Source organism: Pinus tabuliformis, chromosome 1_1, assembly GCF_031772625.1.
Source record: "Pinus tabuliformis cultivar Carrire ecotype Pingquan chromosome 1_1, CPIR1, whole genome shotgun sequence".
NCBI lineage: Eukaryota > Viridiplantae > Streptophyta > Pinopsida > Pinales > Pinaceae > Pinus > Pinus tabuliformis.
The window spans coordinates 98052585-98340942 of NC_142297.1; the positions used below are offsets into that span (position 1 = coordinate 98052585).

At 39.7% G+C, this 288358-nt stretch overlaps 1 protein-coding gene across 1 annotated transcript; it reads right to left on the bottom strand.

Moving 5' to 3' along the window:
- Positions 1-6993: 6993 nt before the first annotated feature.
- Positions 6994-152624, bottom strand: LOC149211836 (uncharacterized). Its single transcript, XM_089388487.1, has 7 exons — positions 152260-152624; positions 97380-97544; positions 96823-97020; positions 95775-95853; positions 95473-95615; positions 72127-72208; positions 6994-7208 (listed from the first exon to the last, which is right to left on the bottom strand). Exons 1-7 carry the CDS (start codon positions 152332-152334, stop codon positions 6994-6996), a joined length of 957 nt encoding a protein of 318 aa, XP_089244613.1. The 5' UTR covers positions 152335-152624.
- Positions 152625-288358: the final 135734 nt, after the last annotated feature.

The following is a 288358-nucleotide window of genomic DNA, read 5'->3' on the forward strand; positions in this document are numbered from 1 at the left end:
CACTAGATTGTATAGTATTGTGCAATTTTGTTAAAAAGTGTGTATATTTGTGCATATGTGATTTACTGCTTTATATTTCCATTGTGCAAAGTAGTTTATGGTTGAGATTCTTGGTTTGGTAGCATCAATGATTTTAAAACTCTAACCTAGACCCAAGGTCGTGAAAATTCAACACTATAAGTGCCCAATCCACGTTCACACTTGGTCCACTCTCACGCTGCCCTCCAACAGTGCACGAGTGACCAAGTCCACGTTGTAGCATCTGCACCTAGTTAGGGCATCCCCGCACCTAGGAGACCCTTACACACGGCTGCCAACAAACTTCTCCACATCTTCCCTCTGCTCTGCAATAGAGGAGCTATTGCATAAATCTAGGCTCCAAACATCAATGTGAAACTGCCCATTGGTTAGGGCTTGTTAGTTTTAGGTATGTTCTCTGCTTAGAGCAATTTATTTCAATTTTCACAATTAGCTTCATATCTTTTCCAGATTAGTAATCATGTCAACATTAAAGTAAACTGCAGATAGAACATAAATATAAATCGCAGAAGACAAGCCAAGACAAGAGGACACAAGATGTGGCGTTAACCAAGGACAAACCCCAATGTGGGGAAACCCTTAATCAATTCTTCTTTTATGTTCTTCAAAGTTTAGCAGAGAAAGAGAGAGAGATAGTACATTTTACAATAGAAGTCAACATTTTGACTTTTGATCTCTGCATGAGATCAGTTGAAGACATATTGCTTCAACTGATTCTCCAAGGTGACTCCTTCACCTATCATAGTGCTGCCTCTCGTCCATTTGTTGCACATAACCATGTGACACAGTGTTGAACCTTGATGACAGAGCTGCTCTCATTTGCTCTCATCATCATGCTGCTCATTATTTATCATGCCCATTGTGCTACATCTTCTATCATTATGCAGCCCTATTCATCATCATGTTGCTCCTTACTTATCATGCCCAATGTGCTGCATCTTTCATCATCATGTTGCTTCATTCATCATCATTCATCACCGCTTTGATGAGAGGATTATACACCATGACTGTTCCTAGAGGCTTCTTTGTACCTTGAGATCATAACTATACCTTACTGTACTGTAAGGTTATGATCCTTGTCTCTTACCTTTGATGAGACTGACACTCTTCACAAAGGTGATCACTATCACTGCATATAGGTACATCATCTAATACTTCAAGTCACTGCTGTACAAGATGTATGTCACAGAGATCTTCTTCATCCAACCGAAACCAAAACCAACGTTTATAGCTGTTGTGATCATAGCACATCAAGATTGCTACAAGTATGCCAAGGGTTTCTGTTATCATGTAGACTTACTAAATTAGCATAGATCTACATTGTTGTAATGATCCTACGAATGTGATCTTTATTGAGTCTTGACAAGCCGAGGATGATTCATTCACTGTGTCCTTACCCAAAGTTAATTATGCGTCGTTTATCCGAGATAGATGTGCCCAAATCACATACATTCTTCTCTGCTTTCTTCATCTGAGGATACTTCCATTAGAACACAGGTATGTTGAGTCTGCGGCTATGCTTCACTGCGGTTATGACTGCGTATAAATATATTTGTGCTCTGCGTATAAATGTCTTTAAGAACAGCATATAAAGGGTCATATGAACATCGTTTAAAGGTATCACATGAACATCGTATAAAATGTCACCATGACTGCGTATATATGTCTTCATGAACTTTGTGTATGGAGTCTTTCTGCCCTACGTATAAATGTCTTCAAGAACAACGTATATGAACAGCGAATAAGGTCCCCGTGTATTGAGTATAAGGTCTCCATGTACAGTGTATAAGGTCTCACCATGAACATCGTATAAGTATCTTCAAGAACTGCATTGGATCAACTAGGGCATCATTTGCGGTTAGGACTTCATGCTAGACCAACATATGCTCTTTTGTGTCTCTCCTTCACCAAAAACCCAAAGACGTGGAGAGGAGGAGATCACATGAAGAGGATGTCAAAATGACTTCAAGTCCTCTTCTATTTATACTAAAACATAGATGATGAATAGACATGTCTATTGGGCTTCTGAGCCTACTCAAGTTGCTAGCCGACTTGACAATTTGTTTTATAACATAAATAAATTCATAACTTCATAAATACTTATTGAAATCAGATGATCTTTAGATCAATCCTACACCTCTCGGTGAGAGGGATCCAATAAAAATATCGGCTGCCATAAATAAGATGACCCACATGGAGTTTGGCCCTAGTTGCCAATTTTAGCACTCCCTCTCAACTAGGGAGAACTCCATCCGTTGATCCATATATCCAACTGTACTATCTTTGCCATCAGTGCCCTGCACTGCTCTGCTCTGCTCAGCTCTGTTGAACCATGAAGAAGAAGAATTGATCGAGGATGTGTCATACCATTCTCCACTGACCCGAAGTCAGTCTTAGAGTGTGTACCACTGGTCCCAACCAAGTCCTCAACTGACCTGAAGTCAGTGTCATAGTATGTACCACTCCCACTGGTCCCAAACCAATCCTCTATTGACCCGAAGTCAGTTTTAGAGTGTGTACCACTGGTCCCAAACCAATCCTCTACTGACCCGAAGTCAGTTTCAGAGTGTGTACCACTAGTCCCAGACTAGTCCTCTATTGACCCAAAGTCAGTTTTAGAGTGTGTACCACTGGTCCCAGACCAGTCCTCTACTAACCCGAAGTCAGTGTCATAGTATGTACCACTCTCATTGGTCCCAGACCAGTACCATTGATCTCAGATCAATGAAGGTCATCCTAGCATAGGGAGTACGGTAGATACAACGATGCGTCCATCGATACTACTATGGTCCCTATCCTCGTTTCCCTACTCGTTGATTAGATGAGAGATACTTCCCATGAGTCCTGGACTGCATGGGTAGGATGCCTCGACAAGAGAACTAATCATCCTGTCCACAGGAGAGCGAATCATCTTGTCCCACAAGAAAGCGAATCATATTGTCCACAGGAGAGTGAATCATCCTGTCCACAGGAGAGCGAATCATCCTGTCCATAGGAGAACAAATCATCCTATCCCACAAGAGAGCGAACCATCTTGTCCACAGGAGAGCGAATCATCATGTCCTCAATCGCGATGGAGATCAAATCATCCAGGCCCACAGGAGAACCAATCATCTTGTTCAGAGCGCACCACCAAGGGAGGGTGAGTCACCATGTGGTCGTATGTTGCTCCAGTAAGAACCCCAAGCCCCTAAAGCTCCTAGAGCTCAATGTATGCAACATGCAGGACCCTTGTACAAGGGTCTCTTGACGACTCCAAGTCGTTCGGGAAAATCACAGATTTGATCTTTCCCTCGAGGCTTTGACAAAGTGTAGCGACTTGCACATCATCTCACAGCGATGAAGCTTCCTTGTTCATTGACTTACCATATCCCAGATAAGGTAGTATCTGATGATCATCGAATACGGGATTCCTCAATAATCGAATCCCACCTCTGGTTGTCACATAGAATCACGTGGTATTCATCATGTGTACAAACAACTCACTGAAGAGCTTCCTCAACCAGGCATCTTCATACAAGATCATACTCGTAGATATGTATCCAGTCTCGGTGGTGCTTATAACAACTGACTTCTGCTTCTTGCTCATCCATGATATCGAAGCAGAATCCAAAGAGAAACACCACTAAGAAGTGCTCTAATGATCCTCCACACTGCCTGCCCAATCAACATTCGAATAATCATGCAGTTTCATATTTCCGATAGTGTATCTCAATCCATGAGAGATTGTGCCCCGAAGATATCTCAGAGGATTCTTGGCACCAACCTAGTGAGGCTCAACCAAATATGAGCTCACCATGCTAACTGCAAAACATATGTCCGGAGGGAAGTTCACCAAGAACATCAACACGAATGAGTTTATGAGACTCAAAGGCATTTCCCAAATCTAGTCCGACATCATCACCATATATCTTCTGAAAGTTAAGATCCTCGAGGGAGTCATGGGCTTGCAGTTTATCATTCCATATTCGAAATCCAACTCGCTCTTACTTCTGCAAATGAGAGGGTCTGCACCTGTCAAAAATAGGTCGTCCTCATAAGGTGCCAATATGAGAGGTCTATCATCCACAACCTTCGAGTAATGGCTCGGATCGGTTTCACTCCTAGTGAATCTCAGCTCCATCAGACAGTTATCAGTCCTCTCATACTATAACTGGGGTGTTTTGCTTCAAGCCATAGAGGGTTGTCTTCCACCTGTATACATGAGATCCCTGATCATGAATCTCAAAACCCTCGAGTTGTTCCAAACCTGTGGATCCTTCCATTGATGAGTGCCACCCTAAAACCTTTGACTTCCATTGCTGAAATGGACACTAGGTTCTTCTTGCGATCAAGTACATAAAAGAGATTCTGTAAATGAATCGAGTTACCGTTATTCAATTGAGAGATAACATTCCCTACACCCTTTCCAAGATAGGTGGCATTGGCTCCAAGTATAATTCCACGATTGTTTCCATCTCTACCAAATTAGAGAGTGCGATGAAGTGCCTTGAAGCACTACAATCAATAAGCCAAATTCCCAAAGAATCTTAAGGAAAGGGCCAATGCAAGATAACGCTTCTTTATCTTATCAGAAACAACATTTGATTCTTCATACCTGGGTTCCTTGCTTTCGTTGAAGAGTCGACCATTTGATGACCTACATTACCAGTGATTCCTTTGATCATTGAAGATGTCCCTGGAATGATTGTTATCTTCGTCAAGAGATGTGTCTCTGCCATTCGGACACTCCTTCGCATAATGGTCGAACTCAAGGCATCCGCCTTTCCTTCCACCCTTAGGTCCGAACTTCCCAATGAAGTGATCTTTAGGTAGGCTATCAGAAACTTCCGTTGTGCCATTCTGATAATATTCTTTGCTTCCACTTCAACCTCGGTGAATTTGAAGAGGGATGAGGAACCCATTGATCTTTTTGTCCTTTCCCAACTGTCTTTGGTGATTGGTCTTTCACTCTTGCTTGGGCATTGTCTTCACCTCAGGTCTGATACCATGTTAATTTTAGGTATGTTCTATGCTTAGAGTAATTTATTTCAATTTTCACAGTTAGCTTCATATCTTTTCCAGATTAGCAATCACATCAGCATTAAAGTAAACTGCAGATAGAACATACATATAAATCGCAGAAGACAAGCCAAGACGAGGACACAAGATGTGGTGCTAGCCAGAGACAAACCCCAATGTGGGGAAACCCTTGATCAATTCTTCTTTTATGTTCTTCAAAGTTCAGCAGAGATACCCGCACTAAAACGCACAGATACCCTCCAAACATGGCAGCCCTTTACTCCTTTTCTACCCTCGACTTCGCACTCCAAATCGCAGAGATATCTTGACCTTTGATGCACTTAGATTGCTCAATAATGATCTCAGACTCACCTCCTTTTTATACACTAAAGGAGGGCTTCAATGGACGTCATAATAGGGCCTGAACAGCTGTCACTAGGCCTTCTTAACCTTAGGCTGACCTTGACACCTCATGTGCAAAACCCAAACATAACTTTAAAAATTCATAACTCCATTTCTACAACTCGGAATCGAATGATTCTCGTTGCGTTAGAATCGTCTAGCCGAGAGCTATCATCCTCATCTGTCACATGCCGAAATGTGCTAGTGGGTTTTGGCCCAAATCCTGATGGGTGCAAAACCCCCACGCCTGGGTTTCAAGGCCATAAGCCTACTTGTGGCGCTTTTCCCTCCAATCCCCGAACCCTAGGGCTTCGGGTACCTCCAAGCTACACAAAAATCAACACTTTCTTGGTCCATTCCTCAAATAATTGATTCATCGGGTCTCCAATGGCTATTCGACTTACCAACAACTATTTTTGAATTTTCACTTTTCACTTTAATAATTCGACTTAGCCACACGGAAGCAAGATCTCCAGCACCCTTGATCATTTGACAATTTTGGAATATGGGTATGGGCTATATCGGATTGGATGTGAATTAGGTCTTTATGGGAATCTCCATATCCTACAAGGTGTTACCACATCATCACCTGCTCTTCCACGTCATTTGACCCCTATATTGGTTCTATAACACCTTACTGAATCTCTTAAATTTGGAACCTAGGTTTTTTTTCTCTCGTTTTGCTAACCATTTTTTATGTGATGCATATGTGATTCTACCCAATGCCCTCCCATTCTCCCATCATAAAACTTGCTTTGACTTGTTGACCAAGTTTTACCAAGTTGTAACTAGCCATCGCCTTTTTCAATTGGAAAAAATCTACATGGCATGGATTCCTCTCATCAAACAAAAGAATCTGACACCAAGTTGACTTTTTGACCACAATGACTACTTTGCATTGGGAACCATGAACTACCTCAAAAAACATGAAAAATTATCAATATGAGACTGCCATGCATGAGAGCTATATGAGAAGTATTTCACCAAAGCCAAGGCCACCTACAAACACTATAGACCATAACCATGTGGTAAGACATAGGTGCATCTTAACGTGGGATGGAGTAACTTTTACACCAACTATCTGCTATAAACTCCCATAAAAGTTTAAAACCACGAGTCCTCAAGAAAGCTCACCTAAGGCCCTCCAATCCTGTACAAGACAAAAGGAACCCGAAATGAACTTCAAGCGACCAGCCATGGTCCAACCAAAACAACATGATATAGATTCAATAACAACCCACAAGGCCTAGGATACCTAATACAGGGCCTCACATGGTTGTTACATTGCTTTTGACTTGTTACCTTGGGCTTAAAATGGCAGCGATAAGTACTGTGAAGTGTTCATACGTACCCCTACTAACATGCAGAGTAACAGTTCCCAACATGTGTTTCTCCACTCCTGCATCTAAAAGAACTTGGGGAACATAGGGAAATATTGTGTAATAAAAAATGAAAAATTGGCATTATAACACAGAATCAAGGTTGCATTTTATGAATATTTCTTAAAACTATATGGATATCTTTTAATGTCTTCCTATATCAAAAATCATGCTATACCTCTTTCCCAAAAACACCAAAACCAACAAAAATTCCTTTCTTCAGTAATAATATATACCATGGAAATAAGATTGGAAGGTGATCTAAAAATAAATCATACTGCCTATACCTGAGACTATCGAGGGTAACAACCTGTGAAGCAGCAGCGTCAATGCCAATGTTGTTGTCATAACCAGAAATGATCTTGGAATTGGACAAAATATCATCATCTGCAAAATTCAAAAAAAAAATCAAAATAATCAAGTCATTGAGAAAACATTTCACTAGCATGGCTGAGATGTCTCAAACACAGGAAAATCGCATAATATATGTGATTTAAAAATTAAGTACACTAAACCTGCATTCGCAAGATGTCTTAAAAAGGTAGCAAACATTAATTGTCATCCATTTTTCCCAACAAAAATATCAAATAACAAAGCACGTTTGCACCAACGGGAGCACGGTGGTGCCAACAGGGGATAATATTTAATGAAGTAGACATAAAAAATGAGAAAAAATAGTACAATATGCATTTCTTACACTGAAAAATGATTAGGTAGTTACATCAAAAGCTCATACTACATTTAGATTGTCAAATATGTTAAGAACTCTGGAGGCCTTGAATCCTGTTAGTGTCATTGACATTTCACAATCTTACACTTTATTCACAACATCATGCAAACTATGACATGTTTATGTAGTTGCATTGAAAGCTCATCTTGCCTTTAGATTATCAAATATGTTTAGAATCCTAGAGGGGCATTCCTTAATCTTACATTTTATTCACAACATCATGCAAACAATGACATGTTTATGTAGTTTCATTGAAAGCTCATCTTGCCTTTAGATTATCAAATATGTTTAGAATCCTAGAGGGGCATTCCTTAATCTTACATTTTATTCACAACATCAATCTTACATTTTATTCACAACATCATGCAAACTATGACATGTTTATGTAGTTGCATTGAAAGCTCATCTTGCCTTTAGATTATCAAATATGTTTAGAATCCTAAAGGGGCATTCCTAGGATATCCAGAAAATGGCTTCTCATCAAGTCATCGATGGGATCATGGAAGGAAAAATCAGCAATAGCAACAGGTCATGCAAGAGTTATGCTAGATTTTGAGGTTGCTCTGAAAGTGCTTGCTATGGTTGTACCTTAGAGGTCATATACATTGAAAATAGCTTAATAATGGATTATTAGACCTTCACATAATGCTTATGTGGCAAACTTCCTTAGGATATTGTTTTCCTATGTGACATGGCGACATTCTTCATGACAAGCACATGGAGGTCTCGGTTGCTTGCTTGGGAGGAGGACCTACTTGAAGAAGAAGCATTGGTTATCTAGGAGGAGGGCATTGAACCCTAGGTAGCATAGGGATTCTTGGCTGCTTACACAGACATATGTGCTTTACTTTAGGATGCTTTGGTTGACGAGTGCTCATGGAGATGTGGTAGACCCAGGGGTGTGCATGGCCTAGGAATGAATGTTGGAGTGTTGGAATGTTGGAGACCTCTGGAAAGGAGTGTTGGACATTTCTTGTGTTTCACTCAACTTGGGACCTGCTACCCCTACTTTTAGCACGTATTCTTCAAAAAAAAAAATTGGGTCAGTGGAAGCATCGAAGAGAATGCTCTTATGACCATTTGCAGCCTGACAAGAGTCCAACAAAATCTTTGTGGAGGGCAGAATTAATTGCGGGCTTGTTTTCTCCATGACTCAAAATTTTGACAAGATGTCTCGTGTATTGGTTACCAGCATAATATACATGGAATTTTGATTGTATGGGGTAAGGCCTTTGATGAAGCTTGACTCGGACAAAGTTCTAAGTTGTACCAGCACACAGAGTAGGGATATTTCCCAATCTATAGAGCATGTTTTGAATGAGTATGTATTCCATCTTACAGCAAAATTTGATGTGTGTGGATGCCTAGAAACTATTGAGTTCAAAGTCCATTTATTGTCATCACAAATATAGAACACCTGAAGATCTGTAGGAGAAGTTTATGCATGAAAAAAATGCTGAAATATATCAAGCCTGTTGGGGCTTGTTATGCAGAACTGATGACATTGAAAAAGCACTGCACTACCTTTGCCAACTATACAGCAAAATATGAGCATAGAAAAGGATGCTGCAGCGAGTGGAATCAAAACTTCTGGATCATAACTGTGAACCAATCACTGAAGAACCAGAACAAAAATTCTGGATCATAACTGTGAACCAATCACTGAAGAACCAGAACTAACTCAAACGTCTGTAGCTGATGGCAATCCTTGTTTACCAGTATAGTCTTTCATATCTACAACTTATATCTTGGCCTTTCATGGCAGAATTACTAACACGTGAAGAGTAGCATATCAAAAGTCCGGTATGCAGTGAAGTTCAAATGGAAGATCCAGTTGATCCAATGCAAAGCCGTGAGGTCAAAAAAGGGTAAGCGACAGCCAAACAGCAACTCGTGGGCATAAAAGGTGAACACGAGGTCACTTATGTTGGCCACAGTAACTAAACCCAGCCATGGGCTGATGATAAACTAACAAGTTTTCTATTTGGACGCAGCAATTCACCAATAAGTCGGCCGTGAATATTTTTATGCAGCAGTCAACAATCCCATGCGAGCAATTGGATATCCAAAGGTGGGACTTGAAGTCCACCCAAGCAAAGAAATGGCATAAAAGTTAAAACAGGCACCCCTCTAAGCCCGGCCATAATGTAAAGCAGGCACTAAGTCTACTGGTCAGCTGTACCAGCCATGAGGCCATTCCACGTCTTAGAAAGGGAGCCGTGATCCAAAAGGAGGCCGTAATCAATCAAATTTGCACCAATTACTGCCATGAAAAGAGCAGTTGTACCAACCTTTATTTTTGCTTAATTCAGCCGAAGTCTCAAAAGGAAGCCCTGGGCCACCATAAGGAATTTATCCATTTAATTGACTCAGCAGCTACTTTTCTAAGCCTGCCATACAGCATTCACTTGGGCCAAAAAAGTGGGGTCCTCAAAGCATAGTTGGGAGAGTTAAACAAATGAGCATTGAACTTTTCCTTTATGGATTGAGCCCACGTGACTTGAATTCACCCCATTCAATTCAATTCAATCCACCTCACGGGCAAATACTTACTGCAGAAAATGTTATTTTAATTGTAAAAGTGACTTATTCTCCAACGATTTTGTGGAAGACAAGCCAAGTTAGCCAACAAATTATTAGTTTACTAAGAAAGGGAATTAGCCATTAACTAGCTATTAGAAAAAATTTACAAAGGCTATCTCCTCTCGTTTTGGTTGTTGAACTATTGAGATAATGCCAAAATCTTGATTCACAAAGCTTTTACTATGCAGACATCTTGTCGGATTGATTTTTCTATATAGTCTTTTTCTTGATTTTTGCTGTTTATGTGTTCTTGTTGAAACTGCAGGTTTGAAGATCACCACAAGGATACTGTGCCAGCCCATTGAAGGGCAACGAGCCACTTGGAAGGGGAGATATATGGCATCCTCATCTCTCCATTGCTGCTTGACAAGTGTTGATTGATCCAACTTGTTCAACAAATCCTCTAGGGCATAAATGTCACACTCTTTGCCACAGCTAATCCAGTGATTAAAGACATCCCAATAGAGGGGATCTCTACTGGTGAAATTGGAGGATCTGGTAGTTATTACAGATTGGTTCAGGCAGTGATAATCTCAAGATTCCAATCCCTCTAGCTGATCCAAATTGCGGAACCAACCTAAGGAATCTTGTGATCGCAAACCCAGCACAAAGAAAGGTATTAGAGCAGACTGGAGGTAAATTTTAACAAGTAGCCATTTACTTAATTGTTTTTTCTCTGTTATATTTTCTTCTCTTTTTATAAAAAACAAAAAACCCAAAATATTTCATTAAATTAGTTTAGTGATTTTGTCTGGTATGATTTACATTACTAGGGTTTATGCTAAAACCTTTATCCATTAGGCCCAAGAAAAGTGTCGCTTCTTGAGTGTGCACAGAGATTAAATTTTCAGAGAGGATTCAAGCTGCAATAGGGGTCTTATGGCACTGCCAGGACACTAACAACCATATCCCAACGGTAATATATCACACCCTTACTCGAGGGTTTCCAACTAAGTATTCTTTGGTAACCATTACTCAAGTGTTATTTAATAAACTGATGAACTAAAAGCGTCATTTCCAGCCTGATTTTATTCATAATTTGCTTCCTAGAATTTTCTGGGTATTACACCCCAAGGGGATTGAACCCTTACCTGTTACAGGCAATTTTCTGATAACTGGAAATTACATTATCTGCAAGGAAATTGAAGAATTTGGGCTGTTATTAGTTCTTATTACCTGCTGCCCAGATTTTTCCAATCCATTAATTACCCATTTATATACAATTTTACACTTATGTGGTTTAAATTAGAACATGGCTTGCTGTTTTTCTGTGTATCAACTACATTTTGCATCTCGGAAAGTGTTTGACAGCAACTCAGAGGTCGAATTCAGCCTTCTACTTAAGGTATTTTCATAGTTTATGATCTCCCTTTGGTAAGTGTTGCACCAAATCTAGGAAGCCTTCTGAGAGGCCTCACAAGACAACGACTAAACCCTAATGCAACAATGAGAAGGCTGCCACTGTCACCTTAACACTCCACCCCCTACTCTTTAGTGGAATTTCTCTACACAGGAGGCTTCCCAGCATATATATAACCTAAGGGTATTCTAAGTGAACACGATCAAGATGATGTAAAGAAGGCTTGATCAAGGTAAGTACTTCTCACTTGGAACAAGGCACAATTCTTTGTATAAAGGAACAGTATACCTATGAAGAAGCTTAGGAAATAGCACTTGGAGCATAAGATTTCAAAATGTAATTCAACAATAGTACATCAAGGCATAGAAGTACAGAGAAAAGGTCTTCTTTGAAAGATGTGATCAACAAATGGAATGACAAACACTCAATTTACCCTAAGTTGAAGCACTTTTGCTGAAATATCATTTTAAGAAACCTAAATTGCCTAGGATTGTGACATTAGCCCTAATTAGGCAATTTCCATTGAAGGAAGGGCTAGATTTCGTAATGTTCCAAACTAGGAAATACAATGAATATCAAAAACATGCACTAAGCTACAACAAAGAAATCCAAACATGGAAGCACAAACTTACATAAGCAGGTATAAAATTATAAATCAGTGAGCCATGAAATAGTAGCCATAAATCTGACCCATTTTATTAATTTTTCAATTGGAGCTAAGTACAATAGAGTGGAATGATAGAACTTGGGCTTCCTAATGCAAGCATTCAACATCTAGGTGAAGATCTAAGCAAAACTTGAACTGAAATAGCTCAATCTGTCAAAAGTTCAAACACACCGCCCAGAAATTTTTTGTTGTTGTTGCTGCTGTTGGAGGCAAACTGTAAAATGACCCCTCAAAACTACTCCAAAAATTCTGAAAAATTAGGAGAAGGCTCCTCACCCACAATCCAACAAAACCCAGAAATTGTTTGTCTGATTCCAGCTGACCCGTAACAACTAAATTTGGGTGAAATTCTTAGCAAATGGGTTCTACGTCCCACCAAGAATATCTGATACAAATTAGCTCCAATTCCATCCCTCAGCTACTAGAATTTCCTCTGCAAAATTTCTCCGGGAATGAACAAGAAATCTAAACTCAACTCCTGCACAAAATCTCCACTTTAACATCTACACTGTAGATGACCCAGAAAAACCCATGTGCAGGCCCTAGTGAAAGAAATTCGACCCTCTTGATAGCAGTGTTCTCAACATCTAAAAATCTCCAAGAAAACTTGCCCTCAACTAAAGAAATTTCCTGCAAATTCCCAGCTTTGGAAACCTCCAAATGTCTGCCCTCCAAATACCACGAATTCCGCAACTAAGTTCTCTTGGAACTCGCACAAGCTGAAAGACCTTTGAAAATCGGCCCTCCAAATACCAAACTCCACTCACAAATTATCTTCTAGAGTGACACTCGAAGTTCACTGAAGAAGAGTTGGAATTCCCGCTTGGAAATTCCTTGTGCTAAACAGCACTGGTTGACTTGGCTAAGCAGCTCAAGCAAACTCTCTAGTTTTGAAAATGAAATGCCAAAAGATGCAAAAATGAGGCTCTTCCCTTCCTTTTATAATTGTTGCTCACCCCTTCCTTGTGGGCTCCACCAATTTGACCCCCTTTTTCATCCCCTTTTTCCTTGTGGTTCAATTTTCCTAGGGAGTTCGATTTCCCTTTCTTGAGTGACCCCCACAACTGAATGCCACTTTAATTTTCTTTTCCTAAGTTGAGCCTTCCTTTTGTTGAGAAATCTAAAGCAAAGAGATGAGATAATTTCTCTAGCAATGATAACTGCTTGTGAATACGTTTTGCTTTTCTTAATTAGGTTCTTCTTTGACTTGTTTATTATTATGTGTTATTTTTCATCAAACAACTACCAAACCATAAAGAACAAGGAGACAAAGGACACAAATGTTGATTTCTAGTAACATCGGATGTGCTCTTAGTCTCAAATTTTGCAGGGAGGCTTGGGCACATGTATTCCAAAGAAGCATTTTGGGAAATTCCACCCAGAGATAGTTTTATTAAAATAATTAATTATTTTTAATGAGTCCCTAAGTCTAAACTTAAGAAATTAAAATAATTAATAGGTATTAATCTAACTATGAGTGTAACTTCTAGAAGAAGACGAGGTTCAAGCAAAAATGAACTTAGCCACCGATTAGCTTCAAAACTGGGCCGTTGAATGTCAACAAGAAGATTATTTAAGGACGCTTGAGGGTCATTTGGAAGACACAAAAAGAGTTGATCAGTGAGATCAAATTGTTGAAGCTAGAGGCAACGCAGTGATTTGTAGTGATCACGCAGAGAGGATCAGAGGGATTATTGGTTGGAAGATCTTCTCTGAAGCCAAGAATACTCAGCAGAGAGGCAGACAAGCACACAAAGGAGGCAGCACAGTGATCAGAGGGGGTGACGCAAAGCCAGGAAGGGCTGACACAAGCCCCACCCAAAGCAGCACAGAAGCCTTCCACACAGAGATCCAAAATTGCTAGAGAGTTGGACGTTCTGAGCTGGGAGGCCTGGTATCAACTCCAGAGAGCAAATCGATTCCCAGCAAAGGTGACACAGTGCCTTATACACTGACGCAAGCCCATGCAGAGACAGCGCAGAAGTAGTCAGGGACTCGTTGGTTCAGCGAGTGGATCCATCAGGTCTTGCAATGTAAAGTGAGGTAATCTCACTAATTTCCTCTGTCGAGTGATATTCTCTGTACTGGATTGCTAGCAAGGCATCCAGAGGTTGTATTCAAAATAACTTCTGCTTAATAATAAAAACCCTCAGATCTGTTGCACCAGTTTTCTCGCATTTCCCAAGGACATTTGTCCAAAAATAACTTTGTCATTTGTGTTGTATCTTTCTCTATTGTTCAATTTCTTGTTTTGGCAATGATGTAGGTTGTAGTGTATGTATTTCGATGTTTGTCAGTGGAAATTGCAAATAACTTGTTCATGTAAATCTAACCAGTAGAAGAAATATCATCAGTTGTTGTAGTAGGGGTTATGGTTTAAGGAATTTTCACATGGTATCAGAGAAGTGCGGGTGAAGCAAGAACAATAGTGCTAGAGAACCCAGCATTGAGCAAAGGGGGAGATCGAAATAGTTGCAGAAGGCAACAATTCGAATCCCAAAGGGATTGCGTTGTCCAAGCCAAGAGGGCTGAAGTTTTGAGGAAAGTTTCTCTCTGAGTGAGTCGACAAAGAGGAAGGGCTTCCAAATCGAAATCTTGTCATGGCAGAGGAAGCAGTGCTGAGTCTCAGCATGAGGAAGAGTTAGTGGGACGCAGTTCTTCAGCAAGCAGATTGTTGGGCTAAAAGACATAAGAAGGGAGAGGAGAAGCATAGTGAGGGAATTATTCCTCAGTAGACTTCCCAGCAAGAAGTTTGTTTTCTTATTCGCTGAGGAGAAGCAGTATGAAGCAGAGAGGAGCAGTGCGACATTTTTCGTGGAAGAGATGGTAACAAGTGGGCTAAGAGATCAGGACAGGTTGGATGAGGCATCCAACTACGTCATCTGGAAGGAAAGCATGCCATTCCTTCTAGATGAGCATTCTCTCAAGACATATGCCAGCAGCATGGTGATTGTGCCTGCAAATTCAGATCCGCTAAAGAAGTACTGACCAAAAATGGCACTAAGAGGATGATCCTAAATGGAATAAAGGATCACGTGGTTTGACACGTCACTAGGAGAGGGACTGCTAAGAAGATGTGGGATGCCTTGGCAACGCTGTATCAAGGATCTTTCGAGCAGTGGAAGATGTCCTTAGAGCAAAAATTGAGATCTGCGCAAATGCAGAAGGGGGAGCGCATAGATCTGTTCCTCACGAAGCTTCAGGAGACCTAGGATGAGTTAGCAGTTGTGGGGTCTACACCTCAAGGGTCTGAGTTGGTAAGACTGGCCCTAAATTCTGTCTCTGAAGACTGGCAAGTCTTTGTCTAAGGTATCCTTGGCAGGGCGACTTTGCCAAATTGGTAAGAGATGTGGGCAGCTCTTAAGCAAGAGGACGTAAGGAGAGACTTGGTCAAGTGTAAGCTCGACGAAAGCAGCAACAGTGGGTCGAAGCCCAAGGAGGAGGAAGAGAAAGAAAACCTCGCATCCAAGGGGCCACAGGAGCAGCAAAGGCAGAAGAAGGACGTCTCGAAGATAAAATGCTTCAGGCGTGGTGTAATTGGTCACTTTGCAACACAATGTCCTCTCAAGAAGGAAAAAGATGAGAAGAATGATCTTAATGCTGCACCCGTGAAGATTGAGGACGAGGAGTTCGCCATGACAGCTAAGATACCTCCAGGACTGAGGTGGGTTGATTTAGAGTTGTAGGTCGAAAGAGCTACAAATGGGCAGGATCCTTGAGGAGACCACCTCTCGGATCAATTTCTTGCTACGGGAAGCCAAATCAATAGTAGCGAGATGGAGTCCCGACTAAGTGTCAGATGGTGCACAGGAGTGTTGGAGCGACAAATGTGGTGGCTAGAACGCCAAGACTAAGCAGCATAGTGCAGAGTTGCAGCAGTGCAAGGAGGCATAGTGAAGTAGTAGCAGCAGCACAGTGGCTTCAGAGGGATAGCGTGGGACTAGTAGTAGTCAGATCTTCAGCATTGAGATCTATCTCTATTGAACACTTGTTCAGTAATTTGGGATGTTTTTTCGTTGTTGATGAAGGAGCAGCAACAGTTTGTAGTGCAGGGGCAATTGGCAGTGGCATTGCCAGCAGCAGCACGGATGCAAAAATTCAAAGGAAGTTGTAGTATGAATGCAATGTTGACAGTGGCAGTGTCAACAACAGTGCAGTGGTTGGCGGACAGCATGTCAGACATCAGCAGCGCAGAGGACGATGTTATGAAGTCAGGGTGATGCTTCAGTGGGAGGCATTGCTAGAGCACATTCTTTGCGAAGAGGGAGTGTTGATTTTTGGTAGCATTGGATGTGCTCTAAGTCTCAAATTCTGCAATGAGACTTGGCGACATGTATTCCAAAGAACCCAGAAAGCGTTTTGTGAAATTCCACTCTGAGGCAGTTTTATTAAAATGATTAATTATTTTTAATGGGTCCCTAAGTCTAAATTTAAGAAATAAAAATAATTACTGGGTATTAATCTCACTATGGGTGTAACTTATAGAAGAAGACGAGGATCACTCAGAAATGATCTTAGCCATTGATTAGCTTCTAATTTGGGCCATTGAATGTCAGCGAGAAGATTATTTGAGGAAGTTTGAGGGTCATTTGGAAGACACATAGAGATTTTATCAGTCATATCAAATACCTAAAGCTAGAGGCAACGCAGTGATTTGTAGTGATCACGCAAAGAGGGGCAGAAGGATTTTTCGCTAGAGGATCTTCTCTAGACCTAGGAATACTCAGCAGAGAGGCAAAGAGACACACTGAGGAGGCAGCGCAGAGGCCAGAGAGGGTGACGCAGAGCCAGGAAGGGCTCACGCAGGCCCCACGCGGAGCAGCGCAGAAGCCTTCCACGCAGAGGTCTGAATTTGATGGAGAGTTGGACGTTCTGAGTCGGAAGGGCTGGAATCAGCTCCAGAGAGCAAATCGATTTCCAGTAGACATGATGCAGTGCCTTAGAGGCTGACGCATGCCCACGCATGGGAAGTGTAGAAGTAGTTGACAACTCGTTGGTTCAGCTACTGGATCAGTCGGGACTTGCAATGTAGAGTGAGGTAATCTCACTAATTTCTTCTACCGAGTGATATTTAGAAATAACTTCTGCTTAATAATAAAAACCCTCAAATATGTTGCACCAGTTTTCCTGCATTGGGTTTTTTCGGGGACATTTGTCCAAAGATAACTATCATTTGTGTTGTATCTTTCTCTATTGTTCAGTTTCCTATTTCGGCATATTATTTTAATGGCGTAGCCTGTAGTGTATGTATTTCGATGTTTGCCGTAGGAAATTGCAAATAACTTGTTCATGTAAATCTAACAAGTAGAATAAATATTATCAATTGTTGCAGTGGGGATTAAGGTTTAAGGAAGTTTCACAACAAGATATAGCCTATCAGTCAGGGCCAAAACCTCTCCAACCTTGAGAGGAAAACCCACCAAATTCTTCTTCTAATAGAATCCTCAATTAGTGAATTCCAAGACCTAGACCCTTGACCAACAACCCCTCCAAGACCAAGTCAATCCTTGCTTCAAGTGAAAGTTAATTTCTTCTTGAAGATGCTGCAACTTCTCCTTCTTTCCTCACCCTTGATCCTGCAATTCAAGTCTGAAGTTATCAACCTCTCTCTCTGCAATTTTCAGCCTCCTATAGGTGACTACAATTCTCCCACGTGTGACTGAATTAGGGCTACTTCAGCCCTCCTTCTCCTTCGATTGAGTTGGGGCTAGCTTCCTTGTGACTTCAACCTTTAATATAGGTCTCTTCATTGTCTTGTTTCGGCACTCCTATAATGACCGTAATTCGGACTTGTTGCATAGATACAAATCCCTAATCTCCTCACACGTGTGAATAGAAAGTGGCCCAAAAATAGATCAGACAAACTTCGCTCTTCCTCTTCCTTCCTTCGTTGGTTATTAGTCTTCCTCTTCTTGTCTAGATCGAATTTCTTGTGCTTAAGTGAATGTTTTCTTGAATGAGGTTGAGTGCCATGTATATAGGCTCCCTTCCCATGCTTGTAAGTCAACGTGTCTTGATCCTAGGCTAGTATGTCATCTTGGTGTAGGTTGATTGCTTCATTTTAAAGCCGCCTTGTTAATAGCACTTGGACTTGGTCTAGGAGGGTCTTTTGACTCTTACAATGACTCAAATAAATTCTCTTTTACAATATGTAACACGCTCAAATGGGTCTTCAACACATGACAATGACTCAATTGACTTTACTACTCAATGACCAATCCTAAGAGCTCACAATGGAAGCTAGACCTAAAAATAAATTTTTCTTGACCATGAAACCCATGTCTCAAGATCAATAATAACAAATTTAATTTTCTCATTACATAAAATCTTGATTACACATGACATTATGAAAACCAAAACTAGTTACATATTTCAACACTCCCTCTTAACTAGGGAGGTATTCATAATCCATAAAAGGTACTTGGACATTCTCAACCTGAAGAATTCATAAGAAGCGTTGGATTGGTAACCCATTTGTATAGCATCATACCATCCAGCATTGAGACATAGCAAGGCCTTGACTAATCACTCTATCTCTCCACAAGATCAGAGCACACAATGCTGGTGAGACCAATGATTTGTATACACCCTCATCATTGTCTCTCTCAGAACATAGCCCACGCGGGTTCTCTCAAAGTATGTTCCACCAGGACTATTCTTGTCTTGGATTCCCAGTCCTCAAAAAATATTGGTCCTCTACGACTACTCTTATCTTGGATACCTACCACATCCTCAAAGAGTATCGGATGCCAGATGCATTCAATCCTCCATTCTTTCTTCCCAAGTGAAGACAAGAATGATGTGTCTACCTCTGCTTCTCAACTGGGGAGGATGCACCCATTCCAATGAAGGAATGTACCAATTCCTATGAAGGAATGAACCCAAGCTCCCTCTTAACTAGGAACTTGACCAAGCTCCCCTTAACCAGCGACTTGCTTCCCGCAACTTTCTAGGTTGAGATCATGGGACAACCAATTGCATGTAGGACTCCCTCTTTCAATGTCATGAATTTCATCTTTGTTATGGAGCCTACATCTTTTGGGACTTCTTCGTAAGGCATCGGCCATCCATCACTTCCATTCATGAATCATGTAATTCATGTCATCCTTTCTTTCAATGAAAGTGATTCACTAATCCATATTTGGCTTTCATTCATACAGCTACCTTCTTCGCACCATGTTTTACTTCGGAATCTTATCATCCCACCGCATGAGTATGAGTTGTTGATAACATCTACAACTCTTCCTTTGGTGGCCCTTCATTAGCCCACACAGATATTGTTCAAAAATGAACATCAAATTAGCATTGCCTTTGTGATGGTCTTTTCATCATGACATTTGTTTGATTACATCATCAACATCCTGCATACAAATTCACATGTCTCCAAAAAGATATTAAATGTCAGGGGTCTTCTTTTCCAGAGTTCATAAGAATCTTCATAACTTTTCCATTGAGATGTCACAGTCAATTCTTCTAGTCATCGAATGTCGATTTTCTTTTTCATGCAATCATTTTACGTTTTTCACGACCTCTTCCACAACATGCAAAACATGACCAGGACAAACACATTAAGCATGTGGGCAAAAGTCAATGCATGAGCTCTACTCCATGCCCAACACCATCACCTTGGTTGACATGTCTCCAAAAAGATATTAAATGCCAGGGGTCTCCTTTTCCAGACTTCATCAGAGTCTTCATACTTTTTCCATGGAGATGTCACGGTCAATCCTTCTAGTCATCGGATGTTGATTCATGCAATCAATTTGTGATTTTCACGACCTCTTCCTCCTTTATTCACATATTGACCCCAAGAACTTTCATCCTTAGTTCCATCTTCATAATCAACCACCTCATACTCCATATGAGGACATATTATGTTGATTTCATCTTTGTCAATATGTGAATCATGCCTTCATGCATCTTTTCAACGAAAGAGATCCCTTTCCTTTTATCATACTCATGAGGTAGAGTATACATCCATGCTTCCTACACCTATATGATGACATGACTCAATACATTAAACGCATGCATACATACCTCATTTCTTCCTTTTTGATCATCTGGTCTTCCTTCGGTAGCTTACTATTACCCACCTTTTTGTGGGTGATATCCCTACAAGAAAATTTTCTCCAAGATAGTCCTCAATCAGGAGCCAGCAGCCCCTTAAAGCCACCAACTAGATTGTCGTGCCATTTCTCCACCACCTGAGCCAGCCATGTGATCCCTCACATATCTGTCATGATCGTATGTTTGAAGGTGGGCCTCTCAAACCTAAAGATATGCCTTGTCATTTGGTAATTGAGTATTGTAGTTTACATATCACAAACACTTTTGGGCATGGATTAATGGGGGGATTTGGTGGAAAGAGTGGGTTAGGTCTGTGCTTCTATCCCCTATATTTGTTTTGGATGTTACCCTTAGAGATCTTAGTCCCGTGGGATCTCTTTTACTAACCTTTAGAATCTAGGGATGGTATTTCATGGGAAAACCTGATTTTGGTTGTGTGGTCCTGCTCCCTCATCCACATATATCTCTCCCCCTCCATTCATTATAGCCCCATCCATCATTTCTCCCACTTGGGTCCACATTCCTCCACTGGGTCCACATAGGGTTAGCCTCCCCTTCCCTTTCCCACACCTTGGGTCAGGCTTGGAACAATGCCTCAAAGATTGATGCAGCTGAAAAGAAAAGTAAAAGCATAATTGGCCACATTCAACAGGGAAATGTACCACAACACGCAAAACATGACCGAGACAAACACATTTAGCATGTGGGCAAAATAGCCAATGCATGAGCTCTACTCCATGCCCAATGCCATCACCTTGGTTCCTATAGGCCCTAGATGAACCTCCTCTATCATTCAGGAACCCATGATTCTCCCAACACCTGGTGGGCAGTGAGCCGCTCCACCTCAAAGGTCATATCCACTGCTATACTTTACACATCATGCTCATTATTCCTTGAGCCTCGAACAGTTAACCAAAGAAAAATCATAAAAGGCAAAAGATATATAAAGAAGGGTGGAAAAATCAAGGTCGAGGTAACTCATGTACCATGGTTGCTCCTTCCTATACATTATATACCCAAGTGTGGTCTTTGTTATATTTTGTAGCATTGGATGTATTCTAGCCTTTAAATTTTGTGGAGAGGCTAGAATGCATGAGATCTCCAAAACCAAGAAATCATTTCTGGAAATTCCACCTAGAAATGACTTAATTAGATTATTAGTCGGTTTTTAAATAATTCCTCAATCTAAACTTAGGGAATATGACTAATTAATCATAATTAATTAAGTTATAATGTGAATGTTCTAGAAACTCACACGGATCGACTTCAAGTTAATCCTAGCCATCGATTAAGATCTAATATTGGTTGTTCAAGTCTCAAAAGAGGATTATAAGAAGAACTCGATGGGGCTTGGGGAAATCACTTGAGAGGTTCAATTCATGAGCAAGTCAATTTCCAGAGTAGCAGTTGTTAGTTGCCCGAGAGAGAGTCTATGAGATCAGAGCAGTGAGATAGGGGCAGAGGCAATGAAGTCGGAGGAAGGATTCCATATCTGGTGAAGTGCATTGCAAAGAAAGGCTGAGATTTCTCCAGGGTGTTGTGCAGAGGCAGTGCAAAGCTTCAGTGACAAAATTCGATTTCGTTGGGGTGAAGTTGGTTTTTAGTTCCAGAGGTTGGAAAGTATTTCCAGAGTGTCGAAGGGCCAGTTTCCCATTCAACAAGAAGGAAGGGCAGCTTCATCTTCAGTTGTTCCAAGCTAAGAGTGTAACAGACTGCGTAGAGGTGACACAGTGGCTGCAGAGAGCTAAGAGGACGGCTTGATTTTCAGTAAGTTGTTAAGTGTCAGGTTTGCTCGAAGTGAGGGTAAATTCCCTCAACATATTTTTGCCAACCTTTTCTTTGTACGATTGCCAGTTTCGATATCCAGTTGTACTCAGATTATTTCATTGTTGTTTACTATTAAAACCCTCAACTGCTGCACCAGTTTTCCCAAGTTGGGTTTTTTCGAGACACCAGTCCAAAAATAACTGTCATTTTATGTGTGTGCTAGTATTCTTTTCCAGCATTTATTTCTTCCACAGTTTATTTGTGTAGGTTGCAGTGTGATTGATTCAGTATTTGTTGTAGCAAGCAGTAAATAAATTGTTATGACTAATTTGACAATTAGGAGAATTATTTTCAGTTGTTGCAATACGATTCGAATTTTTGAATTTTCACAAGGAATCAGAGCACATATGTTCAACAAGAGAGCTTAGTAGCGAAGGAAGAGGGAGTTTCGTTGTTCATTAAGGGGCAATAGATCGAAACCCCAGCGACAGCGTAGTCACCTTGGCCAAGAGGTCGAACTTCTTGAGGAGACTTGATTTTTTCTAAGTTTTAGGGAGAAAAATACGATCTCTCCAGATCGGGGAATTCCAGAGGCAGAGGGAGCAGCCCACTATTTTCATAGAGTAGATCTCTAGCTAGACGCAATAGTTTTGCAGCAGTTTGCTAGAACATAACTAGCTTCAGGTGGAAGAAGAACACACACTGAGGGAAAAATTTTCTCAGGCAACTTCTAGTCTCAAGAAGTTCAATTTCCCTTACAAATCAGCAGTCGTTGTGAGCAGAGTTACTCACTCCAGAAGGGAGTGTAAATAGCCTATTAGAAGCTTAGCAAAAGGTTAGAGAAGGTTTTCGACACTGTTTGAGAAGGCCACTGTGTTGAAGTTTCTAAGTCTACTTAGTTAGAAACCCTCCATGCACTTTATCTAATTTATTCCTACCTACTTGTTCTGTTACTTAACAAGTTATTTACAATGTAAATACTGAAAATAAACACTAGTGCATGTTCAACATATTACAAATCAACAATTAAAGGAAACAGAAACAATCAGACCAAATGACATTGTTATTTTTGGACCAATGTCCCCGGAAAAACCCAATGTGGGAAAATTGATGCAGTTATCTAAGGGTTTTCTTATTAAGCAATATCAGAGTACAATCTGGGTGCCGAAACTGGCCTACCCAACAGAGAATTTCCTTGGCATAATACCTCTTAGTTTGAAACAAATCTCCTGGCTGAAACCCTGGATAATCCTTCTGGCAGCTCCTCAACTCCAATCTTCCCCAAAAACCCCAGCGTCTACCTTTCTGGACTGCGTCAGGCCCTCTCTACCCAGATCTGGCACTGCATCACCCCAGATGGGTCTGTGTCAGCCTTAGGAGGCCCTGCGTCAGCCTTCTGGCCCTTTGCATCAGCAACGCTGGCTTCTCTGAAGCTCTGTGCAGATCCCAGCTACCTCTACGTGGCCCTACATGAGCTCTAGCTGCTACTGCGTCACTCTACCCGACTACTAGGTTGCTCTCTCGGCACTATATCTGCCTCTCTGTTTCTCTGTACTCAATGCCCCTCAGCTACAACTCCGATCACTGATTCTATCTCTCTTAGCAAACCCCGCTCTAGAGAATAGAATGACTGATCACTCTGGTGTGTTCTCCAAGTGACCCTCAAGCCCCCTCTTATAATTTTCTCGTTGACATATCAACGGCCGAGATTAAGTCCCTAATCAACGACTAAGATTACATCTGGCTTGATCCATGTCTTTTGGACCATTCTCACACAATTTTATATTAATTCACAGTAATATTTTAATTTCCCTAAGTTTAGACTTGGGGACTCCATTAAAAATATTAATTATTTTAATATCTCCTGAACTGTTTAGAATCTACCCAAACCCTTTTTGGGTATTGGAGATCTCATGTGCCCTAACCTCTCCACCAAATTTCGTGGCTAGAGCACATCCGATGCTACCCCAAATCAACACTCCCTCTTAACGAGGAGTGTGCTCTAGTAATACTACTCACTTAGTATCACCTTGATCATCCGGCATCAGTCCCTGTGTTGATGCTAGGCCTATTGCCGATCATCCTCTGCACTGTTGCATCCTGTCCTGCTACCTATGGCTCTGCCACTGCTACTACTGCATCACAACATCTCCCTCTGCATCTGTGTTGTTGTTGCTCCTTTCTCCCAACACTGCATCCACACTGCAACTCCTCTCATCATGTTGCATCGTGCTGCCAACTGCTGCACTGCAACTCAGTGACTGAGAAGTAAGTAACTGATCTCTCAACTTTGACCTCTCTATTGGGCTAGAGACGCTCCTGATGCTGAAGCTCCCTCTGTCGCTAACAAGTGCTCCCTCTCTGACCTCTGGACTACTGCAACAACTCCCTGCATCTCGCACTGTTGCACACCTCTCTATGCCATCCTGCACTAGTGCAACACTCTCGTGCCTCTCGTACTGTTGCAGCCTGCTAGCCTCGCGTTGTCTCAGGACTCCTGCACTGTAACTCTCTCTATCGCTTCATTCGCATCCATCTCTACCCAGCTCAGCCAATCCTGATACTCCTCTTCGAGGCACCCATAGCAAGGTTTAATCCAAGAGGTTGGGTACCTCGAGGATCCTGCCCCTCATCGCTTGTAGTCCGTCTGACTACAGCTCAATGTCGCCCCACTTCCGCTCAAGTGGTGTGTTTGCACTCATGGCACAGTCATCGGCTGTCAACACTTCCTTCTTTGCCCTTGTTGGCGCTGCCATAGTCTCGGAAGACTCTCCCTTATTCTTCTTCCTTGGACACTGGGTCGCATAATGACCCAGCTCCCCATAGTGGAAGTACTTGATCTTGGAGAGATCCTTCTTCTTCCGCTTCTCCTGCTTTCCCTCAGATGCTAGGGCAACATCTTCCTCCTCCTGCTTGACTTTGATCCCCTTGCTGCTGCTACTCGTCTTTGACTGCCGTCTGATCTCTTCTTGGCAAAGCGCAGCCCACATCTAATCCCAAGGTGGAAGTGTCCCTCTACCCAGTATAATCTAGACAAATACCTCACAGTCTTCTGAGACTGCATTCAGGGCCGTCCTCACCATCAATTCATGATTCGGCGTGGCTTCTATAGCAGTCAACTGATCTCGGATCTCGTTTAGTCCTCCAAGGAAGGTGTCAATTGGTTCTCCCTTCTTCATCTGATACGACCTCAACTGATTCTCTAGTAACATTCTTCTCTACACAGAAGTATGCTGGTATAGTTTCTTGAGGGCCTCCCACATCTCATATGTCGTTTCTTTCTCAGTAATGTGTGGTATTACATGGTCCTTGACCCCGTCAAGGATGATGCTCTTAGCCCTCGCCATTGCCTCCTCATACTTGTCGTTATCATTGCAGTCGATTGTGATAACTATAACCTTTAAGGCGAAGTTCTTGACACGACTTTTGTCTAGTATGGATAAGATTCTAGCCTTCCAGACCGCGAAGTTCGACGCTCCGTCCAGTCTATCTTGGTTTCTCACTCTGTTTAGTGCCATGATGCTCTTCTACTTCCCTCTTGGAAGTTCTCGATCTGACTCCCTCTGAGCCTTGATTTCCCTCGTGGAAATCCTCCTGTCGATGTCAAGATGCCCCCTACTCTGATCGTTTGTGCAACCGCACCACTGATCTGAGTTTCTCGACTAGAAACCCTCGATAGCAACCCCCTCCTCTTGGCCTTGCCCTGTTAGGTGTTGTTCTAACTACAGTACCTCACCAGCACCACTCTGCAATATTCCCACAGCCTTCTAAACCCCAGCAACCTGAAGGTGATAGCTCCTAGGCTCTGTGCAATCCCGACACCAGCAAGCTGGCCTCCTCAGCGAACTGCGTTAGACTTCCTTGCTTCTGCGTGGCTCTGCGTGAGGCTCCCTTTGCCTTCCTTAGCTTCTGCGCTACCTCTTCCTGGCTCACCTTTGATGACGCAGGCACTGCGTCAACCTTCCCTTGTCGTTGCCCTGCGAGAAACAGCTTTTGTCCCCTTGGGACAGCTGTTTTCTGCTACTATTGCTCCGCTTGGCTGATGTCCCCAATCCTCCTGTGATTTGCAATCATGCTCTGATACCATGTTGAAGTTTCTAAGTCTACTTAGTTAGAAACCCTCCATGCACTTTATCTAATTTATTCCTACCTACTTCTTCTATTACTTAACAAGTTATTTACAATGTAAATACTGAAAATAAACACTAGTGCATGCTCAACATATTACATATCAACAACTGAAGGAAACAGAAACAATCACACCAAACGACACCGTTATTTTTGGACCAATGTCCCCGGAAAAACCCAATGTGGGAAAACTGGTGCAGCTACCTAAGGGTTTTCTTATTAAGCAATATCAGCGAACAATTTGGGTGTCGAAACTAGCCTACCCAACAGAGAATTTCCTTGGCAGTAATACCTCTCAATTTGAAACAAGTCTCCTGGCTAAAACCCTGGATAATCCTTCCAGTAGCTCCTCAGCTCCAATCTGCCCCAGAAACCCCAGCATCTGCCTTTCTGGACTGTGTTAGCGCCTCTCTACCCAACGCTAGCACTGCGTCACCCCGGACGGGTTTACATCAGCCTTAGGAGTCCCTGCGTCAGCCTTCTAGCCCTCTGCGTCAACAACGCTGGCCTCTCTGAAGCTCTGCATAGCTCCTGGCTACCTTTGTGTGAGCTCTGGCTGCTACTGCGTCACTCTCCCCGGCTACTGTGCTGCACTCCCGGCACTATCTCTGCCTCTTTGTCTCTCTGTACTCAATGCCCCCCAGCGGCAACTCCGATCACTGATTCTATCTCTCTTAGCAAACCCCGCTTTAGAGAATAGAATGGTTGATCACTCTAGTGTGTTCTCCAAGTGACCCTCAAGCTCCCTCTTATACTTTTCTCGTTGACATATCAATGGTCGAGATTAAGTCCATAATCGACGACTAAGATTAGATCTGGCTTGATCCATGTCTTTTGGACCATTCTAACACAATTTTATATTAATTCACATTAATATTTTGATTTCCCTAAGTTTAGACTTAGGGACACCATTAAAAATATTAATTATTTTAATATCTCCTGAACTGTTTAGAATCTGCCCAAACCCTTTCTGGGTATTGGAGATCTCATGTGCCCTAACCTCTCCACCAAATTTCGTGGCTAGAGCACATCCAATGCTACCCCAACTCAACACACTATTGGACTTCGAGAATAAGACAAGTTGGATGGTGCTTCCAACTATGAACTATGTCATCTGGAAGGCAAGGATGTCCTTCCTTCTGGATGAATATGGCTTGAAACCATTCATAGATGCAATGGTAGCTATCCCCACGAATGCAGATCAGCTAAAGGAGCACATAAAGGAGATGGCACGGGCGAAGAGGTTGATCGTTGATGGTGTTTGGGATCACATTATTTCTCACATAGCTGGCAAAAGTACTGCCAAGGAGATGTGGGATACACTTTCCATGCTATACCAAGGCACTTCTGAGCAGCGAAAGATGTACTTAGAAGAGAAGCTTAGATGCACTAGGATGCAGAAGGGGGAAAGCATAAACCCCTTCCTCACCAGGATTTAGGAAGTCCGAGATCAGTTGTCAGCTATTGGGGCAGTGCCTCAACCCACAGAGCTTGTGAGATTGGCACTCAACAACGTCTCTGAGGAGTGGCAAGTGTTTGTCCAAAGCATATTGAGCAGAGACAAGCTATCAGAGTGGAACAGGATGTGGGTTGTCTTGCAGCAAGAGGAATTGAGGCGAGCTCTTCTAAAGAGCTCCATCAGTGGCCGCTGCAGCGGATCGAAGTAGGTGAAGGAAGAGAAGAATGTGGCCCTCGCATCGAAGGGTCCCAATCAGGGACAAGGGGAGAAGAGAAAGAAGAAGGACCCACTAAAGGTAAAGTGCTTCAAATGTGGTGAGCTTGGTTACTATAGTACCCATTGTCCTCTCAAAAAGAAGGACAAGGAGGAGAAGCAGGACCAGCAATCAGCATCAGCAAAGACTGATAGGTTGTCCTCCACGCTGGACGAAGACTTCACCATGTTTGTCAATATACCTCCAGGAGTGAGGTGGGGAGATTTGGCTTTCTAGCCCAAGAGTGTTATAGTTGGGCAGGATTCTTAAGGAGGTCCACCTCTTGAATTAGTAACTTGCTATGGGAGCCCACAGTGTTCAGTAGTAGGATGGATAAGTGTCAATTGTTGCAGTCAAATGCCAGAGTGACAAATGCAGAGTCTAGTAGCAGTCAGATGTCAAGGAGCACAGTGCAGAGTTGGCAGCAATGCAATTGACACAGTGTAGAGTTAGCAACAGCGCAATTTCTTCAGTGACAGTGCAGATACTATTAGCAGTTAGAGACTCGGGTGACAGATACATCATAATGATCATAGTTGATTCAGTATTTAGGATGCTTTTCAATTGCAGATGTTGTAGTTGCAGCAGCAACATGTTGAAGGAAATGTAACTAGGTTCAGTCTTCATAAATGTAATTTTGATATTTGTATTTATTCAAGAAAAGAGAAATTATTTGTATATTATTTGCCAATGAGTTTTTTTGGTCATTGAAAATAGGTCAAGCACATTTTAAAGTGCTTCTAGAAAGTCAAAGTCAAAATGTAATTATGATGAGACCCTTTGAGGGCATGTTACATCATATATGTCAACATACAAGGTCATGGGAACACCTCCAAGCATAGTCAAATCCTCTCCTAGCCACAACGAAGTCTCCAAGCAACAAAATGATAAATAAAAGATGAATTATCAAGTCGGCCTAATGGACAGTCAAGTCGGCCTAAAGAGGAGGGACAGACCTCTATTTATAGAGGTTGTCCACTCCTCATTTGAGATCACTTCACTCTGAAATCCGCAAGCAAGAAAGAGGACGAAGAAGGACGAAGAAAAGCCAAGGAAAAGGGTTACAAGGGCAACGTGATAAGGAGACAGAATAGCGAGGGTAAGAAGACAGTTTCTAGAGCAACTACAGCCACACGTGTGAGGTTAAGGAAGGTCTGCTTGCGGCCATAGCAGCAAAAAATTAAAGGTCATCCTATCTCACTGTTTTGGGTGCAAACAAGATCTACAAGGCCTCTCTCTACAAGCGAAGGAGAAGCCCTCATAAAAGAAGGAAGAAGGACCAAGTTCGAAGTTGAAGGGATTGTTTTCTATGGTAGAAAACAGTCACATGTGCGAGAATCAAATCTCTTTATACAGTCATAACAGGCCTACATCCAAGTTAGTTGATTGGTGGAAAGAATAAAGGAACCATCATAAAGAAGAAAGGTCTCATCAATAGTGTCTTCACTAGAGCAAGTTCAACAAGGTTACTAACAAGTTGAAAGAAGAACGAAGTGCCGGAAGGAGGACAAAGTGTTGAGGTCCATGTGCCGGAAGTTATAGTACAAAAAGAGGAAGGATTTGACTTATGCTTGGAGGATATCCTAGTCAAGGGTCTAGGGTTTGGCAGTTGTCCAAATAAGAAGCTTCAATAAGAGAAAACTTACGAAGGGTTTTCCTCTCAAGAGTGGAGAGGTTTTGTCCCTGACAGAGAGCCAAACTTTGTGTTCTTGTTATTTTATTTTGGTGGCAGTTTGATGAAGTACACACATATGCATTAATAAGAAGAAGAAGCATAAGCTAACAAGAAAAGTACAAAGACTCCACAAATTGTTATCAAGTAATGAAGAATCACACTACACTACTTTGCCCTAGATTCTTCAACACAACAGATGAAGAGGGAGTTGCAGAGTTGACATCAATTCAACAAGGTCAGCAGCAGCACAGATACAACAGATATCAAAGTTGGGCAGTAGTTGGTGGGCAGCAACAGCCAGAGATCAGCAGTGTGACAAGAGATCATACAGAGACAGGGTATTGCTACAGGGGGCAGCAACTCTAGAACACATTCCTCGCTAAGAGGGAGTATTAATTTTTGTAGCATGGGATGTGTAGAATGCATGAGATCTCCAAAACCCATAAATCGTTCTGGAAATTCCACCTAAAAATGACTTAATTAGATTATTAGTCAGTTTTAATTAGATTATTAGTCAGTTTTTAAATATTTCCTAAGTTTAAACTTAGGAAATATGACTAATTAATCAAAAATAATTAAGTTATGGTGTGAATGTTCTAGAAACTCAAACGAATCGACTTCAAGTTAATCCTAGCCATTGATTAAGATCTAAACTTAGTCATTGAAGTCTCAACAAAAGATTATAAGAAGTCAATGGGGCTTGGAGAAATCACTTGAGAGGTTCGATTTCATGAGCAAATCAATTTCCAAAGTAGCAGCAGTCAGTTGCCGGAGAGAGAGCCTATGAAATCGGAGCAGTGAGAGAGGGGCAGAGATAATGAAGCCAGAGGAAGGATTCTAGATCCGGTGAAGTGCATTGTAGAGAAAGGTCGAGATTTCTCCAAGGAGCTGCGCAGAGGCAACGCCAAAGCTTCAATGAGCAAGTTCGATTTTTATGCGGTGAAGCTGGTTTTCAGTTCCAGAAGCCGAAAAGTGTTTCCAGAGTGTCAGAGGACCAGTTTACCAGTCAGCAAAAGGCAAGACGACTTGATCTTCAGTTGTTCCAAGTTGAGAGTGTAGCAAACTGTGCAAAGATGACATAGTAGCTGTGCAGAGCTAGGAGGACGACTTGATTTCCATTAAGTTGTCAAGTGTCGGGATTGCTCGAAGTGAGTGTAATTTCCCTCAAGATATTTTTGCCAGCCTTTTCTATGTAGGATTTCCAATTTTGGCATCCAGTTGTACTTAGACTATTTCACAGCTACTTAATATTAAAACCCTCAGATGCTGCACCGGTTTTCCTAAGTTGCATTTTTCCAAGGACATTGGTCAAAAAATAACTGGGTCATTTTATATGTGTGCTAATATTTCTTCCGCGGTTTATTTGTGTAGGTTGTAGTGTGATTGACTTAGTATTTGTTGTAGCAAACAATAAATAAATTGTTAAGAATTAATTTAACAATTAGGAGACTTATTTCCAGTTGCTGCAATAGGATTCGAGTTTCCAAATTTTCACAGGCTTCCCTTATTAGCTACCCTTGTACCTTGGCATGTGACCCAAGATTTGGCCCCTTCATCCCCTGCTCTGTTCCATCACTTTATAACATGCCACCATCATTTGAAGAATGTACCTTGAACATATCATCCCCTTTAAAAGTAGAAACCACCTAATCGGGTACTTGGTTAACCCCCCTTGGAGCTTGGAGACATTAGCACATGCCAAAGCCCGTTATGGAAAGGCATGCCATTACAAGGTGCCCACCTGTTGTCCATGGTATGTAAGCTCTTTAACTCGAATTTTCTAAATGACTTGTTGTACTATAAGGTTAGGGGACACAACAAATCTTATTCAAGATTGCAAATGGTCTCCATTTTGGGTTTGGTCTCCGTATACGGGATCCTAACCCTCCACCTGCTCATCGGTGGAGATATATTGTAGCTGCAACATACCATTTTGTACTAGCTCCCAAATATGGTGATACTTGTTTATATGCTTTTTCTTTCCATAAAATATTGGGTCCTCAAACAATCGTATACAACTGGTGTTGTCACAATGTATCACTGTAGGGTCTGTTACCCACCATTTTGTGGGTAACATCCCTACGAGAAATTTTTTCTCCAAGATGGTCCTCAGTCGGGGCAGCCAGCAGCCTCTCACAGCCACCAGCTAGCTCATTGCACCATTTTCTTCGCCACCTGAGCCAGCCATGTGATCCCTTGCCCATCTTCAATGATCGTATGTTTGAAGGTGGGCCTCCTGAATCTAAAGGCATGCCTTGTCATTTGGAAATTGAGTATTGTAGTTTGCTTATCATGGACACTTCTGGGCATGGGTTGATGGGGGGATTCGGCGGAAAAAATTGGCTAGGTTGATGCTTTTGTCCCCTAGACCCCGTTTAGGAATTAAGCTTGGATTTTAGTTACGCCAAATCTCTTTTACTAACTATTTGGTTCCAGGGATGGTATTTCACGGGAAACCCCAATTTTGGGTGTGTGGTCCCGCTCCCTTATCCGTTTATATTACCCTCTTTCCATTCATTATTACCCATTAATCATTTCTCCCACCTGGGTCCACATTCCTCCATTGGGTCCACATAGGGTTGGCTTGCCCCTTCCCCTTTCCCACACCTTAGCTCATGTCCTGGAATGAAGCTGGGAGGTTGATGCAGCTGAAAAGAAAGATAAAAGCATATATGGCCACATTCAATAGGAAAATGTACCACAAAATGCAAAAGATGGTCGGGACAAATACATTTAGCACATGGGCAAAATCCAATACATGACATGAGCTCTACCCCATCATCATGTCCTTCTCCCTAGTTCCTACAGTTTCTATGACCCTTCCTCATCATATAGGAACCCATGATTGTCCCAACCACTAGTGGGCAGTGAACCACCCCACCTTAAAATGGGGAATTCACTGTTATATCTTATACATCATGCTCTAACCCCTTGAGCCTCGAGCAGTTAATCAAAGAAAATCATAAAAAGGCAAAAGGCATAAAAGGAAGGGTGGAAAAATCATGGTTGGGGCACCTCATGTACCACAATTGCTCCCTCCTACACATTATGAACCCAAGTGAGGGCTTCCCTCTTATTGGCTACATTTGTACCCCATCACGTGACCCAAGGCTGCCCATTCTCATTCCCTAATTCATTCACCTATCTCTCACATGCCACCACCTTTTGAAGGAAATACCTTGACCATATTATCCCCTTTAGATATAGAAACCACCTAAGAGGATTACTGGTTAACCCCATTTGGTGTTTAGGAGACATTGGCACATCCCGAGATCTATTATGGAAGGGCAGACCATTATGAAGTCCCCACCTATGGTCCATGATTATGTAAGCTCATTTACTTAACTTCTCTAATGACTTGATGTACTGGAAGGCTAGGGGTTGCATTGGATCTTATGCAGGATTGCAGATGGTTTCCATCTTGGGTTTGGTCTCCCTATAGGGGGTCCTAATCCTCCAGAGGGCTACATTGGCACATGTAGGGTGAGCATTAACAGCCATGGCCCTCCACTGCAGCAAATTGCACTCCATGGATCCCCATAGTTGTTTAGATATTGCTTGTGGTTCACTTGTTGGATGAGGGGGGTGCACCTGATCCATCACGCCTAGCTGGCCCTAGATTTACACTATACACTTGGGAGATGATCCAGGGCTTGCACAATGATGAGGCATCACCTACACCATCATCCTATCCCTTGCAGGCAATCTACAGGCATCTTCGATTTGTTTGGAGACCCATGAGGACACTTGTGTGCCCCCACATTTCATTTGGAACACCACAAGTTATTACAAGGGGCCAACGCCTTCTCCACTGCTTTTGAGAGTCCTATTCTTCATTGTGGCACCCATGGACCTCATGAGGCATCTCAGAGGGCCCTATGACATGCATAGGTTATTAATTGACCTCTTGAGAGGCTTACTTTTTCACTTATGAGTTAGTTTGGTGGGTTTGTCACCAAAAGTTGAATTATTAGAACATTGTTTTATTTTTGGGGCTTATGTAGGCCAAGGAGGCTAATTCGAACTCCTAATTGGTGTATAATATAAGTGATATGAGCTCATTTGTTCATCATCATTTTGGATTGAATGTCTTCTCTCTCTTGAGAATTTCACACTTTTTCTTAGTGGATGAATTGGAGTTTTATGGATGAATTTTGATGTGTGGATATTGGTCTAAATTCTCTTGGAGCTTCTCTCTTGTCAATTCTTAATGGTTGGATATACTTTGTGACAGTAAGTACATGCTTTTTGATGTTATTCTTGTTTACTTTTGTGATATGCGTTGGATTTGGATTTTCGTTGTTTTAGGGCTAATTGTCGCATGCATTTACTGCTTAAAATTGTGGAATTTGTCTCTATTATAGCATCTCTCAATGTATGGGCCATGTAATATGAGAAAAATCTCCTAGGGGTAATTCTATCAAATAATTTGACCTTGATAAGCCATTTCCTTTGCACATCAAAGTATAAAAGCTGCAAGGTTGCTTCTCCTTGACCTAGAAGGCTAGTGAAGTGATCTTGAGGCCTCCTTGACTGGGAACCAAGAAATCCTACTCATATTCATCATAGACTCCATTCTCCCAAAGATTAAGGCATTGATCTACCAAGGGTGGTCACTAAAAATCATATTCTTTCACCTCCTTCCAGGTCTAGCCAAGTTGGGGTACCTAGGGCATCAATTTCCTGACAAGCTATCCCTCCAAAAAATTCGATCTCCTAGGGTCTCCTACGTTGGCCTTTCCTCAAGCTCTCCTCCAATTTTGAAGCCATTCCGACAATGGAGTTGGGAGAAAAGCCAAGCCCTAGCTCTAAAATCAAAACTTTCCCTGTCATCCCCAAGGCTAGTATCTCATAGGGTCAAAACAACATCTTCAAGTCAAATTCTTCCTTTGATACTTTCCCCCACCTTGTTTAGGTTAAGGATATCATTAGTTGTTACATACTTTCCTCATACCCGAGATCGGGTCCACTTGGCCCCGCATGGTCCTGCTCCTTTGAAAAATCATTCTTCAAGAACCATCCAGGATATCAATTCTAACAAGGATATCTTATCCTATATGCCTAACCCTCAAATCCTCTCTTCCTTTCCCTAGAATACATAGTACCTTGCTTAGAAAGCAAGCAAGCTCCATCCTTCAAACTCTTCTGGGAAACGGTCCATTCGGGTCACTCATATCTATTGACTTATCCTTCATTGGTGACTCCATACATACCGGGTCTCCTCCCATCGGTAAAAGTTCGTAAATAGAAGGGAGCCTTAACAGAGGTGACAGTGGGCTAAGTCTTTCATTTGTTGCCCTTGGCCTAACATTTTCCCTTTCGAGATCCCCCTTAGGTCCCCTGCTAGTTTGAGCGGTAACAGGGTCTAACGATCCTTCGAATAGGTCGGATAGCAACTTCCTTAACCAGACCGCTTCTCTGCTTATTTCATAGGCCGCAACATACTCAGCTCACCACTACTTAAAGCAACTATGTCTTGCTTTCTACTCATCCATGAGATCATTAGAACTAATGTCATATGATATTTCTCATAGTATATTTGTTGCATTCAAATTTATAAAAATAAAATATATATATATATATATTGAAAAGTTTATTTTTATGAGTCAATTTTATGGATCTAAATTCTAATCTGAGCATGTGCGATCATGAGACGTCGCGAAAGCATGTTGTCCGTAGTTTTTCATCTATGATATGTATAGGTAACAAGTCTGCGATGTACCAAAAGATTGTTGGAGTTCTAGTGACCTCCCGTTCCAGTAGCTTTGCCGAATTTTCAAGAGATCAAGTCCCAGTTGGACCCAGATGTTACCCACCATTTTGTGGGTGATATCCCTAGGAGAAAATTTTCTCCAATATAGTCCTCAGATGGCAACCAGCAGCCACCAACTAGCTCTTCATGCAATTTCTCCACCACCTGAGCCAGCCATGTGGTCCCTCACCCATCTGCCATGATCGCATGTTTGAAGGTGGGCCTCCTGAACCTAAAGGTATGCCTTGTCAATTGGTAATTGAGTATTGTAGCTTACTTATCATGGACAATTCTGGGCATGGATTAATGGGGGGATTCGGCAGAAAGAGTGGGATAGGTGTGTGCTTCTGTTCCCTAGATCTCTTTTGGATGTCACCCTTGGATCTTAGTCCCGTGGGAGCTCTTTTATTGACCTTTGGGCTCTAGGGATAGTACTTCATGGGAAACCCTGATTTTGGTTGTGTGGACCTGCTTCCTCATCCACATATATATCCCCCCCTCCATGCATTATAGCCCCATCCATCATTTCTCTCACCTGGGTCCACATTCCTCCACTGCATCCACATTGAGTTTGCCTCCCCTTACCCTTGCCCACACCTTGGGTCAGGCTTCGAACGCCTCGGAGGTTGATGCAGCTAAAAAGAAAAGTAAAAGCATAATTGGCCACACTCAACAGGAAAATGTACCACAAAATGCAATAGGTGGTCAGCACATACACATTTAGCACGTGGGAAAAATCCAATTCATGAGTTATACCCCATGCCCATGGCCATCACCCTAGATCCTATAGGCCCTAGATGAGCCTCCTCTAACATTTAGGAACCCATAATTGTCCCAACCCCTAGTGGGCGACGAACAGCCCCACCTCAAAGGGGTATCCTCTGCTATACTTTACACATCATGCTTATTATTCCTTGAGCCCCGAGCAATTAACCAAAGAAAAATCTTAAAAGACAAAAGGAATATAAAGAAGGGTGGAAAAATCAAGGTTGGGGTAACTCATGTACAATGATTGCTCCCTCTTATACATTATATACCCAAATGTGGGCTTCTGCTTTATTAGCTACCCTTGTAACTTGGCATGCAACCCAGGATTTGCCCCCCTCATCCTCTATTCTATTCCATCACTTTATCACATGCCACCACCATTTGAAGGATGTACCTTGAACAGATCATCCCCTTTAAAAGTAGAAACCACTTAATAGGGTACTTGGTTAGCCCCCCTTGGAGCTTGGAGACATTAGCACATGCCAAAGCCCACTATGGAAGGGCATGCCATTATGAAGTGCCCACCTGTTGTCCATGGTGTGTAAGCTTTTTAACTCGATTTCTTTAAATGACTTGTTGTATTGGAATGCTAGGGTACGCATTGGATCTTATGCAGGATTGCAGATGGTCTCCATTTTGGGTTTGGTCTCCTTATACGGCGTCCTAACCCTCCAAAGGGATTGCATTGGCACATGTAGGGTGTGTCGAAAGCCATGGGCCTCCGCAGCAATAGACAGCACTCCATGGATCTGCAGAGATGTTTAGAGATTGCTCGAGATTCACTTATGTGGCGAGGGAGATACACCTAATTCACCATGCCCAATGGACCCCACATTTGTACCATGCACTTGCCAAATGACCCAAGACTTGTATGTTGATGTGGCACTAGTTACACCATCATCTAAGCCCTTACAGATGATCTACAGGCATCTTCGATCTACATGGAGACCCATGAGGTTACTTGTGTGCCCCCACACCCATTGGGAGCACCACAGGTTTATTATTGGGAGTCCTATTCATCAATGTGGCACTCATGGACTTCATTAGGCTTATTAGAAGGCCCAACGACATGCATTATGTATCATTCAATCCCTTGAGAGGCTTATTCTTTTGTTTATGAGCTAGTGTCGTGGGCTTGTCACCAAAATTTAGTTATTTTGCACATTATTTTATTCTAGGGGCTTATGTAGGCCTAATTAGCTAAAGCGAAGTCATTAGAAGTGTATAAATACAATTGATGTGAATTCATTTTAGCGTCATCACTTGGATTAGACTTGTATATCTTTGGAGAATTTCACTATCCTTCTTGGAGGACGAATTTTTGGAGCATGGAATGAATTTTGATGATTGGATCATTTTCTCTTGTCTTGGAGCTCCTTGATTGGCAAAGTTTTGATGGTTGGATATACTCTTAATACATGTAAGTGCAATTTAATGCTATTCTTTCTTTCTATTTTGTCACATACATTGTTGCTAGGATTTCGCTATACTAGGGCTACTTTACTGCATCCATTTATGAAAAGTTGTGGAAATTTTTGTTTCTAGGTAGTGATGCTTCATATAGGGGCCATGTATTATGAGTGAATGTTCCTAGAGATGCTTCATCATTGAAATTCATCTTGATAAGCCATCTATTTTGCAAAATGAAGTATAAAGCTCTTGAAGTTGCTTTTGTTGTTGCCCTAATGCTAAGCGAAGTTGTCTTTGAGGCCTCCTTGACATAGAAAATCCAAAGTCCATAGTCATAATTCTACTTGACTCCAATCTCCCCAAAAGGATTAGGCACTGGTCCTCCATAGGTGATCACCTCAAAGCTTATTTCTTTCACCTTCCCCTCTTTTCTAGGCCTAACATACATAGGTCACCTAGAGCATCAATTATCTCACAATCTAACTATCCACAAGAAGCGTTAATCCACAACAGCATTGGTGTGTTCTCAAGAAGCCCTCCAAATTTCATTAGATTCCAACGTTGGGATCTTAAGATATCGCAAAGCCCTAGCTTGAAGACCGACTCTTACCCCTTGGTTTCATTAGGCTAGAAACCTCACTGGGATCCTCACATTGTCTTGCATTAAAAATTCTTCCTTTGATCCCTTTCTCCCTACGAAATAGGCCAAGCATATCCTTGGTTTCTAAACCCTACCCCCTTGACCTAACCACGGGTCCACTTGGTCATGTGTGGTCCCATACACTATTAAGGATAATTCTTCAAGGATCACTTGGAATCCAAGCTTTCGTAAGAATTTAATGGCCCGAGGACCTCCATTATAAAATACATACCCTAAACCTAAACCTTGAAATTCCCCTTAAGCCCTTCCTTGAGAGCTTTCAACCTTGCCTTCCAAAGCAAGCAAGCCACATAGTTGAGCCTCTCTTATGAATAGGCTTTTAGGATCACCCCTCACCCTATCATTGCTCCATCCATTTTGTGATCCTTACCATATTGGGTCTCCTCCCATCGATGAAAGTTCGTAGAGGATAGGGAGCCTTAGCCAAAGTGACAGTGGCTATTGCTCCATTGTTGCCCTTAGCCTAGTAGTAGCCCTTCAAGGATCCCCTTTTAGGACCCCTACTGGTTTGAGCGGTTACACTTCCTAGATTGAAATTTCTTCAATCATCTTAACCTACTTCACTCTCTTGTCATCATACCATCATCCCATGAATCCCTCACAAGGTGGAATTCCTGGCGAGGCATTTGCCTTTTTCAATAGGTGAATCTTCCAATGAAGATTCCAACAAAGGATCTTGATTATCCTCATCCTGCAAATGCTTCTTATGGTGTATGACAAGCTGTATACTAGATGACTTTCTTCTATCCATAAGTACTACTTATGCTTCTAATGAGGTTACCAAGAGCTCCTTTTCACTATAGGTGATTGCCATAGACTTCTACTTCAGCTCTTTTGCAAGCTTTTTATGATGTCCCGAGCTCTTGCTTCATATTGTATGCTTCTTATGATGTCATCTCCTAACATGATGCATCTTATGGTGCCTCTAATGATTCCTACCATGATAGTTATTACAAGAACTGAAGAACAAAGACTTGAAAAGAACTTGGTGAAGAAGATCATCTCAGTCATAGTAGAGATCTCTTACTTCTTCCTTTTTGGACTTCTTTTCATTTTCTTCTACTTCTTTAGTGATATGGGCTTCTTCCCTTCCTCTTTTGTTGTTGTCCTTCTTGAATTTTGGACAATCTCTTTTATAGTGCCCATACTCATGACAGCCATAACATTGAACCTTGGCCATATTCTTCTTCTTTTTCTAAGGACCAACCTTCCCAGACTTCCCTTTTCTTTTAGTCATGGTAGCAAATGCTTGTGCTTGTTCACTTGATCCTACATCGATTTTTGCCTTCAGCCTAGTTTCTTCGATTTTGCATAATGACCATAGTTCATTGAACGGAGTAGCTTCCTTCTTTCCATAGATGTTGGATGTGAAGTTACCCCATTCCTCTTCTAGAGCATTGACATTATTTCTCCCAATTCTTGGTGTTGGTTTCTTATTTCTGACACCCTCACAAAATATGAGGCTATTCCTTCTTCCTTGGATATCTTCATTTTGTAGAGTTCTTGTCTTAGTGATATTACTTCTCTAGCAGTACTCACGGAGAATAGTTCCACCAGCTTGTCATATATCTCTTTAGTCATTCCAACTTTGATATATAGGGTATGAGGGGATCATTGATGGATTCAATGAGAATCCTTTCAGCGCTTACTTCCCCTTTCATGTATTTTGCAAGTACTTGAGCTTCTTCATTTGGAGGTTTAACAAGAGCTTGAGCTTCTTCCCTTGGAGGTTTAGTTATTGAGCCCTTAACATGTTCCACAACTTCATTTTCTATGAGGATCAAATCAGTCCTCTTCTTCCATGCTAGAAAGTTAACTGACCCAACCAACTTGTTGCTCTCCTTGCAAAAAGACATTTTGACTGATTCAGATGTAGACATAAAATTACTTACTTGAGAAGATACTCCTTGATGACAATATCTTCAATTTGTTTCCTTCTTGATCTTTGATGATGTGGTTATAGAATATTTCTTCTTGAAGATGTCTTCCTTCAAAATGATCCTTGACCCAAGGAGAGGGAGATCACCTTGAATCTTCGATGATGATAACAACTCCTTTCTTCTAGCTTTCCTTGGATGAGTAGACTTCAAGATGCTTCACTTGTAGGCCTTCTTGAATTTTGTAAAGGTAGGATCTATTGAGGTCTTCTTTCTTGAGATGAAGATTTAAGCGAGGTTCCAAAAATGCTTCAAGTGTAGACTCTTTCCTTGAGCAAGCTAGGGTATTGATACTTCCTTCAAAATGCCTTGGAGATGAAAGGATCTTCTTGATGTTTTGATACCCTTGGTGCCAGTCTTCATGTGGGTCACCTTATTCATGGCTGATTATATTTTTCTTGGATTCCTCTCGTCGAGAGGTGTAGGATTGATCTAATGATCATCCGATTCCGATAAGTATTTATGGAGATATGAATTTATTTATATTATGGACTAATTGTCAAAGTCGGCCAGCGACTTATGTAGGCTCAGAAGCCCAACAATCGCATCTATTCAACCCCAGCATTTTGCATATAAATACAAGGAGTATTCTCTTCATTTGCACACTTCACTCTCATCAAATATCTCTCTCTCCTGCATGGAAAAGAGTCTCTTCTCTCTCCTACACAGAAAGGACTCTTCTCTCACACGTGCGGAAGGAAGGAGCAGATTTAGGGCTGCAACCGTAGATCAAAAGTTTGACCAACATTGACCATCATTCTCTCTCTCTGGACTACACAATAGGTGAACCTGACTCTCCTTGGAAGGCCGCATTTTTTGGTGAAGGAATCAAGGTGATCCGACAGTCGATTAGCATGATATTGACTGCCCTAGTTTAGGGCTGATCTAGGGTTTGTTGTTGCTGATGTAAATCAGATTTTTGTACTATTTCTCTCTATTTGAATTATTGAAGATAAAAGAAGATTTGATCAAAGGGTTTCCCCATATTGGGGTTTGTCCCTGGCTAGCCACCACATCTTGTGTCTCTTGTCTTGGCTTGTTTTCTGTCGATCGTTTAATGTTCTATCTGCGCTTTACTTAATGTACATGCGATTGCTAATTTGTGGATAATAATAAGAAAGAAAAGTAAACTGCTCTAAGTATAGAACATACCATAACTTAACATGGTATCAGAGCTGAGGTGAAGACAAAGCCCGACCAAGAGCAAGAGCAATCACCGAAGAGAAGATTGGCAAGGTTATCCTAAAAGAACTATGGGGTCCTCAACACTCTTCCCTACCGAAGATATGCTCCGTGAGAAATCTGACTATCATGGATGGAAGATGTCTCTCGATCTGACTTTAGAAGATCAAGGAGTGTTGGACCATATGAGAGGTAATATTGTTGAGCCTCCATCAAATGCACCCACTGCTGCCACGAACAAATGGAAATCCGGAGAAGTCAAAGCAAAGAAGATCATCCGAGACTCTATTGACAAGCGCTTGGTGGCCTATGTTTATGAGCTGAACACCTCCAAGGAAATCTACGATAGACTGGTGAGTTTATTTAAAGTTAATGATGCAAATCAAGTTCTGTTTCTTAGAAATAAGCTGAAGGAAATTAAGAAGGGCAAAGATGAAAATATGCAAGCATATTTCTTAAGAATCATCAAGATCAAGAATGATCTCCTATCTATTGGGGAAGTAATTCCTGACAAGGAAATGGCACTCACAACTCTTGGAGGACTACCATCTGAATGGTATGTATTCAGGATTACTCTCCTCAACAATAATGTAATTCCTGGATTTGAGGAATTAATGGCAAGATGCATTCAAGAAGAAGCAAGAATGGAAGAACAGGAAATGCCCACACTTAAAGGTCATCCCGCTGCCTTTTCTTCTCATGCTAAAAGAAGAAGCAATTTCAAAAGGAAGACTGGACCAAAGGGTGGAAAAGGGCGATGTTACCATTGCAATAAACCAGGTCATTATGCAAGGGAGTGTCTTGATAAAAGGAACTCACACCGCGATGATGATCAAAATCCCTCTCAAGGCAATCAAAGAAATGGCAGGTCAAATGGCCGAGGTAAAAGGAGTGCTGGAAATCAAGGAAGAAGGCAAGAAATTCCAGGAATGAATCTAACACTATTAACAATAAGCAGGATGAATATTATCTACCAGCTGCTCTATCTACCTCTACTCCTCCGGGCTCGCTGGGAAATTGGCTTATTGATAGTGGTGCCTCAAGGCACTTCACTGGCTATAAAGAAGTTCTCCATAATCTGATAGAGAAAGAAACCAACCTGAAAACTGTCCTTGGAGATAATATGAAATATCTCGTAAAAGGTGTAGGCAATGTCTCTCTTAAATTGAATCAAGGTAATACAATCCACCTACAGGATGTATTATATGTACCTGATCTCAAAAAGATCCTGGTGTCCATTTCAGCAATGGAAGAAAAAGGCTACAAGGTGGCTTTCAGCAATGGCAAGGTATGTGTATGGAAAAACAATATTAAATATGCCTTCAGTCATGGGTTTCGAGTTGATTCATTATATCAGGTCGAAGGAAGTCCGCTAGGTGTCATGTCTTGTGACACATCTCTTCAGTCCAAACTATAGCATCGGAGGTTTGCTCACCTTCATTATAAAGCTCTACCTGATGTAAGAAAAATGGTGATCGGGATGCCCAAGTTCAGATTAGAGCAAGAAGGTGTATGTCCCAGATGTGTTGAAGGAAAGCTAAAAAGGGGACCATTCCCCTCAAGCCAAAGCAAGACCTCCGATATATTACAGTTAGTTCACTTAGGCATATCTGGTATGATGCCTGTGAACTCCTTGGGAGGATATTCATATTACCTCAATTTTACAGATGACTATTCTTGCAAGACTTGGTTATACTTCTTGAAAAGGAAGGATGAAGTGTTCTCCTGGTTTCGACACTTCAAAGCCTTGATCGAGAATCAAACTGAAAAGAAGAACAAAACCTTAAGGACTGATAATGGGACTGAATATGAATCTAATGAGTTTCATGACTTTTGTAAAGAGGCCGGCATTAAGAGGGAGACTACTACATCGTACACTCCTGAACAGAATGGTGTGGCAGAAAGGAAGAACCGTACGATTGTGGAAGTTGTTCATGCTATGCTCCATGATCAAAGACTTCCGAAGTTTCTATGGGCCGAAGCTGCAAACACCGTCGTATATGTACAAAACCGATGCCCCCATCAAGCATTGGGATCCAAGACTCCCGAAGAAATGTTCACCGATAAGAAACCTGATGTATCTCATTTTAGAATTTTTGGCAGCCCTATATATTTTCATGTGCCGAAAGAGAAAAGGAACAAATTGGAGGCATCTGGAAAGAAAGGAATCTTCGTGGGCTATAGTGAAAATACTAAGGGCTATAGAATCTATGTAGTCGGTCAAAGGGAAATCGTGATTAGTCATGATGTCACCTTTGACGAAGATATGGCTCTCGGCACGGTGAACAATCTTCCTACTGTGAGGGGCCCTCAAGATGCTGACACAGGGAACCGAAAGCAAAAGATGATGAAACAATGCCCGATATGGAAGAACCCATGGATCCTATTGATCCTCCTCCACCTGAGCCTTCCTCTTCTAGGAAGAGGCCTTCATGGCTTAGGGGGACACTTGATGATGTTGAAGGACACGCTACACCCCGAGGAACCTTCCGTGAAAGTAAGAAACCAAACAGGTATCAGGGATACCTGACCATCATGAGCACAATCATTCAAAATGAGCCTTCATCATTCTCAGATGCCATCAAGCATCAAGTATGGAAGGATGCTATGACTGAAGAATATGAGTCTATTATGAAGAATGATGTCTGGGAAGTGGTTCCCAGACCCCTGGATAAGACAATTGTCACTTCTAAATGGCTTTACAAGATAAAACATGCAACTGATGGAAGTACGGAAAAGTATAAGGCTTGTTTTGTCGCTCGTGGCTTCTCCCAGAAGGAAGGTATAGACTATGACGAGATATTTGCACCTGTTGCCAGATATACCACCATCCGCTCGATCATAGCCCTTGCGGCTTCACAAGGATGGAAACTACATCAGATGGATGTTAAGACCGCGTTCTTGCATGGTTCAATCAAAGAAGAGGTCTACGTGGAGCAACCCGAAGGATTTGAGATTTATGATCGAAAATCTCATGTGTGCAGGTTGAAGAACACCCTCTATGGGCTGAGGCAAGCACCCCGAGCATGGTATGAGAGGATCAATAACTACTTGATGAAGCTAGGATTCACTAGGAGTGAAGTCGATCCCAACCTTTACTTTAAGGTTGAAGATGACAAACCTGTCATACTAGTGTTGTATGTTGACGACCTCTTTCTAACAAGTACAGACCCTCTCATTCACAAATGTAAGAGGGAGCTGGCTTCTGAGTTTGAGATGAAATAATTCTAAGTTTGAGATGAAATACCTAGGACTTATGCACTATTTCCTAAGACTCGAAGTCTAGCAGAAGCTAGGGGAAATTTTCCTATCTCAGGGAAAATATGTGGTGAAGATATTGGAAAGATTCGGTATGGTGGACTGCAAGCCCGCAACTACCACGATGGAGCTTGACTTCAAAAAGTTTAGCGGTAGTGCTGCTGGACCTGTTTTACGAAATGCCACCAAGTATCGTCAACTCATTGGAGCATTAATGTTCTTAGTGAACTCCCGTCCAGACATATGCTTTGCAGTCAACACATTGAGTCAACATATGGTTGAACCTCACCACATACATTGGATTGGTGCCATGAATCTGTTGAGATATCTTCATGGCACAATTACTTATGGGTTAAGATACACTACCGGAGATGTGACACTACTTGGATATACTGATGTTGATTGGGCAGCCAGTGTGGTGGACCGTAAGAGCACTTCCAGGTGTTGTTTCTACTTGGGACCTGCTTTGATATCCTGGATGAGCAGGAAGCAGAAGTCGGTGGCTTTGAGCGCCGCCGAGGCAGAGTATATTGCCGATAGCATGGCCTCCTGTGATGCAGTCTGGTTGCGAAAGCTCTTTAGTGAGCTATTTGGATTTACATTGGATACCACCGTGATTCTATGTGACAACTAGAGCGGGATCCCTTTATCAGAAAATCTCGTATTTCATGATTGCTCCAAGCATATCGATATCAGGTACCACTATATTCGAGATATGGTGCAGCGAGGAGCAATAAGGCTCCAACATATTGGTACAGATGAACAAGTCGCCGACATTCTGACAAAGCCCCTAGGAAAGGTCAAATTCCTAACTTTCCAAGAACGATTTGGTGTCGTTCAGAGACCCTCCGATGAGGGTCAAGTATGATGTACTGAGCTCTGGGAGCTCCAGGGGGGTGCAAGGTACTTCTTGGAGCAACACATGACCACAGGGTGACTCACCATCCCCTGTTTATGCACTTGGTACAGGGTAAAAGGTTCAACCTTCTCCTGTGACACCCCGTGGCAACTATGGAACAGGATGATTAGTTCTCCTGTGGGCCTGGATGATGTGTTCTCCATGGCGATTGTGGACAGGATGATTCCCTCTCCTATGGACAGGATGATTCGCTCTCTTGTGGGACAGGATGATTCGCTCTCCTGTGGACAGGATGATTCGCTCTCCTGTGGACAAGATGATTCGCTCTCTTGTGGGACAGGATGATTCGCTCTCTTGTGGACAGGATGATTAGTTCTCCTATGGACAAGATGATTCGCTCTCTTATGGGACAGGATGATTTTCTCTCCTGTGGACAGGATGATTAGTTCTCCTGTCGAGGCATCCTACCCATGCAGTCTGGGACTCATGGGAAGTACCTCTCATCTGATCAATGAGCAGGGAAATGAAGATAGGGACCATAGTAGTACCGATGGACGCATCATTGTATCTACCATACTCCCTATGCTAGGATGACCTTCATCGATCTAGGATCAATGATACTGGTCTGGGACTAGTGAGAGTGGTACACACTCTGAGACTAACTTCGGGTCAGTGGAGGATGGTATGATACATCCTCGATCATTTCTTCTTCTTCATAATTCGAGCAACGCAAAGCAGAGCAGAACCAAGCAGAGCAAAGCAAGAAGGGTCAAGCCATACAGGACAGTGCATTTGATGGATGGACAGTACTGACGGTCCGACAGATTGCAAATGAAGTTCTCCCTCGTTGAGAGGGAGTGTTAAAATTGGCAACTAGGGCCAAACTTCATGTGGGTCACCTTATTCATGGTTGATTATTTTCATGAATTCCTCTTGTCGAGAGGTGTAGGAGATCTAAAGATCATCAAATTTTGATAAGTATTTGTGGAGATATGAGTTTATTTATATTATCGACTAATTGTCAAAGTTGGCCAGCAACTTATGTAGGCTCAAAAGCCCAACAGTCGCATCTATTCAACCCCAACATTTTGCATATAAATACAAGGAGTATTCTCCTCATTTGCAAACTTCACTCTCATCCCACATCTCTCTCTCCTGCGCAGAAAAGAGACTCTTCTCTCTCCTACGCAGAAAGGACTCTTCTCTCACACGTGTGGAAGGAAGGACGCAGATTTAGGGCTGCAACTGCATATTGGAAGTTTGACCAGCGTTGACCATCATTCTCTCTCTGGACTGCGCAGTAGGTGAACCTAACTCTCCTTGGAAGGCCACATTTTTTGGTGAAGGAATCAAGGTGATCCGACGATCGGTTTGCAAGATATTGACTGCCCTAGTTTAGGGCTGATCTAGGGTTTGTTGTTGCTGATGTAAATCAGATTTTTGTACTATTTCTCTCTGTTGAATTATTGAAGATAAAAGAAGATTTGATCAAAGGGTTTCCCCATATTGGGGTTTGTCCTTGGCTAGTCGCCACATCTTGTGTCTCTTGTCTTGGAATGTTTTCTGTCGATCATTTAATGTTCTATCTGCACTTTACTTAATGTACATGTGATTGCTAATCTGTGGATAATAATAAGAAAGAAAAGTAAACTGCTCTAAGCATAGAACAGACCATAACTTAACACCTCCTAGAACTTTCATTCTTGAATGCTTGAGTGTCCTTTGTTGAGCTTCCCTTCCTTAACTTGTCACCTTAGCTTTGATACCATGTTGATAAATCTAGGGAAGAGAGATGAGATGATTTCTCTAGCAATGATAACTGCTTGTAAAGACTTTTTTTGTTTCTTAATCAGGTTCTTCTCTTACTTGTTTATTATTATGTGTTGTTCTTCAACAAACGGCTACCAAACCATAAAGAGAAAAGAGACAAAGGACACAATATATAGGCTATCAGCCAGGGCCAAAACTTCTCCAAGCTTGAGAGGAAAACCCACCGAATTCTTCTTCTAATAGAATCTTCAATTGACGAATTCCAAGACCTAGACCCTTGACTAACAACCACTCCAAGACCAAGTCAATCCTTGGTTCAAGTCAAAGTTAATTTCTTCTTGAAGATGTTGCAACTTCTCCTTCTTTCCTCACCCTCGATCCTGCAATTCAAGTTTGAAGTTCTCGGCCTCTCTCTCTGCAATTTTCAGCCTCCTGTAGGTGACTACAATTCTCCCACATGTGACTGAATTAGGGCTACTTCAGCCCTCCTTTTCCATTGCTTGACTTGGAGCTAGCTTCCTCGTGACTTCAACCTTTTATATAGGTCTCTTCCTTCCCTTATTCCGGCCCTCTTATGACAATTGTAATCCGGACTTGCTGCAGAGATACAAAACCCTAATCTCCTCACACGTGTGAACAGAAAGTGGCCCAAAAATAGATCAGAAAAACTTCACTCTTTCGCTTCCTTCCTTCGCAGGTTATTAGTCTTCCTCTTCTTGTCTAGATCGAACTTCTTGCGCTTCAGTGAATGTTTTCTTGAATGAGGCCTAGTGCCCAATATATAGGCTTCCTTTCCATGCTTGTAAGCCGACTTGTCTTGATCCTAGGCCGAAATGTCATCTTGGTGTAGGTTGATTGTTTCATTTTAAAGTTGACTTGTTAGTAGCACTTGGGGTTGGCCTTGGAGGGTCTTTTGACTCTTACAATGACTCAAATAAATTCTTTTTTACAATATGTAACATGCCCAAATGGGTCTTCAATACATGACAATGACTCAATTGAATTTATGACTCAATGGCCAATCCTAAGAGCTCACCATGGGGGATAGACCTAAAAATAAATTTTCCTTGAACATAAAACCCATGCCTCAAGTTCAATAAAAATAAATTTATTTTTCTCATTACATTATATACATAAAATCATTGCTACACATGTCATTATGAAGACCGAACCTAGTTACATATTTCAACACCTTTTTCACCAGAAATTAAATTAAGCCTCCACAACCCACTTTTCCTAAGTTATTATGCCAAAATTATTTATTAATTGCCAAAATTGCAAAATTGAGTATTTCCCTTAGCAAAATTTTAATTGGGGGCATGGCAGTCCTCCCCTCCCAAATGATGCTTGTCCTCAAGCAATTGTAATGCTTGATGTTGTAGAACTTGCTCTCTTTCCCATGTAGCATCCTCGTCTGGCAAGTCCTTCCATTTGACAATGGCTCTATGATAATCCTTATCCTAAGCCTCCTCTTCCTCTCCTACAAGATGACTTCAGGTATTAAAATCAAATGTCCCTCATCATCCAAGGGTGGTAGCTCCATAGCAGTTGCAATCTGTTGTCCCAAGGCCTTTTTCAAGCAAGACACATGGAACACATTATGCACCTTTCTCCCTAGCAGAAGCTCTAGCTCATAAGCCATCTCTCCAACTCGCCAAATCACCCTGTAAGTGTTAGTTTTTGATAGCATCGGAAATGCTCTAGCCTTGAAAATTGGTGGAGAGCCTAAGGCTCATGAGTTCTAAAGAACCCAGAAACCGGTTGGTGAAATTCCACCCGGATTGTATTTTATTAAAATAATTAATATTTTTAATGGGGTTCCTAAGTCTAAACTTAGGGAAATTAGAATATTAATGGGTATTAATCAAAATATGGGTGAGAAGGATCTAGAAGGCAGATCAAGTCATGTTTTAATCTTAGTCGTTGATTAGAGACTTAATCTCGGCCGTTGAAGACTCAACAGGAAAAGTATAAAATGGAGGCTTGGGGTTCATTTGGAAACACACACAGAGAGATTGAGGAAAACAATTTTCTGGGTGAGAAGTTCTCCGGACGAAAATCGATTGGGGAGATCTTGCAACAAAGTGGCAATGAGAATCTGGGAGAACGACTTTCTGGAGAACACTGACAGAGAGGCAAAGAGAGCTTGCAAAGAGGCAGCACAGTAGCCAGGAGAGCTAACGCAGAAAAGTTGCATGTCATGCAGAATCCAAAACTGCTAGAACAGCCAAAACTGTCAGGAACTACCAGAACTGTCGGGAACTGCCAGAACTGTCGGGAATTGCAGGAGTAGCCGGGAGAGCTGACATAGAGGTAGCACAATAGCTGAGAGAGCTGACGTAGAAAACTACCGAAACTATCGGAACTGTCGGAACAACAGAAACTATCGAGAACTGTCGGAACTGTCGAGAACTACCGGAACTGTTGGGAACTGCCTGACGCAGAGGGCAGAGAAGGTGACGCAAGGCTAATGCAGAGCCAGTTAGAAATAACTGGGGTTAGCCAGTCTTGTGTTGGATCAGCGGGAATTCTTTCGGGCGAAGTGAGGTAAAACTCACTCAGATTTTCCTCCAGTATTTTCTATGTAAAGGATTGTTGGATGAGCATCCTAGATTTGTATTCAGATATTTCTCTTGCATAATAATAAACGCTCAGAACTGTTGCACCAGTTTTCCCGCGTTGGGTTTTTCCGAGGACTTGTGTCCAAAATTAAGTGTCCTATGTATCTTGTCCTTTGCTATGTTTTTTGTTTCAGGGAGATCAAATATTTAATTAAGTGTAGGTTGCAGAAGTAATTTGCTTCAGTATACAGAAGAATAACTTGATGAATGTAATTTAAAAATCAAGTAGGTGAAGTAAATTCAGATTTGTTGCAGTAGGGGGGTTCCTTCAAGTCTAGGAATTTTCATAGTAAAGCCCCATAGAAACGCGGTTTGAGCTTCTCAGCACCCTTCTGCTTTAGTGTTGACTTCCTGTATGGTTGGAGACGCAAGAAAACTAAGTCTCCAACCTCGAAATGCCTCTCCACACAGTGTCAGTGTGCGTACATCTTATGTTGATTCTGCACAAACTGCAAGTTATCCTTGAGAGCCCTCAAGATCTCCTAAATCTCTTGTATCCAATCCTTTGCTCCAAGGGATCAGTTATCTCCAAAAACATGTCAGCAAATGTCAATGCATCATAACCATCAAGAGCATTGAAAGGTGACATACTGATAGACATCTGGTGGGTGGTGTTGTAGCAGATACCCCTCCAGCCATTTGTTCACAATCTTTGTCTACACATCTGTCTGTGGGTAATAGCTAGTACTAGGAGTGAGCTCAGTGCCTACCAATCTTAATAACTCCTGCCAAAATGCACCCATAAACCTAGGATCTCGGTCACTAATGATGGTCTTGGGGAGACCGTGCAACCTGAATACCTCCTTGAAAAAAAGCTCAGTTATATATGAGGTTGAAGATCTAGATACAAAAGCGAAGAAGTGAGAAAACTTGGTCAGTTTGTCCACTACTACATATATGCAATCACACCCCTGTACAACTGGAAGCCCAGTGATAAAATCCATAGATACGCTCTCTCAATTCCTCTTTAGGATCAGAAGGGGTTGAAGTAAACTAGTTGGATGTGTTTGCTCCCCCTTGTTCCTCTGACAAACATCACACTCCCGAACACGCCTCAAAATGTCCTCCTTGAGGCCCCTCCAAGTGAAATGCTCCCTAATGGTCCTGTAGGTTTTGAAAAACCCCTAATGTCTAGCCAAAGGTGAACCATGAGTTGCATGTAGGATCTTTTCCCACAAATGGGAGCTTGACACCAAGTAGCTCTTGTCCTTATAATAAATCACCTCATAAATCACTTTGGACCTATCACCCTCTGTAGTGCCATCCAAGATCCCACATGCATGTTAATCCTTCAAGTATTCCACTAGTAACCGCACCTTCCAGTTTTGAGTGATGTCCAACAATGAAAGTGTCCCGGGTCTCCTCGATAAAGCATCAGCCGCTATATTTTGCTTGCCATTGACATACTCTATCTCAAAATCATAGGCTTCGATCTTACTGACCCACTTTTGTTGCCTCCCCTGAAGCTGCTTCTGCTCCAAAAAGAATCAAACATTGTTGTGATCAGTGTTCACCTTGAACCTGTTACCCACCAAGTGTTGCCGGAATTTGGCCATCGCATGCTTTATGGCCAACATCTCCTTCACTTGCTAAACCATCCATAAAACAAATAGAGAATCTGAATTATTCATGTGCTTTTACGCTGACCCTAACTGAGTATATATAGTCATTAGTCCTTCGTATTAAGCCGACATGTGTCCATGAAGAGTTGTGTCCATTTCTTTGAGCCTACATGTGTGAATCTAATTCTTTTAGGCCGACATCACTGTCTTTTACCTCGCTTTGCTTGCAGACTTGTTCTTTGTAGGATGGTGCTTGTCTTGGAGGGCTACTTAACACTAGGTTGACCCATGTTCATGCTCAAGAAGAGCTCTTTAACATGACTTTGATTCTTTGACTTTCCTAGACCTATGGAATGAGCAAGAAACTCATTCTAATAATTTTACAAAAATAATATACCTTTTTCTTGACAAGTACAAAGATCAAAATTACATTTACAAATACTGAACCTAGTTACACTTTTCTTCAACACTCCCTCTTAACTAGGGAGGTATTTACAATGGTACTTGGTCATTCTCAATCTGAAGAATTTCTCATAAGAAGAATCGGATTGGTAACCCATCTGTTATAGCATCATAGTAACCAACATTGTTTATAGCAAGGCCTTAACTAACAGCTCTATCTCTCATAAGATCAAAGCACAATGTTGGCGAGACCAATGATTTATAGACACCTTTATCATTGTCTCTTAAGGTACATACCCACCTGGGTGTTCACTGAGTATGACCTTCTAGCCTATGTTGCACGAAACTTCTAGGACCCTGACGTTTCGGGACGTACCTGTACCTGAAACTCCGAAACTCGGCCGAAACTTTACCGAAACTCGACCATTATGTAATCACCTATGAGACTTAATATAGACTTGGTTTTCCTTCTAAATTGTCATCTATGGGTCTTATTCCCTTTTTTCTTGGAAGATAACCTGTTATTCACTTATTTATAAAAAATAAATTATATATATAAACATATATGGCGTTTCATCCAACGTTTCCATTTTTGGGAGGTGACGTTTCTAAACATACCCGTTTCGGAAACGCCGAAACATTTCGGCGTTTCGTGTAACTTAGCTTCTAGCACTATTCTTATCTTGGGTTCCAAGCCCTCCATGAATATCGGTCCTCTTGCCTACTCTTATATTGGATGCCCTACATATCCTCAAAGAACATCAGATGTCATATGATTACCCAACCCTTCATTCTTTCTTCCTAGGTGAAGACAAGAATGTTGTGTCTATCATGTGTCTACATTTCCATTCATGGCCTTCACCTAGACTCACGGTTGTTAGTCTTGGTCTAGTGCATGACACATGAAATAGAAAAACACAATTGTCACTTCTTTGTAATCAGGGGCGATCTAATTCAAACTCCCTCTTGATCAGGGACCTGTCAGATCTTCCTCTTAGCTAGAGACTCTTCTCTAGATCAGCAACTTCTTCTTCGTGGGTCCTTCAGCTGCTTGATCAACTTCTCTCCTTGATGTCATGAAAATTAGTTGAGCTTCTTTCTTGTAGGGCAATAGTCATTGATCACTTTCTTCCTTAGTTTGTCATGTCATTCCTTTCTTCATGGAAAGTGGCCTTCTTCATATCTGGAACCTTTGTCATATGACTACTTCTTTCTTATCATGCTTCTTCCATTCATCACATGAATGCTAGTTGTACTTCTAAGTAGCCCTGCGTGAACTTATCCAGATATTATTCAAGAAATCAAATATATCATTAAATCAAATCGTACCTAACTAGGTGGCTCTTCATCATGATATCTTTCTGTATGTATCAGCATTCTGCATTCATATTGACACACCTCCCAAAGATATCCATTGTCAAGGGTCTACATCTTTTTCATTAGTCTTCATATCTTTCCAAGAGATTTTCTAGTCAAGTCTTCTTGATCTTTTGCATGTTGATTACCTTCATCAGGGTTGCATATCTCACGATCTCTTCCTTCATTACACATTCCATTCCCAGGTGCCTTTTAATCAGAGTTTCTTAGTTGTGATCAGCCACCTCATACTTCATATGAGGACATATTATGTTCATTTCATCGAGTGTGTCCTATGTATTCTTGCATCCTTTCAAAGGAGGAGATCATTTTTCTCTTGATCATGCTTCTCAAGATAGAAGTAATGATCTATGTTACCTACAACCATATGACATGTCATTATAATATTAAACACAAGCATACACACCTTATTTTTACCTTCAGGTCATCGAGGCTTCTTCCAGCAGCTTCCTTGATTGAAGAGATCTTCAATCTCTCGATCTGCTTTATGTCATCACGTCATTGTCTCATGGATTCCATAAGTTGGAGTTATGTTGAAACACTTGCTTCGTCTCTAGATTAGTGAACCCTATGATGAGGATTCCATCAAAGAATTCTGAGGATCTTGTATATCCCCAACTGGCAGATGTTTCCTTTTTGACTTGATGCATGATAAGCCTTGTACTAGATGACTTGTTCCTTTCCTTCAATGTCCACTAAGGTTTCCAAGAGCTATATCCTTCATGTTTTGTCTGTCATGGATTTTGTCCTTCATGATTCCCATGGTGATGTCACAAGCTCTTGTTTCTAATGCTTCTATGATGCCACGATGCATCTTATCATCCTTGTCATATCTTATAACAGAAGCTTATGATCAAACCCTTTTGTGAGGGATACCATCTTACTCCTAGGAGAGATTTGTTACTCCCTCTTTCCTTGGTCCCTTTCTTCAGCTTCCTCCATCTTTCCAATGATATGTGCTTCTTTCTATAAACTTTCCATAGCATTGAATCTTAGCTATACTTATTTCAAACTTGCCTTTCCTTCTTGCACATGTTTGAGTCCTTTTAACCTTCAATACTTTTGTCATCGACTTGTCTTTCTCTATTTAGCATAGAGACCATAAGTTGTCGAATGAGGTAACTCATGGATATTTGTTACCTTGATTATCTGTTAGTGCATTATAGATCAATGATGGTTATCTTCCTTCCTCGATCTTGTAGATGGGACCTTATGAAGATATCCTACATCCTTTGATACCTTTGCTTCCATGTAGATCAGATTTCATGTGACCTTCTTCATTGCACATTCAGAGAATGAGTCTATCTTATACATTTTCTTTGATGTCTCCAATATTGCTATATGAGGGGATCTTATAAGTATCCCTTTCCATAAATTCAGAGGAGACCTTTTAGTGACTTCAGCTTCTTAGAGGACTATGACTATCCTTCTTCTCCATGCAAGGGATCTTGATGACCCATCAACTTATAGATGTCCTTGCAATTCATGAAGTCATTTAACCAAATTTATAAATTGAAAAGATACTTGTCATGTGAAGATGAAATGAAATCTTCACCTTGATCATGTTGATGAAGGTTGAAGAAGATGTATGAGGGCTTCTTCTTGGATGATCTTCTTTCAAGTGAGAAAGCCTTTCCTTAAATAGAAAAGGTTGCTCCCTTTTGATGAGGATGATTTGTTGCTTCCTCGGATGGTCTTCTTCTAGGGCAAGGAGATGATCCTTGCTTGATTTCATAACCTTGGAGATGATAGTGCCTTCAATATGCTTTGCCTTCTTTTGTAGATCAGGATTGCTGCTAGGGTTTCAACTTTCTCCAAGCTGATGTGATCTTCATTTTGAAATCCTTCGAGCTGTCTTGTTTTGTAGACATCTTGATGAGGGTCTTGGTGGCCTTTTGATGAGGATTGTGGAGACACAAGTTCTTGCTGTTGTAGACTGTCTCCTTGATTGTATAGACAAACTTGTTGATGTAGACTATTGTTGTAGATTGCTAGGATTTGATCAAGATCAGGGTTTGTTTCTTTAATGCAAATCTTGATGTCCTTCAGCTTGCTTTGATGCCCTGCTAGAAACTTGATCCTTGAAATGTCTCTTTTTTGCCCTTCCTTTGATTGTAACCATAGCTCTGATACCATGTTGAAGAATCTAGGGCAGTGAGAGTTGATTAGATTCTTCTTGGCTTGATAACTATTTGTGAGGTATTTTAACTTTTACTTGATATCATTAGTGTGTATTTCTTACTTCATCAATTAGCTACCAAAACAAAGAGACAAGAACACAAGATGTTGGCATTCTGCCAGGGCCAAAACCTCTCCCTCTTGGAGACGAAAACCCGCACAAAATTATTCTTATAGAGATTCCATTGATGAATACCAAGACCATAACCCTTGACCTACTAGGCCACTCCAAGACCAAGTCACCAATCCTCTTCTTACTATTGAGATCATCATCAACACTGCTGCTTCACCGAGGTCATCATTCATGCACCTTCACTGAGATATTCATCACAATAATGAGAACATAACTGCTGCACCATATCTCCATCTTCTCTTAGATCATTACTGCACTTCTCACTGAGATCATCATCATGTTGATGAGGCTTCCATACTGAGATATATATGTGAACACTTCACCAAAGTCTTCATTACGATCTTCCATCATAGTTCTCACTGTGCCGAGATTATGACTATGTTTTGGCATACCAAGAGTGTATAACAGTGAGATCATAATCATGCCAAGACTGACTTTATCTGGAGAATGATGTCTAGTGTGTATAGCTGAGAGTTTCTTGCACCAGGATCCTTATCATGATAGATATGCCAAGACTGTCCTAGTATACCGAGATTGTGATCATGATGATCATCTGAAAACACAAAGATATTGTGCCCATCAAAATATTGTACGTGCTCAACCGAAACACTGTAATCCTGTACCTTGTCCGAGATATTGTTCCCTGTACTCCATCCGCAATATCTGAGATCCTTCACTTGCTAAACCATCCGAAAATCACAAAGAGAATCCGAATTATTCCTGTCCTTTTACGCTGACCCTAACTGGGTATATATAGTGGTTAGTCCTTCGTATTAAGCCGACGTGTATCCATGAAGAGTTGTGTCTATTTCTTTGAGCCGACATGAGTGAATCTAATTCTTTTAGGCCGACATGACTGTCTTTTACCTCGCTTTGCTTGCAGACTTCTTCTTTGGAGGATGGTGCTTGTCTTGGAGGGCTACCTGACACTAGGTTGACCCATATTCATGCTCAAGAAGAGCTCTTTAACATGACTTCGATTCTTTGACTTTCTTAGACCTATGGAATGAGCAAGAAAATCATTCAAATAATTTTACAAAAATAATATTTCTTTTTCTTGACAAGTACAAAGATCAAAATTACATTTACAAATACCGAACCTAGTTACACTTTTCTTCAATATGCACTGGGCTACAACGCTCATATTTTCAACCAAGCAATTCTTCAAATCAATTTAGAGCACACTAATAACCCTTTCGAGAAAATGTTTCGAAAAATATTATGAAAGTTCCTTGACTCCTTTTTACAAACAGTTAGTGTGTGAAATTTGGAAAATACACAGCAAGGAAACACACACCAGTTTATCAAACAATTTGGCATATAAATTTGAAGAGGCAAATTATGATCTTTAGTGAAGCAATTTCCAGAGGTACAATTTGGAGAGTAACACCCGAGAATTCCTTCAAGTTTGAAGATGATTGGACCATTTGCATTGATGAACTCGGCCCTCACCAATCCAGCTGCTATAAGAGTAAAATTTTGGCCTAATGGAGTTTCTGAATCTTACTTGGGAGACGATGATAAGATCACAATGTCATTGCAGAAATGGCACACAAAACATGCAAAACTCAACCTGACTTGTCTTGATGTTACTTTGACACCAACTCAGCTCTTTACCAATAAGCTGCTACATGAAATATGCCAATTCGTCCTTCTTGAAAATGTGGCTACAAGCACAAGAGATGTGATTCCTAGAGGAAACTTCAAACCTGGGAAAAACAAGCAATCCTTAGCTTGAAATTTGTTCTCCCTGGCACAAATTTCCTTGATCAATGTTACACAGCCCCTCCAAGAATAATATTGAATAATTCAATGATTTCCCCCCCATATAACCAGAGATATACAAGACTGCTACAACATTGAATGATGGCGACTTGACAGGTCTGCTACAGCACAATAATAAGTCTTCAATCCTAGAGCAGACTATAAGCATTCAGTCCTCCAAGACGATGCAATATTTCAGCCACTTGAATCTATTGTGGATGCACAAAATAATTCAGCCTTGATGCCCAAATGGTTTAGCTAGTCTCCAGCGAATTTTTTGGCCTCCTGTTGAGGGAATCCCTTAAGAAACTTAGGGACAAATGGTACTTAAACCCTCTAATTCTGAACAATCTGATGCGTACCTTCCTTGGAGCTACAACGTGATACTAGGCCGTCTAAACCCTTGGCATTTCATCCCTTTTCTAAGAATAAACCTCAACCTTGAAGGTTTTGGCATTTGGACAAGGAAAAATAATTCAAAATTGGCCCTCCAATCCTTGTGCGTGGCTCACCTATAAACACAATTGCACTCAGCCCCTTGGTGTAGGGAGATCAGCCCTGCAAATTAAATCAATAATCTTCTGCCATAAAAAAATATCTTCAGAACTTCAGGAGATGAAGCAAGCAACCAAGTCAATCAAACACAATGGAAGATATGAAATATTCTTCCCAACGAGCTACCTAGGGTGGCACTCGAAGTCCACCGAAATTAGCTATTGAGTTTCGCTTGAAACTCGCTTGAGCTTCTTCACAATGTCAAAAAGAAATGAATGCCTTCCAATTGAGTCCAACCATTGAACCTCCTTCTAGCTTCTACATTTTGAAAAAATGTGTAACTAGCTTCAGTCTTCATAAATATGAAATGTACTTTTGATTCTTGTATTCATAAATATGAAATGTACTTTTGATTCTTGTATATTGTAAAATGAAAGAAAAATTATTATTATTATTTTTGGAGCATCAGTTTCATGCTCAAGGTCTTTTATTTTAGAGGTCAAGCACCCATTGAGTGCTTCTATGGTTTGTCCTAGGTCAAGAATTCAAATGTGTCATTGTCATATGTTGAAGACCCCATCAGGCACATTGTAACTTGTAAAAAGAATTGTTTTTGTATTTAAAAGTGTCAGAATACCCTCCAAGGCCAACTGGCCCTGCTGGCTAAGAAGTCGACCTATTTTGAGGAGCCTTGTCTACCTTAGAAGCCTGTATAAAGGAACTCGACCTCCCTTGGACACACATTCACTTCTCATCATCTAAGCGAAGGAGAAGAGCAAGAAGGCTAGCGAAAAAGGAGAAGGATGAAGGAAGATTTTTTTGGGCTAATTCTCTCTCACACATGCGAAGAAGAAGAGCTAGGGTTTGCTACTTCAAGGCCGAAATTCTCAAGTTGTTGAAGAATATTGAAGTTGCTGGAAGAAGAGACTATTAGGTGACCTTCTAGCCCTAGACAAGGTAGCAAGCCAAGCGAAGTTGTTGGGAGGCCTTGGAAGGCTGAATTTCGCTCACACGTGTGGATGCAGTAGCTACTACAAGGGGCCGAAAATTTCAAACCTGCAATAGAGGCTGAAATTTTGTAGTTGGACGTCAAAGTTGTGTTGTTGGAAGAGATTTGATTAGGTTTGACTTGGACAAGTGAAGCACAACATCAAGAAGGTCAAACTTGGTCTTGGAAGTGTATTGGTCTTGGTCTAGAGGTCTTGGAATCCGTCAATTGAAGAATCTTTAAGAAGAGAAGAGATTTACGGGTTTTCTTCTCGAGTGGAGAGGTTTTGGCCCTGGCTTGCAGCCTATATCCTATGTTCATGTGTACTATTGTTCTTCTTGTTTTGGTACTTATTTGATGATAAGAACAAACATAATAATAAAAGAAGAATCTAATAAGTAAGAAAAAGTAAAAGGATATCACAAGCAGTTATCAAGTAAAGAGAAATTTGTAACTTTGTTCAGAAGAATCATCAGAAGATGGTACAAATTTAATCATATTTACACGATGATTACTGGAGGATTCTCCATGCGGAGTAGGAGGATCAGAAGAAAACTGACAAAATGTTTTTGAACAGTGTGGGTGGTCACAAACAGAACTAAAAACCTGAGATGAGCTTGGTTGCGTAAATAGCTTTCTAAGTGACTCATACACTGCTGGATCAATTACAATTTGTTGTGGAGTCTGTACAGGATGTAATTGATTCACGGAGACAGAAGTAGGTACTGTGGTGACAGAAGGTCCACCATGTTGGGCTGACTGTATTCTGGGAAAACGTGTTATAACTTGGTCGTCTGTTTCTGTGATGATGGACTGGGCTGCAGCTATAGATTTGCGGGCTGGTTTTCTCCAGTTGGTAACCCAGTCGTCAAGAGGACAAAGTTTGTTCCGAGAAACAGAGACAGGAGCTACTAGATTACATGCGGAGTCATATTGAATAAGAGTGACTCTACCAGACTCTTTATCAGGAGAATGTAATACAGCTGGAATGGTAGTGTTATAGAAACGTACACAAGTAATATAAAAGATTGTCAAATTTTTGGCTTTTGATTTAAAATTTTCATAACCCTGGGTTTGTACTCCCAAGGTTAGACACTGCAGGATGTGGAGGTCATCAAAAGCAACTGAAAAATCAGGAAATACATCATACTGGACCAGACCATCAGAAAGACTGGTCTCAATTCCACCAATCAAAGCTTTAGTAAAAACTGTCCATCGATTATCTAGTAAGGCCGAAAATACAAAGGCTTGCTGACCTTTTCTGTGTAGAGCATTGAGGCCTACTCTCACCATCCCCAGATGGACGTATTGGTAGCCAGATTTAATGGCGGCTTGAATATGTCGTTTCTCAAGAACGGGTATTGTCATCATGACATTTAAATTCAACTCAGTCTTAACTGATTTTTCTTTTATCTTTATCTGGCTGAGGGCTCAGAAATGAAACGGAGAAACACCTTTATACACCTCAGAGGGAGAAACAGGCGGCAATTTCCAATTTACAGTGGGGTTTGGCTCTTCTACATCTAAACAAGCAAAATTTTCAGAAGTTTCTTCTGTTTTACAAAGATTATTTAACCTAGACCTTAATTCTTCTTCTGTTTCCAGAGAATCAAAATGTTTGGAACCGAAACGACCCATGGAGCTTGAACTACTGGAAGATTCCATTATAAAAATAAGATGACTTAGAGAAATACCTGATCAGATTTTGCAGAACGATATCAAGAAGGATGTCTTCAACACCCTTCCAACGCCAACACGGCAACACGGGCTACAAATGCTATTCACGACTTCAAACAAACTCACGATCCACTCAGACAATATATCACAAGCAAAATCCACTCAGACAATAACTTGGCTCTAATACCATTATATAGGATCTTCACAGATATCACAATTATACAGAGATTTTGTGCAAAAGATAAGATTTTATTTATCACAAAAGGGTATACATATGAACTCGATTACAGAGTCTTCCTTCTCAGATTGACTGCAGCAACATTTAACAGATATGTCTTAGCCGAAGCATAAGAGATCCGTAGGCTACCTGGCATGCATGCAGGCTGAGACCAGAAAACAGGCTTACAGACTTTAAGATTCAAACTCCGTGATGCAAGCAGATCGAGAAAACTTCTCACAGATGCAGAGCAAGGAATTCAATCTTAAACTCACAGACTCTAGACCTCTAGACCTCTCTCCCCCAAATGAGCCTTACCTTACATTTCATCTTATTTATAGAACTTCAGGGGGACAAACATTCGTGTAACACCAAAAGTAGATGCGTACTAAACTAGATTTGAGCATGAGCGGACTACTCATGTTATCTCGTCCCTTTTCCTTTCGAAAAGCCAACTGGCATATGGGGACCGAATCTAGGACATAGATTAGACTTAAAGTAAAGTAGAGAATCAATACATATGATCTCAAATTATTGTACTCTAGATTTTACACAGTGGAGGTTCATGAACGAGTGAACCCACGAAAGCTCGTCCAACACCAAAGTCGGTTGGAAAGACAACACAATCAAATCACATAATGTCTGATCTGAGGATGAGAATAGTGTTGATATCGGAATCTTTCGATCAGGTGATTTGAAAAGTACTGGACCCGCACTTCTTTTTCAGATTCCCATACTTGTGATGGATGGTTGTCCGGTGGTTCTAAAAAGTTGATATTCTCAAAAGGATTTGATTCCGGACTTATTTGATCATGGAAATCTTCATAATTGATGCTATCGTTGATTGTCCTTGCTTTGTAATGGTTTGTGACAAACCATCTAACATGACCGCATCTTCTTACTCCGTTCAGGAAATGAATGTCTTCAATGTCGGCAATATTTTCTACAGATTTGTACAAGATTCCTGACTGATGAGCTGCAGGTTCACTGAATCCATAGATCTTTAACAGGTGTAAAGAATATGGTTTTGTCACTAAAGCGGATAATCCATAGATTTTCCACCATTCGTGAAACCATTCTGGAATAGGGTCTTCATCTTCCATTGCTTCAACTGACCATCCTTCATACATGAAAGTAAATTGCAAAGAGTAAAACAAGTTAGAGGCATAGTTTTGTAAATTCATACCTGAGTAGAATGCTTCTCTTTGCCGGTCTTCATCAAAATTGTTTCTGTGGAGATGGTTATTGAATTTTCTGAATGCAATATGGCAGCTTTCTATGCGATCATCATCATCTTCACTTCTATCCAAGATAAATGTGATGCTTCCTATATGCACCAGATAGTCTAGAGCTTCAAGAGCTTCTTGGTTCATCTCATCCTGCATTCTTTCTGTCCAGAGATATGGGATTCCCATTCTGTGCCTTATTTCTTTTACAGGGAACCAGTTTGAATCATGATCTAGCAAAGGAGTATTTAATTCATAACTGACCCATCCAGTAGGTGTTTCAATTTGTACTGAATCTTCATTCCTTCTTATAAAGTTGCAGGATAACGCAAGGATAGAATGTTCAGACAAAAATTCTCTGCTCAGCATATCAGCAAAACTATTTTTATCACCAGAGATATATTCTATATCGAAGATGTATTGGCTCAACTGCATCACCCATCTTACCATTGCTGCATCTTCGAAGTCACATTTGTGGATTGCATATTTCAAGGCCTGGCAGTCTGTTCTAACTGTGAATTTTGTATAAATAACAAAGTCTTTGAATTTTGCAATTCCAAGGCAGACTGCTCTCAATTCCTTCTTCAAGCTGGACCAGTTCAGCTGGTTTTTGGCCCAGAGACCTGATGCATATTGGCATATTTCTATCTCTTTCTTGCTGTTGGGGTTTTCTTGACATAACACTGCTCCCCATCCTGCTTGGCTGGCATCGGTCATTATAATCTTTTTCCATTCTTCTCTTATAGGAGACAGAGGCTGGATATTCTTGACTCTGTCCTTTATTCTTCTGACTGCCTGAGTACAGTCTTCATTCCAGGGTATTGGTACCTTCTGGAGTCTTTGATTTAACAATTTTCTTTCTTGGGCACAATGTTTCAAGAATTTAGAAATGTAGTTTAAACTCCCAAGAAATCTCTGCAACTGATTTTTATCAGTTATTTCATCCGGGAAGTGATCTACAAAATTTAAACTTCTCTGGATGACACTATATGAACCAAACTGAATGTTATACCCCAGAAAATCTATCATGGTTTTGAAGAGTTTCATTTTTGATGCTGACAAAACAATTCCCATTTCTTTAACTCTTCTTAAGAAAATCTTCAGATGTTTAATGTGATCTGGAATGTTATCAGAATGGATTAGTAGATCATCAATATACTTCAGAAAATCATCCATACCTTCAAACGTTTCATCCATGATTCTCTGGAATGCAGAGGGTGCATTGATCAAGCCGAAAGGCATGATGTTCCATTCATAATGGCCCTCTGGTACCGAAAAAGTTGTCTTCCATTTATCAGCCTCTTTTATCCCAACCTGCCAAAAACCTGACTTGAGATCAAATTTTGAGAAAATCTTTGATTTGGATATTTGAGCCAAAATAGTAGATGGTTTCGGCAGAGGATAGGCATCATAATCAAGAATGCTATTTAGAGGCTTATAGTTGACAACTAGCCTGGGTTTGCCTCTAGCAATCTCAGAATGTTTGTTAACATAAAAAGCAAAGCATGCAATGGGGCTCTTGCTTTTCCTTATCAAACCTTTCTTTAGAAGATCTTTGATTTCTTCCTTGCACATCTTTAGCTGTTCTTGATTCATAGCTATCGCCTTAGATCTTCTAAGTTTTCCACTAAAATCTGCTTTTAGTGGAAGTTCAACTTCATGCTTGTGAATATGCCAGAATGCATTTGGATCATCTGAGCAACATTCTTTAAACTTAGCAGTGATATCTGCTATTTCCTTGGCATATTTCCCATTATCTAGGAGCTCTTCTGTTTTTAGAGATTCTTTCTTTAATTCCATTTTTGCCAATAGACCTTCCAATCTTTCTATTCTCTTTAGTCTATTAGGTGAATTTGAATTTATAAATGGAAAAAATATCTCTTTATTATTCAAGCTGACAAAATATCCATACCTCTGAGTAGCAGTGTCAAGCTTGGCTCCATGCTTGTCAAAATTTTGGAAAAAAGGAGTTCCAAGATACATAGCACAATCCATTCCTGGAACTATTGGACATACAAGTCGTACTCCAATGTCTTCAGTCAGAAATACATCTATTTCTGCTTCTGTTTTTGTAATAATGTCTCCACTGGCTGTGGTGACTCTAGGACAAGCAGTTGGTCTCCTCAAATGTGCACTGACCACTGTGTCGCTTACAATATTCAATCTGGAACCAGTATCCATCAGCACTTTCCAATCTTCATACTGGTTTCCAATTTTTACTTTCATCTTAATGCAATACATAACATCTCTGTTCACAATATTGCATCTTAATTCTTTCCTATCAGATTCTTCTTCTTCTTCATGCATGTCTTGCGTTATTGGACTTTGATGGAGTGTCCAATTTTCTATCTTACCTGATAGAGGAGGATTCTTTGATGTCGAGGCTTCTTGAGAATTCATCAACCTGACAGACAGATCTCTGTGATTTTCTATACATAACCTCTTGTTTTCTTTCACTATTTTTCTCAATTCTTTTATAGCCTGATGTATACTCGGGAGTGTTTGTGGCAGATCTTCTCCAAAGTATTCATTTTTAAACTGTCTGGTCAAGGCTTCAACTGAGAATAATGATGCAGGAGGAACATACCCTTTATGTGGCAAGTTCTTTGAACCCGAGGGTACTTGCTTAAGATGATCCATCAATAATGATTTGTACATTTCTTTTAGCTGAGGATCTGTTGCTGCCATCATTTGTGTGAAAAGATTTCTACTGGTTTCTTCATGATCTGTTTTCATCATCCTGACAGTATTGCAATTACATACATCTGGATCACTGCAACTGCAATCTTTGCATTCTAAGCAATGTGGATCTCTGCATATTTCTTCGTCAGATGATGAGGAATAATCAGAGTACAAAAGATTTAAATTATCTTCTGATTCAGACTCAGAAGATATCATTTCATCACAACTGCTCGGAAGATCAAAGAAGTTGATCTTTCCTTTCTTGTTTCTATATGTTATCTTCTTCTTTGAAGATTCTTTTTTCTTCTCAGGACATCTATTTGTTGTATGCCCTTTCTTGTTGCAGTTGTAGCAGATTATTTCTTTTTCTTTTGAAAACATTTCAGTATGTTTGTACGGTTTCTTTTTGAAATGTCTCTTGGATGTGCTTTTGGAAGGCTGGAAATTCTTCTTTGTATGCTTGTGCCTTCTTCTTCGCCCCTCAGAATTGCCAGCTTTTCCAAGGTGCCATTGTTTGCAAAGTTGCTGGTAGCCATGTGGCTTCTTTGGGTTAGTTGCAGCACGGGCAATTTTCATCTGAGAGCAAAGCTCAACAATAACAGCTTTGACTGCTTGCCTGATGACTCCAAATTTATAATCTCCAACTTTTCCTGGAAGTTTATTTACTATTGCTGATGAAACCCATTGAGGAAGAGAAGCAACAAAAATCTCTTTCCATTTAGGTTCAAGAATCAAATCTGGAGATAGAGTATGCAACCTGTGGAGAAACTCATTAAAATATTCATCAAAATGTTGCATGTTATGCAACTTCATGGCTAGCAGTGTAATTGTAGTAATTTCATTGGTTATTTGAGGAAATCCAATGAAATTTACTGTAATACCATAGAGCAGGCGTCCTATCATGTTATTCACAGGAAGATGGGTAACAGGATCCATGTAGGTGGTTCCATCTTCATTTAGCATTACCGATTGTTCCCAAGAAGGAAGAAGGTTTGGCTCTTTTAAAGTTTCTGCTTTTAACCAAGAGTCACGAGTGCCTTCAAACCCACCAATTATCCTTCGAGAGGCATTCACATGACCAATGTCGTCAGCAAGATACACCCTGTAACAGACTAGCATTGAATGCAAAACTGACATGACTTCTGCTTCAGTGCAATTGTCAATATTCCACGACGTGTGATATTTGATGAAAGTATAGCATTCAAGAAATCAAAGGATATCCCGATGGACTCTAATGATGAAGAACTTCCTATATTTGAAGAGGAAGGTACAAGGGAGGAAGAAGAACCAAATTATGAAGATGAAGGTCCCTGTTAACCAATGCAACCGATGGTCATCCCCGAAAGTAGAAAGAGACTTAACTGGTTGAAGTCTACTCTACTAGATGCAGAAGGACACGGAGCAGCCAAGGGCAAATTCAAAGAAAGTAAGAAACCCAAAAGATATTTTGGATATGCAGCATACATGACGAAGTTGATAGAAGCAAAGCCATCCACCTTTAAAGAGGTTGTCAAACATCAAGAATGGAAGGATGCCATGAATGAAGAGTATCAATCGATAATGAAAAATGAAGTTTGGGAGACCGTACCTAGGCCTGAAGACAAATCCGTGGTAACTTCCAAATGGCTCTACAAGATTAAACATGCGGCAGATGGAAGTATTGATAAGTATAAGGCAAGATTTGTGGCTAGGGGCTTCTCTCAACAAGAAGGCATCGATTATGAAGAGACATTTGCTCCTACAGCAAGGTATACAACTATACGTTCACTGGTCTCTTTGGCAACATCGATGGGATGGAACATTCATCAAATGGATGTCAAGACTGCATTCCTGAATGGCACGATTGATGAAGAAGTCTATATAGAGAAACCCTTGGGATTTGAAGTCAAAGATAGAGAGGCTTATGTTTGCAGGTTGAAAAAGACATTATATGGCCTTAAGCAAGCACCAAGGGCATGGTATGCAAGGATGGATACATACCTACAAAGATTGGGCTTCACAAAGAGTTATGTTGATCCAAATCTCTATATCAAGATTGTGAAGAATGAGCCTGTAATCATGCTTCTATATGTGGATGATCTTCTCTTGACAGGTGTCGAAGGTAGAATCCAAGAGTACAAGAAGCAACTAGCAGCGAAATTTGACATGAAGGTTCTAGGCCTGGAAGTTTGGCAAGGACTTGATGAGATTTATCTAGGTCAAGGAAAGTATGTGATCGAGATATTGAAGAGGTTTGACATGATGGATTTCAAACCTATGACAACCGCCATGATCACAAACTTGAAAAAGGCTAAGGAATTTTGAATCGAGCCCAGTGGATCCAACCAGGTATAGACAATTGATTGGCTCATTGATGCACTTGGTGAATACTTGACCAAACATATGTTTTGCAGTGAATGTTCTTAGTAAATATCAAGTTGAGCCAAAGCATGATCATTGGATAGATACTGAGAAATCTGCAAGGAACAATCCACTACTTCCTGAAGTATGATAGGAGGAATGATGTCCACTTTATTGGATATACAGATTCCGACTGGGGAGGTAATGAGCAGGATGGAAGAAGCACTACAAGAGGATGTTTTAGTATAGGATCCTCCATGGTCTCATGGATGAGCAGAAAGCAAGAATCGGTTGCTTTAAGTAGTGTTGAGGCTGAATATATCAATGTTGTGAAAAGCGCGATCGGGATTAAATCGGCACGGGGAACGAATCGGAAAAAATCGGAAAAATCGGGAAAAAATCGTTTGGTACAAAAATATTCATTTTTTTTCAATTTTTTTAATATCTAAACCATCTACAACATAAAATAAATACATTGACACATAAATATGATAAAAAAACTAATATATAAGATGTTTAATATCATTTCTAGCGCTAAAATCACACATAACATTGAATCATGTCCTGAATAGTAAGTCCCAACTCAGCCTCAAAATATCAACAAAAAATATGATAATGTATCTCATTATGTCATAATGTCATATACAATAAAATGAAAGTCTAATCCTATTGATTTCTTCTGCCCCTCTTGCGAGAAAATGCCACAGCTTTCCCTTTCCCTCTAGATGTAGATGCTGGTGCCCGTGCAGGTGGAAATGGCAGTGGAGTCTGATGTAAACTAGACGTTGAAGAACCAGAAGTAGGAGCTATAGGAGGTAGACCACGTCCTCTACTGGTGGCAGGGGTAGCCCGGGCAGGTGGTGTCACCTGGAAACATTACAATCTCCCAATCCTGAAATCCTGAAAAACTGATAAGTCTGTTGGATTTTAAATGAAATCTAAAATTCTACTTTCTCCATATGAAATCCAATGAGGCTGGAACCACTCTCAAACATCCTGAGTCATTTCATGGTAATGTTAAAAATTTAAGTAAAAGGATGAAAATGAAGATTAAGGAGAATGTCACTTTTACTTTAAGAATTTAACATTACCATGAATAGCATATCCATACTAGGGCCTAGACTTGATCATTAAGCTACCCCACTCAAAAATTATTTGTTTCTTTCAAAAAACATTGCATGAAAAAACCCAAAAAAAGTTATAAAACTATGTTGTCCTGAGCCCCCATGATTTTTTCGTTAAAAATCGCGCTTTTTTCGAAAAAATCGCGATTTTTTGAAAAAAGCGCGATTTTTTCAGTAAAAATCAACAAAAAAAAGTAGGCGATTTTTTCGTATAAAAATCGCGATTTGATCGGCAAGCTGAAAAAATCGCGATTTTTTCATTAAATCGCGATTTAATCGCGCTTTTCACAACACTGGAATATATAGCAGCTTGTGAAGTAAGCAGAGAAGTTGTCTGGTTGAGGAAGTTGCTATCCGACTTGTTTGAAGGACCAATGGACCCTACTATGATACATTGTGACAACACCAGTTGTATAAGGTTGTCTGAAGACCTAGTGTTTCATGGAAAGACAAAGCATATAAACAACAATTATCACTACATTCGAAAGTTGGTACAAGATAGTGTGTTGTAGCTATGGTATATCTCCACTAGTGAACAAGTAGCTGACATCTTGACAAAATCTCTTCCTAATAAGAAGCTTGTGTATTTGAGAGACAAGCTTGGATTAGTTGATATATCCTCCCTAATTGAGAGGGAGAGATAGACACATCATTCTTGTCTTCACTTGGGAAGAAATAATGGAGGATTGGGTAAGCAACTGGCATCCGATACTCTTTGAGGATGAGGTAGGGCATCTAAGATAAGAGTAGTCGTAGAGGACTAATATTCTTTGAGGACTAGGATTCCAAGATAAGAATAGTCCTGGAAGGTCATACCCTGTGAACGCACGAGTGGGGTATGTACCTTGAGACACAATGATGAAGATGTCTATAAATCATTAGTCTCGCCAGCATTGTGCTCTGATCTAGTGGAGAGATAGAGTTAGAGTTGTTAGTCAAGGCCTTGTTATGTGGTAAAGTTGGTTGTTATGATGCTGAACATATGGGTTATCAATCTGACTCTTCTTATGAGATCTCTTCAAATTAAGAATTTCCATGTACCATTTATGAATACCTCCCTAGTTAAGAGGGAGTGTTGAAAAATGTGTAACTAGGTTCAATCTTCATAAATATGAAATGTACTTTTGATTCTTGTATATTGTAAAATGAAAGAATTATTATTATTATTATTATTTTTGGAGCATGGGTTTCATGCTCAAGGTCTTTTATTTTAGAGGTCAAGCACCCATTGAGTGCTTCTAGGGTTTGTCCTAGGTCAAGAAGTCAAAAGAGTCATTGTCATATGTTGAAGACCCCATCGGGCACATTGTAACTTGTAAAAAGAATTATTTTTGTATTTAAAAGTGTCAGAATACCCTCCAAGACCAAGTCAGCCTGCCAGCTAAGAAGTTGACCTATTTTGAGGAGCCTCGTCCACCTTAGAAGCCTATATAAAGGAAGGAACTCGACCTCCCTTGGACACACATTCACTTCTCATCATCTAAGCGAAGGAGAAGAGCAAGAAGGCTAGTGAAGAAGGAGAAGGACGAAGGAAGAATTTTTTGGGCTAATTCTCTCTCACACGTGCGAAGAAGAAGAGCTAGGGTTTGCTGCTTCAAGGTCGAAATTCTCAAGTTGTTGAAGAAGATTGAAGTTGCTAGAAGAAGATCCTATTAGGTCACCTTCTAGCCCTATACAAGGAAGCAAGCCAAGCGAAGTTGTCGAGAGGCCTTGGAAGGCTAAATTTCGCTCACACATATGGATGCAGTTGATGTTGCAGGGGACCGAAAATTTCAGACCTGCAATAGATGCCGAATTTCTGTAGTTGCGGGTCAAATTTGTGTTGTTGGAAGAGATTTAACTGGATTTGAATTCGGCAATTGAAGAATCTATAAGAAGAGAAGAGATTTACGAGTTTTCCTCTCAGGTGGAAAGGTTTTGGCCCTGGTTTGCAGCCTATATCCTATGTTCATGTGTACTATTGTTCTTCTTGTTTGGGTAGTTGTTTGATGATAAGAACAAACATAATAATAAGAGAAGAAGCTAATAAATAAGAAAAGGTAAAAAGATATCACAAGCAATTATCAAGTAAAGAGAAATTATCCTAACTATTGCCCTTTAGATTTCTCAACACTGGGTCCTCTTTTTTCCCTATTATTTTATTGGTGGGGCCCATTTTCCACTAGGAGTCTTTTTGCTGCCATTTTAAATAAAATAATAATTTGTCTCCTTTATCAATCAAATATAATTTGCCGCCATTCCATTAGGATAACAATTTCTGCCTTCTCTCACAAAATAATATTTTCCCCTTTTTAATATTATCAAAAGTTAGTAAAACTCTCTACTGATTTTTGCATGCACAAAATTGGAACATCACATAAACAATCTGCAATCTGCAATTCAAAAACTTTTATAGGAAAATCTTCCTTCCTTCATTTCTTTCCCCTCAATGATTGACTCCATTTTGCCTTAATATTAAAGTTCTTCAACGACTTCTTTGCCAAAAAAGACTCAAAGTAACCCCTTTGTATGAGCTTAAGAATATAATAATGTACTTTTCTGTCTGATTTTTTTAATAGTTTATTACTTTTAATAAAAAGTATCTTAATATTTTACTCACAAATTTCAAAAAAAATTATTAAATGCTTCTTAATTGGCTTTTATATTTTTTTTGGAACTTGGGAGTTAAATAATCCAAAAAACTTGGAATATAGTAGAAAAAACCATTTATAGGAGTAATAATGTATTTATAAACTGTATGAACGAATTTTGATATGGTGAAGATTACAAATGAGGACACTGTATATATACCTAGGCTGGTCTGCCTTTTCATAAAAAGTCACCCTTTGGGACATGCCCGTTCATAAAAAGTCACCCTCTGAGACATGCCCTTTCCTTAATACTAATTATTTATTATTTACATTATTTTATGCTATTTATGTTCATAAGAAGATTCCTCAGATTCATCAATCTACACGACAAGCTACTTTAACATATTACATGAATGCTTTTCAAGGTTCCTTTAGTTTTTTCTTAAACCAGTTTAAACACAACAATATAACAAAAGCTAAAGCTAATGCAAAGAGTATAGATAAGAGTTGGACACTGTCTAGAAACCAGACATTCTGACTCAAATCAAATCCAAACTGGAGCCCAAACCCAAACCTTCCACTTCATCAGATCCACCAGACCATGCTAAACAGTTTTAAAAATTGCAAGTAATTATAAAGTCAATCGACAATGCAGAATAGGATTATAAGGATAGAAACAAATCAACATCAACAGCCACAGACGAACAGGTTCCAACCTAGAGGTCAGCACTATTACTGTTCTTTGTTAATGAATCCCTAATCGACGGACCCACTCAGCGATATACTCCGCAGATGAATCTCCCCTGTTTGCTATTGTTTTCTGTTTTTTATCCCGTTGATAAGTTGATGAAAAAATACAGCCACAAGGCATGGAATAGTTGAAGTGGCAAAAGGAAAACTAGTGGTCAAAGCCTTCAACTAGAGAAATTCTGAAAAATGTACATGGCTAAAGGATGAAAACAGCAGAAGTGTGCTGGAAGGAGCTTTGACCCAATGTAATGAACAATTAGTTCAAATATGAAAAAATATCAACATGGGAATGAAAAATAGTTGAAATACATAAAGGATATTACTTATATATAAATGATAAATGAACAAGTGGGATGATATATACAACGAGCCTTGTGACGGTATACTTATATGCATTGACTCGTCACAAATGTTAAGGGTTGTATCCCATAGCTTATTATTATTATTATTAAATTATATTCATTACACACTCCAAACAACAGAAGCAAGATCCATAGATGAAACTTGAAATGGCTAACAAAGGTGACTGAGTTGGATTGAAGACCCCCAAAAATGAAAAATCTAAACCTTAGGCATGACTATAATGAAACATGCATAGAAATGTATTCATTCAAATCAAAAAATCAAACTCAGTCAAACAATGGAAAAAAGTTAGGCAAGGGAAAGCTTTGGCAACAAACCACTTGGACACAAAGACATAGCGCTCTCAAAACTCCAACAAACTGAGTGCCTGGAATCTTCTAGCGAGGTAAATCTATTTACCAACTTGCAAAACAATGGTAAAACTAGTTGTCAACTAAGAAAGAAAGGCAGCTATAGTTTTTCAATTACTGATATGCATAAAATTTGCAGAGAATTGAGATAGACCAATTGTAACTTATAACAAAGGCCCACATGTAGCGATTAAACTTACAAGGTATGTATGGACTACGAAGTGCAGCCTCGAGCATAGCTTTGAAATCGAGAGCAGCTGAAACCGCAGGCTCCATTCCAACCTGTGGAATCACCACTGACAAAATATTAATAAGTGCAAGACTGAAATACCAAAATTCCCTTCTCCCTGTCCATCATCAACTGTATGGAAAAGGTTAATATAAATGAAAAGAAGGCAGATAAACAAAATTCCATAATACTAAAGAAAGAAAAGATTAATAAACAAACTGACATAATGCTAATTCAAAAAAAAAATACAGACATGCATTTATAACCATTTATTACCTTTTATAAATAACAAAAGGCATCATAGATAGAGCTTTTCAAGTTTAACATAATTGTGGCCATGACGCCTTGATTCACTATTGAGATTGACAAAGTGCTGAGCCTTTCACCAGGGTTCCACCCTCGGTGTGGTCTCCCTAGCTTTGGGGTTTAAGCTGGAGGGAAAAACCTCTTCTGATTAGCCATGCCTAAAAACACAGGTAATCAGCAAGGTTAAAAAACCTCCTAGGATGGAATTCGTCATCAAATTCTACGCTTACCTAGGTTGTTAGATAGACTCAAGGTTTTACTAAGATCATTTACAATATATAGCTTGCAGAATGGGATGACCATGACACACAGACTGCTGATATGTAATCCAATCCTTGTTGAAAAGTTGTACTTCCGCTTCCCTGGAACTTTGACGATTTGAGTGCAACAAGCCACATTAGACCTAGCTCCGGTCCGTTCGCTTCTTCAGTAGTGATGGTTAAGAAGAAGGATGGCACATTGCAGATGTGCATATTTTAGCGGGCTCTCAATAAAAGGACAATCAAGAACTGGTATCCTATTCCCAGGGTCGATGAGTTGATGGATGAATTGAAAGGGGCCAAATATTTTTCGAAGATTAATCTTCATTCTAGCTATCATCAGATTTGGGTTCGGGAGCAAGATATCCCCAAAGATAGCTTTCAGGTGTCACTATGGCCACTACAAGTTTTTGGTTATGCCATTTGGGCTGACCAACTCTCCCACGACTTTGTAATCTTGTATGAACCATGTGTTCAATAAGCAGTTGCGGAAGCATTTGTTGGTCTTCTTCAATGACATATTGGCCTACAGCGAGATGTGGGAAGACCATTTGAGGCACATTGATGAGGTGTTGGGAATTCCGAAGGAGAAGTAATTATATGCGAAGGAGTCCAAGTGTGAATTTGGCATGACGGAGATGTTCTACCTAGGGCATGTAATTCAACATGATAGGGTTCAGGTACACCATGAGAAAATTTGGGCAATTATTGAATGGCCCACCCCAAAGAATGTTACAGAACTAAAGAGCTTCCTTGATGTTTGCACTTACTACAAGAAGTTTGTTAAGGGGTTCTCACAATTAACAACTCCTCTTACAGACCTCACCAAGAAGGGAGCCTTCAGCTGGTCAGAAAAAGCACAGGAGATGTTTGAGAGGATGAAGGAGGTGATGAGCAAGGTGATGAGTACGTGCCCTGTGTTAGCATTACCATATTTCACCCAATCATTTGTGTTGGAATGTGACGCTTCAAGGACAAAGATAGGAGCAATTCTCATGCAGAATTAGCACACCATAGCATTCGAAAGAGATTATGAGCTGCAATAAAAATATACGAGAACCGTCTAAGGTTCCTCATGGAGCAAAAAGAACTGAGTGAGAGGCAACAAAAGTGAATAAGTTGCAGGCCTATGACTTTGAGATAGAGTACGTCAAGGGCAAGAACAACATAGTGGTTAATGCTCTTTCGAGGATGCCACCCACTTTCTCACTCATAGAGATGACAGAAGATTGGAAGTCATTGTTGCTGGTGGAGTATTCGAAGAATAAATTTGCTTGTGAGATTTTGGAGGGGTTGATCCGTGATGACAGGTATCGGGTTATGAATGACATTATTTACTGTAAGTACCAAATCTAGTGCCGAAATAAAATCTCAAAGAGAGAATTATGCAGGCAACTCACAGCTCACCCTTAGCAGGACATCCGGATATATAAAGACCTACAAGAAGATTAGGGAGAGGTTCACCTAGAAAGGCCTTAAGGTGGATATGTTGAGATTCATGAGGGAGTGCAACACTTGCCAGCAAAACAAGACAGAGCACACTCATCCAACGGGTCTATTGCAACCCCTCCCCATACCAGAGCAAAAGTGGGAGAGCGTTTCCATGGACTTTATCACTGGCTTACCTCCACTGCAGGGAAAAGATTACATATATGTGGTGGCAGGTCGACTTACAAAATTTGCTCATTTCTTTGCCATACATCAAAATATTATGCTTCGCAGGTGGTCGAGTTGCTTTTCAAGGAGGTCTTCAGATTGCATGGATTATTGAAGATCGGTGATAGAGAGAGCAAGTTCATGGGAGGCCTCTGGCAGGAGCTTTTCAGACTTGTGGGGACTGAGCTAATTCCGAGCACTAGCGACCACCCACAGACTGATGGGCAAGCCAAGATAGTCAACAAGTGGTTGGAAGGCTATCTCTGGAATTATGTAACAGGCCAACAAAAGGTATGGGTAAAGTGGTTCCACTTGGGGAAGCATTGCTACAATACCACATTCCACATGTCCATTAGCATGACACCCTTTAGAACATTATATGGGTATAATGCCCCAACATTCGCGGACGGGATATTTGGGGATAAATGGGCACCTCTAGCCAGGGAATGGATTCAGGAGAGCTAGGATATTTTAAAGTCCTCAAGGACAATTTACACATGGCTCAGAATTAGCAAAAATTGTATGCAAACAGGAATAGAGTGGAGCGCAGCATTGAAGTGGGAGATATGTTGTACCTCTGTCTACAGTGCTACAAACAATCATCACTGAAAACAAAAAGGGTGGAAAAGCTAAAACCCAGGTTCTATGGACCATTCAGAATTTTGAGACGCGTAGGAGAAGTGGCCCATGAACTCGAGCTTCCTGAAGGATGTAAAATTCATAACACATTTCATGTCTCATGCCTTGAAAAGGCCCTGGGGCACCATGTTGTTACTTCCACAGAACTCCCACCGATGGACGAGGAAGGAGAGTTGATCTTGGTCCCAGAAAAAATCCTAGAAACAAGGGAGAGGAAGTTGCCGAATAGGACAATCAAGGAGTGCCTGGTAAAGTGGAAAGATTTGCCTATGGAAAATGCCACCTAGGAAGGTGAAAATGTGCTCAAACATCCTGGGTTGAAATTGCTTGAGGACAAGCAATCTTGGGCGAGGAGGACTGTAATGTCCCCGACCATTTAGGAAGAGCATGATGGAGTCCGCTAGCCTAATATGGTTCCCATAGACTAAAGCGGAAAATATTTAATAAGTAAGACTTAATTTGCCTAAGGAAACATTATAAAAGCCTAAAAGGGAAAAAGGGGGACATTTCCTAGGCAAGTGAAAAGTCACTTTAACTTTATAAAGTGAAATACTACAAAGTGACTTTATAAAAATTAAATTGGTAAAGTGGTGGCAAAAATGGCCACAAGTTTATAAAAAAAGGAAAATGAGGAGACTCTCCTCATTCGTGCATTTGAGTTTCTGGAAAAAGAAGTTCTTGGAGAGTTTTCTTGAGGAGAAGCTTATGGTTCGGAAACCCTAGCCGCCATCGTTGGTTTCAGTGCTGAAACGAGACACTCTAGACAGTCCGAGGAGTGAAATCACACAGATTTCACCATCGTGCTTCAACAGAGAACAATTTACAAGAAATATTGAACAATGAGGTACCCATGTTTCAGTTGATTTTAGGAGCTTATTTGGTGTTTCCTATATCATTTTGGCAGGTTGAAGAACTCCATGAAAGTATGAGCACACAAGCACAAATCTGAGCTTTGGAAATTGATTTTTATAGCCAAACCAAAGGTCGAGTTTGTTTCTTTAAGGCTGCTCCCAGTGTGAAGAATATCTGAAGGTGTTGGTGGTTCGATTTACTCTTTGGAGGGGCAGTTAAAATACCAAGTCAAGGCTAAGAGTATATTTCACTTCTGGCCAAGTTTTCCTTCTTCCTAGCCTACATATCATTTGATGGCTTGGGCGTATGGATTGTAGGGGTGAAGCATTGTTACAGGCAGGTCGTATTATATGTGTGGGCATGAAACTGATTCTCAAGTGGTCGTATTCTATTCCTGTGCATGACCACGAGTTTTAGCAGTCATACTGAGGGGGTCGAAGGCCATTCCTCCACCTTCCATTGCTGCTGAAGCTTCGCTAAGGAGACTGCATATTCTCTCAAGGACAAATTTGATGTGGTTCATTATATAATTCATAACAATTAAATAAATAAAATAAATATTAATATTAAATAATTAAATATTGGTTAGGTTAAATAAATCATTAATTAAGTGAACAGGCATGTCTAAAAGACATGCCCGTTCATGAAAGGTCACCTGCTGCGGAATAAAATCAAGGCCTCATTGTATCTTATATCATCTTATACATTTTATATATAAATAAATTATTATTATTAAATACCTTGTGTATTTTTATATTAAAGCTTTCAAGCTACCAGTCTTCGTGTTTCAGTTCTACAAGCTATCAGTCTTTTGTGATTCAACATAGTTTTTATGTTACAGTGGTATCAGAGCCATGGCACACGATATAATCATGCAGGCCTTTGAACGTAGTTCACCGCACAATGTGCCATTACATTCACGTCGTGAACGCGTCGAACATTTTAGTGAAATTCAAGAAGCATTTCAACATTTGAAAAAATCAATTGCAAAAGTTAAAGCATGTCGAGAGGAAAATGTGGAAGAAGAAAAAGAAGAAGAATTCGATCAAAATGTTGATCTTAATGGCAATGAAAATGATCTGGATAAAGATGATGTGGATAAGGACTATCGCGAAATACAAGAAGATGAACAATGTCATAACAACGAGGAAGATGCTAAAGAAGACATTAATAATGATGAAGAATCACTACATTTTACAGAGGATCGATTTATAGCGCTGAGAGGATTGAAGTGGCTATTTATGGCGAATAAGAGGAGAGCCTTCGAGATGGCCAGAGACAAAAATGAATATGGAGAGGTTCTGCAATATCTTCCTCGCAGATTCAGAGAGATCAATACAAATTCAGTAGCCATGGCCAAGCCTAGACCAGTTAGGAATAGGCTTCGAGATTTAATCACCAATATTGCACCTCAATTCCAAGCAAAATTCCAATCAAAATTTTCTTACCCTTCCCTTTTGTTCCATGGAGCACTTACCAACAGGAAAATCAAGCTTTACGACTGTGCCATCCAAGACACGAGGCTACCGCGGTTACCTAACCAGTTACAGGAAAGAAATGTAAGATTACCCGATGTGGTAGCGCTACCCAATCATGAATATACATGGGGACAACAACCCTTCATGGAAGCAGTTGGACAAAAAGTGGTGTATTGGGCATTGTACCATCCCAGAAGATCCTTCATTCACATACTAAATGTTGATCATAATCGTGCCTGGAATTTCACGACTTTGCATACATCAGCGATTTTCGGGGAAATTGACAAACGTGAATATGAAAGGTCAGTCAATAGAGTAAACGATGTGAATTTGATAGTGACAGTAGTAGTTGGCCATCGCTTGGTTGTTTTGCTACCGCTGAAACATGTGGGCGGCCCACTAGAGATAGGGCCTACGCACATGCTGGCGTTAGATGCAAACACTGAAAAATTGACAGTTCTTCCAGAATGTCCTAGAGCCATAACCAAATCGTGTATCCCCATCTCATGGAAACGAAAGTTGTATTTGGTGGATTTTCAGTTCCTCCAGGAACGCCGCCCTTTGGATGATATCGTCCCATTGCACTTTGATTTCGAGACTAACATGTGGAAATCAGTGGCAAATACTATAACTGAAAGGGATGATGTGAACATCAATTTTGCTAAGCATTTAATGGAGTTGTCTGTTCCTGGAAGTTACTTAGGTTACTTTGGAAAGTTTGAAAGGCAACTCTGTATAAAATCGTCGAGGTCCGGAACACTGTATGCAGTTTACAGAGATGGGCTGGATGACAACACATCCCTTGAGGTTTACGCTATGGATGATTTGATGAGTGGATGGAGCATTATTGATCTCGTCAAAAGTGAATACGCTCAGAGTCATGGTGATCTCTTCGTAGCGCCTCCATTATCACGGGGGTGGTTCAATTTGTGGGAGGTAAATGAACGTGATATGCTGCTTCTTGTTGTGCATTACCAACGGTCTCTGACTAGCTTCAAAATGGAGAACAAAGTTTTTCCGAAATCCATAAAAAGGTCAACGATGTAGCGTTACCGTTGAACGACGTTGGTTGGGTGAGTACAAGGTTATAAAAAAATGATATATAAATTATATAATTACATATTAATTATAACTTATATATTATAACTTTATAATATATATAGTTTATAATTAAATATATATATTTATAGATAACAAAAAAAAATGAAGTTATAAAAATATATATATATAGAGTTAAAATAAATAAATAAATAAATGAAATATATATATATATATATAGATATTATATTAGACTTCAAAAAAAAACAAAAAACAGGGAAATATATATATATATATACAACGAAATAGTACTAATAAGCTACATGACGAATCAATGATGAGACGACAGACACTAAATAAAGAAAACCCCCAGCAATATAGCTTTGAGGACAAAGCTTCCAAAGGGAGAGGCTATGTTATGAATATAATTCATATCAATTAGATAAATATATATATAGAGTTAAAATAAATAAATAAATAAATGAAATATATATATATATATATATATTATATTAGACTTCAAAAAAAAACAAAAAACAGGGAAATATATATATATATATACAACGAAATAGTACTAATAAGCTACATGACGAATCAATGATGAGACGACAGACACTAAATAAAGAAAACCCCCAGCAATATAGCTTTGAGGACAAAGCTTCCAAAGGGAGAGGCTATGTTATGAATATAATTCATATCAATTAGATAAATAAAATAAATATTAATATTAAATAATTAAATATTGGTCAGGTTAAATAAATCATTAATTAAGTGAACAGGCATGTCTAAAAGACATGCTCGTTCACAAAAGGTCACCTGCTGAGGTATAAAAGCAGGGCCTCATTGTATCTTATATCATCTTATACATTTTATATATAAATAAATTATTATTATTAAATACCTTGTGTATTTTTATATTAAAGCTTTCAAGCTACCAGTCTTCGTGTTTCAGTTCTACAAGCTATTAGTCTTTTGTGATTCAGCATAGTTTTTATGTTACATTTTCCCCTTATGAGTTTTGCCCTAGCTACCAGTGTTGGAAATACTGAGACAGGGTTGAATCAATATTTCTCTTTAAATAGTATATTTTTAACTTCACGGGGCATTAATTAACATTATCATCAGATATAACATAAATAACTGTAAACAACACCATTCAACAATGTGCAAACATCAAGACAATGGACAACAGATTTTTAGGTGGAAACCCTTCTAGGAGCAAAACCACTAAACTCTTCTTAATATTTGTCTTCAATAAAATGTACATCAATATTTTCTGCTCCAACTGAGGGAGGCTCCAACCCCCTAGTTTATAGAATCCAACTTGTAGAACACTCCAACGCCCTGTGAACCAACTGCAACCAAAAGGACCCTCCAACGCCCTAGTTTACAAGATCCAACCTGAAGGATGCTCCAAAACCCTGTTTACCAGCAGCAATCGGAAGGACGTTCCAATGCCCTATGCAAACTCTAACCTACCCTCGCACCACCCTGTCGCCTTCAAGTATTCTTAGGCTCCAACCTGAAGGAGACTCCACTCTCCTTCCCTGCACCACCCTGCCACCTGTGTTCGATAGCAATACAAAATAAATTGTGACACAATCTCGATCAAATCTACTTCTATGCATCAATCCTAGCTTCACAAAACTTTTGCTTTCATCAACCAGCCAATGAGACTATTACAATACTATTGTTTTGTCTTTGATAAAAGACTTCGCCACCTGTCATGCCACAAATGCTATACTCAAATCATATTGGCCTATCATCAAATATAAGCTCTGACACATGCTCTGCTTAAACCGTAACTGGTCATCATCTCAACTTATGAAACAAACCTACTCAAACCCTAGCGCATATATCATTGTTGTTAGTCTCAACATAAACTTGAAACTTTGGTCCAACAGCTCATCAACAATATCTTACTCTCATAACCAAAGTCATATAGCTACTGCACCTGCCTTAACAAGACTAGCTTTGCTCATCACATCAACACTACTTAATATTCAATTTACAAATCTCAGTCATGCTAAGCTCTATCTATAATGTGCCCAAGGTTCAAATTCTATAAAGTCCACTAGTAACATTAGTTCTAACAATGATGTCAATCTGGCATACTTATTGTAGCAGCATCACTCTGCATTCCTAACTGACATAATGAATTAAACCAATCAATTCCTCCTATTGCACTCAAATTGCCAAAGATCCAGGGAAGCGAAAGTACCAATTTTTTCAACAAAGATCAGATCACATATAAGCAATACATGTGTCATGGTTATCCCATTCTGGAAGTTATGTAATGTAAATGATCTTAGTAAAACCTTGAGTCTATGTAACCACCTAGGTATGCCTATAATTTTAATAATGAATTTTATTATAGGAGGTTTTTTAACCTCGTTGATTACCTGTGCTTCTAGACACGGCTAATTAGAAGAGCTTTTTTCCTCCAGCTTAAACCCCAAAGCTAGGGTGAAATTTATTGTCGAATTATTAGGTGAGTCTTAGTGTTTTAGTCGAGTCTGATGCAAAATGGTTTGGGAATAATTTAAGCTAGTTGGCTTTAACTATTTTATTACAAATCACTTGCTTTACTAGATCATATTGTGTCGCAAATGGGTTGTGTGTCTTGGGGGTCTAAGCCAAATGTGTATTCCCTCTTTGAGTCTTGTAAATGAAAAACCTTATGTATTAGAGGGTTGGAAAAATAATTAAACCCCCTCATGTGTAAATTAATTAATTTTTATGGCAAAATAAAATTAAATCCTAAACCAAAAAATTAATTAATTAGAGTCAAATTTAAATTGTCTTAGGAAAATTCGTGGTCTTAAAAGAGTCAATTTTTAAAGCTCCTCCACCAAGGTAATATTGTATATTTCAAGAAAATTTGAACCCTTGGACTTTGGTGGTTAAGTCAACTTCAAATTTTTGAGGAAATTAGCTCAAACTAATTAATTTTGAGCTAATTAAAATGGAATTAAATGATAAATTCGAAAATTCCTCAAAAATAAAAAAATCAAGCGCTAATATTAAAAGATCTTGAAGTGTTTATCAATATCCAAGATTATTTTGACAAGGATCAAAGAAACTAGCCATTATTTTTCCATTTGGAGGATTTATCTATAAATTAGAGATGTGAAAATTTATGAATCTTTACAAACAGAAAACCTACTGCAGTTATTGGTTTAACATCTCCTACTTGTTATTTCATTCTACAAGTTATTTAATTAGATAAACAGTGATGTAAACACTATTGCAAACTACACTAACATACATCATAAACTAAAATAATAGATGAGACAAACACACAAGGGACACTGTTATTTTTGGACAACACGTCCTCGGAAAAACCCAATGCGGGAAAACCGGTGCAGTAGATAGAGGGTTTGTATTATTAAGCAAGCAGAATCTGAGTACAACAAGTTGCCTCTCACACTGCCTAACCTTACAAATGTATCACGGCAGCAAGAAATATATACGAGGGTTTACCTCATTCCCCAAGTCAAAGCTGATCCAACAATGATCTGACCCTCCAAGCAAACAATGCGAAGTCCCTATGCAATCACTGCATGGGCCAGCGTCTTGCCTCTAGAAGACTATGTCACCCCTTCAGCTGAATCGATTTGCTGAATGAAGACTGTTGTTCAGGCCTCCCGGTCCAGAACCTCACTTCTCCAGCAAAAACTCGAACTACTGACGAATACTCTGCACTGCCACTGCAAGAGCCCCTCTGGACTGCGTGAGCCCCTTTTGCGTTGCGAGGCCTCTGCACTGCCTCCCTGATGCTCAAGATGCCTCTTTACTACGTACTCTTTGGCTCAGAACTTCCTCTCCGATCCAAATCTCTACTTTTGCCCCTCACTGCAACTCAGATCACTTGTTCGATTTTCTCAGCAAACCACGCCACAAAAAAATCGAACTGACTGATCAACTTGGTGTATCTCCAACTGACCCTCAACCTCCTCTTATACTTTTCCTGTTGATGAATCAACGGCCGAGATTAAGTCCCTAATCAACGGCTAAAATTATATTAGACTTGATCTTCATCACTTAGAAGCTTCCCACCCATTCTTTCACTAATACCCATTAATATTTTTATTTTCCTAAGTTTAGACTTAGCAACCCCATTTAAAATATTAATTATTTTAATAAAACACAATCCTGGTAGAATTTCACAAAACGATTTCTGGGTTTTGATATCTCATGTGTTCTAGCCCCTCCACAAAATTGCGAAGCTAGAGCACATCAGATGCTACCCAAAATCAACACTCCCTCTTAGCGAGGAACGTGCTCTAGCAATACTTCCCAACAAAAGTATGGCACAAACAACTAAAATATTCAGCAAATTCATATTTATAGTTATTAGAAGAGATAGAAGATGATTACAATTTGTGGAGGCCCCTGGCTTTATACTACCTTGGGTACCTCTTGGTGAATGGGCATGATCTTTGATCATGCCCTTTGCCTAATAATTACTAATTAACTAATTTTTTTATATAACATTGCCTTCCTCCAAAAAAAAAGCTTTGTCCTCAAAGCATATGTAACGACGGATGTTGTTGACGAAATGCTTCAGTCTCCCAAAAAGCTTCTTCTTCTAGTAAGTCCTTCCATTTGATCAAGTATTCCTTGATTACACGAGAACGAAGCTTCTTTTCTCAGGTGGATATGATATCCTCTGGTTCTAAAATGACCCACCCTTCATCATCTAAGGATGGAAGCGTGGTTTGTGTTGATTGATGGTAGCCTAGTGCCCTTTTTAGGCAGGAAACATGGAAGACGTTGTGAACACGACTTATATCTGGAAGGCTTAAACTATATGCAACTTGGCTGATCTTTTTGTTGATCTGGTATGGTCCATAGAACTTTGGTGCCAATTTTTTTCCCTTTTTGTTTCAAGGACAATTGTTTGTATGGTTGGAGCTCGACAAATACCCATTCTCCAACTTCAAATCCTCTTTCGGTTTTGTTTCAGTCAGCTTGTTGCTTCATATGGTTTCTTGCATTATTTAAATTTTCTTTTAGGGTTTGGACGATTTTTTGGGTTTCTTCTAGTTGATTTTTAACAGCTGGTAGATTTGTTTGGATGGTAGCTAGATCCTTCCATTTTGGAGGTTCGTACCCATACAAAGCTTGGAATGGAGTCATTTTTGCTGATGTATGATAAGTAGAATTATACCACCATTCACCGAGATGCAACCACTGAGCCCACTTATTTTGTTTTTCTATAGGATAACAACGTAGGTAGGCTTCCAAACATTTACTGACAACCCCCCATTTGTCCATCTGTTTGAGGGTGGTAAGCGGAACTCATATTTAGGTAGGTTCCTATATGGTTGAACAATTCCTTCCAAAAATTACCCTTAAATTTGGCGTTTCTATCACTCACAATGACTTTCGGAAAGTCATGTAATTTATAAATATTTTTGCAAAATGTCTCAGCAATTTGTTTAGCTGAGTCTGATTTCTTCATTGCAATAAAGTGAGCATATTTGGTGAGTATGTCGACTACTACGAAAATCTTATCCTTGCCTTCATAAACAGGTAATCCCTCAATAAAGTCCATCGATATTTCTTACCATTTCCGATTCGGAATGTTTAAGGGGTGAAGTAATTCAGGTATCATAATATTTTCACTTTTATTTCTTTGACATTTGTCTCATTCTGCTACATATTTCTGAATATCGCAACTCATCCCCTTCCAAAAGAATGATTGTCATGCATTGTAGTAAGTTTTAAAGAATCCTACACGTCCGGCTAACAGTGAATCATGTGACTTCTTGAGTACCTTGGATTTAAACTTGGGCGTTTGAATTCAAATAGATTCTTCCTTTGTACCATAGAATATCATTCTTCCATTCAAATTTTGAGTTGCCTGGAAGGTTATTGATTATTGCAGTTATTTCTGGATCCTTGGCATACTCACTTTGAATCTCATTAAGCCATTGAGGAACAACAACCGAGATTGCAAGTAATGTTGGTTCTTCAGCATTCCTAGACAGGGCATCTGTTGCTACATTGTCTTTTCCCTTTTTATGTAGTATCTCCATGTCAAAAGCGGCATTTTTTCAATCCATTTTTGTTGTTCTTCGAAAAGCGTTTTTGTTGAAGGAGGTGTTGGAGACTGTTATGGTCTATTCGAATGGAAAACTTACTTCTTGAAAGATATTGTCTCCACTTGGCCAGTGCGTGCATAATAGCGAGCATTTCCTTGTTGTATGTGGACTTAAGACGTTCTCGTTTATTGAGCTTCCTGCTTTCAAAAGCTATTGGATGCCCTTCTTGCATTAACACTGCGCCTATACCAAATCCAGAAGCATCACACTCGATGATAAATGGTTTAAAGAAATCTGGAGTTGCCAATACTGGGGCATTAGACATAACTTCCTTCAGTTTTTCAAAACACCTTCCTGCTTCCTCATTCCATTGAAATGAATTCTTCTTCAAAAGGTTTGTTAGAGGTGCAGTTATACGTGCGCGTTGAAAAAAACTCTTCTTCCTTTACACCTTGGAATCTTTTAAAGAATGCATCCTTAAATTTTCTCCAACTGATAACGAGTGTTGTCTTCTTCCACCACATATACCAATTATATGCTTTGCCTTCCATTTTCATGGAAGCGTGCCTAATCTTTTCGTCATCATTGTCAATATCGTAAATCTCGAAATATTCTTCTGCTTTATTCAGCCACGGAATGCTGCATTTTTCGTTACCGTCGAACTTGGGTAACTCGATTTTTGCTCTTCGTTGATACGTCACTAACGATGGAACGAAAAGAGGGTATTGATTGGTGACTGAATTCCATAGATGCTTATTTGAAAATGTCGTGTTACTATTTCCTTGGTGGTGCGTGGATGCTTTTTTTGGAGACTCAGTTTTTTCATGAGAATCTGTTGAATTTGTTGAATCTGATGAATTGTGCGGTTGATTACCTCCATCATCTTGGGGTAGTTGTTCCGGTGTAATCTTCAACTTGTCACACAAAATGCTCAACATTGTCATTATCTGATTATGATTCATTTCGGATTTGATATGGTTATGCCCAAGTTGTTGTTCTATTTGATTTGTCGTATCCTGAAGCTTCTTGATATCGTTGGAATGTCCAGTAACCTTACTCTCGAGATCGACTAATTTTTGGTTAAAATCATAGGAGTGGCTATCAATCAATTTTTTGCTGAAATTGGTCATTGTCATCGACGAAAATGAACGGGTTTGTGGGGGTGTATATTTGTCCGCCAGCTTAACTTTCTTCCTTAATTTGACTGATATTTTTTTAATTAAATTTTATATATCAGTTTTTATAACTATATAATATAGTTATAGAGTGACTCATGTAAATGGTAAAAAGGCGATGGTGGACGGAAGATGACGGACGACGTGGAGAAGGAAGATGGAGGATGCAATGAAATGGAGAAGGAAGATGGAGGACGACAGAGAAGACAAGGGCAATGTAAGAAATCAAGGACGGCAGAGAAGACAAAGGCAGTCAATGGTCGGAATAGTTGTTGATAGGATGCAGCTCAACGCACATCACGGCGGAACGGCGAATGGAAAAAACAAGCCGATGATCTGGAGGGGTCGACAGACAGAGAGCGCAGAAGCGGACGATCCTGTGGCAAAGGTTGTTGGGGATGATGGTTGGATGGTGTGGATGTCGGGAAGTGACCAGTGGAACGGACTATAGATAGGGACAAGGATTACGACTGGTTGGGTGCGGCGGCTATTTATGACATGCAGAAGAATTAGCGGCATGACATAGTCGAACAACGGAATAGAACGCAAGTGTGAGTGGCTGTGTTCACTGTGGAGCAGCGATGAACAGGTGCAGCAATGGTACCTAATGGCCCAACAGCAACAGCGTCCTGGGAGAAAACTTCTCTAATAACAAATGGCACAGACAGCTTAAATATTCGAAAAATTCATATTTATTATTATTAGAAAAGATAGAAGATGATTACACTTTGTTGAGGCCCTAGGCTTTATACTGCCTTGGGTGCCTCTTAGTGAATGGGCATGATCTTTGATCATGCCCTTTGCCTAATAATTACTAATTAACTAAATTTTTTATATAACAAAGTATCACACTGATCCATGGCATCGATCCCTTGTGTTGTTGATGCTCGGCCTGCTACCCTTCATCCACTGTACTGCTGCAACCTGTATTGTTTCCTATGACACTGCCCCTGCCACTGTTGCATCTATATCACAGCTCCCTCTCAATATGCTGCATCATGCTACCCATAGCACTGCCGCAGCTAACTATTGCATTGCAACTCAGTTGCGGAGAAGCAAGCAACTAAAAAAATCACCCAAAACTAGCATGTTGGTCAGTCTGGATTCCCCGTGATGTTGAAGCTACCTCTACTACTAATTTGTGCTGACCCTCTGGTGTTACTGCGTTGTTGTTGTATCTGCTCTGTGCCTCCCACACTGCTCAACACTCTACTGCGTTGCTTCAGACTTTGGCACTCTAGCTTTGCCACTATCGCTCCATCATCCCTCGCACCCACTGACTCCCATCATTCTGATACTATCCTTAAGGGCTCCTGTAGCCGTATGTGATCCACGACTTTAGGCACCTCAATGATCCTGCCCTCGTGTAGTCCTCCCGACTACAGGTCAATATCGCCCCACCTCTTCTCTAGAGGTGCATGAGCACTCATGGCGCAATCCTCATCATCATCCTCCTTGTTAGCTTTCGTTGGGGCAGCCTTTGAGTCAGACTTCTCTTCCTTGCCCTTCTTTCGAGGGCACTGAGTGGCGAAATGTCCCAGTTCCCCACATCTAAAGCATCTAACTTTGGATATGTCTTTCTTTTTCCTCTTCTGTTGCCCTTGTTGTCTCACTGACGCGAGAGTTACATCCTCCTCTTCCTCCTTGACTCTGATTCCTTTGCCACTACTCCACGCCTTGGTTAACCGTCTGATCTCTTCCTATCGAAGAGCTGCCCATATCTCCTCCCAACTGGGGAGAGAATCCCTGCCCAAAATGCTCTAGACAAAGGTCTCCCAGTCTTCAGTGACTGCATTCAGGGCAGTCCTGACCATGAATTCAGGATTTGGTGTAGACCCTATGGAAGTTTGCTGGTCTTGGATCCCTTGCAACCTAAGAAGGAAGGGATCGATTTCTTCTCCCTTCTGCATCTGATATTGTCTCAGCTGGTTCTCAAACAACATCTTCCGTTGAATAAAAGTTCCCTCATACAAAGTGGTCAATGCCTCCCACATTTCCCTTGTTGTGTCCTTTTCAACAATATGTGGGACCACATGATCCTTGACCCTGTCCAAAATCATGCACTTCGCCTTTGCTTGAGCCTCCGCGTATTTCTTGAGAGGATAAGAATCGACCAGAACAGCAACTGTCCTCAAGGCATAGTCCTTGATGCAATTCTTTCCCAAGGTTGCAAAGATCCTGGCCTTCCAGGTAACAAAGTTGGATGCTCCATCCAATCTGTCCTGATCCCTCAGTCCATTTACTGCCATCTCTGCTCAAATGAGTGTTGAACAGGTTCTCTTCTCCTTTCGCTGCTAGGCAAAACTCGGATCTGGATTTCTTTGGTGCTAGAAATCCTCTAAGGAACAAGTTCCCTCTAGACTCCCTCTGAGTCCTGATTTCCTTCATGGAAATCCTTCCACCAAATAATGTCGAATCACCCCTCTCCGATCCTCCTTTGCTGTTGCTCAGCAAACCGGATCTAGATTTCTTTGGCAAGAAATCTGATAAGACAAAGACTCCCTCTACCTTGGTTCAGTCTCCTCTATGATTTCAACCCGAAAGTGCAATCCTGTGACAAATAATTTTTCAGCCCTGTGGAGACCTGTAACAAGGCAGTTTTCGTCCCTCTATTGGAGCAGTCTACAGACCTCTGTTTGGATCAAATTTTAAGCATACATTCCAGGCTTGTGGAGCATACTTATTGGACCTTGGAACAGACATATTCAAGCCCTTTTTTGATCAGAATTTCGACTTATTACCTCAGACCTGTGGCTTGCCTTGTGGGCTAACACACCTCAGACCTGTGGCTCAGTAACAAGGCCAAACAGACCTCAGACCTGTGCCTTATCTCAGACTTGTATAAATCCTCACAACCTTGTTGTAGCAGCTTCTAGAAGACGACATCCTTGAAGCCTCATTGGAGCAGTATTGAAGCCATCATTGGAGTAGTTGTTGAAGAATTTTTTGTGCAGACTTGAAGACAGAGTTGGAGTAGACTTGTTGACCCTTGTTGAAGCAGCTTTATTGAAGACTTGTTGAGCTTATATAGGTCTCTTGTTGGAGCAGACATCCTTGTCTATACTTGGAGCATTATTGAAGACATTTTTGGAGCATTATTGAAGACATTTTGGAGAAATTTTGAAGTATTTCTTGTAAAGTTTTGGTTTGACCAAGTTGGAGCTTGGAGTTGTTGAAAGGATTGGAGTCCTCATTTTTTACCAAGTTGGAGCTTGGAGTTGTTGAGAGGATTGGAGTCCTCATTTTGACCAAGTAGGAGCTTGGATTTGTTCAAGGTTGGAGCCTTGAAAAAGTCAGAGATTTTGTTGTACAGGTTGGAGCCTGAAATTGTTGTAAAAGAGGATTAGAGTCCTCACTATTTTTTATCAATAAAATTATTTTTGTTCTCTCTTGTGTTTTGGTTTATTTTGTGATAAAAATCTTAACTGGCATAATATAACAATTGACAGAAACACTCATTCACCCACCCCACCCTCAATATTTCAACAATTACCTCTTTCTCATCTTTAAAACAGCCTCCCATTTGTGCCTTTGTGTGGACTCATTCACCCAATAGATTAGGGCATTAATATCTAGTCCATCATCCCTTCCTTTTTCTTTCAAATTTTACGTCTGTTTTGCTGGAATTTACTCTCTAAACCATTGTTGCACTCCATCACCTTTGAATTCCAGCAACCCTAATTAGGGAAGCCTCCTTTGAGCCAAAGGAGATGTTAAACACACATGGAAACATAGAATAGGAAAGATAAATCATGTGAGTTCATTTTTTATTAACATGAGATATACATTTATAGTACAACATATGACTCTTGGGTTTCAGATCCCAAGGTCTCTTGGACTGCTTTTGTCCATTAGACTTCCACACTAACCCATTTAGGATTAGGTGTCCAACATTCCCCCCCTTAATCCGAAGGGTTATGTATGAGTCCAAGAAGAGAGCTGTAATACAAAATGTGAAAAAAATGCATGGCAGCACTAGGCTGAATGTGCTCTATGAAATGTTGGTAAAAAGGGCAATGGTTTAAGGATGACCACCAACACTGGAACGCTTAGTGCAGTTCCCGGAACTCTTCCAAAACTGGCAAGAAACTGAAGTTTTCTGCTAGAGGAAGTGATCCTATTGTTTTAAAGAGGGAAACCTTCAACCATAAAAGGGAGGTCTCACCCCGCATAAAAGGTAAAACTTCAACCTGAAAAGGGAAGTCTCAACCTGTGATGGTTTAAGGATAACCAACAACTCTGGAATGCTTAATGCAATTCCTGGAACTCTTCCAAAACTGGCAAGAAGCTGGTGTCTTCTGCTAGAGGAAGTGTTCTCAATTGTGTTCCCGGAACTCTTCCAAAACTGGCAAGAAGCTGAAGTCTTCTGCTAGAGGAAGTGTCCCAGATTGCCAACTGAAGGCATGTTTATGGGCATCTTTGTCTCTGGCTACAACTCTGAAACTGGTGTGGCAGGTTGTGGCTCAGGCTCGCTTGATGTGACTTTGAAGCTTGTAGATGACCATCATTTCCCCCCCTGTCAGATACAAGGTGAGAAGATGGAGAAAACTCAACTGCAAGACTGTTCAATATTCTGGAACAAGTTCTGACATGTGTTTGGAATATCTTCTTGGCTGTTGATGCCCATTGCCAAGAAGCGATCCATCCAAGATGAATCTTTGTTCTTGCAGGATGTTTATTTCTGAAGCATCTGTGTGAAGAATGGCTGGTTTTATGGCAGTGCTTACATGGATGAAGATCAAAACAGTGATCTTTCAGATGGCCAACTCGGTCACAGTGTTGGCATTTCACGATCTGTTGTTTTTGTTGTTGTTGTTGCTGTGGAAGAGGGGCAGAGTCTGGAACAGCTGAAGCTGAACTGTCATGAAGAGCAGGTGAACTGTCATGAATGAATCCAGCACTCTGAAACTGAATGGGCTTGGCATAGTCTGGAATATGAAAGGACAAGTCCTTGTCATATCCAAGACCAGTTCTGTGCTTGTTGTGGACAAGCTGTTCCCAAGGTCTGATGATGGGCTTGGGAAGTGCAGATTGAGTTTCTGCATCTGCATGTTCAACTGCTGCTTTATTGGGCATTGGATCTGAATGAACTTGCTGCTTATGGGAGTCTATTTCACTGTTCTGAACAAAAACAGGTTCAGAATGATGACTCCTTTGTTTTAATTCTTCTTGCTGAAGCTGAGATTCAAGCTGTAAAAAATCAATCTTTTCCTGTGCATTATATAAGCATGTCTGAATTTCTGAGAGAGATCCTTTGCTGATTTGTAATGTGTCATCAACAGTAGATTGTATAAGAGTTTTCATGAACTCTAATACTTCACTGATTCTGGCCATTTTTCTTCAATGTCAGGTTTACACCTTATCACAATTATTACTTAGTGCAGAAAAGTAACCGTACACAGCAATATCCTTTATAAATGTCAGCAAATGATCAGTGTGCAATATAAAAGATTACAATCAGCTCACCAAAATCTTTATGCAGCAGTGGAATCAAGGAATTAATGCACTCTAATGAGTTTTAAATACAATGCTACACTGGAGCAGCAGCAACTGCAAACTTGCTTGGATCCTTCAAATACTCGTTCACTCTTCAACGTATATCAACACTTCAATATCAGCTAGTGAGAAGAATATACAGCCACACAAACAGCCTCTAAATGGCATTCAAATTGTGACAAACTTATTCTGGTATGGTAGAAACTGACCCAAAATGCCAACAGACTAATCAGCACAGAGTCTTCTGAACAATTGTAAGTACACAGCAATATCTTGAAGGAAACAACCAAGAGTATATATTCAGAGTGATTCGATTTAGAAGGCCTCAATACATTTTTGGCACAAGCAATTAAACCATTGTAGTCTTATATACATCTGAGCTTTGAACAATGACTCGAGTATTTCACCAAACTGTCTTTCGTTTCATCTTTACACAAACCATTTACTCTTTGCTTTCTGAACAAGTTGACTACAAGAAGCAACTATTTACCTTTGCCGGACACAGAAAAGAAAATATTATGATATTTTGGTGATGGGTGTAAAGCACTTAGAGTGAGAATTCTGCTACACAGAAATTACCTGAGCAGGATGGCCGAACAGACTGTTCAATTCTCAATTCGAATTCAAATCAACTGCAATTCTGCTAGACAGAATTTATAATCCCCAATTCTCAATTCGAATTCAAAACAACTGAATAAAATTTCTGATACCATATGCACTTCAGTTATGTGGATCTGCTGAATCCAGAGCAGACACAGGAGCCGGCGATGGAAAACTGTCGGTGGCACAGTGGCCAGAAATTACATAGATGCTATAATGGTGGTCGGGACCCGCCCGCGGACTACTACTTTGGCTTATCATAACCGTCACTGCATCGAAAGAGATGGCAGCACCCACTGATCTGATTTTAACCAGTTCGATCTCAATTTTACAGAAATGTTTCTCAATAGCTAGATTGACGTTCAAGCGCTGAGCGGAGAGGGCATCCAATTGTCTTTGCAGATCAGGTAGATCTACTACAATTAGACATCCTGGTTGGCGTCCCGTTTAGAGGAAACGAAACGTTAGTTGTTCTGAAGATTCTCACAGTCCAGTAGAGATTGTCAGCTTGCTAGATTAAGAATTTTAAGCGGGAAGTGCAATAATGTCAACAATGGATAAATCTAATACTTTGGAGTATATCAATCAAATGTTTCCCACGGAAGCATCTTTATCGGGTGTAGAGCCTATGATGCAAAAGATCCGAAGTGAGATTTGACATGTTGATGCACAAATATTGGCAGCAGTTCGCCAACAGAGCAATTCAGGGTCAAAAGCCAAAGAAGATCTTGCAGCTGCTACACAAGCTATCAAGGAACTGATGAATAAGATTAGAGAAATCAAGGTCAAGGCAGAGCAAAGTGAAACTATGGTCCAAGAAATATGTCGTGATATAAAAAAGCTAGATTTTGCAAAGAAACACATCACAACAACAGTCACTGCTCTTCATCGCCTGGCAATGCTCGTTTCAGCGGTTGAACAACTCCAACAAATGACATCTAAACGTCAATATAAAGAGGCAGCTTTTTATGGGAGAAAAACGTGTCCAACATTCAAATATAATTCACAGCCTGATGGAAACACGTTCCCTTCTTTCCCAAAACTTGTCCTCTGGTGACTGTGATATTCCAGCAAGTGATGAACCCTCTAGTTATCAGCAAAGAGATGACTCAACTCCCTTCTCTTCTCAAATTTAACTCGACTCAACTGCTAAACCTATCCAGCAAGAAAATTTGGAGCTCGAACTATTCAACACACTCTCTGCTCAAACACATTCACGGCTTCAACTATTCAACGTATTCACTTCTGATGCGGAGTTGCCAGCGTTCAATGGTATTTCAAGCAACGGCAGTGAACGGTTTTATATATATACAGAACAAGACCGCATGATTTCTAGTCTTCGAAACAGAGCTTCTTCGCTAGTGTATAGACAGCAGACTTATCACAAAAACTGTGCACAGTCAATGCACAAGAAATTGTTACTTCGTTGGTTCTAAGACCGACATTGTGCCCTAAAAGATTGCAGACAGATTTCGCCAGTCCGAAATGGCACAGAACTGTGCTCTAACACAGAACGGTAATGTCTCTCCTGGGCTGGTGTAAAAGAGCCTGGGATTTCTCAAACAAAAACCAATCCATGTACCAATGAAAATAGCGAACCCCAAGCAAAATAATCAAAGATCTGCCCTTCATTTAATGTTCAACCCGCTCAGAGTTTATTGTAGAGAAAACGACTTTCTCAAATGGGCAAATGTATTGTCGAATGTCTTCGCTTCGAAGTTTTGGCCGTAGAGAAGAACCTCACTCATGCGCAGTCTCTGTATAGTTTTACAAGGAATGGGACAGAAAAATATCAAATAGCGCAGGCGTTCAAACCAGGCAGTGCGCAGTCTCAGGACAGAGGCGCTCAGGACAGAGGGCGCAGAGAATCAACATCATTGAGACGCAGGACAGAGGCGTTTATGTCAGAAACGTTTATGAGTGAGAGAGCTGAACAGTCAGAGACGTTTTATGAATCAGTGAGAGAGCATGAAACGCTTATGGACAGAGAGCGCAGGTAAAAATATGGCAGACAGACATGTCAGAAGAACCGCTTGGACAGTGCTGGACAGCGCCAGGAGCAGCTAACATTTAGCTGAAGAAATATTCGTGAGAAAATATTCCTGAGATGCATAATTGATGGCAGAAATGACTGCACAGAAAGGCCATAAGACAAATGGCTCACATTAATTATGCAGGGCAGGAATAAGCTGGCTCCGATACCATGTTAAACACACATGGAAACATAGAATAGGAAAGATAAATCATGTGAGTTCATTTTTTATTAACATGAGATATACATTTATAGTACAACATATGACTCTTGGGTTTCAGATCCCAAGGTCTCTTGGACTGCTTTTGTCCATTAGACTTCCACACTAACCCATTTAGGATTAGGTGTCCAACAGGAGAGCCAACCTAAAAAACAAGGAGAGTTGATGAGGTGATAGTGGCCAACCTCCTAGCCACACAAATCTATCATTCACTGGCTAGGGGCTTTTACACTTGGATGATGACAGAAATTGTGGTAACAAGACACAAGTAATGAAAAAAACAATGAGGATGCTCAAAATAAAACTCAAAACCAAAAGAAGATAAGTATCCCATTCTGCAGGTATAAGGGCAAGAACCAAAGGGATATGACCCAACAAGAGACCCCACAAAAAATAGGTTGCAACAAAAGAAGAGGAAGCAGAACTGGCCTTGAAGAGTCCTTTCACATGTGTCCTCCATCGAAAGCTGTCTCCCTCATTCAGCTCCACTTGGCTCACATGAGGATGAAAATTAAAGAAAGAGCTGCAGGAGAGAGAAGCAAACATAAATAAAGCTCTAGATCTGAATCCATGCTAACCAAATATACACCCAAGACCCCCAAATGATGTTTAGGTATGTTCTTTCAATGTGTTTTGCTCTGCAAGCAATTTGAAAAACAGTTTAAAAGTCCACACTCCACTAGGCATAGGAAGACAAGAAAGAAAGCTAATTTGTGGCAAAACTGCAAGGCTTGGGGCTTGGGAAATGAGCTTTGAGCTGACCCACCATGGCTAGCCTTTTTTGTTACTTGTATCTCAAGGCATCTGTGACCGTTATTATGAAAACAAGAAACTATGTACTTACAAATGTGAACATTATGACTGACTTCTAAGTTCTAACAATGGGTATACACACATCTTACTTCCCCAGCAAGTGCATTTGAATCAATGCTTGTCTAGAATGAGCACCTTGAAATTTGTATAATGAGGACTTTTAGCTAAATTATTAAAATCGTGCAGTTTCTCAACTGTTGTGAACCAGCAAAAGTCAATGTTCTTAGATCAAAAAGAGAATAAAGTACATAAAATGGAGAAGCAATTCATTGCAGTTTTATAATCTTCACAGCAAAAAAACGGAGTTCAAACACAGCACAACAATTATTAGGATGTTGGATAAAATATACTCAAAACCTACAATGTAGATTCTGTTATTAGAGTTCCTTAATGGGTAAATAACAAAGGAATGAATTGTTATCTGAGTAGAGTAGAACCCAAAACAAATTTTGTTGCCATGATAAATATGAAGCCTTAAAGGAGTCCATCATTTCATCATTCATTTCTCCAGAATACATATAGCAAAGGATTTGATTAGTTACTTTACTACTTTAACATTGTGTAAATTGCTTTTGTTTCAGTTACTAAAACCATGGAACATCAGTGTAATCAAAGAATAAAGCAATGCTCTATAATTATTATTCATTAATTCATTAAAGGTAAGCTATAAAAAGAAATTTCCACAATCTTAGTTCGATTCACCTGGTCGTCTTTATCTGATTCTGTTCCAGACCAATCAGCCTCTAAAAGACTTCTGGTCCCAGCCATTTCTGAAGCCAAACATATCCCTTCCCCCTCCACGTCAGCATCTAATTCCAGAGGATCCATACCAAAAATCCTATCCTCTAAAATGATTAAGCGAAGCATTAGTTTTCAAGATGTGATATACCAAAACATATATTTTACTCTTCCAAATTCCAATGCTTCAAATGTCCCCTATGTAACAGATATCTTAGAGTTCTGTGACTGATAATGTCAGCCAAAATAAAAAGGAGGAAGAGAACCTGTTAGCCCACAACTGTTATCCCGCATAAATTCTTCTGTGCCAATAATATGAGGAAGCTGTCCATTGCTCCACCCAACCTTCAACATATAAGGACAACAAAGAATTTATTGTAACCAATAAAATCTACATAAACTCTTCTTCTCTCTTTTTCACAAATGCCTGGAGAGGAGACATCTGGCTTTGAACATTGGAAAATGATAGCCAATGCCTTTTGGCAGCTTAGTCTCGAATGAGATCATTTAAGTTTCCAAACTCAATGACATGAAGACTAAACAAGTTGAATGAAGAAACATTGAAACAATCGAGATTAGGATATTCATGAGCAAAAATCTAGCAGAAGTGTTGGAAGTAATGATCATATATATATATATATATATATATATATATATATATATATATATATATAGATAGATAGGGAAGAAAATTATACAGAAGCATATATTAAAAACTTAACACATCTAATCACCTGAAAATAATATTCAGCAAGGAAAGTTTAAGTAAATGGTAACCTAGCAACTCAAAGAATTACAGACTGTTCTTTCGTACAGAAAAGGACAGATAAGCATCTCCTTTTAAGGCCAAATAAGATCAGGGATTCAAAGGCATGAAAAAGCATATTCTACTTTCTTGGCATAGAGGCAAGTTCCAGATGTATAAAACATCTCCGGGAACCTAAAGTTTAACAGACAAGGAAACATAATTTCAATGTGAACTTCAAATGCCGAGATATGCGAAATAGATGGCAATGAATTGAAATGTAGTTTAGATAAACTAAACTACATTTACATTTTGAAATGTCTCAGGTAAACAGACAATACAGATTTTCATTTTGAAATGTCTCAGGTAGACAGACAATACAGATTTTCATTTTGAAATGTAGTTTAGATAAACTAAACTTCCTGCTTGAAACATGTTTGTTCAGGAAATCTGGGTATTTCAAGTAATTGCACCAAGATTAATAAAGAAATCACACTAAATCACCCGTGAAGAGTTTGTAACCACACCATCGTGAATGTCTTTGATACATAATGTATTTGACAACTTACTTTGTGAGGAATCGCTTCGGAAGTATTTCTATAACTTCTCTGAATGTATTGCTTGTAGCCATTCAAGCCACTCAATAATGCTTCTTTGTATCTTGGAACTATATCCTCTTCATATCTTTGAGTGGGTACACAAACTTCTGAAAGCTGGATTGTGGAATCTGAATTTAGGGCAGTCATCTCATCACCTTCACATACACACTGAATACAGGAAGTACCACAAGAAAAAAAGTAATTTAGTATCAATCACATACTGAAGTTGATCATGTTATTCCAACAACATGCCAACATTACACAAAACATGCCAAACCTTATCAATAATCAACAAGTAGTGCTAAGTGAAAAGCTTTGTGAAAGCAGCAATACTCAGACACAGCATTGCAGTTGTCCAAAGGAATCAAAGTTCAAACATCCCCAACTGCTGTGGGTCATCATCACTAGTTACGTCCTTAAAATCCTCCTCACCTACCTTGTCAACTAATCTCTCCAAAACAATATGCTTCATTGCAAACAGTCAACTAATATTTGAGAAACCAAATTCCATATTACTAAATTCTTACATTTTCAATGAACTGAGTATTTGAGAGCCCTCTGAAAGAATTGAATGTATTATACAGATCTTGTTCAACAGCTTCAGTCTGCTCTAACAATTTATGCATTTCCTCAGTAACATTATTTGCCCTCTTTTGCAACCTTTCCATAAAATCCTCCAGCCAGTTTAGCACCTGCATAAATCATTTTTCTATGGGTAAACAAATGGTTCATTTTCTCTGAAAACTAACAAAGATATTGAATATACTTCAGAGGATAATTTGCCAGGTACTTTATAAATTGAAACAGAAGCCATCCAAAGGGAAAGTATAGCTATCAAATGATAAAATTAGGACTAAAGGATACATTTGTCAGACTGATAAAAAAGCAAATTACAAGATGCATTGTCCCTTCTTTTGTCAAAATAACTTGCATATAGGAGATGCATTTGATGTCGTCAATAATTGTTCTATTAGTGTCATCCCAAGCCATTTCAAGGTTCAGTGATATATGTGGTGATGTCTTGGGTCATTTTGCTACCAATCTTCAAGGCAGAACTGCTCCAATTCTCCGATTCTTATTCCCTGGGCTTGGGGGCAAGCTTTCTTTTTTCTGAGCCATTCCAATCGTGCACTCTTTGCTGAAGGGTTGTTTCTATTTTATCGCTTCTCAAGAAGCTTTATCTGCTGATAGAACCTTCAAACAGGCAGTAGCTTCAGGATCTAGAGATCCTTGCCATCCAAATTTCAGTGGTCACATTATTGAAAAAGCTTCAAATTCTCAGATGATCTCCCTTGAGGCTTGACATCAAGGCACCCTCGAACTTCAAATTCTATCAGGATCATGGTATATTTGCAAGCTTAATGGGCTTTAGCAACATCATTTGGATTTACATAAGTTGATCTCCCAGCCTTGCAAACCCTTAATAGAGCAGGAGGCTTACATCCACACCTATGCATGGGTATTCTTTATGGTGGAATTCAATTCAGCAAACAAAAAGGATCAAATTTATTGATATGGTTCCAAATTCATGGGCTAAGCTAGTCTTTGTTGATGCCTCCACAAACATGTTCTCCTCTGTCCTTGCATTTTTAGGCTCCTGAATCTTTGGAAACCATTAGTGATGCCCTAGAAAAGAATTCATTTCATTTCCTGTGAGATAGGAAGAAGGCATCTTACTCACAATAGCATTGAAATGGACCTTACCAAAGACCTACCAAAGTAAATCTAGTTGAAGATAGCACAGTTTACTAGGAAACAAAAGTTAGACTACAAGCATCTAGCCTTAAATGTCCAATCATATTTTGCTTACAGGCACATCACTTCATCCTGCCCCTCGATGAAGATTAAGAACAAAGCACAAGAAATCCTCCATGGTGGGGCAAGGTGTATATGAGAACCACCATTAGATTGGTCCAACTGTCACAACCTTTAGGGCGCACTTATGTTCATGATCTAAACAAAAAAACATCTTCAAGGAACATAGCTTTGCATGGAAACTTTGTAATCAATGTGCCATGACGAAGGGAATAGCACATTCATCACCATGTTTCAGTGTTTTCAAAATTTAGCAGATGAAGATCGAACTGGATATTCATCACTGCCGACGGAATCAGACGAAAAGTGAAGTTTCGACATACAGGCCTGAAATTTTGGGTGTAGCACCACAGCCTGTCACTACTCACAACCTGTCAAAGAAGTGTGGAGTTTAGAGCACTTTAAGAGTAAGGTTTTTGAGATAAATAACCAGTCCCAAGAGAGGTCTCTAATGGCTTACCAATATCATAGCTAATCTGGAGTTAAACACCCTCTTTAGATATAATCCTGAAGTACCCTTCACTCATAACAGAAACAGAAATCAAACATTACTGGAGCTGCATTCATTCATAACAAAAACAAAGTTTTCTTTTGCCACAAGATAGCTGGGTATACTTAGGGAAGGATGTTGTCATTTTGAAAATAACGTTGTATTTAGCAGCCTTTAATGGCAGAAGAGGGCATTACACTAAGTCCCATTCACAGCTGTCTTTGCTATGTTTAGCCTTGTATCCATTGCCTACAAGCCAGCAGCTGTTCGAAATTGGTAGCTTCGGTCGGTCTTTTCATGGTCAAAATTGAAGGAGAAATTATGTATTTTCCAGCTGTCCAAGTCGGCCTCAAATGGACAATTCGGCCCCACCACTTTAAGGGGTTTGACTTTAAGGTCAAAACCCACCTCTTGACTCACATATATATTGGCATTCATTGGATCACATTTGGCGTCACATCACACTCATCCATTCGACCAATCACAAGGATTTCTGTTCACGCGTGCAAAGGAGAAAGAAGACAAAAGTTTCCAACGAAGTTTCACATCTCTTATCTCTGCTTTGACCAGCGTTGCCTTGGATCTTCTTGCTGCTGTTTGACCAAGTTTTTATTGAACTTGGAGGCTAAATATTCTCTGATTCATTGACTGTTCATTGACCGAGATTTTGTTCCTGTTCTGGGCCATTGACCATGGGTTGACCGCATGTCAAACCCTGCAGTTTGACTAAACTTTGACTGAGGCATCTCAGACCGAATTTCAGCCCTTTAACCAGACTTTGACTAGTAAGCAGAAGTGCAGAGTTTCTCTCTCTTTTGACTTTGTTTGACTCAAAATATAATGTGGTCAATAGATGACCTTTAATGGAATATTCTGATGTACATTTTGATGAATTGAACTCTCTCTATCATAAGGAAAGATTACGGGTTTTCCCCTTGTGGAGTTTTGTCACGAGAAATTTTGGTGTCTCTTGTTTCATTGTTTCACTGTGATATCTATTGCTCTATTGAAGTTTATGGTTGAAATTTTCAAGTATAACTGCTTAATGATTGGAATGTTCTAAAGAACTCGTATTGTATCATTGGAAGTAGTTGTCAATTTGAAAATTGCTCGTCTTGTTTGCAACTAGAAAATCAACATGGAATCAGAGCTTTGGTGAAGAAAAAGAGCATTGAGATCACCTTGAAGAGCATTGAAAGCTGTTGAAAAATGTGTAACTAGGTCCAGTCTTCATATAGATGAAATGTACTTTTGATTCTTGTAAAGTGTAAAATGAAAGAAAAATATTATTATTATTATTTGAGCATGGGTTTCACGCTCAAGGGCTTTTATTTTATAGGTCAAACACCCATTAAGTGCTTCTAGGGTTTGTCCTAGGTCAAGAAGTCAAAAGAGTCATTGTCATAAGTTGAAAACTCCATTAGGCACATTGTAACTTGTAAAGAAAATTATTTGTCTTAAAAAATGTCCAGATATCCTCCAAGACCAAGTCGGTCTGGCAGTTGGCAAGTCGACCTAAAGGAAGAGCCACATCCATCGTTGAAGAGCCTATAAATAGAAGAGAACTCGTCCTACTTCAAGCACATTCACTCACCACTCATTCTAGAGAAGGAAGAGGCAGCAAAGGAGAAGGAGGACGAAGGAGATTTGTGTTTGGGCTAATTTTCTCTCACATGTGCTAAGGAGAACTAGGGTTTCTACAAAAAGGCCTAGGGTTTCTACCTTCAAGTTCGATCTTGAAGAAAAGGAGACAAGTAGGTCAAGCGAAGATCACCAAGAGAAATCCTCATGCTCCTGAAGTGAGGGAAAGCCAAGTGAAGGTCAAAGGAGAGCTCAAAAGGCAAATCAAAGCTCACACGTGTAGAAGTAGCAACTACTAGGGGGGTGAAATTTTAGATCTACAGTGGAGGCCGCAATTTCTGCTACTGGAGGTCAAAGAAGTGCTACTGGAAGAGATTTGACTAGGTTTGACAGGATCAAGGTTAGCACATCATGCAGAGAGGTTGATCTTGGTCTTGGAGGGTTCTGAAGTCAGTCTTAAGGTTTTGGAATTCGTCAATTGAAGAATCTATAAGAGAAGAGATTTGTGGGTTTTCCTCTCAAGTGGAGAGGTTTTGGCCCTGGCTTGCACCCTATATTTTGTGTTCTTATTCTTGCTTTGGTATTTGTTTGATGATTCACACATATACTAAGTAACAAAGCTAATAAGTAAAAGAACATCACAAGCAGTTATCAAGTAAAGAGAAATATGTATAATCATTGCCCCTTTGATTTCTCAACAAGAGCAACTTAAAGCGCATTGAGATCCTATATCTTTTGTTTTGATTTATCATCTTCATCCTAAATTCCTTCATGAAGTCAAAAAACAAGCTTGACGGAGCTACAAACTTCAGAGCATAGAAGACCAGAACCAGCTTGGGTATTGTGAAGGGAAAGGTTACTGAACCAGCTGATCAAGCAGGAAAAGACAAGTTCCAAGAAGATGACATCATTGCCATGAGCATCATTGTGTTGTTTGTTAGAGATCATCTAATTCCTTATATTGTTGATCTTAAGTCTTCCAAAGAAATGTATGATGCTCTCATTGGATTATACACCATCAACAACATTAGTCAATCTATAAGTCTAAGGAATCAGCTTCATGATGTGAAGATGACAAAAGAATGATACAATGGCATCATACTTCGTAAGGATCTCTCAATTGAGAGATCAACTCAAAGTTATTGACGAAAATGTACCTGATAAGGAACTAGTAGTTATAGCAATCAATGCTCTGCCAGACACTTGGGATTGTTTTCCATCAAGCATTAGTGGTAGAGAAAACACTCCTACCTTTGATAAACTATGGGCTACTTGCACTCAAGAAGAATCTAGGCTCATGTCTAAGGGCAAAATGCCAAATCCAGGTGAAGATTCTCAAGCTTTTGCAGCCCACTCAAAGAATAGCAAGGGAAAAATAAATTTTGGAAGATTTCAAAGAAGTACAATTAGAAGACCTACTTCAAGGCCTGCTCCTAGACCTACTCCAGGAGGACCCGCTCCACAAAGAAGACATCCTCCTCCCTCTCAATAAAGAAGGGACCTGTCAACTATTCAATGTTTTCGTTGCCAAGCATATGGTCACTATCAAAATAGGTATCCTCAAAGAAATGATGACCAAAAAAGAAAAGGGAAGCAACATGCTTCTATAGATGATCTCAAAGAACGTTCATTCATGTGGAGGCCTAGGGAGAAAGTTTCTAATAATGATGAAGATTCCTTTTATTATGCTTTAACAGATTCTATTGCAAGTCATGTTTGTAGAACTTTCAGCCACTGTTTTCCAGCATTTCGTCCATCATTTTCCAGTCCTTTTTAGGCCATTTTACAGCACCTTGTTTCCCTTTGAGACTTGTGTTGTGTTTCTTCTCTAGGATCCCCTTGAGCATCCTTCTTTTTGCAGCTTGTTTTCTAAAATTTTCCAGCACTTTGCTTTCTGTTTTTTGTTGGTTTTTCTGCATCATTTCAGCAGATTTTTGCCTCAAGATCCCAGTCCCTTTAGACATTAGATCTTTTGGTCATTTTGTGTCTTTGAGTTGCTTGTTTTGCCATCATTTTTCTTGCTACTTCATAGCCTTTTTGGGTGGGGAATTTTCATTTTGTGCTTGAGCTTGTTGTTTATTTTACGGTTCATTTTCAATATTTTTTCCAATTTATGCACTTTATTTTCAGCAGCATTGGCATCATAAAACATGCTCAATTAACTCATCCACTAATACATTACTCACACACTCACACCTTAAGCGAACATGAGCTTGGTTACAACTGCCAAGCCAAGACTTGAAACACTCCACATTAATAATAACTTAACTCACATAGATTAAGCCCATTGGGCAGTAGGACAAACAATCTTTGTAGTTAGGTTTAGGATCGGTAGGATAGGATTCCAAAAACACCCAATGATCACTTACATCAAGACATAGAAAGTTGACATTCTAGGGAGCTTAAAATCCTTCACAATCCCACGATCCAAAGCCAGTGCACGCCAAAGACCCATTTGAAAGGGGGTCAGCAGTGTTTTTAAAACCGGAACCGGTGACCGAACCGGTCCACCTAATGAACCGGTTTACCGACCGGAACCGGTCTAACCGGGACTGGTTTGGTCTAAACGAACCGGTTTTTAAAAAATACATTAAATAATTAATTTTTAATGAAACAAAACTATTTTTAAGATGTAAAACCATGATTCCAAGCCAATAGAGACAAAATATGCAAAGTTTGCTCATTTATATACCATGCAAAGGTGAATATATCAAAATGGCACCGAGTGCAATACATATCATCGACAAAATAGCAAAATACATAAGAAATGAGGCTCTAAATGGCCTATAAAGTCCAAAAACAATGCTGCAAGCTATGAGGCCATTGGCCTACTACAAGTCTACAGTGTACACATGATCAATCATCGAGTCCATCACCACTACTAGACATAGGATCATCATCAGGAGCTACATAGACATCATCTGGTTCAGAGTCTGAGGATGCCTCTGCAACATCAGTATCAATGCCACCAATGACAATAGAAGTGGACCTAATGGAAGCACGAGTTTGTCGACCTGCACGACTAGTGCCTTCCATTGGTTCCTTGCCTTTCCTTGATGCCGCTACTGATCCTGGTTCTGATGCCGCCACATAATCTGCCTCATCCTCCGCTAAAGCCATGTCGATATCAAAATCAGCCTCAAACACAGGATCTTCAAAGTTCAGTCTCCTCCACCCATTCTGATGTTGGATCAATATCGTCCAACACAATGGGATCTATATCAGGTGATTTGCTCATCATTTGGTTCCTCCTCAGTCGAAGGTTGTATTGCACAAAAACAAGATCATTTAACCGTTTTTGTTCCAAACGGTTTCTCTTCTTCGTGTGTATGCGCTCAAAAACAGACCAATTGCGCTCACAACCTGAAGCACTGCAAGTTTGACTGAGGACTCTAATTGCAAACCTTTGCAATTGAGGACACTGGCCACCAAATGACTCCCACCAATGTGCTGCAAAGAAAAAGACAATAATTAGTAACTTAGTTTATAATTTGAATTGTAAAGAACGTAAACAATTTTAACTTGAAATGAAAAACAAAATGGAAATTGGAATTGCTTACCTGGTTGGTCCACATCTCTTGCCATCTTTGCCAAGTTTTTGCCAAAAGTACCACTTGCTTGATTGAAATAGTAAGTTGTCTATGTATATCCAACTGGTCTACATGGTTAGGGACCATGCGCTCCAAGCAATCAATCAATCCAGCTCTGACCTCCCCATCATGCTGATCTCCTAGCCGATTTTTATAGTGATACCTTGGGTTCAAAAAATACCCGGCTGCATGTATAGGACGATGGAGTTGATTGTTCCATCTGTTATCAATGATCTCCCATATACGGCCATATTTAGCTAACCTGTCATTGTAAGCTGCCCGTATCTGCTCCTTTGCCTGATCCATAGCTTCATAAATGTAGCCCATGGCCAATCTTTCCCCATCCACCAACCTTAGCACCTTAACAAGGGGCTCGGTAATTTTCACAAGCTCTACAGACCTTTCCCAAAAATAAGTGTCTAACACTTTCTTTTTGGTGTCTTTTCCATCTGGTCTACGAGCCCACCGAGATTCAGACCATTCATCAGAGGAAAACATTTTCTGCAAGTTTCTATGTTGACCATTGAGACATTGCAACGTGAGGAAGTGAGTTGCAAATCTCGTAATTGCAGGCCTAACAAGCTCTTTGCCTCCAATGTGTTTCCTCATTAGGCTCAATACCCATGAGTGGTTGTAAATGTATTTTGTAATGCACTTGGCATGCTCTACCGTGTTTTTTACCCACTCCACCTTGCCTATATCCTCAAGCATGAGGTCTATGCAATGTGCAGCACATGGAGTCCAAAATATGGTCTTATATTTGGCCTCAAGCATCTTTCCAGCAAGAACATAGTTTGAGGCATTATCAGTGATGACCTGCACAACATGCTGCTCCCCAACTTCCTGAATAATGTTATCCAAAAGCTCAAATAGAAGGCTTGCATCCTTTACCCTATCAGATGCATCAACTGATTTCAAAAACATGGTTCCTTGAGGGCAAGAAACAAGGAAATTAATGATAGTGTGGTTCTTTCCATCGGTCCATCCATCTGACATAATGGAACAACCTGTTTTGACCCATGACTCTTTAAACTCAACCAAATACTCATCAATGGAAGATATCTCTTCTGGCAAAAGAGCTCCCCTCAAGTCATGCATACTAGGGCCTTTGAAGCCCTTTCCTGCAGCTATAACAGAGTCCCACATAGCTTGGTAATAAGGTGAGCGAGCAGCATTAAATGGGATATCTGAATCATACCACCATCTAGCAATGTATTGGTGAGAAGTTTCTTTGCATTGTTTTTCCCAATGTTGATCCAAAGTGGGTTGAGAACTTCGCTGGGAGGAAGTGGGATTAGATTTAGAAGAGGCAATGGTGGCAGAAGATGAGAAATAACTTTGGATGTTTGGTCTCTTTGGTCCTTTTGATGGTTGGCCAACTCCAACAGAAGGATGAACATAGTGAAAGGGGTCATTGGTGGAAGGGATAGAAGTGGAGTCTTGAATCTCATAATCATCATACCCACTCTGTTTCAAAACATTCATGGTTTCCATTAATTCCCTCTTCCTTGCAATTTCATCTTGGATGGCCTTCTCCCTAGCCTTATCCTCATAAAATTTTTCAAGCTTGGCAATGTATTCTGCCCTAATAGGACCTAACAGTTCTTTTGGTGCATCACATGGCTTTACTTGGCCTCTTACCCCAGCCAAGTGTTGTTTCAACCTAAGAATACCCCCACCTCCAATAGATTTATGGCATAATTTGCATATCATTTTTCCCTCAATTACATCACAATGAACCCATGCACTGTCCTTTCCTTTTGGAGCCATGTTTGCTTGAAATAATAACAATTTGCAAATAAATCTGCCATTTAAAAAAAAAATTGCAGCTAAGGAACATGGAAAACCAATGATAAATGTAGGAAAAAAATGCACATGCAAGCTACAAAATTTGATAGCATAGAGCTAGAGAGTTCATAGGCTTAGCATAGATAATAGATCATTGAAGTGAGAAGTTTATAGCACAAAAAAAATAATTCATGGACAGCAGACTCAAATGAGGAATTATCAAGTGCAAATCCTTACCTGGAAATGCAAAGTAGCTCCCTTAGCCTCCTCTTGATGATGGCAACTCCACTGACAGCTACACACTATCTCCAAAATAGCTCCAACTCCAACTCCAAGATGACTACTTCAGCAAAAACTCCACACTCTCCAAGCTCACAAACAAACTCACAAACACTCCAAATCAGTTGTGTGAGACAAATGAGAGTGAGAGGGGTGTCTTATAGCAAGTGTGAGGGTGTTTTTGGAGGGAAAATACCTTTCCCTCACCCCCAAAACCCCTAAACCGCCCTCATTTCCAAAACCGCTGCGCTTTTTTGGTGTTACCGGCGGCCTGTCCATAAACCGGCCGGTTTAGGACGGAACCGGCCGGTTTGCTATAAACCGGCCGGTTCCGCCCTAAACCGGCCGGTTTTTACCGGTTAGGGCCTATTTCTGGGCACGAGGGGGTCTAAACCGGGTTAGGAGGGCCGGTTCGGACCGGCCAGGCTCCCAACCGGCAACCGGTTTTCTCCACCAGTTTTTAAAACTATGGGGGTCAGGCTTAGGTCCCACTGTGCATGACTCTCCACGAGGCTAGCCTGACTCGTTCGTCCAAGGTTCCACATTGTTCATTGACTACCAAGAAGCCCAAGACTCGACCGCCCTTGTGGGATGAAGTTAACATTATTGTTCAATCTTAAGAAAACACCCTATAGGCAGTGGCTCTGGGCAAAGCAGTCGCTCCTCTACCCTACCTTCCCCTAGACAACTCTGCTTGCGAAGATCGGACCCCGTCAAGTAAGAAGCTTTTTGGAAGGCCATCTAAAACAGTAGATCTAGGACTTGTTTGAGGATTTAGACTACCTTTAGGCTAGAGGTCATTTTTATTTTGATAGGACGTGTTCGCTTGGATTAGAGTAACATATCATTATAGTTAGTTTACACTTGGCACCACTGCACTAGGATGTTGCTTATTTTCTGTTACTCTCTTCCTTCATCATTACCCTTTAGCCTTTAGTGTCATCATTTTGTCCTTACACCATTGCGCCCCCTAGGTGTTTGTCGTGGACACTCCATGGCCTTCACCCCCAATTTCCTTTAGGACATCCTCTCACTCCTCCTCGTCAAGTTAGGATCCATCCTCCTAGTCCTCCATTGAGTCCGCATACAAACTTTAGTTCTTTTGATTCTTCTAGCTCTTCCTCTAATTCCGCATCCTCCCAACCCTACACTGCTACCATGTCAGGAGCTAATTCGGGTGGCAGAAACCCAGGTGGTAAACTGGTCCCAACCAAGGTAACCCTCAAGGAGACAATATCGGGACCTCTTCAAGTATGGCCACTAATCAATCTCTTCTTCCCTACATGGTTGGTTTGAGCCTCCCCGACTTAAGCCAACTCATTAATGATCCCCTTCACCATGACCAAAATTGGCCTCCCATGCCAACCAAACTTCCCTCGGATATCCCCAAGTTTTAAGGTAATCTTGGAGAAGACCCCACCAATAAGGTTCGCTCTTTCAACGTGGTGTTCATCAAATTCCATCACCAAGGACTCCATTCATCTTCGTCCTTTCCAGCGCACTCTAACTGGAGTACCTGCCAAGTGATATGTCGATCAACCAAATGCCTCTCATTCCACCTTTTCAATTCTTGCCAAGGCCTTTCTTTCATATTTTCGGTTACCTCTTCGATATGACATCGTTATCGAACTATTGACTTAGTTTCGCAAACTTTTGCCACTCCCCTTTATGACCATGTACAAGAATGGCGCAAAAGGAGGAGCCTCCGTAAATCTATTGAGTTTGAGGATCGTGTTTATATGGATTGGCTTTTGAGAACTCTCCTCGCCCCCATAGGTAGAGATGTCGCCTCACAGTATTACTTGTACTGACAGTTTGGGTCAGCAGATAGAAAGAGCGCTTGTTCGAGCATTGCTTGAGGACAAGCAATTTTGGGAAAGGAGGACAGTAATGTCCCATATTTTTTATTCATTGTTTGAGGAGGTTAGCAGAGACTCGGGTTGCGCCAACAGATGGGTGAAGTGGGTCTCACGCTCAAGTAAGGGCCACGAGGAGGCCATCAGCACCAATGGAGGGAGAAGTGCAACTTTAGGAGGCAAGGTGGCTGCCACCAAGGAGGTAATATGCACAAGAGGGAAAAATCGAATTCCTAGTGGAATGTGGGGGGCACCAAAGGAGGCAATTTGAACATCAAGGAAGGGGGGCGAGTTGGTGGATTCTGTGGGCCACCAAGTGGAGACAAGGGGCCCGTGATAAAGAAGGCAACAAGGAAGCATTTCTTGGCATTTTTTGACCATTACATTTCATAAATTAACCTCTTGGGGTTGTTTAGCAGAAGGAGCCTCAGGCGAGATTCCAATCCGGTTTCAGAGAACTTCGAGTGTCTCCCTAGCTGGAAATTCAAGGAGTCCATTGCAAGGCTTCTACAAAGCTTAACCTTCACCAGTTGGATCAGCAAAGCGCATTTCCTAGGCAAAGAAGAAAAATCAACTTGGTCATTTACGCAATCCAAAGAGGAGATTGAGAGATAAATCTTGTAGGGATTTTCTCTTGTTAAAGGAGCGAGATTTCAGTGAAATTTTGCAATGGTAGTTCCAGACAATACTTGAGGGCCAAGTTTTCCCTTTCTAGGCAATACGTGAGCCTTCCTGTTGAAGAATGTAACTAGTGTCAGTCTTCATAATTGTACTTGTCAAAAGAAGATTCATTACTAAAGAAAATGACTTATTAAAGCATAGGTTTCGTGCTTGGGTCAATATTTTCTAGGTCAAAGCCTCCATTGAAGGCTTCTAGGTTTTATCTTTAGTCATTAGAGTCATTGTCACTTTATTAGATCTATTCTCGCACAAAGTGTCTACGGACTGCGACAACGCTCAGTGTATGGATTACCACTCTAATCCCTACTCACTCTGTTTAGACTCTCTCCTAGCTAAGTCAAGGGGGGTAGTCCCTGTTGTCGCGCAGATTGACACGACAACGCTCAGACCGGGGGCTGTCACTCTGATCCCCGATCCCTCCGTTTAAGCATGTCTCCCGCGGCTAAGGGGGGTAGTCCCTGTGAGATGATGAGACCAACTGTCGACCAGTTGGTTGGGAGACACGAGACACGACTAAGATAAGCACTAAAATGATTTGATTAAATTAGCAGACCAGTCCCTTAAGAGATTATTGCTTAAATGATTACTTGCTAGACGATATAAGAACATGAACCATAAACAGCAATCATTTATCATCAAATAATGAGAACAATGCTTTAAATATCCAGTAAAACCACAAAGTTCCTCAAATAACGATATCCAACGACTAAAAAGATATTTATGCTTTAATCAATCACACAGTCATTGACTAGATACCATATGCAGCTAACATTCATGTACGAGTAAATATTCATTCCACATCAGTAACTTTTGAATCTGAACATGAAAATTTCTGCAAGCAAGAAAATTTTCCAAAAGTTTTTTTTTTTTTATAAATAAATTTAAAAGAAAATAATCTAAAATGAGACTTAGCTAAAAAAATAAAAAATAAAAATAAAACTAAAATTTTAAGATCTAATTCTAACTAAGATCTAAAATATTAAAATCTAAAATTAAAACTAATCTAACAAAAGCCTACGAATTAAAAATTAATCTAAAACCTAAAAATTAAAATCAAACAAAAGTTAAATCTAAAACTAATTAAAATCTATTTCAAATATAAAACAAAACTAATAAAATTTTAAATCTAACATAAAACTGAAGTCAAGATTTTAAAATATCTAAAGTCTAAATCAAAAAAAACTTGAAATTAAAATTTGATATGAAAAACGAAATTAAAATTACACCTGAAACCCAAACCGTAATACGTATTGCGTGACCAAACGAAGCTCGATCTATCTTAAATCTGACAAACCTGGCCCGGAAATGAAAATGTGAATCGTAGAACTGGGCATTGATCTGAAAACGAATTGCTGTGATGAGAAACCGGCGGTGAATGGGATCGAATACCACCCAAAAAATCACGCAGAGAATTCCTGGAGGACGCAGCTCGATTCGGAAGGTTTAGGCACGGGATGGGCGAACTGTGCATTTACCGCATTCTCCCTTGGTTTTGATGTGGGTATAGACCTGGCCCGATAGACAGCTTGAAAGCGTTATCAACAGCGCTTGAAAAACCTCCCACAGTCGACGGCGGCAATGAGACTTAACGCAGGCGTGGAGGAATTGGACAATGATACGCAGAGCCGGTAATGAGATTCTGCTACCGTACGTGGATAAATGCTGAAGCCACTGGGTGCGATTTTGTTTGCATAACCAACAGAAAATCGGCAGCGATTGCAGGACGTCGAGATCTCTCACGCAGATCCCCTTTAGGAGCTTATTCCTCAGTGAAAAATACAGGCGTATCCCAAAACTATGATAACCCTCAAAAATAAAAAATCTTCATTTTGTCACTGGGATTGAGATGTCTGATATCAGATGTCGGAAATTTTTTATGGACAGTTTTCGTGGCTTTAGTTTGCTGATTAGATGTGTTCTCCTTCATCCAGCTAATGAACTGATGCATGAAATGATGCCCATCACAGTTTCAACATATTTTTTAACAGCCTCGGATCAGAAGTGCCTGAGCCTGCAAAACCCTAGTCAATGCAATGATAACCCTGGAGAGCAGAAAACAAGAGCCCAGCAGATATATGCAAAACTTCAAAGTAAAACCCTTCAAAATTAACCTCAAATCACAAAATTTACAGCTCTAGGATAGCCAGATTTAACAATAATTGCAGTGACGCTTTCGAAATATCAGAAGACTTGAATTATGCTGTGAACAGGAATAAAATCTCTCATGTAAAACAGGAAATAAACTTTAAATGATTAACCCAGGGCCAAAATCAGCTGGGCTCTGCAAAGAAAAGCCTGTGGGAGTCGGCTGGTTCAGCCTAGAACTTCCCCAAATGCCCACCAATATCCTTCACCTAAAGATTTCCTGCACAACTCAAGCAACCATCAATAAAGAGAGCAAGAATGCTGCTAGGTCTCAAGAAATAATGGAGATACCTGCCATTATTTCAGAAACCCTAACAACACTCAAACCCTAGCAAGTGAACAAGATACCTGTGCTCACAATACTCTGAAAACAAGCTACTATTAATGGCTGAAAACTGAAATATGCAGAAAAATAAACATCTCACAGCAATTCCAGAGAGTAACACCAACAAGATTTGGACCCCAAAGTCTTCTTTTATTAACCAGAAATCAGATTACAAGAGAGCTTTTTCAGTACAGACTCACAGATCGAATGATCTGAAATGACCCCCTAAGACCCTATATAAAGGAAATGATCCCAACGGCTAGTTCGAATGATCCATGTTGAAGCGATCTCGACCGTCGATGAGGATCAAGACATCTCTTAATCTCATCCGTCGATTTTATTAAAAAATGATAATTTGCATGCATTAACAAAAATATTATTATTTTATTATTTAGGGTTTTTGCTTTATTTTATGAATTTTTTATTATTTTTTATTTATTTCATTTTTTAAATTTTTTTTTTTATTTTATGAAATGGATCATTTCAACTAAACCTTTGGAAACATCAACTAGGACCTAGGACTTAGGACTCATGAGGGGATTTAAAACACTTTTCAACCCTCAAGACACATTATGTCATGACTTTTACAATTTACATCTTAAGGGGACAAACCCACTTTAACATAGACCCTCATAAACCACCCAATTCTGCGACACAACTATAATCTAGCAGATTAACACACTAGGATTCTCCTAAAGTTCTAATAACGAAATCCATCCCGGCTTTGGGGTCAGGTTTGGAGGAAAACTCTGCCGATCATGGATCAGTGAGACGAAAAACCTTCCGGGACAAAGATCATCATTAGAAAGTTAGGTCCACCTAGGCAAATTTACATAAACGACACATATCTGCTAAGATTATTTACAATTCATACATGCAGACTGGGTTTACAAAAAGGATTAAGCTGCTGATGACTGAAGGATGGCACGGACGTGTCGATCAGATGCTGCCCCTTTTTGCGAAGAAAAGGGGAATGTACTGCATGGGTAGTTGACCGGTAGTGGTCAACATCTGGCTCTACTTGGGGACACGTTGCTGCACTGTAGGAATGATAGAATCCAGAATCTGCACCCATACAACACACAGATAAAAATAAGTAGCGTCCATTCCAAAATCATCATATACATTAAGCACAGGAAAGATAAAAGCTCTTCATTTATTGACTAACTAACAACATGAAAAGTAAATCTAATCCTAAAAACAGAAATGAAATGCTGAAAAAACAAGGAGTAGGGATAGAAATACAATACAGAAGATGCCCCATGGCATCAGATATCATCTCTGAAGAACAGCTTGAGCATTTGGTCGTTCACTGGTAGATCAAGTGGTTCGCCATCCAATCTGCTCAAGTAGAATGAGTTTGGCCCGGCTATATCTCTAATGATGTATGGTCCCAGCCACAAACTATCAAACTTCTTATGTTTTCCTGGCTTTTCATTCTTGCGATCCCAAAGTAAAACCATATCTCCAACCTGCAAAGATCTAGATCGAGAGCATTTATCAAAGCTTTTCTTAATATTAGATTGATTTTTACATATAGCCTCAAAAGTTGTCCGACGAGCCTCATCTAATTCCACAATCTGATCTATCCTATTCTGAACAACATCTTTATTAGTGGAAAAATTTTGGAGAAGCTGATAGGCTGGCAATTTTAGGTGCACAGGTAAGGTAACATCCAAGCCATAAACTAATTCAAAGGGAGATTTACCAGTAGACTTCTTCTTAGTAATTCTGTCTGCCCACACAGCATACTTGATTTTGCTGTCCCAAGACTTCTTGTTATCTCCTACTATCTTCTTGATAATTGTTATGAGATTTTTATTACTTGATTCAGCCAAACCATTACCCTGAGGATAGTAATTCGACGAATGAGATAAGACAATGCCATATTTGAAACAAAAAGATGTAAACTCTGAAGAACTAAAAGCCTTGGCATTGTCCGTAGTGATCTTAGCGGGGACACCAAATCTAGTAATGATGTTATTCTCAATGAAATCCATAATCACCTTTTCAGTGGCATTCTTAGCAGGAATGGCTTCGACCCATTTAGCGAAATAATCTGTAGCAGTCAAAATCCATGAGTAGCCATTGCTAGAATTTTCATGGAACTTCCCTATGAAGTCCAGACCCCAATGCTGAAAAGGTGCCTCCACAATAACAGGTTGTAGAGGAAGGGCAGCAAGCTTCTGCTTCCCAGTGAACAGCTGACAGGCTTGACACGTTCTAACATACTTGTGCACATCAGAAAAAATCGAAGACCAATAATAGCCAGCTCTCAGGATTTTGTGGGCAGTAGTTCTAGCGGCATAATGACCACCACAAAATCCTGAATGAAATTCGGAGATTAATCTTTTGGACTCAACATCGTCAACACACCTAAGCACTATGCCCTCCTTCATAAGGCAATACTTAGTGGCTTTTAGTCTAAGAGCCCTTCTCTTATAAGCGACTAAATGGTTAGGACATGCAAGATTGGTTAAGTAGTAAACTATGTCCTTATAACATTCATGCTCTGCTAATCTTTTCAATTCTGGTGAAGATAAATCGTTAAGGCAGAACAAACCAAGAGTCTTTTCATTACTTTCAGTTAACATTTGAGCTAAACCTTGGCCTTTGATTAGCTTGGTGGGTCTGATTTCCAAATCATACTCCTGTATCTTAGTAACCCACCTAGCACGAGTCCCTAAGCAATCGGTTTGAGTTAATATGTCTTTAACAGCAGAATGTGGGACGAAAGCAATGATCTTAGAATAACCCACATAAGTTTTAAAATGCTTAAGAGACTTGACCAGGGCATAAGCCTGCTTTTCCATGGTATTGTACTTCAATTCGGAGTTTTGAAGTGCTCTACTCATGAAAGCAATAGGCTGCTCGTGACCATCTCGATTCTTTTGAAGCAAGACACCGACAATGGTATCTTCAGAAGCGAAAGAAAAAATCATGAAATCCTTGGAGTAATTAGGACTAACCAGGACAGGAGCTTTTGCAATAGCGGACTTGATTTCTTGGAAAGCCTTTTTGCCCTCTTCTTGCCAGACAAATTTTGCATCTTTCTTCAGAAGACTTTGAATGGGCTTAGCTATTTCTGCATAATTTGGGATGAATCTTCTAATAAAATTTATCTTTCCAAGGAAAGACTGAAGGGATTTAAGATTATGCGGGAGAGGAATCTTTTGAATTGCTTCAACTCGTTCGGGATCGATTTTGATTCCTTCCTTAGAAATGATATGACCGAGTAATTTCCCTTCTGTTACCCCAAAAACAGACTTAGCCGGATGCAAAGAAATTCCATATTCTCTACATCTATCGAAAACTTGCCTAAGGTGATCTATATGACTGATACCATCTTTAGAGAAAACAGTAAGATCATCTTGATAGATTTCGATAATTTTCCCGATTAACCCTTTGAAGGCATAATCCATGGCCCTCTGGAATGTAGCCCCAGCATTTGTTAACCCAAATGGCATTCTGATGTATTCAAAAGTACCCCATGGTGTTGTAAATGTGGTCTTGTGTCGATCTTCCTTTTTAACCCAAACTTGATTGTACCCAGAAAAGCCATCTAGCAATGACATCATTCCAGACCTAGTTACTCTTTGCAACAAAGTTTCCATGTTTGGCAAAGGGTAATTATCCTTTTTGCATGCTAGATTAAGGTTTCTAAAATCGACACAAAGTCTTATTGTACCATTCTTTTTCCTGACAATCACCAAATTCGAACACCATGTCGAATGCCTAGTTTGAGCGATGATTCCCGCCGCAAGCATCTTCGCAAGCTCTTTCTGGACCAGGGGGGCTAACTTAGGATTTATCTGCCTAAGTTTCTGCCGAAAGGGTTTAGCAATTTCGTCTTTTAAGGGAATAGTATGCTCCATAATATCTTCCCTATAGCCCTTCAACTCATCATAGGAAAAAGCTAAAACATCTCGATATTCATGAAGTAAATCAGTTAACTTTTTCCTTTCCTCCAAACTAGTACCTTTACCGATTTTAACCATTTTCGGATTTTCAGAAGTACCAATGTTAACTTCAAGGTACTCGCCTAGGTCCAACTTGTTTTCTTCTCTCAGCTTCGTAGCATCATGCCGATCAAAATGTTGCTCTAAGGCAACTACATTTCTGGGGGTAGGATTTATGATATGTCTATGATCTAAAGAACCATCCTCGCCAGAAACTATCCGGAAATCCTCAAACTCATCCAAACTATTGAGAAAACGAACGACTTGTTTTTCATCATTAAAAACTTGCCAATGCTCTGAGTTGTCTGGAACAGATGGTCTGAATATTACTTCCATTTTAATTTTATCGTTAATCAACTCGTCAGACAACTGGAAAGTGGTAGCAGCTACGGCAAGTTCATCTGCCAAACTATTTAGCTCTCTAGGAATTGCTTCAAGGTTAAGGGCGTCGAAGTGCTCCATAGTATCCCACACAGCATTTCGATAGTTTCTTAATCTCTGATTTCTACATGTGAATTTGTTTTTAAGCTGCATGATAACCAGATCGGAATCCCCCTTGATGCTAAGTAATTTAATCCTCAAAGCCTTGGCCAATTCAAGTCCCAATAATATAGCTTCGTACTCAGCAACATTGTTGGTTGCTTCGAATTCTAAACGATAGGCAAACTTGAAAATATGACCAAGGGGAGATTTAAGCACTATTCCAGCACCCTTACCATGACTAGAGGACGCACCATCGAAGTACATATACCAGATTTCATCTTTAAGATTTTTAATCTTATCATCGGGAGGAATTATGAAATTGGACATGATAGAGTAGTTCCCGATGTCAGATTGTTCTCTAATTATTTCGTTATGAGGCTTCTTAGGATCTTCAACATGAAACTTCCTCTCGGGCTCTCTATTTAGTCTAACAAAACCATCACCGCTAGGAGAAGGGATCATAGCATATGACCAATTCATTTGAATGCTTCCTCCTAGATCAGAGGCCCACTTTCTAGATAACAGCATACCCCAAGCATCAGGTACATCAACGACAACAATATCCATAACAACCATGATGTCTGGGTAAACTGAAAGATGAACTTGTAAATCCTTGATTAAACCATGTACTTCGATTTTCTTAGAATCCATGGCACATATATTATAGTAGGGTCTAGAAACTCTTAAGTTAAGCTGTTCCATGACCCTTTTAGTCATAACGCAAGCAGATGCGCCTGAATCCAACATGCAGTTATTCAATTTATACCCATTGACTAATAAGGTGATAAAGAAGGGTTGATGATCTTTGTTATCAGCATCTACGCTTTGCAGATATATGGGAGCATCATGATAGTCAACCTCACGAGTCTTCTGTTGAGAAGCGTTGACTTGAGGACCCTGAATCGCTTTTAGTAACTTGTCTCTTTGGGAAGGGATCTTAGCAATCTCAGATACAGGAACCCAGATTTTTGCATTGTTAAACCAACTTCCCAAATTGACATCTATTCCAGAATTTATGCCAGGGTTTAAAGTTCGAGAGGGAATCTGATTCCCGCTCTGATCTTTATCCCTTCTTTGGTATGTCAAACCCTTGTCTCTAGCAATTTCTAAAATTTTCTCAGGAGAGGGTTTCTCACCATATAACCCAGCTAAAATGTCATCTTCATTTTCAAGTTTATTTATACTAAAAGCAGATGAAGGATTCATAACATCATAGCTCCTTTCCTTAACCTCTATCCAATCATTCATAGGCAAAGGAAACTTGCTCCCTACTACGTTTATTTGCTCACCTGTCCCAAACATTCCATTATCCAAGAGTCTTCTGATAATGGGACAAGAGGACTCTTCGTGAAAAGCATCGCAAGCACGACAGTAAGGAGGAGCATTATCTACCAGATTAGTAAGCAGATTAGGGGGTCTCTGCTCACTAGATTGACCCCTTCTTTGCCAATTATTATTTTTGCTATAATTATTTCGAGGCTGAAAATTTTGCGATTGCGTTTTTTCCATCTGAATCAATCTATTCTGCAAAGTGTTTATCTCCTTATTATGATTAATTTCCATAGTTTCAATTTTTTGAAGCAATTTAAGAACAAGCTCACTTTCTGGCTCTTGGACTGCTTTTCCCTTAGGTTCCTTTAGTTTTGTAGCAGCCCTATCAAAACCTGGGATTTCAGACTTCCCAGAAGCTACCTTGTCATTTTCAAGTTCTACAGCTAAGGCTTGCCAATCTCGATAATCAGTAAGTTTAGCACGCCTTAACTCATAAGATGGTTCAGGACCAAAGGCATCAATGTAAAAATCTTGGAGAGTTTTATCTGTAGGTTTATAGTCTTGAGGTAATTCTCTAATAATACCATTAAACCTTCTATTAAATTCTTCAACAGTTTCATCCTCTCTCTTTTTCATCAGAGTAAGAGCTCTTACAAGATGTCTTCCCTCTCTCTTATCTCCATATTTTTCTCTAAATGAATTAATGATTGATTGTAAAGAGTCAAATGAATTTGGAGGTTTTTCTGTAAACTAGTCATAAGCATCACCTCCTAGAGTCAAGATAAAAAGAGTCATCCTAACATCTTCATGATCAAAATCAGGAGATCTAGCATACTTAGCCATCCATATGTTGAAATCTCGCAAATGGGAATTAACAGTAATGGCATTATCTCCTTGAAAATTAGGCAATTTGTCTATCCCAACAGATGGAATAGCATTGGGGCATCCAGGAATGTTAGAAAAATCACAAGGGGCATACAGACTCATGGTGCTGCGCCTAACTTGACCTTTAAAGAGCAAATGAATATCGGAAAGGGCTTCTTATCCAAGATTTGCAAGGAGTGTACGAGAAGCGAGTTTGTGTGATCGCACCCTGTAAACCTTTTCAGGATCAAGAGTGGGGTTGCACAGACTGCTTGGATGTCTTCTAGTGTACACTCTTGCAGATAATATAGGAAGTGGAGTCGCCACTTGAACAAGAAGTTAAACACAGAAAAGCTTGAAATGTAAGAACCAAGGACAGAAAAACTCTATCCCCGGCAACGGCGCCAAAAAATGTTGTCGCGCAGATTGACACGACAACGCTCAGACCGGGGGCTGTCAATCTGATCCCCGATTCCTCCGTTTAAGCCTGTCTCCCGCGGCTAAGGGGGGTAGTCCCTGTGAGATGATGAGACCAACTGTCGACCAGTTGGTTGGAAGACACGAGACACGACTAAGATAAGCACTAAAATGATTTGATTAAATTAGCAGACCAATGCCTTAAGAGATTATTGCTTAAATGATTACTTGCTAGACGATATAAGAACATGAACCATAAACAGCAATCATTTATCATCAAATAATGAGAACAATGCTTTAAATATCCAGTAAAACCACAAAGTTCCTCAAATAACGATATCCAGCGACTAAAAAGAAATAAATGCTTTAATCAATCACACAGTCATTGACTAGATACCATATGCAGCTAACATTCATGTACGAGTAAATATTCATTCCACATCAGTAACTTTTGAATCTGAACATGAAAATTTCTGCAAGCAAGAAAATTTTCCAAAAGTTTTTTTTTTTTTTATAAATAAATTTAAAAGAAAATAATCTAAAATGAGACTTAGCTAAAAAAATAAAAACTAAAATTTTAAGATCTAATTCTAACTAAGATCTAAAATATTAAAATCTAAAATTAAAACTAATCTAACAAAAGCCTAAGAATTAAAAATTAATCTAAAACCTAAAAATTAAAATCAAACAAAAGTTAAATCTAAAACTAATTAAAATCTATTTCAAATATAAAACAAAACTAATAAAATTTTAAATCTAACATAAAACTGAAGTCGAGATTTTAAAATATCTAAAGTCTAAATCAAAAAAAACTTGAAATTAAAATTTGATATGAAAAACGAAATTAAAATTATACCTAAAACACAAACCGTAATACGTATTGCGTGACCAAACGAAGCTCGATCTATCTTAAATCTGACAAACCTGGCCCGGAAATGAAAATGTGAATCGTAGAACTGGGCATTGATCTGAAAACGAATTGCTGTGATGAGAAACCGGCGGTGAATGGGATCGAATACCACCCAAAAAATCACGCAGAGAATTCCTGGAGGACGCAGCTCGATTCGGAGGTTTTAGGCACGGGATGGGCGAACTGTGCATTTACCGCATTCTCCCTTGGTTTGATGTGGGTATAGACCTGGTCCGATAGACAGCTTGAAAGCGTTATCAACAGCGCTTGAAAAACCTCCCACAGTCGACGGCGGCAATGAGACTTAACGCAGGCGTGGAGGAATTGGACAATGATACGCAGAGCCAGTAATGAAATTCTGCTACCGTACGTGGATAAATGCTGAAGCCACTGGGTGTGATTTTGTTTGCATAACCAACAGAAAATCGGCAGCGATTGCAGGACGTCGTGATCTCTCACGCAGATCCCCTTTAGGAGCTTATTCCTCAGTGAAAAATACAGGCGTATCCCAAAACTGTGATAACCCTCAAAAATTTGGAAAAAAAATCTTCATTTTGTCACTGGGATTGAGATGTCTGATATCAGATGTCGGAAATTTTTTATGGACAGTTTTCGTGGCTTTAGTTTGCTGATTAGATGCGTTCTCCTTCATCCAGCTAATGAACTGATGCATGAAATGATGCCCATCACAGTTTCAACATATTTTTTAACAGCCTCGGATCAGAAGTGCCTGAGCCTGCAGAACCCTAGTCAGTGCAATGATAACCCTGGAGAGCAGAAAACAAAAGCCCGGCAGATATATGCAAAACTTCAAAGTAAAACCCTTCAAAATTAACCTAAAATCACAAAATTTACAGCTCTAGGATAGCCAGATTTAACAATAATTGCAGTGATGCTTTCGAAATATCAGAAGACTTGAATTATGCTGTGAACAGGAATAAAATTTCTCATGTAAAACAGGAAATAAACTTTAAATGATTAACCCAGGGCCAAAATCAGCTGGGCTCTGCAAAGAAAAGCCTGTGGGAGTCGGTTGGTTCAGCCTAGAACTTCCCCAAACGCCCACCAATATCCTTCACCTAAAGATTTCCTGCACAACTCAAGCAACCATCAATAAAGAGAGCAAGAATGCTGCTAGGTCTCAGGAAATAATGGAGATACCTTCCATTATTTCAGAAACCCTAACAACACTCAAACCCTAGCAAGTGAACAAGATACCTATGCTCACAATACTCTGAAAACAAGCTATTATTAATGGCTGAAAACTGAAATATGCAGAAAAATAAACATCTCACAGCAATTCCAGAGAGTAACACCAACAAGATTTGGACCCCAAAGTCTTCTTTTATTAACTAGAAATCAGATTACAAGAGAGCTTTTTCAGTACAGACTCACAGATCGAATGATGTGAAATGACCCCCTAAGACCCTATATAAAGGAAATGATCCCAACGGCTAGTTCGAATGATCCATGTTGAAGCGATCTCGACCGTCGATGAGGATCAAGACATCTCTTAATCTCATCCGTCGATTTTATTAAAAAATGATAATTTGCATGCATTAACAAAAATATTATTATTTTATTATTTAGGGTTTTTGCTTTATTTTATGAATTTTTTATTATTTTTTATTTATTTCATTTTTTAAATTTTTTAAATTTTTTTTTTTATTTTTATTTATTTTATGAAATGGATCATTTGAACTAAACCTTTGGAAACATCACCTAGGACCTAGGACTTAGGACTCATGAGGGGATTTAAAACACTTTTCAACCCTCAAGACACATTATGTCATGACTTTTACAATTTACATCTTAAGGGGACAAACCCACTTTAACATAGACCCTCATAAACCACCCAGTTCTGCGACACAACTATAATCTAGCAGATTAACACACTAGGATTCTCCTAAAGTTCTAATGACGAAATCCATCCCGGCTTTGGGGTCAGGTTTGAAGGAAAACTCTGCCGATCATGGATCGGTGAGACGAAAAACCTTCCGGGACAAAGATCATCATTAGAAAGTTAGGTCCACCTAGGCAAATTTACATAAACGACACATATCTGCTAAGATTATTTACAATTCATACATGCAGACTGGGTTTACAAAAAGGATTAAGCTGCTGATGACTGAAGGATGGCACGGATGTGTCGATCAGATGCTGCCCCTTTTTGCGAAGAAAAGGGGAATGTACTGCATGGGTAGTTGACCGGTAGTGGTCAACAATCCCTATAGGCAAATGGATGATGAGAGACTTGTAAAACAACAGGGTCTAGGAGATCTATGGCAAGGCAATTTGCTAATGATGTAACTTGGTTATTAATTAAGGCAAGTATTTATGATATGAGTAATGTTAAGATAGATCAATTAAGCTTGATTAGGCAAACCACAAAATAGAAATATTAGACCAGTGCCTTTATACAACAATACTTAATGATAAATCGAAGTACTTGCTAGGAAATGATATCAAGCTACAAAATAACAATGTTGCAGAGGGATGCTAGTATGATGAAAATGAGATGTAAGATGCAATGGAACAAGCACTTACTCAAAAGATTTTTTAAGATAATGTAGTCTTAAAAGAGATACAACAGTCATGAAATAAGCTCAATAACTTATGCCCAAATAAACAATGCAATCATTGTTATGATGAACCTTAAAAATTAAATCTGAATGCAATGTTAATGACAATCAACTTTTTAAGTATAAATTTGGTGTGGGAACATGTGTAACTGTTGAACCAATGATTTTCAGATTTACTTATCTTCCCTCCTTTGTACTTGATGTGATAATGAATCAGATTTTAATATGTATTCCCAGAATTTTGCAACAATCATAAATTTAGATTGCAATGCATGCCCAACTTATATGTCAATGCCACCAAGGTTTAGAGTGCCTTATATCTCAGAAAATCCTGCTGCAATATCTCTTACCTTAATGTTTTGGTGGAGAAGAGCCCCAAGGAAGACTGCTCTATCCTTTTCAAAAAAAATGCCACTGTGCTTGGGGCAGAGGCCTCAAAAGAGGCTTGTGAAGAGGAGGGCTGACAGACAGCTTGAGGGAAAGGGAAGAACAGCAAGGAGGGGAGCAGGGAGATGGCAGCAAGAAAGGGAAGGCAGTAAGGCCTGAAGGGAGGCTGCTGTAGCAGCGGATGGGAGGATAGGCTAGGGAAATGTGAGGTAGATGTAGGTAGGAAGGTCGCAAGGCCTGTAGGTAAGGTAAAGTGCAGGCCTGGCAGGGAGAGGAGATTGATATAGGAAGAAGGCAGCGAGGAGAGGAAGGAGAGAAGAGGGAGAAAAAGGATGTCGCAGCCAAGGTAAGTCCAGCGGAAAGGTGGAGCGGAGGGATAAGGTGAGGCTGCGGGCTTGAGGGAAGCCGCAGCAAGGAGAGGGAAAGGCTGTGAGGAAACCTGCCTATGCAAGGGTAACGCAAGCCTAAGATAGGCTTGCCGCAGGCCAAAGGAGGGCTAAAAATAAGGGGCCGCAAGCAAAGAAGGCAGCGGATGAGGGTTAGGATGAAGAAGAGGAGGGACTGCGTGGAAGGATACAGCAGATCTGAAGAGTAGCAGTCGTGGCTTGGAGAAGGCTAAGAGCTGAGCGGAGGCTGCCTTCAGGCCTTCTAGGGTCTAGATTTGGCTTTAAATCAAATTCTTCTTTCAGGTCTACAACTGCAAAACAAAAGCAAAAAATACCCAAATCCCAAAATATACAAAGAATAAATAAAACCCTAAGACCCAAAAAAAAAATCTCAGATCTATACAAGATAATTACAAATCTATACAAAATATCTACAGATCTATGCACAAGGGTTGTGGATCTATCAGATCTTAGGAGTATGAATCCAACTTCGCTCCCAAATCTAAAGATCTAAGGCTCTTACTAGCCAGATCTATCAATTTTCCACAAAATATTTAAAAGATTTTGGTTTTTTAGAGAGGTACTAGCCCAAAAACTTCATTCATAAAAATTTAATCTTTAGATAAATCTTGAAGTTAGTATGAGGTAGGCTCTTCAGAAAATATATGTTGAGATTTGGTTGGTCTAACCTAGGACTATCCCCAAACGCTCAATGAAAACCTTAGAGATCTTCTGCAAACACTAGATCAACCATCAAACCAAGTAGAGAAATAGAATAACAATAAAATTCTGAAAAAATAGAGATAACTGCTAATTCAATCAAAATTAAAAATGTTACTCTAGATCCAACAAACTGAATAAGATATTTGTATTCAGATTGTTCTAAGAGAGCTATTGATTTGTGATTTTCAAATAATATTTGCAGAAATTAAAACGATGTTACCATAGATTCATGAAGAGGAACACCACCGCAAGTTGAAACCCAAAGACTTTTGCATTAATTCCAGAAAATATACAAGAGAGCTTGAGAGCTTAGTACACGATTCAAAGATCGGATGAAAAATAGACTAACACCGACCTCTAATTTATAGATAAATTCTCCAACAACTAGTTCGCTTGATCCCCGTCAAAGTAATCTCGACCGTTGAAAAATATTTGATTATCTTTTAATCTCATTCGCTGAAATTATTTTATTTTTTTGGGAATTTCGAATTTTTCATTTAATTCATTTTTAATTAACTCAAAAATAATAATTTTGAGTTAATTACCTCAAAAAATTGACTTTGACTTAACTACCAAGGTCCAAGGGTCCAAGATTTCTTAAAATTTTCAATATTCCCTTGGCCCGGGACCTTTAAAATATTATTTTTTTAAGACCCACGAATTTTGCCTTTGGAGAATTTAAATTTACCTAGGACATAAAATTAATTAAATTTCTGGCTTAGGATTTTTAATTTAATTTGGCCAAAAAATTTAATTAATTGACTTATGAGGGGATTAATTATTTTTCCAACCCTTTAATACTTAGCCATGGTGTCTAATTATGAGGGACCATGCACTAAATATTTTTTACATCAAGATTTTACATTTTAATACATGAAGGGGGAAAACCCGTTCATTATAGACTCTCAAAAAATACCCATTTCTGCAACACAAAATATAATCCAGTAGACCAAGTGACTTGTAATAAAATAATCTAGCCAATTAGCTAGGATTATTCTCAAATCACTTTTACATAGACTCGATCGAAAAAACTAAGACTTGCCTAAAATCTTAGCAACAAAATCCACTCTAGCTTTCGGGTAAGAGTGGAGGGAAAAACTTTGCTGATCATTTGTGTCTAGAAACACAAATGAGTCAGTGAGACAAAAAGCCTCCTAGAATGGAGATCGTCACCAAAACCATAGGTTTACCTAGGTTGTTACATACAGGCACAGTCATATTAAGAGTATTTACATTTTACATATGAAGAATTGGCTGACATATTCATAAAACTGTTAGTTGATGATGAACTCTAAATGGCATAGACACTCGAACATGATGGATCCCTTTTGCGAAAAAAGGGGTGTACTGTTATGGGGTCGTTGACACAAAGTGGTCAACAAGACCCTTCTTGGGCATATCTGTTGGAAATAATACTGACAGGGGGGGTGAATCAGTATTATCAAGCAATTTACCAAATCTTCCTTATTTGATCTTTTGAATTATTCTTGCATATCAGTACCATAAAATAATGAGCATGAATAAAGAAAATAGACAGTCACACCAAAGAACACAAGATGTAAGGTGGAAACCCAATGCGGGAGAAAACCACCTGCTGCAATATGTCTCTATCTTCTTTCAAGAAATTCTTTTTACAATGATTTTGTACTGGTGCAGTCCTTTACCAGCACGCAGGCTGCAACCTGCAGAAAGCTACAACTCTCTCTCGTTTTCCAGTCACTCCTGGAAGGGAGCTACAACCCCCTACTTCTTTTCATGAAGAATCAAAAGATCAGCAAGTATACAACAGATACAGTCCACTACAGATATCAGATCAGTAATTACAGAAATAACCCAGAACACCTTATGAACAGAAATATACAGTCAACAGATCATCTTAAGACAGGGACGCATATTTTCTTTCTGTGACCTGCGACTGGACGCAGTCAACCTTCCACTGTTCTGCGTGCCGACGCACTGTTCCTTTATGCTTTGCTGCGACCGGCGCACCCAAAAACACTATCGCGCCGCGTCTTTTGCTTCAGAGACGCACCCAATAACACAGTCGCGCCGCGTCCTTTGCCTCAGAGACGCACCTGAGCCTTTACTGTACTGCGTCCCGGCGCACTTTCCCTTCACTGAACCTGCGTCCCTTCAGATATAAAAGATATGAGGACTTCAGAACCAACCCAAACACTCAGATCCACAGATCTGATCATGCGCCATAGAGATCACAGTCCATTAGAAGATTCGCCTTCATAGATCTGGACTAGATCTCACCAAAAGATATTCAACCAAGATGGTGCCTAATCCAAATGAACTCCTTTGCTTTATATAGGCAAGCTTCTCCCCAAAACATGGAACAAAACCACGAGCCGACACCATAAAAACACAAAACCGTCGGCTAGATACCACACAAGAAACCCCCACGTGCTTTTCTCTGCCTTGAAATGTGTGCACTGGGCGGACGCACCTCCTGAACGGCTGGCCTGCGTCCCTGGACACGGGTTCTGTATGGTATACCTGCGGGGACGCACTTGCTGAACATATTTCCTGCGTCCTTCTTGATTTATCACCTGAATGGGTTTGCCATCAAGGACAACACCTGAATCATAATGCCAACAATCTCCCCCTTTGGACTTGATGGCAACCACATAATCTTCAGCTTCATTCTCCCCCTTTGACATCAAGGGCAAAGGGTATGCTCCCCCTATGCTCATGCATCTCCAGATCTGTAACCAGAAATCCATCATGAAGGAGATAGAGACATATTGCAGCTATTTCCAAGATCTCCTTCTCCATAATGCCAACAATGCATTATGTGCTCCCCCTGAGCCTATACCACCAATAGGAAGATGATCAACAGTAAGATGATGCATCAACAACCCCCAGCTTTTGCCTGAGGTATTCAAAAGTGTCCCTGGGCAATGGTTTGGTGAAAATATCAGCAACTTGTTCCTTAGAAGGAACATACTCCAACTTGACCTTCTGTTCAAGTACTTGTTCCCGGAGAAAATGGTACTTGATTGGTATGTGCTTGGTTTTTGAATGCATAACCGGATTCTTTGAGATGCTGATTGCACTTGTGTTGTCACATAAGATAGGAATTGGAGGAGTACAAGTGATTTGATAATCCTGCAAATTCTGCATCATCCAAAGGAGTTGGGTGCAACAAGATGCAGCAGCAACATATTCTGCTTCAGCGGTAGACAAGGCAATTGAACTCTGTTTCTTGCTGAACCAAGAGACCAGTCTGGGACCCATAAAGAACGCACCACCACTTGTGCTTTTCCTGTCATCCACGCTTCCGGCCCAATCTGCATCTGTATAGGCATGAAGAGTAAGATCTGTATTTCTAGGATACCATAAGCCATAATTTTGAGTCCCTTGAAGATATTTGAAAATTCTCTTCACTGCTTGAAGATGAGTCTCCTTCGGATTTGCCTGAAATCTTCCAACTATTCCAACTGCATGCATGATGTCTGGTCGGGTACCTGTCAAATATAGTAAACTTCCAATCATAGATCTGTAGGTTGGTTGATGTACTGCTGCAGATTCATCATTTGCACTGAGACTACATCCTGTGACCATGGGTGTACATACTAGTTTTGCATCTTCCATGCCATATTTCTTCAAAATCTGCTTGAGATACTTGGTTTGAGATAAAAAGATTCCTCCTTCCTTCTGTTGGATTTGCAAACCAAGGAAATATGTCAGTTCTCCTAGCAAGGACATTTCAAATTCTTTCTGCATGACTGAGGCAAAGCTTTGACTCATAGCTTCTTCATTGCTGCCAAAAATAATGTCATCTACATACACAACAAGTATTAGCAATTTGTCATTTTCAACTTTTATATACAGATTGCTATCTGCTGAACCTTTTAAGAAACCTTGTTGATGAAGATATTTGTCCAACCGGTAGTACCAAGCCCTTGGAGCTTGTTTGAGACCATAGAGAGCCTTTTTCAATCGGCATACAAGATTTGGATCATTTCCAAGAATGAACCCATCTGGCTGTTCAATGTACACTTCTTCTTCCAAGTCTCCATTCAAAAAGGCTGATTTCACATCCATTTGAAATACTTTGAAGTTCTGAAAACTTGAGAGAGCAAGGAACATTCGGATGGCCTCAAATCTTGCAACAGGAGCAAAAGTTTCTTCAAAGTCTATTCCTTCTTGCTGCGCATACCCTTTACAAACGAGTCTGGCTTTGTTTCTAATTACTTCTCCATTTTCATTCAATTTATTTTTGAAGACCCATTTTGTTCCAATAACATTCTTATCTTTTGGTCTAGGAACCAGCTCCCAAGTGTTGTTCTTTTCGATTTGCTCAAGTTCTTCATCCATTGCTTTCACCCAACATTCATCTTTGCATGCCTCTTTCACATTTTGTGGTTCGGTGGAAGAAAGTAATGCCAAATAGCTTGAAGCTTCTGCAACTGTTCTTCTAGTTTGTATACCTGCTTCTTTTTGTCCCATGATCTGAGATTCTGTATGGTTCTTCTGAACATATCTGGATGGAGTCTTTTCTTCTATTCTTGTCCGTTCTTCTGCTTCTTCGTGAGGTTCTTCTTGAGATTCTTCTTGAGGTTCTTCTTCTTCATCATTCTGTCTTTGAGGGTAGCTCTCATCTTCTTCGATGTCTTCACGATGTATTTGCCTAGGAATATATCCCTTTTCATCAACCACTACATCAATGCTGTCAACAATTCTGCCAAGTCTTTTATTGTAGCATTTGTATGCTTTGCTATGTGGAGAATAGCCAAGAAGAATGCCTTCATCTGCTCTAGGATCAAGTTTGCCAAGCTGCTCCTCAGTATTCTTGATATAGCATTTGCTCCCAAATATTTTGAAGTGCTTTACCGAAGGAGTTTTACCACTCCAGAGCTCATGAGGGGTTTGAGTGCTGTTCACCCGGACATTTGTCTTGTTGAGAATAATAACCGCAGTATGTGCAGCCTCACCCCAGAAGGTTGCGGGGGTTCCTGATTCATCAAGCATAGCACGAGCCATTTGTTGGATTGTTCTGTTCATTCTTTCAACAACTCCATTTTGCTGAGGCGTTCTAGCTGTAGAGAATTCTCTCCTTATCCCATGTTCATCACAGAAATCGAAAAATTCATTTGAAGTAAATTCCCCACCTCTGTCAGATCTGAGGCACTTAATTTTGTGACCTGATTCATTTTCAGCCAAGGCTTTGAAGGTTTTGAATTTTTCGAATGCTTCATCTTTGTGCTTCATAAGTCCTAACCAAACAAACCTGGAGAAATCGTCAATAAATAATATCAAGTATTCCTCTCCTCTAGGTGTTCTTTTTCTGAATGGTCCACATACATCTGTATGTACTAGCTCAAGAGGCATGCTGGCTGATCCTTCTTTCTCTGGAAAGTTAGTTCTGGTTTGTTTTCCAAACTGACATGATCTGCATATGGTGTTGTCAGGAATTTTGATATCTGGAAGATCGCGAACTGCCTGATATTTGCAAGCTTTCCTTATTTGTGAGAAGCTTAGATGTCCCAACCTTCGATGCCATAACCAGTGCTCTTCATTCTTGCTTAGATAGCATTGTTGTTGTCCTTCATCAAATATGTATAGATTATTTGGAGTTCTCTTTCCTTTGAGAACTGTTTTACCTGTATCAAGATCACGAACAAGGCATCCATTTGATCTGAATATAACCTCGGTTCTTTGATCACACATCTGGCTGACACTTAGTAGATTATGCTTCAATCCATCAACAAACAAAACATTTCCAGCCTTAACATCTTCTTTTAAAGGAGCAATACCTTTTCCTTTTATAGTTGCAGGAGTATCATTTCCAAAAGAGACTTTCTTTCCCTTTTCTAAATTAGAATAAGACTCAAGTTTTTCTTTATCACCTGTCATATGCTTCGAACATCCACTGTCAATGTACCATAGATTTTCTTGTCCTTCTGCATAAAATGCTATCCCACATCTTTCTGTTTGAGGTTCCTTTATTCTCCATGTTTTGGCGTCTGAGGCTTGTTCCTTTTTCTGCTCTTGTACCTTTCTTTCCGGAAACCTGCTTCTGCATTCAAAGTCTTTATGTCCAAAATTATTGCAAATAGAACATTCAACTTCATTTTCAAGAGCTGAAAAGTTGTTATAGGTCCTTTTTGTAATCCCTGTCATACTTCTTTGTTTTTGAGCTTCCTAGTCATGATTGTTTTATACGCAACACATTGAGCTGCTTTGTGACCAAAGTTATGGCAAGAAAAGCATTGTCCATTGAAGAAGCTTCTGCGATTATTGGATCTACCAGCCAACTGATTGTAATTTCTATTTTCATCTATTCTTGAACCAAATTGAGAAGATTTTACCTGTGGCTGGTTGTGGCTTTTGTTCACCCTTAAGCTGGATTGCCCCTGATAGTTTCTGCTTGACATTTGTCCCTGCTTTACCTGATGATCTTCCTTGTGCTCTTGCTCATTTCTTCTTGCTGCATCAAGATAACTTTTTGAAGTGGATGCTTGAGAAGTTTCTCCATTATAGCCCAAACCTGTCTTATTTAGTGGAGACCGCTGCACACTGATAATCTCATCCAAAGTTTCAGATCCTTTGACAAACTTGAGATTAATAGTTTTTGTTTTCTCAATTTCTTTTCTAAGACCAACAATTTCACCTTCTAATTTTTCAAGATGTTTTTCCTTTTCATCAATTTGGAATTGTAGAGTATCAATAATCATGTTCTTTTCTTCTATGCATCTCTTGAGTCTAGTAATTTCATCATAAAGGTTATCCACATCTACAGCATCCTCATAATCATCATCTTCAAATGCCATTAACAACCTATATTTATTACCTTGTTCATCTTCATCACTGTTTGATAAGCCATCACTATCTTCATGGGTGTAGTAGCTTTTCTTATTTGCGCTTTGTTTCTTGTTCCATCTAACTGGTTCCTTTCCTTTATCCTTATAAGAGCATTTTGCAGCATAATGACCTACTCTTCCACAAGCAAAGCATTTGAAAGGTAGCTTACCTCTGAACCTTCCAGAACCTCTTTGAAGATTTCTGACAAAATTTGATTCTTCTTCCTCTTCTTCTGGATCATGGCTTGCTTCATAGTAATCTTCTTTGCCTGATGCTTTAAAAGCAGCCTCCCTTCTGTCTGATGGTCCTCCCTTTCTCATTTCATAAGCAGTTAGAATTCCATGTAGCTGAGACATAGTAAGAACACGGAGATTTTCTTTTTCTTCTATTGCAGATACTTTGGATTCAAACTTGGGGGATAATGATCTTAGAATCTTTTGAACTACTAGAGACTCCTTTACTTCTTCACCCAAATTTTTCATACAATTTACAATCTCATCTACCCGAAGAAAATAATTAGCCACACTTTCATCATTATACATCTTGAGAGTCTCATATTGAATTCTGAGAGTTTGAAGTTTGGCTTGTTTTACCTGTTCATCTCCTTCATAGCTTGTGATCATTTTGTCCCATATTTCTTTTGCTGATTTGAAATGCATTACCTTCATGAATTCTGTTTGGGATATACTTCCTAATAGAGTACTGACTGCTTTTGCATTTGTTTCATACTTCTTTTTCTCAGCTGGATCTGTAGGAGTAGCTGAAGGAAAAGCATAGCCTGTTTCTACAATGTCCCAAACTTCAGTACCAAGAGATTGAAGATATGCAGTAACTCTTACCTTCCAATAATTGAAGTTTGTCCCATCAAAAACTGGTGGCCTGATTGATGCTTCTCTCTCGTAGTTGCTCATGATGAACGATCTACCTTCAAGCGATCAAGCTTTTCTGAAGGACCTGCTCTGATACCAATTGTTGGAAATAATACTGAGAGGGGGGGTGAATCAGTATTATCAAGCAATTTACCAAATCTTCCTTATTTGATCTTTTGAATTATTCTTGCATATCAGTACCATAAAATAATGAGCATGAATAAATAAAATAGACAGTCACACCAAAGAACACAAGATGTAAGGTGGAAACCCAATGCGGGAGAAAACCACCTGCTGCAATATGTCTCTATCTTCTTTCAAGAAATTCTTTTTACAATGATTTTGTACTGGTGCAGTCCTTTACCAGCACGCAGGCTGCAACCTGCAGAGAGCTACAACTCTCTCTCGTTTTCCAGTCACTCCTGGAAGGGAGCTACAACCCCCTACTTCTTTTCATGAAGAATCAAAAGATCAGCAAGTATACAACAGATACAGTCCACTACAGATATCAGATCAGTAATTACAGAAATAACCCAGAACACCTTATGAACAGAAATATACAGTCAACAGATCATCTTAAGACAGGGACGCATATTTTCTTTCTGTGACCTGCGACTGGACGCAGTCAACCTTCCACTGTTCTGCGTGCCGACGCACTGTTCCTCTATGCTTTGCTGCGACCGGCGCACCCAAAAACACTATCGCGCCGCGTCTTTTGCTTCAGAGACGCACCCAATAACACAGTCGCGCCGCGTCCTTTGCCTCAAAGACGCACCTGAGCCTTTACTGTACTGCGTCCCGGCGCACTTTCCCTTCACTGAACCTGCGTCCCTTCAGATATAAAAGATATGAGGACTTCAGAACCAACCCAAACACTCAGATCCACAGATCTGATCATGCGCCATAGAGATCACAGTCCATTAGAAGATTCGCCTTCATAGATCTGGACTAGATCTCACCAAAAGATATTCAACCAAGATGGTGCCTAATCCAAATGAACTCCTTTGCTTTATATAGGCAAGCTTCTCCCCAAAACATGGAACAAAACCACGAGCCGACACCATAGAAACACAAAACCGTCGGCTAGATACCACACAAGAAACCCCCACGTGCTTTTCTCTGCCTTGAAATGTGTGCACTGGGCGGACGCACCTCCTGAACGGCTGGCCTGCGTCCCTGGACGCGGGTTCTGTATGGTATACCTGCGGGGACGCACTTGCTGAACATATTTCCTGCGTCCTTCTTGATTTATCACCTGAATGGGTTTGCCATCAAGGACAACACCTGAATCATAATGCCAACAATATCATGTAAAAATAATTACTTTTTAGTCAAAAAGGTTATTTGTCACCTCCACACCAAGTCGGCCCTATCCCCATGAAGTCAACCTACATTAGAGCAATTTGACCCAGCAAAAAGGCTATATAAAGAGAGGAAATTCAACCTATTTGGAGCATTCACTCAACAAGTTTGATCTTCGAGGAAGAGAGGCAGAAAAGATAATGATGTAGCTGGAGAAGGATGAAATTTGTTGGGAAGACCTAATTTGAGTTTCTGGGCTATCTATCTCTCACACATGTGAAGTTTCTGGGCAGTTGTTGGTGCCGAAATTTTGTGTCTACTACAAGTCTGAAATTCTGTTGCTAGGGCCGAAATTTTGTGTCTATTGCAGGTCTGAAATTTTGTTGCTAGGGGTCAAAGTTCTGCTGCTCAGAACCGAAATTCTGGACTGGAGATGTTGTTGGGGAATTGTCACTTGGAGACTTTGACAGGGAAGGGCTGACTTGGTGGTTGGAGAAGGTCTTTGACTAGGTCTACGAAGTTCATAAGTCTCATCTCGATTTGAATCTACTGAAGGAAGAGTTTGACTGGATTTTCCCCTTGTAGGGGTTTTGCCCTGGCTAGGCGCCTACATCTTGTGTCTCAAGTTCTTGTGTTCTTCATATACACATAATTTAGTAACTACTTGATGAAAGATAACTAATAAAGAAGTAAAAGAAGCCAACATAATTCACAAGTAATTATCAAGAAAGAGGAATCAAACCCTATTTCCTATAAGCATTCATTTCTCAACACCACTTGAGCAAAGGTTGCACAGGCCTTGGAGTAGAGTTGTTAAGGGAGCTAAGTCTTCAAGGAGTGAGGCCTTTGGAGGCTAATTTTCTAATTGGAAGGAGTTTTTTGGACCAAGAGTTTAGAAGTATTTCCAACAAGCAAATTTCTTGTAGGGCGCACACAGTTGATTGTTTGGGTCCGATGCACTTGTTGGAGGGCTTCCTTGCTGCTTGGAGTGGAGTTAAACCCCTTCTGGTTTTTGTGGGTTTTGGAAGAGGAGTCCAGGGCTAAATTTTCAAAGCATTCTAAGGAGTATTTGACCCTGAGATCATTATTTGAGCCAGAAACCAACAACAAATTATTTTAGAGCAATGCGCATTTCTTGTCCTGGATCGTTCCTCATCTAGGTCTGAGATATATCACCTGCATTTTGCATAGCTAGCTTGGAAAGCCCAAGTTCTATCATTTCAGTGCATTTTATGTACACGTTCCCTGTTCATTAATAAAATGGCTCAGAATATTTGGCTAGTATCTCTAGTGTTCTAATTTGTGGTTGTGTCCTTTATTTATTTCACTATTCGTTGTACAATGTTTTGGTATTACTATTAATTTTTCCATTAGGAATATTATGGCGGCACAAGTTGAAAAGGGTCATCAAAAGCCCCAACCACACATCAATAGAGCAAACTGGTGAAAATATTAAATGTTCAAGACAAGAAAGAAGCCAAGACAAGAGTGGAAAGAGTTATCTACATTTGTGGTAACCCTTTTGATGTGGTTCGATCTCCCTATTGGAAGGACTAGTGAGGGAAATTAACATAGCCGCTCGAAGTCTCAAGGGACCAAACTACAAAAAAGGTTCAAACAATTTTGATCAAGAAAGAGAGGCAACTTCTTAAAGATGTTTTAAGACCAATTCATTGCTCATGGAGTAGCTCATAGATTAATACAATGCATAGGCCATCAATCAATCTCAGTGCAACCACCAAAAGAAGCAATGTTCTTGAAAGCAGGAGAATGTTCAAGTGAGGTTAAAGATAGCAATTTCATTGTTGAAATATTAATTGTTGTTATTCAGCATGTAGGCCCAACCAATGCACATTTTTACAAAATTGTTGACTTGATTGTTAAATTTAGATATAATCATAGCTTTTGGAATCCTTGCATTTCCCATAATTAAAATTATGTTGGAAGAGTTTGAGGCCAAAACTCCATGGATTAAGGAGATCACGAGATAGGATAAACTAGGGGCATCAAAAAATTCATCACCAACCACCACCAATATTAACTTTTAAGCAATACACTAAGAACACTCCAAATTAGAGTTGTTGAGAAAAGATATGCCTCAAACTCCATCATGTTGCACCACCTTATTTGAGGTCAAAACTACACTAGTGAGGTGGGTATGACTTCGGCTGACTAAAGATGCCTAGAATGAAAGTGGGGAGGTATGGGGCATAGGTTGTTGATTGATGAGGATTGGTGGAGCAAGATAACTCTATTCCTTAAGTTCACATTCCCTACATTTGAGCTTCTCCAACAGGTAGAGACAAGAAAAAATTTCTTTGAAGAGCTTTATGACCCCATGGATACCATAGTTGAGAAATTCATAGAAATTATTTCATAAAAGGCTCCCTCTCTTCTTATTGTTGATGTCAATCTTATAGAGTTTGTGAGTCCATCATTGTTCAATGGTAGAATGGATCCAACATCCCATTGCACTCTTTGCCACGTGCTTTTGAATCCAAAAAAAAAAATCTGAAATCCTCATTTCTCAAAGCAATGGGAAGATGAAGACCCTGCATAACGAAAGGGAGGTGACCAATGGATTGAAGAAAAATCTTTTCGGAGGTTGTTTCCAACTTCTATACAAACTAACATGAGAGAAAAAATTGCTTGTTTTTTTGTTGGATTGGAAGACTTTTCAAACATATTATCTCTGGATGAGAGGAAGACCATGGACCTAGTTAAATGGTGGACTTATTATGGGGAAAATGGTGTAGATTTGCAAAACCTTGCCACTCACATTCTCTTACAAGTGGTAATCTCTTCATAATTAGGAAGGAATTGAAGCACCAATGGTTTCATTCATTTCGTGAAGCACAACAATTTGGGATCAAATAAGGTTGATTATCTTGTATATGCACATTCGAACCTACACCTTATGTCTAGTAGGGGTGAAAAATATACAAGTGGACCTCATAAAGATTGGGATGTGGATCCAAAATCCTCAGACTTGAAACCATCTCTTACTACTTTTAAGATTGAGCGTGATGCAAGTGGAAGTGGAGTTCCATCCTCTTCCAATCCACATTCAAATTCTATTGAACAAGAATAATACTCTATTTTGTTGATGAGGATGAAGATGGTATGGATATGTATTAGGATTTGGCTTATGTTTTATTTTGGTATATATAGTCTCATATATAAAGGTTGATTTTGGATGGATTGCCTCATCTATATATGTTGCTTTTGTGTTTTTAATAATGTAAACATTTGTGGGAGTTAATATAGACATGGGGTTTCCACTAAATAGTAAATACCATTTATGTGTATCATTCTTATCCCCTACAAGATAATGTGTTATATATAATAAGCTCTCTCTCTCTCTCTCTCTCTCTCTCTCTCTCTCTCTATATATATATATATATATATATACAGTATTAAATTTTCCTCAATGTAGCCCTTTTCTTTCTTTTTTTTAAAGGACGAGTGGGGGGAGGAGGTCACATTCTAAGCATTCCCATTTCCAAATTCCATACCTGTTTCCAAGTTTCATGCAGCTTAGGTGCTTATCCATATTGTCAAGTAACCACAAGGGAGAGGGCATACCCAACTCAATAGAGGAAGAATCATATTTGTGATAAGACGCAAGGGGTTTGTAAGGACCCGACTCAATACAAATGTCAAAGGGCTTATGAATGCCCAACCATTATCAACACAGAAATACTCAAGTCCTCATGAACTGCCACCATTGAACTACTTATCATCTAATGGAATATGAACTTTGATCTGTCCCTATGATAAAGAAGTGATGGAGAGAACCATATATACAAAAGGGAGAGGGCATAAAGTGAGTCAGCATACCCAACTCAATGAAGAGATGCCCATAGTTGGAAGGAATGGATTTGTCATGACCTAGCTCAATGCAAAAGGGGACCCAATAAACTACTAGAAAAAGCCCATGGGGTGTAGAGCAGTTGGTGATAGATTGCATTGTTAAGGCACCCATTGTGTGAAGGTCATTGGTCCAAAACCCTATGGGTCTAGCTAACTAAAAAAAATACTAGAAGAATATCATCACCAAACTGCTCATCATCTAGGGGACTACAATAATAAACTACCATGTGAAAAAGAAATGCTAGAAGAAACATCGTGTATAAAAATTAATTCTGATCTACTCAACCCATGAAGGAAAGTGATCATTAAATTGTTCATTCGCTGAAAGAAGGCTGCCACCAAAACTGCTCATCTGCTTGAAAACACTATCACTACCCTATTGATCAAATGGACAAGGGATGGAAGATATACCCCAGCCATGCCACACATCTACTAGAAGAACAGAGCCACTAATCTATCCAAATGTCGGAAGGAACATCCAATAAGAGAGAAGATATGGAAGTAGATGCCTCTAATAATATCAGTGGTAGCTGAAAAGATAGCAGGAAGAGCCAACTCCATATATCTAAGAGAAATCGAACACAACTAGGAATGCTCAAACACAACAAAGGAGCAGTTGCGTAAATCCCCAACACAGATACACCTGATAAAGCATAGTTGAGAAGAAAGCTTAAAATTTTGAATATAATCTGAGAGCTTGAACACAACTGAGAGAAATCAAATGGTGTGGTTGTGTACATACTTAAAACCCAACATATGCACCTAAGAGAGTGCGGCCAGAAAGGAAGCTCAAATATAAGATTAGAGTGGACTTATAAATACCCAACTCCTCAAAAATACTGGCCATGGACAAGATATAAAACATAGGCCACTAAAATACAAGTGAAAGTTGGTGTCTGGATAACCAACTCAAAAACATGGTCAACCAAAGTGAGAAGGTTAATGACGACCACACATCTCAACACTCAAAAGCTTGAAATGAAAAATAGATGCATGGGAAAATAGAAATTGAAGTGATTTCAATAGTAATTAGCAATCAAATGCCTCTTGATTAAGATGCATCCCAGGCAGTAACTACAATGAAGTCAAAGGCGGGATAGCTAAGACTACAATAATTTCTTGGCATCCAGTCTTATCAAGCTTTCCAAATCCACTGTTGTTCACAAGGTCAATCATACCACAACTACTTCCAGCTAAGAAAAAAATGAATGACTGGAGTCTTGAAAAAAACATTCTGGTCTCTACAAAGAAACTAGAGATCCCATTCCTTGATATAAGAATTAATATATATACAGATCAAATTCACAAAAAAAACAATGCATTCCCTTTCATTTGCAAAATTATGTTTCTTTCCGACAGGGGCTTCCCTGGTCAGTGAAAGTGTGATGTTGTTTTTGCCCCCAGCAGGGTTTTACTCCCCAACTGACATGTTTTCTTCTAGTGGGGTGGTAGCCTGGTCCACCTCTACAAAAGTACTATTTACTGCAGATTGAGTCAGGTACAAGTTCCAGGTGACATTGGCAAGATAAATATCCCCCATGCACAGATACTAAGCCGAAGTGGTGCTTTCATAATTTGTGAGATGCTCCTACCATATTGTGATATCTCACATGTCTCCTGTTGGAGTTCATTGACAACATTTCAATCAAAAAAAAACACTAGGTTTCTAAAAGCTAAATGATACTGAGTTTTCGTGGAAATACTTACGTCATATATGGGCATCATTCCTGCATTTATTTGAATGTTTTGGTCCTTGGCTCCAAACAGTAAATATTAACCAATAGCTGTACATGTAGAAGATGTCTTCTCTTTGGAAGTTTGGATGCAGAGATTGGAGTATCATCTTTACAGTCCATATGGTGCCAGACTCCCGTGACACTAATAACTGGGGCTAAATAGAGTGATCTCAGTGGCCAACGCACTTGTCATCATCAAACCACGCTAAAAAATGGGCACCTAACTGTTTAGTTTTTGTTTTCATTTTCATTCTTAATATACTTTTTGACCAGTCTTGTCTATAGGACCTCTTTCTTAGAACCAAAATCAAGGGTAGAATTTAATAAGATTTTAACAAAAATTGTGATTAAAATGTTCAGCTTTTTAGGGTTTCCTACTGCTGATTGAACACTTTAGTTATAAATATAGGGATTATAAAAGAACTATTATATTAGGAAATGGAAAACCGAATTTTAAATAAACTATGCTTTAAGCCATATATATATATTTAAATGTATGCAAGTGAGTTGGAATAAACTCAGGTCTGAAGCATGTGTGAATAGTATCCCAAGAAAAATGTTTAAACATATAAATTTAAAACCACTTGTGGTGATTGAACACTTTAGTTATCAATATAGGGATTATAAAAGGACTATTACATTAGGAAATGTAAAACTGAATTTCAAATAAACTATGTTTTAAGCCATCTATATATTTAAATGTATGCAAGTGAGTTGGAATAAACTCAGGTCTGAAGTGTTGGAAAATCAGAAAGGCAGTGAAGATTTTCTCGAACTTGATAATTACTTGTGATGTTACTTATTATTACGATTATTTATATCTTCTTTCTTTAGTTCATCAAGCAATTACCAAAAGCAGTAGCACATAAAACAATGAACACAAGATGTAGGCACATGCCGGGGCAAAACCCCCCCTCAAGGGGACAACCCAGTCAAAGTAATTCTTCCTTTCAATAGTATTCTTTGAGACTCTTCACCCTAGACCTTGACCAGACCTTCCCTCCACACCAAGTCAACCTCCAGAAGATTGATCTCTTCCCAGCAACTTCGACTATGCAACAACTTGCAGCAGCTAACAGCTTCTGGCAGCAGTCCAACTTGGGAGACTTCATTCTCCCAATCTAGAGCACGAAACAGAGAGAGACCACCACCAAAATTTCGATTTTCCTTGACTCCTTAGACTCCCTCAAACTCGCATTCACTTCGGCTTCCCGGTAACAGACTTTCCCAACTTCCTACTTCGCACTTCTGCCCAACAAACAAATTTTCGCACTTCTACCCACAAGAGAGAGAATGAGAAGTGATGCACCAAATGAATTTGAAATCCTTCCTTTTATAAGCTTCTTGTGGGGTCGAATGGGTCCTTAGGCTGACTTGATCTTCTCTTAGGCCAACATGGTGTGGAGATTACATAATTCATATTTGACTCGATACTTAACCTTTTTACATGATTCAAAAGCCCAAGAAGGGTCTCTTTGAATGTACAATAATTCTGTAGACTCGGAATAAATCCTAGAAGTCCCCATGGTGACCCAAGCATGTAACCCATGCTTTAATAAGTCACAATAGTAATAATAGTAATTTTTTTCTTTATTTTTTTGACAAGAACATTACATAATGACTCAAGTACATTATTGAGACTGAACATAGTTACTTTTTCCATCACTGCCTCTTAACTAGGGAAGTATTCATAATGTACATATACAATGGAAGGTCTCAAACTATATGAACCATGAAGAACTTTGAGGCACCGCAATACCATGGACTAGATTCCTGACCAAGGCAATCTATCCAACCAATCACTCAATAATTTAGTCACCGCAATGCCATGGATTAGATTCCTGACCTGAGCAATCTATCCAACTAGTCACTCAACAGTTTAGGCACCACAATGCCACGGACTAGATTCCTAACCAAGGCAATCTATCCAGGTGGGACTAAGGTGGACTCAAGCTTTCAAAACTCTCTAGGTAGCATCAAGCTTACTTGCTAACCACCAACCCAAAAATCCAAGTGTGTTTCTAAAACAGAGCTCAATAATAACCACCACATTTCCAACTTCGGGACCCAGACATCAGCACTAAGTGCCAACCAGATGTCTTCTCAGGCAATGCTTCACTCGCAAAGCCTCAACACCCTTTGATCCAGGAGATCAAGAATAACCAATCTCTCCCAATCAAATTGATTGGTAACCAGCATGCTATCAAATCCTTCGAGAGATTCACCTGTACAAACATAACCCCAATCTTTCACATGTACATAATCAAATACAAACTTTCGGGGTCTTACAGACAACAGATGTTGCTTCTCAATTTTCCATAGTAGGATTATCAACCAAATATTTGACAAAAGATTCCTCAATCATACATTTTTCTTCCTACTTCATATGCAGCAACATATTCTTCAATCGAATCCTGCTTTTCTTCTTTCAGGAACACTTCAAAATGCATTCTCCAATTTCCTTTTCCTGCTCATGGCCTTCACTCAGACTTAAGGTTGTTAGTCCTGGGCTAGTGCATGACACATTGTTGGGTCCCTATAATACTAGTGATTACCCCATTACTATTGTATTTATACCCCTTATTAATATTGTTGTGCCCCTATTGCCCCCATATTATTATTACTGTGCCCCATAGAATCCCTCTATTGTTATTTTTGTGGCTTTATATTATTATTGTTAGGTCGGCTGGATTATATTGTGACTCCTTAGACTCCTATATATAGAAAGGAGGTTTTGTCATTTGAATCATCCAAGAATTGTTCATTTATGTAATGTAAAGGAGGTTTCCCCCTCGAAGAGGCTGAATTCTAAGGCGTTGATCTATCTTTTCTATCTTTTCTTGAGCTGGTTTCATAACATTTGGTATCAGAGCTTTGGATTCTAGGGTTTCGCTGCTCCAAACAGGTCATCGTGGCATTTTCACTATAACTTTTTTTCTGTGACGTTTCAGAAGTCGCAAAAAAAACCCATTTGAGAAGAAATCACGCTGAACCTTGGGTCCGAATTTCAGAGCTTTTTGCGCGATATTTGCGGAGATATGATCTGAGGAAGTTGGTCTTTTTGCAGACTCCTGAATTACATTCAAAACAGGTGACCTGGGGAAAATCGTCATAACTCTCTCTGGGGATCGGATTGAAATTTCGTAAGAAGGTACAGAAAGAGGACGGACTGTAGTTTCTTGTATGCGTGTTTCAGATCCAAAGGTTGAAACAGTGACTCGTGGCACGTCGTACAAGTTCGCTCTACTGAACTAGTCTAAAAGCAAGTCACTGTGGGAGATTTCACATAACTCTTCCTTGGAGAATCCAATTTGGGTCAGACTTGTGGCATTGGAAAGAGGACGCAGAAGGCTACTACAGGTCGCAATTTCAGAACTAGATGATCCGAAATTACAGAGATACATCAGATTCAATATCAGGCTTCTATAAAGTGAAAAAAGGTGTGTAGATTTTCTTAAATTTTTGCTTAAGCTTGGTTTGAAAATTTATTTTGAAGGAATTCAAAGGGCATAGTAGAGCATTATTATCGGTAACTGATGCCCCGAGGAAAGAAAATGCAAACACCTAGTAAGGAACCTGAAAGCTCTAGCATGACTCATGAAGAAGAAGAAGAAATGCTACATGATATATCAAAATTACAAGAACAAGTGCAACAAGTGTCACTTGCACAAAAAGCAACAGAATCTAAAATGGATGGTTTAAGGAAAGATGTAGAAGCTAAGATGGATGGTTTAAAGAAAGGTGTAGAAGCTAAGATGGATGGCATGGAAGCTAAGGTGAATGGCATGGACGCTAAAATTGATGGCATGGATGATAAGATGGAAGAATTGAAGATAAATATGAATAAGTTGCTACAAGAAATGGTCACTAATGGTGAAAGGGTACTAAAGGAAACTCATGATGAGAACAAAAGAAATGTTAATCATGATTCCATAGACTCTAATGTTGGATCGAAGACTCACCATATTCCAAAAATCGATATGAGGAAGTTTGATGGCAAGGATCCCGCCACATGGATATTACAGATGGAGCAATTCTTCGATCTCAATAATGTGCAAAACACACAAAAGGTACGTATGGCAACTTTATATTTGGAACCAAATCAGTTTGTATGGTATCAATGGCTTTGCTCTCGTAAACAATTTATCACTTGGGCAATTTTTACGGAAGAATTGATAGCACATTATGAGGATACAAAAAGCAACACTTTTTTTAGCCAATTGATAAGTCTCAAACAAAAGGGTTCAATAATGGAGCACATTGAGGAGTTCCAAAAATTGAACATAAGGGTAAAAGATATTCCAGAGGAGCATAGGATTGATGTGTTCATAGGGTCTTTAAAGGATAATATCCAACATGATGTTCGCCTTTGGGAACCTGATTCATTAGAGAAGGCATTCAGGTTAGCAAGAAAAATGGAAAGCAAAATTATGGCAACCAGGAAGCATACCACTCACAACTATAAAGACGGAAGTGTTGTTGCCCCTAGTCTTCCACAACCTATAAGGTTGACACCACAACAATTGGAAGAAAAAAGAGCAAAAGGGCTTTGTTACAGTTGTGATAGCAAATACACTAAAGGTCATAAGTGTGCTGAGAAGAAATTATTCTACATAGATTGTGAAGAGGAAGAAGAAAAGGAGCAAGAAAGGTCAAAAGAAGAGGATATACTCCAGGAACAAAGCCTAGATGAAGAACAAATAAATCCGACCATATCTTGTAATGCATTGGCAGGAATTACCACTCCTCAAACCATCAAGATAGAAGGACAAATCAAGAAGAAAAAGGTAATAGTGTTGATTGATTCAGGAAGCACCCACAATTTTATTCATTGTAAGGTAGCAAAAGAATTGAATTGCTTCCTATATCCAGCACCAGAGTGTCAAGTGATGATTGCAAATGGAGGAACAATAAATTGCTCTGGAAAGTGCCATAATATCAAGCTATCCATGGGAGAATATGTATTGACTAGCCCAATGCTTTCCATTCCAATGGGAGGTGCTGATGTTGTACTAGGAGTCCAATGGCTACAATCCTTGGGTACAATAGCTTTTAATTTTCAAGAACTTTTCATCAAATTTTCTACGGAAGGAAAGGAAGTTGAATTAAGGGGTATTGCAGGGAAACCAGGAAAGATAATCAGCTCTAATGGTATGACAAAGCTTCTAAAAAAGGAGCAAAGAGGTGTAATTGCACAATTATGTTCGCTAGATGTTTCCACATCGGAATCATCTATTTCTCCAGATCTCCAAAAAGTCCTGGACAATCATTCCAAGGTATTTGAGACTCCCAAAGGTCTCCCACCTATGCGTGATCATGATCATGCTATTCATCTGATTCCAGGAAGTGTTCCTCCAAACATCAGGCCGTACAGATATCCCTATGTCCAAAAGAGTGAAATTGAACGTATGGTTGCAGAAATGCTAGAGGCTGGTATAATTCAACCGAGTCAAAGTTCTTTCTCTGCTCCAGTAGTATTGGTGCACAAGAAGGATGGATCATGGCGCATGTGTCCAGATTATAGGGAGCTCAACAAGCTCACTATTAAAGATAAGTTCCCCATTCCTGTCATTGATGAATTACTGGATGAATTGCATGGATCAATTTACTTCACCAAGTTGGATCTTCGTTCAGGATATCATCAAATCAGAATGAAGATTGAAGACATTCCGAAAACAGCATTTAGAACTCATGAGGGTCATTATGAATTTTTGGTCATGCCTTTTGGCCTTACCAATGCACCTTCAACATTTCAAGGTTTGATGAATTCAATTTTCAAACCATTCCTTAGAAAATTTGTGTTAGTATTTTTTGATGATATACTAATCTACAGCAAGTCTTGGAAGGATCATGTTGAACATGTTGACAGGGTGCTACAACTATTGGAGGAGAAACAATTATATGCAAAAAGATCCAAATGTTTCTTTGGAGTCCAGGAGGTGGAATATCTGGGTCATATTGTATCTCATGAAGGAGTTAAGGTAGACCCTAGCAAAATTAAAGCCATTAAGGAATGGAAAATCCCCACATCCATAAAGCATCTGCGAGGATTTCTCGGGTTGACAGGGTATTATCGCAAGTTTGTTAAGAATTATGGGAGAATAGCAGCACCTCTAACAACATTATTGAAGAAAGATGCATTTTCATGGACTCCAGAAGCAACAAAGGCCTTTGAACATCTTAAAGAGGCAATGTGCCAAGCACCGGTCTTAGCTACACCGGACTTCACAAAAACCTTTATTGTGGAATGTGATGCTTCAGGAAATGGAATTGGTGCTGTTCTAATGCAAGATGAAAGACCCATTGCTTTTGAAAGTCGTCCAATCAAGGGAAAGTTTTTAAGCAAAGCTATTTATGAGAAGGAAATGTTGGCAATACTCCATGCACTTAAGAAATGGCGACCCTACCTAATGGGAAGACACTTCAAGGTAAAAACGGATCATGATAGCCTTAAATACTTTTTAGAACAAAGATTATCCTCTGAAGAGCAACAAAAGTGGGTCACAAAGATGTTGGGTTATGACTTTGAAATCATCTACAAAAAAGGGAAGCAAAATGTGGTGGCAGATGCACTCTCAAGAAAGGATGAGGATGTGGAAGCATTGTTGTGCGCCATTTCTATTATCCAACCAGATTGGATAAACGAAGCAAGGGAGGAATGGAAGAATGACGAAGAAGTGTGGGCACTTATTCGAAAGTTACAACAAGATTCCAGTACGTCTGATACATTTAGCTGGCAAAATGATTCGTTATGGTACAAAGATCGCTTATACCTCTGTAAGAATTCCCAGCTAAAACAAAAGATTCTTATGGAATTGCACACTTCTCCCTTAGGAGGGCACTCAGGATTTTTAAAAACTTACCACAGGGTTAAGAAGGAATTTTTTTGGGATGGCCTTAAATCAGATATTCAAAAGTTTGTGGCGGAATGTTTGGTTTGCCAACAAAATAAAGTTGAAACAATTAAGACACCGGGTCTATTACAACCTTTATCCATTCCAAGCCAACGTTGGGAGGAGGTTTCAATGGATTTTATCACAGGTTTACCCAAGTCTGAGGGAAAGAGTGTCATCATGGTGGTAGTTGACAGACTTACCAAGTATGCACACTTTTGTGCATTATCACATCCATTTAAAGCCAGTACAGTTTCTACTGCATTTATGGAAACAATTCAAAAGCTACATGGAAACCCAAAGATTATTGTAAGTGACAGAGATCCCATTTTCACTGGAAATTTTTGGACAGAATTATTTTCTTGTCTTGGTACTCAGTTAGCTCATAGCTCATCTTATCATCCTCAATCTGATGGGCAAACTGAGATAGTAAACAAATGTTTGGAAGGATATCTTCGTTGCTTTGTATCTGATAAACAGACACAATGGGTCAAATGGTTGCCTCTGGCTGAATGGTGGTATAACACTTCCTTCCATACAGCAACAAAAATGACCCCATTTATGGCACTTTATGGGTATCAACCACCATCCATCACATCATATTTAAGAGAAAATTCTAAGGTTCAGGCAGTGGAACATCACATCGAACATCAACAACAAGTCCTCCAACTCTTAAAGGATAACCTCGTGTTGGCACAGAATAGAATGAAACAACAGGCAGATCAACATCGCAGTGAAAGAAGTTTTGATGTAGGTGATTGGGTATTCCTACGGCTACAACCATATAAGCAAATGTCCCTCAAGCAAGCTAAGAAGGATAATAAATTATCACCAAAGTATTATGGTCCGTACAAGGTGTTGCAAAAGATTGGTACTATGGCATACAAATTGGAGCTTCCTGCAGCTTCTCGATTGCACCCAGTTTTCCATGTTTCATGTTTAAAGAAGGTTATAGGCGACAAGCTCCCAGTTCAAACAATATTGCCAGAACTTGACGAGGAAGGAAAAATTATATTGGAACCGGAAGCAGTCACAGAAACAAGAACTCGACAGCTACGAAATCGATCAATTTCAGAGTATCTTATCAAGTGGAAGAACTTATCCGCTGAAGATTCCACATGGGAGGATGAGAATTTTATGCAGAAGTATCCAGAACTACTCAAGCGTTGAGGACAACACTTTTTTGAAGGAGAGGGGCATGTTGGGTCCCTATAATACTAGTGATTACCCCATTACTATTGTATTTATACCCCTTATTAATATTGTTGTGCCCCTATTGCCCCCATATTGTTATTACTGTGCCCCATAGAATCCCTCTATTGTTATTTTTGTGGCTTTATATTATTATTGTTAGGTCGGCTGGATTATATTGTGACTCCTTAGACTCCTATATATAGAAAGGAGGTTTTGTCATTTGAATCTCCAAGAATTGTTCATTTATGTAATGTAAAGGAGGTTGCCCCCTCGAAGAGGCTGAATTCTAAGGCGTTGATCTATCTTTTCTTGAGCTGGTTTCATAACACACATGAAGCAGAGAACCATATTTGTCACTCCCTCTCAACTAGGAAGCACCTCTTTATCTGGACTCGCTCTTAATCCTAGGGAGATCTCTTCAATTCATGCTTCCTCTGGGAGATCAGCTTCTTCTTTTTCAACATAGGAGAATCTTTTGTGCCTTCCAACCATTTCATCAGAGTTATTATCATCCTCATCATGCTTGTCACATCGAGCATCTTCACCAAGTTGAAGATTGTGTACAGGCTCCAGCACAGCTTGCTTGTCACATCGAGATTCCCCTATACAAACACAACCCCAATATTTCACATGTACATAATCAAATACAAACTTCCAGGGTCTTACAGACAACAGATGTTGCTTCTCAAATTTCCATAGTAGGATTATCAACCGAATCTTTGACAGAAGATTCCTCAATCATACATTTTTCTTCCTACTTCATATGTAGCAACATATTCTTCAATCAAATCCTGTTTTTCTTCTTTTAACAACACTTCAAAATGCATTCTCCAATTTCCTTTTCCTGTTCATGGCCTTCACTCAAACTTACAGTTGTTAGTCCTGGGCTAGTGCATGACACATGAAGCAGAGAACCATATCTGTCACTCCCTCTCAACCAGGAAGCACCTCTTTATCCGGACTCCCTCTTAATCTTAGGGAGATCTCTGTTATTCATGCTTCCTCTAGGATATCAACTTCTTCTTTTTCAACATAGGAGAATCTTTTGTGCCTTCCAACCATTTCATCAGAGTTATTATCATCCTCATCATGCTTGTCACATCGAGCATCTTCACCAAGTTGAAGATTGTGTACAGGCTCCAGCACAACTTGCTTGTCACATCGAGATTCCCCTGTACAAACACAACCCCAATATTTCACATGTACAGAATCAAATACAAACTTCCGGGGTCTTACAGACAACAGATGTTGCTTCTCAAATTTCTATAGTAGGATTATCAACCGAATCTTTGACAGAAGATTCCTCAATCATACATTTTTCTTCCTACTTCATATGTAGCAACATATTCTTCAATCAAATCCTGTTTTTCTTCTTTTAACAACACTTCAAAATGCATTCTCCAATTTCCTTTTCCTGTTCATGGCCTTCACTCAAACTTACAGTTGTTAGTCCTGGGCTAGTGCATGACACATGAAGCAAGAACCATATCTGTCACTCCCTCTCAACCAGGAAGCACCTCTTTATCCGGACTTCCTCTTAATCTTAGGGAGATCTCTGTTATTCATGCTTCCTCTAGGATATCAACTTCTTCTTTTTCGACATAGGAGAATCTTTTGTGCCTTCCAACCATTTCATCAAAGTTATTATCATCCTCATCATGCTTGTCACATCGAGCATCTTCACCAAGTTGAAGATTGTGTACCAAGCTCCAACACAGCTTACTTGTCACATCGAGATTCACCTGTACAAACACAACCCCAATATTTCACATGTACATAATCAAATACAAACTTCCGAGGTCTTACTGACAACAGATGTTGCTTCTCAATTTTCCATAGTAGGATTATCAACCGAATCTTTGACAAAAGATTCCTCAATCATACATTTTTCTTCCTACTTCATATGAAGCAACATATTCTTCAATCAAATCCTGTTTATCTTCTTTCAGCAACACTTCAAAATGCATTGCCTTCACTCAAACTTACGGTTGTTAGTCCTGGGCTAGTGCATGACACATGAAGCAAAGAACCCTATCTGTCACTCCCTCTCAACCAGGAAGCACCTCTTTATCCGGACTCCCTCTTAATCTTAGGGAGATCTCTTCTATTCATGCTTCCTCTAGGAGATCAGCTTCTTCTTATTCGACACAGGAGAATCTTTTGTGCCTTCCAACCATTTCATCAGAGTTATTATCATCCTCATCATGCTTGTCACATCGAGCATCTTCACCAAGTTGAAGATTGTGTACCAGGCTCCAGCACAGCGTGCTTGTCACATCGAGCATCTTCACTAAGTTGAAGATTGTGTACCTGCATAACTTGCTTGCTACATCAAACATCTTCACCAAGTTGAAGATTGTGTACCTACTACCTGCACAGCTTGCTTGTTACATCGAGCATCTTCACCAAGTTGAAGATTGTGTACCTGCACAACTTAGATAACAAGTACAACCAAATCTATAAAAGCATGATGTTAGCCATATCAAAAACACATAAGCATTTAAAATTTATTCATATCATATACCCAGACTTAATTATAAACAAGAAATATATACTCTTCAACATCTTACTAGGGACTTTGTCATACACACTAGACTATTTCATAACAACACTCATTCCATCTAGGGTTTCAATATGTCTTCCAAAGGTATGACATACCTTACTACAACATATAGTAAACCCTAAACGATTCACACAAATATGGATCTACAAATTATCTAACAACCTTCCAAAATACATGTGTTAGACTTCTCACTAGGGATTCATACAAATCCTAGATTTCATACAAAAGAATTAATCAAAGTCAATCACAGCTTAGTCATTAACCTGACTAGCTTCCACTAGGGTTAGTTCCAAACCCCTAGATTTTCAATCAACCATCAATCAGTCACTAACATGACCAATCCTAGATTACTTGAAAGGTTACTTGAAAACCCTAGATTTCCGAGCAATCATCATACTCAACCAAAAGTTCAAATTTCAACAATTTCTTCACAAATCTCAAATTGTCATATAATCAACATTCATCGGAGATTTATACTTCGACTAAGGTTCAACTCTAAAACCCTAGAATTCCATTTTCACAAATTCAACAATCTTATATAAATCTCAAATCATCATATTCCAGAGATTTTACTTTGACTGAGGTTTAATTCAAAATCCTTAGATTTCCAATCTCAACAATCATTTCATGCATAAATCTCAGATTGTTATATTTCACACTAGACAATGTCACTACTAGGGTTTCACTGCCAAACCCTAGATTTTCATTTTTTCAACAATCATCTAATAGATTTCAAATTGTTATATCACACATACTAAACAACTTTTAACCCCACTTGGGTCTCGCTATAACACCCATTGTTTTAAAAAACGATCGAGTCGACTCCGACTAGGCCGAGTCAGAACGATCCAATGCCTGGCCTGGTCGGCTGGGTGGCCGAAACAAAACGGTTGGCCGAATTGTTACCGAGCCAGTCATTGATTCGGTCGACTCGATAACAACTCGGCCGACTCGGTAATGACTCGGTTGGCTCGGTAACAACTCGGTCGGCTCGACTCTTTGACAAAAATCCTGAAGCACATTTGTTAAAAGTTGTTCTGCCTCTTACATATCAATGGTTGGGTTGTTGTTTATTGCATATTTATAGCCCTAAAGTAATCTATCACTATGAGAAACTTTTGAAAATTACAAGGTTATCCTAGTGGCATGAATTAGAAAACTGAAACAATGCATTGAGCCATACAATGTTTTTAAAAGGCAAACGTTCTGGGAATGGACTAATAAATACACATTTACCTTTGATTGTTCTGGAGCTTGACCAGAATTAAATCAAGGGTTTTGAGACTTCATTGGGGGCAAAGAATTGGTATTATTGTTGTTGTAGTCTAGTGATTGTCCTTAGGTTGAGGCAGAAAAGAATCCTGGCATTGGTGACTAAGTATGAACTTTGTATTGGACAGTGCACTGGGTGCCATTTTGATATAATGGATATTCATGAGCCTACTTTGATCATATGTTGTCTTCTCTCTATATTCTAAAGCTTTTTGTTTGGAAACATGAATGAAAATCTTTAAAATTACGATTTTTATAAAAAAATAAATATTTAATGTATTTTTCACAACGACCGAGTCATTGAAATCAAACCAATCGAGTTGATACTGAGTCGGAGTTGAGTCGGAGCCGACCCTCAGCAGTTTCCGAACCGGAGTCGGAGTTTTAAAACATTGATAACACCCTATATTTCCAAACATCAACATCCTAGAATCTCAAACAAGGACTTCATTAAATCCTAAGACTCATGACCATCAATGACTAGGTCAACACACATATCTAGGAATTCATAAGCATATCATATGTCCAATAACATTAATACATCTGACCTAGACCAAGCTAGGGATTCAATCAAAAGGACATATCTCTATATGCCTAGATTTTATCACCATTCAAATACATTTCATGTCATGAGATAGTCAAACCCAACTTCACAAATATCAATAAGAGTTAGACATACAAACATATTGATTATAGTAGGATTAACACACACATGCCAAGTAAATCAATTCTAAGACAATAGGGTCTTGCTCACACATTCCACCAAACCCTAATGAGTTTTGGTTCCAATGTAGAACACACATTCCACCAAACCCCAATGAGCTAGGGTTCCAATGTGGAAACTTCAAAGGTTTTGGGATTTTAGATCTTATCATTCCATCTTAACAAGTTAGGATTTCTCGATCATACCAAAATCCCAAACATGAAATCATCAATAAAGACTTCAACTAGCATTTCACAATATCCCTAATTAGTTTAGGGTTTCAAACATTCACAACAACTTACCCTTCAGTTAGGGTTTTCCAGAACAAGTCTAGGGTTCTACCAAATCAAATAAGTGTAGGGTGGCTAGATTTATCAAGAGATGAATCACCCAAAAAAGAATCAGTAGGATTCAATATTGCTAGTCATAACAAGGTAGAGAAAGAGTTAGTTGAAGTGAGCGAAGGGAGGTGGTGGAGGGGAAAGGAGATAGAGGTGAGAGAAACAATGTTATAGAGGGGGAGAGGGACGTGAGTGGGGGGTAGAGAGTGAGAGAGATGGTGGAAGGGAGGGAGGGGAGGAGATAAAGAGAACATGAGAGATAGTGGGAGGGAGGTGCGGAGGGGAGAGAGGGAGGTTGATAGAGTGGTAGAGGAGGGAGGGAGAGAAGGTAAGGGAGGGGAACAGAGAGAGAAGTAGTGAGGGAGGGATGGATGGATGGGGATGTAGAGGGAAAGATGGGAAAAGAAAAAGAGAAAAAGAGAGAGGGATTGAGAGTTGTAGAGAAAGGGAGAGAGCAAGTGAGAAAGAAAGAGAACGTGGGTAAGGTATAGAGAGAGGGGGGGTGGACCGGAGAGACAAGGGATAGAAGGGGTGAGAGAGTGATAGAGAGGAAGGAAGGAGAGACTCAGGGAGGAGGGAGAGAGGGAGAGATACATATGACTGAGACAGAGAGACTAAATATATGCCATGAAAATATGCAAAAACATCTACTCAAGGACAAGGTTTTATACATATATAGACATGCGTGGTTTGTATTCTCGAGATTTTTTAATCTCAGAAAAAGAACACGGCTTAACAAATTCTTAGCAATTTTGAAAAATGTCTGGCCGATTAAATTCCCCACTAAAACTGGAGATTCGGTGAAATTCAAATATTTTTCGGAAGTCGTTAATCTGAACTGGGACCGTTATAAGCGAAGTCATAAAGTAAAAGAACTACTGTCGGTGAAAACATCCCAAGTCAGATGAAAACCCGTGCACCTCAACTTTGAGTTATGCGCTTCGCCAACTCAAAAGAACCAGATTCTACATTTTGCAGATGTTTTCGACATGTTAAATGGTGCCGATCAATGTGCTTAAGCGGTAAAATTGGACCAAGAGATAAATTCCGAATCTGTTGGAAAGTAAGAGGTAGGCACCGGCAGCTGTACAATCGTGTTCGGCCACATAAATCCACAAAATATCAAACTCGTCATTTCGTGGGAGTAAATTTAACGATGGAGTTATGATACAGTGAAGTGGCCATTTAGGGTTTGCTGGAGGATAACTATACATTAACGGCCGAAAGATGGTTTTCGAAATTCACGGCAAAATATTTAGAAAGAGAATCATCTATATGAAAACTGGCAGTAAAATTACGGAATTGGGAGAGTTACCTGGACATCGGATTGCAGAGACCATCCAGATTTAGTTGCTTCTTTGAATGCCGCGATCAAGGAGCTATTATCCATCGCGGGACTGCAGAGATTAGATGTTTTTTCGGGTTTTAAAAAATTCTTTTAAGCCTTTAATCGATCTTGCAGTGGCTTAAACCAATCCCCATCATGACAGGATTTGACAGGCCCTGAAGAAAACTGCTTCCGCAGTGGGAATATACCATGAAAATGAACTTTTTGGTTCCGTTGGTGCCTGTACTCTTGAAACTTCTCCAGCCACGGAAGTACTTCAATCTCGACTTTTCCAATTTAATTATTTTGAGGAATTTACATTCAAAAGTGTTTAATGAGTTTTTGAACTTAGTCTAATAAGGCTATTGCAGTTGTAATATCCCACATCACAAATGGCCCCTCATAGTAACTACTAAACGACAATTCAATGCATGATAAATTCAATTTTTGACTTGAGCATGGTTAATTTTTGGCTTGACCGTGGTTAATCTTATGCTTGAGTGTGGTTGCTTTTTAGTGGTTATTGAGCGTCCCCTCCATGGAAATGTTAAGATCCTCTAGTTGAGAAAACCTCGTTATGAGTGTTTTTGGGATTGGTTGTGGTTATGGATTCCTCTCCTAAGTCTTTATTTTGAGATAGTATTTTAGAAGTTTGTCATTGTATTCGGGATATTGATGAAGACTTAATCCATTTCCTTTTCTTTTTTTTTAAATAAGGAGGATGGAAATTGTTACTCTTTTTCTCTATTTTGACTCGAAGATATATGGTGTTAGCGTTGGTAAATTTTGGGTTAATAGGTTAATTTATTAATATCTGGCTTTCTCTAATAATTATAGCAATTTAGATTAAAAAATAATGGTAGGTTTTGATTAAGGGTAAGTTAGATCCAGTGTTTTTGTAGCTATGAGTTTTATGCTTTTTTATTTGGAAAATAAGAAGATAAAGACTTAATTTTTAGGAGAAAATCATATTCTTGAGCACCAATATTCATGTATTTAAATCATTGGACACATGATTTCAATATTGAGCAAGGTGTCTCTTTAGTCATCCTTATCTCGGTCTATTAGCCATACAACCCTCTTCTTTGTTGAAATGAAGACACAATGGAAGTATTTGGGATTCTCTTTGTTGCTATATAAATATATCTAAACTAAAAGATAGTATGTTTTCCTATGCCATAATATGCATGGAAGTAGATCTTGAAATGGGGCTCCCATGCACAGTCCTCCTAATTAGGTAATTAGAGTCAGGCAATTACCTTTAAGTGCAAAAGTTACCACAAATATGGTGATTTTGTGAAGGATTGCAAAAAATACTAAAAAATCTTGCAACCCAAGCAAGAAAAATAGGAGCAATGGCAAAGAGATAAAAGGAAGAAGCTTGTTAAACAAGGCATACCTTGAACAACTCCCAAAGCAAGCATGATGTCAATCAGCCCTTCAAATCTTGCATGTGACATGTCAAGTTGATGATGAATATTTCGTGGAATGGCCTCAAACATTGTTGTCTGAGTAGTCCTTCAAGGATATAAAAATTATATTTTTCATATGGAATATAAAGATATTTCTCATGGAAAATTATATATATATATATAGAGAGAGAGAGAGAGATCAAATTTTCCCCCAATGTAGCGATTATTTTGGGGCTTCATGTTCCAAGCATTTCCATTTCCAAAACACATAGCTAGGATAATAAACAAATATGATAAATTACAAAGGGAGAAAGCATACCCAACTCAATAGTGGGAGAATCATATTTGTAATAAGACACAAGGGGTTTGTAAGGATCCAACTCAATATAAATGTCAAAGAATTTATGAATACCTAACCATTATCAACATAGAAATACCCAAGTGACAAGTCCTCATGAAATGCCACCACTAAATTGTGTATCATGTGGGGAAATATAATCTTTGATCTGTTCATTTGATAAAGAAGTGGTGTAGAGAGCCATAAATACAAGAGAAAGATGGCATAACCAACTAAATGAAGAGTCACTCGTTGTGGGAAGAAAAGAAAGTGGATTTGTGATGACCCATCTCCATACAAAAGTGGGCCCAATAAACTACTAAAAGAATATTGTCACCAAACTACTTATCATTTGAGGGACTGCAATACTAAACTACCCATGCAAAAAGGAAGTACTAGAAGAAACATCATGTATGTTAAGTCCTATTTAAGCCTCATGTTAATCCTAAAACCCCTTATTAAGCCTTAAATATTGAGTGATTACATTTCTATTATTATATTGTTATGTAGGCACCTTTCATGTGTTGAAATATGTAACTAGTGTCGATCTTCATAATGTAATAAAATGTAATTTCTATCGTTGATATGTTTATTATTATATTCATATTATTATTTTTATTTCGGTCGAAGCATATTTTTCATGCTTATAGAGTCAAAGAAAATTTATTAAGAGTCAAAAGAATGTATTTGAGTCAAGTGTCATTTGGACTTTTGAAATAAAAAGAAAAACAAATTATTTTTGAGTCAAAGTGTCAACACAAGATCAAGTTGACCCTCCTTGAACAAGTCAGCGTATTATTTGACCCTCCTAGACATGTATATATAGAGTCAATTTGGCCTCTTGGTGACATATTCATTCATCAACTCACCACATTAATTTTTATGCAGAAACAAGAAGGAAAATCGTCGAAGTCAAAGGAGAGAGAAAAATGTGATTTTTGCCCTAATTATATTCACACATGCAAAAAAATATGTGGTTTTTTTAGGCTACTACAATGTCAAAATTCAGCCTCCACTACAGGTCCGAGATTTTCTGTGATTTGACCAAATTTCAAAAAGGTTTGACCAGCATTGACTTTTGTTGACTTTGACTTATTGGAGGTGACTTAGAGGAGGGTTGACTTGGGTTCTTTATGACAGTCTTGGTTCTCGTCTTGAGTCTTGAAAATCTCATTTTGATCTGATTTTATAAGAGAAGGATCTTTGGGTTTTCCCCCTTATGGGGTTTTTCCCTGGCTTGGAGCCTAATTTCTTATGTTCTTTATCTCTTTGTGATCTTTATGTTTTGGTAATTGCTTGATGAAGAGAACATAAAATATTTAACAAGAAACCAATAAACACTCATAGGTAATTATCAAGTTAAGAGAAATCAAGCATCATCTTCATTATACTTGGTATCTCAACATGATTTCACAGCTAAGGTGAAGGGAAGGCGGCTTGAAGATCACTACTTATTGGCTTATTTGAAGACATTATCACAACAATCATCTCTCCAAAGAAATAAGGCTTGAAGATCTTTTTGTTAAAAACATCCTCATAGCAGTCATCTCTCTCTTAAGGACATTATTAAATGCTTTTGAAAAATCATCAAGTTCTCGCTTACTCATCAACACTTTTGTCCCCTCATCAGCATTCTTGAAGACACTCTTACAATAACTTCTCCTTCTTTGACATGTAAGTACTCTAATATACTCTATGTCTAATCCTCCCATCCAAATGACATTTATTTGTAAGGCAACAAGCTTGATGGAGATTCTAACTAAAACGCTTGGAAGAAGAGAATTGATCTAGTTCTCAAAGAAAATGAAGTCATGCAATTTGTTGAAGGCAGTCTAGTACCAGACAAAAATAATGCTCAAGAAGTAGCCAAGTACAACAAGGGAGAAATTAGGGCTCAAAGAATCCTCTTTGAATCTATTAAAGATCATCTCATCTCTTTTGTTTCATATTTTTCCACATCCAAATAAGTATATATCAAATTGGTCAAACTATATTCAGTCAATACTACAGGTCAAAGGATATCTCTAAGGAATCAACTTTATGGAACATGAATATCAAAGGAATAAGATGTGGCCTCATATTTTATGAAAATATCAAAAATAAAGGATCAACATCAAGGACTTGGAGAAACCATATTTGATTTTGAATTAATAACTTTCATGCTTATTATTATGAAACCAGCTCGCAAAAAAATAGAAAAGATAGATCAACTCCTTAGAATTCAACCTCTTCGAGGGGAAACCTCCTTTACATTACACAAATGAACAATTCTTGGATGATTCAAATGACAAAACCTCCTTTCTATATATAGGAGTCTAAGGGGTCACAATATAACTAGGTCGACCTAACAATAATAATATAAAGGCACAAAAATAACAATAGAGGGATTATGTGGGGCACAATAATAACAATATGGGGACAATAGGGGAACAACAATAACAATAAGGGTGACAAGGACAATAGTAATGGGGGAATCACTAGTATTATAGGGACCTAACATGCCCCTCTCCGTAAAAAAAGTGTTGTCCTCAACGCTTGAGTAGTTTTGGATGCTTCTGTATAAAATTCTCATCCTCCCATGTGGAATCTTCAACAGGTCAGTTCTTCCACTTGATGAGATACTATGAAATTGATCGATTTCGTAGCTGTCGAGTTCTTGTTTCTTTGACTGCTTCAGGTTCCAATATGATTTTTCCTTCCTCATCAAGTTTTCGCAATATTGTTTGAATTGGAAGCTTGTCACCTATAACCTTCTTTAAGCATGAAACATGGAAAACTAGGTGCACGCCATAGTACCTATCTTTTGCAACACCTTGTACGGACCATAATACTTTGGTGATAATTCATTATCCTTCTTAGCTTACTTGAGGGATATTTGTTTATATGGTTGTAGCCGTAGGAATACCTAATCACCTACATCAGAACTTATTTCGCTGCGATATTGATCTCCCTGTTGTTTCATTCTATTATGTGCCAAGGTGAGGTTATCCTTTAAGAATTGGAGAACTTGTTACTGATGCTCGATGTATCTTCCACTGCTTGAACGTTAGAATTTTTTCTTAAATATGATGTGATGGATGGTGGATGATATCCATAAAGTGCCATAAATGGGGTCATTTTTGTTGCAGTATGGAAGGAAGTGTTAAAGTGTTATACCACCATTAAGTCAGAGGCAACCATTTGACCCATTGTGTCTATTTATCTGATACAAAGCAACAAAGATATCCTTCCAAACATTTGTTTACTATCTCAGATTGCCCATCAGATTGAGGATGATAAGATGAGCTATGAGCTAACTGAGTACCAAGACAAGAAAATAATTATGTCCAAAAATTTCCAGTGAAAATGGGATCTCTGTCACTTACAATAATCTTTGGGTTTCCATGTAGCTTTTGAATTGTTTCCATAAATGCAGTAGAAACTGCTCGCTTTAAATGGATGAGATAATGCACAAAAGTGTGCATACTTGGTAAGTCTGTCAATTACCACCATGATAACATTCTTTCCTTTGTACTTAGGTAAAACTGTGATAAAATCCATTGAAACCTCCTCCCAATGTTGGCTTGGAATGGATAAAGGTTGTAATAGTCTTGGGGTTTTAATTGTTTCAACTTTATTTTGTTGGCAAACCAAACATTCCGCCACAAACTTTTGAATATCCGATTTAAGGCCATCCCAAAAAAAATCCTTCTTAACCCTGTGGTAGGTTTTTAGAAATCCTAAGTGCCCTCCTAAGGGAGAGGTGTGCAATTCCCTAAGAATCTTTTGTTTGAGTTGGGAATTCTTACATAGGTATAACCGATCCTTGTACCATAACGAATCATTTTTCCAGCTAAATGTATCAAATGTACTGGGATCTTGTTGTATCTTTTGAATGAGTGCCCACACTTCCTCGTCATTCTTCCATTCATCCCTTTCTTCGTTTATCCAATCTGGTTGGATAATAGAAATGGTGCAAAGAAATGCTTCCACATCCTCATCCTTTATTGAGAGTGCATCTGCCACAACATTTTGCTTCCCTTTTTTGTTGATGATTTCAAAGTCATAACCCAACATCTTTGTGACCGATTTTTGCTGCTCTTCTGAAGATAATCTTTGTTCTAAAAAGTATTTAAGATTGTCATGATCTGTTTTTACCTTGAAGTGTCTTCCCATTAGGTAGGGTCGCCATTGCTTAAGTGCATGTAGTATTGCCAACATTTCCTTCTCATAAATAGCTTTGTGTAAATACTTTCCTTTGATTGGATGACTTTCGAAAGCAATGGGTCTTTCTTCTTGCATTAAAACAACATCAATTCCATTTCCTAAAGCATCACATTCCACAATAAAGGTTTTTGTGAAGTCCGGTGTAGCTAATACTGGTGCTTGGCACATTGCCTCTTTAAGATGTTCAAAGGCCTTCGTGGCTTATGGAGTCCATGAAAATGCATCTTTCTTCAATAATGTTGTTAGAGGTGCTGCTATTCTCCCATAATTCTTAAAAAACTTGCGATAATACCCTCTCAACCCAAGAAATCCTCGTAGATGCTTTATGGATGTAGGGATTTTCCATTCCTTAATGGTTTTAATTTTGCTAGGCTCTACCTTAACACCTTCATGAGATACAATATGACCCAGATATTCCACCTCTTGTACTCCAAAGAAACATTTGGAGATTTTTGCATATAATTGTTTCTCCTCCAATAGTTTGAGCACCATGTCAACATGTTGGACATGATCCTTCCAAGACTTGTTGTAGATTAGTATATCATCAAAAATACTAACACAAATTTTCTAAGGAAGGGTTTGAAAATGGAATTCATCAAACCTTGAAATGTAGAAGGTGCATTAGTAAGGCCAAAAGGCATGACCAAAAATTCATAATGACCCTCATAAGTTCTAAATGCTATTTTTGGAATGTCTTTAGTCTTCATTCTGATTTGATGATATCCTAAACGAAGATCCAACTTGGTGAAGTAAATTGATCCATGCAATTTATCCAATAATTCATCAATGATAGGAATGGGAAATTATCTTTAATAGTGAGCTTGTTGAGCTCCCTATAATCTGGACACATGCCCATGATCCATCCTTCTTGTGACCAATACTACTGGAGCAGAGAAAGAACTTTGACTAGGTTGAATTATACCAGCCTCTAGCATTTCTGCAACCATACGTTCAATTTCACTCTTTTTGACATAGGGATATTTGTAAGGCCTGATGTTTGGAGGAACACTTCATGGAATCAAATTAATAGCATGATCATGATCACGAATAGGTGGGAAGCCTTTGGGAGTCTCAAATACCTTGGAATGATTGTCCAAGACTTTTTGGAGATCTGGAGAAATGGATGATTTCGATGTGGGAACCTCCAATGAACATAATTGTGCAATTATGTCTCGTTGTTCTTCTTTAGAAGCTTTGTTATTCCATTAGAGCTAATTATCTTTCCTGGTTTCCCTGCGATACCCCTTAATTCAACTTCCTTTCCTTTTGAAGAGAATTTCATGAAAAGTTCTTGAAAATTATAAGCTATTGTACCCAAGGATTATAGCCATTGGACTCCTAATACAACATCAACACCACCCATTGGAATGGAAAGCGCATACATATTCTCCCATGGATAGCTTTAAATTATAGCACTTTCCTGAGCAATTTATGGTTCCTCCACTTGCGACCATCACTTGACATTTTGGTGCTGGATATAGGAAGCAATTCAATTATTTGGCTGTCTTACAATGAATAAAATTATGGGTACTTCCCGAATCAATCAACACTATTACCTTTTTCTTCTTAATAGTTTGAGGAGTGGTAATTCCAGCCAATGCATTACAAAATATGGTCGGATTCATTTCTTCTTTTTATAGGGTTTGTTCCTAGTGTATATCCTCTTCTTTTGACGTTTCTTGTTCCTTTTGTTCCTCCTCTTCACAATCTATGTAAAATAATTTCTTCTCGGTACACTTATGACCTTTAGTGTAATTGCTATCACAACTGTAACAAAGACCTTTTGCTCTTTTTTCTTCCAATTATTGTGGTGTCAACCTTGTAGGTTGTGGATGGCTAGGGGCAGTAACACTTCCATCTTTATGATTGTGAGTGGTAGGCTTCCTTGTTGCCATAATTTTGCTTTCCATTTTTCTTGCCAACCTGAATGCCTTCTCTAATGAATCTCGTTCCCAAAGGTGAACCTCATGTTGGATGTTATCTTTTAAAGTCCCTATGAACACATCAATCCTATGCTCCTCTGGAATATCTTTTACCCTTATATTCAATTTTTGGAAGTCCTCAATGTGCTCCATCTTTGAACCCTTTTGTTTGAGATTTATCAATTGGCTAAAAAAAGTGTTGCTTTTTGTATCCTCATAATGTGCTATCATTTCATCAATAAAAAATGGCCCAAGTGACAATTTGTTTACGAGAGCAAAGCCATCGATACCATACAAACTGATTTGGTTTCAAATATAAAGTTGCAATGCGTACTTTTGTGTGTTTTGCACATTATGGAGATCGAAAAATTGCTCCATCGTAGTATCCATGTTCCGGGATCCTTGCCATCAAACTTCGTCATATCGATCTTTGGAACATGGTGTTCTTTGATCCAACGTTAGAGTCTATGAAATTATGATTAACACTTATTTTGTTCTCATCATGAGTTTCCTTTACTACCCTTTCACCATTAGTAAGCATTTCTTGTAGAAAATTTGTCAAATTTGTCTGCAAATCTTCCATGGCTTTCTTTAAATCATCCATCTTAGCTTCCACGCCATCCATCTTAGCTTCCACGTCGTCCATCTTAGCTTCCACGTCATTCATCTTAGTTTCTACGCCTTTCTTTAAACCATCCATCTTAGCTTCCATGCCTTTCTGTAAACCATCCATCTTAGCTTCTACACCTTTCTTTAAACCATCCATCTTATTTTCTGTTACTTTTTGTGCGAGTTAAATTTGTTGCACTTGGTCTCGTAATTTTGATATATCATGTTGCATTTCTTCCTCTTAGTCATGAGTCATGCTAGAGCTTCCAGGTTGCTTACTAGGTGTTTCCATTTTCTTTCTCCAGGGCATCAATTACCGATAATAATGCTTCACTGTGCCCTTTGAATTCCTTCAAATTAATTTTTCAAACCACGCTTATGCAAAAATTTAAAAAAAACTACACTCCTTTTTTCATTTTGTAGGGGCTTAATATTAAATCTGATGTACCTCTATAATTTTGGATCTCCCAGGTTTGAAATTACTTCCTACGGTTACCCTCTGAGTAATCTTTCTAACCCCGCAATTCTGATCAAGATTGGATTCTCCAATGAAGAGTTATGACAAATCTCCCACGATGACCTGAGTATAGACTAGTTCAGTAGGGTAAACTTGTACAAAATACCGTGGGTCACTGTTTCAACCTTAGGTTCTGAAAATGATACCCAAACAAGATACAATCCATCCTCATTTTGTAACTTCTTACGAAAATTTAATCTGATGCTCAAAGCGAAAGTTATGACGCTTTTCCCAAGGTGACATGTTTGGAATGTAATTCGAGAGTCTGCAAAAACCATAACTTCCTCATATTATATCTCCGCTCATATAGCGAGACAAGATCTGAAATTTGGAACCAAGGTTCAGACCGCTTTCTTCTCAAATGGGTTTTTTTTAGCTTCTGAAACTTCGTAGCGAAAGAGTTATAGTGAACATTCCACGATAACCTGTTTTAGATGAAATTCTGGAGCTTGCAAAAACCCTAACTTCCTCAGATCATATTTCCGAAAATATAGTGAGGAAAAACCTGAAATTCAGACTGGAGGTTCAACGAGATTTAGTCTGAAATGGGTTTTTTTTTTTTTTTTTATCTTTTGAAATTTCGTAGAAAAGAAGTTATAGCAAAAATTCCACGATGATCTGTTTGAAGTAGCAAAACCCTAAAATCCAAAGCTCTGATACCAAATGTTATGAAACCTACTCACAAAAAATAGAAAAGATAGATCAACGCCTTAGAATTCAACCTCTTCGAGGGGGCAACCTCCTTTACATTACACAAATGAACAAATATTGGATGATTCAAATGACAAAACCTCCTTTTTATATATAGGAGTCTAAGGGGTCACAATATAGCCAAGCCGACCTAACAATAATAATATAAAGGCACAAAAATAACAATAGAGGGATTCTATGGGGCACAATAATAACAATATGGGGACAATAGGGGCACAACAATAACAATAAGGGCTACAACAACTATAGTAATGGGAGAATCACTAGTATTATAGGGACCTAACACTTATTTCCTTATCTCCAACTTGGAATGGTTTTGCAAGTGGAATCTATGAAAGAAAAGTTACTCCATCTTTTGAAGAACTTTGGGATTTTATGTGTTTTAGAAGAATAATATTGAAGACTAAATATGATACAAAACTTCATATTGGAAATCCTCAATCATTTGTCACTAAATCGAAGAAGAAGTTTAGAAAGCTTGGAAGATTTGGATCTCATCACAAGTACAACAACAATAAGGCTCGTGGAAATAGGGACATGTCTAAAGTTCAATGTTTTGGTTACAATGAATATGGACATTATAAGAGAGATTGTGCCAAGGACCCTAAGAACAATAAGAACAATAAAAGGAAGGAAATCAATGAAGCACATATAGAAGAAGATGAAGGAGTCGAAAAGAAACCCAAGACTGAAGACAAAAAGGACCTTTATTATTGAAGAATTTGGCAAGTACCAGATTTGCAAGCAAGTTTGTTTTCATTTCTTATTTGAAGATGGCAGTTATAGTAGCAGTTATAGTTACATTTGAAGGATGAAAAGTTTCTTTTGGAATTCACAAGTTTGAAGTCATGAAGGTTTACTTTTAGAAGAAGCATATAATTTAGAAGAGATTGGGTCATCAAAATTTGTCTACACACTATTCCATAGTCACAATATTCTACAGTCAGTGAAACAATTAAGATATTAATTTCATCATGAATATTTAAAAGCAGACATCATGTCATTTAGCAAGAAAGAGCTACAGATAGAAGCATAACAACAATAAAGTCTAGGTCAATATGCAACTTTTCTCCGACATGATATTCATTTCAATTTCAATGAAGATAAGATTAGTACAAGGCATTTTGGAAGCATGTCATATAGAATAACTAGAAGGACAAAGCAAGAGTATTTCTATAAGAGGAACCAAGGCAATTTAATAGATTGTAGACAGTCAATTGAATGGTAGCATGGAATGAAGAAGCACACTTAATTCAAATGAAGAAAGAGTTTCATGAACACCTTGCAATCAAAAGGGACTTATGGATCAAAGACGATATCTTCAGAGTGAGTTGGAGGAAGAATATTGTTATCACATTGTTCAGTCTAATTTTTTTTAAAAGCGATGACAACATGAGTGTTGGCGTGAATTTGTAATAAATAGGGTTAAAGCGCTGACAATGACAGTGTCAACGCTATTGCAGTTTTGAAAATTTTAAGTTGCGTTGACAACTAGAGTAGCAGTGTGAATTTTTGAAGACAGACAATTAAACTCTGAGAGCTGAAAAATCAACGCCAAATCCAAAATTCAAATGGTAACATATCATTTCATAATTTTACATGAGGATATTTTCACCACTGAAGAGTACTCATTATGGTAAATGAGTCGAGTGATTCATCATTTCTATGTATGACTGATTGAATAACACAATTTAATCTCATGTTTTATGGATGATGGAAGTATTTTTATTTTGCAAAGGCTAAAACCATTATATAGCCTACACATAGCTAAAACAAGGTCATAATTCCAAGACAGTTTGAAAACTGAGATTTCACAACGAAAGTGCTGGAACAGGGCTTTGTTGCAAAAATGTTGATGCAAAAAACTATTTTAGCCATATCTCTCAAATCATGTGCATGTTTGCCATGAAATTTTGAGTGGAGTTGCATCAGGGTAGAATGAATAACCATGTTTAATTTCAGAAAAAAATTGTTTACGGTTTTCATTAAACAAGCCAAAGCATATTTTTTGTTTACTTGACAAAAACTCGTTCAACACAGTAATTTTGGACACAGTTTCCAAACAAATGAGAATGAATTTTTCAAAACTGAAAGAGGTTTTTGTCCAAAACTGACCCATTTAAAAAACCTCTCTCTATTTTCTAACATCTATCATGGTTTTGGATTTTTGAAGGGATCATTAGACCCTTTTTTCAGGAATTCGTGAGGAAAAAGCTCACAGACAGTTGTAGACTTGAATGCCACCTCATCAAATTCGAATTGTTGATCCTTATCTCCAGCCATGACTCCACGAAAAACTTGATCTTTAGATACATATAGGCTTGGAAAAAATTTTATGTGCATGTATTTGATAGATACACTTCATCTTTTTTTTTTTTTTTTAGCAATTTGTAATTAAGTAGGAAGGAGAAAACTGTTAGTTTGTAATTTTATTATAAAGCAAGCCTATGTAATGTAACAGAGGTTGGGTTCTGAAGACTTTTGGGCTTTGTATTCTTCATATTTTGATTAATTAAGACTGTAAGATCATACATATTTATTCTTTGATGCAAATATTCTTGTGCTAGTAATTTCCTCTCTGTTTTTTTTCTATGTGATTTTTTTCCTTTCTCTGTTAATTCATTTAATGTTTTAGCTTCAGTATTTGAGAGAAACAAATGAATCAAAATTCTTCATTGCTATGTTTCAATAGTACTCAAATATTTATCACCCTTGTCCTCTAAAGTTGTTTTTGGATTTATCTTGTATGCCCAATTGTAGTCGATGGTTTCCTTCCTTCAACTTTTGGCTACAATGATAAATTGATGTCTAAGAAATTGTTGTCTACCTTGCCTTTGCCAATCATTGACCATATAACCAACATCTTGCATATCTCTGTTATTTCATGTGACTCACTCCATCGCCCAATGGATTGCCTTTATTTCCCAAATAAACTCCTTTTTTTCAATTCCCTCGCTCTACATATGATCTAGTCAATGTGTTGAATACATAACCAGTCATTTTGACTAAGTTATAGAAGGGACCCCCCTTCGGATTGAAAGGGCTAGCTTTCAATTCAAGAGATTGGTTAGAGGTTACCTTAATTATTTCCTTCCACAGCCGGGGAAATTTTTGAGTGATAACAAATATGATACATAAAGATTCAAATATACACATGGGAAAAAAGTTAAAAGATGCTTATTATTAAAATTATTTTAAGAAGGTTAATTGGAAATCTACAAGTTTATGGAAACATCACTGAAGAGTTTTCAATCTAGTGGTTGATTAGCTCAAAATTTGAATGCCATGTTGGCATAACTATGGAAAGGTACGATTGCAATAAATAAATGCATTTTAAAGGTTCTCTCGATAAGAGGAAAAAGGATCAAGTAAAGACTATTTCTTCAATTAGAATAAATATTCCAAGATTTTGAGTAAATATTATGATTAAAGAGGACCTTGAAAAAGAAGGATTCATGAACTAAAGGTAGTGATATTGACTTCAGAGGAAGTAGGAAACAAAATTAGACAAGAAGGATCTTACAACTTGAGACTTAATGATTTGAATGGGAAAATTAGTTTTTTTGTGCTAAATTCCTCTTCAGAATATGTAAAAGTGCTTAAGGATTCACGAGGTTAATTGCAAACTTTAACATGAGTTTTTGAGTGTTTTTATGTAAATTTCATGTACAAATTAAAATAAACAAATGACTGAACAACAACATATAATAGACATGAACATCGCCAAAACAGTATCACAACAACACATGATGAAGGAGTTCACCCTGCCTGGGCTACGTCTCCTTGGTCCAGCTTCCAATGGCTTGACCCTCTCTATTATGCTCAAAAGTGTGAATACATCAATTTACAATGCTCAAACGACTCAGAAGCCTATTCCAATGGCTCCAGAATGCCCAAAAATGTTTGTCTAGCCTCTTACTACTCTTGATTTGGTCAAAAACTGAAGAAATTATGGCTTCCCCAAGTCTTTATGCTAATTGCACCTCAATTTCCCCAAAATCTAGAACCATCCTATAATTTCGACTCCAATTCCACTAATAGAGCGTCGATTTCGCCTAATTCTGGGCAAATTTGTTGGATGGATTAAATGCCCAATGAGGCCTCAATCCTGAAAATCAAGTCACAAGGGGGGGGGGGGGAAGGGGGGGCACGTGCTTGGGGCTAAGGCCAACGACCTGCCCCTGCTGATCGGGACCCCACTCCGCTTCGCCCGTGGTCTTGTTGGGTGGCACACGCCCAAGGGTTGGTCCCTTTCTTGGATTGCGCACAACTTACAATTTAAATACACGTGACATACCATAATACAATAAGCAATAAAGTATGGTGTGTTGGTTAGACTTGGTGCTTGAAGTTTGGAGGTCGCGGGTTCGACCCCCGCCGCTACTGCCTAGACATTAACCTAATTTTTTGTGGCCCTTGGGCTGCCACATTGCGGCCGCTGGCTGGGCCACCTGGTAGCATGTGGTTGGCCACCAACCAACCAATCAAAATCACCCAAATCAGCACCAATAAAATCATACCACTTGGCACCATCTAATTCGGTGGAGGAAAACAATCATATGCACAATCACCCTGCCACATAGGCATGCCCAGTAAACGCCACGTCAGCAGTATGGACTACTGACTGGGTTGCCTGCATATTTTTTTTAAAAATCGCCTATTTAGGAAAACGAATAAAACATGTTTCTGGGAGCATACAGAGTCTGTTTTGGGCGAAATGAGTTGTGCCATATTAAGGATGATGAGCACTACATGGTCGTTTAGGTTCCACACCAATCCGAAAACTTTGAATTTTGAGCACCTAATCATTCCTCCCCACTGCAAGCTTTTGGACCCTAAAATATCACTTTCATTTGTTCAGCAGGTGAGGGTATAGTTCCCTCACCTTTCCATTCTCGGTCCATTTGGCCTTAGAAGGATTTGTTCTTTTGAGCCCCACTCTAAGGTAGTACACACTCCCTCATTTTGAAGACCTTGTTCTTCTGTCAAGAATGGTGTATTGTTGTAGTTCTTCAAAGTATTCAGGAGAAAAATCCTCAATGGAAGGAATTTGAACATTCTCTCCTTGATCTTCAATCAAAGGAAGCTCATACAACCTTAAATTTTTCACATTAACAACAACATAAATTTGCATATATGAAGGCAAATCCAACCTGAAGGCATTGTCACCAATCTTTTCCAGAATTCTGGATGGACCATGTCGAATTGGTTTCAGTGTTTTACCTTCTCCTTGAAGCCTCTATTTTTTAATGTGAAACCAAACTTCATTACCAACTTGGAATTTGTGATCTACATGATGCTTGTCGTGCCTTGCTTTGTACTTGCGTTGGATCTTTTCAAGTTGATCTTGAACTGTTTGTGGTACCATTTGGAATCACTCAATAAACTTCTTGGCTTGTCCATGTCACCATCAATAGCAACATCCTTCTTACCAAGATGATACAATAAATTATGACGCAAATGGTAATCAAATTCCCCTACTTGGTTCTCTTGACTCAAGCTTAAATGTACATTTTGAAAGTATGCATATTGTTGAACATAACTTTCATGCAAAATAATATTACGCTTGAGTAAAGTAGTTGTATTAACAATAGGCCTAGAACGCATATCATCAACCTTGTTGTATATACCTTTCTTATACTCGTTGACCAAGTGGAATTGTTGTAAGGGTCCCATCCGTCGAAAGTGCCTTGACTTTTGCAACTTTGTCACTGCACCATTAAAAGTTTCTGAATGACATGAAATGGGCTTACCATATTGCATGAGGATTGAGACCATGGCATAGTCGCTTGCAAGTACATGAGCTAGATTGATCTTTTCTTTCAAGACATCAAATGCCTTTTCTTGCTTGCATCCCCACTGGAAGACCTTTTCCACAATAGTCAATGCATAAAAATGAGCTGTGATAGAAGAAAATTTAGCAATAAACTTTCTCCAATATTGGGTTGCTCCCAAAAAACTTCTTACTCCAGTGATTGTCTTGGGCGTTGGCCAATTCATCATGACATCGAACTTGGAGGGGTCTATCTTCAACTCACCTCCTTCAGCAATATGCCTCAAGCACACCAAAGAAGTTTTATCGAATTCACACTTTGACATCTTCAAAAACATTTTTTCTTTCTTCAAGACATCAAGTACTTTTCACACATGCATGACATGTTCATCAAGAGATTTTCTGAAAACTAAGATGTCATCTAAATAGACTATATCATCTAGAAATGGATCCAATACATCATTCATCATATGCATGAAAGTAGAAGGAGCATGGCAAAGAACAAAAAGCATAACTAGCCATTCAAACAAACCTTGCTTTGTTTTGAATGTCATCTTACATGTGTCTCCTTCAACAATTCTACTTCGATGATAGCTACTCCTTAAGTTCCACTTAGTGACATGCTTTCCATTCTTCTTGGGCACCAAAACAATAGGTGACCTGTATGGCGAAGGAGATGGTCGGATGATCCCTTTGTTCAACAACTCTTGGGTTTGCTTTTGTATTTCTGCATTTTGCATTATTGACATCCTGTACATGCCAATGTTAGAAAGATGACAATTTGCTGCAATGGTATTTCATGTTGGATTTTCCTCTTGGGAGGCAATCCCTTTGGTTCCTGAAACATCTCATCATTTTGATTAATCACCTCAATCAAATCAGATTTCAATTTTGTATCACAACCTTCAAATGATTCATAATCAATGTCATTCTTTGGTTTGATCATAAGAAACACTAAATTCTTGCTTGAATTCACTAGTCTTTTCATTTGCCCTGCATTACTTAATGAAAGATTTAGTTTCTTGCGATGATTTCTCACAATATACTCCATACCATCTTTGAACAAGCGGTACTTGTTTTCATGGCGATAGAAGATTGATTTTCTATCATAGAGGTAAGGACTACCCAAAACAATTCCTGAAATATCAAGTGGTACAACATCTAATTCAACTTCGTCAATGAAGTTTGTTGTGATTGCAAACCGAAGAATACATTTTCTTGTAACCTGTAAGTTTGTGTCCTTGCATATCCAACCCAATGGATATGGCTTGGGATGTGGAATGGTTTCAAGATTAAGTTTCTTGACTAAGTCTTCAAATATCAAGTTGGCTTGAGACCCACTATCAAATAGTGTGTCGATTTTTGTATGTTTTGCAATAACCCTCACATGAAATAATTCAATCCTTGTTTCTTCATTTGGAGTGCTAGTGTGACAATTTGATGTACTAGTGCTAGCAATGGATTCTTTTCCTTTTATACCCATGGCTGTAATTTTAGTTTCATCACCCGAATCGGATCCCAAATCCTCTTGAATGATTGCAATTGTCTTTTCTTTTCCTTTGTTGTTGAGTTTCTTAGGCCTCATCTTTGGATGAAGCTTCCAAAAATGGTCTTCATCATGACCCTCTTTGGAACAATGTTTACATATTTTTTTCTCTCCTTCCTTTTTAATGGATGCATTTTTCTTTCCTTTGAAACCCTTTTCTTTTTCTTTACCCTTAAATGGCTTTTTGCTACCCTCTTCTAGAATATTTTTCCCTCTCGCCTCAAGATGAGTGGCTTGCACACAAACCTCATCTAGACTATTGGGATTAAACAAAAGAATAGTATGCCTAAGGTAACTGTGTAAACTCCCTATATACATCATCAACTTGTCTTGTGATTGTGAATCTACACCTAACATTAGAGACCTTCTTCTAAATTCTTAGGTGTAATCTTGCACATTTTGACCTTCAAGTTGTCTAAAATTTTGCCAATTCATGATGCCTTTCTACATATATGCTAGAGGGTAAAATTGTCTTTTAATTACAGCAATGAATGAGACCAAGAGATTGAGATCTTACCATGTTTTTCTAACTCTTCTTATGTCTTGGATTCCCACCATACTAGTGTTGCACCCTCCAGTCTCAAGGAAGCTAGCTGAATCTTTGTGTCATCATCTCGAAGGTTTTGAATTCTGCAATAGACCTCCAACTGATGAACCCAATTGCCAAGCTTCTTTGCATTCACTTCTCCATTATACGTATGTAGCTCAAATTTAATATCAAGTTTTAACAGGGGTGTTTTACCAATTCCTTTTGAGGTATGTTAATGAGTATGAGAAAGGGTTGTATCAGTGGAAGAGGATGAAGATGCTATGAAGATGAAGATGAAGATGATGGGTGATGGTGGAGGTTTACCTCCATTTCCATTACCTCCTCCTCCTGAAGAACCTTCTTCTTTTGGAGGTTTGGAGCTTTCACCGTGCAGTCTTGTATTCCTCTCTTCCTAGAGGACTTTCACCATCTTTGTCATGTCAAAGAAATCCTTCCTAAAAACCTTTTCGTCCTCTCACATATTTGCAGGTTCTCCTTCATGTGACATGCTTATTTAAGCTTCAACTACAATTTGAGGTAAAATTGGTGTTGTAGATTGTAGCAAACTTGATCTCCTTCTCCTTTACCCAACTTCAGTACCTTCAACCAACTTTCCTTCTCCTCTCTTGAGATTCAACCCTGTAAGCATCACATTCACTTGCAAACAATTAAATCCTCCTTGCACAAAGAAAAACAAGAGCTATGATACCAAACTTGATTTGAAAGGCAAAATTAGTTTTGTTGTGCTAAATTCCTCTTCAGAATATGTAAAAGTGCTTAAGGATTATGAGGTTAATTGCAAGTTTTAACATGAGTTTTTGAGTGTTTTTTATGTAAATTTCATGTACAAATTAACATAAACAAATGACTGAACAACAACCTATAACAGACATGAACATCACCAAAAAAATATCACAACAACACATGATGAAGGAGTGAAACCCGCCTGATCTACGTCTCCTTGATACAACTTCCAATGGATTAGCCCTCTTTATTATGCTCAAAAGTGTGAATACATCAATTTACAATGCTCAGACAACTCTAAAACATGTTCCAATGGCTCCAGAATGCCCAAAAATGCCTGTCTAGCCTCTTTTTGCTCCTGATTTGGTTAAAAACTAAAGAAGTTATGGCTTCCCCAAGTCTTTCTAATCGCACCTCAATTTCCCCAAAATCTCGCACCATCCTACAATTTCGCCTCTAATTCCTCTAAACAAGCGTTGATTTTGCCTAATTTTGGGCGAATTTGTCAGATGGATTAAATGGCCAATGAGGCCTTAATATTGAAAATCAAGCCACGTGGGGGGGGGGGCACGTTCCTGAGGCTAAGGCCAACGACTCGTCCCGGCCGGACAGGCCCCCACTCTGCTCCACCTGTAGTCCTATTGGGTGGCACATGCCCAAGGGCTGGCCCCTTTTCTAGATGGCAGACAACTTACAATTTAAATACATGCGACATACCATAATATAATAAGAAATAAAGTATGGTGTGTTGGTTAGACTTGGCCCTTGGAGTTTAGAGGTCACAGGTTTGACCCCTGCTGATGCTTCCTAGACCTTAACCTAATTTTTGGTGGCCCTCAAGCTACCACATGCTGGCCACTGGCTGGGCCACGTGGCAGCCTGTGGTTGGCCACCAACCAACCAATCAAAATCACCCAAATCAGCACCAATAAAATCGTGCCACTTGGCACCATCTAATTCACCAGAGGAAAACCATCATATGCACAGTCACCCTGCCACATAGGCATGCCCAGTAAGCGCCACGTCAACAGTATGAACTGCTAATTGGGTTGCATGCATATTTTTTTTAAAGATCGCTTGTTTAGGAAAACAAACAAAACATGTTTCTGGGAGCATATGGATTCTGTTTCACGCGAAATAAGTTGTGCTAGATTCAGGATGATGAGCACTACATGGTCGTTCAGGTTCTACACTTATCTGAAAACTTTGAATTTTGAGCACCTCATCACTTAAGGATACATCAATTGGTTTGCTAATAAGAAGAGACATTATTAATGATTGAGATATGGTATGGGTTTATAGAAAGATACCTAGCAGATTCCTAAGCACCATAGAGGCAGAAGATGTGGCAGTTGGTACAATGAGTTGTGAAATATAATATTTGATGAGCTACTTGATGACATGTCATATTTGATTTTTGTATTGATCAAGGCCACATGAAGGGTGACAGAGAGCTAGGAAGTTCAAAGTGCTTTATCATTCATGATATGATGCAGGTTTAAGTCGTGAAGAACCAATATGTCTCCATTAACAAAATAGGTAGTTGATGAATTGATGATGTTCCTTTTTATGGGAATCAACATTCTTGAGACAAGCTTAGGCTTGTGGCTGTCTCCTCTCTGGTTGAGAGGGAGTGAGGATCTCCTCCCTGGTTGAGAGTTAGTGAGGGTGGACACCGTATTCTCCATGTGTCATGTACTATGGCCAAGACTAACAATCACAATCCTGGTAAAGGCAGTGGAAGGGAGAATGGTGGGTTGGATAAGCATCTGGGACCAATATTCTTGGAGGATTTATACTTTGACCAAGACTAACTGTCGTAAGTCAAGTACATTAATCCAAGATTAGAATAGTCCTAAGGACCAGTATTTTCTAGTATCAAATATTGTGATAATGGATTAGGAAATAGTCCTATGGGGACATACTTTTTGAACACCTAGGTGGGGCATGTGCCTGAGAGGCGGTGGTGTCCAAATTTATGCCTCCCAACATTGTGCTCTGATCTAGTGGAGAGATAGAGCTTGTTAGTCAAGGCCTTGCTATTTTGAAAATGTTGGTTATGATGATGTAAATCATCATTGATGCTTATCAATCTGGATCCTTTCTTATATGAATATTTCAACTTGAGAGTATCATGTTGTGTCATTATGAATACCTCCCTAGTTAAAAGAGAGTGTTGAAAATGTAACGAGTGCCAGTCTTCATAATGTAATAAAATGTAATTTTTATCATTAATATACTTATTATTATAATCATTATTTTTTTTACTTTTATTTGGTCAAAGCACGTTCTTCATGCTTATAGAGTCAAAAGAGTCAAAGAAGAATTTATAATGAGTCAAAATAAATGTATTTGAGTTAAGTCCCATTTGGACTTTTGAAAGAAAAATAAAAGGTTTTTTTTAGTCAAAGAGTCAACACAAGACCAAGTCGCCCTAAGAGGTAGTTATTTGACCCTCCTAAACATGTATATATAAAGTCAACTCAACCTTTTGGTTACTTATTCATTCATCAACTCATTACATTGATTTTTATGAAAGAACAAGAAGAAAAATTAATTGAAGTCAAAGCATAGAGAAAAGTGTGATTCATGCCCTAATTTTGCTCAGACACATGAAAATTTTGCGGTTTTCTGAGGCTACTATAGGGCAAAAATTCGGCCTCCACTATAGGTCCGAGATTTTCTGTGATTTGACCAAATTTTAGATGGGTTTGACCAATGTTAAATTTGACTTTTTGGAGGTGACTTGAAGGAGGGATTGGGTTCTTTGTGACAGTCTTGGTCTTGGGTGCTGGAAATACCATTTTTATCTGATTCTATAAAAGAAGAATTTTTGGGTTACCCCTTGTGGGTTTTGCCCTAGCTTGGAGCCTAATTTCTTATGTTCTTTCTCTATTTGTGATCTTGTGTTTTGGTAATTTCTTAATAAAGAGAACATAAAATTTAATAAGAAGCCAACAAACACTCACAAGTAATTATCAAGTTAAGAGAAATCAAGCACCATCTTCATTATACTTGGTTTCTCAACATCATGGTCCCATTTTATTATAATTCTATCATATATATATATATATATACACACACCAAGGAGACCTAGTCATACGATCATCAAATATTGTATTCATTGTAAAATGAAGATTCCTCCTCGAAGAGGACTGTAATTATTGGTTTATTATCGATTTTAAGGTTAAAGGTTCAAAACATTTGGCATCAAAGCTTATGACCCTAGAGTTTCTTTGCTTTAAATAAGTCATCTTGGCATTTTAGCAATACAAATTTTTCTAGCATGCTTTGGATGGTGAAATTTGAAGCACATTGAGGAGAATCTCAAGAAACTTTTGGTTAAAAGTTTAGATCTTAATTCACTATACTTTTAGAGATCTGCTCCAAGGAATTTAGGGTTCTTAAATGCTCCTTAAATTAGTTTTAAACATGTCAGTTTGGAATTTTCACTATAGCTTTTTCTCAGGGATGTTTCAGACCACGAAATTTTGAGAGGAAAAAGTCGAGATTATTAGATACCTATGATAAAAATTCAGACTTTGGTTCATTGTACTTTTATAGATATGTTATGAGGACGTTGATGTTTTTGAATGCTCTTGAAATCAATTTCAAACATGTCAGATTGAAATGTTCATTATAACTTATTTTCAAGGATGTTTAAGATTGCGAAATTTTGAGGAGATAGAGGAGAGACATCTGGGTACATGTGGTAAAAAATTTAGACCTTTATTTTCTATACTTTTAAACATATGCCCTATGTAAGTAAGGGTTTCTAAATGGTCCTGAAATCAGCTTCAAACATGTCAGCTTGGTATTTTTGCTATACCTTCTTTTCTAGGATTTTTAATATTATAGAGATTTCAAAGATATTAAGAGACATAAAGAAGTGTCTCAAGTAAATTTATAGAATTATATTTGAAGAGTTGGACATATGGCACACCATACAAGTTTGCTCTTCGGAAAAGGCCAAATCTAACAAGTTTTGGGAAAGATACCATAACTTTAACTTGACACATCAAATTTTGGTCAGACTTTTGGAATTGCAAAGAATACATATTAGAGTATTATAAAACAAAAATTTAGATTCGGAAGGGCTCAAATCTCAAAGGTATGTCAAGAAAAAGTTCGACCATTCACATATTCTCCAAATTAAGGTTCTAAAGGTACATAACTTACAAGTGACATAACTTTTGATTAGAAGATCCAATTTTTTTGTGGTCAGAAGTTGTAATAAGAAGGAGTATTGTTATTATTTTCAAATATGCCTCTAAAGAAAGCTACTACACCAATTACACCTCATGGAGGCTCATCCTAGATTCATGAAGAAAGTGAAGACTTAGAATTTAAGTTATTCCAATTAGAGAAGAAAAATAATGAAATGGATGGTAGTATGTTGAAAAAAGAGGATTTATCAAGTTGTGAAGAAAACATTAAAAGAGAACTTATGGATGAAATGGAAAAGAAGATGAACAAAAATAAAGAAGAAATACAAAAATCCATGAATACCATGGGAAATCGTCTCTTGGAGAGGCTTCTTAAAAGGCATATTGAGATCCAAGAAAATCATGACAATATGGAGAACAATTATGTTGGAACTCAATCATCTATGGGGAGTTATTTATTACAGTTAGAGAGCACAAACATTGAATCACAAAGACCATAATCATGAATTTTTAATCCAAGATCCATATCATTAGGGTTTAAAATTAGCATCATGGAACTACCTTTTTTTTTAAGATCTACATGAGGAAGTTTTATGGTGATGATCTTATAACATGGGTATTCTAGATGGACCAATACTTTGATCTACACCAAGTGGTAGCCTTACAAAATGTAAATATTGCATCTATATTTACCAAAATGTATAGTATGAATGACTTAGTGAAAGGATAAAGGATTATGTTATATCTTGGTCCATTTTTACAGGGAATTGACAACACATTATGGGGATATTATTAGCAATACATTTTTTAATCAATTGGTCGATCTGGTTACAGAGCACATTCAACAATTCCAAAAGTTGAGTCTTAGGGTAGAGAATATTTTAATGTATAGTTTTTAAGACCTATTTATGGGTACTTTAAAGGAAAGCATCCAACACGAGGTGTGTCTCTTTGAACCTAAATCACTAGAGTATTCACTAACCCCTCTCCTCAACCAACAAGGTCGACACATCAACAAGTGGATGAAAGAGCAAAGGACTATGTTTCAATTGTGATAGCAAGTACAATAAGGGGTACAAGTGTGGTGAGAAGAAATTATTCTACATGTAATATGTTAGATGATCCAAAATACATAAACTATAGTTTAATTATTTAGAGTTAATATTCAATTTTCTAGAATATTTATTTTGTAGGAATTTACAGGGTAAGTTCCTTAGACAGAACACCAAAGGACACCGCTCACAAACAGATCGCAGATCAATACACCAGTACTTTTGACATGGTTAAAACCCTCAAAGAGGGAAACAGTCCACGGCCTGAGCCAATGCGGCCACTTCAGGCAATTTATTAATAAAAGAATGAAAATTTACATATGCTTCTCTCATAGACGGATTACCCTACAAATGACCCTCCATGATCTTTAAATAGAGATCATGGACCAATCGAGTGTTAAGCCACGGATCAAGTGTCGGTAATACCGAGGAGAGAATGAACCGTCGGATCACTACATATCGTGACCGTGGGATTGTAAGTTACAAAATGTACATAGTAAAGAAACACACTTTACCTAACTCTATACCTAACTCTATACTAGACCAAGTCGTACTTAACTATTTCCTATGTGTCGGAATATCCTAACATCCCCCCTTAAGAACAACTTGGGATAGGATTGAAGGATTTACAAATATGACACAATAGGAGAAGGAAGGAGACACTAGAGCCTATCCCCCCTTAGTGACAACTTCCTGAACTCCAACCATAAATCGAAGTTTAGTGAACTTCGCCTCTGTGAGAGCCTTTCTAAAGATGTCTGCAACTTGATCATCTGTTGAACAATATTGCACTTCAAGAACATGGTCATGAATGAGCTTTCTGATGAAGTGCATGTGCAGTTCAATGTGTTTGTTGCGCTGATGTTGGACTGGATCTTTGTATAGTTGAATGGCACTTTGATTATCACATCAAAGTGTAGTCGGATGCTGCTGCTGAAAGCCAAACTCTGACAGGATCTGACGAAGCCACAAGGCTTCCTTACTAGCTTCTATGGCACCACGATACTCTGCTTCTGCTGAAGAAAGAGAAATGGCACCTTGTTTCTTGCAAGCCCATGTAATAGGTCCTGAACCAAGAGTGAACACATAACCTGTAGTAGACTTCCGATCATCAGGGTCACCAGCCCAATCGGAATCAGTGAAACCAACCAATAGAGGAGCTGCTTCGGCACTGTAATGAATCCCAAACTGAACTGTACCTCGAACATAACGAAGTATTCTTTTAGCTGCTTTCCAATGACTTTCATGTGGGTTTTGCATAAATCGAGCAACAAGGCCAATGACAAAGGAAAGGTCAGGACGAGTATGGGTTAGATACAAAAGTTTTCCTACAAGTTGACGGTATAAGGTGGCATCAACTTCAGGAGAAGTACAAGTGACTGAAAGTTTGACTCCAGACTGAAAGGGAGAAGGGGCTGGCTTACAGTCTTCCATGTGAAAATGGCATAGAATATCACAGGCATACTTGGATTGGGAAAGGGAAATACCTTCCTTGGATTGCAAGACTTGAAGACCAAGAAAATAATGTAAGTGTCCTAAGTCTGTCATTTCAAACTTCCTTTTAAGGATAGACTTCACATGGTTTATAAGGTTGGGATCACTACCAGTTAGGATAAGATCATCAACATAAAGAACAAGAATGATAAGAGACTTGCCCACTTTCTTGGTGTAGACAGTATTGTCAGAATGACACCTAGAAAAGCCATTTTCTAAAAGAAAGTTATCCATTTTGGCATACCAAGCTCGAGGAGCTTGCTTGAGACCATAAAGGGATTTCTTAAGCCGACATACAAGGCTGGAGTCTGTTTGTATAAAGCCAATAGGTTGTTCCATATAGATTTCTTCATGCAAGTCCCCATGCAAGAAGGTGGATTTAACATCCATCTGATGGACTTCCCATTTGAAAGAGGCAGCAAGGGAAAGAACAAGGCGGATAGAGTTCATTTTGGCAACAGGGGAGAAGGTTTCAGTATAGTCAATGCCTTCAACTTGTGAAAAACCCTTAGCAACAAGACGAGCTTTATGTTTATCAACTTTCCCATCTGGTCCATACTTGGTTTTGTAAACCCATTTTCATCTAACATTCGTCCCATTGGTAGAGGAACAAGATCCCATGTATCATTTGCCAATAATGAATGATATTCTTCATTCATAGCTGCTTCCCAATCTGGATGGCCTGAAGCTTCTGCAAAGGTGTCCGATTCATAATTCACTGAAGCTTGAGCCAGTAAAGAAGAGGCTCTCTTGAACTGAGAACGTGTACGTCGCTGATCTATAGGATCACCGGCAAGATCACATGCTGCATCCCGAGTAGCACGGACCCATTTTGGAAGCTGAGGAGCTGAAGGAGGATCCTGAGAAGGTGGGGGAGGATTTTCATCCTCGCTTTCATCATCTGAAGAAGAAATATTTTCAAAAGTAGAAGATATAGGGAGAGGTGGCACATCCGCCGAACTAGGCTCGCAGGCCGATACATTTTCAGCAAACTTTACATCTCTTCTAATGATAACATTTTTGGACTTAAGTGGAATAAGTCTATATCCTTTGACATCTTCAAATTATCCAACAAAAATACATTTTTCACTCTTAGGTTCTAAAGCTTTATGTTTCTCATCTGGAATATGGGCCCATGCTTCACTTCCAAAGACACGAAAGTGACTTACATCTAGTTTGATTGAGCTCCATGCTTCTTCTGGAGTGATATTCTTTAAAACCTTAGTAGGAGTGCGATTTATTATGTAATTTGCACAGTTAATTGCTTCTGCCCAATAATTAAGACTAAGTCCTTTAGATTGAAGCATACAATTAGCCATTTCCTTTAAGGTGCGATTCTTCCTTTCAGCTACACCATTTTGTTGTGGAGTATATGGAACAGTATGTTGCATTTGAATTCCATTCTCAGTGCAAAAGTTGATGAATGTGTTTTTTACATATTCTCCGCCATTATCAGATCTTAGCTTAAGAATTTGATGTCCAGATTGTTTTTCAACAAAGGCCTTAAAGGCCAAGAACATGTTAAATACTTCACTCTTGAGTTTTAAGAAGTATACCCAAGTGCGTCTGGAGAAATCATCAATGAAAGTTAAGAAATACTTGTAGCCAGAGAATGAAGCAACTGGAAGTGGACCACATAAATCACTATGCACGAGCTGTAAAGGGGCTGAGGCGTGCCAAGAGGCACGTTTTTCAAAACTGTCCCGATGATGTTTTCCGAGCACACATCCGGAACAAACACCATCTCTGCAAGATACCATTGGAAGACCTGTCACCATATTTTCTTTACATAGATTCTGAAGAGAGCGATAGTTTAAGTGACCAAATCGCTCATGCCAAAGTTTTCTCACTTCATCATTATGAGCAACAAATACCGAGGGAAGATTTGATGATCCAAAGTTGTGAAACTTATACAACCTTGTAGAATCATCAGCAATGCCAGTAGCTAAAATCTGTCTAGGATCTCTTAGGTCCTTAATTACAACATCGTGAGGTGAAAATTCAACAATTTTACCTTCACCTGAATGAGTTATCTGATATACAGATAGAAGGTTGCAGGATAAGGTTGGAACACATAATACATCATTAAACTGACCATTGTCTAGATGAACAGTTTCAGTCCCTACAACACTAAGAGATCTATCATCACCAACATATATATTTTTGGTGTTACAATCATTTAAAGAAGAAAACATGGCTTTGTTTTTGGCCATGTGATAAGAAGCTCCAGAATCAATGAGCCACTCATGAGAATGAGAAGAAGAAGATACATTTAGTGCATAGCCAGACCGAGATGCTTGACAACCACATGCAGAAAGTGCCATTCCTGAAGATGAAGTTGAAGTTGAAGATTGCTCCAAATGGATGTTATGCTTCTTCATTGCTGCTTCCAAGGCTTCCATCTTCTTAAAGCATTTGGATTCTAAGTGGCCATCTCGATTACAAAAGTTGCAATGCTTATCAGTCTTCTTCCCTTTGTTTTTATTTGTCTTATCATTTTGTTGAAATGATTTTTCATTTTGAGGCTGAAATTTCTTAGGACCCTTTTTTGGTTTAGGACCATTATTTTTAGGATACAACTTCTTAGGATTCTTTGGATTTGGTTGCTGCTGGGCGGCTAACGCTTTCTTAGAAGAGTTTCCAAGATTAAGAAGACCAAGGTGTAAGAGTTTTTCTTGTTCTCTTATTAAAGAATCACAAAAGGAATCAAAGGAAGGGGACTTGTAGGTTTGTCCTTGAGAAATGAAGGCTTCTCTTGTAGAATGGAAGGTGAAAACAAGCACATAATAGGCTGGTCCCAACTTAGTAAGAATGGAGTAGATAAGGCTACTATCTTCTTTCTTAGCCTTAACACCTTCCAAGAGAAGTCTAAGGGTCTTGAACTTGGACAAAAAATCTTCAATGCAAGAAAAATTATTGGGGTCCAATGTAAGCAATTCATTTTCAAGTTGATGGGCTTTAAGTTCATTTTTAATTCCAAAGACTTTAGTAATTTGTTTCTTTGCTTCATCAGGAGTATCAAGTTCTGCAATATGGAATCTAAGATCTGGAGAAATAGACATCCCTATCAACCCACGTGCTTGGTCTTGTCTATTTTCCCATTTAGCTGCCTTGTCTTCATCTTTCGGTTTGGTCTCTTGGCCTGTGGCTATTCTGTAAAGACCTTTACTTCTAAGTAAATCCACAATGTAGGACCACCATTGGAAGTAGTTGGTGCTGTCAAGAATAACTTGGCATGGACTTTCCATTTAAAAAAAAATGAAGCTATAGATGCTGAAACTAAGTGTTTCAATGGAAATATCTCGAAAAATTAGGCTGTTTAAAAAAAAACGGTTCTGAAAACGGCTTCCGGATGAAGAAGTTATGGCTTTTTGAAGAAAATTTTATGAAGTCGCCGACGAAGTGCGGGAATGTGCGGAAATGAAAAATCTGCCCCCACAAAATGGAGACTTGAACCCAAGACCTCTACTCTCATAAATTAGCTTTCCACCAAGTGAGCTATACAAAAAGTTTGAGAGAGAGAGAGGGGGGGGGTTGATGCTTTGGGTTGCGTGCTTGCTTTGAGAAAGCTCTTTTTCCCTACAAAACAAAAAACACAAAACCCAACACGGACATACAAAAAAAAACGAACCTTGTGGCTCGAAGTTAGCTTTAGCCGAAGACTAAATATTTTCAAAAACGAACCTTGTGGCTCGAAGTTAGCTTTAGCCGGAAACTAAATATTTTTCTCAATGTTTCTGATTTTCCGAGATCACACTAAGGCGTAGCGGAAAAGAGCATACGCATGAGAAAAATCCTTCATTTTTGTTTCTGATTTGCCCAGATCCCACAGAGTCGCAGGGCAAAGAGCATACGCAAAAATGAAAGGTATAGATCCGGTAATAAAAAAAGGCTAAATAAACGGAAACCGAAATAAACAGAGAGAAAATGACTGTAAACTGCAAATAAACACTGTATACCTCCAGATCTTAAAAATGACGCAGCTAGGGCTACCGGAAACCTTTTCGCGTGAAACGAAAGGGGTTCCTCACTGGAACAGATGCTCCCAACACAACAGAGCAGTCCTCTCGGCCTGAAAGTAGTCAGAAATAATAGATCTAGGAAACGACTGTCGGATGCAGTTCTACCGGCTTCAGATTTGGATCACCAACGGACGCGGCCCTCAAATAGCTCTGATACCATGTAGGAATTTACAGGGTAAGTTCCTCAGACAAAACACCAAAGGACACCACTCACAAACAGATCGCAGATCAATACACTAGTACTTTTGACGTGGTTAAAACCCTCAAAGAGGGAAACAGTCCACGGCCTGAGCCAACGCGGCCACTTCAGGCAATTTATTAATAAAATAATGAAAATTTACATATGCTTCTCTCATAGACGGATTACCCTACAAATGATCCTCCATGCTCTTTAAATAGAGATCATAGACCAATCGGGTGTTAAGCCACAGATCAAGTGTCGGTAATACCGAGGAGAGAATGAACCGTCGGATCACTACATATCGTGACCGTCAGATTGTAAGTTACAAAATGTACATAGTAAAGAAACACACTTTACCTAACTCAATACCTAACTGTATACTAGACCAAGTTGTACTTAACTATTTCCTATGTGTCGGAATATGCTAACATATTTAAATATTGGAGACATTTTAGAATAGCCAATTGTTGTAAAAGATATGACATCTAGAAAGGTGTCATTTCTTAGGAACTAATTTAGGAAAATAATTAGGAGTGTTGTTACAAGAGCATTAAATGTAATTGGACACTTGTAAATGATATAAGTGATCCATAACAAAATTAGTTTAGGACACAAACTTATTTAAAGCTTGTTTCTCTCCACTTGCAAGAGTGTTGAGTGATTGTGTGTAAACTCCTGCAGATTTCATGTAATTTTTCTTTTTCTTATTAATAAAATTTGTGTGACACACTTCTGCTATTATTGTGGTATCATAGCTAGAGTTTTGTTTTGTTTTGTTTGTTTGTTTTTTTGGGGGGGAAAAGGCAAAATTTTATTAGTGAAAACAAAATTACATGTTGCATTTGCTAAGAACCAAGCATCACCAAGCTATTGGTTGATGATAAGCATAAACATACAAAAAGAAAACAGATTAATATACAATGGGTGAAAAACTAAGTTTTCCTCCCTTTCTTCTTCTGAACCTTGCGCCAACCCCCTTGAGACGACGAAGTATTGACAAGTGCGCGCTGATTACCATCAGGTCTAGTATTGTCTTTGTCTAAATCCGAATTGTCTGATGAATGTGTACATTTGTACCCACTTGTTTCCATTGATTCTGGCATGTTTGTTGTTTGTACCTGGTTGTTCTGTGGTTCCATGGGTTCTTGTGTGTGTTCTCGCTAGGTTTCATGTGCCTATGTTGTCTGGTTGTTCCCAAATACTATGGGTTCCTCATCTGCCTTTTCCTCCTCCTCTTCCTGCTTAGGTGGAGGAAAATTTTAGTCTTTAGGCTATTTTCCAATCTTCTTCTTCCCACTAGTGTTTTTCTTAGCATCTGGACACATGTTCCATAGGTGCCCTGTTTCCCTGCAGATTTTACACCTGAAGGCCATGCTCTCATAGTCTAGAATCTGAGTCCAGTTCCTCTGATTATGGATCAATTGAATACGATCCAATAGACTTTTACTGAGATCTACTTCCACACATATCAGGGCATATGTGTAGATCCTCTCCTCCAATATTTGGGTATCTGTCTTAATATATGTCCCAATAATGTTCCTGATACTAGTAAGAACACGTTCGTCCCAGAAATGGAGAAGGAATTTGTGAAGGCGGACCCATACGAACATTTTGGAGACAACCATGGTGTTTGCATCAAAATATGGGAACCAAGGAGTGATGAATAGCCCGTCGATCTCCAAAACCATAGACCATCTTGTAATATGATGTCCCTGGCCTCCGATGAAGAACCCTTTTGAACATAGATGTATTTCACAATCCAATGACCAGTTGGTCAAAATCCAGTGAAAAATATCAACCGACTTTGGCCAGAAACATTTGAAACAGCAAATGATGGCTTGTGTTTCAAAAGAAGAAAAAATTACATATGTTTCTGTGTTGTCAATTTCAAGTTCTGGGATAGTGTTCATTTGTTCCACAATGTATGGGCTAGGGGAAGAATCTCTCGATTTTGTTTGTTCTGTTTCTACTCTTTTCCCCTGTAGAATGTTCTTGAAAGATTCTACCCCCTGCTTTTGTTTCTGTTTGGCTTCTGTGTTTTTTGAATGACTGCTCCCATAACCTCCTCCCAATGTGAAATGTATGTTCACATTGAAAATGCTTTTGATGCATGGTCTGCCTGGAGAAAATTTAAAGATTTATTTGATACACAGCCAAAATCTAAGAGAGTTTATCTTCAATTGAAGTTTCTTCAACAGAAATTGACAAAAGGGGGAGATGTACTTGAATACATTTCCAGACTTAAGAACATTAAGCAGGAAATAGTAAAGGTTGGATTTCAAGCAGTGGATGATAGTTTCACGACTACTATTTTGATTTTTAGTTTGCCTTCTTCATACACACATTTCTTGGAAACTTTACAAGTAACTAGAAAGCTAGAAAAGTTAAAATTTGATGAGTTAAGTGAAATTTTAGCTCAACATGACAAAACTTTTGGAAAGAAGAAATAGGTTGGGGAAGATGTCTTCTTTACAGAAACTAGCACTAGTAAATCTTCAACTGAAAGTTTTGGAGGTAGAGGAAGAGGGCACAACAATCAAAATCAAGGAGCACATAGAGGACAAGGTCGTGGTAGAAGTCAAGGCAGAGGGAACAACTTCAGCAGAGGCAACAGTTCTGGCAGAGGCAACATTCAAGGCAAAGGCAACAGTCAAGGTAGAGGCAACAATCAAGGAAGAGGACAAAGTCAAGGCAAAGGAAAAAATCAAGGTAGAGGACAAAGCAGAGGTAGAGGAAAAAGTCAAGGCAGAGGTAAAGATTTTAATCAAGTTGTTTGTAGAAGATGTAACAAAGTTGGTCATTATGATGAAGATTATCGAACTTCTATTGAAAAAATTCCAGAGTTTTAACAACACTTGGCACAGTTTGCTAATTATCAGGAAGATGATGGCTCAAAATATTTCTTCACCAAACTTCAGAGTTTAGAATCAACAACATTAGAGGTCTCCACATGTCTTAAAAGTGATTATGAAGATGCGTACATCTTAGATACAGAGGCAACACAACATATGACTTTTTGACGTAACTTATTTTTGAATTTTCAACAATGCCATCTCCATTCAATCTTCCTTGCAGATGATACAAGACACAATGCTTGTGGAAAAGGTGTAGTAAAAGTTTAACTTCCTGACATTGGAGAAAAAATAATTTCAAATGTTTGGTATGTACCAACTTTCAAGAAGAATTTGTTGTCATTAATCACGATTCGACAAGTAGGACATCAAGTTGTTATTGAGCATGGATTAGTAAAAATCAATTCCATTAAATAGAATATGAAGATAGTCATGACAATATATGAAGATAGAAAACTTCTAAGGATGAAAGGAATAGTCATTCCACGAAATTCTGATTTTGCAGGAGCAACAAGTACAAATATTTCACCAATAAGGTTGTGGCATGTTAGATATGATTATTTAAATTTTGAAAGTCTCTCTTATCTTCAAAAGCAGGGAATTGTTAAAGGACTTCCAACTTTTAAGAGGGAAAATGCAAGATGTGAAGCTTTCATTTACTGGAAACAAAGTGGAGATAATTTTCCAACAGGTTCATGGCGTGCAACTAGGCGTTTGCAATTGGTTCACAATGACATTTGTGGACCTCTACAGACTTCTTTAGGAGGTTGTAGATACTTTTTACTCTTCATTAATGATTTTAGTAGAATGACTTGGGTTTATTTTTTGAAACAAAAGTCAGAAACATTAGAAAAGTTTAAGACTTTTCGCCAACTTGTTGAGAATGAAGTCAAAGAGAAAATTGGCACTCTTAGGACAGACAATGGAGGGGAATTCACTTCCAATGAATTCCAAACTTATTGTAGGGACAATTTTATGAAAAGACAACTTACAAATGTCTACACTCCACAAAAACATGGAGTAGCAAAGAGAATGTATCACACTTTGTTAGGAATGGAAAGATCCATGCTAAATTTAAATAATTTAAGCCCTTCATATTGGGCAGAAGTAATACATACAATAGCCTACTTAAAGAACAGGTCTCCTACTGCTTCTTTGTATGGAATTACACCATGTGAAGCATGGTTTGGTTTCAAACCTCGAGTTAAGCATATTAAATTTTCTGGTTCAATATTTTATGCCTTAGTTCCAAAAGAAAAGTGAATTAAGCTTGATTCACGAAGTTTGAAGTGTACATTGATTGGGTATTCCGATGAAAAGAAGGGATATCGTCTTCTGTCAAATGGAAAGTTTATTGTCAGCAAGGATGTTATATTTGATGAAGCAGAAAGCAAGAGTGCCACATAGATAGAAACTCTTCTACAAATATTAGAAAGTAACAGTGATAAAAATAAAAGCAGAATGCAAAATCTATCAAGTACACAACATTGGTATGATATTGAATTATCTTCATCAGAAACTGGTTCATCCAACTCACCTACTTCATCTAAACCATTTGGTTCTTCTAAAAGTTCATCTGAATCTCCTAGCAACTATTCATTTGACAATGGGAAGACGGCGTTGTGGGGGAAAGCGCAAAATGAGGGTTTGGACCAATAGGGGATTATTGTTGGTATCCATGGAGGGGCGAGGAGGGGGGAGTTCTACTCCCTCCTATAGCCATGTAGTGGCAAACAGAAGCAAGGAAGTAGGTTCGAATCGCTTCAAAAACCAATGGAGGTAGAAATGGAGAGGATCAGCACAGAAAAGCCAGAAAACATTAATTCTCATGAGCAGGAAGAGAATCATGAGGAAGTTAGAGGAGAGAAGAGAACAGAAGGTAGCAGTCAGAGAGTTGAGCACAGGAGTGTGACAGGACTCTGCAAACCCAGGTCAGCCATTAAACCCCGGGTTGTTTTAAATAATCCGACGCTATAGGAGCACATGGATCACATGGCGGCATACGCAGTTATATGTAAATTTATGGGGATATGGCCAACGGAGAAGGATTTGCAGGTTTGGATAAGAAGCCAATGGAAACCTAAGGGGGAAATAACCCTCCACCTTGGGTCCAAGGGTTTCTTCACAATGGTGTTCACAAAACTAGAGGACAAAGACAGAGTGTTCGAAGGAGGACCATACTTTTATGCTGCGACTGGCCTCTACATGCAATCATGGGTGATGAGTTTTCTCCCGAAACGAGAAACATTCACATCAGTACCGGTATGGATACGACTCTACTCCCTACCTCTAGATTACTGACTGCCTGAATCCTTAAAGGCCATAGGCAATAAATTAGGTCATTTTTTAAAATATCAGAGGAAACTCTGCGAGGAAAATACACCTCATTTGCTCGCATATGTGTAGAAATGGACCTATCAGGAGCACTTCCATATGAAATCATTCTAGAAGTTTATGATGAAGAATGGGTGCAGGCGGTGGACTATAAACATGTCCCATTCAGATGCCGTAAATGTCATGAACACGGGAACCTCATCAGAGATTTCCCTTTAAGAAAACTGGAGGACAATATGAAAACCAACAAAGGCAAAGACCTCGAAGGCTTTACCAAGATGGGAGGCAAAGGGAAAGGAGGAAAAAAGTACCAAAGGAAAACTAGCGAGGATAAACACCCAAATCATAACAGTTTCAAGATTTTAGAAGAAGAAGGTGGGAACAATGCGATGAACCAAGCATCAGAGGATACTCCTGCGTAGAAGGAAAAATATGCTAGCATGGAGGATGTACCTGAGAACAACAAACTAAATGAGATCTGCCAAGCATCATGGAACTTGGAAGGGACCATGAGAGGACCCCAAGTGAAGTTGGAACAGAGGACCACGAACTAAAGGAGATTCTTGAAAGGGAGAATCTCGATTTAGAAAAGTTCTTGGAGCAGGGAACCACCAAAGGGGTTGATTCTCTACCACAAGAGGAGTTTGACAAAGTACAACAACTCTTCCTCTGGATATCTCAAGCAAAGGGTTCTGGAGTCAAAAGAAACCATGAAAACTAGGAAAATAGAGGGGTTAAAATGATGGAGGCAACATTAGGACACCCTTCCAAGAACCCAGGCAGGAAAAGAGGAAGGAAAAGACAGAATGAGCTGCTGACAGAGTGTGGGAAGCTCATGATTAACTCGGGTAAGATGAAAGATCTTACTAGTTACTCATTTACAAATATTTCATAATGAAGCCCACAACCTGGAACATTAGGGGTCTAGGAAGTAAAAGGAAACAAAGAAATCTTAGAAATATAATAAAAGAAGAAAAACTAGACATGGTGTTTATCTAGGAAACAAAATGTTCAATAGATAAAATCAGAGAGATACATAGCAAATGGCTCATTAAGTATGAGTATCTAGAAGTTAAAGCAGACAACACGGAAGGCGAGATTCTCACACTCTGGAATCCCTAGAAACTTGGAATCTTGGATGTTGAAGCATCCATGAACTACCTTTCAATGGTGATCTAACCTTTGGGTGATAAGGAAATATATATGAGCACAAATGTCTATGGTCCTCAAAAACTTGAAGACAAACTTAGGCTTCTCTCCTCACTGGAGGAGTTGAGAGAGATACATCCTGTTATGCCCTAGATTCTAGGAGGGGATTTTAATATGATTAGATCTCTTACAGAAAAAAAGGCGGGACCAGAACACTAGGCAGAGACTCCATTGCCTTCCAGAACATCCTAAATGACACGAGGCTAGTGGAAACGGAGACAATAAATGGTACTTGCACCTGGAACAATAAGAGGGGAGGGGCTTCTCAAGTTACCTCTAAACTAAATAGATTTATAATCTCGGAGGACCTCCTTCTCACTGGCCTTGACTTGACTACATCAATCCTGCCTTTTGGAGGCTCAGATCACTGGCCTATCCAGCTTGAAGCTTCTTTTATAGGCACTCCTAGGAACAAACCTTTCAGGTTTGAAAATGTCTGGCTCACTCACCCTAAATTCATCATTAATATTGGTAAATGGTGGGTGGAAGATTTGCTCGTTCAAGGAACTAATATGTTCCTTCTACAACAGAGACTGAAACACATCAAACTCAGGCTTAAAGAATGGAACAAAAAGGAGTTTGGCAATATTTTCAAAGCTAAAAGAGAGGTTGAACAGAAACTACAAGGAATCAATCAGATCCTTATCACAGATGGCTTTACCGAGGAAAGAAAAATGCAAGCTGACACTCTTCAACAGGAATGGGAAGACAAATGCCAGCAAGAGGAGATCTTCTGGAGGCAAAAATCGAGAGTGCAATGGCTTAAAGAAGGGGACAGAAACACAAAGTTTTTTCACAAGTCAACCATGGATCACAGGTCACATAACAGGATTTCAAAACTCAGAGACACTCAAGGGAAAGAGCTCAACACCCACAAAGAAATGGAATGTGCTCTGGTACAACATTTCCAAAGCATAGCAGAGGAGCCTCTCGTAGACAGATCACAATTTATCAACAAATTCACAAAGTACATTCCAAAGCTTGTAACCAGGGAAGACAATTACAATCTTAACAGGCCAGTGACTGAAGAGGAAGTAACTGAAGTCATTAAAGAAATGGAAAATGGGAAAGCTCCAGGACCGGATGGGTTCAATGTTGACTTCTTCAAAGCATGTCGGGAAATAGTCAAACAAGATATCCTTGAAGTCGTGGAGGACTCGAGAGGATCCAAAACCGTTTTGAGGGCACTTAATACTTCTTTCATAACCTTGATTCCAAAGGAGGAAAAAGCTATGACACCAGACAGATTTAGACTGATAGATTTATGTAATGTGGTGCACAAAATTATTTCTAGAGTAATTGTGAACAGACTCAAGCCCCTACTTCTAACGCTTGTGTTTGAGGAGCAAACTGGTTATGTGGAAGGAAGGCAAGTTCTAAACAACACCATTCAAGCTCACAAGGTGGTTCATTCTCTTAAGAGCAATAAGCAAGCGGCGATGATCATACAACTCAACCTAGAAAAAGCTTATGACAAGCTCAACTGGTTGTACATCAGGGAATTACTAATAGTGTACGACTTCGACCACAACTGGATAAGATGGGTAATGGCCCTTGTTAATACAACTAATTTTTAAATCCTGCTTAATGGCTCTCCATCCAGAACCTTTAGGCCCTCGAGAGGCCTCCAACAAGGAGATCCGATCTCCCCCTTCCTGTTTATTCTCATGATGGAAGGATTAGGCAGAGCAATTAAATCTGCAAATATAGAAGGTAGAATCCAGGGTCTCAAACTCACCCCGAATGGGGATGCCTGGACTCATCAACAATTTGTGGATAACACTATGCTGCAGGGTACACCCTCAGTCAAGGAAGCTAAAGCATTCAAACAAATCCTGAACGACTTTGCTATGGCTGCTGGTACAAAGGTAAGCCTCACCAAATCAACAATTTTCTTTTTTAATATTGACATTGCTATTCATAGATCTCTCCAGAATTCTCAGCTTTCAAAGAGATCAATTACCATCCAAATATCTAGGAATACCTCTCACTAATAAACCTTTGAGCAAGGAATTTTAGGAGCTAGTGACTAATAGACTGCAGGATAAAATTAGGAAATGGACAAAAAGGTCTTTGAATTTAGCAGGACGACTAGTGCTTACAAAGGTTGTCCTGCAAACTATTCCCACCTTCATGTTTTCAGCTCTTCCTACTCCTAAATGAGTTTTGCAACTCATCAAGAATATTCAAAGAGACTTTATTTGGGGAAAAGGGGAAGAGAAAAAGAAATGGGCTTTGGTAGCTTTGGATAAGATTTGTAAACCTAAGAACCATGGGGGTCTGGGACTTCATGACCCTGAAACCTTAGCAAAGTCTTGGGGTCAAAACTTTGGTGGAGATGGCTAAAGGAGTCGGCAACTCCATGGGCCAAGATATGGAAACAAAAGTATGCAAACAATTGGCAAGAGAGGGATCATATTCGGATGTCTGGGCACATCAAGGGCTCCCACATTTGGAACAGTGCTTGGGAAAATAGAGCCATAGTTCAGAAGCACAATTTCTGGGAGATCAAAGATGGAAACCTAAAATGGTTTTGGGAGGATAACTGGCGGCAGGAACCTAACTTATGTAGAGAAGAATTAGCCAATCTTAAGAATGACACTGACAATAATGGTTTACTCAGGGTAAGTGATTTCTAGGATCAAACAAGATACAAGGATAAATGGAGAACATGGAAGAACCTGGGATACAATGAAGAAACCCCTTTGAAGGCCCAAGCAGAATCTCTTGCAGTCATCTTAGAACAAAGAAATATTTTAACATCTATATTATCTGACCAACTAAGATGGGGAAGAAATAATGAAGGCAACTTCAACCTCAAAGAAGCCAAAAGAATTTCCATTGGGCTTGACTTTCCAAACCCTGATAAGATATGGAAGGACCTATGGAAAAACTTGCATTGGATGAAAATTAAATTGTTCATGTGGTTGGTGCATCATAAAAATATTTTGACTTTGGAAAATCTTCGGAAAATAGGTCTAGTTGGTCCATCTAGATGCCAGTCGTGTGGTCTACAAGAAGAAACGATGGATCACCTACTCAACCTATGCCCATTCATCTCTACCTTGTGGAATTGGGTGGCCTCAATATTCAGGCAAATTGATAGGGACACATCCAACATTACTGGAACTTTAAAGAATTGGCGGAAAGGTTTCTCAGAAAATGAAACAGTCAACAAAGCCTGGACTTTGATTCTAGGTTTTTTGATCTGGGATGTCTGGAAAGAACGCAATAACAGGATTTTCAAGAATAGAATTGGCTCAACACAGAGCATCATAGCTCAGATTATAAGATAGCTCAAAGAAACTGTAAGTACCTGTCTAAAGAAACCCCCCGAAAACCCTCCTCTAAACCAAGATGCACATATACTTTTGCAATTGGGTCTCCAGTTGTTGATCCCCCAGGGCATAAGCAAGAGCACAAGCTATACAATAGCGGGTAAGGAATTCTAGCAACCTCCTCCACATGGTTTTCTGAAATTCAATATAGATGGAGCCTCTAAAGGAAACCCTAGAGTGGTTGGTTATGGTGGAGTAATAAGAGATGAGAAGGGATACATACAAATCATCTTTCATAGTCATTTGGGGAATGACACTAATAATATGGTGGAACTCATGGCCTTAGAGCAATGCCTAGAAATCCTGATTAAGTCAGATTTACACAATGCTATTGTAGAAGTAGACTCTGAATTGATAATTAATTCAGTCAAGAAGATATGAAACGGTACAACACTAGAAAAGTTTCAAAACACTGGTGGTTATTGCAGGTCTATCAACGTATACAATCCCGCTTGAGAGCCCTGAGAACACTCCAATTTTTTCACGTACGCAGAACAACCAATAGATTGGCGAATCACTTGGCAAATGAAGGAGTGCTCTGTTCAAGAAGTAATAGAAGATATACTTGGGCATTGACACCCTCAGGGACATTGCGCGAGGACTGTCACAGACAGGCAACCATAGACAAGGAGTATTCTCAGAACATGTAAATTCAGCAGTTAGGGACTGATGAAAACAATGGAAAATGGACCAATCACAAGTGGTAAACAACGGGTTGGTTGGCAAGTAGCCAACGATAGATTTCATTGAACTCCACCATCCTATGGATTTCGGGCAAAAAACCACACGGGGGTTAAATCTTCAAACGGACCCGAAAAACATTAGTGTGGTGATTTATGATACTCATCAAGTCTGAAAAATAAATTATTTCATGGGTAAGTTACCGACTCGAAACCAGCTCTGGACTGTTAGATCTCGAAGGATGGGATCGCACGGTGTTGGGGGTGAAAAGATGATCGATGGCTATTCCTTAAGTGGACCCGAAAAAATTTTAGAGAGGTGTTTTTGTTTCTCATCGGGTCCGTAAGTTAAAGTATCGAGTGGGAAAGTTGATGGCCCAAAATGAGCTATTGACCGTCGGATCTCAAAAGGAAGGATCGCACGGTGTTGGGTTGTAAAGACAATCAAAGGTTAAGGAATGGCGGAAGAAATAGATGTCGACCGTCTGATCGACGGAGCAACAGATCGACGATCATCGCACAGTGAAAGAGCGTAGAAGATAACGCAACGAAGAGGTGGTTTCTCAAAACCTTAAGTGGTATTTCGGGTGGAGGAAGGATGGTAAGTGGTATTGAAGGGTAGTCGCCCGATTCCACTAACCGAGCGACACGTAGCAGCGGAGAAAAAAAAACCGCTTTTCGGGCGGGTATTCTCCGTGCTGTTTGTCGACCCGAAATCGCTGTGGACCATCGGATCCACTAAGCATAGATCAATGACAGAGGAGTGTCGTGTAGTTTGATTGAGCGGGAAAAGATATTGACCGTTGGATTGTGGAAAGAAATGGATGGTGGAGATCGGTTTAATCGGTGATCGGAGGAAGGTTAAGTGAAGGTGTGATGGAATGTTGTTAAGCGATGTGCCGATAGCGATGGAGCTGACCCGATGAAGTTATGAATGCGGGTGAATTCTTTTTGAAGTCCGGCAAGGACCGAGGAAAAGGGAAAAAGGTAAGTTATTGCGTGTTTGTGGTTATTTCTATTATAAACGGATTATAATAGAAATATAGCGCGATTAGAAGGTTTATGTGATAAGCAAGACTTTTGACATCAAGAGCTTAAGGGTTCGTGTGCGCTGGTTATCCAGAGCACCACTCTAAGGACGGTTAGATAGACGGGGCAGTTTCTGTGTACTCTCTAGTGGACGGATTGTTTTGACAACAGTCCTGATGTAGTTTTGATTAGTCAACCCAGCTGTCTGTTGAGTGGTTCACAGAGCTGGTGTTGTTGTTGTACAATATGTATTTTCTCTTGACTAATGGAAGGTTCCACTCTTACTTGATAAAAAAAAAAATTGTTCATTTGACAATGACTCTCCACCCCTTGAACCTTCAAATGATCGAAGAATATCTCATTATATCAATCCACTTTATAATGATGGTGATTATTCAGATCCACAAACAAGTGAACATGAATTGCCTAAATGGTTCGTTCAAATTTTGAAGGATGTAAAGTTGGATGAACAAAACAAAATAGGAACATGAAGTTCACAAAGAAATGAAGAAAATTTTGCCTTAATATCAAATGATTTTATTGAACCCTCCACATATAAAGAGGCAGTAAAACATATAGAATGGAAAAAGGCAATGGTTGAAGAATACAAGGCAGTGATGGAAAACAACACTTGGAAACTTGTTGATTGTCCTAAAAATGTGAAACCCATTAGATGAAAATGGGTTTACAAAATTAAGTATAAGCCAAATGGAGACATTGACAAATACAAGGCAAGGCTTGTTGCCAAGATTTTGCACAACAAGAAGGAATCGACTATGAGGAAACATTTGCACCTATGGAAAAATGGAACACCATCAAATTAGCACTTGCATTACTAGCTAAAAAAGGATGGAAAGTACATTAGATGGATGCTAAAAGTGCCTTCCTCAATGGAGACTTGCAGGAAGAAGTATATATGACTCAACCTCCATGTTTTGAGATTAAAGGGCAGGAACACAAAGTATGCAAACTGATCAAGGCTTTATATGGATTGAAACAACCTCCACGAGTTTGGTATGCAAAAATGGATGAGTACCTTCGGAAGGTTGGCTTTAAACGAAGTGAATATGATGATACTTTATATGTGTGCCAACAGGGTAAAAATCTAGTGATTCTAGTTATGTATGTGGATGACTTGATCATTACTGGGAATAATAATGATCATATTTTACAAGTAAAGAAGGAGTTGCAGGTTGGATTTAAGATGGATGATTTGGGATTACTTTATTACTATCTTGGGGTTGAAATATTCCAACATCTAAACAATATTTTCATTTGTCAAAGAAAGTATGCATATGAACTTCTTCAAAGATTTGGAATGCAAGATTGAAATCCCGTTCTCACCCCAATGGAACAAAACTTAAAACTTTCAAAATTTGAAGGGGGGGAATTGGTAAACAGTACTACTTATAGATAGTTGATTGGCAACTTGATCTATCTAACAACCACTCGTCCATATTTATCTTATGCAGTCAATATTCTATCGTGATTTATGCATGAACCAAGGGAAATCCATTGGAATGCAACAAAAAGGGTCCTTAGATATATCCAAGGGATGAAATATTTTGGTCTTCTTTACAAAAAGACTAAGAACTTTGTACTTGGTGGATATTCAGATGTAGATTTTGCTGGAAGTATTGATGATCAGACATCAACATCAGGTTATTTAATTAACATGGGGACAATTGCAATTTCTTGGAGTTGCAAGAAGCAAGTTATAGTGGGCACATCTTCAATTAAAGCAGAATATATATCAGCATGGGAAACAACATGAATTTTTTTTTGGTTGCACAAAATTTTGCAGGATTTGGGCATTCCTCAAGCAGAAGCCACATCCTTATTCATTTACAGTCATTCAACCATAAAGCTTGCCAAAAATCCAATTTTCAATTCCAAAACAAAGCATATGGACACAAAGTATCATTATCTCAGGATACTCATCACAAAGGACATCGTCAAACCAATATATTGTCCTTTAGAATATCAAATCTTAGATATTTTCACAAAAACACTTGACAAGATCAAATTTACTAAGTTCCAGGAAGAGCTTGGTATCTGTTGTAATGTACCTTTGGATCAAAAGGGGGAATGTTAGATGATCCAAAATACATAAACTATAGTTTAATTATTTAGAGTCTAATATTCAATTATCTAGAATATTTAATTAAATATTGGAGACATTTTAGAATATCTAATCGTTGTAAAAGATATGACATCTAAAAAAGTGTTGTTTCTTAGGAACTAATCTAGGAAAATAGTTAGAGTGTTGTCACAAGAGTATTAAATGTAAATGGACACTTGTAAATGAAATAAGTGATCCATAACAAAATTAGTTTAGGACACAAACTTATTTAAAGCTTGTTTCTATCCACTTACAAGAGTGTTGAGTTATTGTGTGTAAACTCTTGCAGATTTCATGTAATTTCCTTTTTCTTATTAATAAAATTTGTGTGTCTGATGACACTTCTGCTATTAGAATATGAAGGGGAAGAATATCAAGAATTGAAACCATCACAAGATTTAGAGTTATAAGAGACTACTCCAACAATATCTTGTCTTGCATTGGCTAGAATCAATATTCCACTAACTCTCAAGATAGAAGGATAAATAAAAAAGAAAAAGGTAGCAATGTTGATTGATTTTAGCAGTACCCATAACTTCATCAATTACAAATTAGCAAAACTTCTCAATTGTTTCATATATCTAGCACCAAAATTTCAAGTAATGAGTATAGATGGAAGTGCCATAGTATTAAGCTCAATATGGGGGAGTGTTTATTGGATAGTCCCATGATTGCAATACAAATGAGTGATGTTGATGTTGTATTAGGGGTCTAATCATTAGAATAATTGGGAATATTGAACTTTAATTTTCAATATCTCTTCATAATATTTACTTCATAAGGAAAGTAAATTGAGCTTAGAGGTATCCAAGGTAAACCCTTTAAAGTGATAAGCTCTAATATGTTGATGTTTTGGGTAGAATCTAGATTATTCTCACATGTGGGACAAGTGGGCTAAGTTATGGGGCTTTGGACCCATAGACCCATGGCGTTCTGATGACCCATGGTATTCTAATAACCCATGGTATTCAAATCACTCATGGTATTGCACCCTTAGGAAAAGTATAAGTACAAAGGTGAGTGATTCATTCTTGTGGTTAGTAAGAGAGAATCTTATGGAGGAGAAGGATGAGTAGGCCATAGACCTGTGGAGGGTTGAGAAGGCCTAGGGCCAGTTGGCAAGAGATCATCTTGTGGAGGAGAAGGTTGAGTAAGCCTTAGGCCTCTGGAGGGTCGAGAGGGCCTATGGAAGGGGCAAGAGTGCCTGTGGAGGACCAAGAGGCTCTAGACGACTAAAGAAGATTTAGGAGGAATTGTTGGGGGAGATTCCCAGAGAAATTTTGTAACATCCCCTGGTTGATTTTCCATGTAAATAAAATAAGACCAAGGTCATGGGACATGTATTCCAAGTTGAATGTTGGGAAAAACACTTTAGTGGACATCACTTGTGATTAATTAATGGCTATGGAAATTGGCAAAGGCAAAGAGGAAATAATTGGCATTTATTTATGAAAATAAAGGAAAATAGGAGAAAATGAAGGTGAAGAGACACATATTTGCATGCTAAGGAAATTAGAGGAAAAATTAAGGAAAATGAAGAAAATAGAGGCCTCAATGATAAGAAGGATTATGAGGATCAGTTCACAGCTTTTGGTCATTACAACTTTGGCTCTCTCATTTCTTTCTCTCATTCTCTCATACTCTTGCACACTTAGAGTATTCTTGGAGCATTCTTGGAGCACTTGGCATTCATTTGGATTTGGTGAAAGAAGGCAAAGGAAAGCAAGGAGTGCAATGAAACATTTGGATGAGCAACTACAACAGGATTTATTTGCAGGTAACAGATTACATGTGTGATTTACTCGTTGATTTTTGGATTCATGATATATGCGTGTGATTCTTTGGTTATGTGTTATTATTGGCATGGAGATTTGCTTGGATTGACAGTGGTTTCAGCCTTGCCTTGCCATTTCCTGCCTAACCATGGTGTTGTGGGTTTTCCACTTGTTTTCTATTATTGGTGCTTAGGTTCCTTATGGTTGTGGGTTGGAACAAATTCTCTAGAAGCCCTAGAACAACTTGGGTTGAGTTACTAGTTCCTGGAGCCCCGAACAACTTAGATAGAGACCGATCTAGTTGGTGTTAGCGATTTAAAAGCCCTAGAGGTGGAATTACTGCGATTGAGGGTTGAGGTGGTTTGACCTTTGGAAGCCCTAGTTGGTTTTGTTTTCGTTTAATCTAGCAGATCCCACATTCATGCTTGGAATATGGCACAAGGGTGATTGGTTGAAAGAGAGAGATCTGGTTCAACCCAATCTATGGTCAGGTGGTACATGGAAGTCCTTGACTTGGTTGGCATTTTCATACGTTAATAAGAGCTATTTTCCTATTGTGATTTATGAGTACTTTTATTGGTTATCATGTTGACATTATGGTTGATTTGCCATGGTTTTCTACGCTGGTTATTTGTTAATTATATGATGTATTCTATCTATGCATCTTTCCATGATTTGTTAAGTTATCGAATGGTTGATGAATATATGGACTAATGAGTGATATTGCAACTAGCTATAGAGGGTTTAGAGCCTTGATTTTCAGATGAAGACTATCATCTTATGTTCAAATATGCATTCATGACCTGTAGCTTACATGTTTTCCATATATTTGATGAAATGCTTGTCATGGTTATGCATGGTTAGGCCAATTTTTTGTTCAAGTTCTAAATGATTAGCATTGTTAGCATCTTTTTTATGCTTCTAGAAAGTTATAGGAAGTTATGGGCAGTGGTCTGGAGAGTAGCCTAAAAAGGTGGCTCAGATCTTGGAACCGCGCACACAAAATTGAGGCTTTTGGGCCGTAACCGTATGGAGGCAAGCCTATGAGTGCAGTTATAGCCTCATAACTTCATGTATGCAGTGTCAAGGGTGCGGTTGTGGGTCTAGGTGTTATAACTCCAAATCTCACTCTTATGGTTTGTGATGCTGCACTCATGGCCTAGGCCAACCCCTCCTTCCAGACCTGGTCCTAAAATTTAAAAAACAGTGTTTTATCCCTTATACGCGACATTGCCCTGAGTTAAACTCGTGTATATGCGGGTCTGTGTATACCCAACCCGCGTATATGTATTAAAAAACTTAAAAAAAATATAAAACTCCTTATTTTCGGGCGGAGATCGCGGGTTTTACCTGCTGATCACCTGTTAGTGCCTGTGGCCCAACTGTTACCAACCAACTCCCAACTAAAAAACTACTTTGGGAGAGGTATAAAAAGACCTCAAAGGGAAGGCCTAAGGGAGGAGAGAAGAGAGAGAAAGGTTATTATGCTGAGATTTTTCCCCTGACCAGGTCTGAAGTCCCTTGTGCCTTCTGCACTTCCCCCATTTGTACAAGAAACGCTTGTTTCCTTATGTGTTGATGTTCATCCACCATTTATGACATCATGGAGTGAGTCATGGAAGGAGTTTGTTAAAGGCTTGAGGCTGGAACGGATCCGGAAGGAAGCTTTGGTTGGAGCCTGCTGAAGGTGACTCAGGTGAAATTATTCCTTTTTATGTACTTTATTTGTCTATAATAAAAGAAACACATGTCTTGGTTCCCGATATAAATCTTCTTTATGTTTATGATATTCATGTTTAGAATTCATATGTAAATGGTTGTTTTGATTTCATAACTAACTACCTTTATTTATAACATGAAGATGGTTTCTTTATAAGGTTTTGTCCATATACTGCTGTGTTCTTTGGAATTGGTTGTCTTGCAGGACAAAAAAGAAGAAGGGAACTCCAAGAAGGGTTTGGACCCTAAGGGCCTTCTCAAACGTAGGACCTAAGGTACGTACCCTTTACAATAGAATTTGCTTATAATAGCATAATGGCTGTGTGAATGTGTGTTTATTTGAATAGATAACTTTCAGTCTGCTAGGGTTTCAACCCAAAAAGCCCTAGGGGAACATTTCCCTCCAACACTAGGTCAATGAAAAAAAAGTTCCAGCTCAAGAATTGGTCACCTTGGGTGATTGTTTAGCTCCTGGGTGGTTTGTAGCCCCTTAGGAAGGTTAGAAAGGTTTCAGTTTGTAGGCCCAACTTCCATAACTGGAACATGGAGGTCGGGTCATTTCATAGTAACACTCGTCTCTTGTTTCCCCTGGCGAACTTGTGAAATTGGGTAAATGTGGGAGGAGGCATTACAGGGTGGTATCAAAGCGAGGTTGTAACACTGGACCTCATGGTAGATGTAATTTTTATGCATGCATGTTAGTTGTCGATATGTTTGCTATGCATGCATCATGATGGTCATTGCTGTAGTTTGCATCATCATGATGACGTTGGTTTGTGATGATGTTGGTATGTTATGATGTCGATCTATTAGTGTCATTATGTATATATACATGCATATAATGCTAATATGGATTGATTTGTGGATATGAGGTAGCCTCTACTGAAACACACTAAGGTATGATTTATTATGCTTACATTTGGTTTATTTAACATGGTATGTTTGTAGGAAGAAGAAGATCATATATGACGAGGAGAATGGTGGACTACAATTCATGCGGCTCTCCTTATATATCAGCTGAGTAGTAAGGAGATGAGTATTCTCTCGATTTGACAGATATACTGAGAAGTTTAAAGGAAAAAAATCAGAAGTTGCAAGGAGGATAATAACATGATAATTCAGTCATAGGAAAGGCTTGCCAGAGCTCAAGAAAATCAAACAGAGGTCAATGTAGTGATCCTTTAGAGCTTATTTGATTTGCAGAGATAGGGACAACCGAGAACCAGTTATGGACAGGAGGGAAGGACAAATGGGACATATGGTAGCAGATCTCATGGAGGGCATAAGTCAAATAGGGATGACACAATCAAAGGTGGCACGTGGTTGGATACACCTGATAGGAGAGATAATGGTTATGGGTTCTATTCTAGTTCAAGATCAGAGAGACATCATGGTCATCACTGTTATCATCCTTATAGGAGGAGTGAGAAGAAGTACTTGTTGGATGAGTTCAATAAAGTCAAGCCTCCTACATTTGATGGAGAGATGAAGAAACTAGAAGATGTAGAAGCATGCGTACTTAAGATGAAGAAGTTCTTTGAGCTACATGATTATATAGAGAATATGAAAGCCAAGATAGCTATTTTCAGTCTCAAATGGAAAGCGAATATTTTGTTGGAAGATATGAAGTGTGTTAGGGGCATAAGGATAAATGAGTTGAGTTGGCATGAGTTTAAAAGACTCTTAAGAAAGAAGTACTTGTATAAGAGATATTATGATGGAAAGGCTAAGGAGTTTATGAGCTTAAAATGGGAACTATGACAGATGAAGAATATATGACCAATTTTTTGGAGTTGTTGAGGTATGTGCCATATCTTAAGGATGAGTAGACAAAGGTTCAAAGGTTCATCAATGGATTGTCTTTAGCATTCAAAGATTATATTGAGTATGATGAACCTTAATCACTGGAGGAAGTCATTGCAAAGTTGAAGCATTGTTATGAGAAATCTAAGCATAAGTTTGAACTTAAGCGGAATTGGAAAGATAATGACAAGACTAAAGGAAAGTGTGTTAAGAAGCGAGGGATACCTCAGGATGAAGGTGATAAGGAGAATGTAGCACCTTACAAGAAGTTGAATGCAATTGACAGAGGACATCGGTTTCATTCTAAGGAGCATAACAAGGGTGATGACAGGAAACCTTTGTAGTGTTGGACTTATGGTGGAGAGCATTACAGGAGAGATTGTCTACATCATTAGGGTGGAAGACCTCATATCTATAATTCTCAAGAGGCACAAACAATTGGGGATGTTGGGTAGAGTATTCCTTGTATTTATGCAACAGTGGATAGTAGGCAAGTTGATCTTCAAGCATCCATTATTGAGATGGAATTTAAACTTTGTGATCAAGTTGTTTCCATTTTGATTGACCCTGGATCTAACTATAGTCATATCAGTCCTGACTAGTGGATAAGTGTGGCTTGAATAAAGAAGTGCAAGCAAAATATTGTTTGGCGCAGTTGTCTATAGGGACCAAGAAAAAGGTTCGTCATTGGGTGATATCTTGTGCATTTTAGTTTCATGGTATGTCTACTTCATTTAAGTTGACATGTTATGTTGTTGGGCACGGATTGGTTGTACATTCACATGACTAAAGTGGACTACTATGATAAGGCCACTGAGTGTCTGGATGATAATGGAGAAAGAAGAATTTTTTAGGGTAAGAAGAAGCCCACATCAGTGAGAATGGTTACAACTATGCTGGCAAAGCGCAGTAACAGACAAGGATGTGTATTGTTTCAGTTCATATTTCTAGTGACAAGAGGATGGATGTTGAGGATGATGAAGTTCTGAAGAGGTATCCTGTTTTGAAGCAGTTTTAGGATGTGTTTCCAGTAGAGATTTCAGAGTTTTCTCCTCATATTGAAGTGGAATTTTCTACTGAGTTGGTATCAGGAGTAACACCAACATCAAAGGCACCTTACATGATGAACAACCTAGAGTTGTTGGAATTGAAGATTAAACTTAAGGAAATGCTTGATAAGGGATACATTAGGCCAAGTGTATCTCCTTAGGGCGCAGTATTGTTTGTAAAGAAGAAGGATGGTACTCTCAGGTTGTGTATTGATTACCAATAGTTGAACAAGGTGACTATCAAGAACAAGTATCATTTGCCACAGATTGATTACTTGTTTGATCAGTTGAAGGGAGCAACAATGTTCTCAAATATTGATTTGAGATCAAGATATCATTAGTTGTGCATCAAAGAAGAAGATATTTACAAGGCTGCATTCTATATGGGCATTACGGATTTGTGGCGGTTCCTTCTGGTCTTACTAATGCTCCATCTACTTTCATGTGTTTGATGAATAGTGTGTTGTGCCCTTATTTGGACAAGTTTGTGATAGTGTTCATTGATGACATATTAATGTATTATAAGAATGAGGAAAAACATGGAGAGCGCCTGACAACAATGTTAATATTGTTGAGAGAGAATTAGTTGTATTCCAAGCTCAACAAATGTAGTTCTTTCAGATTGAATTTCATTACTTAAGAAATTTTGTTTCCAAGGAAGGTATAATAGTGGACCCGAAAAATATTAGAGCTACCATGGAGTGAAAAACTCCTAGAAATGTGGATGACGTCTAATCATTCTTGAGACTAGCAGGTTATTACACGAGGTTCATTAGGAACTTCTCATGGATTGCCTATCCTATTAAATCGTTGTAGTGCAAAGGAAATGAGTTTGAATGGACTGAGGAGTGTGCAACTAGTTTTGAGTAGTTGAAGCATTTGCTTACAAATGCTTCGGTCTTAAAGATTACATATCTTAACAAAGAGTTTGTGGTATGCATAGATGCTTGGAAGAGAGGACTTGGTGGAGTCCCGATGCAAGAAGGACAAGTGGTATGTTATGAGTCAAGGAAGTTGAATGAACATAACTGGAACTATGTGACTCACGAGCTTGATTTGGCAACTATCATTCATGCATTGAAGATGTGGAGACATTATCTTCTTGGCAGGAGGTTTATTTTGATGAGTGATCAAAGTGGACTGAGGTACTTGTTTGACCAACCCAATCTGAATGCCAGGAAATCTAGATGGTTGGCTACCCTCAGTCAGTTTGAATTTGAGACTAGGTACATTAAGGGCAAGGAGAACAAGGTTACAAATGCTCTCAATAGGAGACTGCCGGTGAATCACATTGCATCAGTAAGTTCTTATGGGTCAAACTTGCAGGAATGGATTTTGTAAGCAAGATAACATGATGATAGGTATCAACAATTGAAGTATATATTACAACATAAGGGTGAAGGCAATAGGGATGAGGAGTATCACCTCATAGGAGATGGCTTGGTCAGATTCGGGAACATGATTTATGTGTCAGATAATAGTGAGCTCAAGAATCTTATCACGAGGGAGTTTCATGTCAAGTTGTATTAAATTCACTTGGGATATCACAAGACTTTAACAATAGTTAGGAAGATCTATCTGTAGCCGAATCTGAAGAAAGAAGTGGTTGAGTTTGTTGCTAGATGTTTGTGTAGGAATTTACAGGGTAAGTTCCTCAGACAGAACACCAAAGGACACCGCTCACAAACAGATCACAGATCAATACACCAGTATTTTTGACGTGGTTAAAACCCTCAAAGAGGGAAACAGTCCACGGCCTGAGCCAACGCGGCCACTTCAGGCAATTTATTAATAAAAGAATAAAATTTTACATAAGCTTCTCTCATGGACGGTTACCCTACAAATGACCCTCCATGCTCTTTAAATAGAGATCATGGACCAATCGGGTGTTAAGCCACAGATCAAGTGTCGGTAATACTGAGGAGAGAATGAACCGTCGGATCACTACATATCGTGACCATCGGATTGTAAGTTACAAAATGTACATAGTAAAGAAACACACTTTACCTAACTCTATACTAGACCAAGTTATACTTAACTATTTCCTATGTATCAGAATATCCTAACATCCCCCCTTAAGAACAACTTGGGATAGGATTGAAGGATTTACAATATGACACAATACGAGAAGGAAGGAGGCACTAGAGCCTATCCCCCCTTAGTGACAACTTCCTGAACTCCAACCATAAATCGAAGTTTAGTAAACTTCACCTCTGTGAGAGCCTTTGTAAAGATGTCTGCAACTTGATCATCTGTTGAACAATATTGCACTTCAAGAACATGGTCATGAATGAGATTTCTGATGAAGTGCATGTGCAGTTCAATGTGTTTGTTGCGCTGATGTTGGACTGGATCTTTGCATAGTTGAATGGAACTTTGATTATCACACCACAGTGTAGTCGGATGTTGCTGCTGAAAGCCAAACTCTAACAGGATCTGACGAAGCCACAAGGCTTCCTTACTAGCTTCTACGGCACCACGATACTCTACTTCTGCTGAAGAAAGAGAAATGGCACCTTGTTTCTTGCAAGTCCATGTAATAGGTCCTGAACCAAGAGTGAACACATAACCTGCAGTAGACTTCCGATCATCAGGGTCACCAGCCCAATCGGAATCAGTGAAACCAACCAATAGAGGAGATGCTTTGGCACTGTAATGAATCCTAAACTGAACTATACCTCGAACATAATGAAACAAGGCCAACGACAAAGGAAAGGTCAGGACGAGTATGGGTTAGATACAAAAGTTTTCCTACAAGTTGACGGTATAAGGTAGCATCAATTTCAGGGGAAGTGCAAGTGACTGAAAGTTTGACTCCAGACTGAAAGGGAGAAGGGGATGGCTTACTGTCTTCCATGTGAAAATGGCATAGAAGATCACAGGCATACTTGGACTGGGAAAGGGAAATACCTTCCTTGGATTGCAAGACTTGAAGACCAAGAAAATAATGCAAGTGTCCTAAGTCTGTCATTTCAAACTTCTTTTTAAGGCTGGACTTCACATGGTTTATAAGGTTGGGATCACTACCAGTGAGGATAAGATCATCAACATAAAGAACAAGAATGATAAGAGACTTGCCCACTTTTTTGGTGTAGACAGTATTGTCAGAATGAACCTAGAAAAGCCAGATTCTAAAAGAAAGCTATCCATTTTGGCATACCAAGCCCGAGGAGCTTGCTTGAGACCATAAAGGGATTTCTTAAGCTGACATACAAGGCTGGAGTCTGTTTGTATAAAGCCAATAGGTTGTTCCATATAGATTTCTTCATGTAAGTCCCCATGCAAGAAGGCAGATTTAACATCCATCTGATGGACTTCCCATTTGAAAGAGGCAGCAAGGGAAGGAACAAGGCGGACAGAGTTCATTTTGGCAACAGGGGAGAAGGTTTCGATATAGTCAATGCCTTCAACTTGTGAAAAACCCTTAGCAACAAGACGAGCTTTATCTTTATTAACGTTCCCATCTGGTCCATACTTGGTTCTGTAAACCCATTTGCATCTAACAAGTTTTTGTCCCTTTGGTAGAGGAACAAGATCCCATGTATCATTTGCCAATAATGAATGATATTCTTCATTCATAGCTGCGTCCCAATCTGGACGGCCTGAAGCTTCTGTAAAGGTGTCAGGATCATAATTCGCTGAAGCTTCAGCCAGTAAAGAAGAGGCTCTATCAAACTGAGAACGTGTACGTCGCTGATCTGTAGGATCACCGACAAGATTACCTGCTGCATCCCGAGAAGCACAGAACCATTTTGGAAGCTGAGGAACTGAAGGAGGATCCTGAGAAGGTGGGGGAGGACTGTCATCCTCGATTTAATCATCTGAAGAAGAAATATTTTGAAAAGTAGAAGAGATAGGGAGAGGTGGCACATCCGCCGAACTAGGTTCGTAGGCCGATATATTTTCAGCAAACTTTACATCTCTTCTAATGATAACATTTTTGGACTTAAGTGGAACAAGTCTATATCCTTTGACATCTTCAGAATATCCAACAAAAATTTATTTTTCACTCTTAGGTTCTAAAGCTTTATGTTTCTCATCTGGAATATGGGCCCATGCTTCACTTCCAAAAACACGAAAGTGACTCAAATCTGGTTTAATTGAGCTCCATGCTTCTTCTGGAGTGATATTCTTTAAAACCTTAGTAGGAGTGCGATTTATTATGTAATTTGCACAGTTAATTGCTTCTGCCCAAAAATTAAGACCAAGTCCTTTAGATTGAAGCATACAATTAGCCATTTCCTTTAAGGTGCGATTCTTCCTTTCAGCTACACCATTTTGTTGTGTAGTATATGGAACAGTATGTTGCATTTGAATTCCATTCTCAGTGCAAAAGTTGATGAATTTGTTGTTAACATATTCTTCGCCATTATCAGATCTTAGCTTAAGAATTTGATGTCCCGACTGTTTTTCACCAAAGGCCTTAAAGGCCAAGAATATGTTAAATACTTCACTCTTGAGTTTTAAGAAGTATACCCAAGTGCGTCTGGAGAAATCATCAATGAAAGTTAAGAAATACTTGTAACCAGAGAATGAAACAACTGGAAGTGGACCACATAAATCACTATGCACAAGCTGTAAAGGGGCTGAGGCGTGCCAAGAGGCACGTTTTTCAAAACTATCCCGATGATGTTTTTCGAGTTCACATCCGGAACAAACACCATCTCTGCAAGATACCATTGGAAGACCTGTCACCATATTTTCTTTACATAGATTCTGAAGGGAGCGATAGTTTAAGTGACCAAATCGCTCATGCCAAAGTTTGCGCACTTCATCGTTATGAGCAACAAATACCGAGGGAAGATTTGATGACCCAAAGTTTTGAAACTTATACAACCTTGTAGAATCATCAGCAATGCCAGTAGCTAAAATCTGTCTAGGATCACTTAAGTCCTTAATTACAACATCGTGAGGTGAAAATTCAACGATTTTACCTTCACCTGAATGAGTTATCTGATATACAGATAGAAGGTTGTAGGATAAGGTTGGAACACATAATACATCATTAAATTGACCATTGTCTATATGAACAGTGCCAATCCCTACAACACTAAGAGATCTATCATCACCAACATATATATTTTTGGTGTTACAATCATTTAAAGAAGAAAACATGGCTTTGTTTTTGGCCATGTGATAAGAAGCTCCAGAATCAATGAGCCACTCATGAGAATGAGAAGAAGAAGATACATTTAGTGCATTGCCAGACCGAGATGCTTGACAACCACATGCAGAAAGTGCTATTCCTGAAGATGAAGTTGAAGTTGAAGAGTGCTCCAAATGGATGTTATGCTTCTTCATTGCTGCTTCCAAGGCTTCCATCTTCTTAAAGCATTTGGATTCTAAGTGGCCATCTCGATTACAAAAGTTGCAATGTCTATCAGTCTTCTTCCCTTTGTTTTTATTTGTCTTATCATTTTGTTGAAATGATTTTTCATTTTGAGGCTGAAATTGCTTAGGACCCTTGTTTGGTTTAGGACCATTCCTTTTAGGATACAACTTCTTAGGATTCTTTGAATTTGGTTGCTGTTGGGCGGCTAACGCTTTCTTAGAAGAGTTTCCAAGATTAAGAAGACCAAGGTGTAAGAGTTTTTCTTGTTCTCTTATTAAAGAATCACAAAAGGAATCAAAGGAAGGGGACTTGTAGGCTTGTCCTTGAGAAATGAAGGCTTCTCTTGTAGAATGGAAGGTGGAAACAAACACAGAATAGGCTGGTCCCAACTTAGTAAGAATGGAATAAATAAAGTTACTATCTTCTTTCTTAACCTTAACACCTTCCAAGAGAAGTCTAAGGGTCTTGAACTTGGACAAAAAATCTTCAATGCAAGAAAAATTATTGGGGTCCTCAGACAGAACACCAAAGGACACCGCTCACAAATAGATCACAGATCAATGGGTAAGTTCCTCAGACAGAACACCAAAGGACACCGCTCACAAACATATCACAGATCAATACATCGGTATTTTTGACATGGTTAAAACCCTCAAAGAGGGAAACAGTCCACGGCCTGAGCCAACGTGGCCACTTCAGGCAATTTATTAATAAATGAATGAAAATTTACATTAGATTCTCTCATGGATGGTTACCCTACAAATGACCCTCCATGCTCTTTAAATAGTGATCATGGACCAATCGGGTGTTAAGCCACGGATCAAGTGTCGGTAATACCGAGGAGAGAATGAATTGTCGGATCACTACATATTGTGACCGTCGGATTGTAAGTTACAAAATTTACATAGTAAAGAAACACACTTTACCTAACTCTATACTAGACCAAGTTATACTTAACTATTTCCTATGTGTCGGAATATCCTAACAGTTTGGACTGTTAGCAGGTAAAAGAAAACTGCAAGCATCCAGGTGGTTTATTGCAACTAATTTCTATTCCAGAATGGAAATGGGAGGTCATTTCCATGGAATTCATTACAGATTTTCTAAATACATTGAAGCAACATGATTCCATCATGGTTATGGCCGACATGTTGAGTAAGGTATCTCACTTCATTGCAGTGAAGTCTACTAATTCAGCTAGTGAGGTAGCTCAGATATTCACCAAAGAGACAGTCAGGTTGCATGGTTGATCCGGATTTAAACAGGAACACAACAAATTACAGAGATAACCATATACACAAAGATGCAGCGGAAATAATACTTCGTTTCATTAATGGAAAATACTGAAATATGATTACAAACAAAAATGGAAATGAACTAGCTAGGGCGATGGTAGCTTATCTCTGAGAAGAGATGTGATGGCTACATGCCTCTGAACTGTGTTACAATGAGGCTCGAAGGCCTATTTATTGTTGAGAAACAATGGAAAAACCGTTAACATTCCAAAACCTAACCCTAGGAGATGAAACGCCAAACTGTGGGCCCCGTTTGGGGGTAAGTTGGTACATCAACTTCCCGGGGTCGTAACTTTGGCATATGATCTCCGTTTGACGCGTACAATAGCTCATTAGAAAGATCTATCCGAGCACTATCATTGTTGGAACGGGCAACACCAGTCCATTCCATGGACTCGTGTTGCCCCCAGATTCCCCAAAAAACGTTGTTTAGGGCCTCAAAACGGCTCCGGAAGTTCAGGACCCGAAAAACTGCTAAAAATAGTAAGTTGTGCTACAATTAAGGAAACTGAAAATGCTGAGAAAGACAATGGTGGGGGTCCAGGTGGACTTGGCAGGTGGCCACCAATATCCACCTGGATCAATGGTGTTCCAAGGAAAATTATATTAGATAGATATGCCAAGTTCACTTCCAGGGTTTGGAAGAGTTGTTTGTAGGCTTGGGGATAGAGTTAGCTTTTAGTACAACTTGTCACCCACAAACAAATGGACAAACAAAGAGAGTGAACAAGATTATTGAGGACATGTTGAGGATGTATATCATGCATCAATAGAGGAAGTTGGAGGAGTATCTTCCATTGGTAGAGTTTGCATGTAATAATGGGTATCGAGAATCTTTGAGGATGAGTCCATTTGAGGCCCTGTATGGGCAGAGTTGTAATACTCCTATTGGCTGGAGTGATCCAGTGAAAAGGAAGCTGATCATAATAGATATATTGGCTAAGATGGAACATGAAATGCGGTTATTAAGAGGAATTTGAAGGCAACGCAGGACAAACAAAAGAGTTCTGCAAATCAAAATAGAGTATTCAAGGAGTTTTGAGCTAGGGAGCATGTATACTAGTGCATCAAGCCCAAGAGGATCTCATTGAGGATTGGATCTTATGCCAAATTAGCACCTCGATATTGTGGGTCTTTTGAAATCCTTGAGAGGATTGGACAAGTGGCCTATAGACTTGCACTGCCTCTGACAGTGAAAGTCCACAATGTTTTCCATGTTTTATTACTTAAGAGATATGTCCAGGATGTTATTCATGTGACTGAATGGTTTGTATTGCTGGTGGAACCAAAGGGAGAATTACAACCAAAACCACATTACATATTGCAATGGAAACAAATCATGATCCATAAAAATATAATCGAGCAGGTCAAAGTGTAGCGGAAGCACTTTGGGCCCAATGAAGCTACGTGGGAGATGGATGATTAGATGTGGGCTTTATATCCTTTATTATTTGTTGGTTCAAGCAAATGATTTTTTGGTATATGTATATTTATATGGATGTTTTTGTATATACTGGAATGAGCTATTTTGAAAGCTCCAATAAGCGATACGTTTGTTTTGTTTCAACATAATGTCATTGTAGATACTGCATCGAGCTATGTTATAAAGCTCCATGGGCATTATGTTTTTTTTAGCAGTTTTTTGGTCATAGGTGTCATAGAACACTGAGGACAATGTTCCCCCGAGGGGGAGGGGTTTGTAATAGCCCCTCGTTGATTTTCCATGTAAATAAAATAAGACCAAGGTCATGGAACACGTATTCCAAGCTAAATGTTGGGCAAAACATTTTAGCAAGCATCATTTGTGATTAAATAATTGCTATGGAAATTGGAAAAGGTAAAGAGGCAATAATTCACAATTTATTTATGAAAATAAAGGAAAACATGAGAAAAGGAAGGCGAAGAGACACAAATTTTCACGCTAAGGAAATTAGAGGAAAAATGAAGGAAAATGAAGAAAATAGAGGCCTCAATGATAAAAAGGCTTATGAGGATTAGTTCATAGCTTTTGGTCATTACAACTTTTGTCAATTTAGTTTTGGTTCTCTCATTTCATTCTCTCGTACTCTTGTACACTTAGATTATTCTTGTAGCATTCTTGGAGGACTTTGGCATCCACTTTCAACAACCACAACTAGATTGCTTTGTAGGTAACAGGTTACAAGTGTGATTTCCTTGTTGATTTTTGGATGCATGGTATATGAATGTGATTCTCTGGTTATGTGTTGTCATTAGCATGGATATTTGCCTAGATTGACAGTGCTTTCAACCTTACCTTGCCATTTCCTGGATAACATGGTGTTGTGGGTTTTTCCACTTGTTTTTTTTTGTTTTTTGTGTCTTTTTTTGTTTTGTTTTGTTTTGTTTTTTTGTTGTTTTTTTGTTGTTTTTTGTTTTTTTTTTTTTTGTTTTTGTTTTTGTTTTGTTTTTTGTTTTTTTGTTTGTTTGTTTTGTGCTTAGGTTCCTTATGGATGTGGGTTGGAACAAATGCATTGTACAAATGGTTTAGTTACTAGTTCCTAGAGCCGTTGGTTGGGACAAACACTTTGGAGCCCTTGGTAGGTTGATTTACTGGTGCCTAGAGCCGTGGTTGAAACAAATGCTTCGAAGCCCTGGAAGGTTATGGGTTGAGTTACTAGTTCTTGGAGCCATAAAAAGCTTAGGTAGAGACCAATCTGGTTGGTGTTAGGGATTTTTGGACCTTAGAGGTGGAATCACTACAGTTGAGGGTTGAGGTGGTTTGGACTCTGGAAGCCCTGGTTGGTTTTGTTTTGGTAATCCATGAGATCCTACATTCATGCTTGGAATATGGTGTGAGGGTGATTGAATGAAAGAGAGAGATTTGGTTCAACCTAATCTATGGTCTGGTGGTACACGGAATTCCCTGACTTGGTTGACATTTTCATGTGTTAATAAGAGTTATTTTCCTATTGTGATTTATGAGCACTTGTATTGGTTATCATGTTGACATTATGGCTGATTTTCCATGGTTTTCTATGTTTGTTATTTGCTAATTATATGATGTATTCTATCTATGACTTTTGCCTTGATTTGTTAAGTTATCGAATTATTGATGAATGCATGGACTAATGAGTGTTATTTCAACTAGCTAGAGAGGGTTTAGAGCCATCTTGTTAATTTTCAAATGAAGACTATTAGTTTATGATGAGATATGCTGGTAGGATATTCTAACACATAGGAAATAGTTAAGTATGACTTGGTCTAATGTAGATTTAGGTAAAGTGTGTTTCTTTACTATGTACTTTTGTAACTTATAATCCAACGACCACGATATGTAGTGATCCGACAATTTATTCTCTCCTCGGTATTACTGAAACTTGATCCATGGCTTAACACCCGATTGGTCCATGATCTCTATTTAAAGAGCATGGAGGGTCATTTGTAGGGTAACCGTTTATGAGAGAAACTTATGTAAGTTTTCATTCTTTTATTAATAAATTGCCTGAAGTGGCCGCGTTGGCTCATGTCGTGGACTATTTCCCTCTTTGAGGGTTTTAACCACGTCAATAATACTGGTGTATTGATCTGTGATCTGTTTGTGAGCGGTGTCCTTTGGTGTTCTATCTGAGGAACTTACCTTATAAATTCCTACATGGTATCAGAACTATTTGAGGGCCGCATCCATTGGTGATCCAAATCGGAAGCCGGTACAACTGCATCCGACTGTCGTTTCCTAGATTTACTGTTTCTGACTGCTTTCAGGCCGAGAGGACTTCTCTATTGTGTTAGGATCATCTATTCCAATGAGGAACCCATTTAGTTTCACGCGAAAGGGTTTCCAGTAGCCCTAGCTACGTCATTTTTAAGATCTAGAGGTATACAATATTTTTTTGCGGATTTAGCTATTCATCTCTTTGTTTATTTTAGTTTATTTAGCTCTCTGTTTTTTATTACTGGATCTATACCTTTCATTTCTCCGTATGCTCTTTGCCTTGCGACTCTGTGCGTGTTGTCTTGTTGGGCCCTGACCCAGGTTCAGAGTTAATTAGCCAAACAAATCCCTGTACTACTGGTCCTTTCGGCAACAGTCCATGGAACGCGGATTGAGGTCTCACCCGAAGTAGTATGGGGGGTGTTGGAACTAGGTTTCTGCACCCTTGAGATGTCTGAGGGGTTGATTTGGTCCAACTGCTACTCCCTATACGCAGGTTTCTTCGCGTACTTTCCTGGCCTTTGTGCCCTGATAGATTTGCTTTCACGTAGCCCTAACTAGGGGTTGTGGGGCTTCCACGCTGTTGGAGCAGTGCTCTGCACTATTCCCCTAAATCACACTCGAGATCTTATTTACCTTCTTACACAGGTTATTTATCTTCGCGTAAATAGAAACCTTGTGTTATATTTATTTATACAACACATTCATACAAGTTCGCGCAACACATAAACAATAAAATTGCAAATTATACCCAATAATACATAAAGCAGAAGAAGATACACAGAAATATGATAAAACTTCTGTTTATTAATTCTTTCCACGGTTATAGACTTGACCTGCCCTACGCACTCAGCTGTAGGGGTCCGCGCACTTAGCTGCGGACTACTAGGCCTCTGCGCACTTTGCTGCAGAGCCTTCTCCTACTCTACGACCCAAATACACACTTTAAACTTCGACTCAATCTCTTAGACTCATCATGTTTATCTTATATCTTCGCTTAACTATCTTTTACACTTAGAGCCTCACTCTATACAATCCCATGGTATGCGGACCATGGGTGGATCTTTCAAGCCGACATTACATTTACAAAATCAAGGGTGGACAACCCTTGACTTCGTTATGACTTCACGCTCCGCGACCACAAATCGCGGAGTATTTACAAAGGACTTGGTCAAAACTTGGGCTTTAAGCCCAAAACATGCCTTGGGGGGATTCCATGCCCAACAGTGCGATCTGGGCAAATCAAAAACAAAAAGGAAGGTTTTTTCTCATGCGTATGCTCTTTTCCGTCGTGCCTTAGTGTGATCTTGGAAAATCAGAAATATTGAGGAAAATACTTGGTTTCTGGCGAAAGCTAATTTCAAGCCATAAAGTGTGGTTTTTTTACATGTTCGTGTTGGGTTGTGTGGTTTTTTGTGCTTTTTCAAGTAAGCACGCACCCCAAAGCTTCGCCTAGATTTGCCTCAGGATGAAAAGACAAGGTTCTAGGTCCACATCAAACCACGCTCACCCTCGTAGCTAGCCCTACGAGGACAGGAGAGGGCTCTCTCATTACATTCATCAATCATAAGAAAAGAAACTTCAGATGTTTCATGAAACCCAACACTATCATTTCTACCATCTACCATAAATTCATCCAGAGAAACTTTTTCACTTACTTGAGAGAAGATCTTGTCTTGTTTTTCATAGAGGAAATGAACTACCTCCTCATGAAGATCTAGTGCTGGTGAGATGAGAGCATTTAGATCTGCAACCCTGTTTTCTTCATTTGAGGCAGTCGCGACAATACAACTCTCTTTTATGAGATCTGGAACAACATGTTTTTCCTCATCACACGCTGTCTCTCGATCTGATTTATCATCATCATTATCTGAGATTGGAACATCATTTTCCTGCGTATCATCTTTTATTTCAACCAGATTTGAAATAAAACTTCTTCTCTCATCATTTTCAACAATATGGAAATCTTCAACCTGCTGATCTTGATCAGTGTCCTCTAAGAGTTCTGTGTGCTGCTGAAACGGATTTTCATACAATGCTTCCATGATCTCGTCATCTTCATAATATTTCTCAAGGCTTTCAATAAAAGTATAAGCATGCTTGCAACAGTCTTGAACTAAATTTAATGATGGATAAGAGTCTTTATATCTTTCAATGAACATGGCATGAAAATCCTTTAAACAATAAATACAAGCAGGCGGCATACTTTCATACCAAGATTGGGCTTTACCTTCCAGAGTGGCCAAGAATATCTTCATCAAGCAATCTTCAGGAAAATCAACCTTCAACTTGTGAATATGCATGTGAAATCTAACCATATGTAGAGCAGCATCCTTCCTACCATCATCTTTAAATGTAGGCAAATTCCTTGACCAATCTACCTTCGAAATCTTATTTTGAAAGCCTGGAATGTGATCTCGGCTCATGGGAGCGTATCTTCTTGCAACCCGATCCATCTTGAAAAGCTCAAAGCTACTAATCTTCCTGCAGTGGAGTCACCATGAAGCATTGATCTCTGGATTTTTCAGTGAATGAAGTCGCCAGGTGAATGATTTCAGCCTTCTTATGCCTGATCGTTGTCCACCATCAACAATCATATTTGAGCTTGATACATGTACTGGGGCAATTAACAAGTTAGATGTCACATTTATAAGCTAGACCAGAGATTGACTGAAGCAACGTTTATCTACTTGCGCTAATGCAAAGAAAAAGCATTTCGAAGGCTACCTGGCATAACTTCAGGCTCCGTCTGTAGCTATAAAAAGAATGACATCAACAAGCAAACCATTTTCTTCTCCAGTATGGTCGCCAAGCCTAGATTTGCCTCAGGTTGAAAAGACAAGGTTCTAGGTCCACATCAAACCACGCTCAGCCTCGTAGCTAGCCCTACGAGGACAGGAGAGGGCTATGTCCGGGTCAATCTCGGCAAAAGGTAATCGATGAGGCTCGAGATGACTAAATTTGCAACTGATCTTAGGCTAGGTATTAAGTGCAGGGATTTGATTTGTGTTTTTTAGGGTTTTGTTGAAAAAATGGGAAAGACAAATTTGGGCTTGGGGATGAGGCATAATGTCTGCAGAGTTCCGATTGGGGCAAGGAAGGCAGTCGTTTTGATGCTTTAGAGTGAGTGAGATGGATAGATCAGACCGATGAGGAGCTAAGGAGAGCAAGAGAGTCTCATGAATTCTCCTTAAACAGATGAAAACATGAAAATTTAAACAAATTCAAAGGCAGAGCATAGCAGTTATGATTTCTACCTTAATCACTCATTTGTTCAAGTTCAGAAGAAGAAGCTTGAAAATGATACACATAACACAAGGTAAACTTAAAATTACTCAGAGAAGCACACCATCAAAATATAAAGCCACATGTATCCCAAACAGTGCTGCAAAACCCTGGTCTTTCCTTAGCCAAAAATGCAGAGATACAATGTACAATAGAGTGCCAAGCTTTTCCCAAGAGTCCAACCCTAAAAATGACTTAGGAATTACATGATATCGACTAGCCCAACCCATTCCCTTACCTCTAGGGGTCAAGCTCATAATTCTAGGAGCTGTTTGAACCAATTCTAAACAAGGAATTGAAAACTAGGTAGTCAAACAACTTACCCCTATATGCTAGGAAACTGATTCATTCACTCACATTTCACCTTTTGGTGAATGAATTTTCTAGAACAAGTAAAAATGTGCCAATATTGCATCATGGTTATCAAATTACACCATGAAAATTCAAGAATAACTTCAAGAAGCAAAACTGGGTGAATTGCTGAGCTGAACAGTGAAAAACAAGCCAAAATTCTCTATGCGCCGCGCCAAAATCTGTTTGCGTCGCGCCACTTTGGGGCTGATTTTGAGGCACTTCCTGAAGTCAAAATTGAGCCCAAGTGTGCTTGTTGGAAAGCCATGCCTATATAATTTCCAACCCAAGTGGAATTTCTAAATTTGGTGCCCATTTTCCCCTCTAAAACCTTAATCTCCCAAGACTGCTTCCTGTGTGTGAAATTAGGGGCAGAAAGGTCATTTTTAGCGTGTTTTTGACCTCCTTAGGACTCAAAACTTGCCCAAGCTTCTTGGACATGCACCAACAGTCATGATTTTTCATGAAAAATCCAAAAATATAAACTTTTTTTTCATTTGGAGCCTCCTATCATAAGCGCGCACCACGTGGCGCGGCGCACAGGGAGAAGGCGCGACGCACTGGGCTTGAGGCGCGGTGCATAGAGCCTGTACGTAGCGCTTTTTGCAGGAGACTTTTGGAGGCCTTCCTTGTGTCCAAATTGGGTGCAGGATAGCTCGTTGGAAAGGTATTTGAGTCTATTTGAGGGGTCAAGCTCATCATTCTAGGAGCTGTTTGAACCAATTCTAAACAAGGAACTGAAAACTAGGTAGTCAAACAACTTACCCCTATATGCTAGGAAACTGATTCATTCACTCACATTTCACCTTTTGGTGAATGAATTTTCTAGAACAAGTAAAAATGTGCCAATATTACATCATGCTTATCAAATTACACCATTAAAATTCAAGAATAACTTCAAGAAGCAAAACTGGGCGAATTGCTGAGCTGAACAGTGAAAAACAAGCCAAAATTCTCTATGCGCCGCGCCAAAATCTGTTTGCGTCGATCCACTTTGGGGCTGATTTTGAGGCACTTCCTGAAGTCCAAATTGAGCCCAAGTGTGCTTGTTGGAAAGTCCTACCTGTCTACTTTCCAACTCAAGTGGAATTTCTAAATTTGGTGCCAATTTTCCCCTCCAAAACCGCAATCTCCCAAGACTGCTTCCTGTGTGTGAAATTAGGGGCAGAGAGGTCATTTTTAGGGTGTTTTTGACCTCCCGAGGACTCAAAACTTGCCCAAAATTCTTGGCCATGCACGAAAAGTCATGATTTTTCATGAAAAATCCAAAAATATAAACTTGTTTTCATTTGGAGCCTCCTATCATAAGCGCGCTCCACGTGGCGCTCCGCACAGGGAGAAGGCGCGACGCACTGGTCTTGAGGCACGACGCGTAGAGCCTGTACGTAGCACTTTTTGCAAGAGACTTTTGGAGGTCTTCCTGGTGTCCAAATTGGGTGTAGAATAGCTTGTGGGAAAGGTATTTGAGTCTACTTTCCAACCCAACCAGAATTTTTCAATTTGGAGTTCGTTTGCCCTATAAAAAATCAAATCTCCCAAGACTAGTCAAAATGTGCCAAATGAGGCTGCCTAAAGGCATAGTGTTGTTACAGTCAACTTTTGAATGCCTTCCTCAACTCCAAATTGAGCTCATGATAGCTCATTGGAAATATATTTGTGTCTAGTTATTATATTTTACTCATCAAGAAAGTCATTTGGCTGACGAGGACACAACAAAAGTGAGGGGGGCAGCTTTTGGGACCACGTGGTCGGTGAACAATTGAGGTTTCCCCTTGAATAAACGAGAATGGCGAGTGCTAGGGTTTGCTATCGCAGAGATCTGATGGTGGCTGCAGCCGATCACAAGACTGTTGCAAAGGCTGAAGGCGATCCAGGGTTTGGAGATACGGTGAGCGTCATTGTTCACGTTGCTGAAAGGGTCCTCTCCGTGGAATGACGCAGACAAGGAGCCCAAACCCTTCCAGATCACTATGGCAACGTATCTGTGGGGTTCTCTGCCTCAAGGAATTATGTTTTTTTGAATTGGAAACGACAGGAAATGCCTAGGACCTACGCAAATAGAGATCTGCTCAAAAAATACGATCAGATCCATGATTTGGGTTCTTTATCGAACCAATTGTTAGTTGAAGATGCCGAGGGTATTGATCTGCGCGAAGGCTCCTTACGGCAAGGATTACAACGGGATCAAGCAGCGAGGTACTCAATGGTAGACCACCTCTATGCATGGTTAAACGAGGAGGTTTTCGGGGTGATAAGAAGCGTGGTGCTCAACTACGATTTTGAACAAGGCCGCCTCCATGCCGTACTGCACTAAGGGACAAGGAAGCGCCATTCCCAGAACGCACAGAGTAATGGCAGGGGGGGTCCGCATGCTGCAGATCTGCCCTCTCTTTCAAAGCAATGGCCAAAACTTTGCAGATCCGGCCCAGATCTACCAGATCCAGCCAACATTCGAGACCCCAGGCAGTCGATCGGTGGCACCAAGCACAGATCGAGCAGAGGGGTTGTAGATCTAGACATGCACAAAGAAAGACGACCCAAAACGAGGCCAGACCTGGAAGATTGTTTACAGCCAGAGCACGTAAGATCAACTCGTTTTCAGATTTTTATTAAATCCCCTGTGGGGAAAACCCGATTAGTGTGGGTTCATGCAGGAGGCACCATCTTGCAGCTGAAACAGCAGATATGGACAAAGATGGGATATCCAGTCCAGATCCAACATTTGGTCAGTGGTAGGTGGTCCCTCCAGGACTGTAGAACGATGAAAAGCTATGAGATCAGCTCAGGAACAATCATTGTTTTAAACCTGAGGCTGAGAGGAGGGGCTCTGCCTCAGGGACAGCCAAGCTCATCAGGGGGAGTGTAGAGCCTCTAACTTGCACTTGATTATCCATCATTACCTACAACTTTTCTTCACTTATCCCTCTCTTTTGCTCTATTTTCCGCCCAGATCATTACATTTGATGTCTCTAAGCATAATTAGTTAACTTTGCTTATGTTTTACTGTTGGTTTAGATTTTTGACATATAAACAGAGTTTCCGCAGCTGTTCAGCAATTCCGCAGCTGTTCAGAGATTCCGCAGCTTTTTTGTTGTTTGATATGCTCCACGTGTCCTCTCAAGGAACGAGCCACATGGGCATGTTGGGTTGGATGTACACATAGATTTTATGCTATTGGTTGAGCCAAACCAGTCACGTATGCCCTTGGTCAACGCAGGTATTCCCTCGGTCAAACGGTCAAGTTCTGAACGGTGGCACAGGAGCCGTGAGCAGTTGGGACACGGAACTGTAGCTGGCACCTCTTCCATGCCACGAGGACAGCTAAAGACAGGATCCAAGCATAGATTTGTCTCCCATGATGACCGTTTCCCTTAAAAGTGCACGGATTTACCTACGTGTTTGCTGCACAAGCTAGTTAGCTATGACTGCGTGTTGCTGCGTAGTTAATAGGGTAAGCTGTAGTTGCTTAGTTCACGCAGAGAGTAGTTGCCTCTGTGCTTATAAATAAGCGTGTGCCAACGCTTGTAGATTAGCTTTTGGATTATTGTAATTGCTGCGCTGATTTTGTATAAAAACTCTGTTTTAGAAGGCTGTTCCTACAACACTTTTCACTGTATTTTTGACATGCTGTTTTTATAAAAGAAGACTGTTCTGTTCACCTTTTCGTAGCTGATCTTCTAAGTTGGTTGCGTGGATGGAGGGCCCCCATCTATGACAGCCCGTGTACATAGTGTTTGGTTTCATTTTCATGCTTTCAGCAATCTTTATTTCTTTTATCATGTATAATAGTTTGATTTCATGTCATTTTATTTCCAGCATTCATTTTAAACTGATCAGTATTCTTTTTGCAGGTTTTTAACCCGGGATTGTTTTGTCTTTGTGTATTTGCTTAATATCTGATGGTATTTTCAGTTGACAGATTCAAAGTTGCTGCCTTTACTCTATTTTCATAGCTGATTTCTAGTTTAGTTTCTCAAAGTTGTATGTTAATATATTGATGGTCTCTTTATCATAAATTGTTCATCTTTTAGAGATCAGAATACTAATAAATTACAGCTGGCTTTGAGTACTTTTTAGACTAATCTTTAACTACTTTCTAATCGTGCTTTACATAGTACCATATGTTGGAAGCAGAGAGTTAGGAAGAGCTGAACATTATAACTAGTCTTTAAAGTAGATTTTTCTCATTTTTGATCACTTTTTAAACTCATCTCTAACTACTTCCTAATCGTGTTTTACATAGTACCATATGTTGGAAGCAGAGAGTTAGGAAGAGATAAACATTATCCTTGGTTTTTAAAGTGGTTTTCTTACCTTTTATTTGCAGCAGCATGAATGGTGTCTAGTGCCATTAGAAAGTGGTTCTTTGCTTTCAGTTCATTTCAAGTTATTTATTTCTTTCAAGCTTTTTCTTTGCAGTTTAGAAGGTAGTTAGAAATCACCTATAGCACACACTCACTCATCTAGAAATCACCTTACACACACACACTCACTCATCTGTTTATAAAAACTCCATTCCATCTTAGGAAGATAAATTGACCACAAACAACACCCCCAAATGACAAAAAGATCTAAGAGGTTACTTAAGTACATATAGTACACCTTCACTTTATCAGCTTACGAGCCCCGGGTTGACAATTAATGACATCAATTTAGAAACACTAAATTGACTAAACATTTTGGTGCTGTTGCCGGGGAAGTGAAATTAAGTAGCCATATTCTTAGAAAAAAAAACATAAAAATTTCAAGGAAAGAAGTTGATAACCTATCAAAGTATGCTCTCCTCTTGCACTGCAAGGTGATCTGGAGGATCAGAAAAGAGAAAGTTATTGATTTGGTAGTTTCTTGAGTATGCTCTCTTCTTGCACCTAGAGTGAACTGGAAGATTAGAAAAAGAACTATTAACTTGACTTGAAGAAAAGTAATAAAAAATGACATGCATAGAGCTAGAGATTCTAGGGGAAGGTTTTTAGCTAGAGCTCGAAGTTCAATTTTTACAAGTCCATCTGCTTCAAGGGATAGACAAGAGACACCTCCCTTATCTCCAACCGACACTCCTAGTCCTAGAATTCCTGGAATTCAAGAGCCAAGAGTTGACTCTCCTACACCTTCTATTGAATTTGAACCAGGAAGAGACTCTTCTCTTTCTCCTACAGAAAGACCAATTGTAATTGAGGAAGTGGAATCATTCGAAGAAGAAGGAGAAATCTCTTCTCATTCACCTTTTGTAGAGGAACCAGAAGATTTTGAAATCCCTAGGAGAACCATCATGGCAGAGGAAGAAGGAGGTGGTAGAGGTAGAGGTAGAGGAGGAGGAGGAAACAACAACAATAATAATGGAGGTAGAGGTCCCCTTGGAGGAGGAAATAGAGATGGGGATAATTCATTTGGGTTTCCCATTGTTAATGAGGATTCCCGAGCCACTATGAAAAACATATCACCATCTGTCCTCCCAAATTTCCATGGGTTAAGAACTGAGGACCCTGAAACATTTTTGTTTGAGTTTGAAGTGGTGTGTCGAACTTATGACTACCTGGATGACTCTCAGAAACTCAAATTGTTCCCTTCAACACTAAAGGATCAAGCCTTGAAATGGTTCATGGGGTTACTCACTCAATCCATTAGGTCTTGGGATGAAATGAAACAAACATTTTTGGATAGGTATTTGGACTATTGTATGCCCACTAATCACAAGGACGAGGTTTTTAAAATGATACAAAGAGAGGATGAGAGCTTAGAAGATTTACTTGAAAGATTTACTTGGCTCGATTCCATTGCTTCCTGCGGTTTCATCAGAAATCGTTGTGGCGAGCTCTTCTGTTGGAGCGGACGGCTTTGATGGGAGTACTCAGCATTCGGATCAGTTTGCCGAGCCCGTCATTTTCAAGAAGAATCATCACTTCAGAAGTAACTACGAGAATGAGAGCCGGTTGGGCATTTATTTTGGTAAGCCTATTAATAAGCGTAGTAATAATTATGGGAATTATAATACGGTTAGTAATATAGATAATAATTTTAATATTAATAGGAATTATAATAAGGTTAGTAATATGGATAATAATTTTAATATTAATAAGAATTGCGATAATATAATTAATAAATTTTGTAATAATATTAATAATTATAATAGTGATAAAGCTATTAGTATTGTTAATAATAGTAACAATAATAGTATAGATAATATGGTTAATAATATAGATAATAATTTTAATATTAATAGGAATTATAATAAGGTTAGTAATATGGATAATAATTTTAATATTAGTAATATGGATAATAATTTTAATATTAATAGGAATTGCGATAATATAATTAATAAATTTTGTAATAATATTAATAATTATAATAGTGATAAAGCTATTAGTATTGTTAATAATAGTAACAATAATAGTATAGATATTAACAATTTAAATAATATTAATATTTCAGTTAATAGTAATAGTTATAGGCATGATAATAATTCTAATAAGATTTATGAGGATAGTTGTATTCATGACTCTGATGGTAATAATTTTGGTAAAGAAAATATTATTGGTAATAATAATAACATGATGACTGATATTAAGAAAGACATTAGGAATAATTCTGGAAAATGATATAATAGTCATAATATTAGTAGTATTTCCTCTCAGAACAAGGTGATCAATCTTTCCAGTTTCTCCTTTCCCCCTGGCGTCTTTAAGGTTCTGAGTAAAGGGCTAAATTTTGCCTTATCCCCTAAGAAGATCCCGGTGGATGATATCATTTGTGACATAGAATTTGGGATCAAAGGTTTACCTGATAAGATCAAGGATACTATTAGGCAGGACTGTGCAGTTGTCTTAAGGAAGGCTAAACCCCCTAAGAGCAACCTTAGCAGGGAAGAGTCAGCAGCTCTCAGGTCCTTGAACCAGAACAAAGATATCATTGTTCTTAAGGCTGATAAGGGTGGTGCTGCTGTCATCCTCAACAGGGCTGATTACCGCAGTAAAATGTTGGATCATCTTCTTAATAGTGGTAGCTACAAAAAGCTTCCCAAAAATCCGTTAAAGAAGGTTTCTAGGAATGTGGCTCTTGCCATTAAATCCATTAGTTCGTTGAGTTCTCTTCACCATAAACTCATTGAGAGCAACCCTATTACTCCGAGAATCTATGTTCTCCCCAAGATTCATAAGGAAGGAGCTCCTTTGAGGCCCATCGTCAACACTATGGGAGGTCCTACCTACCTTCTTGCTAAGTTTCTTGCGTTAAAGCTTAAGCCCCTAGTTGGTCGTACGGAGTCCTTCGTTAAAGACTCTGCTTCCTTCATTGATGAACTTAAGGGCATTAAGCTTGACCCTGAGGACATTCTTGTTAGCTTTGATGTTGTATCCTTGTTCACTTGCATTCCTATTAAGGAGGCTTTGGAGGTGATCTACCGCCTAACTGACCCTGACACAACTAGGTTGGTTGAGATTTGCCTCCCTTCCACCTTTTTCAGTTTTGAAGGGGAGTTCTTCGAGCAAAACTGTGGTGTCGCCATGGGTTCCCCCCTGTCCCCTGTCGTTGCCAATCTCTTTATGGAAGATTTTGAGTCTAAGGCTCTGAATTCTTCTCGTCTCTTGCCTAAGCTCTGGAAAAGATATGTGGATGATACTAATGTCATTTGGTCTCATGGCTAGAAAGAATTAGATCTTTTCTTTGAGCATCTTAACAATCAATCCTCTGCCATCAAGTTCACTAAGGAGCAGGAGGTTGATGGGTGCCTCCCATTCCTTGACATTCTTATTTCAAGGAATGATGATGGTTCCATCGCCCACCAGGTTTTTCGGAAGAAAACTCATACTGAACAGTATCTCCATGCCAGTTCTCACCATTTCCCAGCTCAAAAGATGGGTGTTCTCAATACCCTTGCTACTCGGGCCCTAAGGATCTCGGATAATAAGAGTTTTGAGAAAGAAAAATCCCATCTCCTTGATGTCTTTGTTGAGAATGGCTATAGTAGATACTTGGGACAGAAGGCTTTCCGAAAAGCCACCATGAATTCTCTGTCGAAAAGAGAGCCGAAGGAACGGATTCCAGGCGTTCATCTTCCTTACGTTCAAGGGACCACTGATAAGGTTGCAAGGATTCTCAGGATGCACAGTGTCCCTGTGACCTTTAGGCCCCTTAACACCATTCGTTCGTCCCTCAGATCAGTTAAGGATCCTATTGACCCCAAAGATATGAAAGGGGTTTATATGATCCCCTGCTCCTGTGGGACCCCTTACATAGGTGAAACCGGTCGCTCCATTAATCAGAGGATTTGTGAGCACGCTGCTGACCTTAAGCATAGGAGAGCTAAATCTTCCGCTTTGGCTGAGCATGTAGAAAAAACCAATCATCATGTTTGCATTGAGGAAGCTAGTGTTATTGCTAGAGTTTCGCATTTCCATCATCGGAAATTTAGGGAAGCTATTGAGATTGAAAAGAGACCCAACAATCTCAATAGAGATGATGGCTGGAAAATCAGCAGGTGCTGGGTCCCAGCGCTTTCTTCTTAGTCGTTTTTTCTGTCTCTTTTATTATTTATACTCTTATTATTAGTACTCTTATTTACTATTATTTAGTAGACAACTATCATTAAATATACAAATTAAAACAATTACTTTATTTATTATACAGTACTAGTATAGTAATCGTTGCTCGTATCTCTGAATTTTTTATATTTATTTATTTGATTATTTATTTTTAATAACTTTTTCTAGTATTATTTTGAATATTATTATTAGTAGTTATGTACTTAGTAACTTATTTATTTATTACATTTTTTAATTATTAGTATTTATTTATTTATAAACTATTATTTATAATGATACCATTTCTATTTCCATTTATAGAAATTAAATAAATAATTTATTTACTATTTTATTTATTAATTTGTATATTTACTCCTTTATTTAATAAATAAATAAATAATTTATTATTATTTCTAATTCTTCATTTACATTTTTATTTATTTAATAAATAAATAATTTATTATTAGTTTTATAATTCTTCAATTGTTTGTTTATCTTACACCTAATATAACTTAATTTGTGTATTTACCTTAATAATGATACCATTTATTTATATAAATTAATTAAATAATTTATTTTTGCTATTATATTTATTAATTTATATTTTCATAAATAAATAAATAGTTTATTATTATTCTTCATTTATATATTTATTAATATATAAAGAATTTATTATTATTTTATATATTTCTTCATTTATTTATATATTTATGTATCTTACTCCCAATATAACTAATTCTATATTTCTATATATAAATTTATATATTTTTATTTTTATTTATTTATTTGTATTTTTATAAATTAAATAAATAATTTATTTTTACTATTATATTTTTTAATTTATATTTTCATAAATAAATAAATAGTTTATTATTATTCTTCATATTTTTAATAAATAAATAATTTGTTATTATTTTATATTTCTTCATGTATATATTTATATATTTATGTATGTATCTTACAACCGATATAACTAAATTTATATATCTATATATATAAATTTATATATTTTTATTTATTTTTATTATTATATTTTACCATGTATATATTTAGATATTTATTTTTACCTAATATAACTAAATTTGACCTTGCTCCTTAAGTCAACCTTTGGCCCAGGTAACCGTTGGTGTCTCTGCTCTAGCTATTTAAACAGGCAAAGCTGGATCTGTTCTTCAACTTGTCCTGACGATGAACCACACTGGTTGGTTCGAAACGCGTTGACAAATGGTTTCTCATGTGATTTTCGCCGAAAAATCTATCATAAACTAGATTTCAATATAATTTGAAAAGAGCAAAAATGAGTAGCTTGGATGAAGAGACCTTAAAAGCCCTCTTATTAAAAGCCATTAGGGATGAATGGATAGATATCTTAAACATGATGGGGAAAGGGGATATTTCTCAACTTTCACTCAATGATATAGCAGAACTTTGTATCCATCTCTCAAGAGGCAAATCAAAAACTCAAAAAGGGCCTAGAGATCCTTCTCTCCTTAGGGCAAATAAATCTGCAACAGGATCAGTAAGTAGGGCTGAAATCGGCAATATGCTTGATGAATTCAAAACTGACATCTTAGGGAGTCTTAGTGAACAACTAGATACCCTTAAGATTCACAATAAACAAAAAGCAGAAGCTGAGGCTTTGGCCATTTTTTGCCCGAAATGTAGAAAGAAACATGCTTTAAGGGAATGTCCCTTGGACACACACGTTGTAGAAACATGTGTAATTTGCTCAGAAACTCATGAGACTAAGGATTGTCCTTCAATACCGGGCCTTAAAGCAGTCTTTCAAGAGGATCCAAGTACACTTGAATCTCTCTGTTTTATTGCAAGGAGACCTTGGCAAGGGCAACAGAATCAAGGGTTTAACAACTCTATGAATTCTCAATCCCAACCAAATTGGAATCCTTGGCAACAACCTTGGCCTCAACCTCAAAATGCTTTTCAAGCATGGATGCAAAGCATGCAAAATCCTTATGGGAGATTTGCTCAATTCTATCAATATCCTCCATCATTTCAGAATCAGCAGGCTCCACAACTTCCAAATCAAGGTCAACAACTATCATTGCCATACCCTCAACAACAACAACCTCCTCCACAAAATCAAAATTCTCAACTATCGCTTCAATCCCAGCATAAATCAAATCAACTTCCCTCTCAGCCATTACCAAATCCAAGTAATAGGAACCCTCAAAATGCTTACATGATGGAAGGTCAACCATTCCCTACCTATATGGTTGTTCCTCTCAATGAAGTACAACTCAGATCAGGTAGAATCTTAGATCCACCTTCTACAAGTGTTCAACAACCAAGCATTTCTGAGGAAGAATCTCTCAAAGTCAATAAGGGTTCTGAAGTATCACTTCAAAACCAAAATATCCAGAAAGAAAAAGAAAAAGAATCAACCTCTACAGCTCCCATAGTTGAGCAACCTACACCTTTAGCTACACCTCCTTTTCCTGAAAGATTACAAATCGACAAAGGAGTGGAAAAGCAAATATGGGTGCCTGACTATAGTTTTCTAGATGAATTGAAGAATGTCTGTATCAAGATCCCCTTGTTACAAGCCATTAAGGAAATTCCCATTCTAGCGAAGACAATAAAGGAGTTGAGTTTGAAGAAAACAGGAAAGAGAACCAGAGATACCAAAAGGATACATCTAGTTGGAAAAATTGCAGACATTATGATGGGTAAGATTACCATGCAAAAATATGTGGACCCCGGTAGCCCTATTGTCAAAACTCATATTAATGGGGTTGAAATCCCAAATACTTTGATTGACTTAGGAGCCGCTATCAACATCATGAGTAGACAGACCATGGATCAGTTAAAGCTTCCTAACCTTCTCTTTACACCTACTTTACTGCAACTTGCAGATAGATCAATCATTAAACCTGATGGTGTATTGGAAGATATTCTAGTCTCCCTAGATTCTTGGGAATATCCAGTTGATTTTATGATTTTAACTCCCAAGAACAATCTAGGAGGACATCCTCTTATTCTAGGAAGACCTTGGCTGGCCACAGCTGATGCTTTCATAAGTTGTAGGTCTGGGGACATGTATATATCAGATGGTAATTCCACCAAGAAATTCAACTTGTATCCTCCAGCAAAGGCAATAACAGAAATAGGAGAAGATGAGTGGGTTGATGATGAGGATACTATTCAACCTGTCCTAACCATCTCTGAGATCAGTGAGGATAGTCAAATTCTAAATACATTAGAAAATTTTTAAATACCTTTAGAATATGACTCTACACAGTTTCAGTTAGATGCAAACATTGAATATATCTCCTCTAGACAGATGTCTCTCTTCTCAATGGAAGAGTTTGGTAGTTCTACAGTTGAAATCCTTCCAGGAAAACCATTGAACATTAACAAAAACTTGGAAAGACCACAACAAGAAGAATCAACTAAACTGTTGCAAAAACATTCCACTGCATTTGCATGGGAATACACTGACATGAAAGGAATCGATCCTAAGACTTGTATTCATCACATCTATATTGAAGAAAACAGCAGACCTATTAGGCAACCACAAAGAAGGATGAATCCAAACCTTAGGGAAATCGTGAAAGAAGAACTCCAGAAATTGCGCAAGGTAAACTTCATTTACCCCATTTCAGATAGCCAATGGGTTTCTCCCTTGGTTATAGTGCCCAAAAAGAATGGTAAATGGAGAGTTTTCATTGATTATCGAGAATTGAACAAGGCAACCTTAAAGGATCATTTCCCTCTACCTTTTATTGATCAGGTACTAGACACTTTAGCAGGTAAAAAGTATTTCTCATTCCTGGTTGGTTTTAGTGGGTATAATCAAATTCAGGTAGCACCTGAAGATCAAGACAAAACCACATTTACTTGTCCTTGGGGAACTTTTGCCTACCGAGTACTCCCTTTTGAATTGTGCAATGCACCCGCTACATTTCAAAGGGATGTACTAGGAATCTTTTCAGATCTGATTCATGATTATGTAGAGGTATACATGGATAATTTCACAGTTTATGGTAATACATTTGAAGAAGCTTTGGAAAATTTGGAAAAAGTACTAATAAGATGTAAGGAAACAAATCTTTCTTTAAGTCATGAAAAGTGTTTTATGATGTTTACTGAAGGGATTGTTTTAGGACATCATATTTCAGGAGATGGGATTAAGGTTGATAGATCCAAAGTTGAAGTCATCTCTAAGTTACCTGTTCCAAATTGCCAGAAAGATGTTAGAAGTTTTCTTGGGTTTACTGGATATTACAGAAGATTTATTGAAAACTTCACTAAGATAGCATCTCCTCTTTTCAAATTGCTTACCAAAGACTATGAGTTCAAATGGGATCCTGAGTGTCAATCTGCCTTTGAAGCTTTAAAGACTAGAATATCTGAAGCACCCATCTTAAGGGGGCCAAATTGGAAACTCCCTTTCCACATTTCTACTGATGCTTCAGATACAGCTCTAGGAGCTGTTTTGGGACAAAGGGATTTGATCCCTTATGCCATTTATTATACAAGTAAGAATTTGAATCCCACTGAGTTAAATTATACTGTTACAGAAAAAGAGTTCTTAGCTGTGGTACATGCGATCAATAAGTTTAGACACTACATAACCGGCTATGAAACCTTTTTCCATACTGATCATTCTGCCATAAGATATTTAATGAACAAACATGTTACCAATGGTAGAGTTACAAGATGGCTTTTACTCTTACAAGAATTCAACATTACTGTGTTAGATAGACCTGGAAAACAAAACGCAGTAGCTGATTTCTTGTCTAGAATCCAAAACACTAATGAGGATTCTCCAGTAGAAGATAAGTTTCCAGATGAATACTTGTTTGCAGTAACTACCAAGACTCCTTGGTATGCAGATATGGCTAATTATCTAGTTACAGGGAAGCTTCCTCTGCACTTATTTCCTAATGAAAAAAGGAAAATCATTCAGGAGAGTTCACATTATTCTTGGATTTCTAATGAATTGTTCAAAACAGGTCCAGATTGTATAATCAGAAGGTGTGTTCGGGAAGATGAAATGCCTGACATCCTTAAGGCATGTCATGATGAACCATGCGGCGGGCACTTTGCTGACAAGAGGACAGCCTATAAAATCCTTTCTCTAGGATATTATTGGCCTTCTCTCTTTAAAGATGCAAAGCAGTATGTTAGAAGGTGTGACAGCTGCCAAAGAGTTGGGAGACCAACTCCTTCAAATGAAATGCCACTACAGCCTCAGGTATGCATCGGACCCTTTGAGAAATGGGCTCTAGATTTCGTTGGACCAATTAATCCACCATCAAAGCAAAAGAAGTATATACTGGTTTGTACTGATTATGTTACTAAGTGGGTAGAAGCCAAGGCATTGCCTTCTGCCACTGAAAATTCAGTTGTTCAATTTCTTTTTGAGGATATTTTCACTCGTTTTGGTGTCCCAAGGGAAATTGTAACAGATCAGGGCAGCCAATTTACATCTAAATTGATGGAGAAGCTGATGGAGGAATATAATATCAAGCACAAAACATCTACTCCCTACCATCCGCAATCCAATGGCCAAGTGGAATCTACCAATAAAGTTCTTGAAGGCATTATCACCAAGACTGTTCATCTTCATAGAAGAGATTGGGCGGAAAGGCTTCCTGAAGCCTTATGGGCCTATCGAACCACATGGAGGAACACAACAGGACATTCTCCCTATGAACTTGTTTATGGGAAGGAAGTCCTGCTCCCCATTGAGTTCCAAATCAAGACCTTCAAGATGGCAGTCCAATTGGGAATGAGCCTCTCAGAAGCCCAAAAACACAGAATGGACCAGCTAAATGAGCTAGATGAAATAAGACAAGATGCAATTCTAAGGACCGATCTAGTTCAGCACCAAAGATCTAAATGGCATGATCGTCATATCAAAGAAAGAAAGTTTCAGAAAGGAGATTGGGCTCTATTGTTTGATTCAAAGTTTAAGGACTTCAAAGGAAAATTTCAAACTCATTGGCTTGGGCCATATGAGGTTGATGAAGTCTTTAGTAATGGAGCAGTTCGAGTGAAAACTATTGATGAATTTCATACTCCTCTTATTGTGAACGGCCATAGATTGAAAATCTACCAGAGGCCACTCTCAAAAGAGGAATTTGTCAAGTTGTTTAAAGAAGATTCTGCAATCAGGTTGGTGGAGAAGGATTCTTCTCCTCCATCAGCCTAAAAAAAAAGGGAATAAGTGTATAAGCCTGAAAAGCAATCTCTGATTGGCAGTCTTATGCTGAAAACCTGAGGTGAAAATCAGGGTCACCTGACACCTCATGTTTTCCAAAAAAAATAAAAAAATCTCTCTCTCTTCCATCTCATTTCGCCTTTTCATCCACTTCATTCACCATCTTATTCATTCAACCACTCTCACTCCACCTCATTTCTTTTCATTCATCCATCCATTACATTCCATTCCATCAATAAAGTCATTGTCAGATTTATTTTTACGCAGCTAAAGTTGTTTTGTGCAGTCAGAAGGGTATTTCTGCAGTTTCTGCAGCTGAGGAGCAATTCCGCAGCCAATATCCCAATTCCGCAGCCAATACACTTTCTGTACCTGCATAAAAAAAACACAGTCTGTTTAAAGAAGGAATCTGCAGTCCAAAGGTCATCAGCAAAAATTGAAAGGTCATGTAGCAGCAACAAATAATGAAAGGGTAATGTCAGATCAGCAAAAGGAATCAAACGCGGACACCTAAGGTATGATCTAATCTCTAAACCTATGGTTATAACATTTTGCATAGTTTACGGGTTGTGTTTTTTGCCATTCAATGTAATGATTGCCAATTCTCTCCATTACTCGACCAAAATCCCCGTATCTCTCAGCCTTAACAGCCACCATTCATCACGATTTAAAAGCCCACACACGGCTGCGTTTCCATTCAAATTTTTGTACCTAAGTGACGTAGACAATTGTACTACGACTCTCTGCGTTATGATTCCGCAGCCAAATGTACACTCATGACCGAAGTTGAAGGACTTAACCGTTTCTTCCCATCATTCATAACCCTCCTACGCATGTATTATCTCATTCACGCAGTTGTTTCACTTCCGCATTTTTCTTGCTTTCCACTGCTCTGCCTTATTCACCACTCTGTCATCGTAACCATACTCTGTTTCGTTTCTCTCCTCTGCTAAACTTTGACCTCTGTTGTGAATGTATTACGGCTGTTGTGTTGAAGCCATAAGTCTATTGTGTGGAAACCACTGTTGAAGCCGTAAAGCTGTTGAGGTAAAGCCACTGTTGAAACCGTATAACCCTTTCTCAAAGAGTATTAAAACAGAGCCAGAGAATCGATGGGTAAACTTCTGAGGGCAGAGCCAGAGGGCTCCAAATTTCTGGAAGGATATCCCCAAGTCAAAGACCCTTTGCAAAAGGCAAATTGGCTCCAGTGCATTCAAAAATTCAAGGGTTATCATAGAGAGGTCACAAAGACTTTTGCACGTTCTTTCAAGGAGAAAGACAACCACGTGGAGATAGGAGATCTGAAATTCACAGTCACCGAGAGCAGTTTGGCACAGGCCACTTCACTACCACAAACTGGGGAGAGATGGTTCAAAAACCGATCAGTACAAGACCAGCAATGGAAGCAAATTCTGAAGAATCCAGGTATGGACACTAGCATCTTTACAAAAGGAATCCCTGTTAATCTTGTCAAAGAAGAATGGACAACTCTGCTTCTACTAGTACAAAAATTCTTTACATGTGAGGGAAGGTTTGGAGTTCTATATGTTTATCATGCCAAAATTATGATGCATTTCTTAGGAGAGCATGACATTAACCTTCCATACTTTTTACTCTCAAGCCTTAGAAAAATGTGCTCAATAGTCCAAAGAAATCCAAGAAACATTGAGCCACATTTATACCATCATGGGCTTGTCAAAATACTAGTTGAAGAACAATTAAAGGCCAAAAGGGATACCTGGGAAAGATTTCTTGTGAGAAACCACTTTGAAGAAGCAGGAGAAACCTCTGTGCCTAGAAAGAGTAGAAGAAAAAGAGAAGAGGTTACCCCTGAAACTGCTGTCCAAGAAGAAACTGTCCAAGACCTTGTTGAAGAAGAAAATGTTGCCCATCATTCTGAACATGAAATTGACCCTGAACCTGCTGAAGACATTGATCAAACAGCTCAAGGAATCATTGCAGAAACCCTGCAAGAAATTGTACAAGAAGCTGCTCAAAAGAAAAAGGAGAATAGGAAGAAACAAAAGAAAAATAAAGGAAAAGCCATAGCCCAAGAAACCTACCTTACTCTTGAGAATTCTAGTGAAGAGGACACTCAGCCATTGGCACATAGGTTGGCCCAACTTCATGAGGCTGCCCTTTCCAAGAAGATGCAAAAACAAAAACAGAAGCAACAAAAAGAAAAACAGAGCATCACCACCGTGAGAAGGAGCAGCAGGTTACAAAGAAAAATGGGGGCCACAGAGAACAAAGAGTCATTCTTTATTGACTTGAGCACACCTCAAAAGGTTGCTACAAGACTTGACTTTGAGAAAATCTCTCCACATGTTGAGCAGGTTGAGACTAGCCCTCCACGTGAGGAAAATCCTTTTGAGCATGAGCCTGAATTTGAGCATGAGCCTAGTCCAAAGAGGTCACCAGAGATTGACCCAGACCAGCAAAGAGTATATAACTACCTGGAAACATTAGAACAAGCTGCTGCTGGTCCAAGCACTGTTCTACCTCTTGAACAGCAAGTTCAATCACTGAAGCAAGAAGTATTTGAGCTAGAGGTACTAAATCGCCACATCAAACAAGAAAATGAAAGACTGAAGGAACAGAGCAATGTGGACAAGATGGTCCAAGATAACACCATGCTTCATATGGGCCTTTGGCAAAAGGAAAACAAAAAGCTCAAGAAGAAATGCAGAAAGTTAAACAGAGCTTTGATCAATTTAAAATTCAGATGTTTGATGAAAAGACCAAGAGTCAATGTGGCCACACAGAGGAAGAAGAGAAGACTAGATGTCTTAGCAGAGGCATCTCAGCAGGTGGACTAAACAATGTTTTCGTTGCATGAGGACATGCAACACCCTCGTAGTGGGGGTATGTAGAGCCTCTAACTTGCACTTGATTATCCATCATTACCTACAGCTTTTCTTCACTTATCCCTCTCTTTTGCTCTATTTTCCGCCCAGATCATTACATTTGATGTCTCTAAGCATAATTAGTTAACTTTGCTTATGTTTTACTGTTGGTTTAGATTTTTGACATATAAACAGAGTTTCCGCAGCTGTTCAGCAGTTCCGCAGCTGTTCAGCAATTCCGCAGCTGTTCAGAGATTCCGCAGCCTTTTTGTTGTTTGATATGCTCCACGTGTCCTCTCAAGGAACGAGCCACATGGGCATGTTGGGTTGGATGTACACATGGATTGTATGCTATTGGTTGAGCCAAACCAGTCACGTATGCCCTTGGTCAACGCAGGTATTCCCTCGGTCAAACGGTCAAGTTCTGAACGGTGGCACAGGAGCCGTGAGCAGTTGGGACACGAAACTGTAGCTGGCACCTCTTCCATGCCACGAGGACAGCTAAAGACAGGATCCAAGCATAGATTTGTCTCCCATGATGACCGTTTCCCTTAAAAGTGCACGGATTTACCTACGTGTTTGCTGCACAAGCTAGTTAGCTATGACTGCGTGTTGCTGCGTAGTTAATAGGGTAGGCTGTAGTTGCTTAGTTCACGCAGAGAGTAGTTGCATCTGTGCTTATAAATAAGCGTGTGCCAACGCTTGTAGATTAGCTTTTGGATTATTGTAATTGCTGCGCTGATTTTGTATAAAAACTCTGTTTTAGAAAGCTGTTCCTACAACACTTTTCACTGTATTTTTGACATGCTGTTTTTATAAAAGAAGACTGTTCTGTTCACCTTTTCGTAGCTGATCTTCTAAGTTGGTTGCGTGGATGGAGGGCCCCCATCTATGACAGCCCGTGTACATAGTGTTTGGTTTCATTTTCATGCTTTCAGCAATCTTTATTTCTTTTATCATGTATAATAGTTTGATTTCATGTCATTTTATTTCCAACATTCATTTTAAACTGATCAGTATTCTTTTTGCAGGTTTTTAACCCGTGATTGTTTTGTCTTTGTGTATTTGCTTAATATCTGATGGTATTTTCAGTTGACAGATTCAAAGTTGCTGCCTTTACTCTATTTTCATAGCTGATTTCTAGTTTAGTTTCTCAAAGTTGTATGTTAATATATTGATGGTCTCTTTATCATAAATTGTTCATCTTTTAGAGATCAGAATACTAATAAATTACAACTGGCTTTGAGTACTTTTTAGACTAATCTTTAACTACTTTCTAATCGTGCTTTACATAGTACCATATGTTGGAAGCAGAGAGTTAGGAAGAGCTGAACATTATAACTAGTCTTTAAAGTAGATTTTTCTCATTTTTGATCACTTTTTAAACTCATCTCTAACTACTTCCTAATCGTGTTTTACATAGTACCATATGTTGGAAGCAGAGAGTTAGGAAGAGATAAACATTATCCTCGGTTTTTAAAGTGGTTTTCTTACCTTTTATTTGTAGCAGCATGAATGGTGTCTAGTGCCATTAGAAAGTGGTTCTTTGCTTTCAGTTCATTTCAAGTTATTTATTTCTTTCAAGCTTTTTCTTTGCAGTTTAGAAGGTAGTTAGAAATCACCTATAACACACACTCACTCATCTATAAATCACCTTACACACACACTCACTCATCTGTTTATAAAAACTCCATTCCATCTTAGGAAGATAAATTGACCACAAACAACACCCCCAAACAACAAAAAGATCTAAGAGGTTACTTAAGTACATATAGTACACCTTCACTTCATCAGCTTACGAGCCCCGGGTTGACAATTAATGACATCAATTTAGAAACACTAAATTGACTAAACAGGGAGTCAAGGGGAAAACAACACCCCAGCACCAACCCAAGGGAGGCTTATCCTACAAAAACATTTTACAAGGCAACAGAGACTCAGGGCCCTCGACAGATCACGGCGGAAATAAGCCCAAGCCTTACATTGTAGAAAAATTGGGGCAAACCCCAGCTCTGAACCTTGACTCTACAGGGCTTGATGATTTTGTAAAGTCCTATGAAACTCAGGCCCTAATATGTCGTTTTAACAGCTTTTGGCCTAAACCAATGGATCTATTCCACTGGATCTTCACCAATTGGACCATGGAATGTGATATACATCTATGCTCTAAGGGGTTCTTTATAGTAAGGTTCACATCCAAGGAAGTCAGAGATACAGTCATCAGCGCTGGGCCGTGGTTCTGGGGAACAGCAGGGCTGTTTATGACCCCATGGTTTCCAGATTTCGATCCAAACAAGATGACTGTATCCATAGTACCGGTTTGGGTGCGCCTATACAACCTCCCCCTTCACTTCTGGAGTGAACAAGTCCTCGAAGGTATTGGGAACAGCATAGGGAGGTATATCAAAACAGATCTGGAAAGGATTGATGAAAGAATCTACACTTTCGCACGCATTTGTGTGGAAGTAGATCTAAGCAAAGGGCTGCCGGATAACATAAGGCTGATCTACAATCAACAAAATTGGTTACAAGCACTAGACTATGAAAATACAGCTTTCAGATGTAGGCTCTGTAGGCAGACAGGACACCTGCAAAGCTCATGTCCAGAAGCCAAGAAAGTAAACAGTAAAAAGAAGCAGAAAGGGAAGCAGAGGAAAGGATGGCAATTCTCCACCCCAGACTCAGAGGACGAAGAATCAGAAGCAGAGGAGGAAGAGCCCATTGCAGAAAATGCCGAGGCTACTCAAGAAACACAGACTCAGAAGGGTACCACATCAGTCACCAAGGACTCACAGTTTCACTCAAATCAGGCAGAGAAGAATCAGGCAGAGATGACAAGTGCGGACCAAAGCATGGGAGGCATTAAACGACATCACCAATCAGATTCTTCAGACTCAGACAAAGAACCAGGCCCACAGAATGCAGAAACACAGTTAGTCATTGCTTCGATCGAGCCCACTCAAGGAGAGTGGCGTAAGGTCGAAAAGAAAAAGGGGAGAAAAACTTGAAGCGTGAGTTTTACTCACTGCCGGAATTCAGTTTTTCTTTCTTTCTCTCTTCTCTCTTTCTCTTTTTCTTATTCTTTGTGCACGTTAGTCTTCTAACGTTGCGTGGGGTGCAGTAGCACTCGAGCCCATGTGGCAGTTTATGGAATGCTTAAATGCATCTGCTAGTGTAACTTTTCATTAATCTTTTAATAAAAGGTTACCGTTTTTTCCTTTGGAAAAAAAAGTCATTTGGCTGACCAAGCTAGGAGAAAACTTGATTTTCCCAAGGTCACTTTAGAGGTGCATCAATTCTCTCAAGGTAATTGTATTTTTGATATTTCTCTAAAACCATGACACCTGTGTAAAAAGTGAAGGCGGTTTTTCTTCCTTGGCCTGTTGTGGACAAAAACCTCTCTCAGTTTTTCTAAATTCATCTTTCCTTGCTCAGAAACATCATTTGAGTAAAACCTACCCCGATGTGTGGAACAAGAGATTTGTCGAAATGAAGCGAAATGAAGGGGATAGGGAACTTCTAAATTCTTGAGGAAATTTTGGGAAGTAGGGAGGGACGTTAGGAAGTAGGGGAGAGTGGAATATCAGAAATTGAGTGAGGGGAAGGGGTCCAAAAGGGTAAAACACAGGCCCAACCTAGAAAATAGGGTTTGTAGCAAGAAACTAGGGTTTGTGCGAAAATGAGGAATTTGGGGAATCTCAGTGATGGGAAGTGTTTAATAAGGTACATTAAGGATAGGGGAAGGTGGATGAACATCAGGATACAAGTTTTGCTAATGATTTGATCGTCCAAGAGAAATTGCCTTCAAAACCCTAGGAGAGGGAAATGAACCTTACCTAGGCGCAACTGAAGCATGAACAAGGTGTAAAATGACCCATTGGAACCTGACATGATAATGAAAACCTCTGAATGATGGTACAATCAGCTGAATAGTGACATAGATCGACATTTGGACAACTTTGAAAGGAGTGAAAGCAAACCCTAGACCTAATGCCTAGTGACCAAATTTTGCTTGAAGACTCACTGAAATGATAAAATTTGACCTTGACACTTCAAAATCACTTCGTAAGAGCACGTTTGATCACTAGAAGAAGGCTGGAAAGACTGATACTAACACAGTGAAAAAAAAACAAAAAACAAAAAACCTTCATCTTTTGCAAATTTTACTAACCTTTTAAACTAGCTTACTTGGTCCAAAGTTACTTTATGAGAACAAAGGTCGTGGGTTTAAGTCTTTATTTTTGTTGACTTACTTTTTTCAAAAAGCACATGTAACTTGTGTTTTAAAGTTATTTTTATGTAAAAGTGTTCTCACCCATTATAAAAAGTGAGTCGCTTATAATTCTAAAGTCTCTTTATCTTTTATTTAAGTTACAATTTAGTGGGTAGCTCATAAAGTACCATTGTAAAAGTGACTTTCACTTAATTACAAAAGTGAGTCATGTAATTTATTTATTTATTTTTTTATTTTTTTAAGTGAGTTAATTAGATTAAGTTTGGAAAGGGGGGATATTTTATTTAAAATATAACATTATTATTCATTTCTTCAAATTCACACACTTCATCGACATCTTCAACAACTTTTCTTCAAAAAGTCATAACTTCTTCATTTGGAAATCCTTTTTTTTTATTAGCCTAAGTTTTCAAGCTCATTCCATTGGAACACTTAGTTTTAGCATCTACAACTTAAGTTTCCGTTAAAATGGAAAGTCCACGCCAAGTTATTCTTGACAACACCAACTACTTCCAATGGTGGTCCTACATTGTGGATTTACTTGGAAGCAAAGGTCTTTACCGAATAGCCTCGGGCCAAGAAACTAAACCTAAAGATGAAGATAAGGCAGGTAAATGGGAAAATAGGAAAGATCAAGCACGTGGGTTGATAGGGATGTCTATTTCTCCAGACCTTAGATTCCATATCGCAGAACTTGATACCCTTAATGAAGCAATGAAACAACTCACTCAAGTTTTTGGAATTAAAAACGAAATTAGATCCCATCGACTTGAAAATGAGTTGGATATGTTGGACCCCAATAATTTTTCTTCCATGAATATTTTTTGTCCAAGTACAAGTCCCTTAGATTTCCCTTGGAAGGTGTTAAGGTTAAGAAAGAAGTTGGTAGCCTTATCTATTCCATTCTTACTAAGTTATGACCAGCATGTTCTGTGTTTGTTTCCACCTTCCATTCTACTAAAGAAGCCTTTATTTATCAAGGACAAGACTACAAGTCCCCCTCTTTTGATGCCTTTTGTGATTCTTTAATAAGAGAACAAGAAAAACTCTTACATCTTGGTTTTCTTAATCTTGGAAACTCTTCTAATAAAGCCTTATCTGCCTAGCAACAACCAAATTCAAAGAATCCTAAGAAGCAATATCTTAAAAAGAATGGTCCTAAACCAAAAAATGGTCCTAAACAATTTCAATCTCAAAATGAAAAATCATTTCAACAAAAGGATAAGGCAAATAAAAACAAAGGGAAGAAGATCGATAAAGATTGCAACTTTGTAATTGAGATGGCCACTTAGAATCCAAATGATTTAAGAAGATGAAAGCCTTGGAAGCAGCAATGAAGAAGCATAACATCCATTTGGAGCACTCCTCAACTTCAACTTCATCTTCAGGAATAACACTTTCTGCATGTGGTTGTCAAGAATCTCGGTCTGGTTTTGCACTAAATGTATCTTCTTCTTCTCATTCTCATGAGTGGCTCATTGATTCTGGAGCTTCTTATCACATGGCCAAAAACAAAGCCATGTTTTCTTCTTTAAATGATTGTAACACCAAAAATATATATGTTGGTGATGATAGATCTCTTAGTGTTGTAGGGACTGGAACTATTCATCTAGACAAGGGTCAATTTAATGATGTATTATGTGTTCCAACCTTATCCTGCAACCTTCTATCTATATATCAGATAACTCATTCAGGGGAAGGTAAAATCGTTGAATTTTCACCTCACGATGTTGTAATTATGGACATAAGAGATCCTAGATGGAATTTAGCTACTGGCATTGATGATGATTCTACAAGGTTGTATAAGTTTAACAACTTTGGGTCATCAACACTTCCCTCGGTATTTGTTGCTCATAGTGATGAAGTGAGTAAACTTTGGCATGAGCGATTTGTTCACTTAAACTATCGCTCCCTTCAAATTCTATGTAAAGAAAATATGCTAACAGGTCTTCCTATGGTATCTTGCAGAGATGGTGTTTGTTTTAGATGTGTACTCGAAAAACATCATCGGGATAGTTTTGAAAAACGTGCCTCTTGGCACGCCTCATCCCCTTTACAGCTTGTGCATAGTGATTTATGTGGTCCACTTCCAATTGTTTCATTCTCTAGCTACAAGTATTTCTTAACTTTCATTGATGATTTCTCCAGACGCACTTGGGTATACTTCTTAAAACTCGAGAATGAAGTCTTTAACATGTTCTTGGCCTTTAAGGCCTTCGTTGAGAAACAATCTGGACATCAAATTCTTAAGCTAAGGTCAGATAATGGTGGAGAATATGTTAACAACAAATTCATCAACTTTTGCAGTGGGCATGGAATTCAAATGCAACATATTGTTCGATATACTCCACAACAAAATGGTGTAGCTGAAAGGAAGAATCACACCTTAAAGGAAATGGCTAATTGTATGCTTCAATCTAAAGGAATTAGTCTTAATTTTTGGGCAGAAACAATTAACTGTGCAAATTACATAGTAAATCACACTCCTACTAAGATTTTAAAGAATATCACTCCAGAAGAAGTATGGAGCTCAATTAAACCAGATGTAAGTCACTTTCGTGTTTTTGGAAGTGAAGCATGGGTCCATATTCCAGATGAAAAACATAAAGCTTTAGAATGTAAGAGTGAAAAATGTATTTTTGTTGGATATTCTGAATATGTTAAAGGATATAGACTTATTCCACTTAAGTCCAAAAATGTTATCATTAGAAGAGATGTAAAGTTTGCTGAAAATATATTGGCCTACGAGCTTAGTTCGGTGGATGTGCCACCTCTCTCTATCCCTTCTACTTCTGAAAACATTTCTTCTTCAGATGATGACAACAAGGATGACAATCCTCCCCCACCTTCTTAGGATCCTCCTTCAGCTCCTCAGCTTCCAAAATGGGTCCATTCTACTCAGGATGTAGCTGGTGCTCTTGCAGGTGATCCTACAGATCAACGACATACACATTCTTAGTTCGATAGAGCCTCTTCTTTACTGACTCAAGCTTTAGCGAATTGTGATCCTGACACCTTTGCAAAAGCTTCAGGCCATCCAGATTGGGACGCAACTATGAATGAAGAATATCATTCATTATTGGCAAATAATACATGGGATCTTGTTCCTCTTCCAAAGGGACGAAAACTTGTAATATGCAAATGGGTTTACAGAACTAGGTATGGACCAGATGGAAAAGTTGATAGACATAAAGCTCTTCTTGTTGCTAAGGGTTTTTCACAGGTTGAAGGCAATAACTACATCGAAACCTTATCCCCTATCACCAAAATGAACTCTATCCGCCTTGTTCTTTCCCTTGTTGCCTCTTTCAAATGGATGTTAAATATGCCTTTTTGCATGGGGACTTGCATGAAGAAATCTATATGGAACAACCTCCTGGCTTTATAAAACCAAACTCCAACTTTGTATGTCAGCTTAATAAATCCCTTTATGGTCTCAAGCAAGCCCCTCGGTCTTGGTATGCCAAAATGGATAGCTTTCTTTTAGATACTGGCTTTTCCAGGTGGCATTTTGACAATATTGTCTACACCAAGAAAGTGGGTAAGTCTCTTATCATTCTTGTTCTTTATGTTGATAATCTTATCCTTGTAGTGATGCCAACCTTTTAAACCATGTGAAGTCCAACCTTAAAAAGAAGTTTGAAATGATAAACTTAGGACACTTGCATTATTTTCTTGGTCTTCAAGTCGTGCAATCCGAGGAAGGTATTTCCCTTTCCTAGTCCAAGTATGCCTGTGATCTTCTATGCTACTTTCACATGGAAGAATGTAAGCCAGCCCCTTCTCCCTTTCATTCTGGAGCCAAAATTTCAGTCACTTGTACTTCCCCTGAAGTTGATACTACCTTATATCGTCAGCTTATAGGAAAATTTTTGTATCTGACCCATGCTACTCGTCTTGACCTTTCCTTTGTTGTTGGCCTTATTGCTCATTTTATGCAAAACCCACATGAAAGTCATTGGAAAGCAGCTAAAATAATACTTCGTTATGTTTGAGGTACAATTTAGTTTGGGATTCATTATAGTGTAGAAGCATCTCCTCTATTGGTTGGTTTCACTGATTCCGATTGGGCTAGTGACCCTGATGATTGGAAGTCTATTGCAGGTTATGTCTTCACTCTTGGTTCTGGACCTATTACATGGGCTTGCAAGAAACAAAGTTCAATTTCTCTTTGTTCAGCAGAAGAAGAGTTTTGTCGCGCCATAGAAGCTACTAAGGAAGCCCTGTGGCTTTTTCAGATCCTCTCAGAGTTTGGCTTTCAGCAGCAACATCTGACTACACTTTGGTGTGATAATCAAAGTGACATTCAACTATGCAAAGATCCAGTCCAACATCAGCACAACAAACACATTGAACTACACATGCACTTCATCAGAAAGCTCATTCATGACCATGTTCTTGAAGTGTAATATTTTTCAATCGATGATCAAGTTGCAGACATCTTTACAAAGGCTCTCAGAGAGGCGAAGTTTACTAAACTTCGATTTATGGTTGGAGTTCAGGAAGTTGTCACTAAGGGGGGATAGGCTCTAATGCCTCCTTCCTTCTCCTATTGTGTCATATTTGTACATCCTTCAATCCTATCCCAAGTTGTTCTTAAGGGGGGATGTTAGGATATTATGACACATAGGAAATAGTTAAGCATAACTTGGCCTAGTGTAGAGTTAGGTAAAGTGTGTTTCTTTACTATGTACTTTTGTAACTTTCAATCCGACAGTCACGATATGTAGTGATTCGACGATTCATTCTCTCCTCGGTATTACCGACACTTGATCCGTGGCTTAACACCCAATTGGTCCATGATCTCTATTTAAAGAGCACGGAGGGTCATTTTTAGGGTAACCGTTCATGAGAGAAGCTTATGTAAATTTTCATTCTTTTATTAATAAATTTCCTGAAGTGGCCGCGTTGGCTTAGGCGTGGACAGTTTCCCTTTTTGAGGGTTTTAACCACATCAATAATACTGGTGTATTGATATGTGATCTATTTGTGAGCGGTGTCCTTTGGTGTTCTATCTGAGGAACTTACCCTGTAAATTCCTACATGTGCATTCATGACCTGTAGCTTTCATGTTTGCCATATGTTTGACGAAATTTCTGTCATGGTTAGGCATGGTTAGGTCAAGTTTTTTTTCAAGTTCTGAATGATTGGAATTGTTAGCATATTTTTTATGCTTATGTAAAGTTGCAGGTAGTTCTGGGGAGTGGTTAGCCTAAAAAAGTGGCTCAGATCCTAGAACCGTAGGAACAAAACTAGAGATTTTAGGCCATAAGTACATGGAGTAGAGCCAATCAGTGTGGTTTAGCCTTGTAATCGCATGGATGCAGTGTGAAGGGTGTAGTTATGGGTCTAGGTCAGTGAAAAAGAGTTCCAACTTAGGGATTGGTCATTTGAGGGGTGGTTGTTTAGCTCCTGGGTGGTTAGTAGCCCCTATGGAACATCAAAAAGTTTCAGTTTGTAGGCCCCACTTCCATATCTGGAACTTAGAGGTTGGATCATGTCATAGTGACACTTGTCTCATGTTTACCCTAGCGAGCTTATGAAATTGGGTAAATGTGGGAGGAGGCGTTACAAACACAAGGGAAGTCGAGCAAGAATAGAATGTTGGAATTTGATTTTCATTGATGCCAACCCAAGCAATAGCTAGAAGAAGCCCCACTTTTGATTAGGAAAATGATTGGGAAAATCAATGCTTTTTCTCTCAAGACCATCTTCATTTGATTCTCCTCATTATGTCAATTCTAAGAGTACGTGGCACAACACACAACTCCTCATAGTTGAGGAGATATGTCTTGTCATAGTTGGAGCCCCATTATGTGGTCAAGGAGCCCCAAATTGAATGTTAAAAGTTATATTTATGACTGGTTAAATATTGGCTTTATATTCAAGAAAATTTAATTAAATGGTGTGGGCCTTACCAACCCTTAATATGAGGAATTCTCTTCCCAAATCGATTTCCAAAAGTGGATCAAGTTGGTCTCTTAAAAGAAGTTTTATTTGCAAAAATAATCCTTATTTAAAGGATCAAATTGGCCTCTTTAAAAATTAAATTTATTGGTTTATTTTGTTGGTTAGCTTAGGTTTTATCGGCATGTTGGCCCCCCTCTAGAAGCCTCCTTGTTTATTATAAATAATGGGCTCGACTACCCTCCAAAACTATCAGTCTCACACTTATCGTTTGCTTATTTCTCTTTGAAATTTGGAGGCTTCTATAGTCAGGAATATCTGAGATAGAAGGTCGAGTTTTAAAAGGCATTTTGGGCATTATTGTTTATTCTTTTATTGGCTTTTTTCATTAGGTTTGTGAAGTAATCTGAAGCAGATTTTCTAGGCATAATTTTAGGCATGTTCTTAGGCTATTTGAGGCTATGTTATGAGGCCTAATTTGGCTTCCCTTAAGTAAGATATCTGTAACTAACTTTGTCAAACTTTCGCACCATTTTGTAAGGCAGATCCTGCACTTTCTGAGGCCTCTTATACCATGAGCCCAAATCTATATGACAACCTCAAACAAGCTGAATTTATGCAGACTTTGAGACATGTGAACCTGTGCATCTGAACTTGGGGTAGTTTGAATTTGGAGGCTTGCCTAAGGCCAATTTGAACTTGTAATCTTGATGCATATTGTTACACAGTAATTTGTCACTGTCTCCCTGTCAGTCACCCTACTGTGTCAGGAGTTCACAATAATCAAGTTCATGCCTTCTGAACTGGCCAAAAACCCACTTTTTCCAAAGTTTTCCTCATCAGCGCATCTGTTTCTAAAATACCCGCGCTGACTGGCGCTTCATAACAGACCGCCTTTGCTGCCAGCGCGGAAGCACACGACTTTTCCGCGCTGGTCGAATTTCATGACCAGCGCAGCCTCTGTTTGTATTAACCCGCGCTGACAACGGCTTGACCGTTATTGCTTTGCGATGTCAGCGCGCGAGACCAGTTATGCACCCGCGCTGATCCAGTTTGGGCGAATTTGTTCCAATAGCCAGCCTTCCAGATAACTACAGGCTTGGTTGTTGGCCTTGTGAATATCGCCTCCCTTCTATAGCATGTCTGTTCGACCCTTTGAAACCACTTCCCTTGAAGATAAGCTCATCCTTCCACCATTCAAGGAGACTCCTTCTCCTATTTAAACCTCTACCATCACCATGAGCAGCTAGTTGGAATAGTTTGGATTGTGTGCAGCTTATAGTGCTCAGAGTGCTGCTACTATAGGTAGTTGGTGTGATAAGTGTGGAAGTGCTTGATAGCTTAGGGAAGGTTGTGTTGTGTTGCTTGTGTGAGGGAGAGAGTTTCTTGTCTTGGGAGATTCATTTCCAAAGGTGAATGCTTAAGAGACTTACTGACTGGACTCTCCTGAGAAGGATATCAACGTCAGAACATTTGGTTGTACTCTTCTCTGTTATTGATTAATAATAGATGACTACTATTATTGTTCCATTCTCATTTGTCTCTGCAATGGTTAATGTGAATTACATCCTTTCTGACTGATGTATAGTTGCTTTTATTAGATTTCACGCTTGTGTTTGTCTTCTCTTCGTGTGTGCAGGTATCTATTCGCGGAGATCGCGAGGGATCGTGACCGGCCAGAGCGAAGGAGCGAAGGTGGCATCTCTTCATCAAACAATAGCGTTGGAATCCAAGTAGGTGTTCTTTGCCTACCTTTTAATTGCAATTAGGAACTTGCATAGTAGCATTGACTGATTGTTGCTAGACCCACTCTGGGCTAGTAGGGATCGCCTCTATCCGTAGAGGGGATTTACCTCTCCAACAATTTGGCGACTCCGCTGGGGATTCAGCCTTTTGTCTCTTGTGTCCATTTTTGTGTTTGAGTTTGATTGTTCTCTCTTTTCAAAATTGGAGATTAGTTCTCTGTTTTTAGACTTCCTGGTTCAGTCTGGGAGGTGTATAAATTGTTTAAAGAGTTCTGGCCTTGGTTTGGGAGTCTTTGGCTTGATTTTGCCTCTTTTTTAACCTCAGCGCGGTTTATATCAAAACAGTTGCGCTGACAGCGCATAGTTGTTTCTTTAAACCTGTTGTCATCGCGCTTGTACGTAAAACAGTCGCGACGGTTCTGAAATCGAACCAGCGCGCTTAATCCGTGTCCTTCCGCGCTGACAGCGCCAAGTTTCTACGCGTGACCTCTTGTCAGCGCACAGTTGCTGAGCGCTACCCGCGCTGATCCTGTAAAATTGAATTTGTCTCAGTTTTACCTCCTGAGCCTGTTGGTTTGACTATCTCCAGCTCTTTCTACTTGGTTTGTGACTTGATATTTATTGTTTGAACTATTACACACTTGCTTGCAAAGCCTTGTCGAACGAATTTCATTTTTGTGTCCCGTGACCTAGTGCCATCGTCCAGTTTCCACTGGACTGACCTGGTTTTGTTCGCTTGTTCACTTGTTCGCAAAAGTTCGTTGCTGCTTGCCTTTGCTACTGCGGAAACCTTCCTTCTTTGCTTTCTTTGCTTGGTTGTTTAGGTGGTTGTCCTCGAACCAGTCCTTCTGTTGTTTCGGTTACTCCTCGCCACCCAGACATAGGTTGCAATTGCTTGGGTTCTACCAGCTCTTTTCACGCTTGTTGTGTGTTCCATTGAGTGTTTTTATTTCCTTTACTCGGTGTTGCTGTCTCTCAAAATTCGTTGTAAGTGCATTATGTCATTGAAAAGGAAATCGAACTAATATCTTTTGCATTCAATAGTTAATCAAAGGAAGAGCATTTTGTTAATTTGCATTCTCAAAAGAAAAGTCTCATTTCTTTGTCATTAGCTGCATTAGATTGTTTGATTGTTTGAGTTCGTTTTGTTTGATTGAAAGCTCTTAACCTTCTCATAGTTAGAATTCATCGAACAAAATCGTGTTCTTTGGCATATAGCTTGCATCTAGGTAATTGTGAGAGATCACACGATAAGGCCTGAAATCGAAACTAAATTCAAGATCAACCATAAAATGAACTGAATAAACCTAAAAACGCATTGGAACTTAACGCAAACATCTAGAGGTCTAGGTTAGAGACGTGTTCCGGCGTCTTTAAACATAGTCACTATTGTTTCACATTACGGTTGGGTGATTCCTCCTTCTGTGACTCGATAGTGGTCTAACACGGACTGTGCTCCCACGTACCGTCGCGTATATAGGGAGACCCCACTAGGCTTTTATCCTTGATCCATAGGAAGCCGAGTCTGCCGCCTTGTGAACCGTAACGCACCGAACACAAAATTCGGGAAGATTGACTGCAGTACGGAAAGTCCTTGGCTCTCATACGATTGCTATGGTGTATAAGCAGTTTTACAGATCGCTTGGTAAACCCTTTACCTAGAGTCTCCAGAGCAGTCACTTTTGATCCTTTTCGGACTCCCTAAAAGAAAAGGTGCCTGTGAGCGTCTTGTCACTTCGTGCTCATTAAACATTCGAAGGAGACTGGAGTCATCTTTTTGTCCTTTTCTCGACTCTTGAAACATGAAAAGGTCAAGTTTGGTTCCTGTTTCTTAAAAATTTATTCGGCCACGATAACATCACCTGGTTAGATCTTGTGTGCGTTAGCTTGAGTAGGGTCTTTATCGTTAGTTTCCTTTAGGTTTTCTAAGGGGTCTTGTCATCCTGGCTGACCCGTCAACTCCCGGTTCGAGTGATCAAGGTTCTCCATCTTCTGTTGCTCCTGAGGTACCAGTTGTAAGCGATACTCTTCCTATTGTCCCGAGTATCTAGCCTATCAACGTACGTGCCCCGGGCGACGAAGATTACGTAGAAGATTGGAATCCTATCTGGGAGCCTGACAGCGACCATACCCCTCGTACTCCTCACGGTATGTCGTCTCCGATGTCCACTTCCCACATGGATGAGACATCACCCAGCACAGGAGAGACACCCGTGGTGTCAGACATTGAAACTCCAATCCCAGCTACTTCTCCACTCCCTCCGCGATATCAGTCAATGAGGGATAGAATAGCTGCTAGAACTACTTCTACGACTATATGGGATCCTAGTCTTATTGCCACCACGGGGCCCTTTATTTCGCGACCTCTTAATACGCCTGTTACCTCAGTTCCTACCAATCCAACTGTTTGTGTAGCGCACTCGACTCCGGTCGTTAGTGCCGTGTCAGCGTCTTCGTCTATGAATGATGGTGCTGGTCCTTCTCACAGTCAGGGCCAGCCAGAGGTTACATCTAGAGTCGTTGATCCTACGTAGAGTCCTCAACCCTCTTCTGGTGCTGTTCCAGGAGGGGGGCCTTATGATGTTCAGGGGCAGCCCATAGTGGATCCGAATTACCAAGGTCCCCTCTTTTATTATGTCTCTACTAGTCAGTACCTTCAGTTCGCTCAATCTGTGCCTCTTCAACCTGTCGTTGAATTCTCGGTACCATTGTCCATCTCTTACGATGTCAGTACTCATACTTTTCGGGGGCGCCAGGTAATCCCTGGGCAGCCTCAAGGACCTCCAAATCAAGGCCAGCCACCTTATGTGCAAACCCCTCAAGGGCAACCACTTTATGGCCCGCCTTACCCAGGACAATCTGGGGGCCCGCAGGGACAACCCTACTCGGGACAACCCTCGGCCGTTGGTGGTCCGTCGTTTTCCTATCAGAGTCAACCTTCTGGTTACCCAGGGCAACCTGATACCCAGCAAGGTTACCCAACTGGACAACCAGGGCAACCTTATATCCAACAAGGCCAACCTGGTTTCCAGCAGGGGTACCCATCTGGACAAACTGGGCAAGCTTACACTCCTCAAGGTCAACCAGCAGTCCAGCAAGGGTATCCTCTGGGGCAGGGGGGGCAACCCTACTTACAGCAGGGCCAACCTACTGCCCAACCTGGTCATCTTCCTGGGCAAGGGGGGCAACCCTACGTACAGCAGGGCCAACCCACTGCTCAATCCATGCATCCTTCTGGGTAAGGGGGGCAGCCTGCTATACAGCAAGGCCAACCCACTGCTCAGCCTGTGAACCCTGGGGGGCAGACGGGCCAACCTTCTATGCAGCAAGGCCAACCCGCTGTCCACCCTAATCATCCATCTGGACAAGCTAGCCAACCTTAGGGTCAACCAGCCGTCCAGCCGGCTCAGCCATCTGTTCCGCAAGGACAACCCTTGGTGGTTCGCGGACAACCTGGCGCCCAACAAGTTCGTCCTTCTGGGCAGGCAGGTCCATCCCAAACCCAACCAAGTCAACCTTCGGGCCAGATGATCCAAGCCCAACCGGTTCAAGGACATTATTCTGGGCCTCAAACTCAAATGGGTTATCAAATGCAAGGTGGGCCACAGCCTCAACCTTCTTACCAGATGCAGCCTCCTTATCAGTCTCAGTATGGGGCCCAACAGGCATATGGCTACCAGCAACCCCAGGGGCAAACTCAGTTTGCTCCTTATCAAAATTATCAACAACCGCGGGTCACTCCTTACCAAAATTATCAGTATGCTGCACCTGTAGGGCAAGTTGCTAATACATGGGGAGCTGGGGGGCAGACTCAGGGACAACTGTCCGCATATGGCCAGAATCCGTATGGACGGAACTCCTATGGGCAAGGTCCCTATGCACCAGGTCCTTTTGGGCCGGGTCCATCTGGACAGAGCCCATGGGGGCAACCACCACCTGGTTGGAACCCTAATACAGCCTCAAATCCGCAGCCACAAATGTCCTTTAACCCTCAGTTACCATTCTTAGCGACGTTGGAACTTCCTGATGTGTCCAAGTTAACAAATGATCCTATTTTGCATAATCCGTATTGGCCACCAGTTCCAACCAAAATACCAGGTGATTGTCCAAAATTTGATGGCAAAGCTGGTGAAGATCCTCATGCCCATGTAATGACCATTCACCTTTGGTGTTCATCGAACTCATGGCTTGATGACTCTATCTGACTCCGCCTCTTTCAGAGAAATCTCATTGGTTCAGCCGCTAAGTGGTACATTGAACTGAATTGCGGCATGTTTCAAGATTTCAACTCGTTGGCTATGGCCTTCTTGACTCATTTTCAGTTACCCATTCGGTACGAGACTGGGACACATCTCCTCACGTCTCTCAAACAGGATACGGCTACGCACATCTCTGATCATATACATGAATGGAGAAGGCGTCGTCGCTTGATCAAATTTTGGATTCCTGATCAACTCCTGACCGATTGGTTCACGACTTCCTTTGTCCCTAAGATCGCAAAAGACATCGCAATGGGAGCGTGTGTAACTAAAGAGCAAGCAATCGCGCGAGCTCAGTACCTCAACTTAGTGTACTCTCAGTCGGGTACTTTATATGAGTATTTTCCAGATGCCCCGAGACCTGGACAGTCCAAGGCTCCACCGAAACCCTCTGTTGATGGAGTCATTGGCTCTGTGAATTCGTCATCAAAGAAATCGGTCGCGAACCCTGGGAAGCAGAAACAGAATGCTTCTAACGAAAATGCTTCTCAGGGCAAATCAATTTCTGGGAGTACCTCCGAGGTAAACACCGTTCAGTCCACCGCGGCGGATAAATCCTCAAAAGGGAAAAAGAAAGGGAAAGCTAAAGATAAATCTGGACAGCCCAAGCAGGATCCCCATAAGCCTCCCTCCGAGGAAGGAGCTAAGCGAAAGCCTAAGTATCCTTGTCTCATCTGTGATGAGGATCACTACACCAAGGACTACTCGAGGCGGTCCGAAGTTAGTCGACTTTTGAAAGGTGCTCCTGGGCCTCCTGCTGTGCTTAAAGAGCCTTTCCCTTCCCAGCAGACTCAAATGGTGGCAGATTCGTCTCAATCCTCTTCCTCGTTTGGTTCCCAAGTGTTCATGGCTGGAACGATTCCCATCCATGTTTCAACTCGAGCGAAAGATTATCCATCTCAAGCCGAGAAAGAGCTGGAGGTTCCCTCCAGTGCTCCTCCGTCCAGTTCTGGCCCCCTTCACATCGAACGGCCCAGCACTGAGACGATCCCCCGACCCCCTCCCAAAGGTGTACTCAGGAAGTCAACTTATAACCCCAATGCTCGTGCTGCTCAGCATTATAGCATTGTCGAGGACTTAGCTTAGGCTCCGTCTGCTATGTCCGCGTTAGAAGTCCTCCAGAGCTGCCCCTCCCAGAGGAAGTCCTTGCTATCAGCTATTGGTGGCATCGACCTGGCAGATTCGGATTTAATTTCTTTTGATCTCGAGGGTTTCACACAGAGATTGCCTCCCCAAGTGGCTTTCCTTATATAGGTCATCATCAATGGAAAAACGATCCATCGTACAGTTATTGATGAGGGTGCCTCAACCTGCATCATGTCTGTTGCTTGCTGGAAGGCTATTGGTTCTCCTGCTTTGAGCCAGTCCCCTACGACCTTGGAAGCCTTCGATGGAAGAGAATCTCGCCCATATGGTATCCTCCAACAACTGCCTATCTCTTTAGAAGGGAAGACCGTAGAGGTGGAGGTCGAAGTTGTTGACGCTAATCTCACTTACAACCTCCTCCTTGGACGAAGCTGGACATACGCCATGCAAGCCGTGGCTTCCTCCTTGTTCCGTGTCATTCGCTTCCCTCATCAGGGGAAGATCGTCACAGTGGACCAGCTATCCTTTTTTGCCTCTTCTTTTGAAGGTAATGTGCCATTCGTGGAGCATACCTCCAAGTCATTAGTGAGTGTGGGTGTCGGACTATTCAAAGATCCCGCTTTAATGGGAGTCTTTCCCCTCCCACCTCCGAATCTCGCCCCTGTCAACATGATTTCAATACGTTCCGATCCATGGGTCCTTCCTTCCTTGAATCAGGAAGACTCTTGGGGTGATATGATGCCGTTGAGTCCTGCCGAGCTCAACTACATCGAGATTGTCGCTGCATCGACTCCCCCTCCTGAACCTGCTTTTCTAAGCAGTGTTCCCGATTCATATGATCATTTCCCTTGGTTGGGTGATGAGGCCACTTCGGATCCACTAAAGGAAGCATTTCCCTCCGATGAGGCCATCATAGAGACTATGTCTCTCGAAGAGCTCCCTTGGTCAGATCACCACCATCGCTCTTCGTTTCTCCCTCCACATTCGGAAATGGTCGCATGTCTCGAGCGGTTTGCTTCATGTGTCCCATCCCCGCCCCTCCAAACACCTGTTCAGCTATATCAAGTGTCTTCAGAGGGAAATATGGGCAACATCACGCAAACCCAGCCTATCGACATCTCTGTCAAACCAGGGGTTGTCGAGAATATTTTTATTGGAGTCACGTGCACTCCTGAGGAAGTTCATCTCTATACTGCCCTATTTCGCGAATTCCATGATGTCTTTGCATGGTCCTACGAGGAAATGCCCGGCATCGACCCTAGTATCGTGGTGCACGAAATACCTACTTATCCAGATGCTAAGCCTATTCGTCAGCGCTTACGTCCAGTGCACCCTCGAAAGGCTGTAGCCATCAAGGCCGAAGTTGAAAAGCTTCTTAGAGCTGGTTTCATCTACGCCATCCCCCTCACGGAGTGGGTGTCCAATATAGTCCCTGTGAACAAAAAGCAGGGCACTATCCGGGTCTGTGTTGATTACCGCGATATCAATCGTGCCTGTCCAAAAGATAACTTTCCTACGCCTTTCATTGATCAGCTTATTGATGACTGCGCAGGAAGTGAAATTTATTCGTTTATGGACGGCTTCTCTGGCTATAACTAGATCAACATAGCCCCTGCAGACCAACATAAGACAGCTTTCATTTGTCCTTGGGGCACCTTTGCCTATAAGAAGCTCCCTTTCGGTCTAGAAAATGCCGGTGCCACCTTCCAGCGTGCGATGTCATATGCTTTTCATGATATTCGACACATCATACAGCCTTACCTGGATGACCTTCCGGCTCATTCAGCTAAGCGTTAGGACCATTCATCTCATCTACGCGAAATTTTTCTCCACTGTCGACACTACCGTATTCGACTCAATCCGCACAAGTGTGTCTTCTGCGTAGAATCTGGCCGACTGCTCGGGTTCATCTTCTCCCGGGAAGGTATCCGTCTGGATCCCCTCAAAGTCGAGGCCATATTGAATCTTCCTCCCCCTGCCTCTTTGCAGCAATTGCAGAGCTTGCAGGGCAAAGCTAATTTTCTTAGACGATTCATTCCGAATTATGCCGAGGTGGCGAAGGGTTTCACACGGTTATTAAAGCGAGACACACCCTTTCGTTGGGATGCTATCGCCCAGGAATCTTTCGAGTGCCTTAAAGACCTTCTTGTCTCAGCCCCGCTCTTAAGACCTCCGAACTACCACCGTGATTACACTCTCTATCTAGCTGCCGCTGACACCACCATCGGCATGGTTCTAGTGCAGGATGATGATGCCGGCACCGAGCACGTTATCTATTATCTTAGTCGCAACCTTCTGGATACGGAAACTCGCTACGCATATGTCGAGAAGTTGGCATTGGCTGCTGTCTACGCCGTTCAACGATTCCGGCATTATATCCTGTTGCGCACAACGACCGTGATCTCTGACTGCAACCCAATGACCTACATCTTGTCGCGTCAACTGCTGGGGGGCAAATACTCGAAGTGGATTGTAATCCTCCAAGAGTTCGACTTGGAATTTACTGCGGCCAAGTCTAAGAAATCTCTGGTCTTTGCCGAACTGCTCTGTTCCTTGCCATCTTATTCTGCACCATCTCGTTCGGAGGAGCATATCCCGGATGAAACATTGTTTTTCATCAGTACCCTCGACCCGTGGTATGGGGACATTATAGTATATTTGCAGACGTCTTCCTTCCGTCCCAATGTGTCGAAATATGCTCGAAGGGAAATTCGTCACCAATCTCAACCCTATCGCATTTTGGGCGATACCCTGTACCGCCTCGGCGTTGATTCTATTCTCCGCCGATGTTTGACTCTCGAGGAAGCTGAGCGGGTGTTGAATGACTGCCACTCTGGTGCTTGTGGCGGCCACATGTCCGGATATGCTACCGCCCAGAAAATTCTCCGTGCTGGTTACTTCTGGCCTTCTATCTTTAAAGATTGCATTCTTGCCGTTCGTGCATGCCATGAATGCCAGATATACCACCGGAAAATGCGTGCACCTCCTGCACCACTGCACCCTGTTGTTACCGTAGGTCCATTTGCCAAATGGGGCATCGATTATACGTCCTGTAACCCTCGTTCGGCCGGGGGGCATGGCTATATCATCGTTGTCGTGGATTATTTCACCAAGTGGGCCAAAGCGATGCCTACATTGAACGAAGACAGTTACACAACGGCGCAGTTTTTGTTTAATCATGTCATTACTCGTTTCGGAGTCCCTCAGGTTATCGTCACGGATCACGGAAAACATTTCCGTAATCACATGATGACGGAACTAACGACCCAACTAGGCTTGCGTCAAGATAGTTCGACACCGTACTATCCACAATATAACGGTCAAGTCGAGGCCGTGAACAAAGTTTTGATCACTATGCTTCAACGCACCGTCAATACGCACAAGTCTAATTGGCATTTGATTTTGTTCCCTGCCTTGTGGGCCTACCGGACTTCTGAGAAGGACGCCACCGGTTTCACTCCATTTCAGTTGGTTTATGGACTGGAGGCCACCCTTCCTGTTGAGTGTGAGATTCCTTCGTTGAAATTAGCTGTCGAGTTGCTTCCCAACACCACTCCAGTGGAGGAACGGCTTCTTTACCTAGAACGGTTAGACGAGACTCGTCGTTTAGCTTCTCTGGCTATCGAAGCGCAAAAGAAGAGAGTCAAGGCTCAATTCGACCATAATATTCAACCTCGTTCCTTTGTTGAGGGAGATCTAGTACTGCTCTATGATCAAGCTAAAGATAAGCTGGGGGCAGGAAAACTCGAATCCATGTGGCTAGGTCCCTATATCGTGAAGAGAGATTTACAGAAGGGCGCATATGAGTTGATTGATTACGAAGGAAATCCTCTTGACAAGCCCCGCAACGGGCTTTATTTGAAGAAATATTATGCATGATTTCGTGCACTCAGCTTATACATACGCGTGTTTTAGTGTGTTTTGTGTGTGCATGATTTCACGTTTTGCTTTGGTGTGAAGGCGTGTTTGCCTCTTATTGTGTTTTCTCCTTCTTGTGCAGATGTCTAGTGCACCTCATATTGGTTTCGTTGATGGTGCCTGCCGTAGTACTTGCAATTTGTCTTCTGCGGCGTGGGCAATCTATGATCCTCACGGAGAGTTGCTAGACCTTCAAGGAGTCTGCCTCGGTCGTACCACTAATAATGTTGCCGAGTATAGTGCCGTAATTGAGTTGCTAGCCGAAGCAGTTGATCTCGACATTCGTGCAATGATGGTAAACCTGGACTCTCAGCTTGTCGTCCATCAACTCAACGGGCGATATTCCGTCAGAGACCAACACATTCTAAGGTTGTATCTACGTGTCAGATTGTTAGAAAGGAATTTTGACTATATCACATATCAACATATTCCGAGACGATTAAACACGTTGACTGATGCATTGGCAAATCATGTGTTAGATAGGCATTTGCGGAATAGATAAACATCATACAAGAAGACGTAGAAAGCATAATAAGACCATAGAGTAAAGCATATGTAAATAAATTATTTTTCCAAGCATAGTTTGCATGCGTGTCGTGTGTGCTTTTAAGCTTGCATTCAAAAAATTAAAATACATGGGTCATGTGTTATGCAATTCATACATGAGATTACATTTGTACTGAACATTTGCATAGGATATAAAAAGAATCATCACATGTGACAAGATCCATCCCAAAAATCGGTATGTATATATATATATATATATATATATCGTGTGGTGCACTAAGGCGCTCAAAAATAAACGTATATGTCAAAAATAGAGTCAGTGTCCTCAGTACATCCGAGACATATGTCTCTCAAAACATCAGTGGAAGTAAAACCTAGGCGACTACTGTGCCGGGTTATGCTCTCTATAGCATACAGCTGCTCGTGCCACCCGCCTCAAAAGGCGGTGCATCCTGGGTTCCACCCCCACTGTGTGGATCTGATGAGCTATGGGGACCTCCTCGACCCCCTGGTAATCTGGTACCCCCTCCAGCAAACCCTCAAGGTTGCGAGCTACAGTCTCCGTTGTGTCAACTCCTGGAGGAGCTAGGGCCAGGGCTCCAACTCCTTGCCCCTCTCTCCGTGCCGTTGGGGCTAGGCCAATGGGTCTCACGGGTCCCACATCTACACACCATGACATTTATCAAGACATGTACATGAAAAAACTAAAAACATCAAAAAATATTAAAATGAGATCAAGTGTCATACCTCCATCGTCCCAATGCTCTCCTGTGGGCAGTGGCATGTCAGGATCGTTGCGGAAGTCCATACCGGCATATGGCCGGTCCTCGACAAAAATGACCTGCCGATCCAGCCACTCTCGGAAATACACCCCCAAGCCACTGGGCGGCCTCCACCTCCACGTGGCATGACGCGGGCCCATCGGCTGGCCCTCGTCTCCCGAGGACCTCTAGGTGAATCCACGGCCATGGTCTGTAGCAGTAGGGCCGGCACCTGCTCCAGCATGAGCGGAAGTAGAAGTGACCCATACGCAAACTTCTTCGTCTCTCCGCGACGACAGTTGCTCAGTTGCCTCTTCATGCTCGTCGTCACAGCTGCTGCCCAGTTGAAAATGGTGGGCTGTAAGCACTCCAAAGCTAGTAGTAGTTGGTTCTTTGAGGCCTCATGATTGGCCAAAGAACCCACTGCCCGTGTCACTAGAAAGAGTATAGTGCGAAGAGGCATGTCCCTCACTGTCGGGATACCAACCTTCCCACTCCGTGTTTTAACGGCTCCTGGGCATACTTGAGCCATCAGCTGGTCAAGAGTCTCACCGCTGGGCCGCTGCCCCTCCAGGATGGGCATCTGGCCCCGGCGTGATAATCCAGTCAAAAAATAGATGTCCGTGGAATCAAACTCAATGTCTTGGCCACGGATCGTGAATTTTCCATCCACTGGGTTCCAAGCTCTGATTAAGAACTCCAGCAAGTCAGGTTGCGCCCTCAGGCGCGGAGTCAGGAAAAATTTCAAGAACCCGCATGCCCGCATTGCATTTCGGCATTTGGCAAGTGCATAAGCGGCTATATCCTCATCATCGTGAGCTCTCTCTTGCCAAACAAAAGACATTTTGCCCTGCAAGACCATGAAAAAACATTAGAGCGCTAACCGTACGGTGGTACGTATAAATATAAATCGATCAGCGCGGACCCGAGCGGGAAATCCGCGCTGACCGAGAGCGCACCAACGCTCAAAGAATTTGCCCAAACGGCCAAATTCCACCATGGAATTGCTATCAAAAAGGCTCAAAATGAAACGCAGGGAGAGGAGAACCTACTTGGAAGAAGCTGCCAGATGAATGGTGTCCGCACGGGCTGGGAATCGCTCCGTCAACCTTGCAGCTCCTCAACGTTCTTCACAACCCAAAATGGTAACAATGATAAAAAATGACTTTTACCCCCCTATTTATGGTAAAAAATTCATAATTAGCTATAATTTCTTATCCATATGGGTTTTTGTCGTCTTTTCACGATGGATTTAGCACTGATGTCACTGTATTATGCCTTTATGCATGTTTTGCTATGTTTTTACACATATCGAACGGATTTATGCGGGTGGTGTTCTTGTGCAGGTTCTGGTAACCGGCGTGGTCATAACGGTTCTTCGTGCACTTGGTCCCAAAAAATGTCGTCTTTGAGCTCTTTTCCGACATGAATCAAGAAAAGATGGCCGAGCTTCCTTTCGGCTCGTTAAAAGGAACGAGAGGCGGTCGTTTTAAGCTCTTTTTCGACCGTTTAACTTAAAAAGATTGCCGGGTGTTTGTCGTTTCGCACTCGTTATTGGCTCTAAAACGACGTGCTTCCGACCGCTTTTTTACTTTTTCGGGTCGAAGGCGCTATTTACGAAAAGTACTCCTCGATCGTAATGGTCGGGCGGTTCTTTCGAGCATTGTTTTATACTTTTTCGGGCTCGAGAGACACAACTTTACGAAAAAGGACCCCCCTGGAGTTTCCTTTTCCACTGTCTTTTCAGACTCTCTAAACAAGAAAAGGCGCCGAGTTTTTCCTTTGTCAGGCTCATTAAAACTTGATGACATCGGGCATCGTCGAAATGACACTCTCCAAGCATATGCTATCCCTGTCAAGCTTGTCATCCAAAAATAATCGGGGTGCCTGCCAAAAATGGTGGGGAAAATGGAACTGTAATAATTGTCGTGTCGGCAGTATGTCGCTCTTGAACATGGCACTGGTCTGCATTCGTGTCGGGTGGGGATTTCTCATTTTGTTTCACAACTGACCTCCTTGGGTACGGGTTATCCTATTTGACCTCTCGTTTGCTCATTGCCTCGTCATCATACCCTCTGCTCGTTTGATGTCAAATACTGCCAAATCCACTGTCGTGCCGCCGATATGTTCAAGAGAAGTTGACCTCTGCAACAGTGCAACCTCATCTGCTATCTCACACAAATCATCTTACCTCTGTCTCGAGTCGATGATGTGGGAAACACCATGGCCCACCTTCGATCAAGGTCACTTCCTGTCGACTTCAACTCATTATCCAGGAAGGTGACTTAGAGACTCCCTTCAGGTGCCTTGGAGCCTGCATGCCTCAATGGCAGGTTCTTCGTGTTCGACACGAGGTTTTCATCATTGGCCTCCGATCGAACGATTCTGCGGGTGTTCGACACCATCTCATTGATTCACACGCCGCGGATTGTACCTATAGTACCTTGAGGACCATTGTCATTATTGGTGGTACCTCTCGCGTCTGTTAACAATTTTCGTCATTGACTGGTAATCATAAGATGTTCATGCATGTACGACTTCGGCTCATGTATTCACATGCTTGGACTTGTACTTTGTTCAGGTCGGGATGGAGCGCAAGACCCTGGATCCCTGTCTGTTATGGTCCAGGCTGCGATTTTGTGGATGATCATTACATGACTCATTGATGGATGGCTGCGCCCATACCTGAGCCTTCATGGATGGCTGCGACCATACCTTATCATTACTATGGTCTCTTTAGCTAGGTGGCTGCGTCCATTCCACAGACTTTTCGCATGTCTTTCGGATAGCTGCGCCCATGCCTAGACTGCATGTACTTGATTATCAGAGATATTCGGTCCTGGTGGTGTTCCAGTTCGGCGAGTTTCATAAAGCATTTCACCCCTCCCACTCTCTCAGTCTTCATGCTTTAGGGGGCATCTGTTACACAGTAATTTGTCACTGTCTCCCTGTCAGTCACCCTACTGTGTCAGGAGTTCACAATAATCAAGTTCATGCCTTCTGAACTGGCCAAAAACCCACTTTTTCCAAAGTTTTCCTCATCAGCGCGTCTGTTTCTAAAATACCCGCGCTGACTGGCGCTTCATAACAGACCGCATGCGCTGCCAGCGCGGAAGCACACGACTTTTCCGCGCTGGTCGAATTTCATGACCAGCGCAGCCTCTGTTTGTATTAACCCGCGCTGACAATGGCTTGACTGTTATTGCTTTGCGATGTCAACGTGCCAGACCAGTTATGCACCCGCGCTGATCCAGTTTTGGCGAATTTGTTCCAACAACCAGCCTTCCAGATAACTACAGGCTTGGTTGTTGGCCTTGTGAATATTGCCTCCCTTCTATAGCATGTCTGTTCGACCCTTTGAAACGACTTCCCTTGAAGATAATCTCATCCTTCCACCATTCAAGGAGACTCCTTCTCCTATTTAAACCTCTACCATCACCATGAGCAGCTAGTTGGAATAGTTTGGATTGTGTGTAGCTTATAGTGCTCAGATTGCTGCTACTATAGGTAGTTGGTGTGATAAGTGTGGAAGTGCTTGATAGCTTAGGGAAGGTTGTGTTGTGTTGCTTGTGTGAGGGAGAGAATTTCTTGTCTTGGGAGATTCATTTCCAAAGGTGAATGCTTAAGAGACTTGCTGACTGGACTCTCCTGAGAAGGATATCGACGTCAGAACATTTGGTTGTACTCTTCTCTGTTATTGATTAATAATAGATGACTACTATTATTGTTCCATTCTCATTTGTCTCTGCAATGGTTAGTGTGAATTACATCCTTTCTGACTGATGTATAGTTGCTTTTATTAGATTCACGCTTGTGTTTGTCTTCTCTTCGTCTGTGCAGGTATCTATTCGCGGAGATCGCGAGGGATCGTGACCGGCCAGAGCGAAGGAGCGAAGGTGGCATCTCTTCATCAAACAATAGCATTGGAATCCAAGTAGGTGTTCTTTGCCTACCTTTTAATTGCAATTAGGAACTTGCATAGTAGCATTGACTGATTGTTGCTAGACCCACTTTGGGCTAGTAGGGATCGCCTCTATCCGTAGAGGGGATTTACCTCTCCAACACATATATCTGATGGCCTAGGTTGAATTTAAGTTTGAAACTAATACAAGGACCTTGATGCAAGTTTTGAAGAAGTTTGAATCATTCTTTTGGTGCATGTCAACATATACTAGAGAAAACTCTGATATTTGATTTGTAGCAGACCTTTTTGTTAAAATTTGGTAGCTTAGGGAGAAATCCCCTCCATTTGGAAGACCTCTTCACCCTATAGAGACCCTACTAACCCTTGGAAGAGTTTAATTTGCACAAGGAGAAATATTATTTTTAATGTCGAACCACATCTACACAATAAGTACAAGTCAACATAGGCAAGGCAATTCAACCTCCTCAACCACATAGAAATAAACATCAATTGGAATCATTTGGAGGCATCATCACACATTCATATTTCTTCATTGGGTTCGATTAGCTCTGAAATTGCAGGTCCAAGCTCACATGCGTGAAGGGGAGAGAGGCACTTCTATTTTGAGTAGCACAGGCTTTGTGTTTGGGACTATTTTGACCAATGTTGACTTTGGGAAGCTTGACTTTGTTTGATTTGAATTTTGACATGTTTTGGGAGGCCAAGTTGACTGGCACTTTGACCAAAGTTTTATGGGCATGTTGATTGTCTTTGACCAAAAACTTGAGTTGGGTTTGACGATAGGTCTGTTAGCGTTTGACCGCAAATTTTGTCTCTCCTTTGACTGAGAGTTTTGGGGCTACTTTGATAGGGCTTGCTTGAAGGAAAAATGATTCATATTTTTACTAGTTGACTAAGCTCTTTGGAGGCTGATTTGACCATTGACCAGTTTGGTTTAGGTTGCGTTGATTGTTATTGAATTTGACCAAAAAATGTGGATTTGAGTTTTTACCATATTTGAATTTTGGGATAATATTTAATTGGATATTGGAAGGTTGGTTTGGATAGTCAAGGCTTTGACCTTTGACTTGTTACTGATGTACTTGGACTATGTATCTCTCTTTTTAACTTTTGATGAAAATTTAATAGAAGAAGAATTTGGAAAGGGTTTTCCCCCTTGTGGTGTTTTTCCATGGTCTTTGACCAAATTTTCGTGTCTCTATTATTCTTGGGCGTCTTCTATTATGCATTTGGTTTACTTTCCTATCTATAATTTCTTATTGCTAGTAGAAGATTGAAATTATATTGGAAATTGATTGCTAAATGAAGAAGAATTGTTATAAGTGATTGTGTCAAGCATAAAATACTAGAAAATTAACATGGAATTAATGCTGAGGTGAAGAAAAGCCTAAGGAGACAAGACAAAACGACTTTGAAGGAATCTAATTTGAAGAAGTTTATCTGACTTGGTCAAAATGTCTACCTCATACTTCAAGATTTAAGACAAGTTGAATGACTCATATAACTATGTTGTTTGGAGGAATTGGTTGGATGTGAATTTGGATGAGAATTATGTCTTGGAATATGTTGAAGGAAAGGTACTTGAGCCTCCTGAGAATGCTTCTATTGTTGTCAACTCCAAGTACAAGAAAGTTGAGATAAAAGCAAAGAAAATGTTTATTGATTCTTTGAGAGACTATTTGATTGTTTATATTTCAAAGTTTAAGAAGTCCAAGGAAATGTATGATAAGTTGGTTGGGATGTATGAAGTCAAAAACTTGAGCCACATTCTATGCTTGAAGAATCAACTAAAGGACATTAAGATGAACAAGGGAGAAATTGTATAGTCATAATTCATGAGGATATCCCAACTTAAGGATCAATTGTTATCTGTCAGGGAAGTTACTTAAGAGAGTTGGTTCTATTTTCTCTTAGAGGTCTTCCTCCAATTTGGGAGACATTTATTACAACTATTAGCAACAATGACAAGTTTCCTTCATTTGATGAGTTCATTGCAAGTGCACTCAAGAAGAGACTAGGATTATTTCTAGAGGAAGGATTCAAAAGCATGAAAAATAAGAACCCTTTGCATTTGCTGCTCAACACAAGAAGAGAAAAGGAAGAGGAGGACCATCTAATTCAAGAAGGCCTTTGCCAACATCTAGGGATTCTAATAGAAGAATGAAAAAGGGACAAGGACCTTTCACATATTCAATGCTTCAATTTCTATAAGCAGGGTCACTATGCCTAAGATTTCCCAGAGAAGAAACTCTAACTATAGAAGAAGAAGATATGCTCCTGTTGATCATGATGAAGGCCACCATCCTTAAAAGAGATCAAGGAACTCAAGTTATGGAAATAATGCAGCTACTATTAAATCTAAATATTTTTTTATTTATTCTCTTCCTAGTTCCTATCCTTTAGATTCGTTTGATAGATGGTTAGTAGATAGTGGCGTCTCTAGACACTTCACTAGTTAACGTGAAGTATTCTCAAACCTGGTTGAGAGGGATACAAATTTGAAGATCATTCTTGGGGACAATTTTACCTATCCTATGAAGGGATTTGGTTCTATTATATTTCATTTGGACTATGGGGAAACTATGCATCTACATGATGTTATGTATGTTATGGGGTTGGAAAAGAATCTTGTATCTATATCCTCCTTGGAGGAAAAAGGAATGAAGGTTGATTTTATAAATGGAAAGGTTCTTACTTGGCCTATGGAATCTCGCTTGAGTGATGCCTTCACTTTGGGATCAAGAATTGAAGGACTCTATAAAGTCAGTGGAAGACCAATATGAGCATAGGTTCATCATAGTAATCATCAATGTGAAATATGGAACCAAAGGTTTGCTCATATTAATTATGATGCCTTACCAAAAGAGAGGAAGATGGTTTCTAGAATGTCTGAAGTTCAAGCAAATTATGATGGAGTATGTCCAGGATGTGCTAGTGGAAAGACAAAAAAGGGACCATTCCCTTCTAACAGGAGCCAGACTAGTGGAATACTACAACTCATACATTCTAAGTTATGTGGAGCAATGCTAATGACTTATCTTGGTGGATACTTGTACTACATTATCTTCGTGGATGAATTCTCTTGTAAGACATGGATATACTTGCTAAAGCACAAGGACCAAGCATTTGATATGTTCAAAGACTTCAAGGAACTGATAGAAAATCAAACAAGGAAGAGAATCAAAGTCTTCAAGTCTGATAATGAAGGAGAATTCACCCCAAATGAATTCATTTACTTTTTCAAAAAAACTGGAATCAAGAAGTAGACCATTATACCTTATAATCCTGAGAAAAATGGTGTGGGTGAAAGGAAGCACAAGACCATCATGGAAGCTTCCTGAGCCATGTTGCACAGTCAAAAGTTGTCGAATTTTATTTGGGGTGAAGTTGAAAATACTATTGTCTATGTTCAAAACAAGATTCCACATCAAGCCTTGGGTGACAAGACTCCCAAAGAAGTTTTCATATGTGTAAAGCCCGATGTTGGAAATTTGAGGATCTTTGGTTGCCTCATCTACTTTCATGTGCTAAAGGACAAGAGGAACACGCTGGAAGCTATTGGAAATAAAGCTACATTTATTGGTTATTGTGAAAATTGTAAAACCTATAGAATATATGTGCATGGTTAAAGGAATGTAGAGGTTAGTAGGGATGTGACATTTGACGAAGATGCTACCCTTGGGAAAGCAAGGGATACTCCTCCCCTACCAATGTTGAGAAGAATGATGATGCCATGGATATACAAGAAGGCCCTTCTACGAATGGACCTGAAATTGATATTCTTGATGATCCCATGGAACCCGTGGACCCCTTGGATCCCCCTCCATGTGATCCTTCTGTCAAGAAGAGACCACTTTTGCTTCGTGACACCTTTTGGAAGTAGAATAATCATCTCCTTCCCACATTTCATGAATTTAATCATAGGTCCTGACTACTTGCACGTAGCAGAGATGTCATCAATAAGGAATTTCACTAACATCCACCACCCTAGAGCCTTTAAGAGATTAGGAGTGAGGGAAAAATTCAACTTACAGTACTATATAGATTGTAGTGATGCCACATGCAAGACTTGAAGGGACCAAGAATGCATGTGGTCAACACAACCTTCGCCAACCACCTCAACCATGATGATAGGAACGCATACAATTTTTTCTATATAATTGCAAATTAATGGGAGAAGGAGGTCTTAAGAAACGATGATAGACATGATTGAAGCAATTTTCCCTTATTAGCATACCCATATGCATAATTGAAAAAATAAGAAGAAACATGAGGGGAATATATCATGGAATGGATTTCAATCCTAATATGCCATTAGTGATGAGCTAACCTACCTTAAGAAGACAATCCTAGTTTGCTAGCTCATCAACTTCCTTGTTTTGACTTCTCAGGATGTGATAAAAGACTTGTGAGGGAAGTAGTCCAAGATACTAATAATTTTGTTGAAAATGAGACATAGGTGGTTATTCTTAGGAAGAGATACTCTTTGTAAATGTTGAATGATGAGAAGGGAATCTCCTAGGATTGCTATCCCGGTGAGGTTCCTTTCTTTAGCCAATTGGAGCCCAGGCATGAGCCCATACATTTCAGCGAGATTGTGTATCCTCTTGCCAAGCCCTGTGGAATACTTAACTTCTTGATTTCCCTCGAGATTTAAGAAATCTCTCTCCCTATTGCCACCCCTCTATATCATATTTAAAATTATTATTATTATTATTTAAAACATGTTAAGAAAATGTCAAATATGCACACACATGAAAATAACTATATTCATCAATCCATAATAAGCATCAAAACACTTATGACTTACTAAACCTAAAAAAATCATAAAAACTAGTTAAATTAGAACTTTATTTTAAATTATTCTTAATTATAACAATGATTAATATATAAGTTAAACATATAAACATTTTAAAAAAACATGGAACAAGATTCTTAACCATGAAAATTTACCCCACTTCACCATGAAGATTCTCAATCTGTGAATAAGCTTTGATACAATGGTCATCACTGTTATCATCCTTATAGGAGGAGTGAGAAGCAGTACTTGTTGGATGAGTTCAATAAAGTCAAGCCTCCTACATTTGATGGAGAGATGAAGAAACTAGAAGATGTAGAAGCATGCGTACTTAAGATGAAGAAGTTCTTTGAGCTACATGATTATATAGAGAATATGAAAGCCAAGATATCTATTTTCAGTCTCAAATGGAAAGCGAATATTTTGTTGGAAGATATGAAGTGTGTTAGGGGCATCAGGATAAAGGAGTTGAGTTGGCATGAGTTTAAAAGACTCTTAAGAAAGAAGTACTTGTATAAGAGATATTATGATGGAAAGGCTAAGGAGTTTATGAGCTTAAAATGGGAAATATGACAGATGAAGAATATATGACCAATTTTTTGGAGTTGTTGAGGTATGTGCCATATCTTAAGGATGAGTAGACAAAGGTTCAAAGGTTCATCAATGGATTGTCTTTAGCATTCAAAGATTATATTGAGTATGATGAACCTTAATCACTGGAGAAAGTCATTGCAAAGTTGAAGCATTGTTATGAGAAATCTAAGCATAAGTTTGAACTTAAGTGGAATTGGAAAGATAATGAAAAGACTAAAGGAAAGTGTGTTAAGAAGCGAGGGATACCTCAGGATGAAGGTGATAAGGAGAATGTAGCACCTTACAAGAAGTTGAATGCAATTGACAGAGGACATGGGTTTCATTCTAAGGAGCATAACAAGGGTGATGACAGGAAACCTTTGTAGTGTTGGACTTATGGTGGAGAGCATTACAGGAGAGATTGTCTACATCATTAGGGTGGAAGACCTCATATCTATAGTGCTCAAGAGGCACAAACAATTGGGGATGTTGGGTAGAGTATTCCTCGTATTTATGCAACAGTGGATAGTAGGCAAGTTGATCTTCAAGCATCCATTATTGAGATGGAATTTAAACTTTGTGATCAAGTTGTTTCCATTTTGATTGACCCTGGATCTAACTATAGTCATATCAGTCCTGACTAGTGGATAAGTGTGGCTTGAATAAAGAAGTGCAAGCAAAATATTGTTTGGCGCAGTTGTCTATAGGGACCAAGAAAAAGGTTCGTCATTGGGTGAGATCTTGTGCATTTTAGTTTCATGGTATGTCTACTTCATTTAAGTTGACATGTTATGTTGTTGGGCACGGATTGGTTGTACATTCACATGACTAAAGTGGACTACTATGATAAGGCCACTGAGTGTCTGGATGATAATGGAGAAAGAAGAATTTTTTAGGGTAAGAAGAAGCCCACATCAGTGAGAATGGTTACAACTATGCTGGCAAAGCACAGTAACAGACAAGGATGTGTATTGTTTCAGTTCATATTTCTAGTGACAAGAGGATGGATGTTGAGGATGATGAAGTTCTGAAGAGGTATCCTGTTTTGAAGCAGTTTTAGGATGTGTTTCCAGTAGAGATTTCAGAGTTTTCTCCTCATATTGAAGTGGAATTTTCTACTGAGTTGGTATCAGGAGTAACACCAACATCAAAGGCACCTTACATGATGAACAACCTAGAGTTGTTGGAATTGAAGATTAAACTTAAGGAAATGGTTGATAAGGGATACATTAGGCCAAGTGTATCTCCTTAGGGTGCAGTATTGTTTGTAAAGAAGAAGGATGGTACTCTCAGGTTGTGTATTGATTACCAATAGTTGAACAAGGTGACTATCAAGAACAAGTATCATTTGCCACAGATTGATTACTTGTTTGATCAGTTGAAGGGAGCAACAATGTTCTCAAATATTGATTTGAGATCAAGATATCATTAGTTGTGCATCAAAGAAGAAGATATTTACAAGGCTGCATTCTATATGGGCATTACGGATTTGTGGCGGTTCCTTCTGGTCTTACTAATGCTCCATCTACTTTCATGTGTTTGATGAATAGTGTGTTGTGCCCTTATTTGGACAAGTTTGTGATAGTGTTCATTGATGACATATTAATGTATTATAAGAATGAGGAAAAACATGGAGAGCGCCTGACAACAATGTTAATATTGTTGAGAGAGAATTAGTTGTATTCCAAGCTCAACAAATGTAGTTCTTTCAGATTGAATTTCATTACTTAAGAAATTTTGTTTCCAAGGAAGGTATAATAGTGGACCCGAAAAATATTAGAGCTACCATGGAGTGAAAAACTCCTAGAAATTTGGATGACGCCTAATCATTCTTGAGACTAGCAGGTTATTACACGAGGTTCATTAGGAACTTCTCATGGATTGCCTATCCTATTAAATCATTGTAGTGCAAAGGAAATGAGTTTGAATGGACTAAGGAGTGTGCAACTAGTTTTGAGTAGTTGAAGCATTTGCTTACAAATGCTTCGGTCTTAAAGATTACATATCTTAACAAAGAGTTTGTGGTATGCATAGATGCTTGGAAGAGAGGACTTGGTGGAGTCCCGATGCAAGAAGGACAAGTGGTATGTTATGAGTCAAGGAAGTTGAATGAACATGACTGGAACTATGTGACTCATGAGCTTGATTTGGCAACTATCATTCATGCATTGAAGATGTGGAGACATTATCTTCTTGGCAGGAGGTTTATTTTGATGAGTGATCAAAGTGGACTGAGGTACTTGTTTGACCAACCCAATCTGAATGCCAGAAAATCTAGATGGTTGGCTACCCTCAGTCAGTTTGAATTTGAGACTAGGTACATTAAGGGCAAGGAGAACAAGGTTACAAATGCTCTCAATAGGAGACTGCCGGTGAATCACATTGCATCAGTAAGTTCTTATGGGTCAAACTTGCAGGAATGGATTTTGTAAGCAAGATAACATGATGACAGGTATCAACAATTGAAGTATATATTACAACATAAGGGTGACGGCAATAGGGATGAGGAGTATCACCTCATAGGAGATGGCTTGGTCAGATTCAGGAACATGATTTATGTGTCAGATAATAGTGAGCTCAAGAATCTTATCACGAGGGAGTTTCATGTCAAGTTGTATTAAATTCACTTGGGATATCACGGGACCTTAACAATAGTTAGGAAGATCTATCTGTAGCCGAATCTGAAGAAAGAAGTGGTTGAGTTTGTTGCTAGATGTTTGTGTAGGAATTTACAGGGTAAGTTCCTCAGACAGAACACCAAAGGACACCGCTCACAAACAGATCACAGATCAATACACTAGTATTTTTGACGTGGTTAAATGATCCGGATTTAAACAGGAACGCGACAAATTACAGAGATAACCATATACACAAAGATGTAGCGGAAATAATACTTCATTTCATTAATGGAAAATACCGAAATATGCTTACAAACAGAAATGGCAATAAACTAGCTAGGGCGATGGTAGCTTATCTCTGAGAAGAGATGTGATGGCTACATGCCTCTGAACTGTGTTACAATGAGGCTCGAAGGCCTATTTATTGTTGAGAAACAATGGAAAAACTCTTAACATTCCAAAACCTAACCCTAGGAGATGAAACGCCAAACTGTGGGCCCCGTTTGGGGGTAAGTTGGTACATCAATTTCCCGGGGTCGTAACTTTGGCATATGATCTCCGTTTGACGCGTACAATAGCTCATTAGAAAGATCTATCCGAGCACTATCATTGTTGGAACGGGCAACACCAGTCCATACCATGGACTCTTGTTGCCCCCGGATTCCCCAAAAAACGTCGTTTAGGGCCTCAAAACGGCTCCGGAAGTTCAGGACCCGAAAAACTGCTAAAAATAGTAAGTTGTGCTACAATTAAGGAAACTGAAAATGCTGAGAAAGACAATGGTGGGGGTCCAGGTGGACTTGGCAGGTGGCCACCAATATCCACCTGGATCATTCCTCCCCCCTTAGGAAGCAATGGTCCCCATTGCGTTGAGCTCCTCCATGAGATGAGGAAACTTTTGCTGAACTTGTTCCCTGGTGAGCCACTTGCCCTGCTGAAGGAGTTGGCCCGCTTTGACAACTCGATACAGTTGGATATTCTGTTGGCGAGTGTTCTTGATCTGTGTGTCCATGATCCGATCAGTTGCAGCTTGTTCCATGCAATCTGGATTTAATTCTGTGGGTTTGAGCTGTTCTGCAATGTCGGATGTGTCTAGCAATGGTGGAAAGTATGGCCGAAGGCGGTCCACATTAAATACTGGGTGCAGGCCAAGGAATGGGGGAATGCTGAGCTCAAATGCATTGTCTCCCATAGCCTTAGTAATGGTGTAAGGACCATATCGGAGTGGTCTCAATTTCCGATAGGCTCCAGTAAGGCGTTCCTTTTGCAAATGCAACCAGACTTTGTCGCCCACCTGAAACTTGTGTGGCACCCGATGTTGATCATGTCCCTGCTTGTACTTGGCATTTGATTTCTCAAGAATGTCATGGACCTGCTGGCGAATATGTTGGATGCGCTCAATGAAGCTGGTGGCCTTATCTGTTTCGGACTGGACATGAGCTGAATTCATGTGAGTAGCTGCAAGTGGCATGGCCACATCAATGGGGCATAGTGGCTGGAATCCCAAACCCACCTGAAAAGGGCTATGGCCAGTGGAGCTGTGAAGAGCTCGGTTGTAGCTGTGCTGAACGTAGGGGAGGCTCTCGTCCCATGTGCGTGGATGCTTTGAGTTATACATGCACAGAATGTGCACAATCATCCTATTGACAACCTCTGTCTGGCCATCAGTTTGAGGATGGAAGGCTTTGGACTTCGTGAGTTTGGTGTCCAGCATTGACCAGAGACTGGACCAAAAGGTGCTGAGAAACCGACTGTCTCGATCTGAGATGATAGACTGTGGGATCCCAAAGTGCACCCACACTCGTTCAAAGAAGAGTTTAGCAGTGGCTTCTGCTGTGATATTCTTCTTGCAGGCCATCATAATGGCCATCTTTGAGAACCTGTCGACGACCACAAAAACACAGTCATTTCCATGCTTAGTGGAAGGAAGGCCTGACATGTAATCCATGGAGATGGATTCCCAAGGTCGACTAGGGGTAGGCAACGGGGTATAGAGGCCTTGCTTCTTAATGGTCGGTTTGGCAATGGCACAGGTAGTACATGATCGGATGTACTTCCCAACATCCTGTCGAAGATTCGGCCAATAGAAATAGTTTTGCAGTACTGCCACTGTTTTCTCAACCCCGAAATGCCCAGCAGCCCGACTGTAGTGTGCTTCCCAAATCATCTTGGCACGCTCGCTTGAAGGAACACAGAGGTGACCGAGGTGGCATAATAGGGCATCCTGGAGGTGAAAATCTGCAACCTGCCGACCCTCCAAGAGTGTCTGGTATGTGTGGCCGAATTCTGGGTCGCTTTTGTAGAGAAGTGGCCAATCAGAAGTCTCGTGCCCGCAAGAGTTGAGCACGGTGGTTAGCGCCATGATCGGTGGTCGACTGAGGCAATCTACAACATTATTGGTGCTGCCCTTTTTATACTTGATATTCAAGTGAAACTGTTGCAGGTATGTAGACCACTTCTGATGGCAATCATTCTGCAATTTCCCTTGGGTCTGTATGAACTGCAGAGGTCGGTGGTCTGTGTGGATGACCGTTTCCTTCCCCAAAATGTAATGCTTCCATTGTCGGCAGGCCTGTACAATGGAATACATCTCTTTATCATAAGTGGGGTACTTCCGGACTGTGTCTGAAAGTGTTTCACTGTGATATGCCACTGGATGTCCATGTTGAGTAAGGACTGCCCCAATAGCATAGTCAGAGGCATCTGTCTCGACCTCAAATGGTTGTTGCAAATCTGGTAACGCGAGCACTGGTGCCGTGCAGAGGCGATCCTATTTGGAGGCCGCGGCCACTGTCTTCTTCTTCCCTTGAGGGCGTATCATCAGGAAAACAAATTTCCTGGTTTTGGAAATGATCTTACTGCATTGTTTTGCAGTAATCAAAGAGATGGCGGCAGGTGGTGCTACCTCCGGTATCCTGAACAACTTATTTCCCAATGTAATAATAACAACACGGGGCCTTGATTCATACACAACATGTCGCTTCCACAAGTATGGTTGTCCTAGTAATACATCACAAACTTCAAGGGGAGCAATGTCACACAATACCTCATTCGTGAAGGGCTTGATGTTGTATGGAAGGCGACACTGCTGGCTCACGCGAAGATCTCGCCCTTGGTGAAGCCACCCAATGGTGTATGGTTGTGGATGTGCTGTGGTCAGTAAGCCCAACCGCTTCACGACCTCTGCCGAAATGAGGTTCTTTTGACTCCCGCTATCAACAATGAACTGTATCGGGGAGCCCTTTACCCACATCTGGGAGTGGAAGAGACGCTCCTCCTCCTCTGGATCTTCGGGTTCATTTTTCTGGATCTTTGCGGTAGCAACAGTGGCGCTGGGATCCGCATCAATGATCTGCTTCCCTTTTTCATACCCCTTATCGGGTTCTGACTCAGAGTCGGAACATGCATCTGATTCTGAAACCTTTAGCTCAGCCACCAGTGACTGCTTGGCCCGACACTCACTTGTGTTGTGAGTGGAGCTCTTATGGAACTCGCACCATTTTCCAGTGTCCTTTCTCAGCTTCGCGGCGTTGCTCTTTGCTTGCAGCTTCGGCTGGTTGTCTTGGGCTGTCCCGCCTTGGCTTTGTCCTTTGTTCTGTGGTTTAGGGGCACCTTTCCCCTGCTTTGGATTCGCAGATCCAAAGTCTCGCTTCTTTTGTTTAAACTTCTGCTCGACCTTGACGGCATACCGGTATGCTGCGCCGAGCGAGGGGATGTTTAGGAACTGTATTTCTTCCTGGATGTACTTGTGCAGGCAGCCACGGTATTTGAGTATCAAATGTTGCTCCGAATCCTTGGTACCCAACTTTGTGCGAAGGGTATGGAAAAGATTGGTGAACTCCGGCACGTCTTGGTCCCTTCCCTGCCGCAGCGTGGTCCACTTTATGTATTCATCCTCATAGCTTCCGACAGGGTAGTACTGCTCCTTGATGGCATCCCGGAACGAATCCCAGGTGGGTGCGGCTGAAAATAGTGAGCCAGTACTTTCATCCTTCTGCTCGCAATAGGTTTCCCACCAGTCCTTGACGTGGGGGGCTGCTTTGAGAAGAGCAAAAACAATCTTTTCCCGACTCGAAAATTCATGAACAGAAAAATAACCCTCTAGCAGATTTAACCATTTATCTACGGCATCGGCGTCTATCTGACCCTCGAATATGGGGATTTCAAAATTAACTTGTACCTTAAAGGGTGTGGCGTTTCCAGAGGAGCTGCTGGAAGCCGATGCGCCGCTTCTGGGTAGCCGCTGAAGGATCTGCGCAAAGCTGTCCATCATCGCGTTCCGTTGTCGCTCGAGCGCTTCTTCGAGCAAGATTTTGATGGGATCTCCTACCCCCTCGTCTTTCTTCTCGTCCGCCATGGGAGGCCGTCGGGATTTGCGAGGCTGGTCTTGCAAAGGTTCAACCAGTTCAAGCCCTAACTCCTTATATCCCGACCTTGTTGGGGACATGCAAAGAAAAACAGAGAAAAAGCAGACCGCTCTGATACCACTGATCCGGATTTAAACAGGAACGCAACAAATTACAGAGATAACCATATACACAAAGATGCAGCGGAAATAATACTTCATTTCATTAATGGAAAATACCGAAATATGCTTACAAACAGAAATGGCAATAAACTAGCTAGGGCGATGGTAGCTTATCTCTGAGAAGAGATGTGATGGCTACATGCCTTTGAACTGTGTTACAATGAGGCTCGAAGGCCTATTTATTGTTGAGAAACAATGGAAAAACTCTTAACATTCCAAAACCTAACCCTAGGAGATGAAACGCCAAACTGTGGGCCCCGTTTGGGGGTAAGTTGGTACATCAACTTCCCGGGGCCGTAACTTTGGCATATGATCTCTGTTTGACACGTACAATAGCTCATTAGAAAGATCTATCCGAGCACTATCATTGTTGGAACGGGCAACACCAGTCCATACCATCGACTCGTGTTGCCCCCGGATTCCCCAAAAAACGTCGTTTAGGGCCTCAAAACGGCTCCGGAAGTTCAGGACCCGAAAAACTGCTAAAAATAGTAAGTTGTGCTACAATTAAGGAAACTGAAAATGCTGAGAAAGACAATGGTGGGGGTCCAGGTGGACTTGGCAGGTGGCCACCAATATCCACCTGGATCATTAAAACCCTCAAAGAGGGAAACAATCCATGGCCTGAGCCAACGCGGCCACTTCAGGCAATTTATTAATAAAGAATAAAAATTTACATAAGCTTCTCTCATGGACAGTTACCCTACAAATGACCCTCCATGCTCTTTAAATAGAGATCATGGACCAATCGGGTGTTAAGCCATAGATCAAGTGTCGGTAATACCGAGGAGAGAATGAACCGTCAGATCACTACATATCGTGACCATCGGATTGTAAGTTACAAAATGTACATAGCAAAGAAACACACTTTACCTAACTCTATACTAGACCAAGTTATACTTAACTATTTCCTATGTATCAGAATATCCTAACATCCCCCCTTAAGAACAACTTGGGATAGGATTGAAGGATTTACAATATGACACAATACGAGAAGGAAGGAGGCACTAGAGCCTATCCCCCCTTAGTGACAACTTCCTGAACTCCAACCATAAATCGAAGTTTAGTAAACTTCGCCTCTGTGAGAGCCTTTGTAAAGATGTCTGCAACTTGATCATCTGTTGAACAATATTGCACTTCAAGAACATGGTCATGAATGAGATTTCTGATGAAGTGCATGTGCAGTTCAATGTGTTTGCTGCGCTGATGTTGGACTGGATCTTTGCATAGTTGAATGGCACTTTGATTATCACACCACAGTGTAGTCAGATGTTGCTGCTGAAAGCCAAACTCTGACAGGATCTGACGAAGCCACAAGGCTTCCTTACTAGCTTCTACGACACCACGATACTCTACTTCTGCTGAAGAAAGAGAAATGGCACCTTGTTTCTTGCAAGTCCATGTAATAGGTCCTGAACCAAGAGTGAACACATAACCTGCAGTAGACTTCCGATCATCAGGGTCACCAGCCCAATCGGAATCAGTGAAACCAACCAATAGAGGAGATGCTTCGGCACTGTAATGAATCCTAAACTGAACTATACCTCGAACATAACGAAATATTATTTTAGCTGCTTTCCAATGACTTTCATGTGGGTGTTGCATAAACCGAGAAACAAGGCCAACGACAAAGGAAAGGTCAGGACGAGTATGGGTTAGATACAAAAGTTTTCCTACAAGTTGACGGTATAATGTAGCATCAACTTCAGGGGAAGTGCAAGTGACTGAAAGTTTGACTCCAGACTGAAAGGGAGAAGGGGATGGCTTACAGTCTTCCATGTGAAAATGGCGTAGAAGATCACATGCATACTTGGACTGGGAAAGGGAAATACCTTCCTTGGATTGCAAGACTTGAAGACCAAGAAAATAATGCAAGTGTCCTAAGTCTGTCATTTCAAACTTCTTTTTAAGGCTGGACTTCACATGGTTTATAAGGTTGGGATCACTACCAGTGAGGATAAGATCATCAACATAAAGAACAAGAATGATAAGAGACTTTCCCACTTTTTTGGTGTAGACAGTATTGTCAGAATGAACCTAGAAAAGCCAGATTCTAAAAGAAAGCTATCCATTTTGGCATACCAAGCCCGAGGAGCTTGCTTGAGACCATAAAGGGATTTCTTAAGCCGACATACAAGGCTGGAGTTTGTTTGTGTAAAGCCAATAGGTTGTTCCATATAGATTTCTTCATGTAAGTCCCCATGCAAGAAGGCAGATTTAACATCCATCTGATGGACTTCCCATTTGAAAGAGGCAGCAAGGGAAGGAACAAGGCGGACAGAGTTCATTTTGGCAACAGGGGAGAAGGTTTCGGTATAGTCAATGCCTTCAACTTGTGAAAATCCCTTAGCAACAAGACGAGTTTTATCTTTATTAACGTTCCCATCTGGTCCATACTTGGTTCTGTAAACCCATTTGCATCTAACAAGTTTTTGTCCCTTTGGTAGAGGAACAAGATCCCATGTATCATTTGCCAATAATGAATGATATTCTTCATTCATAGCTGCGTCCCAATCTGGATGACCTGAAGCTTCTGCAAAGGTGTCAGGATCATAATTCGCTGAAGCTTCAGCCAATAAAGAAGAGGCTCTATCGAACTGAGAACGTGTACGTCGCTGATCTGTAGGATCACCGGCAAGATTACCTGCTGCATCCCGAGTAGCACGGAACCATTTTGGAAGCTGAGGAACTGAAGGAGGATCCTGAGAAGGTGGGGGAGGACTGTCATCCTCGATTTAATCATCTGAAGAAGAAATATTTTGAAAAGTAGAAGAGATAGGGAGAGGTGGCACATCCGCCGAACTAGGTTCGTAGGCCGATATATTTTCAGCAAACTTTACATCTCTTCTAATGATAACATTTTTGGACTTAAGTGGAACAAGTCTATATCCTTTGACATCTTCAGAATATCCAACAAAAGTACATTTTTCACTCTTAGGTTCTAAAGCTTTATGTTTCTCATCTGGAATATGGGCCCATGCTTCACTTCCAAAAACACGAAAGTGACTCACATCTGGTTTAATTGAGCTCCATGCTTCTTCTGGAGTGATATTCTTTAAAACCTTAGTAGGAGTGCGATTTATTATGTAATTTGCACAGTTAATTGCTTCTGCCCAAAAATTAAGACCAAGTCCTTTAGATTGAAGCATACAATTAGCCATTTCCTTTAAGGTGCGATTCTTCCTTTCAGCTACACCATTTTGTTGTGGAGTATATGGAACAGTATGTTGCATTTGAATTCCATTCTCAGTGCAAAAGTTGATGAATTTGTTGTTAACATATTCTCCGCCATTATCAGACCTTAGCTTAAGAATTTGATGTCCAGACTGTTTTTCACCAAAGGCCTTAAAGGCCAAGAATATGTTAAATACTTCACTCTTGAGTTTTAAGAAGTATACCCAAGTGCGTCTGGAGAAATCATCAATGAAAGTTAAGAAATACTTGTAGCCAGAGAATGAAACAACTCGAAGTGGACCACATAAATCACTATGCACAAGCTGTAAAGGGGCTGAGGCGTGCCAAGAGGCACATTTTTCAAAACTATCTCGATGATGTTTTTCGAGTTCACATCCGGAACAAACACCATCTATGCAAGATACCATTGGAAGACCTGTCACCATATTTTATTTACATAGATTCTGAAGGGAGCGATAGTTTAAGTGACCAAATCGCTCATGCCAAAGTTTGCGCACTTCATCGTTATGAGCAACAAATACCGAGGGAAGATTTGATGACCCAAAGTTTTGAAACTTATACAACCTTGTAGAATCATCGACAATGCCAGTAGCTAAAATCTGTCTAGGATCACTTAAGTCCTTAATTACAACATCGTGAGGTGAAAATTCAACGATTTTACCTTCACCTGAATGAGTTATCTGATATACAGATAGAAGGTTGTAGGATAAGGTTGGAACACATAATACATCATTAAATTGACCATTGTCTATATGAACAGTGCCAATCCCTACAACACTAAGAGATCTATCATCACCAACATATATATTTTTGGTGTTACAATCATTTAAAGAAGAAAACATGGCTTTGTTTTTGGCCATGTGATAAGAAGCTCCAGAATCAATGAGCCACTCATGAGAATGAGAAGAAGAAGATACATTTAGTGCATAGCCAGACCGAGATGCTTGACAACCACATGCAGAAAGTGCTATTCCTGAAGATGAAGTTGAAGTTGAAGAGTGCTCCAAATGGATGTTATGCTTCTTCATTGCTGCTTCCAAGGCTTCCATCTTCTTAAAGCATTTGGATTCTAAGTGGCCATCTCGATTACAAAAGTTGCAATGTCTATCAGTCTTCTTCCCTTTGTTTTTATTTGTCTTATCATTTTGTTGAAATGATTTTTCATTTTGAGGCTGAAATTGCTTAGGACCCTTGTTTGGTTTAGGACCATTCCTTTTAGGATACAACTTCTTAGGATTCTTTGAATTTGGTTGCTGCTGGGCGGCTAACGCTTTCTTAGAAGAGTTTCCAAGATTAAGAAGACCAAGGTGTAAGAGTTTTTCTTGTTCTCTTATTAAGGAATCACAAAAGGAATCAAAGGAAGGGGACTTGTAGGCTTGTCCTTGAGAAATGAAGGCTTCTCTTGTAGAATGGAAGGTGGAAACAAACACAGAATAGGCTGGTCCCAACTTAGTAAGAATGGAATAAATAAGGTTACTATCTTCTTTCTTAACCTTAACACCTTCCAAGAGAAGTCTAAGGGTCTTGAACTTGGACAAAAAATCTTCAATGCAAGAAAAATTATTGGGGTCCTCAGACAGAACACCAAAGGACACCGCTCACAAATAGATCACAGATCAATGGGTAAGTTCCTCAGACAGAACACCAAAGGACACCGCACACAAACATATCACAGATCAATACACCAGTATTTTTGATATGGTTAAAACCCTCAAAGAGGGAAACAGTCCACGGCCTGAGCCAACGCGGACACTTCAGGCAATTTATTAATAAATGAATGAAAATTTACATTAGATTCTCTCATGGATGGTTACCCTACAAATGACCCTCCATGCTCTTTAAATAGTGATCATGGACCAATCGGGTGTTAAGCCACGGATCAAGTGTCGGTAATACCGAGGAGAGAATGAACTGTCGGATCACTACATATCGTGACCTTCGGATTGTAAGTTACAAAATTTACATAGTAAAGAAACACACTTTACCTAACTCTATACTAGACCAAGTTATACTTTACTATTTCCTATGTGTTGGAATATCCTAACAGTTTGGACTGTTAGCAGGTAAAAGAAAACTGCAAGCATCCAGGTGGTTTATTGCAACTGATTTCGATTCCAGAATGGAAATGGGAGGTCATTTCCATGGATTCATTACAGATTTGCTAAATACATTGAAGCAACATGATTCCATCATGGTTATGGTCGACATGTTGAGTAAGGTATCTCACTTCATTGCAGTGAAGTCTACTAATTCAGCTAGTGAGGTAGCTCAGATATTCACCAAAGAGACAGTCAGGTTGCATGGTGTTCCAAGGAAAATTATATTAGATAGATATGCCAAGTTCACTTCCAGGGTTTGGAAGAGTTGTTTGTAGGCTTGGGGATAGAGTTAGCTTTTAGTACAACTTGTCACCCACAAACAAATGGACAAACAAAGAGAGTGAACAAGATTATTGAGGACATGTTGAGGATGTATATCATGCATCAATAGAGGAAGTTGGAGGAGTATCTTCCATTGGTAGAGTTTGCATGTAATAATGGGTATCGGGAATCTTTGAGGATGAGTCCATTTGAGGCCCTGTATGGGCAGAGTTGTAATACTCCTATTGGCTGGAGTGATCCAGTGAAAAGGAAGCTGATCATAATAGATATATTGGCTAAGATGGAACATGAAATGCGGTTATTAAGAGGAATTTGAAGGCAACACAGGACAAACAAAAGAGTTCTGCAAATCAAAATAGAGTATTCAAGGAGTTTTGAGCTAGGGAGCATGTATACTAGTGCATCAAGCCCAAGAGGATCTCATTGAGGATTGGATCTTATGCCAAATTAGCACCTCGATATTGTGGGTCTTTTGAAATCCTTGAGAGGATTGGACAAGTGGCCTATAGACTTGCACTGCCTCTGACAGTGAAAGTCCACAATGTTTTCCATGTTTTATTACTTAAGAGATATGTCCAGGATGTTATTCATGTGACTGAATGGTTTGTATTGCTGGTGGAACCAAAGGGAGAATTACAACCAAAACCACATTACATATTGCAATGGAAACAAATCATGATCCATAAAAATATAATCGAGCAGGTCAAAGTGTAGCGGAAGCACTTTGGGCCCAATGAAGCTACGTGGGAGATGAATGATTAGATGTGGGCTTTATATCCTTTATTATTTGTTGGTTCAAGCAAATGATTTTTTGGTATATGTATATTTATATGGATGTTTTTGTATATACTGGAATGAGCTATTTTGAAAGCTCCAATAAGCGATACGTTTGTTTTGTTTCAACATAATGTCATTGTAGATACTGCATCGAGCTATGTTATAAAGCTCCATGGGCATTATGTTTTTTTTAGCAGTTTGTTGGTCACAGGTGTCATAGAACACTGAGGACAATGTTCCCCCGAGGGGGAGGGGTTTGTAATAGCCCCTTGTTGATTTTCCATGTAAATAAAATAAGACCAAGGTCATGGAACATGTATTCCAAGCTAAATGTTGGGCAAAACATTTTAGCAAGCATCATTTGTGATTAAATAATTGCTATGGAAATTGGAAAAGGTAAAGAGGCAATAATTCACAATTTATTTATGAAAATAAAGGAAAACATGAGAAAAGGAAGGCGAAGAGACACAAATTTTCACGCTAAGGAAATTAGAGGAAAAATGAAGGAAAATGAAGAAAATAGAGGCCTCAATGATAAAAAGGCTTATGAGGATTAGTTCATAGCTTTTGGTCATTACAACTTTTGTCAATTTAGTTTTGGTTCTCTCATTTCATTCTCTCGTACTCTTGTACACTTAGAGTATTCTTGTAGCATTCTTGGAGGACTTTGGCATCCATTTTCAACAACCACAACTAGATTGCTTTGTAGGTAACAGGTTACAAGTGTGATTTCCTTGTTGATTTTTGGATGCATGGTATATGAATGTGATTCTCTGGTTATGTGTTGTCATTAGCATGGATATTTGCCTAGATTGACAGTGCTTTCAACCTTACCTTGCCATTTCCTGGATAACATGGTGTTGTGGGTTTTTCCACTTGTTTTTTTTGTTTTTTGTGTCTTTTTTTGTTTTGTTTTGTTTTGTTTTTTTGTTGTTTTTTGTTTTTGTTTTCTGTTTTTTTGTTTGTTTGTTTTGTGCTTAGGTTCCTTATGGATGTGGGTTGGAACAAATGCATTGTACAAATGGTTGAGTTACTAGTTCCTAGAGCCATTGGTTGGGACAAACACTTTGGAGCCCTTGGTAGGTTGATTTACTGGTCCCTAGAGCCGTGGTTGAAATAAATGCTTCGAAGCCCTGGAAGGTTATGGGTTGAGTTACTAGTTCTTGGAGCCATAAAAAGCTTAGGTAGAGACCAATCTGGTTGGTGTTAGGGATTTTTGGACCTTAGAGGTGGAATCACTACAATTGAGGGTTGAGGTGGTTTGGACTCTGGAAGCCCTGGTTGGTTTTGTTTTGGTAATCCATGAGATCCTACATTCATGCTTGGAATATGGTGTGAGGGTGATTGAATGAAAGAGAGAGATTTGGTTCAACCTAATCTATGGTCTGGTGGTACACGGAATTCCCTGACTTGGTTGACATTTTCATGTGTTAATAAGAGTTATTTTCCTATTGTGATTTATGAGCACTTGTATTGGTTATCATGTTGACATTATGGCTGATTTTCCATGGTTTTCTATGTTTGTTATTTGCTAATTATATGATGTATTCTATCTATGACTCTTGCCTTGATTTGTTAAGTTATCGAATTATTGATGAATGCATGGACTAATGAGTGTTATTTCAACTAGCTAGAGAGGGTTTAGAGCCATCTTGTTAATTTTCAAATGAAGACTATTAGTTTATGATGAGATATGCTGGTAGGATATTCTAACACATAGGAAATAGTTAAGTATAACTTGGTCTAATGTAGATTTAGGCAAAGTGTGTTTCTTTACTATGTACTTTTGTAACTTATAATCCAACGACCACGATATGTAGTGATCCGACAATTTATTCTCTCCTCGGTATTACTAAAACTTGATCCATGGCTTAACACCCGATTGGTCCATGATCTCTATTTAAAGAGCATGGAGGGTCATTTGTAGGGTAACAGTTTATGAGAGAAACTTATGTAAGTTTTCATTCTTTTATTAATAAATTGCCTGAAGTGGCCGCGTTGGCTCATGTCGTGGACTATTTCCCTCTTTGAGGGTTTTAACCACGTCAATAATACTGGTGTATTGATCTGTGATCTGTTTGTGAGCGGTGTCCTTTGGTGTTCTATCTGAGGAACTTACCCTATAAATTCCTACATGGTATCAGAACTATTTGAGGGCCGCATCCATTGGTGATCCAAATCGGAAGCCGGTACAATTGCATCCGACTGTCGTTTCCTAGATTTACTGTTTCTGACTGCTTTCAGGCCGAGAGGACTTCTCTATTGTGTTAGGATCATCTATTCCAATGAGGAACCCATTTCGTTTCACGCGAAAGGGTTTCCAGTAGCCCTAGCTACGTCATTTTTAAGATCTAGAGGTATATAATATTTTTTTGCAGATTTAGCTATTCATCTCTTTGTTTATTTCAGTTTATTTAGCTCTCTGTTTTTTATTACTGGATCTATACCTTTCATTTCTCCGTATGCTCTTTGCCTTGCGACTCTGTGCATGTTGTCTTGTTGGGGACTGACCCAGGTTCAGAGTTAATTAGCCAAACAAATCCCTGTACTATTGGTCCTTTCGGCAACAGTCCACGGAGCGCGGATTGAGGTCTCACCCAAAGTAGTATGGGGGGTGTTGGAACTAGGTTTCTGCACCCTTGAGATGTCTGAGGGGTTGATTTGGTCCAACTGCTACTCCCTATATGCAGGTTTCTTCGCGTACTTTCCTGGCCTTCGTGCCCTGATAGATTCACTTTCACGTAGCCCTAACTAGGGGTTGTGGGGCTTCCACGCTGTTGGAGCAGTGCTCTGCACTATTCCCCTAAATCACACTCGAGATCTTATTTACCTTCTTACACAGGTTAGTTATCTTCGCGTAAATAGAAACCTTGTGTTATATTTATTTATACAACACATTCATACAAGTTCGCGCAACACATAAACAATAAAATTGCAAATTATACCCAATAATACATAAAGCAGGAGAAGATACACAGAAATATGGTAAAACTTCTCTTTATTAATTCTTTCCACGGTTATAGACTTGACCTGCCCTGCGCACTCAGCTGTAGGGGTCCGCGCACTTAGCTGTGGACTACTAGGCCTCTGCGCACTTTGCTGCAGAGCCTTCTCCTACTCTACGACCCAAATACACACTTTACACTTCGACTCAACATGTTTATCTTATATCTTCGCTTAACTATCTTTTACACTTAGAGCCTCACTCTATACAATCCCATGGTATGCGGACCATGGGTGGATCTTTCAAGCCGACATTACATTTACAAAATCAAGGGTGGACAACCCTTGACTTTGTTATGACTTCACGCTCCGCGACCACAAATCGCGGAGTATTTACAAAGGACTTGGTCAAAACTTGGGCTTTAAGCCCAAAACATGCCTTGGGGGGATTCCATGCCCAACAGTGCGATCTGGGCAAATCAAAAACAAAAAGGAAGGTTTTTTCTCATGCGTATGCTCTTTTCCGTCGTGCCTTAGTGTGATCTTGGAAAATCAGAAATATTGAGGAAAATATTTGGTTTCTGGCGAAAGCTAATTTCAAGCCATAAAGTGTGGTTTTTTTTACATGTCCGTGTTGGGTTGTGTGGTTTTTTGTGCTTTTTCAAGTAAGCACGCACCCCAAAGCTTCGCCTAGATTTGCCTCAGGATGAAAAGACAAGGTTCTAGGTCCACATCAAACCACGGTCACCCTCGTAGCTAGCCCTACGAGGACAGGAGAGGGCTCTCTCCTGGTCAATCTCGGCAAAAGGTAATCGATGAGGCTTGAGATGACTAAATTTGCAACTAATCTTAGGCTAGGTATTAAGTGCAGGGATTTGATTTGGGTTTTTTAGGGTTTTGTTGAAAAAATGGGAAAGACAAATTTGGGCTTGGGGATGAGGCACACTTTCTGCAGAGTTCCGATTGGGGCAAGGAAGGCAGTCGTTTTGATGCTTTAGAGTGAGTGAGATGGATAGATCAGACTGATGAGGAGCTAAGGAGAGCAATAGAGTCTCATGAATTCTCCTTAAATAGATGAAAACATGAAAATTTAAACAAATTCAAAGGCAGAGCATAACAGTTATGAATTCTACCTTAATCACTCATTTGTTCAAATTCAGAAGAAGAAGCTTGAAAATGATACAAATAACACAAGATAAACTTACAATTACTCAGAGAAGCACACCATCAAAACATAAATCCACATGGATCCCAAACAGTGTTGCAAAACCCTGGTCTTTCCTTAGCCAAAAATGCAGAGATACAATGTACAATAGAGTGCCAAGCTTTTCTCAAGAGTCCAACCCTGAAAATGACTTAGGAATTACATGATATAGACTAGCCCAACCCATTCCCTTGCCTCTAGGGGTCGAGCTCATCATTCTAGGAGCTGTTTGAACCAATTCTAAACAAGGAACTGAAAACTAGGTAGTCAAACAACTTACCCCTATATGCTAGGAAACTGATTCATTCACTCACATTTCACCTTTTGGTGAATGAATCTTCTAGAACAAGTAAAAATGTGCCAATATTACATCATGGTTATTAAATTACATCAAGAAAATTCAAGAATAACTTCAAGAAGCAAAACTGGTCAAAACTGGGCGAATTGCTGAGCTGAACAGTGAAAAACAAGCCAAAATTCTCTATGCGCCGCGCCAAAATCTGTTTGCGTCGCTCCACTTTGGGGCTGATTTTGAGGCACTTCCTGAAGTCCAAATTGAGCCCAAGTGTGCTTGTTGGAAAGTCCTACCTGTCTACTTTCCAACGCAAGTGGAATTTCTAAATTTGGTGCCAATTTTCCCCTCCAAAACCGTAATCTCCCAAGACTGCTTCCTGTGTGTGAAATTAGGGGCAGAGAGGTCATTTTTAGGGTGTTTTTGACCTCCCGAGGACCCAAAACTTGCCCAAACTTCTTGGCCATGCACCAACAGTCATGATTTTTCATGAAAAATCCAAAAATTAAAACGTTTTTTCATTTGGAGCCTCCTATCATAAGCGCGCGCCACATGGCGCGGCGCACTGGGCTTGAGGCACGGCGCATAGAGCCTGTACGTAGCAATTTTGGCAGGAGACTTTTGGAGGTCTTCCTGGTGTCCAAATTGGCTGTAGGATAGCTCGTGGGAAAGGTATTTTAGTCTACTTTCCAACCCAACTAGAATTTTTCAATTTGGAGTTCGTTTGCCCTATAAAAAATCAAATCTCCCAAGACTAGTCAAAATGTGCCAAATGAGGCTGCCTAAAGGCAGAGTGCTGTTACAGTCAAATTTTGAATGCCTTCCTCAACTCCAAATTGAGCTCATGATAGCTCATTGGAAATATATTTGTATCTAGTTATCATTTTACTCATCAAGAAAGTCATTTGGCTGACCAAGCTAGGATAAAACTTGATTTTCCCAAGGTCACTTCAGAGTTGCATCAATTCTCCCGAGGCAATTATATTTTTTACATTTCTCTAAAAACATGACACTTTTGTAAAAAGTGAACGAGGTTTTTATTCCTTTGTCTGTTGTGGACAAAAACCTCTCTCAGTTTTTCCAAATTCATCTTTCCTTGCTCAGAAACATCATTTGAGTAAAACCTACCCCGATGTGTGGAACAAGAGATTTGTCGAAATGAAGCGAAATGAAGGGGATAGGGAGCTTCTAAATTCTTGAGGAAATTTTGGGAAGTAGGGAGGGATGTTAGGAAGTAGGGGAAAGTGGAATCTTAGAAATTGAGTGAGGGGAAGGGGTCCAAAAGGGAAAAACACAAGCCCAACCTAGAAAATAGGGTTTGTAGCAAGAAACTAGGGTTTGTGCAAAAATGAGGAATTTGGGGAATCTCAGTGATGGGAAGTGTTTAATAAGGTACATTAAGGATAGGGGAAGGTGGATGAACATCAGGATACAAGTTTTGCTGATGATTTGACCGTCCAAGAGAAATTGCCTTCAAAACCCTAGGAGAGGGAAATGAACCTTACCTAGGCGCAATTGAAGCATGAACAAGGTGTAAAATGACCCATTGGAACCTGACATGATAATTAAAACCTCTGAATGATGGTACACTCAGCTGAATAGTGACATAGACTGACATTTGGACAACTTTAAAAGGAGTGAAAGCAAACCCTAGACCTAATGCCTAGTGACCAAATTTTGCTTGAAGACTCACTGAAATGATAAAATTTGACCTTGATACTTCAAAATCACTTTGTAAGAGCATGTTTGATCACTGGAGCAAGGATGGAAAGACTGACACTAACATTGGATCCAATGGGGATGGTAGCTCCTTGGAGGTGCCAAGAACGTTAGATCTCTGGAAGAGATAGACAGTGCCTTCGTCCATTGGGCTATGGAGTCATTATTTCGACAAACAATACAAGACTTTGACTCATTTATTGACTGTGACTTGATTCAAACTGACTCAATTATGAAACCAACATGACTGAAAACTGACTCACAAATGACTCACGACTGACTTAACTAAAACAAGAACTTACAAAGCTTATTGAAGGGCAGCAGTCCATCAAGATTTCAAATCATGATGACAACCACCTGCGTACTAATGAAATATGTACAATCATGTGTAATGAGCTTTCCAATGTAACCAATCCAACAGATGCCTTCTTGATTGATTCTCTTGATTAGATATTCTGGTCTACAATAGATACTTGTAACTGGGCATCCAGAAACATAATTGACCGTGATCTCCTTCATCACTGAACACTGCAATAATCACCTTCACTGCTGACTGCAACAGATTTGCCATTGGATCCTGAAAAACATGAAGATTTGCCATTTGCTGCAAGAGCAAGGTGTCTTTCTCTCTTGCTTCTGATCTTTCTTCATAATGTACTTCAGTATGTTCCTGATCCTCAAAAAATTCTGAACGAGTAGATGAGCATATTTCCTTTTCAAAGAATATTTCAAAACATGAGACATAGGAAAAAGAATCTGAACTGGAATCCTGAATGGCCTGATCTTCGGTAGTCTGAATATTATTTTGAGCATCTTCATATGATATAACAGCCAGATTATTAAGTTTCTCATTACATTCATCAATCATAAGAAAAGAAACTTCAGATGTTTCATGAAACCCAACACTATCATTTCTACCATCTACCATAAATTCATCCAGAGCAACTTTTTCACTTACTTGAGAGAAGATCTTGTCTTGTTTTTCATAGAGGGAACGAACTACCTCCTCATGACAATCTAGTGCTGGTGAGATGAGAGCATTTAGATCTGCAACCCTGTTTTCTTCATTTGAGGCAGCCGCGACAATACAACTCTCTTTTATGAGATCTGGAACAACATGTTTTTCCTCATCACACGCTGTCTCTCGATCTGATTTATCATCATCATTATCTGAGATTGGAACATCATTTTCCTGCGTATCATCTTTTATTTCAACCAGATTTGAAATAAAACTTCTTCTCTCATCATTTTCAGCAATATGGAAATCTTCAACCTGCTGATCTTGATCAGTGTCCTCTAAGAGTTCTGTGTGCTGCTGAAACGGATTTTCATACAATGCTTCCATGATCTCATCATCTTCATAATATTTCTCAAGGCTTTCAATAAAAGTATAAGCATGCTTGCAACAGTCTTGAACTAAATTTAATGATGGATAAGAGTCTTTATATCTTTCAATGAACATGGCATGAAAATCCTTTAAACAGTAAATACAAGCAGGCGGCATACTTTCATACCAAGATTGGGCTTTACCTTCCAGAGTGGCCAAGAATATCTTCATCAAGAAATCTTCAGGAAAATCAACCTTCAACTTGTGAATATGCATGTGAAATCTAACCATATGTAGAGCAGCATCCTTCCTACCATCATCTTTAAATGTAGGCAAATTCCTTGACCAATCTACCTTCGAAATCTTATTTGGAAAGCCTGGAATGTGATCTCGGCTCATGGGAGCGTATCTTCTTGCAACCCGATCCATCTTGAAAAGCTCAAAGCTACTAATCTTCCTGCAATGGAGTCACCATGAAGCATTGATCTCTGGATTTTTCAGTGAATGAAGTCGCCAGGTGAATGATCTCAGCCTTCTTATGCCTGATCGTTGTCCACCATCAACAATCAGATTTGAGCTTGATACATGTACTAGGGCAATTAACAAGTTAGATGTCACATTTATAAGCTAGACTGGAGATTGACTGAAGCAACGTTTATCTACTTGCGCTAATGCAAAGAAAAAGCATTTTGAAGGCTACCTGGCATAACTTCAGGCTCCGTCTGTAGCTATAAAAAGAATGACATCAACAAGAAAACCATTTTCTTCCCCAGTATGGTCGCCAAGCCTAGATTTGCCTCAGGTTGAAAAGACAAGGTTCTAGGTCCACATCAAACCACGCTCAGCCTCGTAGCTAGCCCTACGAGGACAGGAGAGGGCTCTCTCCGGGTCAATCTCGGCAAAAGGTAATCGATGAGGCTCGAGATGACTAAATTTGCAACTGATATTAGGCTAGGTATTAAGTGCAGGGATTTGATTTGTGTTTTTTAGGGTTTTGTTGAAAAAATGGGAAAGGCAAATTTGGGCTTGGGGATGAGGCATAATGTCTGCAGAGTTCCGATTGGGGCAAGGAAGGCAGTCGTTTTGATACTTTAGAGTGAGTGAGATGGATAGATCAGACCGATGAGGAGCTAAGGAGAGCAAGAGAGTCTCATGAATTCTCCTTAAACAGATGAAAACATGAAAATTTAAACAAATTCAAAGGCAGAGCATAGCAGTTATGATTTCTACCTTAATCACTCATTTGTTCAAGTTCAGAAGAAGAAGCTTGAAAATGATACACATAACACAAGGTAAACTTAAAATTACTCAGAGAAGCACACCATCAAAATATAAAGCCACATGTATCCCAAACAGTGCTGCAAAACCCTGGTCTTTCCTTAGCAAAAAATGCAGAGATACAATGTACAATAGAGTGCCAAGCTTTTCCCAAGAGTCCAACCCTAAAAATGACTTAGGAATTACATGATATAGACTAGCCCGACCCATTCCCTTGCCTCTAGGGGTCAAGCTCATCATTCTAGGAGCTGTTTGAACCAATTCTAAACAAGGAATTGAAAACTAGGTAGTCAAACAACTTACCCCTATATGCTAGGAAACTGATTCATTCACTCACATTTCACCTTTTGGTGAATGAATTTTCTAGAACAAGTAAAAATGTGCCAATATTGCATCATGGTTATCAAATTACACCATGAAAATTCAAGAATAACTTCAAGAAGCAAAACTGGGCGAATTGCTGAGCTGAACAGTGAAAAACAAGCCAAAATTCTCTATGCGCTGCGCCAAAATCTGTTTGCGTCGCGCCACTTTGGGGCTGATTTTGAGGCACTTCCTGAAGTCAAAATTGAGCCCAAGTGTGCTTGTTGGAAATCCCTGCCTATATAATTTCCAACCCAAGTGGAATTTCTAAATTTGGTGCCCATTTTCCCCTCCAAAACCTTAATCTCCCAAGACTGCTTCCTGTGTGTGAAATTAGGGGCAGAAAGGTCATTTTTAGCGTGTTTTTGACCTCCTTAGGACTCAAAACTTGCCCAAACTTCTTGGACATGCACCAACAGTCATGATTTTTCATGAAAAATCCAAAAATATAAACTTTTTTTTCATTTGGAGCCTCCTATCATAAGCGCGCGCCACGTGGCGCGGCGCACAGGGAGAAGGCGCGACGCACTGGGCTTGAGGCGCGGCGCATAGAGCCTGTACGTAGCGCTTTTTGCAGGAGACTTTTGGAGGCCTTCCCTGTGTCCAAATTGGGTGCAGGATAGCTCGTTGGAAAGGTATTTGAGTCTATTTGAGGGGTCAAGCTCATCATTCTAGGAGCTGTTTGAACCAATTCTAAACAAGGAACTGAAAACTAGGTAGTCAAACAACTTACCCCTATATGCTAGGAAACTGATTCATTCACTCACATTTCACCTTTTGGTGAATGAATTTTCTAGAACAAGTAAAAATGTGCCAATATTACATCATGGTTATCAAATTACACCATTAAAATTCAAGAATAACTTCAAGAAGCAAAACTGGGCGAATTGCTGAGCTGAACAGTGAAAAACAAGCCAAAATTCTCTATGCGCCGCGCCAAAATCTGTTTGCGTCGATCCACTTTGGGGCTGATTTTGAGGCACTTCCTGAAGTCCAAATTGAGCCCAAGTGTGCTTGTTGGAAATTCCTACCTGTCTACTTTCCAACTCAAGTGGAATTTCTAAATTTGGTGCCAATTTTCCCCTCCAAAACCGCAATCTCCCAAGACTGCTTCCTGTGTGTGAAATTAGGGG

What these genes read in the sequence shown, in the direction of transcription:
- LOC149211836 (XM_089388487.1), bottom strand. Translation starts at nt 152,334, where the DNA reads ATGGATAATAGCTCCTTGATCGCGGCATTCAAAGAAGCAACTAAATCT. An exon ending in AATCAGATAAAGACGACCAG is followed by an intron (nt 72,209 to 95,472) that starts GTGAATCGAACT and finishes GTGATTCCACAG; the next exon opens with GTTGGAATGGAGCCTGCGGT. An exon ending in TCGTAGTCCATACATACCTT is followed by an intron (nt 7,209 to 72,126) that starts GTAAGTTTAATC and finishes TGAATTTTGCAG; the next exon opens with ATGATGATATTTTGTCCAAT.